This window comes from Coffea eugenioides, chromosome 3 (genome assembly GCF_003713205.1).
Source record: "Coffea eugenioides isolate CCC68of chromosome 3, Ceug_1.0, whole genome shotgun sequence".
Classification (NCBI taxonomy): Eukaryota; Viridiplantae; Streptophyta; class Magnoliopsida; order Gentianales; family Rubiaceae; genus Coffea; species Coffea eugenioides.
Window position 1 is genome coordinate 4,277,761 of NC_040037.1, and position 241,838 is coordinate 4,519,598.

At 36.1% G+C, this 241,838-nt stretch overlaps 31 protein-coding genes, 1 long non-coding RNA gene and 1 pseudogene across 42 annotated transcripts; 20 read left to right on the forward strand and 13 right to left on the reverse strand.

The window, feature by feature from the left end:
- Positions 1-654: 654 nt before the first annotated feature.
- On the reverse strand, positions 655-5,868 carry LOC113767007 (U-box domain-containing protein 43-like). Of its 2 annotated transcripts, none has more exons than XM_027311178.1 (4): positions 5,764-5,868; positions 3,784-5,060; positions 2,952-3,267; positions 655-2,538 (listed from the first exon to the last, which is right to left on the reverse strand). In XM_027311178.1, exons 2-4 carry the CDS (start codon positions 5,008-5,010, stop codon positions 1,049-1,051), a joined length of 3,033 nt encoding a protein of 1,010 aa, XP_027166979.1. In that variant the 5' UTR covers positions 5,011-5,060; positions 5,764-5,868; the 3' UTR covers positions 655-1,048. The 2 variants fall into 2 exon arrangements, with proteins under 2 accessions (XP_027166979.1, XP_027166980.1); XM_027311179.1 differs by having other exon boundaries at positions 3,784-5,052; positions 5,764-5,794.
- Positions 5,869-7,108: 1,240 nt separating this feature from the next.
- Positions 7,109-8,935, reverse strand: LOC113767099. The gene is made up of 2 exons (XM_027311274.1): positions 8,619-8,935; positions 7,109-7,370 (listed from the first exon to the last, which is right to left on the reverse strand). The coding sequence occupies exons 1-2, from the start codon at positions 8,745-8,747 to the stop codon at positions 7,269-7,271; spliced, it is 231 nt and encodes a 76-aa protein (XP_027167075.1). The 5' UTR covers positions 8,748-8,935; the 3' UTR covers positions 7,109-7,268.
- Positions 8,936-15,864: 6,929 nt separating this feature from the next.
- Positions 15,865-17,552, forward strand: LOC113765330 (CBL-interacting serine/threonine-protein kinase 7-like). Its single transcript, XM_027309466.1, has one exon. The coding sequence runs from the start codon at positions 15,937-15,939 to the stop codon at positions 17,266-17,268; it is 1,332 nt and encodes a 443-aa protein (XP_027165267.1). The 5' UTR covers positions 15,865-15,936; the 3' UTR covers positions 17,269-17,552.
- Positions 17,553-19,587: 2,035 nt separating this feature from the next.
- On the reverse strand, positions 19,588-22,770 carry LOC113764704 (pentatricopeptide repeat-containing protein At3g23020). Its single transcript, XM_027308673.1, has one exon. The coding sequence runs from the start codon at positions 22,720-22,722 to the stop codon at positions 19,906-19,908; it is 2,817 nt and encodes a 938-aa protein (XP_027164474.1). The 5' UTR covers positions 22,723-22,770; the 3' UTR covers positions 19,588-19,905.
- A 2,831-nt stretch (positions 22,771-25,601) lies between these two features.
- Positions 25,602-34,745, reverse strand: LOC113765684 (acylamino-acid-releasing enzyme). The gene is made up of 18 exons (XM_027309923.1): positions 34,533-34,745; positions 32,613-32,788; positions 32,089-32,398; positions 31,720-31,941; positions 31,415-31,627; positions 31,172-31,246; positions 30,741-30,879; positions 30,321-30,472; positions 30,151-30,233; positions 29,912-30,033; positions 29,740-29,818; positions 29,156-29,333; positions 27,963-28,023; positions 27,703-27,825; positions 26,857-27,054; positions 26,414-26,482; positions 25,990-26,066; positions 25,602-25,895 (listed from the first exon to the last, which is right to left on the reverse strand). The coding sequence occupies exons 1-18, from the start codon at positions 34,730-34,732 to the stop codon at positions 25,832-25,834; spliced, it is 2,541 nt and encodes an 846-aa protein (XP_027165724.1). The 5' UTR covers positions 34,733-34,745; the 3' UTR covers positions 25,602-25,831.
- A 4,311-nt stretch (positions 34,746-39,056) lies between these two features.
- On the forward strand, positions 39,057-41,341 carry LOC113765152 (photosynthetic NDH subunit of subcomplex B 5, chloroplastic). Of its 3 annotated transcripts, none has more exons than XR_003467703.1 (6): positions 39,057-39,427; positions 39,522-39,582; positions 40,128-40,190; positions 40,286-40,344; positions 40,474-40,758; positions 40,845-41,341. XR_003467703.1 is itself a non-coding variant. In XM_027309232.1 (5 exons), the coding sequence occupies exons 1-5, from the start codon at positions 39,179-39,181 to the stop codon at positions 40,702-40,704; spliced, it is 663 nt and encodes a 220-aa protein (XP_027165033.1). In that variant the 5' UTR covers positions 39,057-39,178; the 3' UTR covers positions 40,705-40,822. The 3 variants fall into 3 exon arrangements, 1 of the variants encoding a protein (XP_027165033.1); XR_003467704.1 differs by having other exon boundaries at positions 40,854-41,341; XM_027309232.1 differs by lacking the exon at positions 40,845-41,341 and having other exon boundaries at positions 40,474-40,822.
- Positions 41,342-43,094: 1,753 nt separating this feature from the next.
- LOC113764633 (serine/threonine receptor-like kinase NFP) lies at positions 43,095-46,178 on the forward strand. Its single transcript, XM_027308594.1, has 2 exons — positions 43,095-44,414; positions 45,244-46,178. Exons 1-2 carry the CDS (start codon positions 43,278-43,280, stop codon positions 45,979-45,981), a joined length of 1,875 nt encoding a protein of 624 aa, XP_027164395.1. The 5' UTR covers positions 43,095-43,277; the 3' UTR covers positions 45,982-46,178.
- Positions 46,179-46,891: 713 nt separating this feature from the next.
- LOC113765159 (transcription factor UNE12-like) lies at positions 46,892-50,479 on the forward strand. The gene is made up of 7 exons (XM_027309241.1): positions 46,892-47,311; positions 47,541-47,636; positions 47,949-48,068; positions 48,159-48,224; positions 48,786-48,851; positions 49,582-49,659; positions 49,792-50,479. Exons 1-7 carry the CDS (start codon positions 47,054-47,056, stop codon positions 50,020-50,022), a joined length of 915 nt encoding a protein of 304 aa, XP_027165042.1. The 5' UTR covers positions 46,892-47,053; the 3' UTR covers positions 50,023-50,479.
- Positions 50,480-53,348: 2,869 nt separating this feature from the next.
- On the forward strand, positions 53,349-66,891 carry LOC113764986 (putative ion channel POLLUX-like 2). The gene is given in 25 exon segments (XM_027309034.1): positions 53,349-53,694; positions 55,080-55,132; positions 55,673-55,854; positions 57,262-57,557; positions 58,267-58,338; positions 59,301-59,376; positions 59,474-59,572; positions 59,648-59,802; positions 59,879-59,983; positions 60,291-60,377; positions 60,895-60,979; positions 61,072-61,219; positions 61,874-61,950; positions 62,042-62,122; positions 62,822-63,013; positions 63,098-63,211; positions 64,011-64,103; positions 64,235-64,361; positions 64,433-64,509; positions 65,526-65,573; positions 65,676-65,745; positions 65,865-65,896; positions 65,898-65,939; positions 66,294-66,404; positions 66,479-66,891. Coding segments are annotated over 25 exon segments (2,610 nt in total). The 5' UTR covers positions 53,349-53,611; the 3' UTR covers positions 66,584-66,891.
- Positions 66,892-67,383: 492 nt separating this feature from the next.
- Positions 67,384-68,406, reverse strand: LOC113765041 (major allergen Pru av 1-like). The gene is made up of 3 exons (XM_027309092.1): positions 68,349-68,406; positions 68,006-68,200; positions 67,384-67,682 (listed from the first exon to the last, which is right to left on the reverse strand). Exons 1-3 carry the CDS (start codon positions 68,404-68,406, stop codon positions 67,384-67,386), a joined length of 552 nt encoding a protein of 183 aa, XP_027164893.1.
- On the forward strand, positions 67,848-70,277 carry LOC113764987 (major allergen Pru ar 1-like). The gene is made up of 2 exons (XM_027309035.1): positions 67,848-69,139; positions 69,843-70,277. Exons 1-2 carry the CDS (start codon positions 68,956-68,958, stop codon positions 70,139-70,141), a joined length of 483 nt encoding a protein of 160 aa, XP_027164836.1. The 5' UTR covers positions 67,848-68,955; the 3' UTR covers positions 70,142-70,277.
- Positions 70,278-70,899: 622 nt separating this feature from the next.
- LOC113765305 (rRNA-processing protein EFG1) lies at positions 70,900-75,685 on the forward strand. Its single transcript, XM_027309434.1, has 8 exons — positions 70,900-71,064; positions 72,278-72,407; positions 72,510-72,637; positions 73,184-73,322; positions 73,894-74,008; positions 74,725-74,788; positions 74,869-75,150; positions 75,450-75,685. Exons 1-8 carry the CDS (start codon positions 70,909-70,911, stop codon positions 75,453-75,455), a joined length of 1,020 nt encoding a protein of 339 aa, XP_027165235.1. The 5' UTR covers positions 70,900-70,908; the 3' UTR covers positions 75,456-75,685.
- A 642-nt stretch (positions 75,686-76,327) lies between these two features.
- On the forward strand, positions 76,328-87,887 carry LOC113764569 (alpha-mannosidase I MNS4). 2 transcript variants are annotated; one of them, XM_027308501.1, is made up of 17 exons: positions 76,328-76,572; positions 77,745-77,864; positions 77,954-78,046; positions 78,715-78,801; positions 79,275-79,365; positions 80,145-80,200; positions 81,016-81,088; positions 81,847-81,956; positions 82,972-83,022; positions 83,296-83,384; positions 83,510-83,591; positions 83,703-83,816; positions 84,437-84,516; positions 85,125-85,260; positions 85,517-85,587; positions 85,827-86,073; positions 87,028-87,887. In XM_027308501.1, exons 1-17 carry the CDS (start codon positions 76,432-76,434, stop codon positions 87,286-87,288), a joined length of 1,902 nt encoding a protein of 633 aa, XP_027164302.1. In that variant the 5' UTR covers positions 76,328-76,431; the 3' UTR covers positions 87,289-87,887. The 2 variants fall into 2 exon arrangements, with proteins under 2 accessions (XP_027164302.1, XP_027164303.1); XM_027308502.1 differs by having other exon boundaries at positions 85,827-86,067.
- Positions 87,888-94,445: 6,558 nt separating this feature from the next.
- Positions 94,446-95,971, reverse strand: LOC113765080 (auxin-induced protein 22D). The gene is made up of 3 exons (XM_027309131.1): positions 95,401-95,971; positions 94,996-95,295; positions 94,446-94,906 (listed from the first exon to the last, which is right to left on the reverse strand). The coding sequence occupies exons 1-3, from the start codon at positions 95,607-95,609 to the stop codon at positions 94,831-94,833; spliced, it is 585 nt and encodes a 194-aa protein (XP_027164932.1). The 5' UTR covers positions 95,610-95,971; the 3' UTR covers positions 94,446-94,830.
- A 16,064-nt stretch (positions 95,972-112,035) lies between these two features.
- On the forward strand, positions 112,036-119,296 carry LOC113764619. Of its 3 annotated transcripts, none has more exons than XR_003467651.1 (7): positions 112,036-112,249; positions 112,324-112,755; positions 116,514-116,720; positions 116,821-116,913; positions 117,692-117,794; positions 117,880-118,207; positions 119,054-119,296. It is a non-coding gene; the product is annotated as an uncharacterized LOC113764619 (long non-coding RNA). The 3 variants fall into 3 exon arrangements; XR_003467652.1 differs by having other exon boundaries at positions 112,336-112,755; XR_003467650.1 differs by having other exon boundaries at positions 112,339-112,755.
- Positions 119,297-127,166: 7,870 nt separating this feature from the next.
- LOC113764558 (auxin-responsive protein IAA14-like) lies at positions 127,167-129,545 on the forward strand. The gene is made up of 5 exons (XM_027308483.1): positions 127,167-127,586; positions 127,894-128,120; positions 128,392-128,527; positions 129,047-129,108; positions 129,280-129,545. The coding sequence occupies exons 1-5, from the start codon at positions 127,315-127,317 to the stop codon at positions 129,315-129,317; spliced, it is 735 nt and encodes a 244-aa protein (XP_027164284.1). The 5' UTR covers positions 127,167-127,314; the 3' UTR covers positions 129,318-129,545.
- A 5,752-nt stretch (positions 129,546-135,297) lies between these two features.
- Positions 135,298-138,494, reverse strand: LOC113765042 (putative disease resistance protein At1g50180). The gene is made up of 4 exons (XM_027309093.1): positions 138,367-138,494; positions 138,075-138,304; positions 137,452-138,033; positions 135,298-137,183 (listed from the first exon to the last, which is right to left on the reverse strand). Exons 1-4 carry the CDS (start codon positions 138,492-138,494, stop codon positions 135,298-135,300), a joined length of 2,826 nt encoding a protein of 941 aa, XP_027164894.1.
- Positions 138,495-145,693: 7,199 nt separating this feature from the next.
- On the forward strand, positions 145,694-147,306 carry LOC113767045 (phospholipase A1-Igamma1, chloroplastic-like). Its single transcript, XM_027311216.1, has 2 exons — positions 145,694-146,924; positions 147,027-147,306. Exons 1-2 carry the CDS (start codon positions 145,834-145,836, stop codon positions 147,283-147,285), a joined length of 1,350 nt encoding a protein of 449 aa, XP_027167017.1. The 5' UTR covers positions 145,694-145,833; the 3' UTR covers positions 147,286-147,306.
- A 2,229-nt stretch (positions 147,307-149,535) lies between these two features.
- LOC113764672 (protein transport protein SEC23) lies at positions 149,536-153,444 on the forward strand. The gene is made up of 2 exons (XM_027308640.1): positions 149,536-150,450; positions 151,568-153,444. Exons 1-2 carry the CDS (start codon positions 149,716-149,718, stop codon positions 153,221-153,223), a joined length of 2,391 nt encoding a protein of 796 aa, XP_027164441.1. The 5' UTR covers positions 149,536-149,715; the 3' UTR covers positions 153,224-153,444.
- Positions 153,445-154,357: 913 nt separating this feature from the next.
- LOC113764671 (probable disease resistance protein At1g58390) lies at positions 154,358-157,622 on the reverse strand. The gene is made up of 2 exons (XM_027308639.1): positions 156,460-157,622; positions 154,358-156,189 (listed from the first exon to the last, which is right to left on the reverse strand). Exons 1-2 carry the CDS (start codon positions 157,499-157,501, stop codon positions 154,361-154,363), a joined length of 2,871 nt encoding a protein of 956 aa, XP_027164440.1. The 5' UTR covers positions 157,502-157,622; the 3' UTR covers positions 154,358-154,360.
- Positions 157,623-163,183: 5,561 nt separating this feature from the next.
- On the forward strand, positions 163,184-167,387 carry LOC113765043 (annotated as a pseudogene).
- Positions 167,388-173,956: 6,569 nt separating this feature from the next.
- On the reverse strand, positions 173,957-177,074 carry LOC113765044 (putative disease resistance protein At1g50180). The gene is made up of 2 exons (XM_027309094.1): positions 176,033-177,074; positions 173,957-175,764 (listed from the first exon to the last, which is right to left on the reverse strand). Exons 1-2 carry the CDS (start codon positions 177,072-177,074, stop codon positions 173,957-173,959), a joined length of 2,850 nt encoding a protein of 949 aa, XP_027164895.1.
- A 1,721-nt stretch (positions 177,075-178,795) lies between these two features.
- LOC113765774 (magnesium transporter MRS2-2-like) lies at positions 178,796-182,700 on the forward strand. The gene is made up of 10 exons (XM_027310023.1): positions 178,796-179,033; positions 179,884-180,037; positions 180,119-180,240; positions 180,674-180,748; positions 181,308-181,541; positions 181,625-181,669; positions 181,874-181,918; positions 182,016-182,045; positions 182,174-182,293; positions 182,417-182,700. Exons 1-10 carry the CDS (start codon positions 178,875-178,877, stop codon positions 182,501-182,503), a joined length of 1,071 nt encoding a protein of 356 aa, XP_027165824.1. The 5' UTR covers positions 178,796-178,874; the 3' UTR covers positions 182,504-182,700.
- A 1,801-nt stretch (positions 182,701-184,501) lies between these two features.
- LOC113765045 (magnesium transporter MRS2-I-like) lies at positions 184,502-188,303 on the forward strand. The gene is made up of 11 exons (XM_027309096.1): positions 184,502-184,762; positions 185,014-185,043; positions 185,181-185,328; positions 185,763-185,884; positions 186,338-186,412; positions 186,709-186,918; positions 187,190-187,234; positions 187,391-187,435; positions 187,573-187,602; positions 188,006-188,125; positions 188,208-188,303. Exons 1-11 carry the CDS (start codon positions 184,502-184,504, stop codon positions 188,301-188,303), a joined length of 1,182 nt encoding a protein of 393 aa, XP_027164897.1.
- A 3,193-nt stretch (positions 188,304-191,496) lies between these two features.
- LOC113766888 (magnesium transporter MRS2-2-like) lies at positions 191,497-195,334 on the forward strand. Its single transcript, XM_027311052.1, has 10 exons — positions 191,497-191,604; positions 192,440-192,590; positions 192,805-192,926; positions 193,642-193,716; positions 194,116-194,337; positions 194,430-194,474; positions 194,664-194,708; positions 194,807-194,836; positions 194,918-195,037; positions 195,133-195,334. Exons 1-10 carry the CDS (start codon positions 191,497-191,499, stop codon positions 195,217-195,219), a joined length of 1,005 nt encoding a protein of 334 aa, XP_027166853.1. The 3' UTR covers positions 195,220-195,334.
- Positions 195,335-196,646: 1,312 nt separating this feature from the next.
- LOC113765192 (magnesium transporter MRS2-I-like) lies at positions 196,647-201,733 on the forward strand. The gene is made up of 11 exons (XM_027309282.1): positions 196,647-197,155; positions 197,805-197,834; positions 198,383-198,533; positions 198,713-198,834; positions 199,567-199,641; positions 200,168-200,395; positions 200,470-200,514; positions 200,843-200,887; positions 200,976-201,005; positions 201,143-201,262; positions 201,357-201,733. The coding sequence occupies exons 1-11, from the start codon at positions 196,898-196,900 to the stop codon at positions 201,438-201,440; spliced, it is 1,188 nt and encodes a 395-aa protein (XP_027165083.1). The 5' UTR covers positions 196,647-196,897; the 3' UTR covers positions 201,441-201,733.
- Positions 201,734-206,627: 4,894 nt separating this feature from the next.
- LOC113765046 (E3 ubiquitin protein ligase DRIP1-like) lies at positions 206,628-207,748 on the forward strand. The gene is made up of 4 exons (XM_027309097.1): positions 206,628-206,981; positions 207,076-207,455; positions 207,562-207,612; positions 207,706-207,748. Exons 1-4 carry the CDS (start codon positions 206,628-206,630, stop codon positions 207,746-207,748), a joined length of 828 nt encoding a protein of 275 aa, XP_027164898.1.
- A 3,338-nt stretch (positions 207,749-211,086) lies between these two features.
- On the reverse strand, positions 211,087-211,894 carry LOC113765138 (PRA1 family protein E-like). Its single transcript, XM_027309216.1, has one exon. The coding sequence runs from the start codon at positions 211,813-211,815 to the stop codon at positions 211,294-211,296; it is 522 nt and encodes a 173-aa protein (XP_027165017.1). The 5' UTR covers positions 211,816-211,894; the 3' UTR covers positions 211,087-211,293.
- Positions 211,895-212,865: 971 nt separating this feature from the next.
- Positions 212,866-219,190, reverse strand: LOC113765257 (phosphatidate cytidylyltransferase 1). 3 transcript variants are annotated; one of them, XR_003467708.1, is made up of 13 exons: positions 218,962-219,190; positions 218,555-218,702; positions 217,900-218,153; positions 217,583-217,734; positions 216,970-217,111; positions 216,303-216,459; positions 215,663-215,710; positions 215,474-215,560; positions 214,657-214,785; positions 214,491-214,547; positions 213,699-213,782; positions 213,427-213,608; positions 212,866-213,347 (listed from the first exon to the last, which is right to left on the reverse strand). XR_003467708.1 is itself a non-coding variant. In XM_027309373.1 (12 exons), the coding sequence occupies exons 2-12, from the start codon at positions 218,642-218,644 to the stop codon at positions 213,519-213,521; spliced, it is 1,290 nt and encodes a 429-aa protein (XP_027165174.1). In that variant the 5' UTR covers positions 218,645-218,702; positions 218,962-219,190; the 3' UTR covers positions 212,866-213,518. The 3 variants fall into 3 exon arrangements, 2 of the variants coding, with proteins under 2 accessions (XP_027165174.1, XP_027165175.1); XM_027309373.1 differs by having other exon boundaries at positions 212,866-213,608; XM_027309374.1 differs by having other exon boundaries at positions 212,866-213,608; positions 218,555-218,708.
- A 1,526-nt stretch (positions 219,191-220,716) lies between these two features.
- On the reverse strand, positions 220,717-223,284 carry LOC113765399 (DNA-directed RNA polymerase V subunit 7-like). Its single transcript, XM_027309560.1, has 2 exons — positions 223,131-223,284; positions 220,717-221,536 (listed from the first exon to the last, which is right to left on the reverse strand). The coding sequence occupies exon 2, from the start codon at positions 221,525-221,527 to the stop codon at positions 220,964-220,966; it is 564 nt and encodes a 187-aa protein (XP_027165361.1). The 5' UTR covers positions 221,528-221,536; positions 223,131-223,284; the 3' UTR covers positions 220,717-220,963.
- A 1,119-nt stretch (positions 223,285-224,403) lies between these two features.
- Positions 224,404-230,357, forward strand: LOC113766805 (CRM-domain containing factor CFM3A, chloroplastic/mitochondrial). 2 transcript variants are annotated; one of them, XM_027310956.1, is made up of 10 exons: positions 224,404-224,692; positions 224,810-225,503; positions 226,264-226,762; positions 226,836-226,966; positions 227,962-228,312; positions 228,497-228,653; positions 228,768-229,060; positions 229,412-229,471; positions 229,601-229,693; positions 229,923-230,357. In XM_027310956.1, the coding sequence occupies exons 1-10, from the start codon at positions 224,583-224,585 to the stop codon at positions 230,073-230,075; spliced, it is 2,541 nt and encodes an 846-aa protein (XP_027166757.1). In that variant the 5' UTR covers positions 224,404-224,582; the 3' UTR covers positions 230,076-230,357. The 2 variants fall into 2 exon arrangements, with proteins under 2 accessions (XP_027166757.1, XP_027166756.1); XM_027310955.1 differs by having other exon boundaries at positions 224,404-225,503.
- Positions 230,358-232,959: 2,602 nt separating this feature from the next.
- On the forward strand, positions 232,960-235,118 carry LOC113765766 (transcription factor bHLH92). 2 transcript variants are annotated; one of them, XM_027310014.1, is made up of 3 exons: positions 232,960-233,360; positions 233,483-233,782; positions 234,642-235,118. In XM_027310014.1, the coding sequence occupies exons 1-3, from the start codon at positions 233,001-233,003 to the stop codon at positions 234,723-234,725; spliced, it is 744 nt and encodes a 247-aa protein (XP_027165815.1). In that variant the 5' UTR covers positions 232,960-233,000; the 3' UTR covers positions 234,726-235,118. The 2 variants fall into 2 exon arrangements, with proteins under 2 accessions (XP_027165815.1, XP_027165816.1); XM_027310015.1 differs by having other exon boundaries at positions 233,483-233,723; positions 234,642-234,699.
- Positions 235,119-236,298: 1,180 nt separating this feature from the next.
- On the reverse strand, positions 236,299-238,646 carry LOC113765161 (40S ribosomal protein S15). The gene is made up of 4 exons (XM_027309244.1): positions 238,539-238,646; positions 238,292-238,437; positions 237,777-237,834; positions 236,299-236,751 (listed from the first exon to the last, which is right to left on the reverse strand). Exons 1-4 carry the CDS (start codon positions 238,539-238,541, stop codon positions 236,503-236,505), a joined length of 456 nt encoding a protein of 151 aa, XP_027165045.1. The 5' UTR covers positions 238,542-238,646; the 3' UTR covers positions 236,299-236,502.
- Between the last annotated feature and the right edge of the window lie 3,192 nt (positions 238,647-241,838).

Genomic DNA, 241,838 nt, shown 5'->3' on the forward strand with positions numbered 1-241,838 from the left:
CTTCAGTTTTGGTGGTAATCCATGAAGTAGTAAATCTACTTGGAATTTTTAGGGGGAGTTAGCTGATTTCACCTAGAACAATAAGCTTTCACCATAGGTAAAATGAATCCTGGAGGTTATTTGACATCATGGTTAGCAATATCAGCCGATACCAATAAGTATCGGCCGAGTCGTAACAGGAACAGAGGGAATCGGTACGATACCGATCTCCGAATCGCAAATATTACCATACCTGCGGTAACTCGCTCTGACTCGGCTGATATTGGCCGATTTGAATCCGTCATACTGAGTCGACTCGGAGTCGATTTGGATATTTTTTCAAATTGTTGGTATTTTATTTTTTCAGATTTTTTGAAAACTTTTATGTACCAAAATATACGTATCCCCCGATATTCAATCGATATGCCGTGGCTGATATGGAACAACCGAGACCACGATGCCACGACGCGACAGGGAACCATGTTTGACATGCAAGTAGTATGAACGGATTCAGATCCTCTGCACCGTGAATGCAGGGTGCATTGAAGGGTGGTAGATGTCGTATTGTAAAATTAGACGGAGAGAATTAAATGTAGGACACGAATTTCAATGTGTCAAAAAATTTGTTCTATTTTTACATTTTGTTGAGTAATGCCTATATATTTGTTATGATATTGTGTACATTGTTCCGTGCAATTGAAATTTCAAATTACTGCAGAAACCATTGATCCGAACAAACTTCTAACCTAATCTGTATATCAGAAAAAAGCACTGGTTCTCTAGGACCTGGAGAAGCATTTGATCTTGAGGCAAAGTCATTGGGCATACAGACATGCTCTAAACCACCTAGACTTGTGCTATCAGAAGATCTTTATGGTGATCATGAGAGAAACTATTACATAGTTGCAATGCCAAGTTTTACGCTTTGTAGAGGGACTTACCAGGGAAGAAGAAGGGGAAAACCAAGAAAGAAAATCTGGAAATTTTCCCCTCCATCGAAGCAGTACAGGCCATATTCTTAAGCATCTGTATTGCATAAAATCTGTCTAAATAAAATAGAAAGTATTTTTCAATCACTTATTCCAGCAACAAGAGAGGTTGATGATCTTGAGTGGCGATCAATGAGTAGCAGAACTCTAGCTGCCTTTCTCTGAAGATGTCCCTCCTCATGTATACTGCGTCCAGTCAGACCAAAAAGAGGTACCTTGGCTGTTGATCCGTACAAGTCTACCATATCCTTTGACATGAAAATCTTCTCCAAAAGGCCTAAAGCCTCTGCCTTTAGCGATTCTTGTCCCCAACTTAGAACCTCTACTAAGGGTCTAATTGCATTATTCTCATGGAGGACATTGGCACCTCGGTGAGGAGATTCTTCGCGAACCAGGGTGGAAAGCGTTTGAATAGCTTCATAAGCTGTGGCATGGACATTTCCTTGTAAGAGTGTAACCAATTCAGGCAATGCATTTGCCTCCAATAAACAGAATGTTGTAGTAACACTGCAGACCACCCCATGCACAGGACAAATTTTACCCCTTGTCCAGAGAATAGACCAGCAACCAGCTATTTTGGGCATAACAGAAAGCTCTGAACTGCGCATGGAAAGATCACCTAGTAAAGCAGCTGCTCTTGCTTTCGTTGTCACTGAAGCATCCCTCAGAAAGCTTACAAGCAAGGGATATGCACCCAGGTCAACCACAGAATGCTGAAACTGAATATTTGTTGGATCCGTGAACCTGAAGAGAGCACTCAGAGCATTTTCCTTCGCCTCAATGGATTCAGATCTCAAGATACTTACGATTGCTTTCAGTCCACCTATTTCAATTAATTTTTCAGTAAGCCGTATTTCTGATTTTGGTAGGTTAGCTAATAAGCCAGCTGCAGCCATCTGAACATCACTTTTATCCTCATTCTCAAGAAACCCAACTAAAGCCTCTAGCCTTCTTGGTTTAAGAAGATACTCAACAACTCCTTGGGGTTCATGCTGGGAGAAGAGGAAGAGAAGATTAATTGCTGTTTCCCGTATTTCCTGATTTGAGTCATCTAGAAGAGGAAGGATGACACTAACACCACTAGCTGAAACTGCTGTTTTAACAAGTCCTGCATCTGATTGACAAATTTGAAGAAGTGCATGCAAGGCAGGCCTACGAACAATGTCTGATATCATAAGATTTTGTTGATAAGCCAGTAGGTTGGTGATAACAGGCTCCAACTGCAGCTGCATTCCGTTTTCATTGACCAGGAATTTAGTTCCATCACCATCAGAAGAAAGATTTTTAAGGATTTCAGAGCACTTAGCAATTATAACTGTCCGTAAGTGAGAAGAGAACATTAGATCCAATATCAGACGGACACCACCAGCATCAGCAATAAGCTTTTTGATTTCATGTATGCCTGATAATTTAACAAGTGCAGATAATGACAACTCTTTTACTTCCATACTTTCAGCTAACATTTCCAGCAGAGGACTTATCACTCCTGCACCAACAAGCTTTATATGATCTTCATCCAATTCCAGACTAAGAAGTGCTCTCACAATTGACATTCTTGAAGATGCTGGTCCTGGGAAGTAGCCAAATAATCAAACAACTTTCTAAACTCTCATAGATCCCCAGAAAGAGGCAAGGAAAACCACTCTTATCAGTTTTAACTGAGGACAATGGGAACTGACATGAACAAGGGAAAAGAGAACTTCTCTCTTTATGTCAGCAGAAGTGTACTAATATTGTGTAAAATGTTCTACTTCTAAATTCTCACACCTTGGCAGCATATACTTATCAAGTTAAGAACCTAATGGTGCATCTACAGAAGCTGTTAAATTGGATCTCTATCCAAATTGCAGACAAACAGCAATCTCAGCTGTGTATTTCTCTTAGAAAAAACAAAAGTGAGGAGCCAATGCTAAGAAGTAACAGTTCACAATCATGTAAAATAAATTGGGCAGCAAAGGCTTTATAATCATTTGACTTGCTAACCTTCATTAACTCTGTCAACAAGTGGCTTATACCAATGTGCTTCGGCAGCCTTCAGTATATTCTCCTCCTCATCACAGAGCTTCATAAGAATTGCTTCCGCTTTCTCAGCTACCTCCCTTGTTGGGCTTTTAAGAAGTTCAACAAGGAACGTAATTGCATTTTTCTGCTGAGAGAGATCATTGCAATAAGCAGTGTTCCACCCTGATGAGTCATGCAAAACCTCATAGAGCAGATTGATTGCAGCCTTTGATACGCTGGAGTCCAATGCTAAGTATGGAATGACATTATAAAACCCCTGATTCTCAATGAATATTTCCTAGAAGTTTGATGGGAGATACAGTATTCAGAAAACAATGAATTCAGATGCACATAAAAATAGCAAATGAGATGTATCTGTGCTTGTCTTTGTCCAAATAATTCAATATTGGAAGGAACTCTAATGCCCACTGGAAAAAGGAAGTTAAACTGAAAATTTAGTGCTGATCCACCCACAACCTAAAAATAGTGCTAATCAACAAGATTCCTATCGTGTATACCAGTACCTGAGCAAATAAAGCTTTAGGAAAGCATTGTATTACGAACATAGACAATTGGGTCTGGACATTTTTTTTATTCTAATTATCAGGTTAGAGGGAAAAAGAAAGGTTCAGGTATACTTGAGCCTAGTGATACTGGATATTGAAAATTGATCGCTTTGATGTGCCAAATTGACATTTTGGAGGCCTAATCTGAGCCAATGTTTACTCTCAAATCAGAAATCAGCTAAGCAACAGAGCTGGTGGGTGCAGGCAGATAATCCTAACTTCCTTTTCCAGGGAAGTAATAAACTGACCTTGTTTCTTTCATTCCCTTCAACAATGTCATTCAACGCATTCATTTTCTGAATATTTACGTCATCATCATGCAATGGACTAATTATAGAGACCAAAATCTCAGTAAGTCCTCCAATGGATATCCAATCCTTGTTGATTGAACTCTCTTTAATAAGCTCTTGCATGCAGCTGAGCGCCTCTTTAATTGATGAATCTGCCTCAGAAAGCAATTTTTCGTTGCATGATCTGATTTTCACACAATAATTTAGCTCTCTCCACTCTTGGATAGACTGTCTCAATCGAAGGTTTGACCTATATGAACAATCTTCAAGAATTTCACCTGTTTCTGGATCAGTTTTTTCTCCACTGTTAAACCAAGCTTCAAGAGCTGTTCTCTCACATGCAGTGCCAGTGCAGAGGCTGACAGGATCAAGCATCACATGTCCTGTTATACAACATACAAAAGGTTTAAATGGTTGGATGGCTTGTTCTTTCGGGTCATAGCACTCAATCACTCTAAGCCTTTGAAAATACTGGTTTCTGACTTCCTCGTAATTTCTTGCAGCATCAGCTTGAGATAGCAACTTGATAACCTGCTCCAAGAAGAAAACTTCAGCCATTTCTTTCCTGTTAGCAGCCTCTTCTTTTTCTCTTTTAAAGCTTTCTAGCTCCTTACTTATTTCTGCAGGTTCGATTGGCACTCCAACAGCCCTTGCAATTTCCTTGAGCATGTCATTTGCAAAATCTTGATCTTGTATTTGATCCTTAAGAGCTTGATTCAACTTGTCGACAACCCGCTTCTGAGAATGAGAAGCCTCCAATTCTGCTCTTTGCATTTCATTTTGTAACCTATTCACCTGGTCCGACATCCCTGATAACACTTCTATATTAGCCACTGAGAGAGCTGCCAAAGACTTGCCAATATGTCTCGTGATATCCTGTACTTCCTTAACAATGTTTCTGCATTTAATCAGCAAATAAAATCGACCTTTATTTTTGTATTTTTCAACCAAGTTATTAGCCTTCTTGACATCGCTTTCAATAGATTCCAAAGCTTTCCTTGTTGCTGGAGAGTCATCAAGCTTTTTGGACTGCAATTCCTCTAAAACAACCTGAATGCTAAAAAGATGCTTTGATAGAATCTTGAAACTCTCCTTCTCAAGTACTTCCTTGGCAGCAACTGCTGTCTTAATAATCTGGTTACTAAGCACAGCTAAGATGGTGCCAACAGGTACAAGCTCCGCCATCGCTTTTTCTGAATGTTCTCCTAAATTCAAAATCCCGTCTTTCTGCACGACTTAAATGAGATAAGCAGTGTATCAGAGTCCTACCGTGTTGGGTCTGGAAATTGACAAACTGCATCAAACTCTCTAACATGTTTTATGTCCCAACACTCCAGCAGAGATATCCTTTTATGGATTAACATATGTTAATCAGCCCATTGCATCTAATCCAGCTAAGTAGTAATGATAAACAAGGAAATGCACAGTTAAGGGATTTCATAAATGATGATTGCAGATTACGAATAACAGAAAACAACTAAACCATGCCTTTTATGTGTCCTGAAATTCATGGTCAAGAGAATTCCATCTCATCACCTCAAACTTCTCAAACAGAACTCGAAGCAAAAGGGCAAAAGAGAGAGCAAGAAATTGTGTTAATCTCATAATATTGTCTTAGTAGGACTAGAAATTCTAAATCAACCCCCTTACCAACTACATTCCCTTCCTGGATAGAGATTGATAAGGAGTACTCTTGTATTCAGTATACTACCATGGCAAAAAAAAGAACATTCCAGCTAATCAAAGTAGAAATTTTGTGGGGAGAAGATAAGGGATGGAGATAATTCAAAACAAGACCATGTAAGAAGAATTGATAAGCTTATCATGGACTATGCCACCTGTTTGCTTGTACAGAAACCAGCAGAGGAAAGTCTTAAGCTTTTTCACCATTGAAATCCCAAGCAAATAAAGCTGCAGATGAGAGAAAAACAGACATACCTGATACCACTGAATTTTGTTTTGAGAACTACCTCCAGCTCCAAGTTGCTTGACCAATTATCTAGAAAGGCATTTGTGATCACAAAAACTACTATTTAAGGAGCATATAAGATGAACCATTGACTCTTGCAATGCAAGTCAATGCATGCTAAGAAAATTTCTTTGTTATGTACTAATAATGATAATGCTACGGTGCTACATGTCTGTGACTTTCCAACCATTTTCTACGAAGTAACACTTATTGACCCGATTGACTTCACTGCAGCATAAAGCATCTGAAATTTGCACATAATCCAGATAATCAGACAAAATTAAGTTACAGTAATGTTTGTATCTGAAAATTTTGCCTGCTCTTGTCGTACTTCGTCTTTTTTTCTCCTTCTTCTTCTTTTTTTTGGGTAGAAATACTTTGTCTTGTTGCCTTCCTTCTTTTTCGAGCTTTAACGTTTAGCCAGATTTTGAAAAATTTTCCCAAGAAAAAAAAAATTCTACAGAGTTGAATTGACGATTGACTTGGAATCTCCATTCCTGTACAACATTATGACATTAACGCAATTCTCTTGCATATATCATCAAGTCTTCCTTCCCTTTTATATACACAGAAAAAGATAACCAAATATCATGTCTAGAAGAAAAGGTCATCTCGGTCTTCGTAATTCATATGATGCACTTTAGCGGAACGCAAGAATCTTTCCAATATCAAAAGCTGATCGGCTTTATTTACCCTGCCATTACGGATTTGTAACTGGGGCCGGTAATTCAATTCCAGCTCAAAAAACAAAATGAAAATCCTCAAATCCTTTTGGTTAGAAAAGCAAGTTGACCAAATTTCCTCACCACAAGAAGCATGCAAAATTCTTTACTTTGATTAAACTTTTTCTGCTCTTTAGACTGGGTATTTGTTAGATCAGTCTCACAATTACGGTTTCAGTGGAATTTTTACATAGACCATGGTGAGGTATATCCAACTCCAGGAGCTTCAGGGTTGGACAATTTGGTTGCACTTGTGTTCTGTACATAAGAAAACGGCACACCTGTTAACCTCCAGACTTCTGATTCAACATTCAATTACGAACTGAGTTCACCACACAAAATAAAGGGAGGTGACCACTCCTCTAAAGTTGCTCCTCCTTCCTCCTGATCTACTTGCATTGGTTGGACAATCTCAAGTTTATAGCCACAACATTCTTTTCTCAATTTCATATGCCAGGTATATCACACAGATTGAAGCGCAAAACTTTTGGCTACTGCACATCCAGCAGCAATTTGTTGCTTCAACTTAACGAGAGTTTTGGACAACTTATAACACCTTTTCGACTCTGTTTCTTTTCTGTAGGGGAGCAGAGGAGTAAAAATGAATGTTAAACAGATCAACACAACATCAGAAATGACAAGCGCATTCATCTCCGGTGTACATCTGAGGATTCGACTAAATTTGTTTGCCACACAGGACAGAGAGAGATACAACTGGAAGCTACATTATTGTTACTTACAAAACCAGAAACTTATTGGTTGTTTCTCTTCCGCGCCGACTCCCGTGCCCTCTCTCTTAGTTCCTCTGGTGATGGAGGTCGTGGTGCTTCAGGGGGGTAGACGACATATTGACGCTTTGAGAGGAAAAAGAGGAGATAAATTTAGAATATACCATTCAAATTCAATATACAAAGATGATCTTCGAACTGCCTATAACAAGATAATCAACGCCAAGCAGGTAACAAACTCAATTGAAATGGAAGGACACATTGAAGAAAAATAAGAGAACAAAAGGAAGGCAACAAAAACAAGGGAAGAGGAGTATCACCCAATAATATCACCCACCAGCCAATACTACACTGAATGTATAAGCATAACGACATAAAAAGGTTTTGTCACTACATAGGAACTTGATTCTAGCAAAACTGAGGAAGAAGCAAGAGCTGCATTTACCACATATGGGGGACCATGTGGATAAAAAGTTAATTAGAAGGAAATTAGAAGTTTCATACAGACAGGAGAAAAGGTTAATTTTACAAAATATACTGATTCAACTATTAGGATGAGAATTAGAAAATCTTACTATCAATGCAAAAGGGGCCTGAGTAGCACAGCATGAGTTCCAGAAATTCTCATCATGCACAGCATGAGTTTTCAACTGGCTAATTCATCTTCGACTGAAGACATCGCTGTGCAGCTAAATGATCACAACACTCTATGAGGCTGTCTTAAGCTTAATTTCAGTGATGCCATTATTCTTTCATAGCTACTAATTACTCATTGAGGTCAAACATTTAGTCTCCAATCATTATCGTTTAAAATGGGAAGAACACTACGATGCCCAAACAAACCAGACTTTTCCATCTAAAATGCAAATTTATCAATCACATATATACCCTTTTACAAGATATTCATTTTAAGAGTCAAACACATTATGCCATCAGGTCTCAAATGGCGAAACACATTGAGCAATTGAAGATGTATGCACTCGCAACTCCTCACCAGCAATCCTTACTCAACGCCCTCCACCTAAAACCAGATTATGAAGACAGAACCCCATACAATCCTTTCAAGTTTACTACTTCATTTATCCTCTGAAACTGTCAAAAAATTCTTATATCTCTAAAGGGCAAAGCAAATGACGCGTTGGCTAACATTTCTTTTCTTTTTTCTGTTTAAGTCTCACATTTTCAATAAAGGGGTATTTTATATCATGATGATGACATAAAAAAATTGAATCTTGAATAACGGGTTTTGGTCGAATTCGATAAACTCTCGAGAAACCCAACCACTAAGCAGAAAATGAAGCTAAAAGAAACTGATAAATCATATTATGCAGATATCCACATTAGAAAGAAAGGAAAAGGGTAAAAAGCAAATACATTTCCCATGAATTTTTGGAGATTCTTGGTATTGTTGGCATAGAAGTACATCAGCCCAATCGGGACACTCACATATACTGCAAACTTAGCTATCTCCAACACTCCCTTTGAAGTTCCCAAAGATGACATCTTTCTTGCTTCCTTCCTTCCTTTATACAATCAATAAATATTCTTCTCACTCTTCTTTTTCCCTAACTGGAGAATATATTTTGATCAAAAGATCTAATTTTGAAGCTTTCACTCTAGAAGAAGAAGAAGAAGAAAAACAAGTGAAGGCGAGAGGGGTTTTATTCTTTAAAGATTTTGGGGCTAAAGATTCATCAGACTCTGAAGTGAGAAGCTAGCGACCGACTGTCTACGTGGAAGATTTCTGGAGAGGAGTGAATATGGGACGGACTATGGATGGGCCACATCCACTTAGGAGGTGGCGCAAAGAGTCCAACTCATAACCCCAAAAACTTAATAGGGCCTACAAGATGAAGTTTGAAGGTATCTAGCCCAATAATAAAAAACTTCACACTTCTAAGTTCTAACTTTATATAACAAGCTGAATCCTAATTGTGCTGTTTAAGTTATTAAGCTTGTCCGCAATCTTACACTAAAGGAAAAACTGCAAACAAGAAGGTCAAGGGTAATAAGAGATTAAGGCCATCCTGAAATGAAAGATAATAAAGATCGAAACTTGATTAGGAGATAAGGCAATGATTTAAGAAGAAGTGCATCATCTTTGTCCCCGTTTGGAAAGATGTTTATCTGTGGCTCTGTTGGTGGATTTGGAAAACATGACACGCCTCATGGCGTTTCCTTTGTTTTGCTTTTGGCTGAAAAGAAAAGATTTAGTAGTGGGCAGCTCTGTTTAGGCTGGCCTCTGATACAACCCGAGAGCCACACATTGTCTGCATCGTTTATTACATCTTTGATTTTGGGGGGCCAAAATAGTTGTTCTGATTAATCAAATGGAGAAACCAACAAGTTAAATTTCTTTTTTTCTTTTTTTTTGGGAGATCTCTTTTGAAACCAAGAAGTTAATTTTTGCTTGGATTTATGAAAGAATCTCAATTTGGGAGCTGAAACTATCATCATCATTCTCAAGCAGCAATCATAGGAAAAAGCAAAAGAAAAATGGCAATGGCAGGTGGGATGGGGGGTTTTGTTCCAATTATCTCTGTAGACTGTAGCATTGTCATATACATGGGGCACTAACCACCACTTTGTCAATTTAAGCATTGTTAAGGAAGATGTTTTGTCATTATAATCACAGAATTAGTGTTTAAGCATTGCAGAAGTTGATGGCTGCACTTTCTTCTTTTTCAATTATGTTGCTTTCAAGTGTGGCATTGCCAAATATAGAAAGGTGAAACAGCCTATGTACCTCACGCTTAGCAAGATAAAAAAATATATATATATAGGATAGGAAAATAACTTGAATGGCCTCTAAGTTCTACCAAGCCTACTACTTTGCACATCTTTTTCTTTTTCTTTTTTTTTGGTTTTCTTAACATGTATGTTTTGCTAATTTCAACCCCTTTTATGTATTGTGACTATAAAATGTGACCCCTGCAATTAACAGAGTGACCATACCTATAAATTTTAAGAGTTGAATGGTATCTTTGAAGCACATACCAATTTAGATACTAAAAGTTAAATTATATCATGTCACATACAACTGCAGGATTAAATTAGCAGTGCTGGGATCCTCACGCAACATTTTTGCTGGTGCAGACAACAATTTTCTTTATATAAGAAATGTAAATGACTAGATCTTGACAAGGATGTGCAGATCTTGTACACTTTTCTGAGTGGCCCTGAGTTTCTGTGGCGTCTAATTGTGTCTCTTTATTGGCCTAAGTGGAAAAGATATCAATTATCGTAGTGAGTTCAATGACAAAGGGATGCTGTCAGAACTGGATTAATTAAATGTCAAGTTGCAATTCATATTGCTCTTGTGTCTTGATGTTTTTCATTCTCTAGGATTAATGGTTGTTGAATGACAGGTAAATTTGCTGCCAGGTACTAGTTGTTTGATCTGACGATCTAATTCATAGGCCACTAGTGAAAAAATTGAATGTAAACTCGACAATTAGGTATGATATTTGAGCATCTTCTTTGGATTAACAGTCAGGGACTCCAGGATATGATTATTAGTTCTTTATGCTCTTCTCAAGGGAATGTATGGGGTCTGAAAATGTTAAAGAGAAAACATTACCCTTGTGACTTTTCATAATAAAATCCCCAAAGAAAAACTTGATTTTCATTCATTTCGACATTTCTAGCAAGAGAGGAGTGCGATTTAAGAAACGGAAAAGGGCAGGGGGATTAGAATTCAAAACCTCTACGTTCTGAGGCTTCAACTCATTGACTCGCTCTCCTAAACTTGTCGATACGACAAGTGGAATTGGTTCAATCTTTATTTCCAGGTAACGGTACTTCAAATTATGCAAGCACCAGGTCAGAATTCTGTTGGTTTTTGTCCAAGAATGGAAGTCTTGGAAATATTCCTTGATTAAGGCTGCATAAACAAGTTCTCTAGGTTGTTTAGATACCTTAAATGAAAAACAATTTTGCCAGTAGTATCATGCTGTTTTAAAGAAATGATTTAGCATTATTGTCTTCTGGGAATATGCCACTAGCACATCACAGATTAATCAACCAAACAAATGTTGCTTAATTTCAAAGACCCCACGGCGCATGGGAATAACTCAATGCCACAGTGCTTAATGGCATCATTACAAGGTTGAGTTTAATAATAACAACCAACGATAGCCAAATTAAGAGATTAATTAATGGGAAGTAGCATCCAGCTGCCAAGTGGGGGCTAAGAAGAGACCTCGTTGACTTGTGCTTTTCCAATATTCTTGAATTATTCATATATAGGTGAACAACTATGAATATTTTATGTAAACAACTCTGAGCAATTAGGAATGATTCATGCCCACAAGATTTTTCAATTAACCCCCCTTTTTTGGTCAAGAAATTAATTTCAAGAATCATTTTCAATCCACGTTTGCTAGCATTAAAATTAAAACAAAGGATTTTTCTCGAATTCCCCCTCACCAGCTACTCACCAAACTCCCCCCAAACAATTGGGTAAAAGAAATAATTGCAAGTTGAGAGAATCCAAAGAATCTGGGTGATAAACTTTGCTAAATTCAGGTCAAGATGGATTTAAGAGAAGCCCCCCTCCAAAAAAGAAAAAGACAAATGATTTAAGGGAACCCAGAATCTTAAAAGGTAGCAAACTTAACCAACTAGAATATCCCTAGCGCTACGGTTACATATATTGTTCACCATATCATTGCGTGTGCTTTTAGTTCTGCTGTTGGTTCCGAAACACAAGTTACAGCTAGGGTTGTAACCGAACTAAGTTACTCGCGAGTTGCTCGTGATTAGATCAATCAAAAACTCGATTCGAACTCGAGTTGATTGAGTTCGAGTTGCTCGATAGACTTAACAAGTCTAGTTTGAGTATCGAGTAACAAGGTTCGAAGACTCGTTTAGCCTTATCAAATTTTTTAAATTTAATTCTTTAATATATATATTATTATTATTATGAAAATTACCCTTGTGCCTACAAGAGCAGTTAAATTTATAAAATGTTTCAGGTCATATGAAATTTTTTAAAGGGTGATAATGTCTTTTTACTCAAAATTGTTAAGAAAAATGAAATCCCCAAATCCTCTTGACTCGAGATTGATAAGACTCACATTACCTCGAGTCCCATGCGAGTCGAACTCGAGTTCTGTGAGCAATGCACTGAACTCGAATTCAAATTCCAGTAATTTTACTTGCTTGAAAACTTGAATTCAGAAGGAAACTCAAAATCGAGTATCATCATGCTCGAACTCGACTCGACTCGATTCGATTGCATTCCTAATTAGAGCACAACACAGAGAGTTTTACTTTCTTGAAACCTTCGCTCAGCCAACAATGGGAGTCTGGTAGCCGTACCCCGCCATCCACTAGGCCAATTGCCTGACTTTTTCACTAAGCAAGTTCCTCCATATATAGTTTTTACCTTTTTTTTTTTGGTTACCCTTCACTTAGTCTAGTCAAGTGCTGTCATGAGAGCGCGAACAACCAAAATAACGAAATTGGAACTGAAGGGTCACCTAAGATTCTCGAATTATTGCACCCTTTAATTTCTTCTCTGAAAATGAATGAACGAAGCGATGGCATATTGTCAAGTCAAAACGCACCAAAAATTCCAAGGAAGAATAAAAAAACAAACAGCAAATAAAATACACTGGCCTAGGCCCTTCTTATGCTGGCCCTTTTTTTTACTTATTTTGTTCTTTATACAGGTATTTTCTCATGCTGGTCTTCTTCTTCTTCTTCCCATTGTTTCTTCTTGACTTCTCATGAGCTAGAACCTAGCTTCTTTCCTTTTCAATTTTTGTTTAACAGCAACGTTATACAAGTACAGAGATGTAGACCCTAATTAACTCTGCACCATTCACCAAATCTGCCAAGTGGGTTCGCTTTCAACAGCTGAAAACAATGGTACACAATGAGACAGACAAATCAGAGAGACCTAGCTCTCGGTTGTAAACTTTGTACGACAGGCAAATCAGAGACACCTAGCTCTCGGTTGTAAATTTCAATGTAATCCACTTGCAAGGAACTAGGGCAGGAACGGTTGCAGGTGCAATGTTCCTGAATGTTATGTGCATTTTGCACACGGCGTAACTCTGTTTGTACATGATGTAATTTACTTTCAATAAAGTGTAATTTTAGAACAAAATTTTGTGAGTCCCACACATATTGTTAAAAAGTGAGGTACAAGATGAAATTTGGACCGTATAATTTTTTTTGGCTAAATCTTGACCGTGATTTGTTAGGGCAGCTCCAATGGGGGTGTAATGGGGAGTCATTACACCGCTCCAAGATTACACGCATCACCTGTATGATGCGTGTAATCCATTGAATGTGGGCCCTTTGTGCCTTTTTATTTGATTTAACTTATGTAGCAACTCGAAATTGATCTGCTTCCATTTTCACTTTCCGCAAGCAAGTCTGGGCTTTTTTCAACTGTTCAATGGCCCCCGTTCCTACCCCTCTTCCATTTGTTAGAGCAACTTTGATCTGCTTCCATTTTCACTTTCCGAATCTGGGCTTTTTTCAACTGTTCAATGGCCCCTCCACGGGTTAAGAATTTGATCACATCTGCCATACCATTAACCCTTCGTAGACTTCAACTGATTCTAGTCGTTGTAGATGCATTGTCGATGTCGGTCAATACAATAATTTTTCGTCGTTTTATTTTATATTAACGTTGAAGAACAAATGAGACCTTTCCAGAACACCATTAAAGAAGAAAGGGAATGTGCAGGGAAAGTGATTTAGACGTCAAATGGGAATGCCAAATTTGAGCAGGTAATTGACTTTTCGGAAAGATGCATGGAGTGATTTGTATACACATCGGCGATGAAGCATCAAAGAAAGTAAGATTTGGAGGAGGCAAACTTGTTTGACCAAAAATGTGTTCATCGCCAGTTGCATATAAGTGCTCTTTGCTAAACATCCTGAGATCATACAAAGTTGGTGGCTGCTCCTAATTTGATTAATGCTAAGATGCTTTGCATATTCCAATCTGTCTTCAACTTTGGCTTCTCTTAGTGGGATCTCCTTAAGGAGGGTAATTATCATTGAGGATGTGACCTAGTTTAAAGCTAGCAAAAGAAAAAGTTAAAGTGATGGCCCCAAAATTCAACCGTTCTTGAATTGTTTTTGGCTCCATGAGAAGTAGGCTCCTTGCTTTTCGGAAATTTGGGTACAGAAAAGTAAATAAGAGATAATACGGGAAGACAAAAGTGACCCCCAAAAAGTGTAGTATCATGTGATTTTTACCTATAAATTTTGGTTTATGTTTTCTAAAGTGGGATTGGATTAGACGTGACATTAAGATTTAAGATATTCAAACAGTGTTATAGTGGGAGTTGTAAATTTTCAAGGGGATTGATAATTGCGAATTTTACAATTTCAAGAATCAATTACTCGATTTCTTGCATGTTGGTTGTCAAATTGCTGTAATTCAAATGAAAATTTGATTAGTGTAAAACTAGTAATTATGGGTAGATTAAGTATCACTCTGGATGCCAGTAAATATCCAGATATCATATTAATTCTTAATTTGCTGGCTCTGCAAGCACTATTTGACCCAGTCCCTTCTCCAAATTAGGTACAACTTAAATAAAACATCCGTTACAAGAAAATTTTGTTACAAGTTAGATTAATTTATAAATCAGGACTAAAAGTTTCATGTTCTTTAATGTCCACAAAGTTCTTAACACATACAATTTTCTTTTTTTTTTTTTAAATTTGGGGACAAGAAATTCCATACATGAAGGAGGAACGCTGCTAATCTTAAATTTTATTAAATTTATTAAAAGTGAGCGGATAAAATCATACCTCCAGACAAACAAGTAAGAGACCCAATAGTAAGTTCTTAACACATATTTTACTATGTATTCTCATTATAAGTATCCTCAATTGAATTTATTTTATTTACCCAAAAAGAAAAAATGAAAGTTTGAGTTTGTATCAAATTAAAAGTGAAGGATGAAAAAATTTGTTTGACAAAGTGTGATAAATATTTTGAACGATTTCCTCCGTTAAGTAATCTCATACTAAATTTGAAATAAAACGATTTCCCCCGTTAGTATCGGAAGTTGAAATAAAACCAAAACGTAAGCTCGACTTTTGCCCACTTTAAATGTGTAATTCCAATAGAATTTATTGTGATTGAAAAACTACGTAGCTAACAAATCAATCATGAGACTTAATTAATTTGTTCATCGTGAAAGGCCAAACTAGGTTGAAGTTTGAGACTTATGAATCATTCATGAAATAGAATAACAAATATTCGTCGATACACCTGATGTATATTCAATACATCATTCAAATACATACAATAACATTAAACACTTTCTCGATTTAACTGATTTTTACCAAAAATTAACACCTACGTTCTCTTGAACACCTTCAATTGTGTCATTGGACAAATTATTTTCAAAAAAAAAAAAGGAAAAATTTTTGTCAATAGGATTAGGAAGGGCAATTTTGTAATTTTATGTAAATAGCTACATCCAATCATAAACCAGGACAAAAACCAATACTGAAGAAGCAACACAGTATATTCCACGAAAAAAAAAAAAAAAAAAGAAGAAGCAACACAGTATATTCCACGAAACTTACCCACTAATATATAAAACCTACAAGTCCAACAATTTCCCTAGCCCGTGGTGTTTTGTGTTGAGAGATAGTGGTGGCTCTCACGACCGCCACCTCCAAGGCTCCAACCACCCTCACCACCGGAGCCATGGAAGCCAAGAGGGCATCACCACCCTCCACCACCATCTCCACCACAAAACTCGCCAGAACCACCAGCGGCAGTGGCAGTGGTAGTGGAACGATAATCCTCAACAAATACCAACTAGGCCGACTGTTAGGCCGTGGAAGCTTCGCAAAAGTCTACCACGGCCGCTGTCTAGACGACAATTCCACCGTAGCCGTCAAAGCCATTGACAAAACCAAAGGTTTTCAGGGCCCATTAGAGCAATTCATCATCCGTGAAGTTTCCGTCATGCGGCGGCTGAACCATCACCCGAGTATCCTTAAAATCCACGAAGTCATGGCGACAAAAACAAAGATCTACCTGGTCATGGAGCTGGCGCCAGGCGGCGAACTGTTCTCCAAGCTTCAACAACGCGGCAAGTTCTCCGAATCCACGGCTAGGAATTACTTTCATCAACTCATCTCAGCCCTTCACTTCTGTCACCAGAACGGAGTCGCCCATCGTGATATAAAGCCCCAAAACATGCTTCTTGATCAACATGGCAACCTTAAAATATCCGACTTCGGACTCTCCGCTTTGCCCGAACAGCTGAAAAACGGGATGCTTCATACGGCTTGTGGAACGCCGGCTTATACGGCTCCTGAGGTGCTGTATCGCAAAGGTTACGATGGTTTCAAGGCGGATGCATGGTCTTGTGGGGTTCTCTTGTATGCCTTTCTCGTGGGATCTCTCCCATTTGACGATAGTAACCTTCCCCAGATGCATCGCGCAATACACCGTCGCGTATTTGATTTTCCTGAATGGGTTTCGAAACCCGCGAAAAGTATCATATATCGCTTGTTGGATCCTAATCCGACAACGAGGTTGGGGATCGAGGAATTGTTGAAGCATTCTTGGTTCAAGAAAGCAGCAAGGAGTTTCAAAGAACAAGAATTTGGTTGTGTGTTTGGTCAGAGGGATAAAGATGGTGGTTATTTGAGTAGACTGAATGCTTTTGACATAATTTCTATGTCATCAGGGCTGAATTTATCTGGGCTATTCGAGATGGGGCTAAGTAGCAAGGAGATGAGATTTACATCAGGTTCCAAGGTAGGGGAGATTGAGGAGAGAGTGTTGAAGGTTGGTGGGGAGCTGGGGTATAGCGTGCAAAGAGGGAAGGGTGGCGGGATTGGATTGGTGAAGGGTTGTGGAATATTGGTTGTGGAGATTTGGGAAGTGGCTGAGGGGCTTTGGATGGTGGAGTTTAAGGTGGTGGAAGGGAGGGTGGTGGAGTTTGAGGAATCCGAGTGGGAGGAGCTGAAAGCTGGGCTTAAAGATATTGCTCTTTCTTGGCATGACGAGTATGATGGATCTTGAGCAGTTGAAGAAAGACGGAGTTGGGATGGTTAGAATTTGGATGGAAAATGCCCAGAGGTCTGGTTGAGTTCCTTTCTGGTCAGGTAGCTCAGCCGTGGGAATTGAACAGTTTCGACTAGTGAGCATTTGTTCTTGTTAGGATGAATTCTTACATGTTAGATTATTGCTAGTTACAGGAGAGGGACTTAATTTACTCTTTGAGGGAGCTGATTGATGATCTTGAGAGGATAATGCACTGATTTTTGTATATACAATCTTTGTTTAGTGGAATTTTACATTGATCTCGTCTCTGTGTTAATTTTCGTGTTCTTAAACTTCATGCTTTTCAACATGAATTATCTCACAATTAGAACGTGGTAAAGTGCTTAATCTGCAATTGGACCCTGGTAGCAGCCGTCTCAAGGAGATTCAGGCGGCCTGTGAAGTTCAAGCAGTTTTCGGATCCTTAAACTCACTCATAGAATAAAACTAATCCAGAAGCATGTAATTTAAGGAGGAAGCTGGACAGAAATTAAAGATGTAACACAAGAACAATGCTATCTAGTTAAGGAGATGATGATAAAGAAAGAGTGCTATATTTTGATTTCAGTTCTTCAGTCACTAAAGATTAGCATTTAATCAGTGCAACCTCAATTAACTTCGATTAACAGCTACAAGATTCTAGCAAAAGAGCACCCTAGTTAGCAACCCAAAAGTCACCCACTGGCAAGATTGCAGCAGCAAGCTAGTTTCTATTACCTCATCAAAAAGGAACAGAGAATTAGCTTTTATCATCACTAAATTGACAAGCTGTGAAGTGAGGTAATGTCATGTTAAACGTGTATTAATTACAATGAATGACATGACCTGATGAATGTCAAAGGTAGCACAGATAGTCAGTCTACTGTCGAAGTTGAAATAAAGCACTGAGGATCAAGCAACTTGTGCCACTGTGCATTTGAGAGGCTGCTAGTCGGCAATTAAGCAGGATATAGACGCAACACAAAAGTAAATATGCATCATCAGTCATGAGTAATCTGGTGAGAAAAGTAAAACTCCGAAGTTAGATCAAGCAGCAGAACACGACTTTATAAGCTGCAAGCAGATTAGGTTAGAAAAGAATTCTGCAGTATGAACACTTTTTTCCTTTGTAAGTCCAAAAGACTAGTAAGTCAAAGCTTTGATCCTAAATCTGATTCCTTAAAGAAGTAAAACTCTACAGATATACGCACGAGATGCATTTAAATTGCAGATTCACATGGCTTGAGTCCATGCATCTTTTGTAAATCAAATACAGGAAAAACAAAATGCAAATGATGCGCCATCAGATTAGAGGCTTTCTATCACATATGCTGAGACGCACTGCGATACAATAGAGACTGCTCGCTGGTCTTACTAATATCTCAGATTTTTGTTTGGGTAGTGTTAAGATTAAGAAAATAGCTTCTTCACAACAACTGCTATCTTTGTCATCCTCCAAGCAACTGACTACCATATATCTTGCAGTGTAATTAATTAAGATCTTTTCAAACAAAACTGGAACATGCAAAATATGTATACATATACATTTAGCACATCTGTAAGGTATGGAATGCTATTGCTAAGAAGCAATGAACTTGCATAAAGCAAATAAGCATGGCACTTTTGGATATGGATTAGGCAATCTCCCACATCTTGTCTTCAGAGAAGGATTGGAGATACATGTAGATCTCTCTACATATAATGCAGAAATATGCATATCCTGAGTGCAGGGAAAGATTTACGATTTACACATAGGTCCAGGTCCAAAATACAGATAAAGATGCAGTAAGCGGCAAACAACCTGACATGCTATTTAACATAAATTTGGATATAAAGAACCTGCCCAAAAGGAGAGTTGGGTTTAACAAACTAGCATTCTTTTGGCTTATTACAGGTATAGAAATTAGCAAGTTGAGTTCTAGCAAAACTAGCTCCTGCTCCTCAAACTGTTTTAAATTCCGGAAGGATACAGAACCCAACTCACACCTCTGCCTGATAATTGCCATGTGTTGGTTGTGCATCCGATTTATGCTCACTTATGGCAACCTGAGTTCACTGGATAACATGCTTGATGAATTCGATATAACTGGTACTGGAAAAATGAGCGGTTAATAGTACCTGAAGCTAGACCTCCACTCTTCCTTCCATCTACAGTTTCATATAAAAAGCAAGCACAATAACTATGAAGCAGGCAAAAAAGAGAGAGAAAAACAATCTATATGAGGTCCCCAGAAGCTTCAACTGCTTGATCAAGAAGGCTAAGACAGTTCTAATGGGGATTCATGGAACACATACATTCCCTAATGGGGATTCATGTGTTAGCAAATAGACTTGAAAAGTATCTATTAATGTCAAAGCATTGTACAGTTTTCAGTAATTAGTATCTACAAAACAAAAGCTCTACATTGGTTCACTCTTACGCCAATTCTATGGTACACATGCATAAACATTTTTCGGTGAACAGTACGAGGCATCCCTTTCTCATTAAAAAACTACATGGTGTTTGAGAACCGTTGTCTATGAAGTTGCACCCACGCTCTCCGTCATTCAACTTTAAGCAAAGCCAAGGTGAGGATCTCTTGGACACCACATTTAACTTTAACTCACGCCAGATAAGAATCACAATCATCAAGAACATCATGAATTAACTGACATGCCAATTACAGAAAACAGGGTTGATCTCCATCGGTGCAGGCCTCTCTTAGAATCCTTCTTCCGGATTTGCTCAAGTTTTCGAATAGCTTCCCGTGATACTCCACATTTCACCAGAATGATACCAAGTGCTTTGAATGTAGAATTATCAGGTTGGATGGCAGATATCAGCATCTCCTTAAAAATTTCTGTTGCCTCCTTGTATCTACCATCAGATGCATATAAAACAAGCACATTGTTAAAACTTAATAAATCTGTCAAAAGTCCAAGTTCTCTCATCTTTTGTGCAATCTCAATGGCTTCAGGAAACCTCCCATTTTTCCTATACATACAAAGCATCATAGCATAAGAAAATTCATTTGCATGTCCTTTTCTCTTCAAATCTTCAAAAACCTCTTCAGCTCGTCTAATCATAGATCGCTCACTGTAAAGATCAATCATACAATTTGAAGAATACACATCTGGACCCACCTCAAATGATTGAAGCATCTGGTATGTTTCTTGCGCTTCCCTCAAGTACCCAACTTTCGTATATAGCTTTATCAGACAGTTGCATATTACTGCATTTGGTGGTATACCAGCATTTCTCATTTCATTCACATAAATAGTAGTCTCTTTAACACTTCCAGTATCAGCAAAAGCATTTATCAATACACCATAAACAACAACATCAGGCTGAATGTCAAAACTAATCATCTCCTTGTACAATCCCACAGCCATCGACAATTTTCCCAACTTCACAAAGCTGGAGATCACAGCACAATAAGGGACACAATCATCCACCAATCCTGTTTCTTGCATTTTCCTGACATAATCCTTTGCCTTTTCTGGCATGTCAGTGCTAGATAACATTTGTATGAGTGAATTATAGCTACATCTATCAGGAAGCACACCATGCAGCTCCATACTATCAAAGGAGCAGCATGCCTCATCATATTTCTTACTGATGCCATAAGCCTTAATCATCACATTGAACAGGAGGACGCTCAGCTTTTTCCGCTCTTGACAACATTTGAAAACTTGCTCAGCTTCTGCAACATGCCCACGCTCTCCAAAAGCATCAATGTTGGCAGAGTAGCACTCAGAAGTCATATTCCCCGAAAGATGAAACCTCTGGAACCACAACCATGACTTTTCCAGCATCCCAGCTTCTACATACATTCTACTCAATGCTGATTGAGTAAATTCATCTATCTCAAGACCACTTTCATCCATCTCTGAAATGAGTTCTGCTACTTGACCAACCATATGCCTTATTGAGAAGGCATATACAAGGGTGCGGTAACTCACAACATCTGGCTCTATAGAAGCTTCTTTCATCTTCTTGAAGTAGTTTGCTGCTGCAATTATATTGTCATGCTTAGCATGAAGGGAGATTAGAATGTTGTAAGTTCGTGTATCAGGAGGGCACTGAAGGTCCTCCATTTTCCTCATCAGTGAAGCAACTTCTTCTAACTGGCCATTGTTACCATACATGTGAATCATTGTATTGAATGTGACAGTGGTCGGTACAATACCTTCTCTAAGCATTTGATCAAAAGTTTGACATGCTTCATTTACTTGCCCGGACTTTGCATATGTATCAATCAAGGTGTTATACGTGATTAAGCTCAAAGAAACAGGAGTCTGAGAGTCACATTTAGTGGCCCCAGAAGATCCCAGCCTACCATTTCCTTGTCCCACCGCTGCAGATTTGCCTGTTGACCACATCTTGAAAAATTCCTCAGCCTTCTTAAACTCCCCAGCCTTTTTGTACGTTTGAACAACAATTCCCAAGGTCACTTCATCCGGTTCCATTCCTTGTTTGTTCATCAACTCCAACCAATTCATGGCATCCTTCCTGCGACCCCCTTTACTATATACATCTATCAAGGTACCATAAGTGGAATTTATTGGCTCAATTTTCCTCTTACTCATTTCATCCCAGAGCCTCTCAACTTCATCCCACCTCCTTGCTTTCCCAAGAATCCTAAGCATAATGTTGTAATGAATGACATTCAATTCATAACAACCTTTCCTCTTAAACCATTCAAAAATATCCAATGCCCTTTTCCACCCCTCTTGCTCCTTCAAAATTATACTGATTTCTTTGTTGTTCAAACTCTTCTCCCACGGCTTAAACGCCTCATCCAAATTACTGACACCCTGCAAAGCTTGCATTATTGCAGGAATACATCCTCCGTATCTCAGCCATTTCATCGAACACTTTGTCTGCACTTTCTCCACCACGACTCCATCCGTTTCACTCTCAATTCTCCTCTCCTTCCTGGTTTTCCCATCTGGCTTCCCAGAAAAACCTTTAATCCTTATCTTTAGACCATGATTTTCTCCATTTTTACTTGGTGAACTTTTATTATGGGATTTCTCCAAAACAACACTATGGCCACCATTAGGGCTACATTTCCCCTCCAAGCTCTCATGTTTCCCAATATTCCCATCTAGATTCCCGACAAAACCATTCTGGATCATCCTAAAATTACCATTATTTTCATCAGAAAGTTCTGAACGTTGACTACCATGGCCACTCCTTTCCACAAACTTAACCCCAAAGTTCTCATCTTTATCAAATTTCCCATCTGGGTTTTTCACAAAACCATTTTTCCCACCATTATTCTGCCCAAATTTTGAATTATGACTAACCTTCTGCTGCTGTTGGAGCTTTCCAATACGTAGCTTATGGTCATTCTGCTTCTCTAAAGGCCTGACTGAAACTCCTTTATTGATGCTGGGTGTCGTTTTCGTAGAACCGAGCGAATAGAAGCAATTGGGGGTGGCATCAAAATGCTGAAATTTTACAAACATTGTTTGGATTGTTCCACTGCCCAGTGCTCCTTTCTATTTACTCTTTGCCGCTTGTTTTACGCAGTTTTGAAGTTATCCTTGGCCTTGCCTTGATGGAGGGAAAATACGATCATCTTGTCTTGTGGACCGACCAGATGCAACCAGCACAAAACTGTATTTAACCAGGTGGTCCGGAGTTCGAATCCCACAGATGGCCTTTAGCTATGGCACTAAGTGAGACTAGCTAACCCTCAGTTGGACTAGGCGACTCCTCGATTTCTATCCAATTCGGTCCGGTTGTTAATTTTTACTCCAAATTAGTTGTATGAGTTAATAGATTCACAGAACATAACTGGAAAAAAAAAAACACTAGAATTCAACTAGAGAGGCTTTTAAACCTCAACTCTATGCATCTAACCAGACTTCGACTTGTTATTAGAGCATCCACAACGCTGTGTAATGGGGTATAATGCCCCCCATTACACACCCCCATTACACCGTTCCATGACACTGGCTCCAATGCCCTCCATTACACCACTCCATGACACGGTCTCCCATTGGAGCCGTGTCATGGAGATTACACGCATAATATCTATTATACGTATAATCCATGATGTTGTGGGACCCATCTAATTACCTTTCGAATTATTAATTAAGTATGGATTATTATGATATCTTCGCATTTGAGGTATCAAATATTTGTTTAATTTTCTGCATAATTAATTTTGAAAAAATAACAATATATTATTTTTGAGAGATAGAAAAAGATATATTATTCAAACTTAAAAATTAATAATATCATTTTTAGAAAATAAAAAATTCAAAAGGTAAAAAATTTAATGAAAGTTAGTACTTTATTTTTTAAAAATAACAAAATTATTTTTAAGAATTACTTTATTTATTTATGGGATATGAGGTTATGCATTATTAAAATAAATATTTAATTTAATTGTAGACCCATGCTATTACACCTTGTGGAGTGTAATCCATTGTGAGTAAAAGTGTAATAAAAGAAGAGAAAGTGGAATGCTGACGTGGCATGTGAATTACACTCCACAAGCTATAAGGGCAGCTCCAATGCCCCATTACACCCCTCCATGACACTCCCCATTGGAGCCGTGTCATGGATATTACACGCATCACACAGGTGATGCGTGTAATCCATTGAATTTTCTTCCTATGGCAACGGTAAAATTTCAGCGAGGATTTCCAACGGCAACATTATTTCCTATGGCAACGGTAACATTTCCAACGGCACTATTTTTTTAGAATTCTATATAAACACACAACACTTTTTACTAAAATATATCCCAATATTCTACTCTATTATTTCTTTTATTCTCTCACACAATTCTACTCTCTCACTCATTTAATTCATTTTTTGTGATTATGGATGAAAATTGGAGTAGTTTTACAAATATGTTAAATGCTCCAAATATAGAAAATTCATCATCCTCACAAAATCAAAACCCCCAAAATTTTCCAAATTACCCATTTTCTGGTATTCCTACAAATGTGCAAAATTATGCATTTCCCCCAAATTTATCCACTTCCAATCATCCATCAAATTTTCAAAATCTGCCAAATTTTTCATATCCAATTCCCATGTATCCTCCACCTCCTTATTTTAATCCAAATATGGGAAATCATTACACATCGGGGTATTATAACTTTGGCATGGGTTATGGAGGCTCAACTTTGAGCATAGCTTTTGGAGTGCTCCAATCTCGTTGGGCTATTATACGTGGTCCTGCTCGATTTTGGCACAGAGCAAAACTCAAAGATATAATGTACACATGTATCATATTGCACAATATGATTGTGGATGATGAAGGAGATGCAATAAGAAACTGGGATGCTGACGATGACGATCCAACGATTCCTGTGACTCAAGGTTCGGCCGAAAATTTTCAATATTACCTTCAAAGGAATGCGGAATTACGTGATCGAGAAGTACATCATCAACTTCGATCAGACTTGGTCGAGCATATTTGGGAACGATTCGAAGGCAATGACAATGAAAACTAGTATTCATTTTGTTATTATTTGTATTTTATTTGATTTAACTTATGTAATATTATGTTATGGAGTTCAACTAATTACATTCCGAATTATTAATTAAGTATGGATTATTATGATATCTTCGCATTTGAAGTATCAAATATTTGTTTAATTTCCTACATAATTATTTTTAAAAAAATAACAATATATTATTTTTAAAACATAGAAAAAGATATATTATTCAAACTTAAAAATTAATAATATCATTTTTAGAAAATAAAAAAATTCAAAATGTACAAAATTTAACGAAAGTTAGTACTTTATTTTTTAAAAATAACAACATTAGTTTTAAAAATTACTTTATTTATTTATGGGATATGAGTTATGCATTATTAAAATAAATATTTGATTAATTGTGGACCCATGCTATTACACCTTGTGGAGTGTAATCCATTGTGAGTGAAAGTGTAATAAAAGAGGAAAAAGTGGAATGCTGACGTGGCATGTGGATTACACTCCACAAAGTGTAATAGCATTGTGGATGCTCTAATAGCATTGTGAATGCCCTTAATTGAGTTGCATTTCCCATCAGAAAGCTCTCATGAGAAAATTGAGTTGAAAGATGGAAATTGTTGACGTATTATCCACCTCGGTAATATGGAAAAGTTTTGATCTTTTTGTCTCCAGTCAAGAGAGGTTGAATCAGCAAGGCATGGTCGTGTTTTTTTTCACTTATGGCCATGTTTAACCATTGTCAAATTGTAATGTTTCTTCAAGCATATGTCAACTAATATTTATGAAAATGAAATCAAAACAATATATATATAACAACATATATATATATATACACAAACAATATATATATATACACACACACACACACAGGGAGAGCACAAGAGTTCAGCCACTTCAGAGAAGAAGGTCGAATCGTTTTACTGCCTGGTACAAAATGAGTATCACAAGGTACAAACAGAAGAACTCAATTTGTTGAGACAATGAAAATCTAGAGAATGTTTTGTTCTCTTTTTGTGACAAGCAGAGAGAACCCTATACCAACAAGATCAAAGTCAAAATAAACCATAGATAGATAGACCAGCAAGACAGCGAAGCAGTACTAGCATTTGATTGCTTAGCTGCAGTACTTCTTAAACCACACTCCAATGTTAAGATAGCTCTCAAAGTCAGATTGCGGCCTGCAAAAGAAAACTTTCACTCAAAAACTTATACTGCAAAGAGCAACTGTATATGACATAAAGTCAGCAACTTAGAAAATGACCAGACTTTTACCTCTCAAGTCCATGTGTATCCTCAGGAAATACGATTACCTTCACCTCTCTCCCTCTCTCTTTTAGTGCCCGTGCATACTGCAAATGCAAACAATGATGTCATTCGCATTACCTAGAAAAAATTCCTTGAAGCATTGAGAATGTCTAAATGTGACTATCATTTGCTCATGCATGATCAGAAGTTACCAAAGCAAAAAAAAGTTGAATGAGTATTCATGATTTGATTAGAAGAAAGGTAGAAAAACTTTCTATACTTGTTTATTTGCTGATACGGAAATTATAATTTGCTCGCCCTATGTATTTAACATAAAAAAAAAAATTTATCAGCATTAAATATCAGCATACGCCACTAGTTGTTCAAACGGTTCTTATTTTTAAGTGACACATCAAAGATTTCAAGGGGAAATGGTTGGTTGTATGCTTACCTGTATTCCACTGGAAACAGGTACACGCAGGTCTTTAGCACCTAAAAGGAGCAGCGTAGGAGTTTCAACCTGCAAGCATTCTTCAAAATTAGATCTAGCAGGATATATCTCAAACATTGCTCCAACACGCACATCCAAATCAACAATAATACCAATACCATCTTTGCATAACCAAGATCAACGATGTTCCTAACAAAATGTACATCACTGTGTCCCTAATTATAAAGCTCAAATTGAAATACCATCCCATGCACAACTATTTTAACACTAAAACCATTACCATCCTTCGTGTAACCAAACTATCTCCCTATCCATAAAGTTCCAATTGAAACTTGCAAGGTTATGCCGTTCTCAACTATCTCAACAAACTCTCAATTTTAAGATCATCCTTTGCACTTTATCTCTGGTTCTTTAACTGCATTCATGTAGTTGAGGAAACCTACCTTAGATATGTGTGATACAGGGGACTTATTGTAAAATGCGGTGAGGTTCTCCGGAGAAGCCACTTCCGTGAAAATAGATTTTCCCTCACTTCCAAATGATTCCACATAGATCCAATCAGGGATGTCTGTGGTGCCAACCATCAAAGAAAGGTTGCAGGCAGGATTCCTTGCACATGCAGCAGCAAACTTGTCTGGTGCCTGCACCACAAAAAGGTAAGATGTGAACATCCATCATGGAAATCTGTCCGGAGTAGTATAACTGAAAGACAGTTACTTTTAGCAATATGGTTGGCATATCAAGTTTCCAATGAAAATTTGTGGCACGAGGTGCTATGGGGGAAGGGGTGGCAGAGAAAAGCAAGAAACAAAAAGAGGGAAGATCTTCAAAGCAACTAAAACAGAGGCAAAGAAAGAAAGCTCCTACATGCTAAGATCTCCAAGCAATTCATGTTGTCCAACAACCAAATTAACATGATTATATAGTGACTAATCCTAGTCCAATTCAACAATTTTGCCAATTGCTGGTGGCCAGAAAAGTGTGTGGGTTTATTTGTGAGGTGTGTTGGCCACATCTAAAGTCGCTAATAGTCACAACCAAAAGTGGGCCATAGGCCAACGTGACAAATGACTGGGTCGGGACTGGTAACTATTGTTTGAACCTGATAGAGTCAAACTGTGGGCTTGGGTAAAGAGAGAAGTTTGGAGGTCTGGTAAATGGAAATAACATATGCAGTTAACTGACCCAATATTTACTTGAATTTCATGTACTGCACAATCATCAGAAGACAGATTATATCAAAATTGTCAAACAGTTACCACAACCAAAATTCTTCTAGAGAACTGAACCTGTCCAATCAGATGTGTTGTCAAAAATCCACCATGGGAACCACCCATCACAGCTATTTTAGAAGGATCTGCAAGTCCCATGTCAATGACATGATCAATGGCAGCAAGTACATCATTGACATCCTGTCCACAGTACAGCGTAATATTAGGCTCAAGATAATTGCCAATCAACCAGTTGGAATACTTAATAAACATTTTAATATTTTAGTGACATATATACTAAGCATTAAAGATTTCCATTCTAGCAAAGGGATGCACACCTGAGACCCAACTTTGCCTGGAAGAGACTGCAAAGCTTCCTCTCCAAAACCCAAAGAACCTCTGATATAACATCACAATGCTCAAAACCGAATAGTTGTCTCAAATCAATGAAAAAAACAAAAAGCAAGTAAAATGTCTTACTCACGGTTGAAAAAGATGCCTAAGTAATATCTTATTAGAAAAGTACAATCTATAAGTTTGACAGTCATCAAAACCACAACATCAAGCATCTTCAATATAATGGTCAAAAATTATATGACATGAGATTGGATTAGACGCCCCCCCCTTTCATCTGCTATAACCAAGGGGTCGAATACAGCATGATCCCATCCTACTGTGATCTCAATGAATCCTAGGTTTCCCTTCTATTTTTATCCAAGGCAACATTATCCACTATGGCGAAGCAACCTTGCCATATGCACTAACATAGTGGCAACTTTTCTTTCATTGCTTCTCTACCTCTACCTCTACCTCACAATTAAGCACTCCATTCAGCAAATGATTTTCTAACAAAACGCCAAAAGAATGCAGAAGATATAGGAATTTTTCCACTAATGAGCAAGACTAAGTAGATCTTTATAGAATTTCTCCCCTTCCATATATGATGACATAATCTATGTCATTCTTTGTCCGCAACAGTTGTAATCGTTGTAGCTGTGCTAAAAAAATTCAAAAAATTCTCAACATTAAATTCAAGAGTATGCACAATACTCTAATAATCTTAACCAGAGATCATAAAACATTGTCCAATTTTATGCATACAAGCTTGAGGCTTGTGCCATAGGTGGTGCTCCAAGACAAAGCAAACTGGATGAGATAAAGCTCCTTAGAAGTGGCATACAAGTAAATAAAAGTTGCAAATTTCATGCGCGCCATTATACTTGTCTTTTAGGAGATTCAAAGATTTACAGACTCTTAATAGACAAATTGGTATAATCTCTTAAGACGTTTTTTATGTTTTTGTTAGTTACTTGTTCCACTAAGTATCGCTTTTAAAAATAGAAAAAACTACATTACTGCATGCATTAATTAATAAAAAACCATCATCGTGCAAGCTGAATTAAGTATGCTCTGGATTTGAGCTAGAGCTTCACACACAGGGAGTGCAGTGTTCATGTGAACCATACAACATTTAGATGATTGTCCATTCTGTCTACGCTAGAAAGAAAAGGAAGAGAGCCCTCAGATTTACCTATAATTTACAATAAGCAAACTATAACCAAGGGAGGAAAGGAAAGCCAAGGACTTTGAGAAGCCTGATAATGAAACCGAATGAGGACCACCATGAAGGACCACAATTAGTGGATCACGCATGTCATTCTTTTGAGATTTTGAGGAAACAAATATGGCTTCATAGGGTTTGCTGGCACCTAGAACAAAAGGATTTGAACATGCATATAGAATTCAGAAAACGCAGCCAACAGATTCATAAGTCCATGCATAACTGAAATCTCTTGCCCAACTGCTAAGATCTCTAAACAAAAATTTAAGTCAATATAGCATTTTAAATGAATTCCAAAAAAGTACTATTGGTGTATCCATGTAATATTTTTGCAAACATAAAAGTTGTTAGCACCGCCTTTTTGGTAACTACCAAGTAGTCTGGAAATTCCAAAATAACACTAAGCTATAATAGACAAAGGACTTGTACGGAATCATCTATCATTCAGGTTATGCCAGAAATTAGGCACCCAAATGATACCATTTATCTCACTATCACGATCCTTTTTATGAGAGAAAAATGAGTTAGATATCAATCCCTTGTCCTTCTGATACCTTTTGTGAGATTCTCAGCGATATCCCTGACTGGAATTTTAAGTATATCAAATTGTCGAGACGACAGGAAAGACCTGACCTGTGGAACATGATAGAAGGGCAGGTTACTTTAGTAAACAAAACTGCCTATGGCCCAGGTGAAACATGGTAAAACTCCAACTAGATAAATGACCTTTTCTGAGCATCTTGATATGGGACTAGTAACATCTAACCAACTCCACTTGGCATCTTCGGATGCCTTGCCAGCGAGGACTCCATATTTAATCTGAGGAATATCAACTGGGCTGCTAGATACTTCAAGAAGAAACACACACAAAAAAAAAAAATTGTGACTTGACTTTAGAGGAAGAGGGAAGAGAACTTGAACCATGTACCAGGCCAGTTAATTGAAAATAATAGCATTTGTCCTACCAGCAATGATGCTGTCACCATCAAGTGCAAGCAGACCCCAAGCAGAATTTGAGTTGCTGGGGCTGATTTGTGATACTTGTCCACTAAAAAGAACAAAGAAAGTATTAACAATTGAAAAGAAGAAATACAGTTCATCTAACTGAGAACAACAGATACAAGTCGTAGTTTACCTTAATGCATTCACTGAAAGTATTGCTTCAGTGCTACCCCAAATGGAGGACAAAATTAGTGTAAATCCATCTGAAAGCCATGGCTTGCTAGGAATCTTTGACAAATAGAGCCCAGGGAAGCAGCCATCGTCAGGACACATCACAACAGGAACCTACAGATATCATATAGATGGCTTCCAATTGCTTGTCATTCTCTTACAAATGGAGAATAAAAGAAACAAGAAGCATGTGTCTGTGCACATATATTGACTGTTATAAAGTGGTAATATACCATAAACAAGCATGAACTACTATCTGCACTGGCAATGATATCCCCTAAACAAATCAAGAGTTGTCCACAATAAAAAAATTTCTTTAATTCCACAATGAAGTTTCGAAAAAAAAAAAAAAAACTTTTAGAGTAAGAAATGACAAACATACCACTTCAACAATTTTTCCAGATTGACCTGGTTTTCCATCAGCAGGCCAGTCAATTCTATGAAGTGAATTAGTTGCCCAGTGGGCCCCAGAGTCAACAGCAGTCCTTGCAGACAAAAATACAAGGTACTTTCCATCTGGGCTGAAAATGAAGTTTTAAGCAGTAAGTTCCTATGTTTTATACAATAGTTTGACTACCTCATTCTAAGCAATACCATTTTTTTTTTGGGGCTTGGGGACAACATGTGAAACTTTTTGTAACTTGCATAGGAGTTGACAACTTTTCAATCCTACATACATCAACCAAGATGGCCTATCCGTTTATAAACAGAAAAATCCATGGTCAGACATTTTCTTGTTGATTCCAGTTAGCAGATTGTCTGTAATGAAGGGGCAAAATAATGGAATACAGAGCAGTCTACAAGCAGACATACCTGAATCGTGGAAAAAAAGCACTACTAATGCTTTGCGTCAGAGCAATCACTGCTACATCCTTAGATGCATTATCTCTGTGATAAAAAACCACAATGTTCAGGACTTGAAGATAACCAAAGCTTGTCAAGAGAATAAGCAGAGACATTCATCAACTGGCAATAGAAATTTCAATCACTTTAGTCTCCAACCAAGATAAAGTTCATGCAGCAAATTAGATGAGCATTTCAGTCCCAGTGAATTACCCGGAGTTAGTTGCTTGTGATTTCGAGAATGGAGCTGTAACTGCATATAAGGCACACGGCCGGTTATAGCAGTGTTTAATACCCAACTTTCTAGCATCTGATGGCCACCCAACAAATACAAGATATTGATTCGAATTCTCAGCTGCTGGAGCCCATACAACTTGTCCAACACTCAAAAACCTCCCCACTCCTTCAACAGCTTGTACCTCTCCACTGCAAAAAGTTGAACTCAGGATCTTAGAATAATAATATACTTATATCTTGCACTTTTTATTACTATGCCAACTGATGTAGCTGAGTGAAACCTGATTATATTGATTACAAAAAGTGCAGGCTGCCTTTTCCCAGCATAAGTTTCTCCCCAGTCCTCCTCCCACTCTCCTTGACCTTTCCAGTTACCCATGTCCTTCTCTGTGGTATCGCCTTTTTTATAACCAAAACAAGTAAATGTGGGCTTTGATGGAACTGGTTCCTCAGCAACATAAGCAATAAGAGTTTCATCAAAGTTCCATGAGATTCCTTCAAACCTGCCATGAGGGGAGCTCAAAGTTCATAAAGACTAGAAAGTGCATTTATATTATTGGAAGCATCAGCAACATGTACACAACCATTCCGAGTAACAAAAGTAACCAAAATAAAAGCAACCTCGAATAAGGTTTCAGTTATCATTGTACCATCCATCAGCATAGACTGATCCATGGATTGAGCGGGGAACTTGAAACTCTTTTTCAACTTGAGCTGGACCCCAGATTTCAAAGCGGGTAGGAGAATCATTTTCAGCATTTCGGACAACCAGAAGCTTTGAACCAGATGGAGATGGGACAATAGTAAAGACACCCGTCATCTCAACAGGAAAGGGGGCCCACTCAAAGCTAACTGAATCACTACTTTTATTTGAAATATGAGAGGATAGTATGTATCTTCTCCTTACATTAGCCAAGAGATTTGGTTGGCTAATTGCGAACATACCCTTGGAACCATATCCTGCAGCAGTGTAATAAAAGAATGTTCTGAATCCAAAAAACCATCTCCTAGAATAGGGAAGTCAAAATGAAAAAGACAAGGGAACAAGAACACAAAGTCCTTTTTTGGAGATGCAGTTTCCTTTTCCACTTTTCGTTCTTTAGGATTTGGCAGTGCAGAGAGGGATCTCAGAGGAACAGGAATAATTAAAATGTGCAAAATCAAGCAGTCATACCACTTGAAGATGTAAACGCCCATGCCTTGTCAATTGTGGCAATTTCTGTGAATTCTTGGAGCAGTCTTGACTGAGAAGTATATTCTTCTTCACAAACCCTGTCCAGACCAACTGGATTTTCTGGAAACGAGCTAACTCCTGAGCTGTCCATAGCTAAGCTACTTGCAAACCTTTTCCTATCAATTAAATAGAGATAAAAGTCAAAATGCATGCAACAGAAAGAGAGAAGTGATTATGACTTGAAAAGAATCAAGTATCATATTGTTCACTATTCCTTAGGGCAATTAAAGGATAAAAAGTTCCTAGTCAACTAGATCCAAAATTATCTACAATGAAAACTTATGAAAAATTTTTGTACTATAATCAACATTGTACCATCTGCAGAATAATGTGCAATAGCTTTGGTTGATCACATAAATAACACTCTGTAAACCTATCAAATTCAACTAGAAACTGTTAAGAAAGACAATAATATCTTGAGTATTTTCCAGAGCAACTCGAAACTTTAAGAAAATCCGAAGTGTGTTTTGGACTAATGGTCTGCAAGTGAAACACTAGCTAATAAACACTAAATGACATTCTTTAACAGCAGAACCAAGTGAAATGCTAGCTAATAATCCAGTGCATACAGTATTTTGAAAGAAAAAATGACAATGAAAACTCAACCTTGTGGTACAACAATTTCAAGATGATGTGAAAGCTTGGCACTTTAAAGCATTAACACACTTTCTAGGTAATTTAAAACCAAAGCAACATAAATTTTCACATTTTGAGAAATCCCTGTGCTTACAAAACATTTCATTTATTTTAGCTACTCATTTATCTAACTCTGTGGGAGGCAAGTTCCTACTTGTACAGATTTGCAGGACCTAAGAATTTCTATTCCATATATCTCTGTATGGAGAAATTATAGCAAACAATCATGTACCTGACTTCTAAAAAATGTGAACATGTATAATAGCTTAGGCTTAGATGATGAATCATCATAGGAAGGGGACAAAAGAAAAGGCCATTTGACAATTGGTCAAAGAAACCATTATCTCCAATCTAATCTGGTTCCTGACTATTAGAGCAAATTTTCGCACTTGCCTTCACAACCAAACCCCCTACCCACCTCGGAAAACATAAAAAAGGAATTTCTGATTTGGATAGAAAACCAAATGCAAATGTATCTACTTTTTATGCAACCACCGTCAATCTATCATCCATTGGTGACGGGGAAATAATTAATCATCAAGTTATGAAGTTCCATATATGTCTGCGTATGCATCTATAGGCAACATTCTCCGTTAATCAATGGCTAACATATCCTCGGCTTTTGCAGTACACACCTCACATTCTCCTTCTGCTTAGCATACTTCAGCAGCTGATAATCTGATTTCCGAAAAGGGCAATACAATACTTATCCAAAACTCTATCAAAAAGAAATCCAACATTAAAACTGTGCACGACAGCATAGGAGACTATACGGACTATCTAATAACACCCAATAAAGAACTAACACGCATATGGAACTCTCATAGAAAGTTAATAAACCAAAAAAACTTTTCTCTTTCTATTTAAGGCCATTAAAAGAGACAGGATTCTCCATTACAGTTTTCAACAAAAACCCAATCTTGCATCACTTCTTCTTCTTTAGAGCCATTCATGAAAAGTTAATCAAAAGGATAACCACGAAAGTTAAACTAGTTACTCCAAAATGTTCAGCAGAAAATAATGGTAATGTATTAAACTTCAGTGCCACGGGTTCAAGGGAAAAGTCAGAAGTTATCAAAGGAAAAACTAGAAATCAAAAACTCCCCAGCACTAATCAGAAAACAAGTCAACCAATGCATAACTACTCGATACAGGAGTAAAACAAAAGATTCTATTGAAAAAATACATATATTTGTATTATGAAGAAAAAGTAAAGGGACTTACTTGGATTGAGAGAAGGCTGTGGAAGAAAAGGGCTTGAAGAGGTGAGAAGAAAGCAAACGAGGAGGGAGTTGTGAAGGGGAATGGGAAAAGGGAAGAATCGAGTTCAAAGGAGTGTAACACTGCCACTGAGGAGGAAGACGAGCGATAGTTTTGGCCCTTTTGGGGGGTAATCGTAACAGTGGTTTGGTGACTTTGGTCATCCTATTCCTAGGATAGGACATCTTTTATGTTTTCTGGGCCGACTTTTCCTCGTTTCCTATTAAAAGTGGTGTACTACTTAATACTCCCTCCGTCCCGTTTTGTGAGTCTTGTTTTCCTTTTTCGTCTGTCCCAAATTGTAGTCCACTTTCTCATTAAGAAATCTAGTAATCTTTCAAATTGTCTAAAATACCCTTATTAAATATCTTGTTATTAATACATTGTTATTAAATACTAACCCACTACATTGAATACATTGAGCTTTTCCAATACATAGATAAATGAAAAGTCTATCTTTGTTATTCTTTGAAATTTATTTATATTAGGAGGGAAATACAAAATCATGAATGAAAATTTAAAAAACCATCCATATTCTCACAATTTTTCTGATGAAACACCAATAAAAGAATATGATCTCATCTCAACGAGTCAAGAATGTGCACAAGTTGTCTTTGAAATGCAGAGGATTTTTTTGCCCAAGTTGAAATCGGTGAAGCCATCAATTGACGTAAATGTTCTATCACAAGAAGATAGTTTTGCTCCTACAACTGAAGAGCATGAATCTACTTTTTCTCTAGTGCAAGAATATTTTCAGCCCAAGTTCAAATCGGTGAGACCATTATTGGATTTAAATACTCTACCAAAAGAAGATGATTTAAATCAATGAAAGTATTTTTTTGCAAAGTTGAGGAGACGTTTTCTGGCAAAATATTCAAAACGATGGCACTAATTATGGATGAATTATCCATTTTTAATTGCCTTTGCTTAAGCTTAATTAGTTGCCATATTTATAGAGTTCAGTGTAAAAATTGAAGATAATTTTGGTGGGAAGAACTTGAATCCACTATTGGCGGATGATTGAAAATGAAATGGAGTATTAGGCGCCTGAAATGGATTATGAAATGGAGTATTAGCGGCAACTGATATTTATTGGCACTATTGGCGGTAATTGATACAATCAGGGTGCACTATTGGCGGTAACTGATATTTATTGGCACCATTAGCTGTAACTGATATTAATTGGCACACTTCGTCATTAGCATAAGGGTATTTTAGGAAATTATTAATCTAAATTTATGTTTCCAACCAAATTAATTACACTTTCTTAATCTGTGTGAAAAAAAAAACCAAGACTAATAAAACGGGACGGAGGGAGTAGTCCTTATTGTTGGCGCTAATCAACCAATAATTGAGGATAGTGACCGTGACATGATGTGCAATTTTATTGTCTTTATATTATTTTTTCTTTGTAACTATTTACAAATCCTTGTATAAATTGTGGGTCCGTAAAACTTAGGTGCCTCTTTTTTGTGTTTTTAAAAAAAAATTATTTTAGTTTTTTTAAAAACTTTTTATTTTAGTTTTTTTAAGTATAGGTCAAAGGTGTCGAATCCAAGATTTTTCTCTTACACTACTCCTGGCAATTATCAGTCAACTCATCCCCAATTTATTTTAGTATTGTATGCCACTTTACTCTAAAATTGGATTTAAAATATTTTTAAAATTTATAAATTTTTAGAATGTTTTTAAAAATTTTGAAAAATTTTACTCAAAACTTGTTTTTCGAAAACTTTTATATGGAAAACTTGTATTCCGTTTGAATTAGTTGATTTTTTTCCTATCCCTCTTCTTGCTAGTAAGGGTGGGTAAAAACAACCGCCGATCCAAAAACCCGCTGAATCTAATTCGATCCAAAAAATAGGATATTCGATCCAATTTTTCTTAGCAGAACAGATGAGGGTCGAGTACCGGTAAAAATGAATACGGATATGGATCAGACAAATAAAAAAACCCGCAGGTACGCGACCCGCAGGGTATATTATATAAATATTAAAAAATTATGGGTCATTTTATAATTTTATAATGTTAAATCCTAAGTGTAGGTGAAGTAGCTCACAGCTTCATATTAGAATCCCATATGATCCGGCTCTCCTCATATTGTCTGAAGAAAGCGAATATTCTCAGTGAAACCTAAACCAAATGAACAAAACGAAGAAAATTTTGTGAAACTCTATTATAAAAATTGTTCATCCTTTTTATTTTTATTTTACCTCCTTTGATCTTTTATGCAAATTTTCCCATCAATTCAATCCAAGATTTGTGTTTGGAACTCTAATTTTCTGTTAGTTAGGTAATTAAAAAATTTGTGTCTTTTATTTATTTATTTATTTGATTTACTTTACTACAATAATCTCTCTTAAATTTGTCTCTTTTATTTTAGTGCAAGAAATTTATTTTTCTTTTTCATCACCTTTAATGCCATAAGGTCTATTCCAAAGATGCGAAGAAGTTGGGGAAGATTTTTTAAGCTTATTTTGGTTATACTTTCTCAAAAAATAATTAGCTCTATTCAATTCTTTTTCCGGACTTGATTCCATAGTCGACTCATTTGGGATGCAGTCTTGTACCATAACATCCTTAAGAAAATTAGGAAAGTTGTCGAATACTTATTATCCTTTTGTTTGTTGTGTTGTAGAAGGATGAAATGTGTGAGAATGGTGATGTACTCAAAATTATCATGAAACTTCATTTTGTCTATTAGATATTGTAATTCTAATATGTACTAAATTTATGAGATTGGTTTGATTGTTGGATGAAATGTGTGAGAATAGTGATGTATGGACTTTAATTACAATATCTCTATCAATATTAATTGGAAAGCAGATTTTTTTAATGTTGGAAAACATGTTGATATTAAGTGAAAAGTAATTTTTTTTATTGAAAAATAGGTTTTTTTTAGGGGTGGGTATCCTATAACATGTCCCTTTTTTTTTTGGGTACCCAAATAGCGGGTATCCGGAGACATTAGGAGCGATTTAGGGTGGCAAAATGGCTGATTCAATATATTATGGTCGGATCAGCCAAATCATGTTAGGGACGGGTATCCGATTTGCGCCCACCCCTATTTGTTAGCCACCCCCTCCCTCCCTCCCTCCCCTTTCTTTTTCCTTATCCCCTGTACTTTCCCTCCTCCCTTTAACTCCTCTCTCTCCTCATAATTTGGTTGCGATCTAATTGTGCAATCAAATTTAGAAGCCTTCTGATTTCCCTTCTCTATTTTTCCCCTTGCCCTCTCTTCCTCTATAGATCGGTTGGTTAGGGAAGAAGGGGTGAGATGTAGATAGAGATGGGAAACCAGCGAGAGGAGGGTGGCACGGGGAAAAATAGAATGGTAGTGAAGGAAAGGGTGCAGAAAGAATGGGAAATAGGAGGTGGCGGAAGAGGGCGGAAAAAGTGGTGGGGAGGTTGGGGGCAAAAAGTGGAGGTGGTGGAAAGGATGAGGAGGAAGATGAAGGAAGGGGTGGTGGGGCGAAGGAAGAAAGGGATGGTGATATTTTTTATAATTAATTTTTGATTTTTTATAGGTGTATTTAGAGTGTTTTTGGGTGTATTACTCTAACATTTTATTTAAAAAACTAAATATCTCAAAAAACAGTCCATCCAAACGGCAGTTTTTGTGTTTCTAACGAAACTTGACAATTATTTGTAGATTCAAAATGACAAAATTCATGGATCAAAGTTCAACAAAAATCTAAATATGTTTCAAATAGCCTTAGAATTTAAGGTTTTTTGCCTTTATAATTAAAAAACTTGTAACTTGTAACTATATACAAATTCCAGAAGAATATGCCCTTTGTTTTTCTTATGAACTCTAGATAATGATTTGTAGATCTAAAATGACAAATTCATGGTTAAAAATTCAACAAAATTCCAAATATGCTACAAATAGCCTCAAGACTTTCGACCTGTATCATAAATGCAAAATCGAACACTTGCTCTTCTTTCACTCGGAGCAAAAAGAAAATACTAAACAAAATAGGATGATTGTATGAGGAGTTGTTCTTTTACCATTTACATGGCACTCTTTTGAGCATTACAAGATATTACCTGCCATTTATTGAATGAACACTTTGATAAGGGTAGTCAAATGCTACTATAATTAAGACCAAAGCTGCAACTAAGTAAAAGTTTAGTTTAGGAGCTTTAAAAGCTTTTAACTCAAATGAAAAAGATGTCAAGAAATTATATTGTTTATCGCCTTAATTAAGCCTTTTTGTAATTTTAAGCTTCTGATTTTGCTCAAAGTTTATGAATCCAAAAAACGAACCCAGTTAACAGCAGGACCCCAGACCTTATCCATGGCCTATTTGCTTTGGCTAAAAGGAGAAGTGGATAAGATGGCATCCATCGTCCATTTGAACATGCTACCCAGACAAATTCACTCAAGAAATTGAGAAGGGGCATCAATATTAAGCTGTGACACAGGTACCACATCAGAGGACAAAATTCTTGCAATAAAGCCAAAACCAAAGTTGCTTTCTCAACACATGTTACAAGTTAACTGGACCTTCACACCAAAAATTTTGCCTCTATAGTGACTTGATCTTTAGGAATGAAAATTAAAAAGAACCCAAAAAACACCAAGAAACAGAGGATTAACGGAAAAAATGGCAGGATCAGTGACGCCCTCAGTTTTCTCCATCAATTTAGCCAGAAAAGTTGCTTCAACCAGATGTGAATCATGTCAAACTAAGTTAATACCCTCGTTTCAGAAGATCCCGGGTTCATTTTTCTCAAGGATTAATCCTCAGCTTAGCAGGATTAGCTCAAAAAGATTGAATGCAGGTTTATCAGAAATAGAGCCTGACCTGAATGAAGATTTTGTGGACCGCTGGAGAACGAACGGAATTGAAGAGGTATGTTTTTTCTTTGTTAGCCTGGCGATTCAGTATACTCCAAGGGTCTTAAAAACTCAGGCATATTTAGTTACTTTTGTGTTTGTGATTACAGGATGACTTTAAGTTTGGATATTATGATGATCACCATACTTACTATGAAGGTGACGATAAAGGTAGGGCTCATTTTACTTCATCATCCAGCCATCTTGCTTAAGAATATTCCTTAAAGCATTCTTAGACTATTACAAATTTCCCATGAGTGGAATTTTATGGAACAAACCAGTTTTAAAGTACTGTTTAAGTGAACTTAGAGCCCTGCAAGTTGCAAGGGAAAGGAAAAAATCTTGTTTAATCATTGATTTGCTTGATGCTTCATGATACATCATACAGAAGTCCAAAAGTAATATTTCGCTTTTGCCATGATGAAACCATCCGGAATCATTTATGGAGAAGGAATTTTCCCCGTGAATTTCCATGAAAGTTCAAGTTTTGAAACCCTACGGTTAGTACTTTCAACTAAAGGCAGAAGTTGTAGGGTTCAATGTGTTAATGAAACAATAAAACGCTTTAGTCGTTTTTAGCTGGTTATGAAGCAATGCAAGTCATGTAATCTCGCAGAGTTGATTTAGTTTGAATTCCTTGACGCCTAGCTCCATCATCATTAGCAGGATTAGAGTCATTGTTCATTGCGAATATGAATTTCAAATTCTCATTCCAGGAACATTTTGGGGATCGATTGCAGAAGGTTATGCAGCAATGGGACCTCCTACAGGATTCCAAGGTATTGACCATCATCCTACAGAACTCTTAACCTATATATATGTCTTCCAAGATAATTAAAGCATACAACTTGTTCCTCTTTCTGCCTGGTTGCAGGTCTTATTTCTTGGCTATTCCTGCCAGCAATTGCTGCTGGCATGTACTTCAATGTACCGGTGAGAAGAGCCATATTAACACTAAAAACAGAATGCACGTCTGATATTACTTTGTTTCGTAAAATTGAATAAAGTAGATACATTTCAGCCTTGAACTGAGAAATGCTGATTTCACCTATTGACATGCAGGGAGAGTACTTGTATATTGGAGCAGTTGTTTTTGCTGCAGTATTTTGCATTATTGAGATGGGTAAGCCAAGTGAACCACACAACTTTGAGCCTCAAATATACAACATGGAGAGAGGTGCTCGTGATAAGCTAATAAATGATTACAATACGATGGATATATGGGATTTCAATGAAAAGTATGGGGACCTTTGGGATTTCACTGTGACGAAGGATGACATAATGAAGAGATAAATTTGATCAGAAGCAAGAAATTAATGATGCAGAGGTTGATACAGACTTTATTCTGTAAGTTATCGTTTTTGACTCCTCCCTTGCTGAATGTTTGAGAAATTATGCAAGAGATTTGATATTCGAATCCCACTCTTGGCAAGATTATGCAGGAATGGATAGGAAACCTTAGCTCTGAAGCGTTAGCAAACAGGAAATGCTCTGAAGAATTGATTACAGAAATTTCAGAAAGAAAGAAGGACAGAGAACTTTACTATAAGATAGTATATAATAGCTCTTCCATGATTCCATCATTGAGTTTTAATGTTCCCCACAATACACGTAAATGCTGCAATAATAGCAGAATGGTATCAAAAATTCTTTTTCCATTTAATGGTTCTGCAGAAATGCATCATTCCCTGCAGTGGAAATGCATGCCAAGAATATCCTTTTGGCAGGTTTCTAGATATCTAGCATTCTCACGGAGGAGGGGCTGGAACGGTTGTCTCTACAACCGTTTCGGAAGGTTCACGGCCATGATTAGATCAAAAAAATTTGTGCGGCTCAGGTCACTCCTTGTAATTCGATTTTTATGTCGTGTGGGACTCACAAAAATATTGTTCTAGTGTTACTCATTATTGTTCTATTGTTACACCTTGTACATATGATATTATACCATATGCAAATGATGTTACACCTTCCGAAACGATTTCTCTAACAACCGTTCCAGCCTCAGATCCCATTCTCACATAGGCATGTAAAAAGGTAGAATCCCATTTCAGACGGAAGTGGCAAAAATATCTTCATTTATTTTCTAACAACATCCAAGTACAGAGTCACAAGAAAGACCAAGACTGAGGAGTGAAAGAGTGATTCTTTCCAACAACTGAATGACACGTGGTGGACATGGTGACCACGGTTCGAGTCCTAAGGATAACGTATAGGGGATTGGGCCTCTCTTCTTGAATATCTTGGGAATGAATGATTTACTCTTGGAAAACTCCATAGGTTTAAACTCATTTCTCCATTGTCGTGTATGTTGGTCTGTACCAACTACAAAGTTGCCTGATAGTCGAATATTTAATTATGAAGTCAAGTCGTCTATTGAGTCTTTAGAACTTTAGAAGTGGCAAAGTTGTGTTTCCTTTGTGGTTTGATTTTTCTCCCATTTGTGAAGTGTGAACTACGGCCCAGCTTAGTTTTCAAGAAGACAACCCTTCCAATACGCTAAACTCTCATTGGCTATCACACCAAAGTTTCAAACTAATAGAAAGTCACAGCCACTGCACAATAAAGCCATCTGCCACCTAATACATTGGTCTTTAACCACTCGGCCAATGGCTCAGTGGCCACCAGGGAGGGGTTTAAGTCACTCCTTGGACTGTAGGTTGAGGGTTCAAATCTCACCTGCCGTGAAAAAAATCTAAGGATTGTGCCATAACACTCCCTTGATCTAGTTGGGTCTGTATACCCACTAGTTCTCACCACAGCCTCCTTAGGCTCTCCCTCCCCTTAGATTAGAATAGAGTAGGTTATACAAATGTGAGAAAAAAAAAAAAAAACCTAATTACATTAAAGACACTACTACTGATTTCTGTTTCCTGTTCACCCGATAGATGGTTCGCCCCTGGATTTTGAACTGGTCAACTATCATATACATCACAGGACAGATGCAATTAAAGCTTGATAGTATCCACTGCAGAATACTTTTTTTTTTTTATCTGCATCGATAGATGCCCTATAATTTAAACTAACCTAATTTAAGGAGAAATCGGCAAGGGGAGATGGTCAACTAAAACCAGTCACATATTGTGGCAAATTTGAGGGAGGTCAGGGGTTCAATTTGAGGGAGGCAGGGGTTGAATCCCTGACCTCCAGCACCACCAAAGAATACTTGAAAATTACAAATGGTTCTTTTTTTTTCATTTATTATTTTACCTTGCAATTCCATGTGAAAAATTTTGTAAGATCTCCACAAAAATTGGCTATGACTATTTTGGATAATGTAAGACATGTTGCTTATTTCAAGCTATAGTAAGAAAACTCAACCGCAGACTAGAAAACTTGGGGGATATATATTCATATTCAAGGAAAATTGGGAGAAAAAAAATACAAATAGCCCTGTTTGGATTGCCATTTTTATCAAAAAAATTGAATCATTTTTCGTAATCACATTTTTCTATTATCTTTTTTTCTCACATATATCAAATCGTTACAATAATTTTTTCATGAAAAATGATGAAAAATGCAATCCAAACAGGGTTTAATGCCCTGATGCAAGGGTCGGACATGTCAAAGCAACGGTGCGTAATTGCATTCTTTTTTCCTTAAAATAGTCAGAAAACAACAAAGACAGAAATGAAATGGTTGACCGCGAATTCTTGTGAGTGGGACCAACAAGGAGGAAGTTCCATGTTCTTCTGCCAAGCATGGTGAGAAACTGAGAATACAGAGAACTGAGAACTTGACTTCTTCGGCACCATATAAACTAGATTGGAACCTTTGCCTTCAATTTTTCTAGCAGTATATAAGGGTTCTTTTATTAGTTTCTTGGTTGCGGAACTAATGTAACAGCCCTTCTCAAGTTCAAAGCAAAGATGAGAATCAAATCAAGATATCTCTCCTTTCTGATTTTCCTCTTCCTTTATTCTCAGAATCTGAGTCTTACTGAAGCTCAAGGACCAACCACCACAGGATACGCCTGCTCAACGACTGGGGCTGTCTATCCATGCCAAACCTATGTCCTGTACAGAGCTTTGGCTCCTAATTTTCTTGACCTGGCATCCATAGGTGATCTGTTCTCCGTCAGCCGACCGACGATAGCAAAACCGAGTAACATATCCAATACAACCTCCCCACTCCTCCCTGATGAATCCCTTTTTGTTCCGATTAGTTGTGGATGTAATTTTATCAACAGTACTTTTGGCAACATCTCATATGCTGCCTTCAACTACACCATAAAAGGCGGTGACACCTTCTTGAAACTATCAACTACGAATTACCAAAATCTCACCACTTACCAATCAGTTGAAGTTGTGAACCCAACTCTGGTCGCAACCAATCTGGCTATTGGCAGTAATACGGTGTTTCCAATCTTTTGCAAGTGTCCCAACTCAACACAGTTGCGAAACCGCACCAACTATCTTATTAGCTACGTTTACCATCCTTCTGATAACTTCTCTTCTCTTGCCTCAAGGTTTGGGTCAACAGTACAGTCTATAATTGATGTTAATGGTAACAATACTCAGCCTTTTGACACAGTTTTCATCCCGGTATCACGGCTTCCTGGGCTTTCACAGCCCATAGTTCCTCCTGCCTCTCCCGTTTCTCCCGTTTCTCAGCGTAAAAATGACAGGAAAGGTGCTGTCATAGGTCTGGGAATTGGCTTAGGTATATGTGGGCTCTTGCTGATATTTGTTTGTGGTTTATGGCTTCATAGGGAGGCTTTGCTTAAGAAAAAGTTGGCAAAGGGGAAAGACGTGGAGAAACAGAAATTTGACAGGGCAGACAGGGCACTGTCGAAGGATGCAGGGGTGAATTTATTAGCTGATGTTTCAGACTACTTGGACAAGTATAAAGTGTTTGGAATTGAAGAGTTGAGAGAAGCTACGGACGATTTTGATGAAAGTTTGGTGATTCAAGGGTCTGTCTATAAAGGCAGCATCAATGGAGAACCTTATGCCATCAAGAAGATGAACTGGAATGCCTATGAAGAACTCAAGATCTTACAGAAGGTAAAAAGTTTCATCCTTTTTACTGTTTTTTCATTCTAATACTTCATTTTTTTTTACAATATTTCTAGAAATTTCTGATCATAATTTTTGACCATTTCCTTAGGAGTGGTCAGTGAATTTTCCTGGACATCTAGAAGTACAAGATTTACCATTTCTCATGCGTTAATGTCTTAACTACCTTTCATTCATTCCGAGTAACAAATGACAACTTTTCAATGAGACTAATGATGACAATTTGGACAAGAAAAATGGAATAGTATGAGATGAGAAAGAAAGATACGTATTGATATTTGAAAGCAGAAGCTTTAACTTCTACCTTAATTGATTATTTAAAAAATTAATTACCACATTATTGATCATTCACTTGCTAAGGGAATATATGAGATTAGGTGAAGTGGGCCTGTCTTTTTCTTAAGCATGATGATTTTTATAAACTCCACTTGTCCTCTGGATGACAAAAGTCCACATTTAATTAAACCCTGTAAAAATGCTGTCATCCTGTTCCATTTGCAATTGAACTTTGACACATAGGCCAGCATCCTGCAAATCAGTAGTACTAATTATACTCTCTTGTTTTATCGTTTGGTTGTGTTGAATGGGAACTCGACTGATGTCATTAGCATAATAAACTTGGGACTTTTGGACAATCCCAAAAATTGTGTGTGTGAACTTTGACAATTCTGGTCTCTTGGACTTTTTCACTTCTGGAACCTTTGTTGCTTGTCCCTGTTTTTGGTCTACATACACAGAGCATTTAACCAGATTTTACTAACATGATCAAATTCCAGATTTTAACCACTTTTTCTCCCCCCCCCCCTCTTGGTTGAAGGTGAACCATGGGAACTTAGTGAAGCTAGAAGGCTTCTGCATAGATCCAGAGGAGGCAAATTGTTATCTGGTCTATGAATATGTTGAAAATGGTTCTCTTCATTCATGGCTGCATGGTAACAAGAATGATAAGCTAAACTGGAGAACAAGGTTGAGAATTGGAATTGATGTTGCAAATGGTCTGCAATACATTCATGAGCACACAAGACCACAAGTTGTCCACAAAGATATCAAAAGCAGCAATATTCTGCTAGACTCAAAGATGAGAGCCAAAATTGCGAATTTCGGGCTGGCAAAATCAGGCTGCAATGCCATAACAATGCACATTGTTGGAACTCAGGGCTACATTGCCCCTGAATATCTCACTGATGGTGTTGTTTCTACTAAAATGGATGTTTTCTCTTTCGGGGTGGTGTTGCTTGAGCTCATTTCAGGCAAGGAGGCGATCGACGAAGAGGGGAAGGTTTTATGGGCTAAAGTTGATGGAGTTTTGGAGGGAACAGAAGACAGAAAGGTGAAGAAGATGAGAGAATGGATGGATGAGTATTTGCTCAAGGAGACGATCTCAATGGAAAGTGTTGTGAATGTAATGACCGTCGCAATTGCTTGTTTGAGCAGAGATCCTTCAAAAAGGCCTAGTATGGTGGACATTGTGTACGCATTGTGCAAGAGTGATGATCTTTACTTTGATCTTTCTGAGGAAGGATCATCTCCACGATCAGTAGTGACAGCAAGATAGATGAGCTATGCAAAACACACAGATCACACAGTGGGAGAGATATTACACGCTGTATCTTTTTAATCTTTTTTTTTTTTTTTTTTTTTGCCTCCTTGGTTTGTAAATTTTTTAATAACCACTTATCTGTTGAAATAGTGGAGTATTTGGTATTTGGACTTTCTACCTAAGCAAGTTTAGTTATGTTTGTAGCGTTTATATGATATGGAGTTAATCTGTTTTTGTTTGTAGAATTTGACAAACAAAAAAAAAAAAATTACTAGAATCCTAAAAATTCATTTTAGAATGTTGATTGCCAACAATACCCTAAAAGGCTTTTAGTAAGATATATATGTGTGTGTGTGTGTATATATATATATAGGATGCATGTATATAGTATGTGTGTGTATATATATAGGAAATTGGAAATACTAATACATGGAAAAAGAGAGTTCAATGAAATAGAAAATTCAAACAAATGCTATAACCTTCAAAGTTAGAGACAATTTTTACCTACTACTTTTCTATATTTATCGTTATTCTATTTTTTGGTCGAAAACTGTTATTCGTACTCTTTTTTTTTGTTAATCGTACTCTCATCGTTTATTTTATCGTATAATCTAATAAATAAAAATTATATGATGAAAATGACAGTGCAAGTGTGACTAACAAAAATGAGAATGCAAATAACATTTGCCTTCTTTGCCTTTATAATCTAGCTATGTCTGCAATTGACTTGTAGATAGTTTGGCTAATATTTCAAAGTTACACTCTGCTACAAATAAATAGTAAAAAAAAAAATTAAAGAAAAACAATAACCTTTTCCCAAATCCTAATTCTAATTTTATATTTCCACCCACAATCTCTCCAAAACTACAATTTTCAACCCTGACAGACCAAAACTGCCAAAAGTCGTCACACTTTTCATTTCCCCAAACGCACTAACACTAAATAGGCACGCTACCAGAAAACTCCACAGTCCACACCAAACGACAAACAAGCAAACATCCTCTTCCACCTTTTCTCTCTCTCTATCCTTCTCTGCGATAGTCCCCTCGCCGGGAAATTCTCCGTCTCCGACGAGTTTTCCCCAGACATGGCAACAAACCCACCTCAGGAAGGATACCCCACGGACGACTTCCTTGAGCAAATTCTCCAACTCCCTTCCTACTCCGGCTTGCCAGTAAACGACGTCGGAAGCACGTCGGACACGGCCTCGCTTAACTCTGCTGTCTCTCAGCTCAGCTCCGTCGCTGGCGGTCTACACCATCATCAACAGCTGTTCCCTTTAGGTCTTAGCTTGGATAATGGCCGCGATGACGTCACTGACACTGGAGCTTTTGGTGTTAAAGCAGTAAGCTTTGTGATTTTTTTTTTTGTTTTCTTTTTTCTACTGTTTCCTTTCGTTTACTATAAAAAAATGAGTTTTTTTGGGTGAATTGACTGAAATTTGGAGGGAAATTTGAACCTCTTTATCTTGATTTTTGGTGGTGATTTTGTTCTCGAGTGAAAATGGAAATAAGAAATGGACTTTTTTGTTAGTCTGGTTGATAATTTGATATTCTTTATGTTATTGCTTGCAGGATAGAGGGGAAGCTGTAAATATGGGAAGCTTGTACCCGGGCTTTGAACAAATGCAGCCTCACGGGATGCGGCATGCTGCACCTCATGTCCAGCAGGTGATATTATTTTCTATACTTCATCTATAATGATCATACATCTATGGAAGACGTAGTTCGATTTTTGGCTGTATGTTTTGGCTATAAAGATACTTCAGATTGTCTAGTGGTTGGAGTTACATGTATAGCCAAGGTAGTACTATAATAGTCCAATTTCAGGTTATGCATCCAAAGGAAGTCATTGTGTTCCGGAATTTATGTTGATGAGAGGTTATGATACTCTCAATAAATTGTCAAGCACTTATGATAGTCTTAATAAATTGTCAGTTTTATGAGTAGGTAAAATCTTGAACCCCTGAATGGCTTTTGCAGGCTTTTCAGGGCCAACCAACACCAAGCACTGCAGTGACTGTCCCACATCCACCTGCCATTAGGCCAAGGGTTCGTGCCCGAAGAGGACAAGCGACAGATCCCCATAGTATTGCTGAGAGGGTAATAAAACTAAGATAATTGAGCTATTCGAGGTAGTTTAAGAAGAGACATCTTTTTAACTTGTGCAAATGTATTGATCTCATGTCACAGCTACGTAGAGAGAGGATATCAGAAAGAATAAAGGCCTTGCAGGAACTTGTTCCTAGCTGCAACAAGGTTTTGCTCTATTTATCTGTTGACAATGTAGATTATTGGAAATGTTTCAGTAATCTTTTCTCTTTGCTAACTCATCACTTCGTTAATTCATACTATTTTACTTCTGCAGCAAAAGCTTATTGATAAGTTTCTGCAATGGAATATGAATAAGATGATTATATTATCTTTTAAGGATTATGTGATACATTAATGACTGTGTACTGATGGCATAGTTAGGTTGTTGCTACTTTAGCAAACGTGGTCACCCAGATTGATATATCATTATTTATATGTCACACAATTCAGTGGGACAATGACCTTTGAGCTGTTTGCCAATGTATGTTGTGGGATTGAAGTGTAGCTTAGGAATGAAAAAATTCTTCACTTTTTTGTCATGGTGATTGCTCTGTTTTATAATGACGATTCATTATCAACTTAACCGACTATGGGTTGTATAACAAGATGTTAAACAGAATTTACACAGTAGAATGTGTTCCTTTTCTCTTTAAGCAGGATGTATATTGTTTTGGGACTGAAATTTGGTGTTTTCTCTCTTTTCCTTTTTCTCCCTTAACTTGGCAGACAGATCGAGCTGCAATGCTTGATGAGATTCTAGATTATGTGAAGTTCTTAAGGCTTCAGGTCAAGGTATGGCCATGCCAGTTGCAGAGATTTTAAGTTATTATTGGTGATCACTTTGTTGTCATACTTGGCTTTCCAATTGTAATTTGCCTGGAAGCTGCATTTGTTTCAGAAGCATCTTGGCTGATTGCAATCAAAGACAAATTAATAGTGCTTGAATGTCAGTTGAGGGAAATGGGCACTTATATAGTTACCTCAGCAGGTAGATTTCATTTAATGAATGAAGCCATCCTGGCTGAAGTATTCTTGATGATATAGGATTTAAGAGTGGCTTGAAGTTCATCTCCTAAAAGACATTTCTAGGATTTGTGGCTTGATCTTGCTCTTTTTACAACCTTTTGACGAGGTTGACAAATTTCGTCCAATAGATGGTGCTGACCTAGCAGGTTCCATTACTTAAATGTTTTGGACTCTAATGCTACAAAGTATGAACAAGATTGTTTGGTCTGAACTACAACATATGCAAGTCCAGACCAAGTTTTAACAGAAGAAATCTAAAATAGGTACTGTGGTGCCAGGAAGGGGGGTTGGTCAAGTAAGATACCTGCCCATGAGGAACTGCTTTCCTTCTAAATTATTCTTCATCTATTGATATGAATATGATAGGTTGCCTGGACATCTCATTACTAATTTCATTCGGATAAATATTCAATTAATGTCACATCTGTAGGTTTTGCAGATATTACCCTTTTTTTTACCTGCTGCCCTAATCTCATGCCAATCAACTACTTATCAGGTATTGAGCATGAGTAGGCTAGGGGGAGCTGGTGCAGTGGCACAACTTGTTGCTGACATTCCATTGCAGACTGTTGAGGTAATGTGAAGCATAATTTATTTGTATTAAGCCTTGAGCTGCACAAAAGCTCATGTTCTTCAGAACAATCTCCTTGTTTGCTTCCACAAAAGCTGCTTTAACCTTGACAAATTTTGCTTGTCAAAAATAAAGGGCGATACTGGTGAAAACATATCCAACCAGCAAGTTTGGGAGAAATGGTCCAACGAAGAAACAGAACGGGAAGTAGCTAAGCTAATGGAAGAAGATGTTGGGGCTGCAATGCAATATCTTCAATCTAAAGCACTTTGCATCATGCCCATATCACTTGCAGCACTTATCTATCCTACTCTTCAATCAGAGGAGCCCGCACTTGTGAAGCCTGAACCACCAGCCCCTTCATAAGCACCAAATTTCTTGCACGTGCCTATTAGAACTCCCAACCTCACCTCTTTACATTTTTCTCCATCAGCAATTATGTTTGTGCTTACAATCCATGGCAGTGCAATCTAAGTCAGATACCATTACCATGCTTCTAGCTTTAGCCCTCCTTTTTGGACCATCTGTTTTGACCATGAAGTTTTAGTTGGACGACTTAATGATGTCATTCCCCCATGAAAGCTTGACAGATGTAGGCACTTTATCTAAATTAATTGCTCGGATGGAGGGATTGCAAACTAAATATTATCCTTCAAGTGCTACTCCCCCTTTTGGCTTGTGGGATTGTGGGGATCATTTTGTAGTTTGTGGATAGTGGGACATTGTAAAAGCGAACAGCTACTTGTGATTATACCATATTCTAAGATTTTGATTCAGGCATGGCTAGTAAAAGTGGTTACAAGTACATGATTGCTGCTTCTTATTCTGAAGGTTTTAACATCAAGTTGATTAACATGGTTGAGTTGATTGTTCTTGAAGACTTGAACAAGCTAATTACCTGTTGGGTACAGTATAAAAAGTTGAAGTTAAAATGAGATTCTTGATTTGGCTGATCCTCTTGCTGCCAAATTTGGCAACCTGATGATCTTGATTTGGCTAATAATTTGGTGAGATTCCTTGCCACATTTTATCCTGCAGAATGTTAGGCCAAGCATTTTAGAGCTAACATTGTACATCCTAATACTTGATGCTACCAACTTTTTACTCTCTTAAATCAATACGGTGGCGGCTGAAACACATCGTTGACTTACATTTTTGATCATCAAAATAATTCATGTCAAGTTGAGGGGGACGCCAATTTGGCAAAATCCCAGTTGGTCACTCCTAGTAATAAGGAGTGTTAAACAGAGAGCTGGTCAGGTGATCGAAAGTTACAACACGATCCATCCCAACAGCCCTAAAGTTGTTTGATTAGAAGTGAAAATGACTCGGCCAAAAATTTCCAATTTGTCCTCCTTTGCCAGCACCCCATTTGACATCGACAGCTCAATAGAATACAGACGCTGCCCGATGGCAAGTTTTCGTTTCTTCCTTTCCTCCCGGATTTGGCTGAAATCTTAAGATTCTTTTTGCGGCCTGGACTGGAAGAACGAAAACGGAAAAGGACCGCCAGCACTCGCGTGTTCCTCCATTACAAGAAATTTCTCCGGCTGATGTGGTGGTTGAGCGATAAAAGCAGTCCAGCACAACCATCCGCCTGGGTACTACTACCTATTTGATCCTTCCAAACCAACCGTGTAGTAATGCGTTCTTTTAATCTTCACAATTCCTCCTCCTCCTCCTTTAATAACACGTTTGATTTCGTCTTTCCATCAAATTCCCCCCCAAAAAAAAAATAAAATGGAGAGAGAGCCAAAAGATAACAAAAAAAAAAGGGAAAATGAACTCCTTCCAGATGCTCTCTCTCTTGTTTTACACAAAAAATTGGTTTTGGTTATTAAGATTTGCAACAAAAAAAAAAATTCAAATTTTGTTCTGTTTATATCATAAATATAATTCTAAATTACATTTTTATTTCATATGCATTCAAACAGACAACACCTGTGCGAAATAAGGCCATACATTAAATACCTTATCCGCTGAGTTTGCTGTCCATTATCTTTTTTTTTTTCTTCTAACACGTGGTGTTAAATTGACAATGCAATATTGATTTTAACTTGTGAGGCTGTTTTGGACCACCATTGACAATTGCATATGCGCTATGAAAGGAGCACTCCAGTAAATACAAGGAGTCAGTTTTCAAAAGGGGTCCCTTTTCATTTTCTTTTTAAGATTTAAGATTAAACACTTTGGAAAACATGTTAAGTTTTCACTCTGGAAAAAAGGAAAAAAAAAAATCTTGCATCACAAAACTAGGATCTAATCTAGGAGTCTTCAATTACTGTTATTATTAATTAATAACATGACAATTAAGTTTTTCTTGCTTGACCTTAATGACTTTTGGCACAACTGACATTCAAATCTTGGATGCTCTAATATTTGCATTTTTTCCTGTTCTACCTACCATTTTTGGTGCTGAATGGATCAGAAAAAAAGTATTGAGTGCGAACAAGCAGTCTAGGAATCTGCATTTAAGATTTCGCAACTTAGTTCCAAGTGAAAACAATCCACATAAGACAGCGACGTGGTTCACTTGCTCACTTTGCACGACTCCCCTCTGTCTTTCTATCAACTCCAGATTTTTAACCTTCTACTACGGGTGGACGTGGATCGGATATTCGTCCTGTCCATTATTTGATTAGCCCGATTCATGCTTTGCAGGTTAGTTATTTTTTTTATCCTTATTCATACCCGATTATAGGGTATTCGCTGAGATAAGGTCGGATTAACGGGTACTTTGCTCCACTCCACTTATCATTTAATTTTTTTTAAAAAAAATTTATACTGATATAATTTTATATTTTACACATTCATCTAAAATTTTAATAAAAAACTTTGTTCTTAAAAAAGTTTCTCACCAAGGAACAAGCATGCAAAGAAAATACAAGATAAAGGAAAATTTTTTAAAAAATTCAAAATCAATAAAAGTTTGAAATAAAAAACACATTTTTTTGAATATATATTCTACATTAATTAAATTTTTGTTTATAAAACATAAGATCATAATCTCTACAAAATGAATCTTGTAAATAAACTATAGTCTCTTATATTTGCAATGCAATTTATTCAATGAAAGTGCTTATTTAGTTTTAAAAATATTACTCTATAGTATGCATATAAAAATAAAAAATAAAAAAATGTATGTATATATATATATATATATATGGAGTGGATCGTGTACCTGTGGGTTTTTAATTATTTAATCCTAACCCGTCCCACATCCTATTGAGTATTCGACTTCTCTTTTGATCGGATCACAAATTGAATATCTTAAATTTTGGATCAGATCGAACATGACGGGTTTCGAGTTAGCGGATAATTTGCTTGTCCTTACCTTCTACGCTATAGGTTCAAATTGTATATTTATCGTTGTATCTCAAATAACAAAAAAGGTATTATCTACAATAATCCAATACGTGTATATGACGTGGATCCTTAGTGTCCCTTTAATTTTTCTCAAAAAAACTAATTTTAAGCCCGCAAAATTCAAATAGATCAATTTCAACCCATCAATCTCTATGTCATTATACAAGCTCCTTATTTGTCCATAAAATCCATGCTCAAAAAAAAAATACAAGCAAAAAATTAAAAATTTTATCAAAACTCTCTCATGATTCACATCTAATCACTACTTTTTTTAATCCTTGTCGGTGGTGCATCAATGCTAACATCAAATAAAATGAGGTAAACCCTTTTCTTTTCACCGTAAGACAAAAAAGACTCTTTTTTCTTTTCATGTTTGGAGATCAGTCAATTGTAATCTTCTAGGACTTGTAATCTTTTTTCATGTAATAAAAGGCAGAACACTTTCTGGGTTCTTTCACTTTACATCACAAAAATGAAACAGTAAACTGTCTCTGAGTCAGCGACTACAAATTCCAGAAAACTGCCTCAGTCCTCCTCTTAGTTCATTTTATTCAGAAACAAATTCTGTCGAGAGAAATAAGCAAAAGGGATGCTGCACCTTCCCTTGTATAGCCCAGGGCCATGTTTTTTAACACCAAAGCGAAGATTGACCAAGATTTCTCGATTAAGGAGGTGAGCCATTTGGATTGAATTCTGATTCTTCAGATTGTTCTATATTTTATTAGTAAGAAATTTTTTCTGGTTATGATTGAATGCATGCATTTGTTTGATCAAGTACATTTGTGCTGTATCTAATGGAAACATATAAAGTTGAAGTCTTGTTTATGTTGAATACCAGATAAAGATTCTTTTAAATTTTTTTTATGCAAGATAGTACATGTAATGTTTTTCTTCTGTTCTTGTTTTTTGTACTCTTCCGTCCCATGTAATTGTCGTGTTTTGAGTTCATATGAATGTTTAATGCTATCAACTTGTTTGAACTTTTCATCTGGCATTTGGATCATGAGTTTGGTTTGCTTGATGAAATGGTATGATAGTAATTTTCCGCAACGTTTTTGAACTTTCTAGACGAATGGCAGCTTATTTGCTGGGGTTTTGGGCAATGGCTAAAAATACTGTGAAGTCATCACTAATGATCAATTGCCTGAGTAGGCAGCTGAAAAAGCCAAGAATGACTAATGATAAGAATTCCTGAGGAAGGCACAATGTGGAGCAAAGTTATTGCTTTTAGAATTCTAGTAACTCTCTGAATAAAAGATATAGATTAATTTTTTTTCCTTTTTTCTTCATTCATCTCATAAGGTGGTTTTTTCACCTCCATTACTGTTTTATTTGACATTTCAATGGAACTCAATCTACTTGACAGAAGTCTTGTATTGTCCTCCAAAATATCCTGGAAAAAAGATGACAATTCAACTGTATAGTATAGAGAATGCAATCTTTATTTGACAGCAATGACATTGCCAGACATTTTCATTGAGTTTTGTTTTTCTTTCAGATACTTGAGAAATTCATTGTGTTATTGAGGTGCTATTGGGGCTCTACTCTAAGCCTCTTGCACTGCACAAAGCATAGCACCACTATAGCTAGACTAGAGAGAAGACAAAAAGAAGATGAAAAGAAGTGAGATTTAGTTGCAGACATCCTTTTGTATGCGGAATTAATGAAAAGCAACAAAAGATACTCTGTTGTAATTGCAATTTTGTGGGATTCTTAGCTGTTCGTAAATTTGTCTTAATTATGTTGCAGCTGGTGAATTTGCATCCATCAGTTAAATTTCTTGCGTTTTTATATAACATCTGTTCTTTACTCTAGTGTGCTGATATCTGGAGCATTAATTTTTGGTTGAGGCTAATGGACAAAATGTGCTTAAACTAATAAGATGAAGGAACTTCTTAATCTGTGGTCTTAAAAGAGTGTAGTGTTTCTGTGTCACTGATTCCAGACAGAGGAAAAGTTTCTTTGTTAAGTGCATGTATTATATTTTGATTTTGGAAATCATTAGCTTTCTTTTGGGGGTAATAATATTTATGAAACTCAATGCCATACTCCTGCAGGTGCAACCTTCCTTCAGCTTTTTGCCCAGGTTACTTGCTATTAAGTGAAGACGGTGAGTTTTGCATGTTAGTTGTGGATTTTCAACGATGGATGTGTGCATTACTTTTTGGATTAATCTTTCCTACACTGACAGTGTATACACTGTCAATATTGGATAAATAACAACTATGCAAAATTTGAATTTGAAATTCAACTTTTGTACACATGTAATGAATCCAACAATGATAGTGTATACACCGTCAGTGTAGGAAAGATTTACTCTTACTTTTTACTTACTATCTAGACAATAGTTATACCAGAACATACGTAGCACCTGGTTTTCCAGATTTGTTCATGCTTGTGTGCTGGAAAATTCCTCTAATTTGTAATCTTGATTGGGTTTTTTGTGACCACGTGGCCATTGTCTGTGACATTCTTTTTTTGTATGACAGACACTGTCTATGTAATTGTGTAGAAGATTACGCAGGGGTTTACAGTTTACAACTTCCATGCCTTCATTGAATGAATGCTTTGCAATTGCTATTGTTCTTGATCTGAGTAATTTTGATCAGTCGTTTTCTCTTTACTGACGATTGTTGTTATTTGTTGCTAGGGAAATGGAAGATCAGTTGCCATATGAAACATAGGGAGTTGGATCCTTCAGTAAATATAACTGATTTGAATAAAGTTAGTGATAGATTCTCAAAGACGGAAATCCAAAGTATTTTTCAGGTGCATGTTCCGCGGTTTCCTAGAGCTTTAAAACTGTCAAAACACAATCTTTTTGTCTTTCAGGTACTTCCATTCAAATCGCTTAGTCAGTACTTGCTCATCAGAGGGTTTCTGGCTACCCAGATTTCATTGCAGGCATAACATTTGTTCTTTAGACTGGGGGAAGCTTAGGAAAAGAAAGGATGTGGACATAAAGAGACAATAGAAACATGCTTAGTGGAAGAGCAAGGGATATCATTATATCCATAATCCAAAATGAAAGACCGAGGTTAAAAGATAAATGCCTCTATGAGGAGATAAGAATGAAGACTTAGCTACAGAGGAATCATCTGTACTTTCATAGCATATTGATAAAGTATATTAAGCCTTAGCAGAAAAGGATCATTTGCAGAAATGTAATGCAGCGTGCTGAGATTTTTAATTGCTGATATTTCCTTCATCCTTGCCATCCCTACCTTCTTCCCTTGCTTCTCACAATTTGTTAAGAGGAGACAAATCTTATATGCTACGAGATCTCATGGAAGCTAAAGCTAAAAAGCAGAAATCTTTGCATTTTTGTGTTATAAACTCTGGCAAAATGCAGCTATTTTATGCTGGATAAATAACTGGAAGCTTAATATGACAGATTCTGAACCTAGCAGAATCATAAAATGATGAAAGAATGCATTGAATGGAAGAAATAAGTACAGGATAGTAATCTAATTCATACAATCTGTATAAACAGTGGAATATCTGAAGCTCTTGCATCTTAAACTGTGTAATTGCCTTTAGGCATAGTTCTTTGGTGGTGAAAGTCATGCATCGCTTGATGTGCTATCTTGTTCAGATGTAAAAGTTTGCAGTCTGGGGATACCTGGTTATAGCTGGCCTTAGGGCTGCAATTGAATTGAGTCAAGTAGAATCTGATGATCAGGAGATTCTGACTGTCTTGAATTTAAACATGAATTCAGTTAAGCCTTAATCTTTATGCTTGAGTTGAATGTGTTACTATATTTGCTGGCCTTAAAGTCTCCAACTTTCTCCTAGCCTTGTGTCCATTTGTTAAAATCTATTTCTAGGACTTGTTTCATTAAGTTCTTTCTGAACCCCTGTTTCCTTGTTTATAAAATTGAAAAAGGAAGCTAATACTTCTGAAATTTGTACAGAATGAAAATCCTGGTCTAATTGCTGGTTTTTCAGTTTAGAGTTTCAATTCTCAGACTTTTGCATGAAGATATAAAGAAATTAAACTTGCCTTGTGCCCTCAGGGATCAATAGATATAACTTAATTGATACTGGATTGTTCACTTTTAGATTGAAGTCAAACCTAATAATGAGTCTATTATGTGAATAGTTTGAAAAAGAATGCATCTGGTCGCAGCTCTACTTGTATTACACTCCTTCTTAAGCTGCTTCACCATAAGGAAGATAAGTAGTGCTAACTGGTTGATCTACATTCTATCATGTAACTGATGATGGTTCTTGCTACAGCTTGTGCAGGGTAAACATGCTAAGCTTATTTTAGCATTCATGACATCTTTTTCCCTAGCTAGACTGGTAGAGTTCTTGTCCAACAGTGTAAAGCTGAATGCGATACAACAGTTATTCTTCTATATGATTTGTACATATCCGGTTAAGAGTTCACCTTTTGCTTGTATGTCAAATTCCATGAGTAAACCAACTCCTCTTCAATTGGACGTTTCTTTGCCTCCATTTCGAGATATCAAATGGAATTTGTCAAGGTTGATATATTTATTCAACATGCAACTTGAGAGAAATGTTGCGACGTAAGTTCTACACTCACCTCCTTTGAACTTCACTCAAATATCTCGTATATGTTGGCTTAGAGGATCATGGGAGTTCTGCTAATTAATTTTAGGAAAATGGATGAGCTACATATCTTATTTTCCTCCAGAAAGTAGATCGTTGGCCTTTGGCTTAATTTGAAGCCAAATATGTTTTCCTGCTTATGGCTATTTACCTGGTTACAGTCAATTTATTTTGTAGCATACCATGTATGGCCTAATGAAAGATTTCCAGTTCCCTTCTGGGTGTTTAAGTATTGTTAATATGTTTGAGCACATGCATGTTAGCTCAATGCAAAAGTCTGTTTAAGTTTACTCCTAAAGAAGTTAATAAGCTGGGAATGGTTTCTAAACTGTGCATAATCATGAAAGGGGTTGAATTACCTGCAAAAAAACTATGAAATTCCAATTTATGCCTTTTATCTGATGAAGTCATTTTGCCAGTTCAAGCTTTTTTTATCTGATGAATTCTGAAGGTTGCTGTTTATCCATTTTAGTTTCACTGTGAAATTAATGCCAATTCCAATTCCTGTGAAACTATGAAATTCCAATTCATGCCTTTTATCTGATGAAGTCATTTTGCCAGTTCAAGCGTTTTTTATCTGATGAATTCTGAAGGTTGCTGTTTATCCATTTTAGTTTCACTGATCTTTTCATTTTACATGATACTGGGAATTTTGCTGTTATGCAGATTTTTCGTCGTGCTCCTTATATCTTGCATCTCATTTGTCATCATTGGTGGTTTGCTCTTCTATAACTCAAGGTAGAGTACCATATTCATTCTGTATCTTTTCTGGATAAGCCACCCAGTCAGATGTGCTTGATTTCTATGTCCTATCTGTCATTTTGTTACAATTGCTCAATTATTGTTTCATATTATAATTTTGAAGGTTCAAATCAATTCCATCAACTGTGCTAAGCATCCTTGTACTTACTTCTTTTTGATGAGGATGTAGTAACATTGAAAATTGATTGTTTATCTAAATTGAGTTTAAAGAGCTCTGATTTTTTTTTTCTTTTGAAGTGTTCTAGTAGAAAACAACTGTATTATTCATCTATCACTAATTATGAATTATTTATAGTTCCCCACAACTTTTTGTAGGAAAACCATGTCCAATAAAATTCCTTCCATCTTGACGTGTCCAATCTTATGCTAGATCTTCTTAAAAATTACCCAGGCTTGAATATAAGTTGTAGAAAATTCTGCAGATTTAGTCAATCAGTTAATTAGAGTTCAAGAACTGCAGAAAAGGTCAATATGATTAAGATAATATGAGACTAGACTCAGTTCCAGAAGAATTAAACTCAAGCTGTATTTGGAGCTTGCTTGAATTACTCTAGCTAGAGGACCCTACTTTGTTAAAGTGGCCCTGATATTTGCCATCCTATAAGTTTCAGGTTCTTGTTTGTGATTGAGTCGATTTTTCATCCGATTTGTTTGTTGTTCCAGTTATGTTAATGGTATCTTTTTACCTGGACTGGTTTCAAGTACTTTAAACTTCTTGTATTAAGGATGCTGTGTTGGAAAACCTAAATATATGGTTCTGAGTTGGTCTATTATTTGCCATTGTATTCTCTACCATCTGAAATTTGTTTTGAATATTCTTGACAATATATTTTTTGCTGAATGAGTACCTCATGTAGGGTAGTAGAATCATTCCCTCTCCCAATTTTGATTTCCCATGTTCTTTTGCTAATACAGACATGTCTTGTGGAGATATACAGGGGCAGCAAACAATCTCTTGAGGAATGCTTTTGGGAGGCCTGGGCATGCCTTTGTTCATCATCAACACATCTTAAAGTGTGAATTCTTTTGGTTCATTTGATTTGAGAGGCTGTAACTATGCCATGAGGTATCAGTGGTTATTGTCATAATATGATTTTTGCTTTAACTGCAGCAAAGAACACGAATAGAACGTATCATCGGCTTTGTTCTCGCTATTTGGGGCATACTGTTCTATTCTCGCTTATTAAGCACAATGACAGAGCAATTTAGGGTAAGCTGTTGTAACAATTTCAAGTTTCCTAAAGTTAATTTCCAAATGGCATCTTTCTGACTACCCTTTGGACAGGGTAAGATGCAAACATTAAGAGAGGGGGCACAAATGCAAGTTTTAGAGACTGATCATATAATTATATGCGGCATTAATAGTCATCTCACCTTTATACTAAAGCAACTAAACAAATACCATGAGTTTGCTGTTCGCTTAGGTACTGCAAATGCCAGGTAATGCTCCTTTATATGGTCTTCTCTATATTTGATGTAGTGCTGCATTATAATTCATTTTGGTGTATGTGTATAGGAGGCAGAGAATTCTTCTTTTATCTGATCTCCCAAGGAAGCAAATAGATAAAATAGCTGATAACATTGCCAAAGATCTCAATCACATAGATGTCCTATCAAAGAGGTATCTATCAAATTATTTTTTAGACTAACTTGCATGCATATGACAATCTTGGCATCCCAGAGAAAGGTTGTTCATGGCCGTCAGAGCTGTCATTATTCAAGTGTTGTACTTCTATGGAAAAGGAAGGGAGTTTGCTTATAGGTAGCTAAAATTTGCTTATCTGAAGTGTAAAAGAGGAGGAATAGATAGATGGAAGTATTTTATCATTTAGCACGTTATTCTCTTTAAATACACAAGTGTTTTGGAATAGCCTATAGACCCATTGCCTACTTACAATTCTAACAACTGGTAACTTCTGATGGTGCAGTTGCAGTCTAAGTTTGACAAAATCATTTGAAAGAGCTGCAGCCAACAAAGCACGGGCCATCATCATATTGCCAACAAAGGGCGATAGGTAAAAAGTGATGTCCATCAGATGAGTATAATTACTGAAACAACTCCTTTTCCCTCTAACCTTTTTTTTTGGTAATTTTGTTTGTCATTTGATTGGATATTTAGCAGCTAGTCATTCTGATTTGTAATGATTAATCTGTAAATGAATTAAAATTTATCTATTACTTTGTCTGAAGTAATATACAGCTACTTGCTTTACTTGACTGTAAGGCCAACGATAACTGAGTTTGAATTCAGATTCATCAAAGCTTGGTCATTTTAACATATTAACCAAAGAGGCAATTAGTATTTGGCTTTTGAAATGGGTGGAACTCTTTAATAACCAAATAGTGGACATTAGTCCGCAGACAAACTGTTACTAGTCACTATCTATTTGTTGGTACTTATTTTTCATACTAATCTATCTCTGTACCACCATGGATTATGTGACTTAAACAAGAATTAAGATTTTGTCACCACATTTAGTTTTTCCTGGGTAAAAAAATATCTTTATTGATGTCTCCATTTCATTTTACTAGATATGAAGTTGATACAGATGCATTTCTTTCTGTACTTGCACTTCAACCCCTTCAAGAAATGGCCTCTGTTCCCACAATAGTTGAGGTATGATGCTAGGGGGTCAGTTCTGATGTGTTCCTTCAAAGATTTATCATTTGAAGTGTTAGAGCTAATTCTTTTGCTTCAATGAAATGCAGGTTTCAAGTTCCAACACGTGTGAACTTTTGAAATCAATCTCAGGATTGAAAGTGGAGCCTGTAGAAAATGTTGCATCCAAATTATTTGTTCAGTGCTCTCGGCAGAAAGGACTCATTAAGATATACAGACACCTTCTTAATTACCGAAGTACCGTACAACTTCTCATTAAATGTTAATTCCCTTGAGTGTTTTGTCAAGGCATGATATTTCCAGCACATCTGGTGTGGTTGACATGTAATTTATGCGTGATCGAAATTTTGTCATTTGGCTTATAGACTGGTAGTCATAGATGGAGCCTAAAAGTCTGCATGCTGCTACTGTGCCATATCTTTTTGTTGTATCCCAAAATCAGTTTGAGTCCCCATATAATTTTGTACTGCTACTTATCAATTGATTCGAGTGCAAAATAATAAATCTCTTGCCCTTGCCACTCTACACCTGTGAGGTATGACTATTTTTTAGATGCAAGGGAATCTGTTTCAACTGTATATTTTGTATAATGGATGAATATCTCTTGATACATGTTGCAAAAGTTTGAACACCCTTTATGTTTCATGGATGGCTTCCGTTTGATTGTCTTTTTGTAATTCTTTTCATCAAAGCTTGTCATCGACTGACCATTGCACGATAGAATTTTCACTTTCTTGGCAACTTAAAGTTGTTTCTTAAACTGCTGCAATCACATTTTGTCCAATGTATTCTGTGTTTCATCGATTTTTGTCAACCATATTCATGATTTTCATCCCCCAACATTATGAACAGAGTCTTGCTGAATTTTAATTGCTTGTGTACCTTTTGCAGAAAATGTGTTTAACCTTCACTGTTTACCAGATCTAGTGGGACTAAAGTATAGGCAATTAAGATGTGGATTCCAGGAGGTCAACCCTTCTACTGATTTTGTGCAGTTTTTTTTCTTTGTTTTCTTATGGCTTCTTGGATTTACTTGATTTGTTTATCATTGTCCCTCAGGCTGTTGTCTGTGGTATTTATCGAAATGGGAAGATACATTTCCACCCAAACGATGATGAAGTTCTACTACAAAATGATAAAGTATGTGAAGATTGTACACAATATAAATTCTTTTTGCAATACATTCTCTGCAATCATAAAATTATCCTTGTTCAAAGAAGCATTAGAAGGCATATCTTCCATAAGGTCATTTCATATTTGAAGTCAAAAGTTGATCTTGTGCCTTGTGAAATAGAACCAACTTTGGCTTATCAAAGGATAATAATGAAACAATGTTGACATCAATTATTTACATGTAACGTATTTTTAGCAGTCAAGAATAAATATTTGTACTTCTTAAATACAATCAGGCTCTGGCATATTACAGGACCAAAAGTTGTGGTATTGGCCCTTGTCATGTTGACTGCAATAATTTACACTTACAACTTTTCCTTCTTTCACAAAACTTATAGAGACTTGATCACCACAAACTGCTGACTGTATTGTGATCCTTGAGGTGACACAAATATTCCGTAGTATCTATCAAGCAGAGCAGTAAGAAAGCAGCTGCCTAGCCTCTGTAGTACCCATGTGCTGAAAATCAATTTTTTCATCACGCAGTAATCAGTTATTTCTCTACACATTATTAAACCCTGACTTCATAGCTGCAGAGGGAACAGAGTTTGTTTGCAAGTTTTGAGGTGTTTGACTTATTAGCTTGATTTTTATGTTAGTTTTTGATGGGATGTTCGAATTTATAAGCATCTTTGCCCTCCAAAATTCTATGTTATACATTTGCAGGTTTTGTTTATTTCACCTATTCATGGGAAGAAAAAACCTCGACTTGCAATATCAAGTGGTCTTGATGAAGATGATAACACCCTCCCAGATCCTGAAACTCATAAGAAGGATGGTAGGTCCCTTAGTCAGGCCTTTGAGATTACAAAAGCAAGGCTTGAGAAGATAGCAAAACGATCAAAATCAGGGTCAAAGGTATTCCATCCCGAGAAAAATATTGGTGATGTTACACATGTTGAGTCTTTTTGTCTGAATTATTCTTTAAACTTATTACTGCAGGCATCTGACTGGTCGCTAGGACCCAAAGAATGCATATTAATGCTTGGATGGCGCCCTGATGTAGTGGAAATGATTAAAGAATATGACAACTATCTAGGCCCTGGAAGCGTATTGGTATGTGTTGCTGTTCTTTAGCAGGAAGGTGTCATATATGCTATTTGCAGTTAGCTGTTGATTCTCAATCACAACATTTAGGAAAGTGCCTTCTTTGTTGTAACAGACTGGGTTAACCTTAGCAGTAGTGTCTGCGAAATATTTTTCCTCTTCATTTTTAGGTTTTATAGTGACACTGTGTAAATGTGGAATATATGATGTTTAAGTTAGCAAAATTTACCTATTATTTTAAAATAAAGAGTACGTAGCTCTCTAAAGAAGTTTCTAATGTTCTAAATACAAACTGTTACATAAATAATAAAAAACTTCAGCATCGAGAAATAGTTCAGGTGGAATTATGAGATTCTTTTGTTGAGAAATTTTTCAATCCCCAAAATCATTTGCAACAGCATGATGACTGCCTTTTCTGTTTGATGAGATGTCCTGCTTCTTTTCAGTTATCTTGTCCAAGTATTTCATGTGTTATAATACCATGTTATAGCAATACAGGATGGTATGATAAAGAAATTTGTTCCAAAATTTTCTGCTAACTTGTCCCCTTACTCTTTTATTGCTTATCATCAGCTAAATGACCTTTTCTCAGTTGTTATAAGCAACTCGTCAATTTTTAGCCGAATGGCAACTATTGTTTTCCCATTACCTTTGGCATTTATCTCCTTGGAAACTTGTCTTGGTCACAAGGCATGGTAGGTCACTAAATATCACTTCAGAAAGCACTAACGCAATGCCTCTGAATTTAGACTTGGTAAGTTTTTCAATTCTATGCTTTTATTTATCATCTTTGTTTACCTATCTGTAGGAAGTCTTGTCAGATGTGCCACTGGATGACAGAAATAAGGCTAGCAAACTTGCCGGCCAAGGGAAACTAAAACATGTCCGAGTCTCTCACAGGGTATCTCTCAGTCTTATGTTTAGACCTTTTTGTCTTGAGTACCAGTTAGAGGAAACTGAATTCTTGCCTTCAGTTGGATCTTGTCTGTTCCTTTTTTTTAAGGCATTAAATGTAGATTCTTAATGTGGCAGATTGGAAACCCAATGGACTATGACACTCTAAAGGATACCATCACAAACATTTGGAAATCTTTTAAGAAAGATGAAGATATTCCCTTTTCCATTGTTGTAATATCAGATAGAGAGTGGCTACTTGGAGGTAATGGCTTGTGATATTCATTTGGTTGAAGATTGAGATGGTATTACAAAAACTTTTTCCTCTCGGTTCAGAGCCAGCCAAGGCAGACAAGCATTCTGCATATTCTCTCCTTCTTGCTGAAACTATCTGCAACAAGTTTGGAGTAAATGTAAGTTCTGTCACGTAGCTCTTCTCGTAAACATCGTTGCCCTCTATGAGACTAAATCTTTCTTGCATAGAAATCCTATAAAACATGGTTATACAACCATTTATTCATCTCCAGGAACTTATGGAAAATTTGCTGTCAGTTGAGATTGAATTTGTCAGAATTACTATGGTATAGATATCTACTTTATGAGTACTCAATGATTCAGAAAAAACAAAGATGCAACTCGAAATGATTCGTGAACAACCAACACATAACATAGTTCCATACATGTGATGCTACTAGCCTTTGTATTCTTTTGTTCATTCAATGTGCATTAGGAACTTAAATCAATATCTTTGTCTTGATGGTGATTGCAAATATGGCTACTAGATTGCTTTATTTGTATCTGCACCTCTAGCAGTTGTTTTACTCTTGGGAATTGGGACAATAAAAAGTGCTTATAAAACAAGAATGCTCACCTTTCTTTTCTTTTTTTTTTGTTTTGGGGGGGGGGGGGGGGGGGGGGATAGATGGGGGAGGGAATCTTTGGTCTGTCACTTAATGGCTTGGATGAAAAGTTATATTAAGATTATATAAGCCACATGGAACTTTAATGTCCCTGTTCTTCTCTCTGTGTGTCTTTGCAATGTTGGGAAACCCACGCACCTATTTTCTGAATGAGGAAAAAGGAAGATATTCTTAGAGTCAACAGAGAACAGCTAACTTTGCCTGCGGATGTGTATCATCCATCAAGAACGGGGCTGAAATACATTTAGTAATCATCTTATACTAATTTAAGTAGCAGCCCCTTTTCAGAAAATAGAATGAGAAGGGTCAGGTAAATTTTATTGGGAGCTGCCTAAGGGATAAAATGAGATTGCATATCCTCCACATAGTTTTACTATTTGTGAAGGATTAAAAGAAGAGCATCCTCTTATCATTTCTCATCATGTTTAATTTTTTGTGTTCTATTATAGCACTGAGCTATGTCGTCTGCTTCAGATACTGCAATTGTCTAATTGCTGCATAACTATTAGGTACATAACCTAGTTGCAGAAATTGTTGACTCAAAATTGGGGAAACAGGTATTTTCCTTGTGTTGCTGGTTAGAGCAAAAATATATGCAAATTGTCAACATAAAGAATTGTCTTTATAGTTTGGCGAAACTAAATCTCCTGAGCTCACAGATTACAAGAATCAAGCCATCCCTCACTTATATTGCAGCGGAAGAAGTAATGAGCCTTGTAACAGCTCAAGGTTATCAGTTCTGTCTGTTGCTCAAAGAATGTTCTTAACTTAGTTGGACTTTGAAGAAAAAAGAGAATGTTTCTCAACAATATATCTACTCATGGTCATAAGATTCTTTGGAAATGGCATGGCAGAAAACAATGAATTGAATGAGGTTTGGGAAGGATATTCTGAATGCTGAGGGAGATGAAATATACGTCAAGGTAACTCTTGCAATAGAAACATTTACATTTATGAAATGCTCTAAGTTGTTGTTTTAGGGATGAGCCATGATAAAGTCGTAAGAAAGCATATAATTCTGCACAAAACACTAAATTATTCATTCGTCTTGTAGTCGATATAGCCAATTCTAGATTGAGCTTGGTGGTGTTGTTCTTGCACTAACTAGAATCAAATCTAATACCTCGTTGAGAGAGCAGCTGGTGGTGGTTGTCACCATACCCCTTAAATCTAGGACTTTGACTCTATTGAGAGCTTCTGAGTGATGAAACTAGTTTTTCTTATTCTATATCCCGGAATCGAACACTAAGTTTCTTGACATGCTTTTTATTTTTTAGGATATTAGTCTCTACATGCAAAGGGGGGAGAACCCCTCATTTGCGGAGCTTGCTGAAAGAGCCAACTTGCGGGGAGAAGTTGCCATTGGCTACATGAAAAACAACAAGAAGGTATACTGTCTGATTTGTTTGTCCAAATGGAAAAAAACACTTTCAGGCTCATGCTAATACATTCTTTACTGCAGGTTATCAACCCAGTTCCCAAGTCAGAACCGTTATCTCTTCAATTGATTGATCATCTAATTGTGATATCTGAAATGGAAGGAGAACAACCTATTGCTTTGTCATAAAAGGGAAAATCACTGAAAAAGTTCCGCTTGCTCCTTTTTCTGATTCTATGAGCTGGGGCATCATTGCTAACATTACTTGCAAATTTTGAATGTTACACAGTTTTTGTCAGGATCCATGCAAAAAAGGCTACACGTAAGACAATATTTTTTCTAAGGATAGTTGTAATGCTGGCCATGGTACATTCTCATCCTTAACCATTGGCTGCCTCTGGCTCAATTTGCATGTAATTGTTACTGTTATTTATTGGCTGCCTCATGGAAGGCTTGTTAAATTGATATTTGTCTTTAATTCATTATTATTGGTGTTACATATACATTGTTCTAGTGCAAGTTCATTCTGGCTACTTTCCAGTCTCAGAGGAACAAACTAGTCTCAAAGGTGAGCACTCCCTCACCTTTTGTACGATCTTGGATTCTCATCAGTTTCACCTTCTGCCTGTCTTAAATCTCCTTCGCCCCCTTCCCCACAACCCGTCCCATGGTAAATGCATGATTATATGGTGCTGATGGGAAGCAAGTGGAAGAAAAAGTGCTTATTTTAGTTATCAAGAAAACGTAGTAGAAACAAAGTAAATATTATTGATGTAGTAGGAGGGACAAATACATAAATCCGGAAACATGACATAGTGGTACAAGAGATGCATACAATTAAGTTTGACAGAATGTTCAAGAGAGCAAGGGACATTATTAGTTGATGGAGTTCTTAATCCTAAGCTGATCAACATAACTCAGATAAGCAGGACAATCTGAACAATTTGAAACCTAGTGCCATTTTTCTGAAGTTTTCTGGACTTGTACTGCTAAGCATAGACATCAGGATTTTGGACCAGGTAGGCCTCCACTGCCTTGTACATTCCTAAGGCCTTCTCTTTGCCAGCCTTAACTTCCTCCTCTTTAATTGCAAAATCTCCCACCGTGCAGTACGTGTTTGTCATCTTGGCAACTGTACCGCCACTGGGTGATGTTTCAAATTTCACTTCGTAACTGATTTTCTCAAGATTTGCAGACAAGGCATCACCTTCAATCAATGTGTAATTGTAGGTGTATGTCTCCTCATTAAGCTCATCAATCTTATACTTTAAATAACTGACATTCTTTCCTGCAATGCATGTCCATGGAAAGGAAACTTAAAGATGTGAAAAAACATACACGAACTAGAGGGATGATTGAATGGGAATTCAACATATTTATGTCACAACAATGATGACTTGCATAAAATTGCTGCAGATCATTAGAATGTATGAATGCTCACATTTTAATATGTAAAATTTGAAAAGCAACGTGTTCCTGAGGACTATCAACTTGTGTTTTCTACGAGTAATACCGTCATTTCTATGATAAGATCTCTCACATGCAACTAAATATAATGTGAAATCTTGAACAAGTTAAATTAGAACAGAATAAGCTAGAATTGGCTCTTGCCTTCTGCAAGGTTGATTTGCTTGATGCTTCCAGTTCCTCCATTGCCTTGGAGAATTTCAATGCTTTTGAAAGCTTGTGGCAAGAGCTTGGGAAACAGGTAGTGAGAGTCAAGAACCGAGGCCTTGAACAGCCTTGCTGGAGGGATAGAGTAAGTGTATTCCTCGGAGAAAGTAATGACACCCATTCTGTTTTTTTCTAAAGAATGTAAAAACCCTGATTCAGTATAAGGCGATCACCTGTTTGTTTGCTTTGGTGGAACTCAAGGACACAGTAATATAGTATTTATAGGGCAAAGCTAAAGGATTTTGTTCTTTCAAATTGCATGCAGTTTCTTTGTACGTACCATACTCTGCACGGTGTCTTTTGTATATAGGCCTATTAAGAAGTGGCACATTGCCCATTACTCCAAACATTTTAGTTTAAGCAGATTTACAGGCTAAATCATACCAAATGCGCACAGAAATGTTGATATTTTACTTGTTATTTTCACAATTTTGCATAAACCAGCTAGTTTAATCAAAGATTAGTTGCAGCCTATACAATTGTTCTCTACACAATTTTGCCCATTGAAGAATGAAGATGCTGCCATTTGGCAAGATTAGCACAGTCGCCAACTGACCGTCTAGCATAGATTCTAAATCCTGTCTGTTGTGGTTACAATATGAAGCAATAAGCCCAAACACAATAAGAAACCAACAAGAAGACACTCATATGGTTCATATCGGGGGATTTTGAGAGAGTATGAAAATCTGATAACTTGATATCATACTTGGACTGACTTATGTTCATTCAGAAGAGGACAATTATAGGAATACACATTGGCCATGAAGAACTCCTTTTGTGACTATCTATAAATAGATGCATTTGATCCACAACATCATCAGCTCGAAACCACCTCGTTACATTTGCCCAAGTGGCAGAACTAGTAAAGCTAAGTAATCTGAAAGATCATGGCTGCAACCACTTTCAGCCATGAATACACTTACACCATTCCACCAGCAAGGCTATTCAAGGCCTCAGTTCTTGACTCTCACAACTTGTTCCCCAAGCTCTTGCCCCAAGCTTTCAAGAGCATTGAAATCCTCCGAGGCAATGGAGGTTCTGGAAGCATCAAGCAAATCAACCTTGGCGATGGTAAGTGAGGAGGTGATTTTCGACCAGCTGAGATGAGTCCTCCGGATTGAGGGAAGTTCCTATCTCGGATGAGTCACTGCGGCGTAGTCACCTGCAAAGGTTACAAGAGGGGCTGAATCCCCCGGTGTAACTCCGAAGCTTGAGTCAGTTCGGGAGTACTAGAATAGTTTTATGAGGTGAGAGTAGGTAGTGTTACCAGAAATTGGTCATCCCCCTCTTTAGTAGAGGCGTTGGGTATTTATAGAGAACGGATTGGAGAGAGGGAATGCCTGCACAGGTCCCCAGAGATATGAGATCGTCAGCGCATCCAATGGATTTGACTGATCACTAGGAAGGGACATGATGGGACGTTTTCGTCAGACTCAGGCGGCGTATCAGAGCAGTTGTCCATTCAGATGTCAGGGATCAGACGTGTCAGGTAACATTGATTATATCTTGAGCTCGTCTGGCAGTTATACACCACCTCGGCTACCATCAAGGGATAGCGGGCCGAGCTGCCACTTGAAGAGGCACTACTGGGTGAGGCCTCGGGTCATCCGAGCCGAAATGGCCATCCTCAGTAAGATTTACTACATTAATGCAAGATATCTTTTCTGTTCTCAATTTTTATTAAGCACTTGAGTACATTACTGATCCTCTTCATAAAAAGACGGGAAAAAAAAAGCTTCTCTATTGTCAATTTTTTTTCTCTTTTGGGATGCAGGTAAGACTCTGAGTTTCTTGAAATATCACATTGATGAGCTCAATGAAGAGACGTATACATATAGCTACACTCTGATTGAAGGAGATGCTTTATCTGACAAGCTCGAGAAAATAACTTACGAGGTTAAGTTTGAGCCAACAGCGAATGGTGGTACCATCTCCAAGATGACTAGCAAGTACTATCCCAAAGGAGATTACGTGGTCAACGAAGAAGAGGTCATGGCTGGAAAAGAGAAGGCTTCTGGCATGTACAAGGCTGTGGAAGCCTTCCTCCTCCAAAATCCAGAAGCCTATGCTTAATATTCTCGTTTAAAACTTCAAATTTCTAGCTTTTTTGCTTCTTGTTTTGCCGTGAACAATAATTTTATGTATTTGATTGTCATGCGTGTGTTTATGTTTTCCATGTACTAATAAAATCATTTGATTACGTTGTTCAGTAAGGTTCCGATTATTATTTTCATTCAACCAACTAGCAAGGTTAAAATTCGTTAAATATAATTTTATGCTAGAAGAAAAGAATAAAAGGGAAACACTTTAGCAAGATATATACATATATATTGTAGTGCGATTCCTTTTGTTATTATTTCGAGACCCTAACTCGATCGGTTTCATAAGTTGAGTTCCGTCTAATTTGATTCACTTCGCGTAATTCTTATTACATTTAGTACAGTTTTGATGGATATACAAGTTAATGCAAACCATTGATTTATTTCGCTTAATTCTTATTACATTTGATTCAATTTTAATGGAAATATAAGTTAATTGAAAATATAAATCCGACGAGCCATAGATGAACTAAATCAAGTGAGGTCACTCGTGGACTAATAAGACCTTGTCTGTCTAATATTTTTAAAAATTTTATTACTACATGATTTTTTAGGAATGTTCCTTTATAAATTTAAAATTTTTTTGGCCACCCATCAATATTTTTTTAAAAAAATTGGAAATGGAAATATAATTTGCGAGCCAAAAAAAAAAAATCAATTTCCCGTAATTAGTATTACTACTTATTACTAGTTCATCTCCCACCACTATAGTAAATTTTTTAGCTTCGGCGAAGAAGAGGAATGGCGCACGGAGGCTACGGCAAGCGCCGAGTAGCCCAGCGGCAGCAACAAGCCGGCCGCCGCCGACCAAAGTCCCTCGCCGTCGATAAGAAAACGAAACCTAAATCCGTCTCCCTCAAAAACCAAGTTCGTTCCATTGAACGCATGCTCCGCAAAGTACTCACTTTCTCTCTTCTCTCACATACACTAAGAAACGCGGACTCATGTATGGCAATTGTTATGAATTATTGGTTAATTGCTTGCTGATGGAATATAAAACCGTCTTTTTTTTCCCTTCTGATTTTCTAGCTGTCGTTTTTGTGGGTTTTATTTGAAAATGTGAAAAGAAAAAAGTTTATTTAGGGAGGAAGAGAAGGGGTATTGGATTCTTGATAGTGTGGCAGCTTGGCTTATTGTTCTATTTATGAAATTCTTGAAGAAATGTGTAGTTGTGGTCTTTAGAAGTGCCTTTCTGATTGAAGTTCACTATTCTGCTGCTTGTGTTCATTATAGAGATCAGCAGAAATGTAATGAAGTTTGAACTTTGGCTTTTTAGCTTACTCGTGGTTTTGAAAAAGGTAAAAAAGCAGAGAAAATAATGATGGGGTTTATATACTCCTACCATTGCCATAGTGAGGAAAAGTACCCTTAGGTTATTGCGAGGAAAAGTACACTTAGGTTATTGCTCTATATGGAGCTACTGCCAAAGACTTAGCTGTTGTATGAGTTTTCAAATTTGTAGTAGCATAAAACTTCTGCCGGTTTACCTTTTTCCATCAAAAGGATAGGATAAGTAAATGTGGCTAATTTGTGGAAATTGTAAAGTTTGTTCGACATTTGAGATGCTAGCACTGCTGAAAATCTAACATTCTTAATAGCACTGATAAAATCCCCTAGCATCATTTTGTATACTCGGGCCCTTGGTTGTTTTTTTCGAGAATTTGTTTTCTTTTCTTGCATTTTGCAAAGACACATATTGGTCTTGTGTTGTGCACATGGGGGCATATAAGGCTTCAATGTATATTAGCCTAGGCAATGCTGTAGCATTTTTTCCTCGAGTCTGCCTTCCACAATTTCAAAAATTTCTGTTCATTACTGACATGGTGATCATAGAGTGCACTTGTAGAATGCTGCATTAGCTACATCTTGGATATGTAGCTTAATTAGGTGGGGTTTCTCTATTATTCCTTACAGATCATTTTGTAGCATAACAGAACTACTACGCATGAAGATGTTATTCTGGCATCATTTGGTGCCTTTTCCATCATTTTCTTCATTGGCCATGCTTCTGCCTCCTCCTCTTTTCAATTTAGGGGTTTGATTTGTAGATTAATGCTACATAGTTCTTGCTGCTTGATGAGAAGGATATCATTTCCACTGATATGTTCAGGATCTCCCACCAGAAGTTAAAGAAGCCCAAGAAAAGAAGTTGGATGGACTCAAGAAACAACAAGAGAATCTCAATCGTCTGGCTGTGGAACGTAAAATATTCCTCCGCAACAGGAAGATCAAGTTTTTTGGTAAAAAGTGCCTTCCATTATTCAGCTTGATACTTCTTTCAAGTCTTATGAACTTTTGTAACTTCGATGATTGACTTTGGAACCTCGAATATGCGCACGTAGAGAGAAGAAAGATCGAGAGGAGGGTAAGGCGATTGGAAAAGCAGCAGCGCGGTTTGTCTGGTCAACCCCAGGAAGCGGAGCTTGCTAAGCAACTTTCTAAATTGAAAGAAGATCTTGAATATGTCCGTGTAAGTGTTGGTATTGCTTGCAATTTCTATGGATTCCAAGATTATTAGCAATGTGATTTTTAAGGTCAAAGCATAATGACCAACCTTTATTATGCATTTGTAATCTCTTTGCATTAAGCTTATTGTCAAACTTCTTTTTTAAACTTGTGATTCCATATCCATGTCTCAAAAGGGTATATAAGAAGAACTATTAAAAGGCTTAATATTTTTTTCGTCTTTTGTTGGATGGATTCTCTATATCAATGTATGTAGTTGACAGAGCTTTGAATGAGCAGTAAGATATTTTCTATCATGTGCCTGAATTAGGTTTACTATGTGTAAATTTTTCAATCGGATCTTTGGCTTTTATGGTGGCTTATGACTAATTTGTTAAATCTAACAACCACTTGGGTGGGTGAGAATCATGGATTACCCAATCTTTGTTGATGAAAAATCTGACTGGCTGGGCATTAGTTGGAATTAGAATTTTGAGTGTCAAGATTTAGCTCTTTTCTTTTCCTAATCAAGGAATTTGATCTCTATTTTTTGTGTTGATTTAAACTGCAGTTCTTTCCCAAGACTGAGAATTATGTACCTCTGTTTATGGGAGGGGAAGATGAGGAAATTGTTGAAAAAAGAAATAGACTACGTAAAGTGATAAAGGACAATCTAATTGCGGCGGCAGCAAGTGGCAAGGATTTGGAAGGTAGTCTTTTCTACTCCTATTTGTAGTTCATTCCACTGGCTCATGATGTTCCTTTGTGAAGTTTTGGCTTTTCTCCTCCCTTGTTTGGGGAAAAGTAGAAAGAAACTTGAAAACTTCAATCTTTGAAATTTTGAATTTGGAAATCATTGAAAACTAGAGAAAAGTAGTCTGATCCATATCATGTTCTGTCTTATATGGACCTAACAGTACCCATGGGAAGTTTGTTGTATTACCAAGGATTGAGGATTTAAATTTTATGTGGTGTGTAATCTCCTGGAATAGTTCATAAATAGATAGAATGGTAGTTGAATTTATCCTATTAACCACTAATTCAATGATGTTATATAATTCTATGATTTGTGGAATACAATTTGAGATATTGATCCTGATAGATGCATATTCTTGTAAAACCCTCTATTTTTCAGGTATTACACCTTTTTTTCTCTCTGTATGCGTGTGTGGCATTGGGGTTTTTTTTTTGGGTTTTGATTTTTTTTGTTGGGGGGGGGGGGGGGGGGGGAAGAGGTGGGAAACTGCAATTGATCTTCTTAACTTGAACATGGTCAAACAGAGACAGGTAGTGAGGACGATGGGCTTCTAGATCCAAGTGAGGATGATTTCTTTTTGTCTGGAAGCTCAAGTGATGATGCTGATGCAGATGATGAATGGACAGATAAAAGTAACAGGTACTCTTTACATATCTATGGTGGATGTGGTTTCAAAATTTTTCATTTTGATCATAAGCATAATGTGGACCCTGCACAGAAAATTACAACTGTAACCTCCTTTTAGATGCTGCATAAGTTTTGGGATTGTTACTATAGAAACAGTTTAAAGCATCATTAATTAACATGAAACCTTGGAAAGCTAAATTGCTTGATTCGGCCATGAATAATGCTCCATGTGCATCTGATATCCAGTGGCTACAGTATGCCAATTTTTTTAAAAGTTTGCAAAATTTTTGGATGAACTATTATCACATGGATGAAATATTTTTGCCTGCGTAATGTGTGTGAAGTTGAGAAGTACAATATGATTCCAGGAGTTTTGTCAAGCTAGGTGCTGATAATTTAGGAGTAACTGTATATACCATTATATTCCGCACAAATGGTTACTGCACTACTGCTTACTACTTGGAACTTGTTTTAGGCTTCAATGTAAGATTCCCTTTGTTTCAGTCTGAAAATTTTTTCCCCTCAGCATACGAGTGTAAATAGACAGAAGATATATGAAAATATAGAAATGCTCTGCATACCCTCTATATGAGCCCTCAAATATTTTTTTGTTGCACGCTCGCTCTCCCAACGCTCATATGCTGTCCACACATTGGTCACTTTGGAATGGTGAATTATTAGCAGACTTATCCTAGGTACCCTCTTAATGTCAAAATATTGCTCTTCAGGGAACAAGCTTCTAGTGCCTCTGGGATAGCAGCATCTGGCATGTCTAGTGATGAAAGGAATCAGGTTTTAATAGAGCTTTGCTTTTACTTTTAGATGCTAGGAATGTCAAGGTGGTAACTATCTTTGTTATCGTACTGATTCAGAGACAGATTTCTGCTCGTGCTTTGATGCCTCCACCTAGGCCATCAAAGAAATCATTTTCTGGGTCATCAAATGACAGAAGATTTGGAGGGTCTTCGAGTAGGAAATCAAAACCAACTTTAAGAAAGCCCGAAATGTCCACATCTAGCAATACGTCAAATAGCATAGGGTACAGAAAGCGAGGATTGTCAGATCCACAAACTGGCAACAGTGATAACATAAGTTGCAACTCTGATGCTCGAAAGCCTCGAAGGAAGAGGAGACCTAAGAAGAAAAAACAGCAGGTAAGACATGCTAGCTCTGCAACTCATCAGTTTACTCAGTATGGTATTGTGTTTTGCCATTGTAGTACATGCATTCTCAAGTGGCACTGGGCTGACCGAGTCGCTATTTGTTGCCTGATGCATACGTGGTGTACTAATGATTAGCAATGTGTATGTGTGTGTAATTTTTGGACATTCTGGTTTTGATCATCTGCTAATACAAGACGTCAGAATTCTTTTCAATTATCTTTAAGAATACTCTTTGATATGCTCCACGTGCTGGTTCTGGCTAATTTGATCTGCTATTTGCTTGCTCACAGGTATGAGAAGCTGGTTGATGATTATGCAGTACTTAAAGATTTTGAAAGCTTTGTCTTAACCATTGATAGTCTTCTCCTTCTTCTTCCCAATCATAGAAGGCAGATGGGATCATTCGCAGTTGGTGTTCTGTTGTGCAAAAAGTTTCATTTCCGTAAATGACTTGTCTGTTCAAGATCTGTTTTTAACTAATCAATTTTTATCTTGAAATCGTGGTATACTTTGTTTGCCCTTGTAATATGGAGCATTAACCAAATACAAGTCCCGTCAATAGGACTGAAAATTTGCTCTGCCTTTCTCTGACGCTTGAAGTCCAATTGAAATTTCTCTTAAAAACTCTAAACAAGAAACGCTCGTTAAATGAATCCCTCTTAAAACATTTTGTTCGAGTTGTTATTTTTATTCAAAAATTTTTACGTTTCTCATAAACACAATACTATACGTATAAAAACTTTAAAAAATAACAATTAAAACGGCTGTTCTTACAATACTATACGTATAAAAATTTTAAAAAATAACAATTAAAACGAAAGTTAGCTCATGTCATATACTAAAAATGCAAATTATTCAAACTTTTCATCTTCAGTGTATTTCTGTTGTCCTAAATGCAGCAAGAAAACTCGTGTACTTAACTCTCGAAAGTGTTGAATCTACATACGACACGATACATTCTCCGATAGTTCGAGGCACTGTGTAGATTTCAGTATCACCAGTCACCACCAGCCAGGACCATGCCGTCTCCGGCGGTTTCCCGGTTATTCTTTATGCTGATGACCAGAAAAATCTCCTAATGTAACACCCTTTTGGCTTCTTCCAGGTGCGACTTGGAGATTTAAATTACATAATTACCCTCAACAAGAAACAAAAATTCCACCCCACCTAAAACCCCAACTACAGCGTACAAGATGATAAGTACTGCTGCACGAGCAGCAGCACTTTAACAGAAAAGGAAACAGGTCGCCGGTGGGTGGGGGGGAGAGAAGAATGGAAGCACCGAAAAGAATGGTGCAAATTTGGATGCTAATTTTAGGAGCTGTAATAATTTATTCGGACGACCACATTTTTGTTCGCAGAACATTCTCCGAAAGTGTTACTGCTGAGGAAGCCAAGCAGCTCAGAGATGAGGTACGCCCTCCAATTCCACCCACACAGATCACACACACACAAACACACTGATATCTGTTTACTGACAATCAATTTTTAGATTCTTTTTCTGATGAATGATCACTGATTCCTTTCACCTCAGGTTAGAAATAGGTAGAAAGGCTGATCTTTTATTCCCGAAAACATCAGTTTATGTTATTTTATTTATGGGGCGCTACCATTCAGAATTTTATGAGGGATAAACCTTTCAGGTTAGGATTTTGATTCGGATGCTGTGGGCGAATTGGGGAATCAGATGGAAAAAGGCCACGTTTAAAGTAAAGGAAGGGAGCGTGGGGGAAAAGAAAGAAAGAGGGTGTGAAAAAGAATTGATTTTTATGTACTTTGTGGAAAATGGATGTGTAATTCACTTGGATGGAATGCAAGGGGAATGTCCATCTTCTTTCTAATGATTTTGGGCAGTTAGCAACAACCTTTTGTTGCTAGTTCGAGTTTTCCCGTTGCCTAAAAGAATAAATGAAACTTTCGATCAAATAAATGAGGTTTGATTAAAAAAAAAAAACTGGGGGCCGGGGTTTGCATGAAATACAAGGTGATGCAATTCCTGAATCGACTTTTCATGTTTCATATAGGTCCATCAAGAGTTTGAATTTGATTGTTGAATTATGTATGCTTTATATCTTTCACGCTAAAGGAAATTGGAGAATGTTTTCTTATTTATGCTGTGTTAAATTGTGAAATTTGAAAAATTCTTCCAAGTTAGGATTTTTATTAGGATTGTTTGTGCAACTTGAAAGTGTATGAAAGAAAGTCATTTTCGTTTTTAAAATTCTTTTCATGGAAGAACAGATGAGAAATGAAAGCATAGCTCTGTCCAAGGAATCTGTCAATAACTCTCTTCCCTGTGATAATTGTTTTGGTGTGCTTCCCTTGTTGCATGTTCAGTATTTTGTTGCTCATTTATTTTTTTTCTGGCAGCTACAGAAATATATACAAAAACCACACATTCCCTCCACTTCCGCCTATATTAAAAAAAAAAAAAAAAAAAATCACTTCAGTAGAATAACCAAAATTGGTACTTTAGTTTACTGAAACTTGTTCTCTCTCTCTCTCTCTCTCTCTCTCTCTCTCTATAAATACCCTAGGCTATGGGCTTGATGTTCTCATGAATGAACTTTTCATGTTTGGTGTAGGTTCGAGAAATGTTCTATTATGCATTTGATGGATATATGGAGCATGCTTTTCCTCGTGATGAGTTAAAGCCATTATCTTGTGAAGGTGAAGATACACTCGGTGGCTATGCCTTGACACTGGTAAGAAGTCATGTTTTCTTGATTCATGTAATTCCTTTTTGCACTGACAATCCTGCTCCTTATTCTGGATTGTCTTGCTGTTATCACAGATTGATTCCTTGGACACCTTGGCTTTACTTGGTGACCGTGAACGCTTCACTGATTCTGTTGAATGGATTGGTAAAAATCTTCGGTTTGATATTGTGAGTATGGATAGTGTTATTTTGTGGGAAAATGGATGCATCTTTTTTTTTTCCCTTCTTGTTTGTTGTTTCTCCACTGCTATTTTTAAAACATGCAAGAAAGATTACTGGGTTGTAAATGCTATTCCAGTGGCACTGAATGTTTTAGAAAGTATATGCTTGACATGCTTTTCTAAATGCCATGATTTGGTTTAGTTGGCTGTTATGCATCTATTTTGAGGATGGATGAATTCTTCAAATTTTTGTTTTAGTGAGAGTAAATAATTCTGAGATGCATCATTTTTCCAATAGTGTCCCAGGTTCTTCTAAGACATTACTCTATCTCTTGTAAACACTATCAGATGGGATTGTTGAAGCAAGAGATATTTCTGCTGATTTTTATAACTGAAGTTGTTATTTTAAATGAGATGGGATTGAAGTTGTCTCACTTTGATGAGAAATAATGACTTTTTTTTATCAATCAGTTGATATGTCAGCATTTTGTGCTATAGTATGATGGTGATGCCAATGAAGATTGTTGTTGATGTCATGCCATTAACAATATGGAGTTTACCTTTAATTCTTTGTTAACTTGACATTTTTTCCCTTCCTGGAGCAGCTTGATATATTGCTTTTCTTCCTATTTGAAGTTGTTCTAAAATTTGAATTTTTTTGGGTTGTATGTGCAGAACAAGACAGTATCTGTGTTTGAAACAACAATCCGCATCCTTGGAGGTTTACTTTCTGCTCACCTTATTGCAAGTGATTATAACACGGTATTGCAGATTAATGGTCTTTATGGATTTGCCTCTCTACAAGTTTCAAGTTGGTTGTTGTTTTCTGCTCTTGAACAATACATTATCCTGATAATATCTTAATTAGCTGGTTCCCAACTTATGCACATGAAAAAGCACAGATATATGGTTGTCAAATGGTGCATCCCTATAAACTGCATTAAAAGGGGAAATTGTGATCATGATGCTATACTTGGGTAATTTATATGCTTTCACCCTCTGATGCTTTACAGCTTCCCCTAACACATAAGAACTGGTAACAAGCTGGACCATAAAAGCATAAAAAATGGAATAGGAGGATGGTTCATATAGAAAACAGAACAATCTTGTTGGAATGATCGGTTGGTATGTCTAGAGATCCATTCTTTCATGATGGAATTTACTTTCAGAGTCCTGTGGTGAGATAGTTCTATTTCTTTCTGAAGTTTTCAGCTTATGACCTTTGGCACTTTCAGGGCATGAGAGTCCCTTCCTATGATGGTGAATTGCTCGACCTGGCAGAAGATTTGGCACGAAGGGTGCTACCTGCATTTGATACTCCTACAGGTATCACAGCCAGAATAGTATGGTGTTCATAGAATAATCTATGAAAACTGCTACAAGATGCTGCTTCTGGGTATTTTGGCTTTATGATCTATAGACGTACTTGTACCTTCTTAGTTTGTAGACATTTTCCCCCGTACCTGATGCTTATTGCTTGTAAGCAAATGCTAGTGTTTCCAATATAATGGCCTGTGATGGACTTGTAAGGAATAGGGGAAGTATACAATTCACCTAATAAATGTTTAGTTTTTTAGGTACTATATCTTTTTACTTTTTGTGTATTTGAATCTGTATGGTATGTGCTCTAGGTTGGTAATTTTCATGGATTGCATTTTTTAGCTGTGTCATGCAATATATAAGAAAAGACATAGATGACAACCCGTGCATGTGTGTTGTTAATTTATTTTGTGAACAATACATGGGATATGTACTATGTTGGTAAATTTCATGGATTCCATTATTTAGCTATATTTTGCAGAATATAAGAAAAGACATAGATGACAGACAAAATTTTTTGCCCTCTGCCTGTGTGTTATTAGTTTGTTTTGTGAAAAGGTGTTGAATTTGTACTTAGAAGTTGGCCATTATCAAAGTGGTTTCTTTCTTGAGACCTTGACATGTCTCCAAGGTTTGCCATTCTAATGTGAAATTTGATGTTCTTTGACTCTGGCTTTCTTGACTTGTATTCAGATTTTACTTTTTTTTAATTGGCTGTTGAATTTCTTCTTTTTAGAGAAACAAAGCTTCTCTTATCTGACCTTTTCAAGGTACTCATGCTACAGGAATTCCATTTGGATCTGTCAATCTAGTTCATGGAGTGGATGAAAATGAAAGCAAGGCAAAGCCTCTTTGTACTTTCTTTGCCCTTTTGAAGCATGAGCTTTGTATTTGTTTGTTGTTTAGCAACATAGATCCATGTCGAATATGTAACTAGTGTTAAAGACAATTGATGATGTGGAACCATTTCCCACGAGTGAATTTGGATGTTTATCCTTGCTTGACATACTCTCACAACCATAAACCATTTGATATGCCCCTGTCGACAGTGGTGCATGTACATTCTTAAAGTCCTTTGGGCTAGATAGTTCAGGAAAACTTGTCCACTGCCAGGAAATAAAATGGAAAATGTAACAAACAGAAAAGGTTATACCATGGGCAAGTCATATGATTTATTTGTTTATTTATTTATCTTTGCACTTCCAAAATTGTAGCACCTCTCAACTCCTACCACTGGGGCCTGTAGTTCTGAGTAGTCAGTCAGATTCCTGCTCTTTAAATGTGATGACTGTGTTGAAGCTTAGTTTGACATTCCTCTGGAGTTTTTTGAGACTTCACTTTGAATTATTTTATGATCCATATTATAGATAATGGACATTATCAACCATCGAATACATCGAAATTATAATGGGAAATTATAATGGGGAGTAGTAAACTGATATTCTCCGAAATTGAGTGTGCCTGTGTCTGATTTGAAAACTATGTAATGTGACCTTAGACATAGAACTTTGTTGGAATATTGGATTTGGTGAATATGATGGAATGATGTGATTGACTTCTCTTGGTTTTGCAAAACCATGAATTCTTTTCAGGCTTTCGTGTTTAATATCTGATGGTAAATTATCTGACGTTTGAGTTTCTTGCCTTCTTAATTAGATAACATCAACAGCTGGTGGTGGGACTTTGACACTAGAATTTGGGGTGCTTAGTCGCTTAACAAATGATCCCAGTAAGTATGAAAGTTGCTATTATTCCTGTGTCTAAGTTCCATATCAGCTTGTAATCTCTTTGAGCATTTGAGTTGGCCTCTTGACATAGGCTGTTGGTTGAATGCTCTATACATGTTAGAATGTATTACTTTGGGACTCGTGTCTAGTTTTTGTCACCTGAACTGGTTGGAAACTTGGGAACACTCCAGTGGCTTGATTATTAGATATCTGATGAAGAAAGGAAAGATGCCACAGGTTGCATTATAGGTACATGGAAGCAGATCAGAAGGAACTTGAAAGGGCATAGATTATATATGCAGAATTATACCTTGGTTTCTTCTGCTTGTGAATATAAAGAGAAGCATGTATATGTAATTGCATGTGTGCACCTTACTAGTATACAATTGTACAGAATTTGATTATAGTGATGTCAGGAGTCAAGATTTAAATTATGACAGAATAAGTAGGGTTTGGAAATCATGTCACAATTTCCTTTCAACACTTTTCCTTCTCTATGAACATGAAATGCTTCATGCTAATATCTCTTGGTTATGGCTGTCTGATTGGATATATTACCATTTCGCTAAGATGTTGATCAAATAAGTAGATGCTGTTACCTGAACCATGGTCCAAGCATCAGGATTGATCTTATAGTCTTGAACTCTAGTGAAAGTAGCTTCTCCCATCAACAAGTGGATTTCGGATGGCTTTTTTTTTTTTGGTTTCATTCTCCTACTCTTTGATAAGTTTTGACTGTTCTTATCTCAATGATATGCAGTATTTGAGCAAGTTACAAAGAATGCTGTTATGGGCATATGGGCTCGCCGCTCAAAAATTAACCTAGTTGGTGCTCATATAGATGTTTTTTCTGGTGAATGGACTCAAAAGGTTATTTTCCTTTTCACTGATTAAACTCTCAAGGAAGAGTTTTTCTTCTTTTCTTTTTTTTCTTTTCCCTTTGTACGATTTCAGATATTCCAACATTGAGTACCTATTATAATCAACAGAAACTGATAAATTTTGTAGTGATATGAAATTGGATAGTGTCATTTTTCATTTAATATGCTTGTGGAGTGAATGCAGTTGATATTTGAAGCAGGCCTGAGAGAGAGCTTCTATATACCTATTACCTTCATCCTACAATTGTTCTGCCCCACATATTTACTAGCTTTGAATATTTTGTCTCATAGGATGTCATCTGTTAACTATGCAATTATCATTGGTCCGATTGACAACCATACTTTAGCACTTTGTACTTGTAATATAGCAGAGTTTCTTGAAGTCTATTTTTCTTGATGTATGATACTTTAGTTTTCACATAATTCAATTTTCAGGTTTTAGAAGATCCTTGTGGGTTATGAACCATGTAGTTGTTTATGCTACAAGTGTGTTGTTTTTTTTTCCATCTTTCTGTTGATGCAAACTTCTTGGGCTCTCTCACTACTTGCATCTGTGGTTCTTTGTTCACGTATCCTTTTTTTTTTCCCCCAAAGAAAAGATGTACAGTTTCAAAACTACCATTTCTGGTAGATTATGCAAATGTCTGGATGAATTTGCCCAATACTTGAGGCATGCCATGCTGTTTCTTTTGTCTTATCCTGATTGTAGGGAGATAGTGTAAATCTTTGCATTTATTTATTTATTTATTTTTGGATTTCTGGTTATCTAGTGAATCATTGAAACCATAAGGTGTCAAATCTGTGATGCAACCATAAGACCTGAACATGATCAGGTCAAATGATACAAGTGGAGCACAATCTGAATGCATTGGGCTTGACTTTATAGTTCAGTTTTGCTGGCACAGTTGATAACCTGTTGCTTCTAGTTGTAAATGGTTTTCTTGTAAATTTGTACTTCATATTTACCTTGTGATATAATTAAAACTTTTTTTTAAAATTTTCAGGATGCTGGAATAGGAACAAGTATAGACTCTTTCTATGAGTATCTCCTAAAGGTGCTTTTCACTTAGGTTTAAATGTCAGTAACTGCTTTATTAGTATGAAATAAATGTTATATCCACAAGGGCCTTGTCCTGAATTGTATCCACAAGTATTTTTCATCCTTTTTCACATATACAATGAAGAAAATAGTTTATTTATCCTTTTACTGGATTTCAGTTTACTCTTGCTGATAAATGATTTTGTTGACGATGAATTTGAGATTTTGATATGTATGGATAAATATTATATCTTTGTCTAGTGATATATCTCCCTGTGACTGACTTCAGGCATACTTGCTCTTTGGGGATGAGGAGTACATTTTCATCTTTCAAGAAGCTTACAGGGCTGCTATGCACTATCTTTACAATGACCCTTGGTAAATAATGTGGATAAGATGCATAATTTTCTAGAACTTATCTTCAGTCTTTGTTCATTTTTATTTTCTAATCTTCAGTTTCATGTCTGAAGCCCCTCAAAAAGTCGGTTTTGAAACTTTTATAGGTATGTGGAAGTAAATATGAATTCTGCTGCACTTGTATGGCCATTATTTAACAGTCTGCAGGCGTTCTGGCCAGGCCTCCAGGTAAAGTGATTTGTGTTGCATCTGCATCTAAATGGCTGGAAGTAGGAAGAAATCCTTCTTCAGTTCCTTCTTCAGTAGGAGTAAGAAAATTAATTTTGTTCTCTCTGGAAGGTTCTAGCTGGGGATATTGAACCAGCTATTCGTACACATGCTGCATTCTTTAGTGTTTGGAAAAGATATGGCTTCACTCCTGAGGGTTTTAATCTAGCCACACTTAGTGTTCAGGTATGTGAATATCTGAACCTTTCAGTGATATTATATGTTGCTTAATAACCTGTTATAGCTGTATCTATTCAGCTGGCGCAAACACCAAATTGCCAATTAAGTCTTGAGTGACGACACTTAAATTTTTTATTGCATTTGATTGTATTGCACGTTCTTGTTGTAAAGAGAAATAGTTTTGGTTTAGTGGAAGCATGCCTTGTTATTTAATGAAGACCCGAGATTGGTCTTACATCTTCAGTTTTAAAGCGACCTAAAGATGAGGCAAGATCCTTCAGGAATAGCCTAAAGGTGTTGAGACTCAACTGATGTTTCACAAAATGATGTTGCTACAATGCTCAAGTGCTAAGAAAGAATAAAATTTTTAGAAATAAGAGACAAATCTTTCTCTTTACCAAATGGGCTGTGGTGAAATTTAAAGCAACCAGTTCATACAACACGAGAAGATGAAACAGCACTGATTTCTTTAGTAGATTCTAACTTCAAGCTGCAAATATTATTGTTGCTCAATTAATGTCTTAGTGTTCATCTTTCCTTTTTCATTATTTGTTTTTGCACTAGTTTTGTCTATAACATCCCTCCTCCTAACATAGTGGACTTGAATTTTTTATGCATGGTTATAGCGAGGTCAGAAAAGCTATCCACTGAGGCCAGAATTGATTGAGAGCACATATTGGCTGTACAAAGCTACGCGGGATCCCAGGTTTTCTCTTCATCTTTGATTAAATTGTTATTTTTTCATCCCTTGTGCATTAGTACCATGTACTTCGGACAAAAAAATTAAAAAAAACCTTGCTGAAGCTGTAAAGAGTATTCATACTTGTCCTGACTGCAACATGTGAATAAGAATGCTTAATTTGGAAAAGGTTAGTCTTTTGTGAGGTTTTTCCCCTGCGTCACTTGCAGATTGAATACTGTCACAGACACACACCAACACGCGCACACATGCCCTCACTCACTCTCTCCCTCCCTCCCTCCCTCCCTCCCCCCTCCGCCCTTATATCCATTCTTTTTGTCCCCTGCAGTATCTGGGGTTAGCGATGGTCTGTATGTCCATACAGTAAGGATAAATATGACCTCGGCTGACTGTAGTTTCAACATGGAAATTCAGTTTATTACCCATGTAATGGAGTGGATGAATATCTGTGTCCTTGAGACCTGACACCTGCTATGTTTTTTTACCTTCCAGTTAAACTCAAGCTTTCAACAAGACAAGGAACCCATTTTTCCAGTTTCAGTGCTCTACAAGTTCCATCAATGTTGTTCATATATATATATTGAAATGACTAAGATGTTGAAAATCCATTTCAGGTATCTCGATGCTGGAAGGGATATGCTAGCTAGCCTGCAGTATGGTGCTCGATGCACTTGTGGATATTGCCATATTTCAGATGTTGAGTTCCACACACAAGAAGATCATATGGAAAGCTTCTTCTTGGCAGAGACGGTAAGTACCTTTTCATTAAAGAATCTTCAGATGGTAGTAATCATAAGACATTTGTCATATCTGTCCTCTTTCATGGTGATCACTACTGTTAAACGTGGATGAGAAATTCTTGATAATTTTATGAAACATATATTGGCATTACTGTATGCTTATAAAATACATGTATACCATGTATCTAAGCACTTTATGTGTATTTTTTCATTTCTTTATGTTTGCTTCTCTCACTTTCTTATTTAATGTTGCACCATACATTCAGGTTAAATATTTGTGGCTCCTTTTTGATTTGGCTGCTGGTCCGGATAACCTCATTGAGAATGGTCCATACAAGTATGTTTCCTGAACAGGTTGCCTTTGAGAAGATTATCCACTTTAATCTGTTTGACCTACAGCTAATACATCAGATGTGGCCAAAGGCATATTGTCATTAAATACTAAATTCTATTGCCAAATTAATAAACATGAAAATCATATTGGAATTTCTCACTCCTTGTTGACATTGGAAGCAGGACTGTTTGTTATTATTTCTTTGAGTCCATGCTACAAACATAATGAAAATTCAACTACAGGTACATTTTCAGTACAGAGGGCCACTTATTGCCCATGACTCCACAAATATCTCTAGTACGGGAACATTGCTTATACTTTGGAGCATACTGTAGAAGCAGCAACCTGAGACTGGAGACCAATATTTCAGGTATTGCAAAAAAACCTGGGGAAACTAATCACAGCAAGACCTACTCATGTCCTGGTCCGACTTGTTCCTTGTCACGCTTCACACCTCAGAGCTCACCCACAATTTCAGGATTGGTAAAGGTCTGGAGTTTATATCTTTTTCAGGATTGGGCTTATGCTCTCTGGTTTCAAAACTATCTATGGGCCCATTTGTTTCCTTGTTTGCGTGGTTTCCTTCTTATCTATGCAACTGTCCTTACTCTGAACAGAGTGGCAATCAAACCTGTAACAAAATTTTCATTAGATTTACTTTATTTAGTATACTTGGTTAAACATTTAACAGGAAAAGGGACTATCATAAATGTGATTGCTTAGCAACTACTTTTTTCCCTGATTCGTAAAGCATTTGATGTGTGTTATGTCTTCCTTTCCTTTAATTAGAAGCACTTGACTCGTTGGTTTCTCCTGATCTAATGCGTATAGCAAGACTACAAAATCCTGATAGTTGATACTAATGTCTAAAAGTCCCAGTGGTCAGAGGAGGACTCTTAGAGTCTCCCCACTGCAAGGTTCAGGGTTCGAATCTTGAGCCTCATAGGTTTTTCGGGTGTTTTTTGGTTTTTGTGGGGGGGTTTGGGAGGACGCGGGGAGTTGTGGGTGGTTAAAAAAAATGATACTAATTTCTAAAAGTCAATCGAGAGATTATGGCTTGACATTTAAAGGGGTGCAAAAGATTTAGGGAGCTTTTGCTCTAGCCAGTTACCAAACAGGTTTAACTTCTGTAAGACGGTATATCCTCCAAAAATGTCTGACTCTTGCACCAAAGACTAGCTAATGTATCTGATGCCTGGTAAATATATGACAGGTTTTGGATCTTTTCCCGTTCATTATGTTCAGTTCATGTTTATTTGGTGTCACGTCTATTTAAATGGAGTTAATCCACTGCTTGTATGTTATTGTCGTAAAAGCCACAAATCTCATGATTAAGAAGCTGTAGGTTGTAAATCCGATAAGACATGCTTCTTGTATGTGTCTTGTATTATTATATGTTACTTACCTTCTGATATGCTGAGGCGGTATTGGATTGTGTAACAGGGATACTGTCCGGGTCTAACACATGGGCAAAGGTTTGGCATAAAATATGCAGCTTCAGCAGATGCAAATCTTCAAGATGAGTCTCCAACACAGAGACCGGCTGATGTGGTTCAGAGCCATTCACTTGTATTGGTGTCTAACCACAATGCTGACCAAGTTGATCATGAAAAAGATCAGGAATCTAGTGTTGACGGATCTGTAGTTGCCCAAGGAGAGGAGAGACAACAGGGGAAGTTGATCGAATTATTTGAAGGAAGATGAGTATACTGTCAGGGTCGTCCTGATCACACATATTTTCCTGCCAGCTCTTTTTTACTTTAAATCAGACATCACAATTGAGGGTTCAAGCTTCATCCAGAAGGTTGGCATGGGTCAGAGCTCCTTTGCGTGGGCCTGTTTTGAGCCTCGAACTGGAGTTCCGAGCAACACGGCAATTTTGCTCTTCCAGCTCGATGGAAAAACGAGCAGAAACAATTGTACATGATTTCGAGGGGAGGGATGAATTCTAACGATTAAATTCTTTCAGAACACTAACTTGACATGTTTAAGTGAAAATGTACTTGAAGGATTCTCAAGAAGCATGAGGGCTTTTGAGGAAACATAGTAGATGGACAGACAATAGTAGCTCAGGGTTTTACGAAGAAAGAAAAAAGATGATATGATAGCTCAGGTGACACAATCTTGCCCTTAATAGTTTCTGTACTGTTGTATGACTATTGCTCAGGGCCCAAAAACAACAGAATGTGGCCCTTTAGATTTATTTTCAGAGATTCGCAAATGTAGATTTGATAGGAAATGTGATGTAGGAGAGGCGCATTGCCTTGATCATAATGGTGCAATGTCTCGCGAGATTCCTCTAATTTTATGCTTACTACAATGGTGTTCATATATTGTCATTTACCTATTCCACTCTTCGTGTGTTCATAAATTTTGGTAATTGCAGAACTTCATAATCCTGTGTCTTCAATTCATAGATTGTGGAAGCTCATTGACATGGTACTGCATAAAGTTCTAAGAATAGAGGAAGGCTTCCCCTATTGCTCATTGACATTGTGATTCCAGATTTTGACCCCCTAGTATTTGAATGATAGTTCAATTCACCTTGTTCTATCCCCTTGCTACTTCTTCTTCCTCCTTCCCATCCCTGCTCCAAAGTTTTCATATTTGCTTTTACCCATTAAGCTTCTCCCTCCTAAAAATTCGAAAAAAAAAAATAAAAAAATCAAGGGGTATACAAATTAAAAAGGGAAAATCATTTAAAACATCCCTCACATTTTACAAGATGACTTTTTCCGTCCCTCACTTTTAAAAGTGTAATTTTACGTCCCTTACAAATTCACATTGACTAAATTTGGTCCTTACTTAGGTTTTCGACTAGTTTTTTGTCGGAATCCACCACGTGACTTGCATGTGATCATTTTTTAAGGGCAAAATTGTCACATCAAATTTTTACATAATCTGATTCATAGTCCCTCACATTTTACAAAATGAATTTTATCATCCCTAACATTTTATAAAATGAATTGTTTCGTTCCTCACATTTCAAAAAATAAAATTTTCCATCCATCACATTTTTCAAAAAAAAAATTTTCATCCCTCATTGATCATGTGTTGAATATTTTTTTTCTATAAACCTACGTATATATTTATTTGATTTTACCTGAACAATACGAATATCATGTAATTTATCTCTATTGGATTTCATCTAAACATGCTAATCGTTGTTATATACATGCTATTCAATAGATATAAATAGGGGTTTAAAACTAATAATTTTGTTTGAAACCCATGTATATATTTATATGATTTCACCATTTAAACCTATTCAATATTTGTGACCTTTCTCTTTTGGTAATAATTTATTTATTGAGTTGCATAATAAGGTCATCTAATTAATGGGTCCTAACTCGAATTCTATAATTGTGTTAACAAATTTCAGTTTAATTTTGAAATTTCTACTCGATACTTTTAAGACCAACAGTTGAATTACTTACCTTGTAATTGTCTTAAAATTTGAAAGTGCCAATTATTTATTTCTTTTGTCATACTTTTCTTTTGTTTATTTTTTCTATCCAAATTTAATTTGATATAAACACTCGATAATATTTAGGATTAAATGCCTTCTTTATTTTCAAATTTCGAGTAAAAAAAAATGAATATAAGTGAAAAACTAACAATTTTTTTAAACCCATGTATATATCTATTTGATTTCACTTGAACAGTACGAATAGTATGTAATATATCTCTATTTGATTTCACATGCTATTCGTACTGTTCAGGTGAAATCAAATAGACATATACATGAATTTAAAAAAAATTATTCACACACATGATCAATAAAAGATGAAAAAATTCATTTTGAAAAATGTGAAGGATGAAAAAATTCATTTTGTGAAATGTAAGGGACGAAAAAATTTATTTTATGAAATGTGAGGGATTATGAATTGAATTATATAAAATTTGATTTAACAATTTTGCCCTTAGAAAATGATTACATGCAAGTCACGTGATGGATTCTGGCAAAAAACTAGTCGGAAATCTTAGTAGGGATCAAATTTGGTCAATGTGAATTTGTAAGGGACGTACAATTATACTTTTAAAAGTGAGGGACGAAAAAAGTCATATTGTAAAATGTGATGGACGTTTTGAACGATTTTCCCAATTAAAAACGCTGGATCTTTGAGTCAATTAACTAAAGACTACTGTTGTTAGGCTGGGCTCCTCTTTTTTTTTTTCAGTGAAGCTACGCTGGCCTCATTCAATTGGGTTTAAGCTTGGGTTAATGTAAAACTTATATAGTGCCAGTAGCCTCCAATCACAGGTTTAGTATGGACTTCATCCGTCAGGTATGCCTATTCTAATTCTCACGTCGAGCGACCTCTAGTTTTGTGGCCCAAGTTTCAGTTTTACAATGGAACCCTTGGACCATTTCTTAAGGCCCAAAATGAGCCCATAGCTGTTGTTTACATGACCGTTGAGGGAGTTTGTAAAATATCTTTGGCGCCATATTCGTAAAATCCAAAAAAACAGAGAGTTACACATGAAATATTTCTCAGCAAATTCAAAACCCAGAAAGCTTGAAGAAGGCCTTTATTCATCCATCAATTACTCAAACCCTGTTTCAGAACTTATTTATGGTGGAATTTCCACACCTTATGCCTTTGAATGGGGAATCTCTACCCCGTCAACTTGTTCGATGAAGTTCCTGAGCCAATGGCGAATGATCATGTAGCACTACTTTTTGCACATGTTTTTCTGAACGTATGAACTTTTCTGGAACAGTGGGGGGTTATTCAATTGTTAGTCAGTTGGAAAAAGGTTCAGAGAGGGTGAGAGGACTTGGAATTGCATTAGAATAACGGTTTTTGGTTGTGGTTAAATGTGGAAGTATTGTTCTTTTTGGGATGTGGGTTGCCATGGACGTAGAAATTGAATGATTGTTTCATTTTCGTTGCAGATGGAGGCAGATAGAGAAGATGGGGTTGAATGAGATGGGGAAAGAGGATGTTTTCCTGAATTTGATGATTTTATCGCCAAGAAGCAATGATGGTCATGCAAGAGATGAATAAAGCTTCTTTGAACAATTTGATCCATGTGTATCTGATAAAAGGGTACCTGATTGAGATGCATTACTATTGAAAGATGTCAATCAAGAACTTAGATTTTTTGCAATATTGGTCAAAGGGAATACGTATATTCATGATAAGGATGTAGCTTGTTGCGTTTCAAGTTACTCTTATTTGATGAGTTTTGTGCTCTTGGAAAATTGATTATATTGGTTTCTCGGAAAGAATGGGGACAAAAACCGGGAGGAAATGTTTGAAAGGATGTGGTGTCATGGACCATGATGATAAATGGATTAATTGATTTGCTAGCCCGGACTTTTATATGCCTATCAGATCAGATTCCTCCGAATAATCCTAGTCCTTCTTGTACTATGATTCCTGGATATGTGAAAAACCAGCTGCTTTAAGGTGGAGGTATTCAAAGTGATAAAAGTTTCATAATGGGCAATGAAAGTACTTTTCCAAGTACTGGTAATTGTTGCATTTTCTAACTCTAGATTTCTGTAACGCATAATTGATCACCAAAAACATGCATGTTCTGTGAAAAGTCAAACATATTTATAGGCAACATGCAGGCACCTGCAGACCTGTGCTGTGCCTTGATTCTGGATTGCATGTTTGGCTATGGTCTCTATGCTGGTCTAAATTCAACAGCTGATGAATTTAAGGTTCAACTAAAGAACTCTGGTGATTACCACCCTTTGTGAAAATATTTATGCTGCTGCTGGAAGGTTCTCTGATGTTTCTAGCTCAAGAAAATGGTGTAGAGGACTTCAGCAGAAAATTTCAGTTCTATTACAAATTTTGATTAGGTTAGGCACTTTAATGCGTATGCATAATTGGATATGTCTTACTTATGCGTGCTGACTGTATATTCTTATCTTAAATCTGCTACCATGGATATGCATTTTCTGCTCTTATCATTGTCACTTTCAGAAGACTTTGTAAATGAATCGGTGAATAAATCTTTGTCAGACAGAAATCCTGGCACTATACATCCATGTCACTAAATACTGTGGCCTGATAATCAGTACTCTTGTAGATTGCATATGATACAGTGGTTAGCTGACAAGTTTAGTGATTGCTAGATCGCTTTTATCATGAATGCCCATTCGAGTAACTTTTAGGACGTGAAGGTCATTGTCATGTTCCAAGCCATTGACGGAAAGGAGGGGCATCTGAAAACCTTCTCCTAAGGTTTGCCTTTAACTTTGATACTTCATATTGGTCAATATTGCAACAAACATTTGCATGTTTTATGTTTTTTCAGTACATTGAATCTTTAACTTTCTGGTCAAGTACATTATACTGGTGTGTCCAGGTGTTCATCTGTGTTTTGTTTAATCCGGGACTTACCTGTTTGGTGGTATGAATGATGTCTTTGATGTACAGGGTTTTGGCTGTTTGTGAGCTTGGACTTGCATATTATCCTGATTTTCCTCAGAACGATGTGTGGCTATATTTTCCTTCATATTTGGTGTCTATACCAGTCTTCCAGATCTAATTTGCAATTGATGCTACATTTGAACCGCAGTACGTGTAAGTGTAACATCACAGACTTAAAGATAGGAAATCATTCCAATTAGTGAAAGATAGTTTATGTGCTAGTATATGGCCAGCTTCAAAATGTATTATAGCTCAGCGAGCTTGCCTTAAACAACCTTGTCCAAGATAGTTTGTTCAAAATATCTTAATGCTGTGTTTTACCATTCCTTTGTAAAGCAAGCTCATATCTTTTCCAAAGCAGGGAAGGGAATAGAAATGCTTATTAGGGTTTAATGTAACATCAGCTGAAGGTCTTTTGACTGTTATCTTTAATGAGTATCTTGGTGCTGTCCCAGAGAAATTTTCTGTTTTCTTTAATATTTGCTCCATCTCATTATTCTCAAATCTGTCTTATTACTCTCTCTCTCGTGTATACCGATTAATTAAATGGCTGAAGCATATTCTGAAAAATCATTGCGGAAATTGCGGCAAACTGTAACATATTCAAGTTACATGATCTGTATCCTTCATTTGAATCAATTGTTAATGTGGTCTAAAATTGTTCATTTAACTTGTCCAACAGTACGTTAATGAAGTGATGTACCTTCATTGCACTGTGATTAAATCAATCCAGGAAATCTGGGTGGACCTTGCAGCCGTGGGTTCAAGAGATAGGGGGAAACTGAATGATGATTCTGTGGATTAGGACAGAGGAGAGAATTTCTGCATCTTAATTGGAGTAGTCTGTATTCATACTACATTGTTTCCCATTATGTAGACCAAGAATACACCATCCTCTACCCTTGTTGGTTATTGACTGACTGAAATTCAATGAACCTGCAGAACATTACATCAATCTGAATATCTATATACATTCAAAGATAATGTATTCAACATGTTTTACCTTTCTCAATGAAACTATTCATGTATCTTGCTTTATAGCACTGGGCTCTAAAATGGCCATCTTTATGATTTAAATATATGCCAAAGTACAATGATCACAGAGCACAAAAAATTTCTCCAGCGCCCGATAGGATTCTGAAAGAAAATATAAATTTGATATTCTTGCATGCGATCCAACTACCTAACACAATGGTCAGAAATGACTTGGGTAACCCTTTCCAAATTGCCAAATACAACAGAAGAGGTTTCAAGTAACAACCAATACTCCTGCATAAACACATTCAATTGCATGAATGTAGAAACGGAATCTTCCTGTCCCTGGGTGGAGGAAGAAAATCTTACAAGGACATCTTCAAAGCTGTAGAGTTTGTATCTAATGACACGATACCTCTCCCCTTCCCCTGTGGAAAAGTAAAAGAAGATGGAAGGGTTGATTAACTTGGAATCTTGTGGAACGCGAGTTGGTTGAAGTGATGATAATGCCCTCTACCATCTTTCTGGCTTCAGTTTCCCAATTCTGACTATTGACCATTGGTTTGCTGAATTCGGCATGTGAATTTTCTGCAATTCGTCAGTCACGGACAATGTTTGTGATTCTCTTTTGAACAGTAACAACCAAGACAATGACTGAATTGATACTTAGGACCCCTGTGGTCAAGTGCTGAAGGGGGAACGTTGTAATATATTTTAAGTTGTTTTGTTGAATCTCTTTTTCATATACTGACTTAAGGTCCAAAAATCAAGTTTGAGGGACTTTTTAGAAAAGACAGATCTGGAATGAATGGAACTATAGAACCCAATAAGCGGTTTATGCATTTTATTGGAGTTTTTTCTCTTGCTATACAGTTCTTCAAATATTACTTTTAGAAATTTTCTGCTATTTAGTTCTCTTCAAACTGGTAAAAATTACATTGCTTTTCTTATGATTGTCAGAATAGAGGTTTCTAGTCAAAGTTAAAGTAGGGAAGAGGAGAGTGGCAAGATTTGAGGCTCCAGTGAATGGTTAGGTATCTGCTGTTTATTGTATTAGTTTGTTGGCCACCAAAACAAGGACATATTATATCATCCGAATCCAATTGTATTAATTAGTCATTTTCTTGTAGAAGAAAGAATTTTGAGGCTTTGCAGCTTTTGGACAGATTCCATAGGAAGACCTCATGTCGAGGGAGTTCTATAATTGCAAAAGTTAGATCATAAGAATGAAAACTTGATTTTGAAAAATTACTTCAGATTATGAGCAAGCAAGAAAAAGAAAAGGAAAAAGTGGATTTCTTAGTGCTTTTTAAAGGTCAAGAGGGTCTCTAGTTGCGTGTCTTGAATGATAGTAAACAATGGGAGCAGAAGCTACACTATATAAAAATGGAATCATGAAATTGATAAAAGCCTGAGGAAAAAATCCTTGTTGATTTAAGTTCCTAATGTAACAGTTATAATCTGACAACTGGTGAATGATGTACAAAAGTATGCTTTGAACCCTGTTAATTGATATTCATATTCCAGAAAAAATGAGCAAAATTTGGGTGGCAAGGGGTATATGTTCCTTTACACATTTGCTGTGAAAGCAAATATCATATATATGTTTTTGTCTGATGGATTATTACAAGCAAAACACAAATGTTACAGGATCTGAAACCACCGCGGTTCTTCTGTAACTTGAAAAAGAAAAAACCTGTAGTTGCTATGGCCTTTCTTCTGTTAACTTCCTATTCATAGTCCACAAAAAACTGTTTTGCTACAAGAGGCTTTTAATTTCGAAGTTCTTCTTCGAGAACCCAAGCTGAGAATTCCTCTCTCCCTGAGAGGTATCTTCTCTTCTAATTCTTGTAGGCTGATGCAGCTTTTGGGATATTCATACCCCACATCCCAGGCCTCTGGCTTCTGATCCTTTCATGATTCTCAGTTTCTTGCAGGATGACATAAACATTCTGCAAAAGTGATAGGCAACTCGATTATTACACAGGTTTTACAAGGCACAGCTCAGAGAGAGAGAGAGAGAGAGAGAGAGAGAGCTTACTCCCAGGGAACATCACCAACTAGCATCAAGTCACCATCTTTATCTTCATATGCAGGTGCATATTCTGATCCTCTGTAACCTTCCCTCTCAGAATACTCACCTATTGTGAGTTTGAACATATATTCCAAAGCTTTGAGGAGCTCCGGGTACCCCTTGTATACTTTCAGATCAATCTTTCTAAGATAAGGGGCTCCATCCATGCTCACTTTGACATAGAATCCAGTCTCAGCTTCTGCCTTCTTTTGTTGGAGACTATTTTTCCTGTAGGACCTGACTGGTGGCCACCCCACGATCTGTGCCCTGCCATAACACAATAAATCCAACAGTCAGCTGATTGCACTACCACTTATATGTTACCAGTAATGAAAACTCTCTCTTATCTAGAATACTGATGCAGAAACTTACTTGGCAGCAGGTGCAGCTTCGCAGTCGCCATGTTGAGCATCAAGATCATCGTTTTTTGCACTTTCTTCAGCGCACTCAGGCAAGCTTCTCTTGTTATTCTTAGTACATGATGCTGATTCTTTCTCAGACTCGTCAGTGCCTGGCAACCCCAACCTAAGCTCAGTTGCCTTGAGATTCAGATCATTTTCATGAGCCACAATGGCCTCCATTCTTCCAAGATTCTCAAGCTCTTCTACACCTTCACTTGTATAACCAAATCCGAGCCACCCCAGATGCTAAAATCAAGTTCTTGAACCTTGAACTGATTGATCGAAGCCAAAAAACTGTCTTCCCACTCCTTCAAGATTTCTATGCAGAGATGCTGCTTTCTTGCAAGGAAAGAGAAATGTTGTTAACCAACTTGTAATGTGCAACTGTTGGAGAAATTGTAAAAGTTTGTAACGCAAACTTGCAAAGAAAGGTGTTTTATAGGGTATGATTTTATAAAGCAGTAGTAGTAGTTAAGTTGTATGATAGTGCTAGCAATAGAAGAAGTGAATAAGTATTAAGGTGGTGGCTTAATATTTTTGTGTGAAATGTGCATGATTTTCGGACAAAGGCAAGCTCAGCTGTCGGCAGCATTAGCAGCAGCTTTGAGGCAGCTGCTCCTACATTTAGGGGACAAGAGTTGGACAAGCTCAGCCGCCCAGATGGACGACTTTCGAGAACGCGATGGGGACGGTCAAGATGCGTTTTAGGGGGTCGCGGGAGTGAAATCAGGAACGTTGGATTGAGGAGGTGGGAGGAATGGAGGAACCTCCCATGTGAATTAAACGGGTCCACATGGGTGTTGGGTACCCACAGAGCATAGGCATGTGAGAATTAATCCACTTTGCTTAGTTCAAATTTTGGGATAATTTGATGGTTAGTGGCTTTATAATCACAATTAGTTTGACCGCGTTTACTAGGTCATAGCCCCTAATCCATTTTCAATTACTTATTGATTTATTTTTGTGTTTCTCTTTTTTTTTCCATTCATTTTTCTCCAACTATCGACGCGGACGAAGGAATACTACATGTATTTTCCAAACCAGCTATTATGTCAGTCCATTAACTTCACATAAAACGGTACCGTTTTTCTTTTTCCTCCCTAGGCAACCAGAGTGGAAGTCTTGAAGTTAATAACGTAATTTGACTCAGTTTTTTGGTCTCAGTTCAATCCGGACATTCTCTCTCTTATTTATGGAACTTGTTATTTCTGTTCAGTTCTGAAATCTTAGCCGAAGTCAATTGCAGAAAAATATGAGGCATAAAAAGGTTTAACAGCAAGGCACGTGTCCTTAATCGTTTGTCATCTGTGATGAGATGTTTCTGTGACCATGAATCAAATAGAATTCCTTTCCTCCAATGTCAAGTAATTGCACAAGCTAAAGTAAAACTAGTACTAGATCAAGCCGCGTACAAATGTGAATGGGCATACAACCTCTATCATATGTTAGTATTTGTGAGTCTCTGTATATAGTTGTTTATCTTGAAAAATATCTTGATTTGGTGGTTGGGGGGGGGGGGGAGAGGAGGTTGGTAAATGTCATAATTTCTTGATTTAGAAACATAACATATATATAGTTGTTTATCTTGAAAAATTAACAAGAGGACTTTGATCTTGATTGGGGGAGGTTTTTTTGGGGTGGGGGTGGAGTTGGGTGGTAAACATGGTTCAAAGACTCTGTCGAGTCGTCAATGGAACGGGATTTTTTGTTTCGATGTCAGGACGAGATAATTCCAAAATAATGAATCGTCGAGAATTTGACCGAATCACAGAAAATTCAATCGAAATATCTCCAAGACGAATAGAAACGATCGAATTGTTCCAAGTCAATTCGAATTTTTATTATTTTTGTTTATCACATTTTTTTATTTTTTAAAATATTAAATATTTCAAAAATTTACGTCTCATCGAAATCGTGACCAATGTGAAACCGTTTGTGCCATGACCGCAACCGCAACCATGGCTTTGAACTATGGTGGTAACTGCCATAATTTCTTGATTTAGAAGCATAACATTACTCACGACTCCCTTTGTCTTGCGCCAAAAAAGTCTCCAGAATTTTGGCAACCAAAGAGTTAGGCATATCAATTTCTTTGCAAACACTTCTAGTCATTCCCAAGACATTGAATCTTCCTACTTCTTACCAAAGCAACGCATCCACCTCCCACGCCCTGTAATCAATCCTACATAGTAGATGTACGAATAAGGTAGAACATCATGTTCGGGAAGGTCAACAAAAACCACTTATAACCAAAAAAGTTCCCATATTTGCAGTTTTGGTCCACCAAAATGGACAATACACCTCCTTTCAAGATTCAAATAATCATTTTTTTTAAACTTTGCGCTTCAATTAAGATTGTATTGGTTGGGGCCTCTTGATAATTTTGTTTTTTCAATTTGTTCTCAGCTTGAACTTCCATGTATCTGCGAGACCCTATTTGATAACCCAGTTCAACACTTAAATTTAATAGATTCAGATCTTAACATATTCAGACCGTTTGATAATCAAAAATTAAATATCTGAATTAATTAAGTGGCACTGAATTTTCTAAACAAAACTTGCTCATAAAATTAAGTGATAAGACATTCACTTATCACTCAAATGTATTAGATTTAATATTTAATATTTTAATAATTTATTGGATTCATATTTCAGATTTCAGACTTTAGTTTTCAAACTTCAATTTTATCAAACGCACCCTAAATGTAGATTTGGCTCTTGATAGGAGAGCACTAAAAAGAGTTTTGGATTGAAGTGTGCCACATGTAGATAATAAGTTCCTAACTAATGAAATTAGTTGATACTTGAGGCTATTGAGACAGCAATATTTTTAGGTCCTTTATGGTACAATCTCGTGCCACAGATCAATTACTGCAATATTTAAAGTTACTATTGGAGTTTGGATCTAAATTTGGGGTGCAAACAAGAAAAAAAAATTATTTTTTTTTTTTTTTTTTGCAACTACGAGGCAATACTGGATCCATAATTACTCCATTAAGCCAGATGCGTGAAAAAGCTACCTATTTTCTGATGGCCTGTGATAAAGTTACAAACAAGTTATAGTAGGTATAACTTTAACCCAAAGAAGAAAATCTTCTTGTCGATTGCAAAACTCTTTATTAGCTCTTAAGGAAGCAATTACAGCAAACTTGATTAGTGAAACCACATTATAAGCAATTAATCAAAAGACACAAGTACTTTCAAGGAAAGCCCCACCTTGTTTGTTTGTCTGAATCATTTCAAACCCACGAGATTCTCATTCCATGGACTTGTGTGCTGTGCTAATTTTCATCAACATTAGGGTCCAGTCTATTTAGCCGCGTACGTGTGGCATCATGTCTCAGGGAAAGTGCCCAGTAATTGCAAATGGTTTTTTTCACTTTTGTGCCTTTAGTCAAAATGAAGCAGCAAATTAATAACTTGTTCAAATTTTCAAGAATTGCCCGTATACGGTTTTAATACTACTAGTTTGGTCTGGAGTCTGAACATATACTAAGAAGTTTGAGCAATATAATTTGAAAAGTTCCATTTGCATGTGAAATGATCGAGATGCTAATTCAAGACGATCAACAGGGGAAATTAGAAAGCCAGAAAAAAAAAAAGAATTGTATACAGATCAAAAAGGATCTCTGTGTTGGTTGTTATAGAACTCATGATGATCTATGTATCATTTTTTTTTTCATTATTTGAGTTTTTAATGGCTCTTGTCAAAGAAGAAAAATAAAACATACTAATTACTAACGACCAATGGTTCTTGTCAAAGGAAAAAAAAAAAAAAAGACCAATGGGGATATATATATATATACACACACACACACAAATCAGTAATGTTGAACATTATAATAAAACAAAGGATTTGTCCCTTCATTTCATGTTAGTTTAAGCTTGTGATTCCTGTTTCAGCTGGGATTCTTACATGAAGTGCATGTTCATTAAGTTATTGAGAAGGAATATGTTGAGTCAGTCAGAAGGAAGCATGCAGCATATTTGGGTTTCAGTACATACAATTCAAAGAAGATGCCATTCTCTGTCCCCTACATTGAAGAACAGTTCACTTTATTTTAAGTCCCAGTCTCCCTACTTTTTCTTGGTTTTTCTTCTTAACTATTGGAGTCCCTGCATTATCATTCGATTGGAAATGATTAGTGACTGCAGCGATTTGATTAAAACGAATTGTCGGTGGGAAAAATATTATAGATATGTTGATCGAGTTTCGTAGATACTTCATTGAATCATCTGTAAATTATCCAATCTGGAATTATGAAACTTCATTGTAAAAATGTTCCTTAAGACGCATATGCAGGCTAATGGTACAAAAAGACAATCATTTAATCATTTAGTGGGTCGGTGGAAATATGAATCTGTTTTGCTGCTTCATGATTTTTATTTTTCAAATCTCATTTAGCTCATTGTTTATGCTAACTTCATTATTAGGCAATGGCTCACGTAATGGTATAGATCATTACTGCCCTAAGAACAATACTGTACCATGGTCAATGTTATTAGTGTGCGATTAACAGATTAATCGATCTGGTCTTGTTGAACTATAGAAAGCGATTTAGCAATGGTCAAACACATGCAGAACTAGAGATGGCAAGGGAGGTGAATGCCCGTCCTGCATGGAAGGAATGGGGCAGGGGATGGGGGAATATATCCCAGCACATCCCTAGGGGTGGCATACTAATTTCCCCCACCCCCGCCCTGTTTTCCCCGTGGGGTTAAAAAAATTTATTATATAATTTCATTATAATTAAATTTGAGCAAATAATCAAGTACTAAAATATCAACATATCATCAAATTATTATTCATTGTAACTTCACAATTGAAACTCATAAAAATAATTAAACAAAAGTTATTTGAATACAATCTAATATGATAAAACAAATATAACTAAAATAATCAAGTTTTTACTTTTGATACAAATACAATCACTAAATTATTATTGTATTTTTTGAGAAAAAGTGTTATTGTATTAAGTGTAGTTAGGAATTTAATATAAATGTATTAATAAATTTAGTATAAATAATTAATAATTTTTATTAATAGACATGTATAATTAATAGTATAATTGATAATATCATTATATATATAATTATGCACACACATATATATATCTTTTTTTTCCCAAACGGGTGGCGGGCCGGGGGTGGGGCAGGGGAGTATACCCCCGCCGCATTTCTAAATGGGGGGAAAAAATTCCCCCCAGCCCCAATAGACCCCCGCGGGGCACCCACCCGCACCCGTTGCCATCCCTACACATCCCTTGCCCCATTCCGCCTAAATTTTAACATAGTATACTAGTTAGAGGTGGCAATATGGATAAATGGTTCATAATTGGTTTTGACTTAATGGATGGTGGATGAAATTTATCCAATCCATTTAGATCCATTTAATAAATGGATCTAAATGGATGGATCTAAATGGATTAAATAAAAACCAATTATCCATTTATAATCCATTTAAATATTTTGTTACTTTTCTTTGTATTACCATTTCTTGTAAATTCAAGCCACAAAATACCATGGATGTAAATTCAAGCAAAATGAACCTTCATTTCACTAAAAAACTATCTGAAATTATTATTATTATTATATATATATGTATATATATTACATATTACAGAGTAGCCATATATTGCAAACTAGCCCAAACAATAGAAGTCCTCCATAGACCGTAGGTAGGGTATCTACAAAAATACCAACACTAGCTTTTATTCGTACTCACACATCACTTGCAATATCTACTACTAAAGCCACGGATGACTTTTGAGCTCAACATCTAGTAATCAGGTGCATGGGTGTACCAAGCAGGGCATGTTCCCTTTGTCCTGAGCAATCTGGTAAACGGTGAATCAGGCATTCTGGCTCTCTCTTCTTCTTCTTCAACGTTCTCAGGGGAATTTCATCAAGCGCTTCATAAACATAATAAGCAGAGTGCTAGTCACAACACCTTCATGAATTGCTAAACAAATTAGTCTTGTTTAATGAATCCCGACGATATTGCGAGCTTGTAATATAAAAATGTAGAGAAAAAAGAAGGGAAGGAAACGGAAGGAAATGAAGAAAGGAAGTGGGGAGGCTGAACCGCAAATTCTGTGGTGCTAGGTTACTATTTACGGGGACGGCTTTTTCACACCCCAACTGCAATTTTAGGATGGCTCCTTTTTTAGTCATTTCCTTTCCCTCTCTTATATTTGGTTTTTAAGTAAATGGATATATATGGTTTTTGTGGATAATCCATATAAATCCATTTAATTTAATGGTTTTACTTTGGTCAACCATTTAAAACCAATACTATAAATGGATAATCCATTATCCATTTAATTATGGATTATATGGATGGATAAATGGATCTCAATCCAAATTGCCGCTTCTAATACTAGCTATGCATGTTTCTATATGTGTAATATGAAATAAATACTATATTATTATTATTATATAAATATATTTGTATGAATTAAGTAACATATTATGTTATTACGATAAAATGATGTACTATTTTGTTAAAATTTCAAAAGAATAATTAAGCAAACGTGAAGGCGGAGGGGACATGGCACGGGTAGGGGAGCGGGGGGAACAGGCCGGAGGCGCGGAAACTTTTATAAAACGAGGAGGAGCAGCTTTTGCGTTTCAAAATCACCCCTATGCAGAACTTTGTATTGTAATAACTTATATCTATAGTCAGTCAAAACATGGAATAAACTTTTACTTGATGGCTATACAAAAGATTATTCCTATACCTACAATTCTAGTGACAAGGAAAGAAAAGAATAAGCAAACGTGAGGGTGGCTTTTTTTTCCTTCAGAATATGAACCATAGATCTTTAAAGTTTAATGAAGATTAACGGAAAATAATTGCGATTCATAAAAAAGTTTGAATGTAGTAGTAGTATTAGTACAGATCGCTCTGTAATAGAACTATCAAAGGAGCACGAATCCGCCACTCCAATTTTTTCCCCCTTTATAGACGTTGGAGATTTTTTTTTTTTTTTAAATTCTATTCGTTTTCCATAAATATATGTGTCATAAAAAAAATTTAGAAAAGAAAGATGATATACCTTTTTGAAGAAAAATAGTAAGTGTACAGCAGAACATTCTCTTTATTTTCTGAAATTTAGATATTAATCTGTCGGCATTGCTAGCTTTCAATATCAAACAACTTTTAGTAGGATGGATCGACTTGTTTTGTTGTCCAAGCTAAGGTTTGATTGCCTTGCTTTTCGTCATAATTGCTGAAAGAACATACAAATGGACAGCTACACTCATCAAGACTGCTGCAAAGTTAGCTGGAAAACTTTGGACGATGAGAATGAGATGTAACCAAGCAATACAGTACCCTAGCATGCAATGAAAGCTGTAAGCTAATTATTCTTCACACACCTGTTGTACTTGAAATCAAAATAAGGATTTTTCCTGGATCTGAAGAACATCAATTTTGTGACTCAAAACGAACCAATTAGGAATGTGTCCATCTGTTCAATATTTTCGTGTCCACAAAAAAAAAAAAAATTTTTTTTGGAAGTTAGGATATGACAAATGACTCATCAGAGGAGTCCTATATTGACCAGCTGGTTAAGCTGGCTTCATGACTGGGCAAGATTTGACCACGTACGAGGAGGAACAGACTATTTGAGACTTTTGATTCGAGGGATTACGCTAATTAATGTCTAACTGAAAGGAAAATTGATAATAATGTTAATAATGTTAGTGTTCAGATCATTTAAATGGCATAAAAAAGTGTGTATTAATTATTAAACAAGGTGATATAGACATTGCATTTTAGTTGTCAGTGCTTTGAATCTTGCTTCTTTGAGTTATCCTTTTCTTTTATCCATTTCAGTCGGCTCCTAGTCCCCGTATTAAGCTTGGTCCATTTCAAAATCCTCTTTTAAATTTGCTGACAATACATGAAAATGTGACTTTTTTTTCCTCAGAATGTAGAAACAGCTAACCTGTTGGTTCATGTTACAAGAAATTTTGTATCTCATTCTTGAAGCTAAAGGCACATGATATGTAATGTACAGACACTGCCAAACTTTTATCAGCTAAAGCTACCTCAAACTCAAAGCAATGAACATGAAGAATATCAACTTTGAGGGGAAAAGGGTTGGCCATTTACTGCACGGGATCGAAGACAAAATTTCCTCTTCAACTTTTGGCCTTCAAGGCATTGTCTGCAAAGTTGGTGTCACTCATTATTAGGGTTTTGGGAACCTTTTAAAAGAGGACGTGATTATGGCTCAAACTCTTTTGCATAAAAGATGAGCGTGAATACAGCTTTTAAGCGCCTTACCGGAATAACACAATAAACAAAAGCTTTTACTGGTGCGCAGGCTTAAGAGTTAGATTAATAACCTTCAACTAGACCACCTAAACAAGAATGTGAAAGTAAAATTCATGAAATGATATACCACCTGTATATATTCTCATTTTTCATCGTTTTGCAAATTAAATGAGAGTAATTAATTAAGAAAGCAGTTTTTTTTTTCTGTGTTAACTAATTGGCTGATTAGATCACAGAACAACTTGGTTAGAAGGCAGTAATTGTATATGAATACATCATGCATGATGAGGTTGGATCAGGATTCTTGGCTGCAGGAGCTTCCAAAGGCTAGACAAGAAGACAAACACAAGGTAATCAGTATATATGTTACGCATGTATGTATAAAAGTGGTCCCGAAGAACATCAATACACAAGGGAAACCAACTCATGAAACTTCAACTCCCAACATATATGAGCATAATAACAAAATAGAGGCTGTCAGAGTGGGAGGAAGGTCACCTTTTCCAGCAATAAATCCGTGGGGATTTCCCTTCTGAAAACCCTTATCATCTCTGGCCAGCGGACAGGACCACTCCGAGCTATTATATCAAACAAAGGTTCCACCACACTTTGTTGTGTTATGCAGTCTTCACAATCTTCAGATATATATTGGTCCAGTTCGTGTGTTATCAATACAAATCCACCCCACCAGTCCATCCATGATCCAACCCACCCACCCACCTCCCCTTCCTTCAACCCCTTCACCTCCATCTCCACCTCCAGCCCTCTTGATGTCTCTTTCTACCATGTGCATATGAAACTCTGCAGAGATCGCTTAGCTTGTGCTGTTCAAGCAAGTCAATCCCTGCTCTAAAGTCTGAACTACCCAACTACCATGCATACCCCCCCCCCCCTCTCTCTCCAGGATCAAGGGCCTCTCTAGTTAATTCTGTCCCGTTCCTGTAATTCTTATGATTTTTGATGTAAATTCGTAATTTTTTTTTGTGTAATCGTGAATTAGTTGTACGAGTTAAAAAAATTCACGTTTACACCAAAATTGTATCATTTTACACTAAATGTTATAAATATTGCACAACTAGATGGAAGTTTTTAAGGGTAGACACTACTGCAGATTTTTAGCTCTAGAATAAGTCAAATTAGTTGCTAGAAGTAGTTCTAGGTTTTTAGTTTTTTTTTTTTTGGACTAATGCAAGTCTTTCTTTAATTCCAGGTATTGTTGTTGAAATTCCTTTGGAGATAATTGAGTTTGTAAACGAAAGCTGATTAATGAGATACTTAAGCCTTTTTTTTTCAGTTTCTAAATACAAATCATGATATCTATTTTATACTTTAATCAACAGTAGATAATAGACAATACTCTCCTGAACCTATAAAGAAGAAAAAAAAAGACAATGACAAAAAAAGAAAAGATAAACAAATGATAGGAACAGAAAAAAAACGATGATGATGTGATTGTTTTATGCTTATTGTCCCCAGGAATCAAGATCCAACTCGCTGTACATCTTCTTTAGACGTGAACAACAGAGATTCTCATAACACGCCAAGGTTGAAAACTAAAAATTGCAGATAATGCTGATTGCCTGTTTCTTAACAATCAACTTGAAGTAGAAAATCCTTTTCTAGCAAATGCATCAAGAAAAGTACAAAACTATGTCTTTTTGGTTTTATCTCATGAATAATTTTTTTTATGCAGCCAAAACTTTGGACAAACACAATTAAATTAGCTTATTCAATATACAGAAAGCTTCATTACCTTTTCAGTCGATCTTATGTTTATGCAATTTTCTTTGACATTTTTTCTGGTTAAATTTTCTGATTCCCAAGATAAATGTCTTCATCTTTTCATCAATTAATATCTGACTGGCCGGGCATGCTATGGCTATCAACGGTCGACCCACCGAAAGGAGAAACCTGTGGCACATTTTTTTTTATTTTGGTTTTACATTTTATTATATTTTATTTTTCTGAATAGATATATAAATAAAGCAATTAAAAAGTAAGGTTAACGTGTACGGAAATTAATATCTACCTTATTCTTGATTTTTAGATTTTATTTGAGGCTATCTGCAAGTGATTTGCGTTAAGTACCTTAAATTGATACGTCCAGAGCACTTAGTATACAGTTCAGTTATTTTAGACTTATTTGGGAGTGTGTGATTTAGTTATTTTATTAGGTTGTAGTAGGAATTAAATTCTTACACACGGAGTGAGCAAAAAGTGAGATAACTTTTTCAAAACTTTTTCCATGAAACTTTTATCAAACTTAAAACATATTTAAAACAATTAATCTTTAATGTGGAAAAACAAACATAAGGGCCGTGGAACCGGAGAAAAAAGAAAAGAAAAGAAGCAGTCAATTTCATAAGCTGAGCAAAAATTTGGTATCCTGCTCGAAGTACCATCCTGCACATTTAAAGCAGCTATCTGACATTTTAAGTAGTTTTGAGCTGTGGGGTGTAAGTGACAGATTTCGCGTTCTAGATATTCCATTTATACAGAAAAAAATGATAATTCTGCATTGAATTAGTTGACTACGGAAACTAATCGATTAATCTAGACTACATTAACGCCTATACTGTATAAGCGAACTACATAAACTAAATGATTAATTGAGGCTACACTAACAGCTTATATAAGCGAGTAATTAAAGATGCATCTCATGTACAAGCCTTAAAACTAAAGTTCATATTAAGCAACATAGATATATAGGCTGGTATATATACTGTTAGAAAAGAAAACATATATTTTAAGCTAAAATGTTCAATTGAGCGAAGGACCGGTTAACTACGTACAGTGGTTAATTCAATTCTCATGGTAACAAAACGTATTTTCAGACTAGAAGACTCAATTAGGAGCCTAACTGCTTTTGTTAGGTGAGTAGACTTTGAGAAGAAACCGATATTCCCTGTTCAAGTGGAGGTGGCTTTAATTAGGGAATGAGACTGGAATTGAGAAGAACCACAAGTCCATATACACATTCGTGTGGTGGCTGGTTCTGAACTCTGATATTGTTCTGATCAGTGGGGTACAAATTTCACACGGGAGGGTACGATTCTTTGGTTTGGTTGGTTGGTTCATCTCTTTGATTTGGGCCCTGAATGTGTATGTACAGAAATCTCCCATGACAGTGCTAAATACATGTATATCTTCTCAAGTGGGAAACACGGCAGTTGCTGTTGCCTGGTTGTCACCCGTCTCCTTTGAGGATTACATAATATTCTCTTTCTTTAGTCTTCCCTTTACACGTTGCTGGTATTGCCACGTCCATCAACCCTACACCATATGCAGTTCTAGAGGATGTGTCCTTGTCCCATTTAACTATAGCTATCTTCACTGTCTGGTAACTTTGGAATTGATAACGTTTCATGAATGGAAGAATTACTATATGTCATGAGTTGGTTGAAATCCTGTTTGTTTTTCTGTATTGGGAATTTGTTTACAGTTTTTCTTTTTTCAGTGAATTTGATCCAATTAGGATTAAATGTATTGACATGGATTTTCTATTAATAGAACTGTTTTTTCTACTTCAAACTTTTTTCTTGGGAGGAACAATGTGATCATACCAGTCAAATATGGTATTGTTCTCGGTTGCTTTACATTTTAGAAAATTTGATCACATAAATTGATTATAAAGAATAATCAGAATCAATAAAAGCTATTGTTTAGATGATTATAAATTTTAACTTTTTAGTGATTAAAAAAATCTATGATCAGAATACAAAAACAGCAATCGATAACATCACAAAAACTGATTATCCAAAATCAGAATCCATAATTAGTTCAAATAATCAACTGAGAGCAAGCCCTATGTGATATTGTGGCTTCTTAGGAAAGTAGTTAAGTTAGTAGGATACATGATGTCTAATATGTCGAGGTTCCTAACGATTATCAAAACAAATAGCATATGAAGTGAGCTATTCAACATTTTCGCCTATCTAGGATTTTTGGTCCGTCTAATTTTGTTATAAGAAAGAATATATATATATATATATATAAGAACATTTAAAAGAAGCTGTTATGTGATGTAATGCAAACCAATTAGCATTAATTCTCCGTTTTACGTACGTAGTTTTTGAGTCATGTTCTCGACTATCATAATCTGCAAGTTCAAAAGGGGAAAAAAGGGAAGAAAAGAAATGATCATGTGCCTTTCCATTGCCGTTCCTCTCTCCTTTTCTTGTGCCTTCTTAAAATTAACAATTGTTAGATAAAAGAAATGGAAAATGGCAATTCTCTTTAGAAAAAAAAAAAAAAAAAGAAAGAAAACGTACTTTAATTTCATTAATTGACAAATCCACATTCCTTCATCTAGCAGATTAGTTGCATGGAAGAATATCATAACCACATTCACGAGAATTAGAAACTACTCATGCATAGGTGCTTAAAAGATTTGCTACAGGATTGGCATCTTTCCAATCCACTGAAGCTTATGGTCATGTATTTGTTGGAGAAATTAGCTAGTGAAGGCAAAGGAAAAGGGATCTGGAAAATGGCATAGTAGTAAAGACATACATTAGTATTCATATTGTGTTACAATTCATATACTAGCGGAAGCAAATACCAACTACAAACTAATAAGACTATAATTTACAAGAACCCGATTACCCTTGATATTCATAGATGTTTCTAAACAATCCTGATTATCCCTGATATTCGTAGCAATTTACAGTTAATTTCCTAATAGGTTGCTACCAAAGAGTTCAAAATAGTTGGCACCAACATGATACTAAGTGCTAAAAAGTGGAAGGTTGAAAGCTAGCAAGATTCTAATGTGAGGAACTTGTAACAATTCTCACCTAATCATGCATATATTTTTGCAACTACTGGCTAGGTATCATCTTGTACATTGTTAGCCTAATGCTAGCATTAAGGTAGCCTCAATAAGACATGGTAATAGAATAGATGACAAGTGACAATTTGAGACTTGATATGAGACTCTCTTACTGTCTTAGAAACTCAAAGGATATATATTAGAACTACTAGAATCATTCATTGGCAAACCTTTGCAGTTCGGAAGCTTGTCGAATGAGACTCGGAATTTGTTAATTTCAGAATGATCCAAGGAGTACTTGCTATTGGCCTACCAACCATGTAAATCCAATAGAATAATGATACCAAAAAAAAAAAAACCTTGAACTTCATCTAAAGCAAGCTGAAAGCATGGAAAGGTCTCAACTCTCAAGCATACGTAAGTGATAGGGGAAGGATCATTCCCCAAAAAAAAAAATTTTTTTCTAATAAGACAACAACTTAATCATAATAGGAGCTAAAACATTTCATGTTTGTTACTTTTCTTCATCTGCATCACCTACAGAGTTGAACCGAAGCATACCATACAAATGTCGAATGCACGATTCCTATCAAGAATCCGTCTAGTTTTGAAATTTTCATCAGATAGATCATTGCTATCCGATATTGGTCCATTCAAAGAGATTAATGGACCTAGCTAGAATATTGCAGAATGTTGCTGTATTGGCCCCATAAAAGTAATTTCCTTTCCCTATCTTGGGTCAATAGGGTCAAAGAATGCGGTTCAGATATTAAGAAGAGTGATGGCATATTAGTTTTGAGGTCCAGTTGCATTGTGTATTCAATAGTACTCGTACCATAAGCTGCAGGCAAGCTTCTTGTAAAGAGTTTTCTTCCTCTCTTTTTTTGTGTTAAACGAGATAGTAATTTCATCTTTTTCTCAGATGCTATATGAAAAGAGGCTCTGCTTTAATGATGACAAGCTATGGTGGGATACTGGCTTTAAATATTGTAGCATTCTCATCAGGTGCGAATGTTTTTTGAGCAGTGAGGGTCACTACAAGAAATATGTTTTTCAGTGACAAAAATTTATGTGACAACAAAAATCTTGTCACAGATAACCTAATTCAGTGACGACATTAGGTGTCATCACAGATGAGTACAGCACAAGCATAATCAGTGACAACATTGGAAGTTGTCATTCTCAACTCGTCACGAAATAGTTGGCGCGCATCTCATTTGATGCCGCGGGAAATGATTTTATGACAACTCAAGTAAAGTCGTCACAAACGCTCTCTCTACAGTGACAACATAACTTGTTGTCATTGAAAGTCTACCTGGTTCCAATTTTGTGACAACGTTTTGCATCACTGTATACTACAGTATTTTCATCAACTTTCACTAATTCTACTATGACACCCTAATTTTATTTTTTAGCCCCCAATTCTTTTATATTAGCAAAATCACCGAAGATATGACACCCTAATTTTATAATTTAGCCCCTATTCATTATGTATTAACAAAATGCAAATGATATAATAACAAACTATTTTTAGATATTTGTAATTTTTGCTAAGTTGACATAATAGACATGTCTGAGCATAAAATTTTTTTCATGAATTGTTTATTATTACTTATAACAACCCCCAAAAATCAATAACTGAAATAATTTGAAAAAGTGTAATTGAATATAATTTGTAGTCTAATGTTAGCACTGTGAAAGATTAGTATAACGTGTAATACATCATAAGTAATAATTATTTTCATATGGAATGGGTATATACGAAATTAAAATTATTCAGTAAAATATCTGTTGTGCAATAAGATTGAGAATTGTAACACATTTAACAAAATATTTGATTACATGTTTCTTTTAATTTATTATAAAAACTAAGTAATAGACAAAGAGTAGGATAAGCATGAGTAAGAAGTGCTATACTGTATATAAGCAATTCTATAGTATTTTCATCAAATTTCACTAATTCTACTATGGCACCCTAATTTTATTATTTAGCCCCCAATTCTTTTATATGAGCAAAAGCACAGAAGATATGACACCCTAATTTTATAATTTAGCCCCTATTCAGTACGTATTAGCAAAATGCAAATGATATAATAACAAACTAGTTTTAGATATTTGTAATTTTTGCTAAGTTGACATAATAGACATGTCTGAGCATAAAATTTTTTTCATGAATTGTTTATTATTACTTATAACAACCCCCAAAAATCAATAACTGAAATAATTTGAAAAAGTGTAATTGAATATAATTTGTAGTCTAATGTTAGCACTGTGAAAGATTAGTATAACGTGTAATACATCATAAGTAATAATTATTTTCATATGGAATGGGTATATACGAAATTAAAATTATTCAGTAAAATATCTGTCGTGCAATAAGATTGAGAGTTGTAACACATTTAACAGAATATTTGATTACATGTTTCTTTTAATTTATTATAAAAACTAAGTAAGAGACAAAGAGTAGGATAGCATGAGTAAGAAGTGCTATATGTATATAAGCAATTCTATAGTATTTTCATCAAATTTCACTAATTCTACTATGACACCCTAATTTTATTATTTAGCCCCCAATTCTTTTATATGAGCAAAAGCACAGAAGATATGACACCCTAATTTTATAATTTAGCCCCTATTCATTACGTATTAGCAAAATGCAAATGATATAATAACAAACTAGTTTTAGATATTTGTAATTTTTGCTAAGTTGACATAATAGACATGTCTGAGCATAAAATTTTTTTCATGAATTGTTTATTATTACTTATAACAACCCCCAAAAATCAATAACTGAAATAATTTGAAAAAGTGTAATTGAATATAATTTGTAGTCTAATGTTAGCATTGTGAAAGATTAGTATAACGTGTAATACATCATAAGTAATAATTATTTTCATATGGAATGGGTATATACGAAATTAAAATTATTCAGTAAAATATCTGTCGTGCAATAAGATTGAGAGTTGTAACACATTTAACAGAATATTTGATTACATGTTTCTTTTAATTTATTATAAAAACTAAGTAATAGACAAAGAGTATGATAAGCATGAGTAAGAAGTGCTATACTGTATATAAGCAATTCTATGCATGTTAAATTTTTGAAACATATTTTATTGTGTAAGTTTTATTGTAAGGTAATTTCATAAATAATTTGTATATTGAGTTGTCCAAACCCAAAAAGATGTATATAGACACAAACAAGCACACATATATATACATGCACAAAAAAGAAACCAATATCAAATAATTTATTTGATATTTATAGATGAGATTAAGAAAAAAAAAAGAGATTAAGTATGAAAAAAGAAACCTGAAAAAAAATTTTACCAGGGAAAAAAAAAAAGAAAAAAGATGTATGAAGCTAAAGGCGTGAATCCTGGAATCTCAAAGACGTGTTTAGATGCCAAAAAAAAAGAGCGCCAGTCTGAAATCTGAAAGAGGCGCGAAGCTTGTGGCTGAAATCTCTACAAAAAGACGTCGTTTTTGGTTGTTCACAGACAAACAAAAGTCTCGCCGCTTCTCTCTTCCAACACTTAGACAAATTTCATTCTCAATCTTTCCTTCCTATGGTGAACACCGAAAAACTCTGGACCTCTAACACCTTCTGCTTCCGCAAAATGCTCCTCTAAAGCACCATTGACGAGTGCCAATCTTCAGGTCAAGCTCGCCGAAGAAGCGAAGTCAGAACACTTCCAAGCCCCCTCCTCGTTCCGCGACTTTAGTTTAGACTTTTCTCCGACCCCCTTTTCAGCTAATTGTGCGGTATGTGTTTTTTTTTTTTTTTTGCTTTCAAAAGCTGCTCAGCCTTCTATTGTAAAGACTAATTTATGAATTAGATTGTTAATTAGCAGTGGGGAAGATAATACTCTTGGCCAAATCGCATCCGAAACACTTGCGATCTGGAGTATTAACAGTGTTAGGGATGGTCAGAACCGGCTTTCTTTGAGGAGCTATGAAATGCGAACATATTTTGACTGCATTAATTTGGTTGGATGAAAGAAAAAAAGGAGAGGAGGTCTTCGGCTGAACGGAAAAAGGGAGGAGGTTTGGAGAAAGGAAAAAGAAAACAGAGCAAAAAGAGAGAGAGAGAGCCAGAGAGTAGACGGAAGAAAAATTGAAAAAAGAGGGGTGGAAAAAGGGAAGAGCTTCGACAAGAAAACAGAGCAAAGGAAAACCAAGAATCGAAGGAATCAGCAAGGAGTTGCTGTTGCCGCTGCTGCCACCAGAATCCACCACCACCACCTGCAAGTCCTCACCGCAAAAGCTTGGTAAGGTTCCCTTTCTCCATTCCTCTCTTTAATTTTGTTAGCGGATGGGTGAAAATGAGAGGTATTGACCTGATTTTCTCTTCCTTTCTTCTTTTTAGTAAAACTTTTATCCTTTTCTGACGTCTATGTATTCATGTGGGGCTATAATTTCTGTTGTGTGAGAAATTTGATTGGGATGCTGTAAATTTTGGGGCTGATTAACTTCAAATTGAGCAAAGGATTGGCGAAATTCTTTATACCCCTGACCTGTTCGATGAAATGCCCAGTTGAGAGTTCTACTTGAAGATGATTTTGCTTGCGTTTTGCGTGTGAGAAAAAGGAACATTCGGCTAGTTCAGTGTTTGTCCGAACATGATAGCTAATTTTTCATGGTAGAAAACAGAGTCTTGAGAGGCTCTGACGTGCTGGTTTTTGCACTTTTTCTGTTTTTATGCTGCCCTATGTTTGAGTCCGAATTGATGTTATGAGAGGGGGAAAAAAATACAAGTCCTATTTACTAATAGTAGTATGGTATCATGTGAAGTTGTTCGTTGAAATGCTCAACAATTGACTATGTTTGGATAGGTCCTGTTTTTTTTTTTTTTTTTAAATTTAAATTTTACGTTTCATCACATGTATTCTTCTTAATTAATTTTTTATTTTTTTAATTATCTTTTTATCTATCATATATCACATAAAAAAAATGTTACAGCATAATCTCAACTCTAAAGTTTCTAGTACTTTCTTATTTTTCTCATTTATGTTTTATCTTTTGGTCTTTATGTTTCTATCACCTTAATCTTTGTCCCACCTGTAGAATGCGAATCAATACTAGTGACAAAAAATGCTTGTGTTTAGTTACTTCATTTATTTTGGGTAGTTAGAATACAATGAATGGAGGTGCACAAGCATAAATGCATATGATGAAGTCACGAAAGTTTTTATGTTTTTCTTTCACCTCTTCCAAGTCTTTTTGTTAAAAGCCAGTGCAATGTGGATGCAAGGAATGGTTTGGACTTTGGAGAAGTGGACTGGTAAGAGTTTGTGGCTTCTGTGTGTTTACTGTTTAGCATTTGCCTAAAGAAATGTGCAAGTCAACAATGTCGATTCCCGGACTCCCTGGCATTAACATATTGGGATCTAAGTTCTCCTTTTCGTTTTCGGTTCCTACCCCATTAATTGGCCCTGCTGTTTCAGCAGAAAGGGGCAGGCAATAAAATGTGTATGTCTGCCTTTATTTCTGGTCTTTGAATAAGTAAAACCCCAAGAAACAAAAGTGACACTTCTCATTTAATGCAAAAAAGTGAGGTCTGCGGAAAACATGCATCGATCCCTATTCCCCCCCCCCCCGGAATCCGAGTTGAAGTGTGGGTTTCATTGTCGGAAAAAGGAAAAAAAAAGAGAGGAAAGGTAAAGCAATTGGTTAGTTAATATAGCAAGATAAATTTCATGCCTTGTGTTTATGAGCAAGTGCACGCATGTGGCTTCTGAGTGTCTTTGTTGTCGCAGATACATTCTGTTAGGCTATTAGATCATCAAGCTAAATTTGTTCTGAATGAAGCTGACCTTGCTCTCTTGGGGTTTTTCTTTCAGCTTTCTACATGACTCTAGCATTAGCTCGTATACTAAAGCTATATACGTTGATTTGTAGCTCCCTCAATTTCATATGCCACGTCTGCTATCTGAGAAATTTGTAATCTGACAAATGCCACAGGCTTCAATTCAATCCGAGCTTTTCATGGTTAATTTCATGTTCATTTCGTGGCTGCTATACATATTACTTTTCTTGATATATGATACTGATTTCATGGCTTTTCATATGAATTTTCATATTACTTTTATGGCTGCTTTTCATATGACTTGTAGCCTTAATTTTTGAAAAGGCTAGTTAACAAATTATTCTCTTTAGTTTGATATTAGAAAAGTATTTTGTACTAAAGGCTGATGTGTGTATATCTAGGACATGGATAAAACTTGGATGAAGATTAGCAATAGGAAGGACAAGGCTTATGAACTCGGAGTCAAAAATTTCCTCAAGTTTGCATATTCTCAAAAAGTTGAAAATCAGAAAATCCCATGCCCATGTACACAATGCAATAATTTTTGTAACCAAACTAAAACAGTTGTGGAGGATCACTTATTGACTCAAGGCATTCGTAAAAGCTACACAAGATGGATACACCATGGGGAACAATTTCGACACCAAAATTGTGGGGATAGTACTAAACATGGGGATGGAGAGGAGGATAGTGATACTGAAGATTTAAATGACATGTTGCACGACATTGGGACAGCACAATGGGGGGACAATTGGGCAAAGAAAGACTCAAAACAGTGGTATTGTAGTTAGAGGTGAGCATGGTAACAATATGATCGATTTTTATGGTGTGATACAACAAATTATTGAAGTAAGATACTGGCTCGGGAAAAAAAAGGTTATAGTATTCAAGTGTGACTGGTGGAAGACCGATGATAGTGCTGGGATGCAAGTGGACAAAGAATGGGGTATCACAAGTGTCAATTCGTCCAGAAAATGGTATGAAGACCAACCATATATCCTCCCTCAACATGTCCAACAAGTCTTTTATCTTGAAGACGTGAAACTAGGCAAAAACTGGTTTGTCGTCAAGAGGTTCAGTCCAAGGCACTTGTATGATGTTCCTGAAGATTTAGAAAAAGAACCAATGGTTGAGGAAATATATCAAGAAGAAGCAACTGGGGATTTCACTATTATAATAGACCTCGACAATCCACCATTACTTTCAAGAGAAGACAATGAGATACCGAAGGCTGTACCTTCATCCATTGTACATGCTGAGAAGTCAAAAAATAGCTCAAATGGCACCTTTGAAGACTTCATTAATGATGATGATGAAGTGAATGAACATGAGTCTAACAATGAGGAAGACGAAGAGGAGATTCTTAGTGATAATGACATCGATTCGGAATAGGTGAAATTGATGAGGACTACATGACACTAAATTTAATCTCTTTAACTCCGGCTAACTAGTTTTTATTCCTAAATTATACTATGCTGTAACACTAACTTCTTGTTACTTTTAGATGGCTGGACCAGGAAAGCGAGGCCAAATGCTGCAGAGAAAAGCTCAAGGTGCACAACAGCCTGCAATACCTAATTCAATTGGAAGCAATCAACCAAGAAGTGCATCCAAGAGTGTATCCTCAGAGGATGTAATATATGTCACTCCAGCTTCTTCACCTAGAGAAATTGCTAGTGAGAGTAGGATGATACACCCTCAGACATCTGAGTCTCGTGCATCCGGAGAAAATGAGTCAAATCCAGTTTCGGATGAGGAAGAAATGGTAAGCTAGACTTCATTTTCATGGCTGAAATTAAAAATCAAGTTTCTATTTCATGACTGACTTTGTTAATGTGGTCAAAGTAATGTATGGACTGATATTTGTTAATAGCTATGCTGCTGTCAGCAAGAAGAAGAGGACGTACACGAAATCTATCATTATCAAAAAAAAGGAGGCTAATGAGACGCTCACCATTGAAATTGATGATTGTATTCGGCGGATTGTTGGGAAGGATTCTCAATACTTCATCACAGAAGGGGGTTGTGTTGTTAGGAAGGCTGCTAGGCTTAATGTTCCAAAGTGGTCCCATCTCAATCCCGGTGACCGAGAAGGCATATACAGCACGGTTACGGTATTTGTTGTCCTGCAATAGACATGTCTAATTTCATCCAGAAAGTAAGAGAGATTTTACTGCTTTAGATTTGCTTGGTTTTAAGTAGATTGCACTGTTATTGTAGGATGACTTTCGATTTTCAGAGCACATCACCTCAAAAACTGCTATTAATAGGCAGTTAAACACACAATATCGAAATCATCGATATAGGCTTCACAAGTATTTCCAGAGTTTTGAATCAAGGCAAGAAGCATTGAGGCAAGTTCCTGAAGGTGTGAGTGAAGAAGATTGGAAGTGGCTGGTCAGCTACTTTGAAAATGATGAATTTAAGGTTAGCTTGTCAAAATAACCTATCCTTTTATTAAATTTCAGATTTCACTTCACAAATTTGCTAATCTTTGTCAGTTAAAATTTTCACTAATTTGTGGCAGAAAATTAGTGAACGTAACAAGCAAAATCGTGCCAAAAATGACTGCTACACTACTGTTGGCACAAAATCGCTTGCAAGAGTTGTTGAGGAAAAGGTAATCTGAAACCCAGCCATATGACTGAAAAAGGCAAATATTTCAACTACCGGAATAGCTCAGCCAGTTTTGATGTTTTAAAGTGAAGTTTGATGGAAGAAAATAGTATTATACATAATTTCCTTTAAATTTTTATTGACTCAACAGTGAGGTACTGCAAATATTCGGAAAAAGGAAAAAAAAAGAGAGGAAAGGTAAAGCAATTGGTTAGTTAATATAGCAAGATAAATTTCATGCCTTGTGTTTATGCGCAAGTGCACACATGTGGCTTCTGAGTGTCTTTGTTGTCGCAGATACATTCTGTTAGGCTGTTAGATCATCAAGCTAAATTTGTTCTGAATGAAGCTGACCTTGCTCTCTTGGGGTTTTTCTTTCAGCTTTCTACATGGTCTTCCTTGGCCTTCCTTTTCTCTACATACTTTTAATGCTCTTTTCTCAAATCCATGACTGGATTAGATTTAGATGCTACCAAGTATTTAGATTCTGTGTATGAAGCCTTGTAAAGTTTTGACTAATCTTTCCATCATATTCTGCTTTGTCTTGGAAATTGGATGACTCTAGCATTAGCTCTGGTTGTATACTAAAGCTATATACGTTGATTTGTAGCTCCCTCAATTTCATATGCCACGTCTGCTATCTGAGAAATTTGTAATCTGACAAATGCCACAGGCTTCAATTCAATCTGAGCTTTCCTATTGAATTGCACACATTTGCAGATTTAACTTCTTGTTACTTTTTGTCATATGACTGAAAATGAAAAAATTGAAAATTTGGACAGAAAAGGAAAGAAGATGTCGAGCTTTCAGAGATAGACATGTTAGTTAAGTCGAAAGTCAAAGAAGTCAGGGGGGCTGGTAAATGACAAAGCAAAAGAGACCTTGGTGAGCTGTTTCACTTGGATAATGGATTTTTAAATTATTGACATCCATTCCAGCTACATAATGATCATATTTTTTACTTGCCTAGGACAAAATGAGGGAATTGCAGGCTACAACTTCAATGACTAGCAAGGAAATATGCGAGCAAGAACTTGGTTACGTACCTGGACACATCCGCGGTCGTAGTGCAACCAAGAAGCAAGCTGCTGAGGTAGAACGCTGGAGGCATGAGATTGAGGACAGCCGAAAAAGAGCAGATGAAGCAGAAAAACGAGCTGCAGAAGTAACTCAACAATTCACTGCTCAGCAAGAGTTGATTAAGACCTTGCAACAGCAACAAACAGAAACAAGAAGCCTATATGATGAGTTAGCTAACCAGCTGAAAGACTTGCGCAAATAAGCAACTTTTGTGTCAGGTATAAATAAATTGTTTGCTCTTCATAGTTATTACAATTGAGGGAAATGAATTCTGGTTCTACAAAATAGAGATTCATTTTTAATACAATTGTTTGCTCTTCATAGTTATAAACTTTGCACCCCTAAATCAATTTCAGTGTGTCTTGTAAGAATTGGTTCATGTAACACTTTAATTTTCAATTTGGTTGGTTAATAACTCTTAAAGATACGTGTGATCTGTTCAACGTGATTTGCTTCTTTTTTTTTTCATATTTGATTTATTGACTTTTTTAGTTTAAGTTTTAGGTTTTAGCTGCATGTTGGCCGTTGGGCTATGTACTTGTAGCCCCATCCTCTATGCCTGATACGAGAAGAAACATTTGATTGTGTCATGATTCTTAAATAAATAATTTTCTTGATACTTTTCAGGCCTTTATTGGACGGAAGCCTCCTGGTTTTCCATTTTGTGTTCCACAGCCTTAAATTCTTTTTTCTTTCACTCTTTTACTACACGATCCTGCTGACTTAAGATGATTCTGCTAAGTCCAAACTTCTTGTTGTTTGTATTAGTTTAATTTCATCGGTCAGCCCTCTGATGTTGTCATCTCGTAGTCTCTTTCCTGAACTGTTATATTTTGTCTTCCTTCTTACTCGTCAAGCCTATTCAAGGATGTCAAACCAGAATTGATGGTATAACACTAATCTAGCCATAACGTACTGTCAAGGCATTTTAGATGGCGATGACCTTTTCTTTGGTTAGTGTCATTTGAACAGTGTACATTAGTTTTTATAATATGGTGCCTATCTAGAAGTATAGTTCCAGTTTTAACACCAGTGCTCATTGCTTCAATTTTGGTAACGTGTAGGTTCTAACACGATTCCCAAGAAGAAGAAGCCAGTCATTGCTGTGAAGATGGTTTTTGAATTGAAGACTACAAGGCCTATCGTGCTCATGTTTTGTTCTAGATGGGAATCGTGCTCATATTTTTGTATAGAACTTTACTACTCTCTATTGTGGATGGGAAATCACTAGTATTGTAACTGAATGGCTTATTTTGGATGGTGCATGGTTTATGACTCATTTGAGGCAACATTTATATATATATGTATTTCGGTTGATCTTCTATTGGAAATGAATGTTGGTTTTCTTTTCGTAGGTTGGCTTTTTTTTCTCCTTGCTACTCAATGAACGTTTTGTGATTGTTGGTAGCTATGTTGCGTAATTAACATTAGCTTATTGCTTTTTACAAAAAAATAAATGACAATAAAAAAGTTGTCACTGCCAACAAGTTTTACTAGTGACACTAGAAAGTCGTCACTTTTTATGGATGGAAAACAATGACAATAAAAGTCGTCACTGAACGGAAGCATAATGTGACAACTCCAAGGGTTGACTATGACAAGAATTTAGCCAGTTTAGTGACAATAAAAGTCGTCACACAATGTACAACAATGAGTGACGACAAGAGTCATCACAAAAGCGAAATCGTTTGTGACGACTTACAATAGTCGTCACATGGACCCCCTTTTGTGACATAGAACTAGTGACAGCTCTGTGACAGTAGTAAAAGTCGTCACAAGCTTTTTTTGTGACAACTTCTGAATTTTTAGTGACGACTTTCGCCTGTCACAGAAACGCAATTTTCTTGTAGTGGGTTAAGCATAATTTATCATCATTAAATTTTGAGAAATGACAGAATGTGACTAGAGAATGAATGTCATGCCAATAGTTTCTCGTAGTGATTTCCACCAATAATTGGATCTCAATTGTGGAGGTACATTTAGATTCAATTGATGATTTGACATAGACTTGAATCTAGAGGGCCACAGCAACTAATGTGTACAAATCTGTGAAATCCCGTGGTTAAGTTTAATTGTTGGAGCAGAAAAAGTTACTAGTATCTATTTTTATTTTCCTATTACAATTACTGTCGTAGTATATTCAACAGAAGAAATTGAGAGTTTGTTGAATGCAATAATGTGTTTTGTTGGTTTTAGGCTCTTTTTCAGACAGTCAATAAGGGAGCCAAAAATCACCCTGAAAATTTTCTCAACTTTTGGGGACAGCTTGTTTTGAATTCTAAAATGTACATTCATCTACATAGAATTAGATTTTCATTTATCTTGATGTTTCAGTTTCAACAGAATTCGAATGTATGCCAACAATTGTGTAAATAGGCAGAATGGTCATGCATATACCTTAAAAGAAAGAAAGAAAGAAAGTATGCTCATGCATACATATATTTCTCAGTTAAAAGTACAATGAATAAAGGAAAAGGCCCGTGATTGTAGGTTATCTACATCACATTTTCAGTATCATCTTGGTTGAAATTGATAGCTACTTTTTCCTTAAAGTGCAAATGAATTGCCAAAACTTAATTAAGCTTCGTTCTTCCAATAACTTGTGAAATGAAATGAAATTTTTTTATTGAAAAAGTTTTGGTCTAATGGTTAACATTAAAATTTCATAACTTAGAGGTCATGTATCCCAATCTCCCTTCCCCCTCTCTACTTCTTAAAACTCATCTTTCTTCAGTAGCGAAATGAAACCTTTTATTTTTCTTTCTTGTCACTGCTTTTTTTAATTCAATTTGCTGAACATATCTCATCTTTTCTCAAATTTATCATAGCACAACTCGTTTGAAGTCCTCAATTACATAAATTGCACCCTTTTATGAGGTCGTCTGTTAGTGCTTTTTTCTCTTCTTATTACAAAACTCTCCCCTCTCTATCCTAAGAAACTTTTACAAGTATTTTGTTGATTTTAAACTGCACCAACCGATGACTTCATCCATGAAGTATTCACACTTGAAGCTTGTCCCATCATTTTGGCACAACTACCAACAGGTACAGCTTAACTGTCTAAAACTTGCATAATTTTTATTTCATCTTTCCATGAGAGCTTGGTGAATATTCTTGGACTGGTTTAACAACAAAGATCAATTGCAATATTTCTTGTTCTTGAATGCCTCTTCTCCATAGGCTGTCATTGGTGCTACTAAATCCATTCCGGGCCTCTTGGCAGAGGAGATCAAGTCCCATATTAAAAGGAGATCCTACTCCAAAAAAAGTGATTCACCCTATCTCTTTTAATATAGCAAATTGATCCTTTTATTAATCAAACCATCAACCAATATATGGTGTCTTGTCCATTTTCACACCATTAGTAAATCTTTGAACATATGGATATATCCCGTATCACCACCAAGATCACGCACTTTTTAACTATTCAACCCTCAAACTAATTAATGGAGAAACTTAAACAATTAATTAGTTGACTTAATTATTTTCTAATTAGATTTAATTAGTGAACATAGATCTAATTGATGAACATATTAACTCAAAACCGCGTAGATGGGAAGAAACATGATGAGCCCGACGAAAGCCCGGTCAGACCCATTTGCAATTGTTAGACATTCCAAGCAATGAGTGCTATAATCATCCCCCACCATGGGGATCCATTGTCCCTGCTTCAACCAACATCTGGAATAATTATTATTGTGGTGAAGATTCCCAAATATTGCATTTGTGGGCCTCACGTAATTAAATACGATTAGCGAGGACCTCTGCTACTTAATTAGGACTAATATTCTACTGATAGCTTGCATAACATGTCTCCTGAACTTAGGGTGGTAACTCCTGAAGAAAGGAAAATAAGCAAGGTAAAATGACCTGACTGATTGGTTGACCAAGGACCAGTTTGGAACGTGAATAAGTTTTGAAATTAATTAAAAGCTTTATTGATGACGTCATGGCATAGCTTCCCAGAATATGAATTCTGGTTTGGGTTTTTCTTAAAATTATCTAAAAATAAAATTTTCAAATTAATTTCTAAATGAATTTGAAAGAAATGAAATACTTAAGATCACGCTTTTTTTTTCCTTTTTTTTTCATCAAATTTGAAGCATGTGTAACGAGTCCCGCAGCTTCTTTTTTCTTTTTTGTGTTGTGACTTGTGAGTTTTAGAATTACATGTTAAAAAGACAAAAGAAGAATGCAGTAGCAAGTTCTATCAAAAAATAGAGGGAAAAAACCGAGATTCAATTAATTTTAGAACTTAAAACTCTTGCAGAATCCTACAATCTAGTTTAGCATTGGTCAACTTTAATCTTTTGAAAGCAAAGCGGCCTTTCTGCTCATTTAACGGGCAGCCTCGGTTGGCAAAGCACGGACAGACATGCAAGAATGGAAGTGGTGAAAGTGAAACTAGTTTAACCACTAGTTAAAGTGCAGAATCCCTTTTGGCAATTTCTAAGAAAGATTCACCACGAGGACATGTCGAGAATTTGGTACGATTTGCTCAAATTTTATAATGGATGGATAAACAGAGAATCACTTTTCCTTCCTACAACAAAAAATCAAGGCTTTAGGTTGAAAGTCCTATCATGTTCATGCCAGATTAATCCAAATCCTTCAGAAGCATCAGCAACAAGGACGTTAATCTGGGCATGATCATGATATATAGGACTCTAACCCTGCAGCCTGATTCGTTGTTGTAGGATGTATAAGTGACTGTTTGTTTGTGGATCCACTATCAAATTTCAGCAAATCCTACTAAATTCTTGAAGAAGTAGATTATGATACTATTACATGCTTATAAAAGTTTGATCTAATAGTTAAAGTTGAGATTCTAAAATTTAAGGATCTAGTAATTAAAGTTGAGACAGTAAAAATTACACATCCTCTTACCATACGTCAGTTCACTCTAATTTCGACAAAATCTTGCATGTTTTCTTGGTCATGTTGCTCAAGAGTGGTATTATTATTCTTTTTATTTCAATTTGGCATGCAATTTAAAGCAAACAGTCATTCCATCATATCGTCATCTTCTTTGATATCTCGATAAAAAAATATATTAAACTTTTTTAAAAAAATTTTTAGAGTAGAAAATCTTTAGGTCACTAAGTCAAAAAGAGGTTCTCAAAGTTCGATAGTCGATGCCCGGCCACAACAGGATTTTCAGTTAATATATGTCTGCTTTTCTAGATATATAAATGAAGATTAACTAAAAGTTACAAAATGTAGATCAGCATTTCCCTTCATTTGCTTAATTCTCTTTCACTTTCCTCGATTTCCTCAGTTCACGTCCAGGATAGAGTCTTTCCCGGAACAAGGGCAACAAGGCTTTAGTGCATTTGATGAAGATGATCAATGTTTATATATCATCCCTTGGCAAAGTGATATTTGACTCGTATTTATACATATCTTAGTGGGTATTAGGACCACCAAATATCCCCTCAAGAACTTAGGTTATTGTAAAAGTAATAAAACTCCAAAAGTTTATTTATAGCTGGGAGTCACTTTCTTCAATGAGATAAGAAGGAGATGTTTCGATTCATAAAGCAAAAAACAGTCTCTTGTATTCTTGTGTGATTTAGACTCAACCAAGTCAAAAGATGAAGAGGGATGTGTTTATCTTTTGGGAAGCCCTTTTTGGACAGTATTTCGGAAAATGTGGTTGGGAAAGTTTGAGGTCGGCACTAACATGGATTTGGGAGAGGGGGCTCTTAAAACTCATATATAGGTAGGTTAGAAAGAAACAGGCCAGAATGGGGTTGGGGGGATGTTGACTGGGCAAGGGCACAGCTAGGGTTTTGGGATGTTTCCCTCTCTTACAGATGTGACCTGTCTCAACTTCACAACCATACCCTCAAAGCTTAGAATGCAATGATGTTTATTATTGCAATTGATTGATGGTCATCTCCTGTGCAGGAAAACCAAAAAAAAAATTTTTTTTTACACAACATGCCATTTATGTCGATCAAACCATGTTTGTAAAACTTTTTTACTTCTGCTCATTACTTATTAGGGAAATGCATGCAATTATAGATGCAAGTAATTAAACAGGGAGTGATACCTTTTTTGTTACCTAAGTTGAATAGGGTTATCCAAATCCTACTGGCAATGTAGTGGAAACAGTGGAAAGTTGCTGCTTTTCAATTCATGAAATATTTCCGGTGGATATTAGTAAAGATAAAATACACTATAATTTAAAGGGTTTTTATAACGGGTGCCTTCGTGAACACATCTACATTTCACTCAACCAATCATGTATATAAACATACTAATAATTATTATTTTCTCTTACATTTATACACTTTTAGATAGAACGTAAACACAAGCATAACACTCCCCAATTGTGAATCACATGAGATTTAAAAGATTTGTAAAAGTAACTAAAACATAAACCCCTCCTGGGTAGTTCGATTGGTCACATTCCCTCCTTAGGGTACGTTGTCCATTACTCCCACAAGAGTTCGAGTCCTAAGGTTAATGTGTTCGGGGGGATGGGACCTCTTCTCTAGGGTCACAAGGGGATTAGTCGGGTCGAAGGGCCAGATATCCCCTGTGTTAAAAAAAAAAACTAAAACATAAGGGATGAAATACCTAAAATTTAAGCATAGAGAGATTTAACACATCTTATCGCATGCCCTATTAGATAGACCGTAAATACAAGCATAACACTCCCCAATCGTGAATCACGTGAGATTTAAAAGATTTGCAAAAGTAACCAAAACATAAGGGATGAAATACCTAAAATTTAAGCATAGAGAGATAAAATAATTATAAGATTGTGAAAATTAGCGATTAGAGTGATCTATAACTTTGAAACACATTGGATTTGTTACTTTCCCATTTTCTGTTGTAATTACCACTAGTTTTAGAATTTGTTGATCTCTCAGTGTAGGTAGGGGTCCAAGCTTAAGTTTTGATTCCCCATTACTCTTCTAATGGTATAAAATTCAAAGAAATGGTAAGTTAATGTATCCCAAATGCTTGTTTGGATTGTTATTTTTCAAAAATTTTGCAGAAAAAAAAAATGCTTTAACAATTTGATATAAGTGAGATAAAAAGGTGATCCAGAAATATAATCATGAAAAAAATTAAGAATTTTTCTTTGAAAAACACTCCAATCAAACTCCAATCCTTTGGGGTCTAATAGTTGCCATTTACACTTCAAATCATTAAAGCTCGTTCAATAGTATACATCAGTCGGTTTTGTGTAGAGGAAGGGCATGTTAGTCTCATCTCTCATGGCACGAAAATGAGAGAGAGAGAGAGGGATTTTGTACAAGGCAGCTGGATGTTATTTAATGAAATCAATTCAATGCATAAATCATTCGTTCATGTGTGTGCATATGCATGATGGGGCATTTGGGAGCTTCGCAGAAGAAACATGTAAACATACCATCTTAAATGGACCATTAGAAGGAATAAAAAGGACAGATATAGAACCAATATCCAGTCACAAAACCATCCATCCATCTTAGGACTATCTATGCATAACTCCGATTGATAGAACAGTTACACTCAGCGAATTGAACTACCGGCATAATTAGTTGCAGTGATAATAATGTTTCTTCCAACATCTATCCCATTCAATTAATTTATAATTTCAATGAGTAAAACTTATCATTGTGTACACATTGTTTATGGTTGACTTGGTATCCTGCCTCGAATTATTTGCTTGCACATCATTGTGAACATCAAACTGAATTTAACGAGAGTAACGATGATGTAAATCATGGGAAGTAATACTTTATTAAACCAAAATAAAATCGAAGAATAAAAAAGTGGATGTGCATTTAGTAAATGGATCTGTCTAACAGATGTCTATTAAACACTCATTAAGATGTATTTCGTGTGTTAAATTTTTGAAACGGTAAGAATAATCAAACAAAGTGTATAAATGCAAGAGAAGATAATAATTGTTAGTATATGTATACGCGTGATAGATTAAATGAAATTTAGTTGTGTTACCGAGTATCTGATAGGTGGTTGTTAAAAAAACCTTTAGTAAATTAAGGAAATTTGAGGAGACAATTTCAGACCATGTCAGTACTCTAATGGTCTAACATGGTTCGCTTAACAAGTGCTTAGTGACATTCATTAAATGGGCAATGATGCTAACTTCTAGAAAAGTGTTGAATTGATTAAATGACGAATGCCAATAAAGGTAAGTCTATGTGTTTAGATTGCAAATTGTGTGGATTAATGAGTAGCCCCATAGACATGCATTAGATAATTCCTTAATACTTTTTTGACTTTGATTTGTTTGATTGGACAAGTTATACGTACAAGTCGAGCCATTCTGAAAAGGAGAAAAAAAAAAAGAAAAGAAAAGAAAAAGAGGAGAATATGTTCACAGGGATGTCCAACTTTAGGCCGCCACATAATTAAATTATTTTTTGCTCATATTATTGCAGCTCAAATTGCAAGCATCTGGCACAATATCTCACGTCTAAGCAACTCTTTCCCTACTTTTGAAACCAAAATTTTTCTACCATGACATTATTATAGTGTTAAAAAAAAAAAAAACAACAACAACAACTATACGAAATTCCTCTACGTACCCTTTTTTTCCCCAACAAACCATTCATCATTGGGAAAGTCATTGCTAATAAGTAGTACTAATAAAGGGAGAACCTTGCCGAAATTCATGGTCTATGATTGTTGATGGAACAACACATGGAAAGAGTTTAAGCAACAATAAAAGCAAAAGTTTTTTCCCCACAAATTCATGCTTAATTTTGTTATTCATTTACTTGGTTTGCATAAATTAATTCGTCTAATACGATTAGAAAAAACGAAAGCTCAGTAATTGGGCGAGGAGACGATCATGCTAGCTAGTTACTTTAATACAGGACCACAAATCACTCTTCTTGCTTCCCTTAATCATGCCATTCCCAGTTCTTCACATATATTAAAATCACAACCCCCATAAAATAAACCCTAACAAAGAGAAAATAAATCATTAGAACATCATAATGAAAATAAAAATTTCACCCACAAAAGCAAAAGCAAGGGCTTTTTGGTAATCTGGGCACATAAACAAATGTAGTAGTAACATGCCCTTGATCCCAAAAGATCAACACACCATGTATCTCCACGTGTCAATTTACGATCCGTGGGAACCTGATAGAGCAATTTATGCAACCATTGGTATATATGCACATGAACCTCTATACATTGTTTCCTTATTTGCTACATTATTGCATTGAGTTTTCTCTCTTTTCTCTTGCTATCATCATTGAAAGTTCAGCAGACAAGAATAGGAAGAGGAAGTGGAAGAAGAAGAAGAAGAAAGAATAAAGGGATAGTGAGCTGAAGAGGGATTGATTTTTGAATGGAAGTTGCCCGGAAAATGACCACCATGCTAGGGGAAGAGCATGGTGGCTTGAACCTCAAAGCAACTGAGCTATGCCTTGGCCTGCCTGGAGGCGGAGGTTGCGTTGGAGCTGACACTGAGTCCCTGAAGATCACTGGGAAGAGAGGCTTCTCGGAGACAGTCGATCTCAAGCTCAACCTTCAACCTAACGAGCCTGTTGTGGATCTGAAGGAAAAGATGAAGGCTCCAGCTAAGGAAGCTACCAAAGATCCAGTAAAGCCTCCAGCCAAGTAAGTCCTAAAAATCTCATACTTCCCTTGTTCCATCATCATCTGCATGTTACTATTATTGACACTAGGCATGGAATCATACACACACTATCACACTCATGGTCACACACACTACCGTACGTAAACTTTTGTATTTTACTTTAGCAACAATTATTAGCCATGTATTAATCAACGAGCTATCGTTTAGGCATGCGTATATATAGAAAGTCTTGCTATATATCTTGGATGATTTTAGAATTATTTTCATGAATAAGATGGATGCTTAATCATGAAAATATAAAATGTTTATGGATTGAAATTGTTCCAGGGCACAAGTGGTGGGATGGCCACCAGTGCGATCATTTCGCAAGAATATCATGGCTCAGAAGAGCAACAGTGAGGAGGCTGCTGCTGAGAAGGCTGGAAGCAGTGCTGCATTTGTCAAAGTTTCCATGGATGGTGCACCTTATCTTCGTAAGGTGGACTTGAAGATGTACAAGAGCTACCAAGAACTCTCTGATGCCTTGGCCAAAATGTTCAGCTCCTTCACCATGGGTGAGTGAGTAATTTTGTACTTTTAACCCGTAGCCCACATTAAAAAAAATTTTGGTAGTAAAATAGGGAATTATCCTGGTTTCTCTTGATTATATATGTTCGTAGCCATCATGAATTCCAAATATGGGAAATGGTGATACTCAAGATCACCAAAAGTGGATCTTTGAATCATCGTCTAGATGCTATAGCCAACCATTTCTGATTGCCTTAATGTTAGTGTAACAATTAAAAAAAATCAACTCCACTACTCCTTATAAAATTCTGGTTGCAGGTAATTATGGGCCCCAGGGAATGATCGATTTTATGAATGAAAGCAAGCTAATGGATCTCTTGAACAGCTCTGAATATGTGCCCACATATGAAGATAAGGATGGGGACTGGATGCTTGTGGGAGATGTACCATGGGAGTAAGTTTGCCTTCTCTACTAAGAACTCTAACACATGCAACCTTAACCAAATTAATGTACACGAGCTGTCAGGATAGAGAAGTTTTGTTAACATATGTCCAAGGATTTACCAGATTTAAGATTAAGCAGGTTAATCATGCATTGCCAAACTTGGGACTCATTAGCTAAATATTATCTGTATTTTGTCCATATCAGATTTTGCACATGAAATAATACACATCTTCTTCCATACCAAGAATCACTTTCCCTTAACCGGATATTTTGAATTAGCATTTAGCATTTCTTAGTTTAGTACTTCTAAAAATTTTGAGGAAATTGAACAAAGACTTGAGGATAAAAGTATCATGTGAATGCAAAATTGGCAGCTTCTCAAATCACATGAAGAGATATACTAAAATAGATATCAAAACTGATGATTTGATTAACAAAAGTTGAAAAAGACATACAATTCTAAGAAATTAGCAAAATGATCGAGCAAGAAGCACGGTTTGCTAATTATTTTCACTTACTATCGTGCAGGATGTTTGTAGATTCGTGCAAGCGATTGCGCATCATGAAAGGATCAGAGGCAATTGGACTCGGTACGTTTGCAGAATTCGTGGTTACAAATTAATCTTTCCTTTGCACTTAAAAGATTTTGAGCTCTCAAAAATTACAACTAACAATTTCAATATTCCAAAAAAGTTGAATTTTATTGAGACGAGAGAGCTAGCAAAAGTGAGCAATTTTTGTATGTTGTTTTGAAATTTCAGCTCCAAGAGCCATGGAGAAATGCAAGAGCAGGTGCTGAAGCGTGCCTGCAGCAGCAGCTTGTTGTTTGAAGTTAAGAATCCATATAGCTAAATGAAGATGAAGCAGGATGTTGTTTGATCAAGTGTCTGTAATTTTCTTTTAATAGTATATAGATATTAAAGATCTGTGGAAATTTGTAATGGACAAGAAGCAATAAACTATATCACTATTGTCTGGCTTGTTTATTACTAATAATCATCTGTTTGCTGTTGCTTCTTGTCGTCTTGTCCTTGCTGTCATAGTTGTTGAGTGTTTTATTCCTTCAAAAAAAAAAAAAAAAGACTCGAATGCCATCAATTTTATTAAATTTTTCCTTCATTATGAGATTCTTCAAATCATGTATTGGATTATATTTTTTTTTTTTGTTCTTTTTATTTATCGAGGTCATGTGTATTCTCATAATTTATTGATCTTTCAAGTCCATCGAAAACTCAAGGGAACAAGGCCATGTGCATGTTGATGGGGTAGTCCTTCATAATAACCAGTGATTATGCTAGCATTCGTTTTGGTATTTTAGATGATCGATCGATCGATCTACTGTGTATTTATCTGTCTGGCTGGTAAAATAATGTGAGAGAGATTGAATGGCCGGCCATTAATGGGTTGGAATTGTATACTACAAGTGATGGTGGTTAGGAGCACATGCATGCCCCATTCTGCAAATTTGTGTCTGTGTTTTTAGTTGTGATATACTACTACGTATTCTACAACTTCTTTTATTTATTTTTATCCCTTCATTAAATTCAACCAAACCTAGCTAAGCCAATATATATATATGGGAATTGAATTTTTTTTTTATACTATCAATTATATGTTAATAATTGGAAGGTGGAATTCTATTCGGGGGAACATTTTACTGTTTCTTGCATTAATTGGTATTAGGTAGTCAACACCATTTCCTTATCAAGAAATTAGTTTATACCCATAAGTTGAACTCTTTAATGACTTTGATGGCCATTTCTCACCGGATCTCTCTCTCTCTCTCCCCTCACTAATGACCGTTCCAAAAGAATGATACTACTATTTCTTTGGATCAGAGATTGTGAACTCTAAGATGTTCAACCCAATAAAGTATGACTTCTTGTTCGCAAATAGTTGATGGCATGAATGATGCTAGGGACACAAAAATGGGAATGATCCCGGAAGCAACAAAAGCATCTAATAACAAAAGTTACTTACTTTTATTTAGTTTTTTTTTGTGTAACAAAAGTTCCTCAACTTGGAAGGTGATGAGTGACTGAGTGATATGACTATGTTGAAGCCTCACTTACAATTCCCTGCAGGAATAGTAAATTATGCAAGCAAACTGATGATGTTCCTGGGATAGGGCATAATGAGAAGACACATTCCACAAAGTTCATATCTGACAAGGGATTCTTAAAACTTTTTTTAATCAGACACGCCGCGATCCTATTCTTACTCCTACTTTAGCCTACACTAAAGGTAAATGCAATGGAGTCTAGAAAAATCGATGGAGACCAAACTACTATTGAACCAGACTAATATCAATATGAAGCTTAGCAAGTAAGAATGTACCTTACATTATACAATTTTTTTTAAGGCCTGGTATTTCATTTGTACATGTAATTAAACCTGTGTGGCAGATTAGTGACTCTCTTCAGTCTTGGATTCAAGCAATACTTTAGACTTTTCTTCATACAATTAAAATAGACAACCTTATGCATCCTAAAATATTGAAATCTTCACTACTCAAGCTGGATCTTGCATACTACACTTCCATATATAATTTTTTTTTCTTTTATGCTTTCTTTTCATTTTGTAACCCTAGCTACGATGCCTTTTTGGTGGATCCAAGACTTCGAGTCCATGCCATGATTTTCTCACTGTGTCTCCTTTATGTCTTTTTTAAGGTTAAGCTCGACAACAATACTACAAAGATCAAGAAAATTCATGCACATTCTACAATAAACGCAAGTATGGTCCATCCATCGTATTCAGATACACTGAGTTGACTATAATATTAAACGAAAATCCTCCGATTTTTTTTTTGTCCCTTTTAGTAAGCTTCTCCAAACCCTTGAACATGCATAATACAATTAAAGTTGTTGCACAGACCTCGTAGCTGAATAGTATTGGTTATTTGAAGCCTCTAAATCAACTTTTGTTGGTTAAATTTTTCTAAAGTATATGGGTAATAAAACTAAGGAAAAGATGAAAAATCATCGCTATGTAGTATAATATTGCTAATGTTACGACCTTGTTTGGATTGTAAATTTTTTTTAAAATTTTTTTTACTTTTTTCATGAACATATTTCTAAATCAACTTTTTATCTTGTATACATCAAATCGTAATAGTATATTTTTTCTTACAAAACTTGAAAAAGTAGCAATGCAAACCAATCACTACACGCAATTTACAGATTACAAGATACCAGTTACTACACACAATTTATTAAATTGATAACTTTTTTTTAATATACTACCAGTGTAAAGATTTTTTTATACAAGTAGATTTAGATCATACTACATAATATGAATTCAAATTTTAAATTTAAATCATGCGCATGTGACATATATTCTAAGCTATTAGTATAAAAAAATCACTACACACCATCAGTGCATAAAAAATTAATCCTAGTAAATTAGCAACTGAATGCAAGCTACCCTTGACAATTTAGACTAAGGGCTAACTCTTCGTTTGTGCCCATTATGGACGTCAGCACACACCATCCGAATACCTAAAAAGCCATACCAGGGCATGTTCACAAGTCCAACCCATATCAAGCTATGAGGCCGCCAGTGTCATGGGTGTGACCTATTTGGCCCATTTCTCTTTGGATGATGGATTCCTCAATGCATGAATGTATAACAACCGAAAACCAGATGACCTGTCACTTCTCAGTCCAAAATTCGGAATGCATCAGGCCATTAGCTGTTGGTGGTCGTTGGATCTAGAATGGGTCATGGTGCCGAAAAAAGGTCCTCTGAACTGGGCTTCTGCTTGCTAGGCTATGTAGACTCTAGTGCCTATTTTGGGAGTTTAGGATGGATAAGAGAAGAAGAGAAAGTTAGATAATTAGAAAAACAAAAGAAGAGAAGAGAAAAGATTGTTATATCCTTTCACATTATTTGGAAGATTTGGGAGCAGAAAAGAAAGAAGTGATTTTATTTTCTTTGGGAATGGAGATGTGTAAAAAGAAAAGATTTTATTTTACAATAGTATAATATAATTTGGAACTCGTTTATTAATATAATATAATTTCACATGGCAAACATCAAGGGTAAAACTGGTGTACTAAAAAAGTTACTAAAGTCCCTTTCTTGCATGGATGGAAGATTTTTTTGGCTTGTGGAGGGATTTCGGGTCCCTCCTTCTTCTCCTTCTTTCTTTTGTTATTAAAATTTCCAAACAAAAGGATACCTCCACTTTCTTTCTAACTCCTTCCTTTTCTCTCCAAACAAGCTATAAGCTTTACAAGCGAAATGGGAAAAAGGAAAGCTTGAGACTTCAGGATAGATTTCACGAATACCTAATCAATGTCCTTACTAACAAGAGTTAGGTATTAAAAAGGAAATGTCCAATTTCACCTCTAACTCCAGTGAGGAAACTCATGCATTGAAATGAGCTTGAATTCGCAATTGACTGTGATTTATTACTTTGTCCAAAATTTGGATAGACCTAATTTTTAAAGATTCAATGAACTAAATTGTGCCATATAATTTAGTGAAATGGTATGATACAATTTAATCATTGAATCTTTGAATATCGGATCTGACCAAATATTAATTTAACCATTCATGTGACCAAAATGGCTATGGTGATAGATGGTAAAGAGCCAATTACCATAAAATAGTGGTTCTGTGATCGCCCTTAACTTCATTTCAATAGAAAAAGGAGGACATGCTATGTTTTTTTTTTCAAGAGTTTAATATGCAGAACTATATGTATGTGTGATAAGTCCATTATTGTTGCTATGAAAAGGAAGCAAATATTAAAGTCAATTTGGGTCATCAAGTATAGTTTATGAACATCAATCATCATGTATGACCTCCTTAGAATTTTCTGAACATGTAAAACGCAGTATGAACAAAAGAAGTTTATCGAAAATCAAGTACACTTCAGCTAACTTTGTGATTAACCGGTCAAACAGTTTGACAATGCCTTTCCAACTACTTGATATTTTTTTGTCTCAAAACCAGAATAATACTTGTTCTGCAACCCGTAATAATAATCCAGATCAGACCGGCAGAAATGGGTATCATGCATAGAGGAAATCAAGAAATAGACAACTGAAAAAGAAGTTACTTTGATTACATAACCAATCTGCAATCTTATCGTCTGACAATGGCATCCGAACCATTTTAGATTTGTCATGCGCTAGAACCCTTTCTTGAAGTAGCCAACCTCATTACTTTCACACATTTTTTTGGCAAGTTTTTCAAGTTCGTGATACTGCTCTATCTTCCCTGATGTGATACTGCTCTTTGATTCCTATTTTAATGTCGTGATTCACTGTGGAGTGTTAGTATTAGTTACGAGCTGTTACTGGAAAACCGTCATATTGTTGTATAGCACTGTAGAGAGGAAAGGTGTTTATTTTGTTAATGAAAAGAAGGGCACGGGATTAAAAGAAGGCCCCACGAATACATCAGGTGTTACCCCTTCTGGACTGTGTTGTTACGGTTGGCATATGTAGCTGTAAATGCTTTTCTGGTAAGAGTTATACGTAGTTGATGCATTACAGGGTATTCGGACTGATGCAGAGCAAGTCCAAATCGGGCATATCTGACATACAAAGAGGGGCTTCCAGTTACTTATTAGTATCAGGACAAAAGACAGAGCTTCTAAATTTCTGTGAGAGGGTACTAATTCAGGGCTTTGGCTTGATTGATCGTGTAAATTGATAAGAAATAATTAGTACCAAAATTAAAAAGGTTATACTAGCCAATTTTATAACAAAATAAATATAACTCGGGCTAAGACTGTCAAGGATTAGACAAACTTCTAACAATCATCTTTCATAATTAGAAAAGGTTTAGGATCAATATGAAACCATAAAGAGTTAAAGTAGATATTATTTTATGTTTTTAGCATATTTCATATTCTCATATCTCATGATGCAACTGCGTCAATACTGTGAAAGCAATATTACAGTGGATTAAGTGAACTTTATTGAGACAATGGAAGCACAAATTAATTGGTAAGACGCTGCACCTGTAATAACAGGTCACGTGTCCGAGTCATCAAGAAGAGTAGGTAGAAAACTACTACTGATTCTCTTTAAAAAAAAAAAAGAAAAGAAAAGAAAATTTGAGCATTATTGAACACAGTGAGGGGATTGTTTGACAAAACCAAAACCACTCGGTATAAATAGTAATTAACCCATGAAATTACACATTAAGCAATGACAAGACAGCAAACCAGTTTTTTTTTTTTTTTTTTGGGTTAAAATGCATACGTGAGAATTCGACAGAACTCTTTCAACCATTTCGTTTTTGCTAACAAAATTGCTGAAGTCACTCCTCACGTTCTATTATTATCATCAAGTATTCAAATGTCGCATTGACTTCACGTGCTGAAGGTTGATATTGCAGGCCTACTGGATCCAATGTTTCCTAGTACAACTTATACGAGGAAGACTTTATTTTAGACAGTTTATGTTTGCACCAATTTACAACAGCTTTTATTTATTTATCTTTTTGCCATTTTTATGGAAGAATTACTTATTAAGGATGGTAACTGCCTTCCCTTGTACTATTATTTAAAGCCAACTTTTTAAAAAGGATGGACAGCGTCGAATGCAGGCTCACTTGCTTATGTCATGAAAAAGGAAAAAAAAAAAAAAAAAAAGAAAAGAATCAGAAGAATAGCTCAATTGTGTACCGACATTATTAATGAACTTTAGAGTTTAGAAGGCTTCACAAATTTATTTTTCTTCTGATAGAAATGCCTTAGAGGAGTAAGTAGTACATGATAATAATAGGTTTTAACTTTTATAGAACATAGAAAAGATTCTTCAGTGATGGCTAGACTTGCAATCCACAGAACTGGAAGATTCTTCGCTGGAGATGTCATCAGTTGGCTGGATAAGATGCTTATTCTTTATGCTTCCATAAGATTCAATTTTAATCACGGGGACGCGACTGATTTTGTCGCGATCCGGTCCTCCACGCCCATCGATCCCATGAATTCTTTGGACGATGAATTCTTCAGGCATTCTAATTTCCAACTTTCTCAGTGTTGTAATAAACCTCAACCCATCAGGAATCATCTCCAGCTCTTCACAACCCGAGATTGCAAGATCAGATAGGTTAGGCATGGATCCTTGAGCCACCACCCACTTTTCTAAGTTTTTTATACGAAAGATCTCCAGAGATGCGAGTTTTGGAAAAGCATTTTCATCAATAATCATCACACTTCTCTCCACCAAGTCCACAGACATCAAACTCAGTCTCCTCAAGTTTGGAAGATTTCCCAAGACACTCATTGGATCTCCTTCAATTGAACACCCCAGCAAAAGCAACTCACTGAGGTTCGAGGGGGAAAGGGGTGGTTTAACTTTTTGAAACTCACACCTTCCGCTGATTATGGTCAATTGGTGGAGACAATGGCAGGACAAAAGATCTCGAAAAGGAAGCACTACTTCTTCTTCACCATATGCACGAATCTCCAATTGAGCCTCCCGTAGCTTGTGTCGGTTGGAATTCAAGTAATTGAGCATCTGAGGAAGATCGTTCTTCTCTTTACTGATATTCATAATTGCACGGAGGAACCTTAGATTATTCAACCCTGACAAATGTTTCAAGTCTCCGACATCATTTCCAAAGTCAACTAAAGTCTCCAGCTTACTTAAGCCAAGAAAACTTAGTCGTCGGACGACTACAGAAAAATACAGATGCTTCAATCCTTTCAATTTGCACAAGACATCAGGCACCTTAATCGGATCATAGACTCGTATATCAAGTGTCTCCAGGTACTGTAATTGACCTATGGATGATGGAAGTGTCTCCAAGTCACTGTTCTTCAGACTGAGGAACCTCAAATTGACCAGCTTCTTTATTCCTTTAGGCAAACCTTTGCCCATGAAACGATAACCCTCGAATTTGAGAACCTTTACATATTTGAACTTGTTTGAATCACATATTACTTGAGGAAATGAGATCCTTACCTCCGGATATCCAGAGCCACCACTTAATGTTAAAGAGCGCAGGTGTCCACTGGCTTCCAGTGCCCTACTTATCATAGAGTCAACATCACCCAGACCATGCTTTTTACCATCTTCCATGTGAATGGAACATCTAGGAGTACTGTCGTCGCGCTCTGTAGAATAATCCGACAAGGGATCATTTCCTCCCCGAAAATCAAGCAACTTGAGAAATTCAACTTCTTTTCCACGGGCCAGGCAGAAGTCCCTCATCAGATCATGAAGGTAGCATGACTCAACGTTTCTGGATGTCGAGAACTCATCGAACTTCACTTGAAGCATTGACCTACTAGCCATCTCGTACAAGTACCTTTCAGCTACATCTGTCAGAGTTTCTCCTTTTCCGCGATGATCTGATGAGACCATCCCTTCTGCTGTCCACATTCGATACAACATCTCTGTATCTATGTCCTCATCCTCACGAAATTGCCCCAGGTAAAGAAAACATGGCTTCAAGTGGTAGGGTAGCTCGTCATAACTCAGAGCCAACACCTGCAACACGGCTCCATACCCTTGTTCTTTACCACCTTCACTCATCCTTATATACGAATCCACATCATTCTTCACTGTCTCCCACTCCTCGAGTGAAGTCTTTGGAGTCAGAACTCCTCCAATTGCAGAGATTGCTAAGGGTAGGTTTCCACACTCGCGAACAATTGCCCTCCCTACTGCTTCCAACAGTGGATCACTTTCACAATCTGCAAGAGAGAAAAGTGTGAATTACGTGTCTCTATAATTTGTCAAAAAGATGTACCTTTGTTTTTTTGGATGTGAAAATGTAACTATTCTCCCAACATTTCCACTTGGTTTGGAGACTAATGCATCTAAATTTGCCAAGTAAAAAAAGCTAACAGAAATGCATACAGGTATGAACGGCATAGAATCTGTAGGAATAAGTATCAAACTTTTTATTCTGTTTTAACTAATGCAAGTCAGATATATGTACTTCACTAGAGAAAAGCTAACCTGCGCCATTTCTTTTGGCAAAAGCTCTCTTTTGAAGTAACTCCCAGCCTTCATCCTCGTTCAGAAGGTTGAGTGGATAGAGGAATTCATCTTCTACGAGTTTCTGGTTCCGAGTTGTAATCAAAATTTTGCTATCCGCCTCTGCAAATGGAAATGCTACTTTGAGACACTCCCAGTCCTCAATTTTCCACAGGTCATCAAGAACAACAAAGCTTTTTGTCTCTTTCTGCACTTTATAAAGCTCTCCTACCAATTTCCTCTCATCCATCTTCCCAACACTGTCCTTCCTCTGGTCCGGGACAAGCTGCTTCAGAATGTCTCGGAAGACGGTCATCGTATTGCACTGTTGGGTAACCGAAACCCAAGCAAACTGTTTGAAAGCACGTTCTACTTCAATGTGCTTGTAGATCTTCCTGGCAAGAGTGGTCTTACCGAGACCGCCCATCCCATGTACTGAAATAACTCGATGTGATCTAATTCCCTCATCAGTGATGAGGGACACAAGCTGTCTTATATCATCTTTCATCCCAACAAAATATTCCTCAACTTGATGGGATAGGTTTGTCTCAGCCGCTGTTGATTCTGATCCAATCTCGCATTGGAACTTTGACCGTCTTCAGTACTGCTCAATGCAATGACGCCATAAGTTTCCAGATTCGTGGTGAGGCTGTTGATTCCTGTTTTGATGCTAGCTATCTCTGAACCAACTCTGTGAAGAGATATTCCTTCAGAAATTAGGCACGCAAATCTTCTGAAAGCCTTGCGGAAGCCGTGGCCCCTTCTCCTGGATTCGATTTCAACGGCAAACTTCTCCAAGACATCTTCAGTTCTGTAAGCAAGACGCCTGATCTCCCTGACATAATTACGGATTGTCGAATCATTCAATTGTTTTTTTGTCGGCGTCTTTCAAGAAACATTGCATCCGTTTTCAATTCTGCTTCAACTTCCTTGACTTGATCCGCCACTCCGCTCAAGAATCTGCCTTCTTCAACTAACAAATCCTTCACCATTCCCAAAGCAAGGGAGACAGCTTCGCTACCCATTTTGGTGCAACAAACAATAACCCACTTTTTTTTTCTAATTCAATTTGCTCTCTTACAAGCTGTATCTTGGATGATGGATGCCCCAAAGCCAATGCAATACAAGTATGAGATTGGTTTGTACGGACTAGAACTTGTCTATGAATAGTAGTTAAATGAGATGAAATGATTGAGCAAGGCAGTCAAAATAACAAGGGATAATTTCAGAAACTTCCCTAAGGTTTTTGACAATTTCACTAAGCTTCCCTAAGGTTTAAAAAATTACATTTACTTCCCTTGATTTGATAGTTTTAATAACAAAATCTTAAAATAATATTAACTTGATCAAATTTTTAAATGAATATATCTAAAAATGCCCTTGTGTAATGAGTTTTAATTTATTTTCTTATATAATTTAAAGATTATCTAGTATAATTACAAAAAAATGTGCGAAAATGTTCATGTCCATACCTACTATTTGATAAATAACTATAATAATAACTTTATCCCTATAATAGGATACTTTTGATGGTATTTTATTATGGATTTAGATCTATAAGATAGAAAAGAAAATATTGAAATAATTCATTTAGAGGTATGAATTTTTTGATTAGTAGGATTATCATAATTTAATACTAATTTTGGGCCATTTATTTTTAATTTATTATTAATTTAAATACCAAAAAAATAGAAAACAAAAATCAACAAAAACATTAGATTACATATAAGTTAACTTATCCAAAAAAATCACTAATTCGATATTCGGTTATAATAGAAACTATAGGTACTAGTGCTTGTTCTACAGCTTTATTGGCAAAAAATGAAAAAAAAAAAGAAAAAGAAGAAAAAATAGTGAAAAAATAATTTTAAAAGTCATTCTAAATATAAGCCTACCAAACAAAGGAATTCATTAAAATATTTAAAGAGAATATTGTCATTTTCAATGATAAGAGAGGTATACATAATTTTTAAAATTTTGAGGGAGATAAATGAAATTATCATAAATCTTAAGAGAGGTTTCTAAAATTATCCCAAATAACAATAGAAAAGTATAGTACTACTTTACATACTAAGGTACACTGAGAGAATATGCTTCAAAAAACCAAAAAGGAAGAATGAGATAATGCATAGGTGTAAACCGTAAGGCCGAGAAGGGAAAAGCAAAAATAGAGTATCATTGGAAATATTATTTAGAATAATTATTATAACACTTTTTATGATGTAATATATATATATATAATAAAAAATGATTAAAATAAAAAAAATAAATTAAGAAATATATTTATGATGCAAGTAAAATATTATTTAAAAAAATTTGACATCCAAACATTGCTATAACGGATATGGGGCAGGGACGGTCATCAGGCGGACCGTTCCTAAACAGTCCTCTCATAAAAGGGAATGAGAGGACTGTAATGGACCACGTGTAATGGAAGCAGCAGTAAAAGAAAATGACGCTGCTTCACTAAGTGAGTAGGGAAACAAATTAAAAAAAAAAGACATATGAGTGGCTAACGGGTTCCATTAAAAAACCTCAGCTTCCGTTCCAAAATTCCCACTCAAATTAATGAGGCACAACTATTCTTCTGAAATCTTCAAATGAAATAGACTTTTGGTCTTCCTCCAAAAACTTATCTTGTGAGCATTCCTTCACAATTTCAAAATATCGACAGAATAATATCCTTGTCCCAAATTGGAAGTTTTAGATGAGAGGTTTTTGGAGGAAGTGTTGCAGAAACATGGTGTCACCAGTCAATGTACTCACTTCTCAAAAGACTTTTTTAATTGCATTTTCTCTAACATGGGCTAAAATTGCTATCAAAATCTTAAATTCAAGGGAAGTTAGTGCTATTTTTCAAATCTTACGAGAGGTGAGTACAACTGTCAGATATTTCAAAAGAGGTTTTTGCAATTATCCCATTAAAATTACCTAATTCGGAGGAGGAGGCTGACAGATATTTAGCTAAGAGTAGCGGCTTCATTTGGATTTCTGAAAAACAAATTTTTCATATACAATACTATAATAATACACAAACAAAAGTTTTTTATTTTCGTTCTATATTCTATAAAACCCCATCCCCCCCCCCCCCTCACCCACGCCTCCAAACAAAAAAAAAAAGTCTAGGGTCATTTCCTATAAGTTGTTTGTCCCTCGAGGTATTTAAACGAAAATGGGGCAAGGTGGATTTTTAACCTAGACAGTTAAAGTATTTGATAACTGTAACACATTTGCATACACGAAATTTTGGTGGTGCAAAATCGCAGTGCTTTAGATGTACTTTTGATTCCACTTCTACAGAAAACTATCGATGGCTTCCCGCCTTGCTTTCCATCAATTGTTGGGTTCCCCTCTTAGCTTTCCTCTATTGACTTTATTATTTTTTTGTCAATACTTGAAACGCGCGTTTCCTCTATTGACTTTTTTGTCTATTGCTTTCCTCTATTGACTTGAAACGCTCGTTTTAAGCACAAACACGTGCTCAACAAGCTAATGTATTGACTACGTAAAATGTTGAAGCAATAAACTATATCACTATTGCCTGGCTTGTTTATTACTAATAATCATCCGTTTGCTGTTGCTTCTTGTTGTCTTGTCCTTGCTGTCATAGTTGTTGAGTGTTTTATTCCTTCAAAAACAAAAAAAAAAGACTCGAAAGCCATTAATTTCATTAAATTTTTCCTTCATTATGAGATTCTTCAAATCATGTATTAGATTATATATATATATATATATATCTTGTTCTTTTTATTTATTTATTTATCGAGGTCATGTGTATTCTCATAATTTATTGATCTTTCAAGTCCATCGAAAACTCGAGGGAACAAGGCCATGTGCATTAATTGGGAATTGAATTTTTTTATACTATCAATTATATGTTAATAATTGGGAGGTGGTATTCTATTCTTTTTTTTTTTTTTGTCGACACGATAGAATTCGTATAACCTAAGCTAGCTACTCGATGTGAGTAGAAACTCCATCGAAACTAGTCAATGAATACCGTCACATATTGTGACAAATTTTGCGAGAGAAAAGATTTAAACCATTGACCTCCTGCACCACCAAGGCTAAGAAGACTTGGGATGACCACTAGACCAAAGGCCAAATGGCGGAAAGTGAAATTCTATTCGGGGAACATTTTACTGTTTCTTGCATTAATTGGTGCATTAATTGGTATTAGGTAGTCAATACCATTTCTTTATCAAGAAATTAGTTTATACCCATAAGTTGAACTCTTTAATGACTTTGATGGCCATTTCTCACTAGATCTATCTCTCTCCCCCGACTAATGAGTGTTCCAAAAGAATAATAATACTATTTCTTTGGATCAGAGATTGTGAACTCTAAGATATTCAACCCAATAAAGTATGATTTCTAGTTGGCAAATACTCAGTTGATGGCATGAATAGGGACACAAAAATGGGAATGATCCCGGAAGCAACAAAAGCATCTAACAAAGGTTAACAAAAGTTTTTTAGTTACAAAAGCATCTAATAATACCCCCATTTTTATTTAGTTTTTTTTTTTTTTTGTAACAAAAGTTCCTCAACTTGGAAGGTGGTGACTGACTGAGTGATATGACTATTTTGAAGCCTCACTTACAATTCCCTGCAGGAATAGTAAATTATGCAACGAAACTGATGATTTTCCAGGGATAGGGCATAATGATCGAGAAGACGCATTCCACAAAGTTCATCTCTGACAAGGGATTTTTTTTTAAAAAAAATTAGACTGGTCTATTCTATTCCTACATCTACTTTAATCTACACTAATGGGAGACCCAATGAATTCTAGAGAAATCGATGAAAATTGAACTATTGTCGAACCAAACTAATATTAAAGGTATACAAAATTAATACTAATATGAAGCGTGGCAAGTAAGAATGCACCTTACGTTATACAATTTTTTTTTAAGGCCTGGTATTTCATTTGTACATGTAATTAAACCTGTGTAGCTAGATCAATGACTCTCTTCAGTCTTAGATTCAAGCAATACTTGAGAGTTTTCTTCATACAATTAAAATGGACAACCTTATGCATCCTAAAATATTGAAAATCTTCACTACTCAAGCTGGATCTTGCATACTACACTTCCTTAATATTTTGGTTTTTTTCTTATTATGGTTTCATTGTTATTTTGTAGCCCTAGCTACGATGCCTTTTTGGTGGATCCAAGACTTCAAGTCCATGCCATGATTTTCTCACTGTGTCTCCTTTATGTCATTTGTATGGGTAAGCTCGACAACAATACTACAAAGATCAAGAAAATTCATGCATATTCTACAATAAACGCAAGTATGGTCCATCCATCGTATTCCGATACACTGAGTTGACTATGATATTAAACGAAAATCCTCCGATTTTTTTTTTGTCCCTTTTAGTAAGCTTCTCCAAACCCTTGAACATGCATAATACAATTAAAGTTGTGGCACAGACCTCGTAGCTGAATAGTATTGGTTATTTGAGGCCTCTAAATCAACTTTTGTTGGTTAATTTTTTCTAAAATATTTGGGTAATAAAACTAAGGAAAAGATTAAAAAAAATCATAGCTATGTAGTATAATATTGCTAATGTTATGACCTTGTTTGGATTGCCAATTTCTTTCAAATTTTTTTTTATATTTTTCATGAACACATTTTCTAATCAACTTTTTATCTTGCATACATCAAATCATTATAGCATATTTTTTCTTACAAAACTTGACAAACTAGCAATCCAATAATACCAATCATATACACAATTTATAAATTACAAGATACTAGCTACTACACACAATTTATTAAATTGATACCTTTTTTTTAGATACTGCTAGTGTAAAGATTTTTTTTACACAAGCAGATTTTGATCATACTACATAACATGAATTCAAATTTAAAATTTAATTCATGCGCATGTGACATATATTCTACGCTATTAGTATAAAAAACTGTAGGGGTCCCTAGTGCAAGCTACCCTTGACAATGTAGACTAAGGGCTAGCTCTTCGTTTGTGCCCATAATGGACTTAAGCCCACACCATCTGAATACCAGGGCATGTTCACAACTCCAACCCCGTATCAAATTATAAGGCCGCCAGTGTCATGAGTGTGACCCTTTGTGGCCCATTTCTTTTATGCATGAGTAAATAACAACTGAAAATCAGATGAACTGTCAGTTGTCAGTCCAAAATTCGGAATGCATCAGGCCATTAGATGTTGCCGCTCGTTGGATCTATAATGGGTCATGGTGCAGAAATAAGGTCCTCTGAACTGGGCTTCTACATGCTAGGTAGACTCTAGTGCCTAGTTTGGGAGTTTAGGATGGATAAGAGAAGGAGAGAAAGTTGCGTAATTAGAAAAGAAAAGAAGAGAACTTTTGACAAAAAAAAAAAAAAAGAAAAGAAGAGAAGAGAAAAGATTGTTATATCCTTTCATATTATTTGGAAGATTTGGGAGCGGAGAAGAAAGAAGTGATTTTACTTTGTTTAGGAGTGAAGATGAGTAGAAGGAAAAAAATTTTATTTTACAATAGTAAAATATAATTTGGAACTCGTTTATTAATATAATTTCATTTCACATCGCAAATATCAAGGGTAAAACTGGTACACTAAAAAAGTTACTAAAGTCCCTTTCTTGCATGGATGGAAGATTTTTTGGCTTGTGGAGGGATTTCAGGTCCCACCCTTTTCTTCTTCTTTCTTTTGTTATTAAAACTTCCAAACAAAAGGATGCCTCCACTTTCTTTCTAACTCCTTTCTTTTCTCTCCAAATTAGCTCTCCCAAACTAGCTATAAGCTTTACAAGCGAAATGGTAAAAAGGAAAGCTTGAGACTTAAGGATAGATTTCACGAGTACCTAATCAATGTCCTTACTAACAAGAGTTAGGTATTAAAAAGGAAATGTCCAATTTCACCTCTAACTCCAGTGAGGAAACTCATGCATTGAAACGAGCTTGAATTCGCAATTGGCCGTGACTTATTACTTTGTCCAAACTTGAATAGACCTAATTTTTAAAGATCCAATAAACTAATTTGTGCCATATATGAAATGGTATGATACAATTTGATCAGTGAATCTTTGAACATCGGATCTCACCAAGTATGAGCCTATTAATTTAACTATTCATGTGACCAAAATGGCTATGGTGATAGATGGTAAAGAGCCAATTGCCATAAAATAGTGGTTCTGTGATTGCCCTTAACTTTTCATTTCAATAGAAAAAGGAGGGCATGTTACGTTTTTTTTTTGGCAAGAGTTTAATATGCAGAACTATATGTGTGATAAGTTCATTATTGTTGCTATTAAAAGGAAGCAAATATTAAAGTCAATTTGGCTCGTCAAGTATAGTTTATGAACATCAATCATCATGTGTGACCTCCTCAGAATTTTCTGAACATGTAAAACGTAGTATGAACAAAAGAAGTTTTATCGAAAACCAAGTATACTTCAGCTAACTTTGTGATAAACCGGTCAAACAATTTGACAATACCTTTCCAACCACTTGATGTTTTTTAATCCCATAACCAGAATAATACTTGTTCTGCAGCCCTTAATAATAATCCAGATCAGACCGGCTGAAATGGGTATCAGGTATACAAGAAATCAAGAAATAGACAACTGAAAAAGAAGTTACTTTGATTACATATCCAATCTGCAATCTCATCGTCCGACAATGGCATCCGAACCATTTTAGATTTGTCATGCGCTAGAACCCTTTCTTGAAGTAGCCAACTTCATTACTTCCTCCCATTTTTTTGGCAAGTCTTCAAGTCGTCCTTCTGAAGAGGGACCAGCAGTTTCTTCTGAGAAATCTCTGATAGCCAACAATCTACCAAACACCCTTAGACAGAAGATTTGTCAAGACAAGGCAGATTCAATCAGTGTGGAAAAATATAAGATTGAGCTTTGATCCGTCAATACTCAATAACTTATTGAAAAAATCAAAGTCTAACATAATAAGTCATGTCAGTGTAAACTGAGTAAAAACTTCCCCCAGTGCCAGGAAGGAGGCACATTGTTACTCTACTATCAACTTGGCTAAAAGAACTCGTCAATTTTTAATCAAGATGGTAGAAAAGTCCGCAGACAGGTCATTGCTGTCTGCATATAAATCTCCTTCCCCTGGTGGATCAAATATTCCCAATTTAACTCGTTGTTTTATAGGCAGAGTTTCCAACTGTCTATCAATGGCTATCCCTCTTCAAAAGATAAGATTATCTTTGAAGGAGCATAAGCAGGAGACAATCATCTCCACTACACCATGCAATTGGTCAAGAAATTCATTTTTTCCTGGGGTAGTAGGAAGAGGCAGTGCACGAAAAAGTCTTGTTGCAACCAAAGTGGTACCAAAGAATGACTCACCAATCAGAGTTTCCGACTCTGAAAGGATGAAAGCTAAAGAAGGGGATGAAGAAAGAGTTACTCTAACTAAAGAGCCTAAAAGAAAGTTGGCAGATGCTTGGAGAGAAATTCATGGCCAAAATGATTGGGCAGGCATGCTTGATCCCCTTGATCCGCTCTTGCGAGCTGAGCTGATGCGGTATGGGGACATGGCACAAGCATGTTATGATGCCTATGAATTTGATCCATATTCCAAGTACTGCGGAAGCTGTAAAGTCAAACCAAGCATGTTCTTCGAAAACCTTGGCTGGAAGAAGTGCGGTTACGAGGTAACAAGCTATATTTATTCAACCTACAATGTCAACTTCCCAAAGTTCTTCAACGTCTCTCTGAATCCAGATGGATGGAGCCATTCAGCTAATTGGATTGGCTATGTTGCTGTGTCAAATGAAGAGTACTCGAAATATCTAGGGCGCCGCGACATAATGATTGCTTGGAGGGGCACGGTGACAAATGCTGAGAAGATTGCAGATCTGATGGACTTCCAGAACCCAACCACATACCACACGATTCCTAGCCGCGATCCAACCATAAAAGTAGAGGCAGGATTCTTGGACCTCTACGCAGGCAGAAACGTAGATTGTCAGTATTGCAAGTACTCAGCCCGGGAACAAGTTTTAGCTGAAGTGAAGAGATTAAAAGAACTGTACCCTGGCGAGGAATTAAGCATAACGATTACAGGGCACAGTCTTGGTAGTGCCTTGGCAACATTGAATGCTTATGATATAGCAGAAATTGGTCTAGATGTAATGGAAGACGGAAGAGTAATTCCTGTGACCGTGTTCTCATTCTCTGGTCCAAGAGTTGGAAATGCAAGATTCAAGGAGCGATTGGAGGGTTTAGGGGTGAAAATACTAAGAATTTTTAACGTCCATGACCAGGTGCCTAAGGTACCAGGAATTTTCTTGAACGAACTTGTACCAAAAGTGCTGCAACAGCTTGGAGGATGGTTTCCATGGTGCTATTTTCATGTTGGTGAGGAGCTGCCCTTGAATCACGAAAACTCGCCCTTTCTGAAAGATGAAAGCAACCTGGTGTTCTTCCACAATTTGGAGGTCCTGCTGCATTTGCTTGATGGGTCAGTACATTCATTATCCTAATTCTTTTTTATTTTCAAAATTAAGGGAAGGAAAGAACTCTTTTAAAACACTTCAGCTACTCTCTGTGTGTGATGTAACAGATACCATGGCAAGGGTCGAAGATTTTGGCTTGCAGGTGGGAGAGACATTGCACTGGTGAACAAAACAACAGACTTCTTGAAGAAGGATTTCCTAATTCCACCAAATTGGTGGGAAACAAACAACACAATGCTCTTCAGAAATCATTTGGGACAATGGGTTATGCCGGAACAGCATGATCTTGAGATCCACACCCCATCGGAAGATGTACAACATCACCTCCAACAGTTGAATCTAGCATGTCATGCCCAATGGCATTAGCTTTGTACCAGTGCCCCACTGATATAATTATTCAAGGTTCCTTTCCCACTTGAAATTTAATACTAACGGAGACAAAGGAATAATTAGTCCACCGGGTAGCCATAACCACGGAAATAATAAGAAAAGCACATAATTTTTCATCCATTTTATATAGTAAGTACTGATTTATTCAGCTGCTTCCATCGATTGCAGCTAAGCAATTTATTTTTATTCTCTTTTGGCACTTTCTGGTTGAGGCAGCCAATATAAAGAATGTTGTTGTGTTTCATACATCATACCCCATAGGGTATTTATTTTATTTATTAATCGAGCAAAACCAGAATCAATGCTTACAACAATAAGACCAAATCAACCAAATAACAAATCAAGAAAAGGTCAAAAAACAAGAAACAAAAAGTTAACAATTACTATCACTATTGATACATTAGAAAAAGTTTTTTTTTTTTAATTTTTTTTCCAACAGAAGAGGAATATAATTTAAGAAATGGGACAAGACAAGAGAACTTAAATTCGAAATATCTAATTTCTGAGTCTCAACTTTAGCTACTATAGCAATGCCTCGGAAAGAAATTGTCGTAGATTCGTTTATAGGTCATTGCTATTTGACTAGCACAAAATTATACATAAACGAACTAGAACGACGTCGTCGAAACCATTATTCATCCCTTTCCATTTGATAATCACGTGATTTATCACGTGATCAAAAAGCTTGCCTTCAAGGTTGTTCTCTCAACGTTTATTTATGGAAAAATTGTCCAAAACGTCCCTCACATTTTGTAAAATGACTTTTGTCGTCCCTCACTTTTAAAAATGTAATTTTACGTCCCTTACATATTCACATCGATCAAATTTAGTCCCTAACTAGATTTCCAATCATTTTTTTGCCGGATTCCATCACATGCAAGGCACGTGATCATTTTTTATGGGTAAATTTGTCAAATTATATTTTGCATAATCTAATCTATAGTCCCCCACATTTCATAAAATAAATTTTTTCGTTCCTCACATTTTATAAAATGACTTTTTTCATCCCTCGTATTTCACAATATGAATTTCTCCATTCCTCATATTTCAAAAAATAAATTTTTCATTCCTCACTAATTATGTGTGTGAATACATTTTTTTTAAACACATGCATATGTTTATTTGATTTCGCTTAATAATACGAATAGCATAAACACATGTATGTGTCTATTTGATTTCACTTAACAATACGAATAGCATGTATTATATGCAATCATTTGATTTCATTTGGTATTAGCTAGTAAAAAATTTTGCATTCATTGTCCAGTTGGCCAATAAAGCTATTTTCTGTCAAAATACAATAAGAATATGCAAATTAAGGTTCTATTGGTAAATATTAGTCAGAATCATACAAAAAAAGAAAATAGCCAACAAGCCGGGCCCAATTACATAAATAATTGTTAATGTCCTACCTATAACAAGCTATAGCCATATTAACAATTATTCATTTTTTGAAATGTGAGGGATGGAGAAATTCATATTATGAAATATGAGGGATGAAAAAAATTATTTTATAAAATGTAAGGGACGAAAAAATTTATTTTATGAAATGTGAGGGACAATAAATTAGATTATGTAAAATATAATTTGACAAATTTACCCTTAAAAAATGATCTCGTGCCTTGCACGTGATGGAATCCGGCAAAAAAATGATCGGAAACCTAGTTAGGGACTAAATTTGACCGATGTGAATATGTAAGGGACATAAAATTACACTTTTAAAAGTAAGGGACGAAAAAAGTCATTTTACAAAATGTGAGGGATGTTTTGGACGATTTTCCCTTTATTTATTCCTTTCTTGGTTTCCTTCTTGCTTCCTAAGGCTTCGTTTGGAGGTTGAGTATTTGGACAAACAAGAAAGGGAAAGAAGAGAAAATTTAGTTTTCTTTCGTTTACTAGATTTTAGTAAAAAAGAAAAGAAAGGAAATGAGAAGGAGAACGAACAGTAACCAAAACTTTCCCTTCTAAATTAGATGAAAATAAAAAAAAAAACTTTGAAAAAACTTGTCATATTTTTTTAAAATACATATTTTGTCCTTAAAAAAAATTTTAAATAAATATTTAATAATTTTTATATCCAAAATCATTGACCATTAATTCTTAAAACTCCCAAATAGCATAGGAATCCTTTTCTCGTGTCCTCTGACTCCTCTCTTCTCTCGTAATTTTAAGTTTTTGCTTCTTTTCTTTTCTATCCTAAACTCCCAAACTAAGCCTAAGTTTCCGGTCACCTAATGGATTGGTCTGCCTACTGATTATGCCCAAAACCCCCACAAGAAGTACCAAAACCCAGACCCATTTAAGATTTTTCTCCTAAAACCATCATGTTTAAAATTAAAAACCCAAAAAGGTTTCCCCTCAAAAACCCCTTCTCATCTCATCCCTTGAGCTGAAATTTTCTTTTCCATGGATTTCATCGAATTGGAAGCAATTGAAGGCCTCAGATGGTCATGGAACTCGTGGCCCACAACCAAATCCGAGGCTGCAGCTCTGGTAGTCCCTTTATCAATTTTGTGTACTCCTTTAACTCAATTCGGTGACCTCCCTATACTTCCCTATGACCCTTTGATTTGCTCCAAGTGTGGCGCCGTTTTGAACCCGTATGCCCGGGTCGATTACCAGAGTAGAATCTGGTATTGCTCGTTTTGTAATGGAAGAAACCCATTTCCAAAGTCTTATCTTGGAATTAATGAAAACAGTATCCCAGCGGAGCTTTTTCCCACTTATAGTACTGTGGAATATCATTTGGGGAAAAAATCGATGAATTTGGGGCATAACCCGCAAAACCCGGGCTTTGGTTCCGGGCCCGGTTATGGCAATGGGTTGGTTTTGTCTGGTTCAAGTTCGATTTCGAGAATGGGATCGTTTTCTAGCTCAAATTCTTCATTGGCGGGGTTGGACTGGGCCGGGTCGGGCTTTGTCCCGGGACCTGCTTTTGTGTTCGTTGTGGATGTGTGTACTGCTGAGGCGGAGCTTAGGGTGTTGAAGAGTGAGTTGTTGCATGTGATCACGCGGTTGCCAGAGAATGCTCTTGTGGGGTTGGTGGTTTTTGATTCTTTGGTCAGGGTTTATGATCTTGGGTTTTCAGAGTGTTTCAGGGTGGTGCTGTTTCATGGTGAGCGCGAGATATCGTCCGAGCAGGTACATTGATTGCCAGTGCTAATATCAGTGATTGCATTTGGTTATTACATTCAGTGCTTATTTATTTGAAACTGTTTAGAACCATAGTTTATTGGGCTTTTATCTCATGTATTGTGTGGCCTAATGAGGATTTCAAAATTTATGAGCAGTAATTCAGTTTAAAGAATAAAATGATTGGTAATGTGCAACTTGAAATGAGAGGCAAGAAATATGGATGGTTGTTGGTGATTCTCTGCTGGTACAAGTTTAGAATCTGAATGTGTGATAGTAGATGTGAGTTTTTCTGTGGTATAGCTTTGTACAAAATCTGATTTGTGGGCTCTCTGACGCACTTGCTTCAAACAATTGTTTAACTAATAGACAATAATTTACTCAAGAGCAACGCCATTTTAATGAAGTCTATACTGTTGTGGGTGCTTTTATGCTGTTTCTTTCCTCAGACTCCATATTTATAGATGCATCTGGGTATGAACTGACTAGACAAATTAGCTTCCCCCTCTCTTCCCCTTATACTGTGGTTGAGCTGATACATTTCTTTTTGCATGCAATTATCTTCTTTCTGCCGAAACTTTTAATGCTAATTAACTAATTAACCTGGATCACACCATCTTAATCTGCAAGCTAGAGTATTTTTTGACTGCCTTTATTCATGTGTTCAAAGTTCACATGCTCTTGTTTGAGCATTTGTCTCTTTCTAAGTTCCTATAGGCCTTCCCTAGTCTAGGAAGGTATGATTATTTTCCCTGAAAGTGTTTGCAGCATGTTGGAAACATTTATTTCCAGTCATGTCTTTTTATGTTATGCTGCGTGTCTGTAAATGTTGTATTTCTGATACTGTATGTGTGGAAAGTTATGGCTACAAGTGCAGATAGTGGTGCATGCACTGGTCATCTCTCGAATTCTTATAATCGGTTCAGATATACCTCATATCATTCTCTAAGTCTCTCATGTGAAGTCTAATTAGTGTGATTGATTGCTTAAGCAGTAATATAAATGAATCTTTCTTTGTGATTTTTATGATGTATTTACTTAACCAGATACTTGTCAGAATGCTTATCACATGAGTGTGATAGAACATTTTGTTCGAGTGTAACATGTAGTGGTCGTTTGTCTCTAGACGAAACAGCTGTTGGGGATTCATCACATAAAGCAGCAACTTGGAAAGACATCAACAGTTCATAAACAGGGATTCCTATTGCCAGTATCTGAGTGCGAGTTCAGTTTCACGAATGCCATTGAAGATCTTCATTCTTCACCGCAGGCTCTCGCTGGTCATCGTCCATTACGGTCCACAGGGGTAGCAATATCAGTTGCAGTTGGACTATTAGAAGGATGCTTCGTTAGTTCAGCTTCACGAATCATGGTTTTCACTTCTGGCCCGGCAACTATTGGCCCAGGCATCATTGTAGCTTCAGATTACAGTCATGCCATCAGGACCCACCGAGATATCGATAGTGGTTATGCTCCTCATTACATAAAGTCCTGTGAATTCTACAAGCGATTATCGAAGAGGTTATGTGATTCTTCAGTTGTGCTCGATCTTTTTGCTTGTTCATTAGATCAAGTTGGAGCAGTGGAGCTAAAGGTCCCTGTTGAGAGCTCTGGTGGATTCATGATGTTAGGGGAGTCATTTGACTCTGAAAAATTCAGAAAGTGCTTGAATCACATATTCATCCATGATGAGGAAGGGAATTTGAACATGTGCTTTGATGCTACTATAGAGTTAGTAACCACGAAGGACGTCAAAATCTGTGGAGCTTTGGGTCCCTGTGTTTCTTTGCAGAAAAAGAACAGTTCTGTGAGTGACAAAGGGATTGGGGAGAGTGGTACATATGTTTGGAAGCTAGGTACACTCAATAAAAAAACATGCATTGCTTTCTTCTTTGAAGTGGGCCATGAACAACACATCCAACCTAACTCTGCATTTTTCATACAATTCATAACTCAGTACAGATATGGGAATATGGGGATTCGCAAGAGAGTGACCACTGCTGCTCGAAGGTGGGTTGGGAATCACTCACCAGAAATTCATGCTGGGTTTGATCAGGAAGCAGCTGCTTCAGTGATGGCTAGACTTGCAATCCACAGAACGGAAAGATTTTTCGCTCGAGATGTTATCAGTTGGCTGGATAAGAAGCTTATTCTTTTTGCTTCAAAGTTCGGGCAGTATGTGCAGGAGGATCCATCTTCCTTCCATCTGGCATCCAACTTCTCCCTTTATCCGCAATTTATGTATCATTTAAGGAGGTCTCAGTTCATTGATGTGTTTAATAGCACTCCAGATGAGACTGCGTTTTTCAGGCTTATGCTAAATCGTGAGGGTGTGGTTGGCTCTCTACTAATGGTCCAGCCTACCCTTTTTCAGTATTCATTTGAAGGACCACCAATCCCTGTTCTTCTAGATGTTTGCTCTATCTTCCCTGATGTGATACTGCTCTTTGATTCCTATTTTAATGTCGTGATTCACTATGGATCTAAGATTGCGCAATGGAGGAAGCTTGGTTATGATAGGGACCCCAGCCACGAGAACTTTCGAAAGCTGCTGGAAGCTGTTGACCTTGACGCAAAGCACCTAGTGGCTGAACGGATTCCAGTGCCAAAGCTCATAAAGTGTGACCAACACAGCAGTCAGGCAAGATTTCTTCTTGCCAAGTTGAATCCATCAGTGACACAGGACTCAACATGTACAGATGGTTCAGAGGTTATTTTTACTGATGACGTGAGCCTGCAAGTGTTCATTGATCACTTGCAAGCTTTGGCTGTGCAGGGCTAATAAGAGTGTTATTAGTTACGAGCTGTTACTGGAAAACCATCATATTGTTGTATAGCATTGTAGAGAGGAAAGGTGTTTATTTTGTTAATGAAAAGAAGGGCATGGGATTAAAAGGTGTTTTTTAAGTTTACCCCTTCTGGACCGTGTTGTTATGGTGGGCATATGTAGCTGTAAATGCTTTTCTGATAAGAGCTATACGTAGATAACAGGTTTGGACTATTTTGAAGTGGAAGAAATTTCCCTTGGCATTACAGGGTATTCTGGACTGATGCAGAGCAAGTCCAAATCTGACATATCTGACGTACAAAGTGGGGTTTCCAGTTACTTATTAGTATTGGGACGAAAGAAAGAGCTTCTAAATTTTTGCAAGGGAAAAATAGCGAGGTTTGGGTACTAATTCAAGGCGTTGGCTTGATTGATCGTGTAAATTGATAAGAAATAATTAGTACCAAAATTAAAAAAAGTTAGACTAGCAAATGCTATAACAAAATAAATATAACTGGGGCTAAGACTGTCAAGGATTAGATGAACATCTTAACAATCATCTTTCATAATTAGGAAAGGTTTAGGATCAATACGGAACCATAAAGAGTTAAAGTAGATATTATTTTTATGTTTTTGGCATATCCCATGATGCAACTATATCGATATTGCTTTCGCAATATTACAGTGGATTAAGTGAACATCATTGAGACAATTGAAGCGCAATTTGATTGGTAATACGCTGCACCTGAAATTGACAAGCCACGTGTCCGAGTCATCAAGAAGAGTAAATAGGAAATTATTATTGATTCTCTTAAAAAATAAATGTGAACATTATGGAAAACTACGAGGGGATTGTTCAATGAAACCAAAACCACTCGGTATAAATAGTAATTAACCCATGAAATTACACATTAAACAATGACATGAAAGCAAACCAGTTAATTTGGCACTTTCAGACTATAAAAAGCAAACCTGTTTGGATAGCACACTTATTTCAAATACTATTTTACTTTTATCATAAACACATTTTTCAATCTACATTTTTAACCATTTTTTTATTTTACATATATCAGATCACAAAAATATTATAGTAATTATTTTAATTAATATTTGAAATCACATCAATCCCATCAATCCGGTCCTCCATGCCCATCAATCCCAATTCTTTGGAGGGAGGACAGATTGAATTGCAATCACGGGGACGTGACAGATTTTGTCACGATCCGGTCCTCCACGCCCATCGATCCCATGAATTCTTCGGACGATGAATTCTTCAGGCATTTTAATTTCCAACTTTCTGAGTGTTGTAATAAACCTCAGCCCATCAGGAATCATCTCCAGTGCTTCACATCTATCGATTGTAAGATGAGACAGGTTAGGCATGGATCCTTCAGCCACCACCCACTTTTCTAAGTTTTTTATGGCAGTGATCTCCAGAGATACGAGTTTTGGAAAAGCATTTGCATCAATAATCATCACTTTTCTATCCACCAAGTCCACAGTACTCAAAGTCAGCCTCCTCAAGTTGGAAAGATATCCCAAGAAATTCATTGGATCTCCTTCAATTGAACACCCAAACAGACGTAACTCACTGAGGTTCGAGGGGGAAAGGGGTGCTCTAACTTTTTGAAACTCACACCTGCCCCACGTCAAGCTCAATTGGTGGAGACAGTGGCAGGACAAAAGATCTCGAAAAGGAAGCACTACTTTATTTTGAAAATCTGCAATAATCACCAATTGAGCCTCCCGTAGCTTGTGTCGGTTGGAATTCAAGTAATTGAGCATCTGAGGGACATCGTTCTTCTCTTTACTGATGATACGCACAAATGCATTGAGGAACCTTAGATTATTCAACCCTGACAAATGTTTCAAGTCTCCGAAATTACCGTTAAAGCCAACTAAAGTCTCCAGCTTACTTAAGCCAAGAAAACTTAGTTGTCCACCTTCTACTTCTGTATGGACAGAAAAATACAAATGCCTCAATCCTTTCAATTCGCGCAAGACATCGGGCACCTTAATCTGATAAGAGACCCGTATATCGAGTGTCTCCAGGAACTGTAATTGACCTATGGATGACGGAAGTGTCTCCAAGTCACTGTCCTTTACACTGAGGAACCTCAAACTGACCAGCTTCTTTATTCCTTTAGGCAAACCTTTGCCCATGAAACGATAACCCTCGAATTTGAGAACCTTTACATATTTGAACTTGGTTGAATCACATATTACTTCAGGAAATGAGATATTTGCCGTGCGACGTTCAGTTCCACCACTTAATGTTAAAGAACGCAGCTGTCCACTGGCTTCCAGTGCCATACTTATCATAGAGTCAACATCACCTAGACAATGCTTTTTACCATCTTCCATGTGAATGGAGCATCTAGGAGTACAGTCGTCGCGCTCTGTAGAATAATCCGACAAGGGATCATTTCCTCCTCGAAAATCAAGCAGCTTGAGAAATTCAACTTCTTTTCCACGGGCCAGGCAGAAGTCCCTCATCAGATCATGAAGGTAGCATGACTCAACCTTTCTGGATGTCGAGAACTCATAAAACTTCACTTGAAGCATTGACCTGCTAGCCATCTCATACAGGTACCTTTCAGCTACATCTGTCAGAGTTTCTCCTTTTCTGCGATGATCTGATGAGACCATCCCTTCTGCTGTCCACATTCGATACAACATCTCTGCATCTATGTCCTCATCTTCACGATATTGCCCCAGGTAAAGAAAACAAGGCTTCAAGTGGTAGGGTAGCTCGTCATAACTCAGAGCCAACACCTGCAACACGGCTCCATACCCTTCTTCTTTGCCACCTTCACTCATCCTTATATACGAATCCACATCATTCTTCACTGTCTCCCACTCCTCGAGTGAAGTCTTTTGACTCAGAACTCCTCCAATTGCAGAGATTGCTAAGGGTAGGTTTCCACACTTGCGAACAATTGCCCTCCCTACTGCTTCCAACCGTGGATCACTTTCACAATCTGCAGGAGAGAAAAATGTAAATTGTGTGTCTCTATAATTTGTCCAGATGTACCTTAGTTATTTTTGGATGTGAAAATGTAACTATTCTCCCAACATTTCCACTTGGTTTGGAGACTAATGCTTCTAAATTTGCCAAGTAAAAAAGGCTAACAGAAACTAATGCATACAGGTATGAACGGCATAGAATCTATAGGAATAAGCATCAAACTTTTTATTCTGTTTTAACTAATGCAAGTCAGATATATGTACTTCACTAGAGAAAAGCTAACCTGCGCCATTTCTTTTGGCAAAAGCTCTCTTTTGAAGCAACTCCCAGCCTTCATCCTCGTTCAAAAGGTTGAGTGGATAGGGGAATTCAACTTCTGCGAGTTTCTGGTTCCGAGTTGTAATCAAAATTTTGCTATCCGCCTCTGCAAATGGAAATGCTACACTGAGACGCTTCCAGTCCTCAATTTCCCACAGGTCATCAAGAACAACTAAGCTTTTTGTCTCTTTCTGCACTTTATAAAGCTCTCCTACCAATTCCCTCTCATCCATCTTCTCAACACTTTCCTTCCTCTCGTCCGGGACAAGCTGCTTCAGAAGGTCTCGAAAGACAGTCATCGTATTGCACTGTTGGGTAACCGAAACCCAAGCAAACTGTTTGAAAGCACGTTCTACTTCAATGTGCTTGTAGATCTTCCTGGCAAGAGTGGTCTTACCGAGACCGCCCATCCCATATACTGAAATAACTCGATGTGATCTAATTCCCTCATCAGTGATGAGGGACACAAGCTGTCTTATATCATCTTCCATCCCAACAAAATATTCCTCAACTTGATGGGGATAGGTTTGTCTCAGCCGCTGTTGATTCTGATCCAATCTCGCATTGGAACTTTGACCGTCCTCAGTACTGCTCAATGCAATGACACCATAAGTTTGCAGATTTTTGGTGAGGCTGTTGATTCCTGCTTTGATGCTAGCTATCTCTGAAGCAACTCTGTGAAGAACCGTTCCTTCAGAAACTAGGCCCGCAAATCTTCTGAAAGCCTTGCGGAAGCCGTGGCCCCTTCTCCTGGATTCGATTTCAACGGCAAACTCCTCCAAGACATCTTCAGTTCTGTAAGCAAGACGCCTGATCTTCCTGACATAATTACGGACTGTCGAGTCATTCAGTTGCTTTTTGTCGGCGTCTTTCAACAATCGTTGCATCCCTATCAATTCTACTTCAAGTTCCTTGACTTGATCCGCCACTCCGAACAAGAATCTGGCTTCTTCAGCTAACAAATCCGTCACCGTTCCCAAAGCAAGGGAGACAACTTCGCTAGCCATTTTGGTGCAACAAACAATAACCCACTTTTTTTCTAATTCAATTTGCTCTCCTACAAGCTGTATCTTGGACGATGGATACCCAAAGCCAAAATAATACAAGTATAAGATTGGTTTGTGCGGGCTCTAAAAATGGTTAGTTGAGATGAAATAATTGAGCAAGGCAATTATTTTCCCCTGTACAGCACGACGGCTGTGGTCGAACATGGTTTCTAAAAGATAAGTCCGTAATTATTTAATTATTTTTTAAAAAAATTTATTTAATATATAAATATAAGAGATTTTAAATCCAAGACCTTTTACTTTCACTTCCTTTTCCTACCACCTAATCCATCCCGCTCCTTGTGTATTTCGTCATGTTTCTTATCAAGGCCGAAATGTTGTTGAAGTTGAATTATTTTTTGTTGGGTGGACATAGGGAATTAATTATCGACAGGATTTCTTAAAACTTCAGCATAGCTTTAGCTTTAGATGGTTGTTAAGTTAATCTTCTATCCACAGCCAATGAATACTAAATTAAGGCATACGGCCGGTATTTAAATAGCAGAGGGACAAGGCAGAAATTTTGCATTTACCCAGTACATAATAAAAAGCTTAGAGTTGAGAGGAGAAATTTAGGATCCTGATTATCCGCAAGTGAAAAAAAAAAACAAACAAAATTTTGGGGGAAAAAATAAAGATGAGAAGAGGACTCCCCGTAGGACCCCAATTCGGAGAAGAAAAGATTGGTGGTTGGGGACAGGAAACGAGTCTCTCCAATTGAGTTCTGTCTTGTTCAATTCAATTTGTATGAACTGACAAATTTTACGATTACGCCAAATTTGTGCAAACTTATACCAAAATTATATTGGTTTAAATCAGCCGGACAGAAATAAACAAAAACAAAGTTAAGTGGCCCTGGATCCCTGCGGACGACGGTGTAGAGGATTGGACAGTATCATTACAATTACTGTAGTGAAGTAAATCATTGGGGACTTTAGTCTTCACATAATTATGAACCGTTTCTTGGTTGCATTAATTGTAGTATTGTGAACTTGTAAAACCCACGATTTTTTGGGCTCATTTTTGTTATCTCGCCCAATTAAATTAAATGGTAATTTATTATGGGTAAAAGCAAAAATAATTGCAGGTTAGGTTAAATGGTTAATTAAGGGGTAAGATGAGATAAAATAGGGTGAAAGTTCACAATAGTTAAAACTCCTATCTAAACTACTTATTAGGTTGTTATTAGGGTTTAGCATACTTATCAAAACAAAACAAAAAAAAACCTATTCCCTGCCGTTCATTAATTGTCTGTCTCTCCTTAGAGCAAGAGCCGTCAGAGAGCAGAGAAGGAGAAGCAGGCGTCGCCATCAATCAATCAGATGACTAGGTCCCTAAACTCGTAAATCCTAAATTCATGTTAAACTTCTTTTTTAAGTTCTATTAATCAGATTAATTATCCTAAAGATTTTACGGATATGTATTATGTTATATATAGAGATATATGCTTGTATATGAGATTTACGAGGATTCATATTTGATTTAGTAGAAATAGGATGTTAGATTAATGGGTTGCCCCAAATCTGCCGAAGAAAAGAAAAAAAAAGAAAGGAGAGAACAGCAGCGGCCGCCGCTGCTTTGTTTTGGGTTAGGCGTTGCAGAGGCAACGCAACAGGAAAAAAAAAAAGAAGAGAGAGAGAGAGTGGAGGCCGCCATCATTGACGGCAGAGAAAAAGGACTACACAGGTTGGCCACCAGAAAACAAAAAAAAAAAAGAAAAAAGTGCCAGCACATAGCCAGCAACAACAGCCGGCAGAAAGTCTGCATAAAGTCCTGGCCTCCTGGGGTCAAAACTGACCCCAACGAGAGAATCGACCATCGGTCAACCAATGACAGAAATGGTCAAAGAGGGTTGGCTGATGGGTCCAACCCAAAAGGAGGAAAAAAAAAGAATTGTTGTTTTTTCAGAATTGGAAAATATAGATATATATATAGGTATATATATAGTATAGGTTTAATTGTTGCCCAATAGTTGAATGTTAGATATAGGGAAAATCGTCCAAAACGTCTCTCACATTTTGTAAAATAACTTTTTTCGTCTCTCACTTTTAAAAGTGTAATTTTATATCCCTTACATATTCAAATCGGACAAATTCAGTCCCTAACTAGGTTTCCGATCATTTTTTGGCTAGAATCCATCATGTGCAAGGCACATGATCATTTTTTAAGGGTAAATTTGTCAAATTATATTTTACATAATCTCATCTATAATCCTCCACATTTTATAAAATAAATTTTTTCGTCCCTCACATTTCACAAAATGAATTTCTCCATCCCTCACATTTCACAAAATGAAATTTTCATTTCTCATTAATTATGTGTGTGAATACATTTTTTTAAACACATATATATGTCTATTTGATTTTGTTTAATAATAATAGTATAAACACATGTATGTAATTGGGCCCAACTTGTGGGCTATCTTCTTTTTTTGTATGATTATGACTAATATTTACCAATAGAACCTTAATTTGCATATTCTTATTGTATTTTGACCGAAAATAGCTTTATTAGCCAACTTGGCAATGAATGCAAGATTATTTACTAGCTAATACCAGATGAAATCAAATGATCACGTATAATATAAGGTATTCGTATTGTTAAGTGAAATCAAATAGACACATACATATATTTATGCTTTTCGGATTATTAAGCAAAATCAAATAGACATATATTTGTGTGTTAAACAAAATGTATTCACACACATTTTTTTTTAGGGTTTCCCTCACATACATAATTAGTGAGGGATGGAAATATTCATTTTTTGAAATGTGAGGGATGGAGAAATTCATTTTGTGAAATGTGAGGGATGAAAAAATCATTTTGTGAAATGTGAGGGACGAAAAAATTTGTTTTATAAAATGTGGAGGACTATAGATCAGATTATGTAAAATATAATTTGACAAATTTACTCTTAAAAAATGATCACGTGCAAGGCACGTGATGGATTCCGGCCAAAAAATGATCGGAAACCTAGTTAAGGACTAAATTTGACCGATGTGAATATGTAAGGGACATAAAATTACACTTTTAAAAGTGAGGGACGAAAAAAGTCATTTTATAAAATGTGAGGAACGTTTTGGACGATTTTCCCTTAAATAAAACTAGCCTATCTTTTTGGATTAACATGAACTAAATTTCAAAACCCAACTTAAAGATAGCTTTAGAAGTAAAGTTCAGTTATTAAACTTCTACTTAATTAATTACGTCCAAGATACTTAAATGAAAATCTAAAACATCTTAATCTAGCCGTATTAAGTCAAGTTAGACAAGGTAAGATAAGTTCTAAATTGCTAAACAAAATGCTTAAAATCATAATAATAGTAATGCTAATAATAATACTAATAATAATAATAATAATAATAATAATTAACAAGCAATATTAGTAAGGATAATATGATATGGACATGGAAGAAATAAATTAAGGATATAAACGAAGATAAAAATATAAATACAAGTGAAAGAAACTAAGACAATACTAATTGTAAATAGTCCAATATATATATATATATATATATATATACATATGTACATGTAAACATAAATGATAATAACACCAACGCACGCACAAAAAGTAGAAATAAAAGGAAAGGTCATAGTAGCTAATTAATTTATATAAGTAGTAATAAAATAAATTAGCGACGACGAGGACGATAATAATAATAATGAATAATTATAAATTATAAATAGATATAGTAAGACAGTAGTCAAGATAATAAACATGATTATGAATAATTGTTTTTCTTTTTAAGTTGGGAAACTTTACGAAAAGCGGAACTTTCCAAATTAAGAAACTTTCTAAAATAGAAACTTTCCAAATATAGAAATCATCCAATTTAAGGAAAATGCTATTAGGGTTCATATAATGGTCTAGACATGAATTTTCGACTTACTCAGAGTTTGTATATTTATGCATTTATAGGAAGTAACAACTAATTAGGGAACCTATGCATTTGATAGGTACGGTACAAGAACCTAAGGTAATTCCACTCGAGCAGTCAAACAAAGATAGGTGGTACTTACCCTTCTGAAATGCTATTAGGGTTCATATAATGGTCTAGACATGAATTTTCGACTTACTCAGAGTTTGTATATTTATGCATTTATAGGAAGTAACAACTAATTAGGGAACCTATGCATTTGATAGGTACGGTACAAGAACCTAAGGTAATTCCACTCGAGCAGTCAAACAAAGATAGGTGGTACTTACCCTTCTGAGATTTCAAATATGCAAATGAAATTCTTGTTTTCAATCCTATTTGGTTGTGTTGACTCGAAAAGTGTTTGATTAAATGCTTTACTTGAATATTTATGAAAGTTATATTTTACTATACAAAAATGGACCATGTGACTTATTTGAAATGTTTTGATATGTTAGTATTTACAAACAAGTTGAATCCTTTATGAACTCAAAGATTTATGTATGTGACACATGAAATGAAATTTTTGACAAGTAAAGCTTAGAGCAATCATGGAATAGACGGTAGGAGCTATAGTCCTGTCTAATCACCATGGTAACTTGGTATAAAGTCCGGCCGATTGGCAAGGTCATGGTAGCCCGGTATAAAGCCCGACCGATTGATCCATGTATCAAATGAGACCAATCGGTAGTCATGAAACCTATTGGTCGCCCACCTGGAAGGGGTTTAATCTCTAGGTTGAGTACTCAGTAATCGGTCATTACATGTACTTGTTATAAGCTAATATGAAACGATTTATGAGTTGATATGGAATGATTTATGAACTGATCTGAAATGAGTCATGTGAACTGATTTATGAATTTATTTATGAACGGATATGAAGAGACTTGTGAATTGAGACGAAGTGATTTATGGCTTTATGATTTTTCATGTACATTTATTAATAAGATACTTTTAAATTGTTTGCCACTCGTTACTACTGATTGTTTTATAAATGACGTTACTTTGAAGATTATGGATGTAAATGATATGCAAACGATTTGAGTTGTACTAATATATATATATGTATTTATAAAGTTACGAGTACATGGTCCAACAGAAGGGTAGATATTACTTACGGGGCGGCTTGTCGCTCAACCCACTTTTTACCATTTTTGCAGATTCTGAAGAGTATGAATTGGTTTACGTAGAAGACCTTGAGGATGACTTTTATTAGTTTTAGATGAATGGAAGTTGGTAGGCTAGCTGCTTCTAGTTGTTAACTTCAATTACTTTTGTTTCCGGTGTTTCAATTAGAGAATAAATGTACGAACGTCTTGAATATTCGTAGACAACCTGTTTATATGAGACGTGTACCGCACTTCATTTAATTATATTGTTTTAGTACTTTTAAAAGTAGTCTAGTTAATGTAACCTTGTATTCTTGAGTGGGACTTGAGAATACGGAGGATGTCACGTGAGGGCTCAGGGCGTGACAGAACTCTTATGCTCATTTAGCTTAATCATTTGCATAGTAGTATTTTTTTTTTTTTTGTTATCGGTACTTAAAAAAAGATAATGTTATGATCTCAAACGTCACCAACCACAGTTAAACACAATGCAGATGTAATCAGCCCACAGAAAATATTAATGCTGGTATGTAAATGCGTTGAAGTCAAGATTATATTATTTATATCCTATAGGCATATGACATAGTTAAAACAATTCACATATAAGCAGAAACATGGGTATAATCACGTTTCAGTTTGGGACTTTGAGGATGTTCAGAGCTGATGAAGGGCCATCAAGGCCATTACTATTTAGTACTGGAGGAGGTGGTACTGGTGACTTGCTGAAGAAGGCTGCTGGCTCAAGGAGCTTCAAAGTCGCGGTCGCGGTCGCGGTCACGGTCGCGGCCCGGAACGTTCCACATCGGTCTTGGCATATCGGTCGCGGTCTCGGTGAGACACAAATTTTTAAAATATTTAATATTCTAAAATTTGTAAAAAATATGATAAATAAAAATAATTAATAATTAATAAAAATAATAAAAATTCAAATTGACTCGGGATGACTCAGAGTGACTCGGTGTGACTCGGCCGTTTCAACCCTTCACGGTGACGTCTCGGCCTGTCACGTATCTCGGAACGTTTCGGTAACGGTATCGTCTCGGACTAGGCCGAGACGGAGACGACTCGGCCGAGTCTTCGAACGCCTGGATGTTAATGAATTCTTCAGGTCAAGAAATGATTTTGGATGTTGACAAGTAGGAGATTTTGGACCGCTTACAAATTCATCCACGCGATCTTCGCATGCTTGATCCTCTCTTGTCCTATCCTTCCACCATTCTCAGTCGAGAAAGAGCCATAATTCTCAATTTGGAGGTGAAGTGTTGCTTTATCCATCTGGGATTCTGTAATTTGCATTGACTGGCCGTGTTAATTTCAACCTGAATCGATGAAAAGGACAACTTTGCTTCACTTACTAGCTGTTTTCCAGAACCATGCTCATGTTTCAGTTTAATTTATGAGTTGCTAGTGCTTTGTGTTTGCCTTTCATTTTGTAAATGATCGCGCATTTTATGTCATAACCGTTTAAAAATGAAAAAGTTTCTCTTTTGTGCTTTGCTCTTCCTTCTACCTTTGTGCTAATTCTGATGTTTATGGTGTTTCTTGTGGGAAATGACAGCATATCAAGGCTATTATTACAGCAGAGGAGGTGAGCTTAAGAACTTCTGTGTTTTTATATGAGCTTTTTTGCGTAGGTTTTCATTCCGACCCAATTTATATAGCATGGCTGACCTCCTCCTCTTTGATTCACCAGTTTTGCAATTTAGAGTGTTGAATATAGACAGTATGGACTGAAATGGATGCAAATGAAAACCTGATGCTGAAAAACTGAAGTTGTAGGGTATTTGGGACATTATGTTGTATCTACTCACTATTCACTATTTGCTCAATTGACATCTACAACTGTATCTATTGACTAATTGCTTCTATATGTTTGTTTTAGAAGCACTCGTTGGATCGGTTTGAAGTCAATTTACTTGGCCACTGATAATTAGTTTATACAATCTAGACACCTTTTGAGTTTTGACCAATCAAAATTCAATTAGGGAGAGTCCATCCACCTTATCCTGAATTCTCTAATTGGGACTTAATATAGACAGAATTTCTATAAACTTCATAATAGCTTTAGATAAGTCTTGCGTTTATGTTTCAAATGTTATATTAGTGATATTGACAAAATGTTGGAACATTTTTAATTTAAAGGAATAACTAACACGCGCAGGTTTTGATTCAAGATCCACTGGATGACAATGTTCTTCCCGTGGTTGAGAAACTTCGAAGGAGATTGAATCCAGTGGATGCCAATCATAGACATCAAGGGGATGACCAGTGTTCAGCTGCACAACATGATGTTGAAGTTGATGGGGAAGACAGTAGTGAGACTTAGAATTCGGAGTAGATTTCCAAGTATGCGAGGCACTATATCTCCTTGCTAATAGCTGTCATAATGTTTGCAGATTGTCCATTTGAATTCAAAGTCCTGGAGGTGGCTTTAGAAGCTATATGTAGCTACCTTGCTGCCAGCGCCACAGAATTCGAGGCTGCACTCTACCCGTCTTTGGATTTGGTTACCTCCAAGGTGAACAGTTTGTAGTTCTCTTGGTATCTCCTCCACCATAATTCATGGTTACCATCACTGTATTATGAATCATAGCTGGAATAACATACATCATCGATGATCTCCAAGTTAATTTTATCATTCACCAGGGCTACTGTACAATTGCAATTGCACAAAACTTTTAAAAAAACAGTACTCCTGTTTAACTCTTAAAACAAATTCTGATTTGCAGTCCATCTTTTGTATAGACAATGTGTATCACCTTTCTGTGTCAGGAAACTTCTTGTATTTCCTTTTAATTTTCCCCACAATTGTTTTGAAGTTCAAGCAATCTCTGACTTTGTTTCATTTGTAGCTCGTAAGCTCTGGGGTACTCTGTGGTGTGTAGACAGCTCAAGTTGATCACTTTTAAACTTCCCTATCTCATAGTGCATTCTGTAAATTCTGATAGCAGATCAATAGCCGTCATTTGGATCATATTCGCAAGTTAAAGAGAAATAACAAGGTTGGCTTCCCGCTCGCAAAAGGTAGTGTTTTTATCCATTTGAGTCTTTTCTTCAGCATTCCTTTCAACTTAAATCTTGCATGGCAGAACCTGGAAACATGCCTAACATCTAACAGAACCTAAATTGTGACATCCCTACAAGTTTTGTGGTAGATTTGTAGAATTGAGCAGATATTTTCATGCTATAAGGCTGTTCGCAGGAAGGTGATGATAGAAGAAGGTACATATTTATGAGAGGAGATCACAGTATGCTAACAGAAGAATATTTTGCTTAGTCATATCCCTTCGCGATTGATTCCTAGGTGCTAGTCGGGCTATTAAGTCACTACCAAGTTTTGGTAGTTGTTTCTGCAAAATCAATCTCCAATTTAGATAACAGAAGGACTATTAGTAGTACGCGGACATTACCCCTTGCAAGGCAATAGAAAATTTCATAACATTTCTTCCCAAACCCTGTAGTTATAGCCTTGGGGCTACACACGGACATGCATGTTTTTTTGCAGATTTTTGCATATACACTAATTTTTTTTGGTTCTGAGAGATATACGGAGATAATTCTTGGACAAACTGATTTTTGTAGGTAAGGGATGGGCTTCAACAACTTCTGGATGATGGTGATAGCATGGCTGATCTATACTTAGTCTTGAAAAGTAGCCAGTTCACCTTTACCAACAAGCAGATCAATACCAAATGTCGCCAAATTGTTTCTTGCTGCGCCTTCAGTAAGCTCAAGGCAGTCCGAAGCAAGTAGGGAAAGCATCGTCATCGTTCATGGAGAAGAAAATGATGTTGCAGCGCTTGAGATGCTACTTGAGGTAATAAAAATAAGCTTCAATACTGCCCATTAGTCCCTATTGCAACACAGCTGCTGAAGAGCTGTTCTTTCACAATATCACAGGATAACTTCAAGCAAATCGATGGCACGTTGAATAGGCTAACTACGGTATGTAAAACGAAATCTGTCTTTTGTACTTCTGCAAAATTTCTGTCCACGAACAGAGCCTCATAAAAAAGTTGGATGCTGTAGTCATCCTCAGAGTCAGGATGATGCTTAACAACACGCTGCATTTTCTCTTTTTCCAGTTATTCAACTTTTTGTTAGCATTTCTTGTGATTTACGACTAATAGTCATGTCCAAATTGCAGCTTCGTAAATATATTAGTAACACAGAAGACTGCTTAAACATTCAGGTAATTAAAGTGGGAGAAGTGAACTTTTTCTCTGATTTCCATTACTCTCATTGTGGACTCACACTGAAACTGTACCTAATTCTTGTGGATTCTTCAGCTTGACAACCTACGAAATCAGTTCATTCAGGTGATGTAAATGAATGCTATTACCATTATGCATATTCAAATTTCTGATTACATTTAGTTTATAGATTCTGATTTCATTCAAATAGAAGTAATGTCTTCACTTCCCACTCAAATGCTTGCTGCAGATAGAGCTGGTCCTGAGTGCAGCAGCCGCATGCATAGCAATTCCTTTTTTGGTGGCTGGAATATTTAGTGTGAGCGTCCCATATACCTGGAATAATGGTTATCCATATACTTTTAAATGGGTAAGAGGAAGTGATCCCAGAAAAACAGTACTCCCAACTTCTTTAATTCCTAGCAGGAACATTATTTGTTACAAGTTTGATATAGCAAGCATTAATTCTGGTAATTCTAATCTGCGGAGTCAGGTGGCCAGCGTCCCTGGAATTTTCAGCGCTATCCTTTTTGTTATTATCATTTGCTATGCTCGCAAAAAAGGCCTTCTTGGATCCTGAAATTCAGAATTCATCCAGTAATGCCATGTTGAAGAGGATGCATTCGACCAGTTGCGAAACAAAATTATTGCCTCTTTTTTTTTTTTTTTTTGGTTTCTTGGACTCGTGTGTGGTGCCTGCCATACTTGCTAGTTAGTCCTTTCGTAAGATTTCAGATGGTAAATATTGGGCAAGTAATTAGAATTTGGATAATATTTGGAGTAATCGAGTGATTGTTAAATGGAACCGGACCTCCTTTCAATGAAAAAACAGAACTTAAAAGAAAAAAAGAAATCCTCATTGGCTCTCATTTCTTAGTGGTTTACAACTTCTTTATTCATTTTCTGTATAGATGCCGAATTGAGGAATTATAACACAAATTAGTTGAGAAGAAAAAGGGTCAACTGTAAATTTTGGAAGAGTGCTGTAATGTTTTCTCACGACACCACAAGTGAATGATAACTTTTTCAAGCAATAAGTCATAAGCTTAGTTATACAAGCAGTGAGTTTTGTTATCAGATCATGTAAAAGAAAATGTTTTATTATCATAAAATATGCTTACTTATTACCAAAAACCCAATCTTACAACTTATAAAATTTATTACTCAATTTTTTAAAAAAAAAACTCATAATTCACTTAACAAAATTTACAATTCACTTTGTGGTGCACAAAAAAGATTTATGACACTAATCTACATGCGAGACCTATATTGTGTCTCTTATGACAAAAGATAAAAGTCGAGTGGGAGTGGGATGTCAAATCTTGAAGAAAAAAAAAAAGAAGGAGATGCAGGCGATTGCTGGTGTAGGTGATAATTCTAAGACTTTTATAATGGGCTCCTTTTTCTATTATATTCTATGATCCGCTAGTTCAAAACATGAAAACATCTTAAATAAAATTAGTTGAAAAAATTCTATTAATTTTTTTATGGTAGAACAAAGTTTGGATGCGTTTAACTTTGATTACCACTAGAAACAATAAGTTGCTCTCAAATTGTCCACCAAAATGGTCTTCGGATCGGCAACGGAATCCATACACACGACCTTTTGTGCAAAGGTAACACTGAATCCTTGACTTTTTTTTTCTTTTTTGATTAAAATGCATACAGGAAAATTTGACAGAACTCTTTCAACCGTTTCTTTTTTGCTAACAAAATTGCTGAAGTCATTCCTCACGTTCTATTATATATCATCAAATATTCAAATGTAGCATTGACTTCAGGTGCTGTATTTTAGGCAGTTTATATTTGCACCAATTTACAACAGCTTTTATTTATTTATCTATTTATTTCCTTTTTTATGGAAGAATTACTTAAGGATGGTAACTGCCTTCCCACGAAAACTAGTAATAAATCCAACTTTTAAGTGTACTATAGTATGGACAGCGTCGAATGCAGAAAATCTTTCGTCCACAATAGCTCACTTGCTTATGTCATGAGAACGGGAAAAAAAAAAAAGAGAAAAAGAAAAGAATCATAAGAATAGCTCAATTGTGTACCAACATTATTAATGAGCTTTAGAATTTAGAAGACTTCACAAATTTATTTTTCTTCTCATAGAAATGCCTTAGAGGAGTAAGTACTACATAATAATAGGTTTTATAGAACAGATGTCCCAATCTCGACAAAACCTCCACAAGCTTTTTTCTACACCAAATTAATTAACCCTTGTTTTGAGAAACTTATTATTAGAGTTGCTTCTCATTCAATCTCGGCCCAAAAAAAAAAAGTATACTCCACAGATGTATAGATAACCAATAAAAAAAGATTTAATATTTGTCGAAGTTACCAGAATTCAAGAAGTAAAACAAACCCGCAAATGTGCATGACATTTTCAAGAAACTCAAAAAAAGTGAGAAGTGAATTACACCTTGTATAAACCATATATATGTAAAGCCATAATCATACACACAAAACACAGTACTAATAGTATTTTTTATTGATTTGGGAAGTGTTTGAGATGGTTGGAGCTGGTGTGAGATTAAGGAGGAGGGTAAGTGGCGTGGGCGGGATGATGAGGTGGGGAAGAAGAAGGACGCCGGATCGAGAAGCTGGAAACTAATGAAGTCTACAGGCAAAGAAATAGATTTGGACGTCGACAAGTATGCCCTGAAAGAGTCTGCAGCATGTTGGAAACATTTATTTCCAGTCAGGTCTTTTATGTTATGCTGCGTGTCTGTAAATGTTGTATTTCTGATACTGTAAGTGTGGAAAGTTATGGCTACAAGTGAAGATAGTGGTACATATCCAAGGCACCCATGCACTGGTCATCTCTCGAATTCTTATAACCAGTTCAGGTATACCTCATATCATTCTCTAAGTCTCTCATGTGAAGTCTAATTAGTGTGATTGATTGCTTAAGCAGTAATACAAATCAATCTTTCTTTGTGATTTTTATGATGTATTTCCTTAACCAGATACTTGTTAGAATGCTTATCACATTAGCGTGATAGAACATTTTGTTCGAGTGCACGTTCTTTCATAGAACTAAATTCATGTATAATTAATGAATCAATGCTAAATTTTCAAACAACTTCCCTTGTTTATGTACATTGTTAGGCAATCATTCAAGAAATTATCTTTTATTTTGTTTTGAAGCTTTTTTTTTTTTTATTATCTTCATAATTGAAAATGTCTATTCTATAGACTATAGAATGGAGCTAGGATTTTTTCCTTGGGAGGGGGGCCAAAATTTTTCTGAACAAAATTATCTTAATATGTTATGCTCAAAATAATTTTCATTTATTTAAATATATGACATCTTAAAATATCAAATATTAACTTTAATTATAAAGGTATATCCATTTCATAAATATGTAGCATAGTCATAACAAAAATTAGGACAAGAAATAACCTTTGATTAAATATCTTATAACATCACAAACTACCCAAATTGTACATTATGAGAAGATGCTCAAATATGTCACTTGTTCAAAAATAAAAATATAACTATATTCAATTAATAAAAGATAAAAGTTATGTTAGCATATCTTGAAATTTCAACGTCTTTTCCTAAAAGTAAATTGAGTTTTACGATCTTTCATAGAACTAAATTCATCTATAAATGAATCAGTATTAAATTTTTGAACAACTTCCTTTTTTTTATGTACATTGTTAGACAATCATTCAAAAAATTATATTTTTATCTTGTTTTGGAGCTTTATTTTGATTATATTCATAATTGAAAATTTCCGTTCTATAGTTGCAGTTGATACAGGAAGAGTGAGAACAAATATAATCAATCTGTCAACAATAGGATAGATCACTCAATTTCTTGTCTTCACCACGCCTTCAAGTAATTATTTGTATATTTGTATATGGGTCAACAAGAGGATAGATCACTAATTTTAAATTTTTTATCAATTCGGCTAAGTTGTATATTTGTATATTGACCAACAAAGCAATTATTTTGTTTTAGTCCATTGATAATTATGAATTGAGTCTTTTATTATAATATATCAAATTGGGTCATTACTATGGATCATCAATTATATGTTTAATTTTTTGAATGTTAAATAATTAGCACAATAAAAAATAAATAACTTTTTTTTGAAGAAAAAATTAAATCAAAGGTGGCTAATTCATACACACACACATATATATATATATATATATATATATATATAAACTCTCATAATATAAACTAAAATTGCAAAAAATTAGGGGGCCAACTTTATCTTATACATATATTTACATATTATGAATTAAAATTTTCAAAACTTACCCCTGAGCCCCCCTTGGCTCCGTCATTGATTCTTCAGTTGTGCTCCATCTTTTTGCTTGTTCATTAGATCAAGTTGGAGTGGCGGAGCTAAAGGTCCCTGTTGAGAGCTCTGGTGGATTCATGATGTTAGGGGAGTCATTTGACTCTGAAAAATTCAGAAAGTGCTTGAATCACATATTCATCCATGATGAGGAAGGGAATTTGAACATGTGCTTTGCTGCTACTATAGAGTTAGTAACCACGAAGGACGTCAAAATCTGTGGAGCTTTGGGTCCCTGTGTTTCTTTGCAGAAAAAGAACAGTTCTGTGAGTGACAAAGGGATTGGGGAGAGTGGTACATTTGTTTGGAAGCTAGGTACACTCAATAAAAAAACATGCATTGCTTTCTTCTTTGAAGTGGGCCATGAACAACACATCCAACCTAACTCTGCATTTTTCATACAATTCATAACTCAGTACAGATATGGGAATATGGGGATTCGCAAGAGAGTGACCACTGCTGCTCGAAGGTGGGTTGGGAATCACTCACCAGAAATTCATCCTGGGTTTGATCGGGAAGCAGCTGCTTCAGTGAGTGCTTTGCTGCTACTATAGAGTTAGTAACCACGAAGGACGTCAAAATCTGTGGAGCTTTGGGTCCCTGTGTTTCTTTGCAGAAAAAGAACAGTTCTGTGAGTGACAAAGGGATTGGGGAGAGTGGTACATTTGTTTGGAAGCTAGGTACACTCAATAAAAAAACATGCATTGCTTTCTTCTTTGAAGTGGGCCATGAACAACACATCCAACCTAACTCTGCATTTTTCATACAATTCATAACTCAGTACAGATATGGGAATATGGGGATTCGCAAGAGAGTGACCACTGCTGCTCGAAGGTGGGTTGGGAATCACTCACCAGAAATTCATCCTGGGTTTGATCGGGAAGCAGCTGCTTCAGTGAGTGCTTTGCTGCTACTATAGAGTTAGTAACCACGAAGGACGTCAAAATCTGTGGAGCTTTGGGTCCCTGTGTTTCTTTGCAGAAAAAGAACAGTTCTGTGAGTGACAAAGGGATTGGGGAGAGTGGTACATTTGTATGGAAGCTAGGTACACTCAATAAAAAAACATGCATTGCTTTCTTCTTTGAAGTGGGCCATGAACAACACATCCAACCTAACTCTGCATTTTTCATACAATTCATAACTCAGTACAGATATGGGAATATGGGGATTCGCAAGAGAGTGACCACTGCTGCTCGAAGGTGGGTTGGGAATCACTCACCAGAAATTCATCCTGGGTTTGATCGGGAAGCAGCTGCTTCAGTGAGTGCTTTGCTGCTACTATAGAGTTAGTAACCACGAAGGACGTCAAAATCTGTGGAGCTTTGGGTCCCTGTGTTTCTTTGCAGAAAAAGAACAGTTCTGTGAGTGACAAAGGGATTGGGGAGAGTGGTACATTTGTATGGAAGCTAGGTACACTCAATAAAAAAACATGCATTGCTTTCTTCTTTGAAGTGGGCCATGAACAACACATCCAACCTAACTCTGCATTTTTCATACAATTCATAACTCAGTACAGATATGGGAATATGGGGATTCGCAAGAGAGTGACCACTGCTGCTCGAAGGTGGGTTGGGAATCACTCACCAGAAATTCATCCTGGGTTTGATCGGGAAGCAGCTGCTTCAGTGATGGCTAGACTTGCAATCCACAGAACGGAAAGATTTTTCGCTCGAGATGTTATCAGTTGTCTGGATGAGAAGCTTATTCTTTTTGCTTCAAAGTTCGGGCAGTATGTGCAGGAGGATCCGTCTTCCTTCCATCTGGCGTCCAACTTCTCCCTTTATCCGCAATTTATGTATCATTTAAGGAGGTCTCGGTTCATTGATGTGTTTAATAGCACTCCAGATGAGACTGCGTTTTTCAGGCTTATGCTAAATCGTGAGGGTGTGGTTGGCTCTCTACTAATGGTCCAGCCTACCCTTTTTCAGTATTCATTTGAAGGACCACCAATCCCTGTTCTTCTAGATGTTTGCTCTATCTTCCCTGATGTGATACTGCTCTTCGAATACATCAGGTGTTTTTTAGTTTACCCCTTCTGGACTGTGTTGTTACGGTTGGCATGTGTAGCTGTAAATGCTTTTCTGGTAAGAGTTATACGTAGTTGAGGGCATAAGCACTATTCGGGACTCTGATGCAGAGCAAGTCCAAGTCTGACATACAAAGAGGGGTTTCCAGTTATTACTATTAGGACAAAAGAAAGAGCTTCCAAATTTTTGCAAGGGAGAAAAAGTAAGGTTTGGGTACTAATTCAAGGCTTTGGCTTGATTGATCGTGTAAATTGATAAGAAATAATTACTACCAAAATTTAAAAAGTTATACTAGCAAATGCTATAACAAAATAAATATAATTGGGGCTAAGACTGTCAATGATTTGACAAACTTCTTAACCATAAAGAGTTAAAGTAGATATTATTTTTATGTTTTTAGCATATTTCATATTCTCATATCCCATGATGCAACTGCGTTTGCAATATCACAGCAACATTATTTAGACAATTAAAGCGTAACTTGATTGGTGATAGGTCACGTGCTCGAATCATCAAGAAGAATAAGTAGTAAACTATTATTGATCCTCTTTTTTTTTTTTTAAAAAAAGGTAAACATTATTGAAAACAATGAGGGGATAAAATCAAAACCACTCGGTATAAATAGTAATTAACCCATGAAATTATACATTAAGCAATGACATGAAAGCAAGCCAGTTAATTTGGCACTTACAAACTATATAAAGCAAACCTGTTTGGATAGTACATTTATTTCAAATACTATTTCACTTGCATCATAAACATATTTTTCAATCTATATTTTTATATTTTCAACTATTTTTTTATCTCACATGCATCACATCATAAAAACTATTACGGTAATTATTTCAAATAATACTGTAGGATTGAATTGCAATCATGGGAACGTGACGGATTTTGTCATGATCCGGTCCTCCACGCCCATCGATCCCATGAATTCTTTGGACGATGAATTCTTTAGGCATTTTAATTTCCAACTTTCTGAGTGTTGTAATAAACCTCAGCCCATCAGGAATCATCTCCAGTGCTTCACATCTATCGATTGTAAGATGAGATAGGTTAGGCATGCATCCTTGAGCCACCACCCACTTTTCTAAGTTTTTTATACGACGGATCTCCAGAGATGCGAGTTTTGGAAAAGCATTTTCATCAATAATCATCACATTTCTCTCCACCAAGTCCACAGCATGAAAAACCAGTCTCATCAAGTTTGGAAGATCTCCCAAGACACTCATTGGATCTCCTTCAATTGAACACTGCCACAAAGTTAACTCACTGAGGTTCGAGGGGGAAAGGGGTGGTTCAACTTTTTGAAACTCGCACCTTCCCCTGAATATGGCCAATCGGTGGAGACAATGGCAGGACAAAAGATCTAGAAAAGGAAGCACTACTTCATCAGATGCGTCAATCACCAAGTGAGCCTCCCGTAGCTTGTGTCGGTTGGAATTCAAGAAATTGAGCATCTGAGGGAGATCGTTCTTCTCTTTACGGACATTCACAATTGCATGGAGGAACCTTAGATTATTCAACCCTGACAAATGTTTCAAGTCTCCGAAACTATCGTCAAAGCCAACTAAAGTCTCCAGCTTACTTAAGCCAAGAAAACTTATTAGTCCATCTTCTGTACGGCGGCGGACTCCAATAAAATACACATGCTTCAATCCTTTCAATCTGCACAAGACGTCAGGCACCTTAATCTGACGAAAGACTTGTAGATCAAGTGTCTCCAGGTACTGTAATTGACCTATGGATGATGGAAGTGTCTCCAAGGCACTGCCCTTTAGACTGAGGAATCTCAAATTGACCAGCTTCTTTATTCCTTTAGGCAAACCTTTGCCCTTGAAATCATAACCCTCGAATTTGAGAACCTTCAGATATTTGAACTTATTTGAATCACATATTACTCGAGGAGATGAGATGCTTACCTTCGGATATCCAGAGCCACCACTTAATGTTAAAGAACGCAGTTGTCCACTGGCTTCCAGTGCCATACTTATCATAGAGTCAACATCACCCAGACCATGCTTTTCATCATCTTCCGTGTGAATGGAACATCTAGGCGTACTGTTGTCGTGCTCTGTAGAATAATCCGACAAGGGATCATTTCCTCCTCCAAAATCAAGCAACTTGAGAAAATCAACTTCTTTTCCACGGGCCAGGCAGAAGTCCCTCATCAGATCATGAAGGTAGCATGACCTAACCTTTCTCGCTGGCGAGAACTCATATAACTTCACCTGAAGCATTGACCTACTAGCCATCTCATACAAGTACCTTTCAGCTACATCTGTCAGAGTTTCTCCTTTTCCGCGATGATCTGATGAGACCATCCCTTCTGCTGTCCACATTCGATACAACATCTCTGCATCTATGTCCTCATCCTCACGAAATTGCCCCAGGTAAAGAAAACATGGCTTCAAGTGGTAGGGTAGCTCGTCATAACTCAGAGCCAACACCTGCAACACGGCTCCATACCCTTCTTTGCCACCTTCACTCATCCTTATATACGAATCCACATCATTCTTCACTGTCTCCCACTCCTCGAGTGAAGTCTTTTGACTCAGAACTCCTCCAATTGCAGAGATTGCTAAGGGTAGGTTTCCACACTTGCGAACAATTGCCCTCCCTACTGCTTCCAACCGTGGATCACTTTCACAATCTGCAAGAGAGAAAAATGTAAATTGTGTCTCTATATTTTGTCCAGATGTACCTTTGTTATTTTTGGATGTGAAAATGTAACTATTCTCCCAAAATTTCCACTTGGTTTGGAGACTAAGGCTTCTAAATTTGCCAAGTAAAAAAGGCTAACAGAAACTAATGCATACAGATATGAACGGCATAGAATCTATAGGAATAAGCATCAAACTTTTTATTCTGTTTTAACTAATGCAAGTCAGATATATGTACTTCACTAGAGAAAAGCTAACCTGCGCCATTTCTTTTGGCAAAAGCTCTCTTTTGAAGCAACTCCCAGCCTTCATCCTCGTTCAAAAGGTTGAGTGGATAGGGGAATTCAACTTCTGCCAGTTTCTGGTTCCGAGTTGTAATCAAAATTTTGCTATCCGCCTCTGCAAATGGAAATGCTACACTGAGACGCTTCCAGTCCTCAATTTCCCACAGGTCATCAAGAACAACTAAGCTTTTTGTCTCTTTCTGCACTTTATAAAGCTCTCCTACCAATTCCCTCTCATCCATCTTCTCAACACTTTCCTTCCTCTCGTCCGGGACAAGCTGCTTCAGAATGTCTCGAAAGACAGTCGTCGTATTGTACTGTTGGGTAACCGAAACCCAAGCAAACTGTTTGAAAACACGTTCTACTTCAACGTGCTTGTAGATCTTCCTGGCAAGAGTGGTCTTACCGAGACCGCCCATGCCATGTACTGAAATAACTCGATGTGATCTAATTCCCTCATCAGTGATGAGGGACACAAGCTGTCTTATATCATCTTTCATCCCAACAAAATATTCCTCAACTTGATGGGGATAGGTTTGTCTCAGCCGCTGTTGATTCTGATCCAATCTCGCATTGGAACTTTGACCGTCCTCAGTACTGCTCAATGCAATGACGCCATAAGTTTCCAGATTCGTGGTGAGGCTGTTGATTCCTGCTTTGATGCTACCTATCTCTAAACCAACTCTGTGAAGAGATATTCCTTCATAAATTAGGCAGGCAAATCTTCTGAAAGCCTTACGGAAGCCGTGGCCCCTTCTCCTGGATTCGATTTCAACGGCAAACTTCTCCAAGACATCTTCAGTTCTGTAAGCAAGACGCCTGATCTCCCTGACATAATTACGGACTGTCGAATCATTCAATTGCTTTTTGTCGGCGTCTTTCAAGAAACATTGCATCCGTATCAATTCTACTTCAACTTCCTTGACTTGATCCGCCACTCCGCTCAAGAATCTGGCTTCTTCAGCTAACAAATCCTTCACCGTTCCCAAAGCAAGGGAGACAGCTTCGCTACCCATTTTGGTGCAACAAACAATAACCAACTTTTTTTTCTAATTCAATTTGCTCTCTTACAAGCTGTATCTTGGATGATGGATACCAAAGCCAATGCAATATAAGTATGAGATTGGTTTGTATGGACTAGAACTTGTCTAAAAATAGTTAATTGAGACGAAATAATTGAGCAAGGCAATCAAAATAACAACAGAAAAGTATAGTTTTTGTTCACATTTAGCAGATGAATTGCAAGCAGAATCAGCATGTGGTACACTAACATTTATTTTCCAGTCTTTTACGGTACGAAGAGTGTCTAAACCATATGTTCAGAATATTGAATTTCTATCTTCAAGGGGGCATATGCCCGTGGAAGAAAACGACGGCTGTGGTCGTGGTGGATATGGTTTCTAAAAGATAAGTCCGTACAATCTATAGATAATTTTTGGAGCTACATCAATGATGATATATGCAATTTCCTAACTACAACATCTGGACTTTAATTACAGTCGAAATTTTTGTATATTTCATCAATTTTTTCAAATTTTTTTAATATAAATGGGAGATTTTTACTTACACTTCCTTCCCCATATCACCTAACCCATTCCTTCCCTTGCGTATTTCATCATGTTTCTTATCAAGGCCGAAATGTTGTTGAAGTTGAATTATTTTTGTTGGGTGGACATAGGGAATTAATTATTGACAGAATTTCTTTAAACTTCAGCATAGCTTTAACTTTAGATAGTTGTAAAGTTAATCGTCTATCCACAGCCAATGAATACTAAATTAAGGCATACGGCCGGTATATAAATAACAGAGGACAAGGCAGAAATTTTGCATTTACCCAGTACATAATAAAAAGCTTTAGAGTTGAGAAGAGAAATTTAGGATCCTGATTATCCGCAAGTGAAAAAAAAATGTTGTGGGAAAAAAATAAAGATGAGAAGAGGACTCCCTGAGGAAGACCCCAATTTGGAGAAGAGAAGGTTGGTGGTTGTTAGGCCTGTCAACGGGTCGGGTTCGAGTTGAAATTCATTATTTCGGACCTGACATACTATATCGGATACGGATCCGACCCATTTACCCAACGGGTCTCGGATCCGGCGGGTCTACCCGAAAAAATCTATCAAAACTTACAATTTCTAATAAAAAAGAGAAAAAATATACCTGGAATATAGTCTATAAACGCTTACAATTTTAATGTAATCGTGAATTTTGCATCGGTAGTTTTATGAACTGACAAATTTTACGATTACACCAAAATTGTGCAAACTTATACCAAATTTAGATTGGTTTACATCAGACGGACAGAAATAAACAAAAACAAAGTGAAGCGGCCCTTGATCATTAAAATTACTGTAGTGAAGTAAATCATTGGGGACTTTAGCCTTCACATAATTATGAACCGTTTCTTGGTTGCATTAATTGTTGTATTGTGAACTCTTATGCTCATTTAGCTTAATCATTTGCATAGTATTATTTTTTTTTTTTTGGTCGGTACTTAAAAAAAGATATTATGTTTTGATCTCAAACGTCACCAACCACAGTTAAACACAATGCAGATGTAATCAGCCCACAGAAAATATTAATGCTGGTATGTAAATGCGTTGAAGTCAAGATTACATTATTTATATCCTATAGGCATATGACATAGTTAAAACAATACACATATAAGCAGAAACATAGGTATAATCACGTCTCAGTTTGGGACTTTGAGGATGTTCAGAGCTGATGAAGGGCCATCAAGGCCATTACTATTTAGTACTGGAGGAGGTGGTACTGGTGACTTTTTGAAGAAGGCTGCTGGCTCAAGGAGCTGGATACTAATGAATGCGTCAGGTCAAGAAATGATTTTGGATGTTAACAAGTACGAGATTTTGGACCGCTTACAAATTCATCCACGCGATCTTCGCATGCTTGATCCTCTCTTGTCCTATCCTTCCACCATTCTCAGTCGAGAAAGAGCCATAATTCTCAATTTGGAGGTAGAGTGTTGCTTTATCCATCTGGGATTCTGTAATTTGCATTGACTGGCCCTGTTAATTTCAACCTGAATCGGTGAAAAGGACAACTTTGTTTCACTTACTAGCTGTTTTTCAGAACTATGCTCATGTTTCAGTTTAATTTATGAGTTGCTAGTGCTTTGTGTTTGCCTTTCATTTTGTAAATGATCGTGCATTTTATGGTCATAACCGTTTAAAAATGAAAAAGTTTCTCTTTTGTGCTTTGCTCTTCCTTCTACCTTTGTGCTAATTCTGATGTTTATGGTGTTTCTTGTGGGAAATGACAGCATATCAAGGCTATTATTACAGCAGAGGAGGTGAGCTTAAGAACTTCTGTGTTTTTATATGAGCTTTTTGGCGTAGGTTTTCATTCCGACCCAATTTATATAGCATGGCTGACCTCCTCCTCTTTGATTCACCAGTTTTTGCAATTTAGAGTGTTGAATATAGACAGTATGGACTGAAATGGATGCAAATGAAAAACTGAAGTCGTAGGGTATTTGGGACATTAGGTTGTATCTACTCACTATTCACTATTTGCTCAATTGACATCTACAACTGTATCTATTGACTAATTGCTTCCATATGTTTGCTTTAGAAGCACTCATTGGATCGGTCTGAAGTCAATTTACTTGGCCACTGATAATCTAGACACCTTTTGACCAATCAACCTTATCCTGAATTCTCTAATTGGGACTTAATATAGACAGAATTTCTACAAACTTCATAATAGCTTTAGATAATTCTTGCGTTTATCGCTCAAATGTTATGTTAGTGATATTGACAAAATGTTGGAACATTTTTAATTTATAGGAATAACTAACACGCGCAGGTTTTGATTCAAGATCCACTGGATGACAATGTTCTTCCTGTGGTTGAGAAACTTCGAACGAGATTGAATCCAGTGGATGCCAGTCGTAGACATCAAGGGGATGACCAGTGTTCAGCTGCACAACATGATGTTGAAGTTGATGGGGAAGACAGTAGTGAGACTTAGAATTCGGAGTAGATTTCCAAGTATGCGAGGCACTATATCTCCTTGCTAATAGCTGTCATAATGTTTGCAGATTGTCCATTTGAATTCAAAGCCCTGGAGGTGGCTTTAGAAGCTATATGTAGCTACCTTGCTGCCAGCGCCACAGAATTCGAGGCTGCACTCTACCCGTCTTTGGATTTGGTTACCTCCAAGGTGAACAGTTTGTAGTTCTCTTGGTATCTCCTCCACCGTAATTCATGGTTACCGTCACTGTATTATGAATCATAGCTGGAATAATATACATCATCGATGATCTCCAAGTTAATTTTATCATTCACCAGGGCTACTGTACAAGTGCAATTGCACAAAACTTTTAGAAAAACAGCACTCCTGTTTAACTCTTAAAACAAATTCTGATTTGCAGTCCATCTTTTGTATAGACAATGTGTATCACCTTTCTGTGTCAGGAAACTTCTGGTATTTCCTTTTAAGTTTCCCCAGAATTGTTTTGAAGTTCAAGCAATCTCTGACTTTGTTTCATTTTTAGCTTGTAAGCTCTGTGGTACTCTCTGGTGTGTGGACAGCTCAAATTGATCTCTTTTAAACTTCTCTATCTCATAGTGCATTCTGTAAATTCTGATAGCAGATCAATAGCCGTCATTTGGATCATATTCGCAAGTTAAAGAGTCAAATAACAAGGTTGGCTGCCCGCTCGCAAAAGGTAGTGTTTTTATCCATTTGATTCTTTTCTTCAGCATTCCTTTCAACTTAAATCTTGCATGGCAGAACCTGGAAACATGCCTAACATCTAACAGAAACCTAAATTGTGACATCCCTACAAGTTTTGTGGTAGATTTGTAGAATTGAGCAGATATTTTCATGCCATATAAGGCTGTTCACAGGAAGGTGATGATACAAGAAGGTACATATTTGTGAGGGGAGATCACAGTATGCTAACAGAAGAATATTTTGCATAGTCATATCGCTTAGTGATTGATTCCTAGACGCTAGTCGGGCTGTCAAGTCATTACCAAGTTTTGGTAGTTGTTTCTGCAAAATCAATCTCCAATTTAGATAACAGAAGGACTTTTAGTAGTACACGGACATTACTCCTTGCAAGGCAATAGAAAATTTCATAACATTTCTTCCCAAACCCTGTAGTTATAGCCTTGGGGCTACACATGCACGTTTTTCCAGATTTTTGCATATACACTAATTTTTTTTATCAATATGTGATTCTGAGAGATAGATATAATTCTTGGACAAACTGATTTTTGTAGGTAAGGGATGGGCTTCAACAACTTCTGGATGATGGTGATAGCATGGCTGATCTATACTTGTCTAGAAAAGTAGCCAGTTTACCTTTACCAACAAGCAGATCAATACCAAATATCGCCAAATTGTTTCTTGCTGCGCCTTCAGTAAGCTCAAGGCAGTCCGAAGCAAGTAGGGAAAGCATCGTCATCGTTCATGGAGATGAAAATGATGTTGCAGCGCTTGAGATGCTACTTGAGGTAATAAAAATGAGCTTCAATACTGCCCATTAGTCCCTATTGAAACACAGCTGCTGAAGAGCTGTTCTTTCACAATATCGCAGGATAACTTCAAGCAAATCGATGGCACGTTGAATAGGCTAACTACGGTATGTAAAACGAAATTTTTCTTCTGTACTTCTGCAAAATTTCTGTCCACGAACAGAGCCTCATAAAAAAGTTGAGGATGCTGTAGTCATCCTCAGAGTCAGGATGATGCTTAACGACACGCTGCATTTTCTCTTTTTCCAGTTATTCAACTTTTTGTTAGCATTTCTTGTGATTTACGACTAATAGTCATGTCCAAATTGCAGCTTCGTGAATATATTAGTAACACAGAAGACTGCTTAAACATTCAGGTAATTAAAGTGGGAGAAGTGAACTTTTTCTCTGATTTCCATTACTCTCATTGTGGAATCACACTGAAACTGTGCCTAATTCTTGTCGATTCTTCAGCTTGACAACCTACGAAATCAGTTCATTCAGGTGATGAAAACGAATGTTAATTACTACCATAATGCATATTCAAATTTCTGATTGCATTTAGTCCGTAGATTCTGATTTCATTCAATTAGAAGTAATGTCTTCACTTCCCACTCAAACGTTTGCTGCAGATAGAGCTGGTCCTGAGTGCAGCAGCCGCAAGCATAGCAATTCATTCTTTGGTGGCTGGAATATTTAGTGTGAGCGTCCCATATACCTGGAATAATGGTTATGCATATACTTTTAAATGGGTAAGAGGAAGTGATCCCAGAAAAACAGTACTCCCAACTTCTTTAATTCCTTGCAGGAACATTATTTGTTACAAGTTTCATAGAGCAAGCATTAATTCTGGTAATTCTAATCTGCGGAGTCAGGTGGCCGGCGTCCCTGGAGTTTTCAGCGCTGTCCTTTTTGTTATTATCCTTTACTATGCTCGCAAAAAAGGCCTTCTTGGATCCTGAAATTCAGAATTCATCCAGTAATGCCATGTTGAAGAGGATGCATTCTACCAGTTGTGGAACAAAATTATTGCCTCATTTTTCCACAGACTACGAATTTTTACCACTATATATGTGTATGAACTTACAAATTCTGACCCATTAGCTCTGTGGAGCACCCAACAGCATGTCGAAGTATTCAATTATATATTATATCATATCGAAGGATCATTTGAGACTCTCTCAAAGCTATTGTTCCTGCTATCTTCCTGTACATTCAATAACCACTTTCTCTCCCAATCTCTCGATTTTTTTATTTTTTTTTGGTTTCTTGGTAAATACTTGCTAGTTAGTCCTTTTGTAAGATTTCAGATGGTAAATATTGGACAAGTAATTAGAATCTGGATAATATTTGTAGTAATTGAGTGATTGTTAAATGGAACCGGACCTCCTTTCAATGAAAAAAAAGAGAGAATTTTTTTTTTCAAAAAAAAAAAAGGAAATCCTCATTGGCTCTCATTTCTTAGTGGTTTACAACTTCTTTATTCATCTCGTTATAGTTATCCAATTTATTATGGCAGGACAAATACACAAGAAAAGAGAAATTTTCTGTATAGATGCCCACTTGAGGAATCATAAAACAAATTAGTTGAGAAGAAAAAGGGCCAATTGTAAATTTTGGAAGAGTGCTGTAACGCTTTCTCACGACACCACAAGTGAGTGAAAATTTTTTCAAACAAAAAAAGATGCAACTTTTTTGTTGAAGGAAGGGCATGCGGCTCAAAAAAAAAAGAAAAAGGGTACAGGCGATTGATGGAGTAGGTGATAATTCTACGACTTTTATAATGGGTTCTTTTTTCTATTATATTATATGATGCGCTGGTTCAAAACATGAAAACATTTTAAATAAAATTTGTTGAAAAAAATAATATTAGTTTTTTTATGGTAAAAAAAGTGTTTAGATGCATTCAACTCTGATTATCACTACAGGCTAGAAACTATAAGTTATTCGCAAATTATCCATCAAAACAGTTCTTAAATCAACAGTGGAATCCAAACACACAATCTTTTGTACAAAAGTAACACCGAATCCTTGACTTTTCTTCTTTTTTTTTTTTTTCATTTGACAGAACTCTTTCAACCGTTTCGTTTTGACTAACAAAATTGCTGAAGTCACTCCTCACGTTCTATTATCATCAAATATTCAAATGTAGCATTGACTTCACATGCTGAAGGTTGATGCTAGCGATGATATTGCAGGCCTACTGGATCCAATGTTTCCTAGTACGGCTCATACGAGGAAGAGTTTATTTTAGACAGTTTATATTTGCACCAATTTACAATAGCTTTTATTTATTTATTGTCTTTTTTTATGGAAGAATTACTTAAGGATGGTAACTGCCTTCCCTCGAAAACTAGTATTAAATCCAACTTTTTAAGTGTACTATAGTATGGACAGCGTCGAATGCAGAAAATCTTTCGTCCGGAATAGCTAACTTGCTTATGTCATGAAAAAGGGGAAAAAAAAAAAGAGAAAAAGAAAAGAATCAGAAGAATAGCTCAATTGTGTACCAACATTATTAATGAACTTTAGAATTTAGAAGACTTCACAAATTTATTTTTCTTCTGATAGAAATGCCTTAGAGGAGTAAGTACTACATAATAATAGGTTTTATAGAACAGATATCCCAGTCTCGACAAAAACCTCCACAAGCTTTTTTCTACACCAAATTAATTAACCCTTGTTTTGAGAAACTTATTAGAGAGTTGCTTCTCATTCAATCTCGACAGATGCATAGATAACCAATGAAAAAGATTTAATATTTGTCGAAGTTACCGGAATTCAAGAAGTAAAACAAACCCGCAAATGTGCATGACATTTTCCAAGAAACTCAAAAAAAGTGAGAAGTGAATTACACCTTGTATAAACCATATATATATGAAGCCATAATTAGACACGAAAAACATAGAAGTAGTATTTTTTATTGAAGCACAGGAGTTTGAATTTGGGAAGTGTTTGAGATGGTTGGAGCTGGTGTGAGATTAAGGCGGAGGGTAAGTGGTGTGGGGCGGGATGATGAGGTGGGGAGGAAGAAGGACGCCGGATCAAGAAGCTGGAAACTAATGAAGTCTTCCGGGGAAGAAATGGATTTGGACGTCGACAAGTATTCCATTATGAGGCGCGTAAATGTCCACGCTCGTGATCTTCGAATTCTCGATCCCCTCTTGTCCTACCCCTCCGCCATTCTCAGCCGTGACAGGGCCATTGTTCTCAATTTGGAAGTAAGTTAATTACTTAATTACTGGCTACTTGTATTTTTCTTTTTTCTTTTTTTGGAGAGATTTTGAATTTCAGGTTAATTGAGAATTTGGGTTCTCATTTGTTTCATTCTTTTTATAATTATATTGGAATTTTCAGCAAGAATTTTCATGTCAAAATTTGGGATACACGTGTAGTTTACGAACATTTTGATCAGAGCTCTTTCAATGATTAATATTCTGAGTTTTTTTTTTTTTTTTTTGTGATAATGCAGCATATCAAGGCAATTATTACAGCCGAGGAGGTATGATCTTTTTTCAACAAGTCCCTATTTTTTTATATTAATTCACTTCCCTTGTTTTGAATGATAATACGATGGGGTATAAGTAAATTAATTATAAGCCCTTGGACAAAATAGATAAATCCAGAATCGTTTTACAGGTTTTGCTCCGAGATCAATTAGATGATAATGTTATACCGGTCGTGGAGGAACTTCGGCGGCGATTGAAACCGATAAACACAGCTCATGAGGGTCAAGGAGACGAAGATTTACCTTTACAGGAAGGTGAAGAAATGGGTGATGAAGATGGTAAGTATTGTACCAGTAATGAAGGATTTATTGCTTTTTTAAAACTACCTAATTATATCTAATTATCATGTCGCAGAAAAATGAGTAGTACCCGGCGTTGGTGTAATATTTATCACTTATAAATTGGCACTTTTATTTTTTTTTTCATTTTTGTTTCTTTTGAGGGTTGATGCAATTTGATTTATGGAATATTCATAATTTGGCCACCATTTGTGAAAATAAATTCGTCTTGGGAAGTTATAAATATATAAAAGAATTTAATCAAGATTGTTTAAATCTGCCTTCAAATATTTGATGAAAATATAGCAGATAAATAAATTGGAACTTCCAAAACAGCTTGTAGATGCTCAACATGCTCTTAATTAAGCTTAAACTTTGCTTTTGGTAAACTTTACTTAGAAAAAACTTACGTAATTATTTGCAACTAAATGCAGAATCTCCATTTGAATTCACGGCCTTGGAGGTGGCTTTAGAAGCCATCTGCAGTTACCTTGCTGCTCGGGGAATAGAATTGGAGACTGCTGTTTACCCTGCTATGGAGAAGCTTACGTCCAAGGTACGTGCACAGAAATACTACTTATTATAGTACCTTTGTCCACTGCCCCTCTCAACTGAATGTGGTCTATTCAGTAATCCTGGATAGATTTTATGTATTCTGGATATATTTCCTGGACAAACCCGCTGGGAAAGCAGCGAGTTGCCCAGAACCCCTTTCTTCTCTTGCTTGGCTTCAGATAAGAAAAGACTAGTCGCTTTAACCTGACTTCCTTCAAAGAAAGGCTCCGAGAAGGAATTAGAAACCTTTACTTACAGAAAAGATAAAGGCTCATCCCTCCTCACTTCACCTCAATGCTATGGAGGAAAAAAACCAGTATCTTCGTAAAAGCACCTTCTTCCTAATTAAGCACCAGTCAGATAGAATTAGTTGAAACTCAACTCAACCGGACCTGCCCGCCTAAGCCTTAATTAAGTACCTATTTCTAAAATCGTACCCAATTGGTAATTGCAGGTCACTAGTCGTAAGTTGGATGAAGTTCGTAAATTAAAAAGCCAAGTCGCAAGGTTGAGTGCTCGCGTGCAGAAGGTACATATTAATTCCTAATTTATATATGGTCGATCATTATATTTAGCTCCAAGCATCAGTTTTCTGTTTGATAATATTAATCAAAGAGTAACGTGTCAGAACACCCCTTTGATTTAAATGAGTCTATCCTTCTTTAACCTCTCATATAATTCAGTTGGATTCCTTCTCCCCTATAGGATAGGATAGAATAGTATAGATGTTGCCGATTGAACCAAAAAAAAAAGGGCGTTAGTTAGTTTTCTGTTGTTATATTTTGTCTAATCAATTTCCACTTCCATTTGCTGTAACTCTAATAGGTGAGGGAGGAGCTCAAACAACTGCTGAATGATGATCATGATATGGCTAACCTTTACTTGTCCAAGAAATTACCCGGGGCATCTTCCCCTTCACCGGGTAATAAATCGGATACTGGCAGTGTTTCTCAAGGTGGGGATATTCATATTGTACCAACAGCAGATGGATCAGATGATGACTTTGGTGTTGAGGAACTTGAGGTAATACTTGAGGTAAGCTACAAATTTTTTTTTTTCACGTGGAAAGTCTCGAATCTGAACCTTCCCTACTACAATATTATTTACAAAATTAAAAAACAAAAACAAAAGATTTTGTTATTTATTAACAATAGTTACCACCACTCAAATTGACATTTCATGATAGAGTTTTGGTACATATATTTTGCACCATCAACTTTAGCACATGCAACTATCTTCGACCCTTCATGTATTATCTTTGAAATTAGTTAGACATCTAATTGCATGTTTTTACTTTTTATTGCAGGCTTACTTCACACATATTGATGGCACGTTGAACAAGTTAACAATGGTATATATGTGCACATTCATTTTTGATAATTTTTTTTTTTTTTGGAAATAATAGGGAAGTAAAATTACAAAAGCACACATAGAGAATTTTTGTTCATTTTTCGTGGTTATTTAACATCGTGGAATTCTACCCATAAATGGAAATCAAATTTTGCAGCTACGTGATCACATTGATAACACGGAAGACTACATTAAATTGCAGGTAAATTTATTAGTGACGTCCAAATGAAAATTCTATTTCAACACTACATACATGCTCATGTCAATGAGATTTTCTAATTTAATCTGAAAGCAGCTTTCCTTTTTCTTTTTTCTTTTTTGGTTTCTCTCTCTTTTCAGCTCGACAAGCATAGAAATCGGCTCATGGAGGTGAATTGTGAGCTAATATGAGTATCTTGTCACAATATTGAGACAATTAGTTGCTTCAATTTGCTAATCTATTTATTTTGCCTTTGGAGTACTAAGTTCCATGATTCAAATCATAGGTAATAATGATCATGAAATGGAAACGAAAAAAAAAACTATCAGAAAAATTATTTTTGACATTTTCCTCTCATGTTAAATTACTGATGAACAAAACAAGTAAATTGTAGGAAAAATTAGTAAAAATTGATATAAGATATCCATATAGTTTACCAATTTTTGCTATGCTTCTCATTGAAAGATTTCTAAATTTTTCAAGTTTCAAACAATTTTCCCTAGGAATATTTCCATGGAATTCTTATGTCTTATCAACTGTTAATTTCAACGTGCACTGAATCTATTTTGGTAGGTTGAGCTCTTTCTTAGCGTAACATTCATATGCTTATCAATCTACTCTACGGTGGCTCAATTATTTGGCATGAGTATCCCCTACAGTTGGAATTTTGGTTATGGATACCTGTTTAAATGGGTAAGTATAAAATGAAGATTAATTAACTTTTGGCAATTTTTATTTCAGATGAGTGGAATTAATCAATCTTTACTGCTTCCAGGTTGTCATCATCCCGGGGCTTTTCAGTTCCTTCCTTTTCATATTTGTTATTTCTCATGCTTGTCGCAGAGGGATTATTGGATCATATAATTCATAATCTCACTTGGATAATTGTACCTATGTGCCAGATTGAGAATGTTTTTCGATAATGGAACCATTTTATGTCTTCCATTTGTATACAATATTCAGATTGTTATGTGAAATGGTGACTATCAATAAGCTATTTAAATTCGTATGAGTATTTAAAGTAAGCTATTTCGCCGAACGATTTTTTGGTTGAATACCTAATGGACACTCGTTAACGCATCTAAATTATACCCGATAACCATGTGAATACACGCAACTATAAATTTGGCATTTAGAAACTTTATGAAATTGACTACACTTTTCCAAAACAACTAACAAGTGAAACCTGAATTAATGTCCATTGAGCGCCCTTTCGCCGAAAGGCTTTAGAGCGTTTTAAACATAAAAAGAAGCTACACGTAGTGCATTGAGAATTGGGTTGGATGATAAAGTATGAGAGATTGTAAATAAAAAACCATGAATTCAAAATCTCTCGCTTATAAAAAAAAAAAAAAAAGGATCACTAGTGCAGGTGGAGAGGGTTATATTGAATGATAAAATAGGAGGGACCAAAAAAAAAATTCGCTAGTGCAAATACAATTTTTACAATGATATTACAAGAAAAATTAATCGGAGAATCAAAACCTAGGATTTCGAGGAACTATTTGGCCACTAGAAGGAGTTTTTTACACTGACCAGTTGCAAATGGCATTGCAATAAGAGTAAAAGACGGTAGTGTTGAGTCAAATGTTGTCGCTTGCCTATAGATAATAGCTCATGCTCAACATTAATTAGATTAATCTCTTGCATTATTAGCATTTGACTCTAGGATGTAACAAACCTAGTTATCAATGTACCAGAAAAACTCGAACGAGTACATCACTATCATTCGTTACCTAACTTGTTTATGCAACCCTACCATTATTTTCAACCTTACCATTATTTAACTTTTATTATCCACTAATACTAGTGGTCAAATTTTGATTATTATAATTTTTGTACTTTTGTCTTTTTGGTGCATTACAGGGGCGGATTTAAGGTGGGGGCACGGGCCCCACTGCTCCCTTTAAATTCCTATAATACCTATACAATTTTGACATAATTTTAAGCGTGCCCCTAAAGTTTTTTTAGAAAAGATGTGGAAGAATGGGTCACAAAATTTAGTTTAGTTACTTATATTGAGAAAAATATACTTCTTGAAGTTCAAAATGAGAAAATTGTAAACCGTTATCAAAATATAAAAATTCGTCGTGAGTAATTGTAAATAGTTTAGTTTGTTTTTGAAATAAAATTATTATTATTACATTAATAATTTTGATTTTGTCTTTTTCATATTTTTCATGGAATGTACGTATCATTTATACTTGTTGGTGAATTTATTTTTATTTTTTGCTTAAAAAACTAGAAAAAAAAAAAGAGTAGATAAAAAATTTTAGTGTTATTTTTGCCCCCACTAAGATTTTTATTTGGCTCCGCCACTGGTGCATTAATAACTTTTGAAATGGGAAGGAATGCAGAACTTTATTTTCAGAAATGTGTTATCACAATAACAATTAACCGTCAAGATCACTTAAGTAAATTTTTTATTAGTCCACTTTTTTTTTTTTTTTTTTTTGTGGACCAAGGAACAACTTAGAACGATCAATGGTCATATATAAATAATTAAGAATTACCCAGAAAAGCAAGTTTTGACAAATGTTGGATACATCTCTTAAATCTGAACAAACATGGCCCTTCAATCAAACGAGGCATTTGAATTGGATATTCAAGCGTTTTGCAGCGAATATCAAAGTGTGTAGTAGCATTGAGTAAATCTGTACAAATTTAGGGAATAACTGTTTAGAAACTTTTTATGACGCTCTCATCACTGACAGATCTCTCAACATTTTTAATCACGTAAAAAGAAAAAGACATTTTATATAGATCTCTCCAGGATCATAATTGGATTGAAAAATTGAATTATCTGAGTATTTTCGTATGATTTAAAATTTTTTTCTAAATAAAATGTCTCATCAACAAATTTTTAAATGCCAATATCAACACTCAATGGGCTTGTTAGGATAGCGTTTAGGGTAAATTACATATAATCCCCTTGTAGTTCTGCATAATGTCAGATGATCCCCTTATGATTTCAAAATAACTACATAACCCCTTTTTGGTTTTATGTAAAGTAGAAAATGGACGGAATACAAAATCAATTATGGCAACTAGATCGCATGCACTCTAAAAATACGTGTGATGAAATCATAGTATCCACCTAACCCCAATAGTTTGCATAAATATTCACTTTACTCTCCTATAATTTTTACATTTATCCACGTAATTCCTCTATGATTTTTTGTACAAGGTGGTTCAGTTATCATTTGATTTAGTATTTCAACAAGGACACTACTGGTGTTTCAACTAACGACATTACACAAGTTATTTTTCATTAAATTTTCAGTTTATGTGAAATCATAAGGGGTGAAGTAGATATTTTGAAATATTAGGAGGATCATATAGCAATAGATGAAACCACAAGAAGGCTATTAATAATTTACTCTAGTATTTATTTGTAAAAAAAAATTATTTACTTGCATTACAAACACATTTTCTAACACATCTTTTTATTTTTGTAATTATATTTTTATCTCACATATGTTACATCGCAAAAAATGTTATAATAATTAATTTAAATAATATTTTGAATAATTTATTTACTATCTAAATGTTTTGTCACCGCTTCGAGCCTTAAGTTCAACCTACAAATACACGAATGATGAAACCACCCCAGAAACCTATAAAAACTCACCAAAGGAACCTTCCTAACTCAATTAAATATTTAGTCCTACACACAAATGTCAGAAACCGAAATACAGATGAACATTAGCTTTTCCCAGTTCTTTCCTCTGCTTCTGCACCTTCCCCAGCTTCATCATCCCCTGCTATATATTCATACAAATTATGTTCCCAGTTCCCACAATCGTTTTTCAGCCATGTAGTAATTACATTCTCATATTCTCAACACACACGCACACACACTAGGTATAGTTTTGTAGAGGGGTTAATGGTTAGAAGTTGTGCTGATAATTATGGGTGGCAAAGATGGGAAAGTAGTGCCGGAGGGCCAACCAAGCAGCGGCGGTGATGGTGGGTTGATAAAGAAGGCAGCTGGGAGCTGGAGCTGGATGCTAATAAATGCTTCCGGTCAAGAAATGGTGTTGGATGTTGATAAGTACTCGATCATGCATCGCGTGCAAATTCACGCGCGTGATCTCCGTATTCTTGACCCTCTTCTATCCTATCCCTCCACCATTCTTGGTCGTGAAAAAGCCATTGTTCTCAATTTGGAGGTAAAACTCTTTCCTCATATATATGGGCATTTTGTTGAAAACTCTTTACTTTTTTCTCGTATATATGTTCCAAATGGCCTTGACAATCATTGTCCAAGTGGAACTGCTGTTTTCTATAAGAGCCTTGGGTTTATGTTAAGAAAGATTATCTTATACTTGAATTTTTGTTGGGCAACTGGTTTTTGCTAATATAAACTCCTAATAGTGTCTGCTTTGTGTGCATGTCTTGTTAATTTGCAACGGGCAGCACATCAAGGCTATTATTACAGCTGAAGAGGTAAGCTGTTTCTGTTTCCATTTCTTTTATGATTCTAATTTTCCTATCCATTATTTTACTTTCCTTTGTATCTTGCTGTGGTGAACATTTACAGGTGGCTCTTGTATGTATACTTCACATTTAAGTGACTTTCAATGAGCTATAGAGAAGAACTTCAGCTAAGAAAATTTTTACTTTAAAAATCAAATGTACAATCAAAATTAGTGAATAAGAAATGATTGCATTTGTGTTTAACCTTGTTAACAGAATGTATGATGCTTCTTCAAAGTTCTAATATGTTGACTGCAGTACCTGTGCACCTAATTTTGTTATGTCTTGCAATGACATTAATGTTCCATTAAACATGCTATTACCTGCTTATATCATTAAAACAAAGTAGTGTTCTTATGTTGAAATTAACATCTAGGATTAAGTAGTTTAGGATGATCATATGGGAAAATTGTGGTGCATGAATTTTTATAAGTTGAAACCTTGTTTGATGCTTTCAGTGAGAAAGTACTGAACTGTACTATCAGGGACCTTTTGCCTGACTGGTTTTTGGATGTAATTCCTGTACAGATTTTGCTTCGCGATCCATTGGATGACAAAGTTGCCCCCATTGTGGAGGAACTTCGAAGGCGATTGAAACCGGTAAATGCTGATGATGGAGATAATATAAGTGGCAGAGAGTCAGTTCCCCAGCATGATCTTGATACAGGGGAAGAAGACGGTATGCCTTACAGCTCCAGTCACCTATTCTATAAAGCCTGATTTCAAAAAAGGGTTGAGGACAATAGATACATTTCTCATCCTACTTCTCTGATGATAATTCTTTTCTCTTTAATGTCCTTTTTTTTCTCATTTTTGACAATCAATATTTCCTTTTCATTGTATGTGCTGGCCTACATTTTCCGAGCCTTGATTATCAACATTATGGGATGCAGAGTCTCCATTTGAATTTAGGGCCCTGGAGGTTGCTTTAGAAGCCATTTGCAGTTACCTTGCTGCCCGCACAATAGAATTGGAGATGGCTGTCTTCCCTGCTTTAGATATGCTAACAGAAAAGGTGCAAATTAGCATGCTTTTCCTTGTGTTTTCATTTTAGATTTGAGCGCTCTAATGTATGTGTGCGCACACACTTGTTTGACTCCGTGTCTAGTCTTCTGTTGTTTATGAAGGCAGCTACGAGTGAAAAAATTAAAGATAAGCTTTGACATTGTAACCACAATTGAGTTTGCTCGAGGCTGATTATCAAAATCTTTTTTGATGTTTCATCAGCCTACCTTTTTTTGGTGATATATCTCAAGGACAACCCTCATACCCTCTCCCATAAATGCTTCCCCTGTTTGGGTAAACTGTCCTGTTTCTGATTTAATATAATGCGTTCTGTAATAAGGAGAGACTTCTAGTATACATCATCAAGTAGTTCAATGTGCCCTATTCTTTTCTCACAGAAACCTAAAGAATAACATGAGCTATTCACTGATGTTCCATTTTTGGCTGTGTACAAATATTGGTGGTTTCATTCACCCTGTTCATTCCTGAATTGTTGTTTCTCTTTTTATCAGACCCTTCACCAAATAATGTTCTAAAGATGTATCACAAATGTGCACCTAGCTTATGCATTGATACATAACTTTCTTCTCAATTCCTGCACTACTCCTTTTGCCATTTGTCTTCTTTTTTTCTTTTCTTTCTTTTAATTGTCCGAAAAGGTAGTTATATCTTCTCTTTCTTGCTGATACTCGTGCTATTGCTCTTGTTTATACCTGTTATTGCAGATTAGTAGCCGTAACTTAGACCGACTACGCAAGTTAAAAAGTCAGATGACTCGGTTGACTGCTCGAGTGCAGAAGGTAGTGCTCTTCGGCTATTTCCTTCTTGTGCATAGATATTCTAATAGCTACCTTGGCGGCTCTTATAATATGTTTTCATGTAAAAAATGATGTATGTTACCTTAGAGGGTGATACAATTATAGTTATTCAGGCAATTCAGGCATGCATCTAGCTAGATTGCTTTGCAAGAGAAGATACAACTTTTTCTGTTGGAGGTGGAATTATTGTCAAGTTACCTGTCCTCTAGTCCTTGATTACTTTTCCAAAATGGTTAGACAGGAACTTTTTGTTGGACGATTGTTTAGGTGCACTTTCTAGATCTTTCATCTACAGGGCTGGGCGTCTGTGAATTGATACTTCTCATTCCTGAGTGATAATGGACCGCTTGTCGGCGGTTTGGTTTAAATGCTTGATTGCAGGTAAGGGATGAGCTAGAAAAACTTTTGGATGATGATGATGATATGGATGAACTTTACTTGTCACGAAAGTTGGTTGGTGCATCTTCATCTTTAAGTGGATCAGCTGCTTTTCTTCACTACTCTCCAAGTATGGGCTCAAAACCATCGAGAGCTAGCAGGGCTAGTGTTGCTACAGCTCTTGGTGATGAGAATGATGTTGGGGAGGTCGAGATGTTAGTTGAGGTAAATAGAGGTTTTACTAACTCGTTGGTTTGGTTCTGTTTAGCACCAAAACATCAAGAAGTTGGCCAATTCTCTTTCTTTTTATCCTGCAGTCTTACTTCATGCAGATTGATGGCACGTTAAACAAGTTAACTACGGTACATGAAATTCAATTGTTTTTAATCTATTATCTTTTTTGCATTGTGTTAATGCTTGTAGTGTCAAAGTCGAGGTTCACACATTACTAATGCACACCCCCAAAGGGTACTACTGTTATGGGATGTTTTTTTAACGCTCAACTTTAATTGGAAGCTTTTCATCCCAATGCTTAACAAGTATTTCTGCAGATACGTGAATATATTGATAGTACAGAAGACTACATAAACATTCAGGTAATTGAAGTCGTAGGAAATTAAGTCAGTTTCTATATTTGTACATTTTCATCAAACTGGATTGTGATCAGAAAACAACTCATCTTTGCATTTTGCAGCTCGACAACAAGCGAAATCAGCTGATTCAGGTGCAGACTACATGCATAAATGAGATTCTTTTAACATGCTTTGCTCTGCACTAGATGAGTTCATTTTCTCTGTGTCTGCAGCTAGAACTCATTCTCAGTTCAGGAACTTTAAGCTTATCAATATATTCCTTGGTAGCTGGAATTTTTGGTGTAAACATCCCATATACTTGGAATACTGGTTATGGATATTTGTTTAAATGGGTAAGTTACAGAACTCTAGCATGATCGTTTGGGAATTGTGATTCTTATACAGCTGCATTATGGTTGGGACTGATTGATTTTCTAATGCTGGCCAGGTGGTAATCATCACGGGGATTTTCTGTGCCGTAGTTTTTATATTGATCATGTCTTATGCGCGATATAAAGGACTTGTTGGATCATAAACTGCATAATTCATGGTAAGAGGAACATCCAGTTCTGATAGACCATGCCAAAACATCTGGATTTTCTTGGCAAACGAAATTGAAAGTGATAATCGGCACTATTATTATTAACTTGATGCAGAAAATCGAGTTGTTGAAGTTTCTGTGTAAAGAATCTATTGTGCTCACAATTGCTTGTATTATTAAGCTTGGAAAGTTGCCACTGCTGTTAGTATTGTACTGATAACATCATTCAAGCAAAACAGCTTAAAATCTCCTCCCTTCTTTTATATTCTTTTCTTTTCCTTCATAATTTAACATTTCTCTTCTTTCCTTTTCTATCCTAAAAGAATTTTGGAGTTTTGCAACTCTTATATGGTACTCGAGTGGTACCAGGATCCCACCTTAAGACCCCTTATCAAAGGGATCAGGGTTCGAATCCTAGAGAGGACCTCTGGTGGAAGGGTTCACCCTCTACACATGCATCCAAGACATTTTTTTTTCTTCTGTTCACAGTTAAAGTTTGAATCTTTGTAAGCAAAAGTGGGATCAATAGAATCTTAGAAAGATTAAGAGAGCTAGATCCAAAAGCTGATTATTTCATTTGCTTGCTTAGATAAAATATGAGAAGGTACAATTCTTGTAATCATCCACATGAAGACTCCAAAAAAAAAAACAAGAAGAAGAAATTATCCACATAAAGAAAAGGAGTAGGTGTACCAAAGTCTCAATTGGGGAATATGATTGGTGTTGGTTCTATATAAAATCACTTTCTGCAAGAGGAAAAGACAAAATCAAGGAAGTTTGCATGCAGGTTCAGCTTGAACTTGAAGTTGAACTAGCCTCAAATTACTTAATCATGTCCATAAACAATTAATCTGTACTTTTCAGCCGTCGATCTCAAATAGGAGTTCATGGTCAAAAAAGTGTACTTGTCTCTTTCATTGGGAACGGTTTTTGAAACTTTATTCTTTCCCTTCCCATCCACAAAATTGGTACTCCAATTGATGGTAAGCCTAAGCACATTCGGAAGCAGAATTGGATTGGGTTTGCTTGAAGGATTAAGGAATAAAGGTACTTGTCATTATTCCTCCGGAAAATTATTATTCATTTTCTTTTTTCTACTTGAATTTTAATTTCTATTCAATTTCATGTTTATTTATTCAATTTTTTTCTTTCTACTTGTCATTAATTTTTTTTAACTTAAAAAATTTGTTCAAGTCAAATCCGAATAAAATTTTATTTCGTTCAAGTCAAGTTCGGACAAAATTTCAAAAGATTGAAAGGCATTGTTCTATTATCAAATTAACTTTTTAAATTTAAAATTTTGTTCAAGTCAAATTCGGACAAAATTTCAATTCGTTCAAAAATTCGTTGAAGCTAAATTCGAACAAAATTTCAATTCGTAATACCAAAAATAGAAATGCTATACCACAGAATCTCACACACGAAAAACACAGCAAAAACCTTCTCCGTCATTTCGTCCTCTGCTTCTCCCACCTTTCCTCACCATGTAATATTCGATGAGCTTTTTCTCTATAACCCACCAAAAACCCCTGATTCCCCATTCGCAAGTTAGGGTTTTCTTTCTTTTCCCCTTTTGTCCCTCTTTCTCTCTCTTTTTGTCTCACTTTCTCTCTCACGCACTAATACACAATAGGCTTTTGGGGGATGGTTAGGTAGTGGTGACAGTGGAAAAATGGGTCGGGAAGGCGGGTACGTGGTGCCAGTGGATCCGGGTATGGGTACGGGTGGTGGGTTGAAGAAAAAGGGTGCCGGGTCACGCAGCTGGATTTTGATGGATTCTTCCGGCCAAGAAACCGTCTTGGACGTCGACAAATATGCGATCATGCATCGCGTGCAAATCCACGCGCGTGATCTTCGCATTCTCGACCCTCTTTTGTCGTATCCCTCCGCGATTCTTGGTCGCGATAGAGCCATTGTTCTCAATCTAGAGGTAATTTTTGGATAAATTTCATTTTTCCTATTGAGGTTCCCCTCAAGGCTTTTTTTTTTTTGGCTGTTTGGGATTCTTGATGTAAATACTTTTGCTTTCTTAGTTTTGAGGTTGATAAACTGGGTTTTGTTTATTAATTGAAAATTTTTGTCATAATATTTTATTGCAAATTGAAATTCTTAGTTTAAAATTTTGCTTGAAAATTATTGTTCATGATTTCATGTTGAAAGTAAAAGGAATCAAAATATTATTGATTCTCTCATTGATGCTTTGACATAATGTTTCTGGAGGTTATGGTTTAGGCTATTTTTGGATGTGAAACTCAAAGAAAAGTTTTAATTATGCTAGAAATTGAAAGTCAATCTTTTCATTGCTGTTGGATCCTTTTGACAAAGAAAGGTAAAGTTAATATGGTTTTAGTTTAGTTTGTTCGTGTGCGGTCGTTCAGACGTGGATGGTCTTTTTCTGTGATTTTACATCGACGTTCAAGGTCTTTCTTGCTTGTTGCTTGAACTTTAAGTTGGTCAATTTTCAAAATGAAACTTAATGCCTTTCTGTGTGCTGTATTTCTGAACTTTTACAATTCCACACTGTTAGGGAAACGAGTTTAAGCTGAAAACTAATGACAATTTTTGGTGGATATTGGCAGCATATCAAGGCTATCATTACGGCTGAAGAGGTACATTTCTTCGGTTTCTGTTATTTTTTATTTATATATTTGTTATCCTACTTTTCCCTACCTTGGTTATAATAAATCTTATGATCCTTCATTTGTTCCTCTGGTTTGATTAAATATACTTAAATCAACAAAGAAAACCTGTATAGCATTCTAGCTGTACTCGTGATGTTGTGGATGAGAATTTTTTATTGAACCTATAGGGTTGTCCTTCGCCAAGTCAGGGCATTTTATTGTACTGTTAAGACTTTTTTCTGTTTTCAGAATCCAGAGATCCATTATACAGCTCATGTTGTTTTTATCTTGAGCTTTGTATCAGGATTCTATTAAATAGATGTCTAGTCATCTGATCTGGATAACAACATTCACTTACTGGCTATACTGTTCTTTGTTGTTTTATTGCACAAGGTTGTAATTCCCAATAGATGTTGGATCTGAGTCTGATATCAAATTTTAAGGTCAGGGTAGCTTAGAATGATGAAACTGCCAATGTGCTTGAAAAGAATACAGGCCTTCTATTGATAGGATTTTGAACCTTTCTGTTTATACAGGTTCTACTTCGAGATCCATTAGATGACAATGTAACTCCTGTTGTTGAGGAACTGCGAAGGCGTTTGAAATCTGTCAATTCTAATCATGAAAATCATGAAGATGGGAAGGAGTTGCTTGCCCATAATGATGTCGAAAATGGTGAAGAAGATGGTACAACTTGTGTCTCCACTCTCCTCGTGTTCTTTAGTTTATTGGAGGAAGTAATAACGACAAGTGATTCTTATTCTAGTATTAGTCATTCTTTTGTAATGTTGTTTTGATTTGTACTTTTCTTTATGTTTGTAAATCTTTCATATTAATGTGTCCTTTGCCAACTTTATGAAATGCAGAATCTCCATTTGAATTTAGGGCCCTGGAGGTAGCGTTGGAAGCTATATGTAGTTACCTTGCTGCCCGCACAATAGAATTGGAGACTGCTGTCTACCCAGCTTTAGATATGCTAACATCCAAGGTGCAAATTTTATGACATGTATTTTGCTGTTAGATACATGACAATAATATTTAAGTATTGACTTTCTCTCTCTGTGCTTCCTTTTTGTCCTTCTTTTATTACTTATGAAGGCAACTTAAAGCAGGGAAAAAAGAGAAAAGAAAAGAAATACTGGTCTAGAATGAGCTTTTGCATCAAGTATTTATTTTTTCCTTTTTCCCCATCCCATGCTCAACTGTTACTTTCCCTTTATTTTGGGCCAAATGAAAGAGTTTTTGCATTTCCTGCGGACTCAGCAGTAGGACCAGTCAGCAGGACTGTCCTTTTGCACTGTGCGTTTTTTGTATAATTCCTGTTTGAGTACATCATGCTGCAAGTTTATGGAAGTCATTATCTGCGCACAGTGAGAAGTCTACTGCATTAAGTAGCTCATATTTGCCCATCGTTTTCTCATCCAAAGTTTAAGTTGTTTTACTCAAAAGGGATTTGCTTTTTGTTTCATATTGTATTATGCATTTTTCTTTTTGATAGTCATGGAGTTTTTAATGTGCAAGCCTTGGCCCAATTACGTGCCATGAGCAGTTTATTAAATTTTAGGTGATGATATTGGTAATTTCCCTGTTCCTATCCCTTAGTCCTTTTTGCTCTCCTGTTTGTCCTCTTTGTTTAACTTAATTTAGTTGAAGAGGGTGAGGCTTTAAGTTCCATTTTATTCTGCTTTACAATGTTACCCTTGTAAACACTACAATGCAGATTAGTAGCCGTAACTTAGACCGAGTTCGTAAATTGAAGAGTCAAATGACTAGGTTGACTGCTCGAGTGCAAAAGGTACTCTGCTTATCTCATTTTTCTTTCATATGTCGAAATGAACTTGCCATTTTGTGGTGAATGTCCAGTGAATAATTTTAAGAGTTTGAGTTGATTTTAGGATGCAAACACTGCTCTATTTCAGTTGCTTTGCGGAAGGGACATACATCCATGTCTCTGCAAAATGGAAGTGCTAATAATCACCTTACAGCACTTGCCTGAAACAAAAAAAATTGCTAAAGTTGTCTGTACATTCATATGGGACACAACATATGGCAAAAGATTTAGGCCATGACTTTCTTGTCCAAAATATTTATAGTTGATTTGACTCATCAAAACAATTATAGCAGTTGCGTTAAAGTGTTGCATCATGATCTTATGTATGGCAGTATACTAAGTGCTTGAGTATGAACTTCATTGGGAGCCTGCGAGGAGGATAGACTCTTTCTTCAGGACATTTTAGGGAGCTTAAGGAGTGAGAGGGAGAAGAGAGCAAAAGAGAGATTTCAAAGTAATTTTGGCTGATTTAGTTTTTACGCTGTTGCAGGTGAGAGATGAGCTTGAACAGCTTTTGGATGACGATGATGATATGGCTGATCTTTACTTGTCAAGAAAGTTGGCTGGTGCATCTTCGCCTGTTAGTGGTTCAGGTGCTGCTGGTTGTTTTCTTGCGTCTCCTACCATAGGCTCAAAGATTTCCAGAGCTAGTAGGGCAAGTGTAGCTACGGTCCGTGGGGATGAAGATGATGTCGAGGAGCTTGAGATGTTACTCGAGGTAATAAGCTGACCTTACTTTCTCATCTCATTCGATAGAACCTAGAACTTAAGTCATGACAATGTACTTTGCAGGCTTATTTTATGCAAATTGATAGCACACTGAACAAGTTGGCTACGGTACGTGAAATATTATTTATTTTTTTGAGCTTTTTTTTTTGGGTGGTGGGGGAAGGAGGGTTTGGGGGTTGTATCCAGTGCAAGTGCCAATATATATTCATGGATATTCATAAACGCAAGATGACCCATTTTGTATGATTTCATTTGCCTAGATTCATACACGCAAGATGATGCACAGTGTTTGAGTTTCATTTGCTTAAATTCTGTTGTGTCTTGGTTCATCAAATTAGAAAAGATGCAGCTCTTATTGGAATTATACTGGCAATAGAACAGACTCACAAGTCAATATTTGTTTTCTGATTGTGATTATTATCACACTGTTTTGCAGTTACGCGAGTATATTGATAACACAGAAGACTACATAAACATTCAGGTAATTGAAGTGCAAGATATTTTCAACACTCGAGAACTTTAATTTGATTGTGAGAGATCTAATAATAGCTTGTTTTTTTCTACTTCAGCTGGACAATCATCGAAATCAGCTGATTCAGGTATCTTGCGCGTGTCTGAGTTTGTGGTGTGTTATTTCTGCGTTCATTTAGTTCCTCTATTCCATCAAACTAGGAAGACCATGACTGATAGCTCTTTGTCGTCGATTTCTCATCTTCACTCTGCTCTGACATTGCAGCTAGAGCTCTTTCTCAGTTCGGGTACCGTATGTATGTCTATCTATTCGTTAATAGCTGGAATCTTTGGCATGAACATACCCTATACTTGGAATGATGACCATGGTTACATGTTTAAATGGGTAAGTATAGAAAACTACAATGGTAACCCGGTACTGTTATGTGAACCATTTTTATTTTAGCTGACAACTATTTTTACTCCTGATAACTGGCCAGGTTGTCGTCTTCTCGGGGTTTCTTGCTGCTCTAACTTTTGTGCTCATTATTTCGTATGCTCGTTGTAAGGGACTTGTTGGATAATGGCATACTTCAAATCGTCTTTGTCAGATTGAAGAGCATCCAGCAGTAACCTGCTTTAATTCCAACCGGACTCTGCAAATTCTAACCATCTGATCGACCTGTTTTTTAGTGCATATACAAAATTGTTAACTGTAATTATGGTGTTGCATCTTACTAGTTGTAATTTTACCCACACGGTAACCTACCTATATATGCGGCTATGGATTAAGCTTTTCTCGTTCCGTTTGTAACGTTTACTCGTTGGATTTTTACCAGTAGTTAATATACTAGGAAAGTATATATTATTATGTATATGACAACGTTTGCATTACAAGTCCAAAAATTGGAAAATGCAAGAGACTTTTTTAGGTGCAATATCCATAATTCTAATTCACTTACATGTTGTAACAATTTATTTAGTGGTCTTGAAATAATTGAAAGTTTGAATCTAAGGGTTGATCACGCTTATTTTATATTTAATGGTAAATTTAATCCCATGGATTCAGTACTCAAAAGAGACTGTAGAATTACCTTCAATTTTTTTTTTTTTTCTTGTGAGATGTGGTAATCCTCGCAAGTAACCAATATTGTTGTCGCAATTCACATGCGATATAAAAATTAATTAATTACTTTCTTATAAATCTAGAAGTTAGAGATTACAGCATTGTAAATAGAAACTAATATTGTAGCAATTCACGTGCGATTTAAAAATTAATTATGATATTGTTTAGTTACACGCATTTGTATAAGTGCTTTTTTGTATCAATTTTAATGAGGTGAAATTGGATAGCAAATTTTGCCGTGCACCACACATGCATTATTACAAGGCACGCTACCTGCTCGTGAAGTCTTATTATATGTACATTTTTCTTCCTTTTTTTTTTTTTTGCTTAATCATTTTTTATCCCTTTTATGTGATTTTTGCTTTCTTTGGTTTTGATTCAATAATTGTGCTCAACTATACGCATAAAAAGGTGTTTCAATTGTATTTGATTGTCCATAGGGCTCTCGTTCAGTTACCAATTGGTTGGACGTGTGTTTCTTGTGAATCCCCCTTAGATTACTCTTAACTGGGTCCTTCAGCCGTTAACTTCCGAGTGTTTCTAATCTAATTGAACGTGTGTGTTTTTGACTCTTGACAGAAAAAAAAAAATTGTATTTGAATGTCCAATCAAATCACCATAGGCATTATCCGTGCAATGCACGTGTTTGTAATTAGTTGTAACACACTATTCGTGCAACGCATAGGTGTTAAAATCTCAATTTTTATGCCCAAAAAAAAGATTTGTGTTCTGAAGTCCCTTGTACATTAAAAGTTTTTTATTATAAAAAATTCAAATTAAACTTTGTTTTTCCTTTTCAATAGTGTCAACATGGTTGAATCTAAACGAAATTGCACTAGCCATAAACGAAATTGCTCAGTGCAGTCCCATCACTTGCTCCACCATGAAATCGACAAACTCTACAAAACTTGAATCCATGCCACCCTTCAGCCAAGAAAAATGTGTCAGGCAAATATTTTGCTCAAATCTACCTTTTCAGGTTAGATCTAAAACTTGATTTCAAAATCAAGTGATCTTAAATAAACAAAAATCATCATGATTGAGAAGGAATCAGAAGATTTTTCAAGACAGCCCCTGTCGAGAACTCAATTAGAGATCTTGTGGCCATTGATTTTTCGAAAATTTTGATTTAAGAGAAAATGAGAAGTTAACACTGACACATTTGGGAGGTTTTGATATCCAACCATCTTAATTGTCTCAAAGTCTTCCACCAATTATCCAAATAAAAAAAAAAAAGACCTTCCACCTGTTAAGTATTAATCTGATAAGTTAAGGATATATGAAGAGATTTTCTTTATTGTTTTGTAAAAAAAATCATTTGGGCACCCAATCAATAATCCAACCCGCCCATAAAGTACTTGGGTTCTAAGAAACCCAACCTATTAGAACCATTACCCATAAATGTTGACTTTATCAAATTTAGGGTTAGATAGGATGTTCATACTGAGTTCAAATTTCATTAAGACACTCTAATACTTTTCCATGTTTTTATTTAGAGAAACGGATTTCAACTACTTTGTAGTGTCATGAAAGTTGTTAGAGCAAATGCTGCCTCTTAATTAATTGATAATTATATCATTTGATTTTCTACCCATTAGGATGAAAGGCAATTAGGGTACTCATAACTTGCACGTGCATATATTATACTAAACTTCTTAACTTGTCACAGCTTATTTGGATATCAAGTTTTTTCTCTCTCTCTTTTTTTTTTAACGGATACTAATGCATTGTTCACATAGAGATTCTCACTCAAAATTTCTTCGTTTTTCAAACTAACAAACATGACTATCGTTGGGGCAAAGTGTGTGAAACAAATATGTTGCCACAAGAAAATTACTCATTTAAAAGAAATTAATGAACGGTTAAAGAATGGTTATATATAATCGGATACATCATCAAAATATTTGACAAATCTATATATATACCTGGAAGGAAGGAAAGTGCTAAACATGCCGAGCTTTGACTTGGAAGCTTTATTTTTGTTCTTTATTCAGGAGATTTGCCAAAAACTTTGTAGCTAGGGATTGCACGACCATTGACGAGTGTTGTCATACTTGTAAGCATCTTTTTTGCTTTTTTCCTGTTTTTTCCCCTCATTTTCTATATTCCTTTTACATGATTTTTTCTTATTCAAATCTTAAATCAAATAATTTTAACATTCACAGACATAGGTTGTTTTGAAATTTTTTTGTGAATTCAAGTTTGAAGTCAAGCTTTCATCTGTGACTTGCATGGTCCTATTGATTTTTTTCCTTAGGCTTTTACATTCTCCGTATGTAAATTTACCTAATTTCATCCCAGCTTGATTGAATTTTTCTCAATTTATGCTCATCCGATCAAGATCCTATGTCGCCATGTTACTATAAAATGTCTAATTTTTATCAATGGTGTAATTTCACTAGCCCCAGATTTGATTTTCAGAAATTTCATTTGATTTTTATCAGTGGTGTAATTTCACTAGCCCTGGATTTGATTTTTGAAACTTCATTTTAATTTATCCTAGCTTTACTCAGTTTGCATTCACTTTTTTTTTTTTTTTTTTTGATTGGGGTTTGCACGGTGTCGGTTTTGGAAACAAATAGTAAAGCACAGATTTTTCGTTTTTGATCAAATTTTTTATTTTTTGGGGAAAGTTGGGGCAGGCTTCATTTTATTTCTTGTTCTGTTGGTACCATGCTGCTAAAAGCAAAAAAAAATTTGAAATAGAAAATTGTATTTTCTCTTTGTTGCATTGTAATCTTTGTATCTAACAAAACCTCATCAAAATCAACTAGAGAAATTTCTTTGAATTTCAAGGCTATATCCTGGGAGAATATTTGTCAATTGTCAGGCACTAATAGGGGTGGCAATTCCTGACACGACCCGAAAACACGACACGAACCTAACACGAAATTAATGGGTTTGGGTTGAGGTTTTGGGAGTTCGGGTCAGAATCGGGTCGAACCCGATGAACCCGAAAAAAAAAACAGGTCAATTTCGGGTCAACCCGTGGTGACCTGATATGACCCGATGTGACCCGTTTATGAATTAAAACTAATTTAATAAACATAAAAATTATTTTATCTAACTAAACTAAATCATTCTTTTTTTCCAAAGGCATTAATTACTTGATCCTAAATGAATTTATTTAACTTGTGTGAAGTTAAAATTATTATATTTGGACAAATAATATATTATGTTATTTTTTACTTTTATGTTGTTTTAATTTATTTTATATTTGGTTTGGGATAAAACACTTTTATGGTGTTTAATTTATTTTAGATTTGGTTTGAAATTATTTATTTAAATTTTTATTACTTGATGATGTAATTAATTTTGTGAAAAATTGATTTTATTAGAAATTACAGTGATAAATTAATAAATTAAAATTAAGTTTCGGGTCATTTCGGGTCGACCCGCCAACCCGAAATTTTCGGGTTCGTGTCAGGTACCCTGACCCGTTTCGGGTTGGCGGGTCGGGTTCGGGTCAGCAGGTTCTTTGTTATACTTAGGCCTCAACCCGACCCGCCAACCCGAACCCGACCCGTTTGCCACCCCTAGGCACTAACATAAATTTTTCTGATCTTGGCTTTCCTCAAATTTGTGATGTAGTGAATATTATTGTGCATTTCATCTTTGTAGCTGCTATTTTGCCTTTTTAGATTGTTCCATGGTATAAAACAGACTAAATTTAATGTAATTTTGGTTTTGCTCATTTGTCTGAACAATTTGCAAGAAGTGCATAACCAGAAAGATTACTGAAGAAAACTTGTACAACTGTCCAAAGTGCACAGGCTCAAGTATGAACTAATCTTCTTTTACACTTCTTCTTGTGAAAAATCAGGTATTCTTGGTTCTTAGGATATAACATGTTAATTAGTCTAATTAATGGCCCTTTGCTTGAGGTAAGTAGTTAGGTATTAACATGTATTCGCATTAAATTGCATGATTAGACGATGTGTCATGCAAAGAAAAACATGCAATTGCCTCCGTTTGAATTAACTGTTTTTTGGAGTATTTTTGAAAAATTTTACTGTAGCGGTGTATATGAAAAAATTTTACTATAAAATTTTTTTAAAATATTTGATATATTGTATGGATTAGATATTTTTTGAATTATTGTATATTACTGTAGTATTGTATTTAAAAAATTTATTTTTAAAAAAATGACCAATCCAAACGGAGCTGGTGCAAAAGTTGTGCCAAGCCTAAACTATAATTGGTTTTATTCTAGTAAAAAAGTTTAGAATTAAATGGGATGTTCATGTTGAATTTAAATTTCATTTTGACTTAGAGGCACTATAACACTTTTCCATGACATGTTTAGAAGTATGAACTTCAACTATACAGTGCCATAAAGGCTGTTAGACGAGGATACTGCCTCTTAGTAGTTACTGCATCTTTTAATGTTTTACCAGATCAAATCCATCAGGACGAAAGAAATTAAGACATCTTTAATCATCATGTGCATAAATTATAATTAACTTCTTAGCTTACCATAGTTTACTCATCATACTTTAAACAATGCATTGTTCGTGTAGAGATTCTCATTCAAAATTTCTTTCTTTTCCAAACCAACAGGCACGACTATTGTTGGCAATCTGTGAGAAACAAGTATGTCGTTATAAATGAATTACTCATCGAACATAGATTGATGAAACCAAGAATGCAGGATCTTGCTCGTGAAGCCAAGAACCACGTTGGTAATCCTCCAATGAACCAAGCAACTTCGGAAGCTCCTAGTGTAGACAAAAAAGGAAAAGGCAAAGTTTATCAACCATCCAATGAAGCAGTGGAAACTGAAATTGAGCCCATTGTTGAGCCATTGCCCATTAGGAGAAAGGAGAAATCCATTTCTTCTTTAGTTGGTCGGAATGAAACCTCAAATCCAACTGGTCCGATTGCTCATCAGAAAAGGGAGTACACCAGAAGAAAGTTTATTTCTCCCCAGAGAGCTTCTCTATCTAGGATGGACTCTCCCAAAGTAGACAGCAATAGTTCTCAAATATCAAGTAATTCGGTAAGTGTAAAAAAAAAAAATTTTTTTTTTTTGTTTTCTAAAGATATGTTGTTCTTTGCCTGAATAAGACATTATTTTTTTGATGCTTCTGTAGAATCTTTGTGCCGCCTTTGAGCCCTCAATGAAACAAGTGGTGCAAAGCAGCCAAGAGCATGGAGGGGAACCACCGAAAGAAATAAACGACTCTCTGAAATCTCTAGATGAGTCAGCGAAAGGTGTAACAAAATCTAGATGTAGGAGGTCTGCTACCAAAAAGGCTGTTGCATCCGAAATCAAAACAAGTGAATCAAGTGGTATAGGATCAGCATCCATAGATATTAGACCAAAAAAGTCTGAAAGAGGACGTCCAAGAAAAGAAGACAAAAATGGTCTTGCTGAGGATCTGAATATTCCCACACAAACTGTGGCTGATTCTTCGAGTGTTTGTGGAAGAAAGCGCCAAGTTTGGTTCCAACTTGTTGGCTGTAAGAAGCAGTAAGGCTTTATTTGCCTGCACTAAATTGATTAAGCTTTGGAATAAATACATATACTGCTCTAATTTCTTACAGCATGTATTGGATATTTTAATTCACTCTTTCAGGGAAAGTTGTGGCCTTTTACCTCTAATGTCTCCTCAATATCGAAGGGTTCGGTAAGTCCCTCAACAATGTTTGCTGCTTGCATTTCTTTCAATTCAATTGCCTTCTTTTGTTCTGAGACTTAGGATCTCTTGTAACTTACGCAGGAATAGGCAGTCGGAGATTGTTAGTAGCAACCATCCTGAATGATGTTTGATATGGACTGAAATGTTGACATATCTTGTAAAAAAGTTCTTTTTTTCCTTCTTTTCAATGTTTCAAATGTTAATTGAAATTGATCTTAAATTTTATTCCGTTCAAGAAAAAACTTAATGTCAATCTAGTATTTTATTCCGTTCAAGAAAAAACTTAATGTACATGCAGATATAGTATTATTAAAGCCTTTAAACCATCTATCCAAACATTTACTTGTAGCTTAGTTGCTTTTAACATGACATGAGAAGCAGCAATATAGCTTCAAATGGTTTGATGTTTGGTTCATGACATCCATCCGAAAAAAGTACAGAATTGTCTTGTTGATCTTGGATATGGTCAAGCAAAACATTCCATTCTAGCTTCATCTGTTTGTGTAACAATCACTTATCGTTCAACATCTAACCAAGGCTATAAATTGAAAAACCATATGAAAGGTCATGGATGTTTCAACTCTAGAAGCAAGAAGTTACAGTGTACTTTTCATTTTCATCTGTCTTAGTGAAAGATTTGAAAGATTAATGCATATAGGACAGCATAGGGATATGAACAGCTAAGATTTTTGTATTATTATTTTTTGCTTGATTATTATATTAAGCTAGAGATGATAACAAAAAAAAAGGGGATAATAAGCTTCTGAACAGTGGAAAAATGAGACAGCATTTGTTCTAACTTTATAAGAGTTGGGGTGCATAAGCAAAGTCCTTAAGAAATGATATAGATCATTTTTTTTTTAAGTGGAGAGCGATGGAATTTAAAAAGCAGGGAGGAAAATGCGGATTTGAAATCAAAATCTCTAATTTTCGATGCCTCAAGCGTAACTATTAGTTACAAGATCAAGGTCTATCGATAATATGGATCATATTATATATATACAAAGAAGAATGAGTGATTGAGTGATAACTTAGTAGCACTTTTTTGTATGCACATCGCTGTGTAATTGACCATAAGAAAGGGACAAATTACTGCCTAGTAAAGTTCTCAGCTAATATGCATGTGCATGGCTTCCAGGGACGTCTCCTGTGAAGCCCTGAATTTGTAACCTGCAGGCAGGCTCCAACATGATCATCTGTTTGATGCGAGTTGCTCCAACATCAGCTTCTTAATCAACTCATGCACTGTCCTGTTAAAGACAGTAGAAACTTGAATTTTCCAGCTCTTCTGTCAGTTAGGAGAACTGCATTTGTAAGGTGTTGAATAGTGTCAATCTATACGAGGTCTAAAGTAAATCTAAATTAATCCAACCCTTGGCTTGTGGACATGATAAGAGACGAAAGATGAAAATCAAACATTCTTTCTTCTTAGGAAATCATCGTGTTAAATGAGTACTTACCACCAAAAGATTTTCTTTCTGAAGGAGTCGTCACTTTTATAAAAGACGGTCCTTGGAGAAAAAGCTTTTCTTCTCCTGTTTCTTTCCTCTTGCCAATCAAGAATTCTTTTGTTTCATCAGTGCTGAGCATGTATTCGTTTCATTTGTCATTTTGGGTTATGAAGTAAAAGAAGGATAATAGTTTGCTTTTGGAATTATTCTGCGTAGCTTGCACCAAATTAAGCTACTGCGATAGGGGACAATCAGCCGGTTTTACTCTCTGTTTCGTACGTTTATGTGTGGATTGCCTGTTCAGTTGACACTTAATTCGACTTAATTGATAGATTAGTGAAGTTCTTTTGTCATTTATGTAAACTAGTTTTAGTACTCCAAAGCTGCTGAATCAGGGTTTATTCCATCAGGGTTTATTCGGCCAAATCGTGCCGCGTAATCTTTTAAAAAGCGTTCTTAATGAGTTATTTCAATTCCGCGCTTTCGTTCCTTTGAATCAAAATGAAACAGAGCCCTTAGTTCAACAACTGTTTATTATTTGTAATAAACAAGTAGTAAGATTATCAGAATCAAAGGAAATGAGAATGGAATTTTTTTGGTGACATAAGTTCGAATGGTATAACAATCAAAAGTTGTGGCATTTGAAGGGAAACAACTACATTTTCTGCTTTTTTACCACTAATTTAAAGAATCTCATCTAAATAAAGCTCAGTATTCATGCACACACCCTGCTACCTTTTAAAGTTTCGCATCAATTTTCTCCATTAGGGCTGTTCGCCATTATTTCTGAGGCACAACTCGTAATATTCCCGACCACCCAAAAAAAATATCTTATACAAATACGTCAAGAAAAAAAAAATACACGATAGAACTTTCCTTCATTACCTGGTAATCTTACAGCAATCAACAACTTTCTGTCACGCTATAAGAATAAGCAATCCACTTTTTTCCATCACATAAAATCAGGAAACAAACATCAGGTAAAACATACCAGATTCTAGCATAATAAAAGCCCACAATCAGAACATCAGAATGTTGAATGACTCCAAACATGAAAATCGAACATGCATTGTACGCACATATGAATCAGAACTAAAAGCTTGTTCTCAACTATCTAGTCGAGGCACCGTGAAAATTGAACTGCACTCCAAACTTCACATACAAAGTCTGTTTGCATTATGTAAAACCAGAGTAGTGCTTAGAAAATACGAATAACATTTCACGCAAACTTAGCTTAGGCAATCCAGACTTTATGAGAAAAGCAGCGCACTCCCAGTTTTGTCATGAAATATGATGAACGTGCAATTTAAAAACAGAGAAAAAGGGCATAATCTGTTTGCTATTATCCAGAAGTTGAGTTCTGAGCAAACCTTAGCTCCCATTGAAATCAGTCCACCCTGATAAATCTTAAGCATAGATAATTACATCATTTTAATCTAGCAAACAGCCCCGTTTCATGTGTAGAAGCTTGAGATACCAAAAGCCATCCACACTGCGTGTAACACAATCATCCCAATAAAAGAAAAAGAAACTCACAATCACCAAACAATCACCAAAGCGTGTGAAATCATTAAACACAATTATCCAACAGAAACACTGCAGCCAACATAAGATTAAAACCATGAATTATACACCAACGTTATCCTGCAAAGTCAGACTTTAGAATCGGGAAAAAGTAACTTGAACAGTGCATAGACTGTGCAAACTACCATCCATTCACAGTTTTGCATGACAGGATTCACCAGAAGGCAGATGAAAGTATATCTCAAATGAGTAAATAATACAAAACCAACACGAGAAAGAAGATCAATTACTGACTTCTATTCATCGAAATCAAAAAGCTAAGACACTTTTAATCCAGAATCACAAGATTAGCAGCTGTAGCAATCAAAACCATGCTTGAATTTCCAATAGCAATCATTCTATGCTTAAAATTTGCAACAGAGAGAAAAAAAAAATGAACAGCAAAACACTTTTAATCCAGACTCATCATGAAAATCGAAACAATATATGAAGAAAGACAGTCAAATATTATTCTTCAATCCAAATCATTTTTCATCGGAAGAAATACAACTACAAAAGCTTAAAACAGGAAATACAAAATCCAGAATTTAACATTCTAAAAATTACTATCCTTTCCATAAATCCCTGCTGATATATTCCAAAATAATCCAAACCCAGAAAATTTGATCAAGTAGAACTTTCATCAATTGAAATCCTAAACCATAGTATAGTCTCCTGATGGGCTAGTTACATCAGAAAGCAAAGACCCATAAGGAGACTCCAAATCCTCCTCGGGAGCTCTCAATGCACCATGTAAGCAGACAATCACCACTCCAATCACCACTGATACGACGACGTTCAGCCAGACCTTAGCAAAAATTAGGGCAACCAAAGTAACCAAGCCCAGAAGCCCCAAAACAATCTTATCACTTATTTCAAAGTTCAAGATGATCAATGGGTCATCAGGGTTTCTGGAGAAGTAGAGAAAGAGCCATCCGGCGAAGATGACGAGGAAGATGATGAGGGAAAGAGGGTGGTAGATTAGGCTGAGGAAGAGGACTAATAGGACGAGGAGAGTGTAGTTTGGGAAGAAGAAGCGGAGGTTTTGGTTGATCCGGTAGGTGGTGTCGGAGAGGGAGATTGGGAGACTGAAGGTGGATAGGCTAAAAAATTGGGCCCATGGACGGAGGCGTTGGCGGAGTTGCGTGGCGGCGGTTGGTTGTGCTGGGGAGGACATCGGTGGTCGGATTTTTTTTTTGCTGGTTGAGACGAGACTCCAAACTCCAAAGTTCTGTTCCTCTTTGGATTTTTAAGATTTTTTATTGATATGCTTTTTGAGTAATTACTGAGAATTGGGGGAGGAATTTTGGACTTGGGCTACGAAATCCTACTAGGTCAAAGGCGTGGTTTCACTCTATTGTAATCCTATCACCTCACATATTACTCCCTTTCACAAAGCCAAAAAAAAAAAAAATGAAATGAGAATCATTGGATTTTTAAAGTCAAAAAATGAAAATATATAACTCCAATAGTTTACTCTTTAAAAGAAAAAAATTCCTAACAAGGAAGAAGTAGAGATGAAATTTAAGGAGCGAGCAAAAAGAAATTTGAATTCAAAACCTCTAAATCGTTTATTTGATATTATTTTAAAGTAACTAATACAGTATTAATTTCAGACTACTATAAATTTTTCAAATGATTTCTCAATAAGTGCATATACGCACTATCACATAGGCTTTATATTGATTGCCCCTCCTACATTCACTCACTCAAAAAAATTAAAACTTGAGAGCTAAAAGGACCCATGAACACCACCACCTCCTCGTTTCATCCTTGTCAAGATGCTCAATACCATTTCTTTAACACAATACATTAATGCGTTTGCGGAACTAATTTCAGCTTTTTTTTTTTTGCTGCTTCTTTATGATAAACATAAACCCCAGACATCAAACCACAATTATGTAACACTAATAATTCCATGCAAGTCAACATCTCTGATATTTGTTATGCACACGAGCAAATCCCAGAATGAAGGTTAAACAAGCTTGAGTTAAGATCCCTGAACTTTTTTCTTTTTTTTTTTTTGAATGGTGGGGAATGGCAGACAAATTCAAGCATACGAGTTTCCATAATACAGCTTTGAACTTTCTGACCACTCTTTCCTTTTCTATCTCCCATTTAATCAAAAACAAGGTACTAAGATAAGATGGATTGCCTACGAAAGTTTTGGAGTTGTCCTTGCATTTGTGCCTGTACCCTGTGCGTGGGAGAGAGTCGGAGAAGGAGAGAGCCAAAAGGAAGAAGCATAATAGATACATCTGACACAAGATTTCGAGCTTACAAACAGGTCTTGCATTGCAGAACCAACATACATTGTCCCCTACCTGATCATAGAATACAAGAAACCTTAACCAACCCCGAAATATCAGCAAGCTACTTGTTAGCACGACCAGCATACATGCATTCTAATTGTATGCTTTTACCACACTAATGGCATGCCTGGGCATAATAATCGAAATCATCCCTCCAAGTGTAAGTGACACTCAGTTACATGCAGATGCCACCAAAAATCTAAATACTGATCCCAGTAACTGCAACACGCATATCGTGTCTTATGGTACAAAATCACCCATTTCCAGACCAGTCAAAAAAAAAAAAAAGTCTAGGTATCCTTGAGCAGCCTTCCAGTAGGCAAAGACGTGCATCCTACTCAATGTCCCATGATGAGATGCTTCTTCACTCAGACTGTTAGTCGAAGTAGATAAAAGACTGCAAATATGATAAGCTGGACTAAATTTAGGAGTTAAGCACTATACAGCATGCAAAAGTTGCGTGCAATGAGAAACACCTGCTGCTCATGAAAAGGTTACAGCAAGGATAACATGCGCATCACGTGCTCAAGTGAGGGCTGCATAAATTACAAGGGGCCGATGTGCACATTTAAGATTCCCCTATCAGCCTCTCCTGGATGATCTGTTCAAGTTTCATGTACAAAGCTCGCTGCTCTTCAAATGTGAGGTTCATTAGTATCTACAACGCAAGCATAAACAAAAGCATTATTACAATTCTGAGTAAATAGATTCATTGAACAAAGAGTAGCATATCATGTTATCTTTTTACCTGATCCAAGATCGTCTCAATTGATATGCTCTGAGGCACCACAAATGACTGATGATAGATGTAAGCAAAAACGGCCATCACCATCTGCATACAGATATCTCTTCACATATATCATACCAGCGGATATGCACGAACTAATTAAGATTTTACGGATGATTCAAATAACTACACGTATTACGTGCATGAGAGTGTGTTAATTACAGCTAGAGACTAATAAAATTGAAGTTTATTCCATTTCTCCAATTTTTAAACTTACAAATCAAGGAGAAAGCAAAATAAATTACTAAATGCACACAAATTCTAGCAGAGTGTAAACTAGCCTGATTATTTTCTAGTTCGTACGTACAACTGATTATCTACCTTTTAAAGGAATACAGACTTTTTCCTTTACATTTTTGTCCTATTAGCCTGTCCCTGGCCAAAACACATAGAATGCTCGATGTCCTGCACCTATTAGTACCAGCTCAAAAGTAGATCAACTCAAGAAAAGTATCGATAGTCTCAAAAGTTGGGACAGCAATCCTCCATTTACAATTTACTACCATGAACCCTTATACCAGTTCTACAGTTTCAAAATATATAATGCTCTGATGTAAGAGTTTTAACCATTCATTTAACTGCAGAATGTATCGCACAGAAAGATACTACCAAGTTATCAACAACTGCAGACATTGCAGGAGCAACTTAACCAAATTAACCAACTAAATCCCCACAGCTAAAGGTTTTTCCACAATAATGCATAAAAAAGTAGACTAATATTTATTCTGAAATTATCTTATAGGCTTGATGTACCTGACAATCCATTCTGTCAGTGATTCCACCATGTCCCGGAATACTATCACCAAAATCCTGCAGCGGAAGAGAGTAAGAGAATACAAGTCTGAATAAGATAAACCGACTTATCACACAAATTCACAAGTATAGTTTCAGAACTTGAGAGATAATATGGTTACAGAACCTTAATCTTGAAAGCTCTTTTGAAGCCACTTGCAAAGAACCCTCCAAAAGGTGCAATAATTGAAGCAAATAATCCAAGGCACAAAGCATGCAACTGTACTGGCAATACTTGGAACTCTCTCCAAGGGAACTGCAAAAGGACAGATATTCATTGTTTGTTTCAAGAATATTTTAGGACCAAAACATGAGATGCAAGAAAATATTTGTACAACCGACATTGTATGGTAGCCTGTAGAACCACAGAATCTGGGAGTTGTTGGTTATTAAACATGCACTGATACTATTAGCTGTAACACATTTTTCCAAGAGCAATGCTATACTTACAAAGTATTGGATCCTCACCAAGGATAAAAGGGTTTTGCAGGTGAGCTGATATGTCTAAAGCAACATTAGGCCTCATGCGTATGCTTATCTTTTCTTCAATTTCTCCCCTGCTCTCTACAGTATATACCTTCTAACTAAAACAATTTGTTTATCATTCACATCTCCTCTCTTAGAATGTAATCATACTTTTCATGTTTATAGTATCAAAGTGCAATTTTGAGGATTCACTTCAACTCAAAACAACATAGCAACTGCCTTTTCAGATAGACAATGAAGAATGGCACCATGTTTCAAGGCTTAGCATCACAATTTCAAAAGTGTAACACAAAGTAGTCAATAAACTGAAGCAATTAGGAGGGGAAAAAAGGATTGAAACCAACTAATTTTAGGTATAGTACGCCCCATTGCTGGGACCTGGAAGAAAAACATGAAAGTACACCAAAATCTTGTATGTTCAGGTAATTAAAGTGGAAAGAAAAGAACGTCCAACATACCCATTGAGGAACCCATTCTGGTAGAGCATAATTTTCTGGTCTAAATAGAGGACCAGGATCACAGTTAAGCCAGCCCATGGACAAATCCTGCATGTGAGTCATCTCAAGTACTTGTAATCGAGTTTCTTAAAAGCTGGCAGGCACATCAACCTAAATGAAAACTTCAACACAATAGGCATATATGGTCACCTTCCTAGGACACGTAAGCCACTGAAAACGACCAAAGAAGTTTGCAAGCTGCAAAAACAAAGTCAAGATTACCTCATTAGCACACAATTAAGCAAACAATAGATATCAATACTCAGAATCATATTAATCACAAACTTCATCCTACTGATTGAAATATTCTCAAAGTCAATCTTCACATCCAAAATAAATAATGGAGATACTGATACACAACCACAATTCCTACTACTAACATCACAACTGAACTTGATTCAGCATTTCAAATTTTCTCTTATTTACTTGAGGCAAAAGTTCAACAAGAAAACAAAGCACAAACAATGTTATTGCCACAGTATTTTGAGAAGTACCATATAAATCCACAAAAGAACAGTTCCTAAGTAGAAGTATTTGAAATGAAATCAACCACACTCTTTCAACCCAAACTTTTTCAAACTACACCATCAAGCATCTAAATATGTAAAAAAACAGACCCTTCAGGAAACTCGGATATTGCGATTCCGAAAAATTAAAAGAATTTAAAACCTAACTCCAGGATTCCTGCAACAATCACAGACATACAGTACTGCACAAAAATGTAATGTCAAAACAGCTCAAGGAGACATGAAAACTGCGAACAATTGTGAATAATGGGTAGGCTGCTCACCACAAAGGCAGAGATAATAGTCGTAACAGATGCTCCTATGAAGCCTTCCCAAGTCTTCTTCGGAGACAACTTGATCAAAGGAGTTCTTCCAAAGAAAAACCCAACCAAATAAGCAGCGATGTCATTGATGACAATAAGTGATGCTGGAAGAAGGAACCTGCAAAATGGTTAATTGTCTTCAAGTTCTTTATCAACATCCAAACTTTATCATTTAAAAATCAGGTATAATGTTCACATGAGGCTACTGTTTTACAAGCCTTCCAAGTTTAAAGTTAAATGAAAACAGTGGTCTAGAAAATAATGGAGTAAAGAAACTGCATACTAAGGAAATTATCTGACTGCTAGTTAAATTACATCAAAGCAAAAACAAGACATCTTTGGTTTGCAACTTTACAACATGTCAAAACATATTGAATTGTGATACAGATGAAAAGAGACCTATCGGAGAGGAGACCTTGTTGTGTGTGTGTGTGTGCACGCGTGTATTTGCATGGGGTATGAGAGAGAGAGAGAGTAGAGAGAGAGAGGGAGAGAGGACAGAGAAGAAGAAGAAGAGAGAGAGAGAGAGAGAGCAAGAATACGACATCAAAAAGCACATGCAACATACACTTCACAAACTAGCAACCAACATGGGAAACAGTTAAAGAAAGTACTTAAGCTGTGTTACCAGAAAATTCCCTCAAAAATATTGGCCACAGTGAAGGAAGACTGTGTAAAGACCACAATCAGAATCATGTGGGTCCATGCATACTGGCCAAACTGATACTTGTACATCTTCTTCTTAAGAGTAAGAATAAACCACATGAAACCTGATGCAAATAAGAAAAGGAAAAAGAATCGCAGTCAATCTAACTATCAAGCACCTTCTTTTTCAAAACTTAAACAAGTTTCTTGTTATTGCATCATTAGCAACTCACAAAGAATCCTTGCTACATAAAATGGACAAAGCAAGCATAAAGAATGCAAAAGTCCCTTTCCAGGAGCAAAATTGCTTTTACAACATAAAAATTGGTAAAATAACAACTATCATGAATTCCTGGTAGATAAAGCAAGGATAGCCAGATGCTAAAATTTTCAAAAAAGAAACTCTTGAATGAAAACTACATTTCTAGTCACAAGAAATAAAGTTAGACAATTTGATCGAGAAATAATCAAACTATATGATCATCAAACAGAGAGGTATGCATTCTTAACAGAAGTACTTAAAGGAGAGGCTGCTTAAAATAAGAGTTCCTAAAAACCAAGAAATGAATGTAAACTAGAGATCAGACACCACAAACCTGCAATATACAAGAAATAACAAGTCACCATATGATACTTGATAAATTCGCTCACAAGCTTGTACAAGAACTTGTCTTGAAAAACAGTATTCACGAGTCTTTGATTTAGGATACGGCCATACCCAAAAAGCATTGCTGTGAAAAAGAAATGCCTGCCAACAATAAAGACAACGTGACTTAGATAGCATCAAGTCATATTGCTACTTTAACCGAATTCTAAGAGTTCTTCAGCAACAGCTACACTCCCCAAAGTAATAACCTTCCCGGAAGCAAAGGAAGCTTGACTCCACAGACTCTGAGAAGCAGCTTTCACTTACCAATTTAATAGTCGGAAGCCTGGAAGTTGCTTATCTTCATGTGCTCGCCTGAGAAGATTAAACAGCTCTTTCGCCATGAAAATTTGGATCACTACTACCATGGCCCAAATATAAAGATGACCCATATATAGTACGAAGACAAAGCCCCCAATCATCCATACTGTTGAGTACATCCGGATCAACATCGACTTGTATTTGTTTCGATCATGAACAAGTAAATGATTTCCATTCACTTTAGCAACCTCAGGAGGAACCTACAATTAAAAAAGACTTGGAAATCTAAGGAATCATTTCTAAACCTTAATTTCAGCAGTAACCCACTCAAAATAACCAATTTTTCCCTTAAGTTTGCACATAGCTAATCATCACAAACTTCCTAACTAGCTCACTTATTATCAATGATTATATTAATCAACAGTCATTAAGAGGAGTAACTTCAAAAGATTAAGTCATTTAGAGCCTTAAAAATAGCATTATCGACACATTAATGCTGAAAAGATTTCCAGGGTATCAGGAAAATGAAAACAACTGTCCCCACAAATAATCAAATCACATAAATTACAGTTCAAATTGGATGCAAAGTACCAAAAAACCACCTTAAATCAAAATGCATAAATAAAGTTCAAATTGGACCCAAAAGCAACAAGGAGTTCACCTCATTTGAACCTCTACGACGACGTAGCCGGCCACCACCAGGCGTTCCAGGGGCGCCTGAACCACTATCCTTCTGCATATCTTTCTCCATCTTTTCCTAACTTTTTACCTCACTAGTACCACCAAACATACAAACATCCAAAACCCAACTGAAACTAACCAAAAAAAAGACAAATTATTTAAAGCTGGAAAATTTTCCAATAAACAAAAGCAAGACTGAATGTTTCTGATAATTGACAGTCAAAAGTTAGGCCCTGAAGCATATAAGTTAAGCAAAGCAATATAAAAGATCATCAAGAAACACTAAAGATGCGTTAAAAAAATAAAAGTAACCAATTCATAAAACACATAAAATTTTCCTACTTTTTTTCTACCATAAGAACGTGGGATTCTGTAAGGAGATCTGACCTGTGAATGAGAGCAAGAGGGGTGGGGGTGGTTGCGCTTAGGAAGTATGATGGTTCAGGAGGCCGCAAGGGGAGCCCGGCGGAGAGGAGGTGGAAGGTGGAGGCGCTCCGGAGAGGAGAGGAGTGCCAGTGAGGATTTTGAGGAAGGATGGAGTGGTTCGGTGGATAATAATTGGGAGAAGTTGGTTTTATAAAATGGAAGGGGGGTGTTGGGGGATATAATTGAGAAGACGTCTAGAAAAGTGGGGAGAATTACCAAAATTAAGAAGAATATGGAGGGATTGTCTTTTGATTGCCACAATTATCCATGTAACAATCTCTTGAACCTCATTCAACTACAACCTCTTCTTTCTTTCCCTTTATTTATTTAATTTTTTTTTTTTGTTTCTTGTTTCTTGTGTCTTGTTTGGAGCATTTTCTTCTTCTCTCAAGGCTTTTCCCTTTATTTTTTTTTATGGACATTAGGGTTTATTTTAAAGCTTGATTTAATTCGAAAACTTCAAACTCAAGTATGTAGTTGAATTAAGATCTTATTAAAGCCACTGCCCTATATTTTATATATGAGAAATGTAGTCTACCACTTTTGTCTCTTTTACAAAATTTATTTTTCTTGAAGATGAAATTGAAAATTTTTACCAATAATTAATAATAGGTTAGTTAATGGTCACATTTGAAATTAGTATATTTTGGATACTAATATATCAGCTTAAACTAGAAATTGAGGTATTTCCATGAAAGAAAATTTAGAAGATTAGGTCCTGAGCTCTAATTCTCTTCCTCTCTACCCTTTTTTCGTGCTTCTTAAATCTCATATCTCTCTTGCTAAAAAAAAAAATTTTAAAATTAGAAGACTCATAAAGATCAATGGATAACTCAAATACTTCTCATTTTCCTAATTTTTTAAGAAAAATTAAATTTATGAGCCATGCCAAATTCCCAATCTATACATTGCATGGAAAGTGGAGTTGGGATCTGTGCATTGTTACATATGTCACGGGAGATTATACCTTTGTAGTGTTGCTTAATCAGACATCTCTATGTTGGATTTCTATCTTATTTTACTAGGTTTACTTCATAAAGGTTATCAAATACCCTCAAAAGAGGGAATATATCTTACTTGGCCATTGTCTTTTCATAAGGAATTATGCCCTTGTCATATGTTTTATTAGAATCTAATATGGTGAGATCAAAGAAACTGTGGACTGCAGTTTCTCAAACAAAACTATCCAGCTGTGTATGAATTATGAACTACCTTACATCAAGAACACTGCTGATGCTGCCCAGAGCAAGTTCTCAAAAATAAATAAGAAAAAACCTGCAACTCAAATACAGTTCTACCCTGTTATTTGCTTTTCTTTGACACCAAAATAACTTATTATTGGACATTTTTCTTGATTATTTTTGATGCGTACTCTGCCATCTCTGTACTAGTAACCCTTCACAGTGACAACCATTTGGAGCTACCGAGTACTATTAAGAAATCTTCATGCTTGCACAGGACACTGATGAAACATTCACCATTGATGGAATAATTTCACATCTTGATTGCCCATTGCTGTCAAACCATGGATCATTTCTAAGCTTTGGCAGCAAAACTGGGGCCCTAAACCCCAACTTGGCAGGCCCATGCATTAGTGACACAAATGCACCATTTTGAGTCCCTAGGACTAAACAAGTCTACATAGTTTGAGTGCAGTTTTCACTTTGATAATTGTCAAAAAGTTGGAATACATGGAAATTCCATTTTCCACACAGGTTAAAGGGAAAACATTATTAATGTTCAAAACTTTTGAATTTCAAATTCATCTTCATTACACATATACAACAAGTATAAAGCTTTTCCACTTGTCATGAACTAAGCTCTTCCTAAGTACAAGTTGAGCAAAGCATCAACAATCACAGCATTTCTAAAGCCTTCACTAAACTACAAGAAAATACATTCATCAACAGTAACCTGCAATGACAATAAAGACATACGTGAGAAAGTTATGTTTTCAGGGATTTTACAAATCCAATCCTTCAGATCCTGCCAATTGAACTGGTCCAAGAGAAGCATCATCAATTGTAGCAAGAATATGGAAATGCCTAGCCCTGTCCCGATTATTCCATCGAACAGCAAAAACCATAAAACGGATGACGCAATCCTTCTCAATTCGGGAAAGGTCATTGCTCAAGAAGAATGGATTAACCCCATCAATGAAATTATAGTTTGGCATCTTTAGACGCGAGAGGTAAATAAAATTCATAGGTCCACATTTGAGAAAGACTCCACGTTCATGTATATAATAAACAGTGCCAATCATTACTTCACCTCTCTTGGGTAAGAAGGTGCGGCAACAAAAGGTCACTGGAAAGAGAACATATGTTGAAGATTCATCTGGAACTCCTCTGCCTATGCTCCTCAGTTCAGTCACTGCAAGAAAGTAACCACATTCTTCTGTGACCCTGATATTTGACAGTTGATACAAAAGGCGTGCTGCAATCTGGCTTTTTGCAACAAGCCCACTTTTATTTAGGCTGTTGACAGGAAAGAGCACCTTAAAAACACATTCCACTTCGCACAGCATAGTCAAGCCCTAGTGAAGTTGTAGAAACAATCACTTAGTAATCTGGTTTACTTTTTCTCATTAATCAGTTAAAACTTAAAACTAGATCTCATGATATTAATCAAGAAAAGTTCAGATATAAAGGAGTATACCCATTTCGGCTAGCACAATTTAAGAATTATCTTTTAAAAAAAAAAGTACCCTGCACAGACTTTATGAAAAGTACTAGAAGGTGGATTCCTGAAGTTGATGAACCAAGTTTTAACCTTGCATCAAGGAAGACCATAACTACTCCCTGATTTCCTCTGTTATTATCCTAGCCATTAAACCGAGCTTAAGCAATGTTAACGTGAATAGGCTACATATTCAACTTGAAGTAAACTGCCTATCCTGTCAATTGAGGTAAAAAGTGATCAAAGATCATGTACAATCATAGCATGACTTCATGGGAGGTAGGGAACCAAAGTAAATGAGAGCCAGAAAGTAGTCTATATACCAACACTGAACAACAGACGATTGGTAAGCTATGTGGCGCACAACTCAATCATCTCATTATGCCTAAATCATGGTTAGGCTTTACATATATAGTCGACACCAATGAAAAAGTTTATAGAAAAGACACCACCATTAAACTATTCTAGAAACTGTAGAAAAGTATCTCACAAAAGCGTATCAATCAAATAGGATAGCATACTGGCCCAAAATATACAAATACAACAGAAGTTTTTCATTTTCCAACAAAATGCACATATGTGTAAAATGTGAAAAACAAAAAATGAGACTGTCAAACCACTTCTTTTGCCAAATCTTACAAGTTTTGCAAATTCAAAAATAACCGCTAAATGCCATGGCCACCGCACGAGTTCCCTTTTCCTCCTTGTTCCATTCCCTAATTCTCATCAGAAAGCAACATTAGCCATATCCAATCTATTAGCTACCAAATTTTCAAAGCTGAATTTGTCTTTCTTCCTTGCTTCCTTTAGATCCGCAGGCAATCCAATCTGAACTCAAGTAGCTGATACTATACCTTTGAAATAATGAACATTGAGTAGGAGTCAAAGAGCAAGTAATACAATCTAAGCAGGTGTTGGCTCACTTCCTACGCCATTTGCTCTGATACGCCAACCTAACAGTTTCTTTTCAACTGAATACTTTTTTAAATTTTAACAATTTCTTATATGAGAAACACACACAACTTAACTTCTTTGTAACCTTCTGCTCTATTAAAAGAGGAAGAATCGAATAAGAGGAACAAGAGATAAAGCAGAATCAGGAAAGAAAGAAGAAATCAATTACTGAAAAAGGGACTTTACAATCAACTTCAGAAATCGCTTTCCCAAAAAAAACTACCAATTTTTTTCTAATTTCCACATAAATATCAAAATTCTAGTAAATAACCCCAGATAATTACTGTCTTGCATTGTCAGACCAGTATAATCCAAGAAAATCAAACATTATATTGCAGCAAACCCAGAAAGCCAAAACTACCAAAGAATTATGAAAATGAATGAGAGCCCTGAATATAAAAAATGCAAACTTTATCATCTCAAAGTGATAAATACAGAGAAATATGTTATATAAAATACAAAATCAAATAAAAAACAAAAGGGTTTTTAAGCTTCACCTGAGCAGAAAATTATTCTTGGACCAGCTTGAAGGTTTCTTCGGAAAATGATTCTTGAAATTTTTGAGCTCAAGGAGAAAGTAAAAGCGGAAGGGATGAAGTTTAAAGTTCAAACTCCACCGTTTTGAGCTGCGCATGGGCAAAGTATCCCACATGAAATGCTAGGTGGCGTTTTCAGTGACGGGAACTTAAAGGCGTGAGCCTTATATTGCTTTTGAGAGAAATCGGGGGCATACAATAGAGGAAGACACTCAAAAGCGTAAACTGCCTAATTCTGATGTGGATGTCCCACGAAATCATGACCAAGTTGAATCATTTGATTTTAGCCCTCGAAGTAACCAAAGATTTCAAATTGACCCGTTGAAAAATTTTCAATTTCACCCTTCGAATGAACAAATTTGTTCCTTCTTAGTAATTTTTCTTTTAATCATTTAACTTTTGGTTCAGTAGGTCCACATATTTTGGCCAAGTCATCTTGATAAGTGAAAATAATACGTTATAAACATTCATGCGTTTCATGAGTCTAAATGCCAATACCTCATGTCAAAGTAAATTCTAAACTAAGTAATTTCTAGATCAATTAAACAACTGTTTGGACAATTGGATAGGAGTCTATTTGAAATAATTATTATAGTCATTTTTATTATATGATGTGTATGAGATAAAAATATAATTGAGAAAATAAAAAAAATTGTTAAAAATTGTGTTTGTAACGCATGCAAATAATTTTTGTGCAAGTATTATCTATCCAAAATTTCAATAGTAATTTAAAATAACTATCTCAAAGAAAAAGAAAAGTCCAAAAATTTTCCATTTCTCAGTCAATCAAACAAGAAAAAAAAACATGCAAACTAAAATTTTGTTCCTTACTTTTTGTTGTTAGTAAACAAATCCTCTTTAACTCATGTAAGGGTTGCATACTTGCATACTTGCATAACAATCAAAGTTGGAAGTCAGAGCAAAGGTGAAATCTAATCCATTTTTTTTTTGATTGATCAAATTGAAACAATTTAACAGGTTGTTTCGATTGTAATTTCCAGAGAGTTTTTAGGAAAATTTTAGTGTAACACTTTTTAGAATATGATTCATGCGAGGTAAAAAGTAATTAAAATTTTGTAAAGAAGTATTCATGGAAAAAGGGGTTTTTTTTTTTTTTGCAAAAAAACCATCCAACAAGGCCTTACAATTGGAAAATTTTCTACTTTTCGAGGCCATAATATAATAACCCTCCTCATTACAAGGCCTCTTTCTCAGAAGTCTGAACTCAAAATAATCAGTGAACAAAAGTTGTGCCAAAGTAGCGAAATACTGCCCAACCCAGCTAAAATCTCCCCGTTTCAGAATATCTTTCAGCACTCACCCCTTCTACCTCCATTTCCCTCTTTCTCATATTTTCTGTACATTCATAGGTGTTAATTTGTTCATGTTGATTGCTTGTAAACCTCAACAACCATGGCCTTAGTGCCCATCCAACACTTCTATCCAAGAGCTACTACCTTCATGGACTCATTTCAGAGCTCAGTATCCAAACTTCATGTTAAAACCCGCCTGCAATTCCTCAGGTATGGTTATTCAATTCCATTAAAGAAACAAGCTTTCTTTATAGCCAATAAGAGTACCATGAATTCAGACTCAATCCAACGACAAAATCCTCATAAAAGTTTTGATTTTGATGGTAGAACAAAGAATAAAGAATGGTATTTTGCCAGTAAAGGTTCAAACGCTAGTGAGGTGAGCTTGTCTAGGAATTCTTGGTTGGATAAATGGAATGAAACCCACAAGCAGGATAAGAAACTTAAAAGGCCTCAGGTAGTGTTGAATTATAGAAATAACGGGGAGGTTTCAAGTTCTGATTGTGAAGAAAGTGGTGGTGGTACTGGTACTACAATGGAGAGAATTGTTGAAAAATTGAAGAAATTTGGGTATGTCGATAATGTCACTGACAAGGTAGGGGAGGATAGAGTGATTGAGAGAGGGTCTATTGAGGACATATTTTATATTGAAGAAGGGATTTTGCCTAATACTAGAGGTGGGTTTTCAGAGAAATCGCCATTTGGGGATGAGAGTGTGGTGGGAAGTGATGGAGAAGTGAGGTTTCCGTGGGAGAAGGACGAGGTAAAAGACAAGGAGAGGTATTCAGTGAGGCAGAAGAGTAAAACTTCTTTTGCTGAACTGACTCTTCCCGAATCTGAGCTTAGGAGGCTGAGGAACATGGCTCTTCGGATAAAGAATAAGACGAGGATTGGTGGTGCTGGTGTTACTCAAGAGGTTGTCGAAAAGATACATCAGAAGTGGAAGGGATCTGAGGTTGTGAGGCTGAAAGTTGAGGGGGCTCCTGCACTTAATATGAGGCGAATGCATGAAATTTTAGAGGTCAGTTCTTCATGATACCTTCTTGAAATTTACTTCTGTCTTTTGTTGTCTATTTAGGGGATATTATAAGTCCCTTCGAATACATTGTCAATAAGTTACATGGAGATGAAGCAGTCATTTACACTTGCTCTTATATACATGAATATATCTCTAGGCCGTGCATAGAGTAAATCCTATATTTCGAAAAATGTGATATATAGCTTTCTGTATAAACTTGTTGGTGACGTTGCTCGTCCTCGCGATATTTAAGTCCTTGCTTTTTCTAGGAGCTGCAGATTAGGAAAATCAGGCTTAAATCCATGAGTTTGCTAAGAAAAATACAAACAATGTAGCTCACTTATTGCATGTAAGGTTTCTTCCTTTATCAGACTGTTGATTGAATGATTACTGCATAATTGTAACCCATCCTTCCTTCTAATGCTGACCATGCAGATGACGTATCTAGATATACAGTGCTATTTTCTATTTTTCTTGCAAAATGTTTTGTCACTTAACCAACTTGCTTTAAATGTCGAAAGTGATCACCTACTTGAGCTTAACCCATTTGAGACTTTCATAGCCTTGTCTGTTGTATCGTCAGTCAACTCTTTTGGCAATGGTGAAGTTATTTAAATTGCACAGCTTCATTAGAGTTATATTCTGCAAGATATCCGATTATAAAATCCAAAAATTTTCCCTACATAGGTAATAACAACGGATACCTAGGTACTTTTATCAATCTCAGATACAAACTGTTCTCACCCCTCTTGTGATTGTTCAGAGAAAAACTGGTGGGTTGGTAATCTGGAGATCAGGCACTTCCGTTGCTCTTTACAGAGGTGTAGGATATGAAGCTCCTTCTGAACGATTGAAGAAAAGGATTTATAAGGAAAATGAAATCCCTCATGATCAATCTCCAGTTACTACCATCAGTAATAGCAATGACCATTTAGAATGCAATCCTTGCAGCAATGTGCATACACCTGAATCTGTAACAAGTTTTAGCAAGGATGCTGGGGAGAACAGAAGCATTGGATCATTGCCAGAAGTCAAGTATGAAGATGAGGTAGGCAATCTGTTAGATGGCCTTGGCCCAAGGTACACTGATTGGCCAGGAGCTGGTCCATTACCTGTGGATGCAGATTTGCTTCCCAGTGTCATTCCCAGTTATCAACGTCCTTTCAGATTACTTCCCTACGGTGTCCGATCTACCCTTGGAATGAAGGAGGGAACGGCGTTACGCAGACTTGCCAGATCGCTACCTCCGCATTTTGCACTGGGTACTTACTCTTCTTGTTTAAGAACATTTTATCATGAACATGACTTCTTGAGCTAAAATGTTTGCATCTTCAGGCAGAAGCAGGCAACACCAAGGTCTGGCTGTCGCCATGATTAAGCTCTGGGAAAGAAGTTCCATTGCAAAAATTGCTCTGAAACGTGGTGTCCAGCTAACTACAAGCGAAAGAATGGCTGAAGATATCAAGGTAAGAACTTGGTATTGACCATAAAATGATCAACCTGATTTTTTTTTTTTAAACCAATAAGGATGAAACCAAAGCAAACTGAAAGGTCTTCAACTTTGGTGGGGCCAGGACAGTTTTTCTAACTTGCATATGCCTTCTACTTTGCTGGGTCCTTTTGTGATACCCAAATTATGCTATTGATTAATATGTGTCCAACTGAAGAAAGAAAGAAAAAAGATCTCATAGTTTGCATCATTTTGATCCATTTAGAAGCTGATATTGGGAGCAGTTTGCATTTATTTAGAATGTCACGCTTTCCTATGTCTTTGACTTTATAGGCTTATAACTTGCTTAATTTTCTTTCTTGGAACTAAATGTGGACATGTAAATTGAAGATACAAGGTAACTACATCTGGGGTTTATACATCTTTGTGCGAGAGCATTTTTTGTCTTGATTACTGATCTATTGAGTAGGATTTTAATTTATTCTTTTATCTTGTTGAATTATGAATTCAACTCTGCAGTATGTCTATACTGTTACATTTAGATCTTCATAGAGATATCTGTTATGCAGTATAGGGACTGTGAAATTTTTAAGTTACAGGGAATGATTGTAGTAGAAGGAATGAAAAATCATGATAAGTGGAGGAGAAAAAATGTCACTGCTTTAACACTTTAAAGAAGAATACTTTGGCTTGTTAAGTCCTATATCACCACAAAAGATGCAAGTAAATGTAATTGGTATCCATCAAGAACGTCAAGTTGTTGCTAATAAGCACCAAATAATTCTAAGAAATTTAAAGTTTGACATAATCACTTCTTAGAAATAATTTTGAGGTTTCTTACATAATGGAATTGATATGAGGACTAACTTTTGTTTACTGTGTCATTTAACCAATTTGAGGTAAGTAGAACCCAGATGTGTTTCAGTGTTCTTCTTCATTGCAATATCTACCAGAATACTAGCATCAGAGTAACATGATGAAATTTACTTTGGGAAATGTGTTTGGAAGCAGAATTTGACAGGGGGAGTACTACTCTCTAGAAACAAGGACTTCTTGGTGTTTTATAGAGGGAAAAACTTTTTGTCACCAAATGTTGCTGAAGCTTTGCTGGAAAAGGAGAGACTGGCTAAGACATTGCAAGATGAAGAAGAACATGCACGCTTGAGGGCATCAGCCTTGGTTACACCAAGTAGGGTAATAAGTGATGAATCTGGAACTGCTGGTACTCTTGGAGAAACATTAGATGCTCATGCTAGATGGGGCAAAAAACTAGATGATGATCTCAAGGCAAAAGTTATGAGAGAAGCAGAAATGCTGAGGCATGCCAACCTTGTCAGAAAGCTCGAAACTAAGCTTGCTTTTGTAAGTCCTTAGCTCTAGTGTTAATGAATTAGTATCCTAAGAATTACATCAGAATTGCTGATCTTATATGCTTTGTTATTTTTTTTACGGTACCAAGAATTGCATCAGATACTTTTCTCAGTTAACATGTTTTAAGCTTCTAAGTTCCCCTCAGATCATTTTCTAATATTTACTTCATTTACAGGCTGAAACAAAGATAAGTAAAGCTGAACGAGCTCTCTCAAAGGTGGAAGAGACCTTATATCCGGCAGATCGGGCTGCAGATCTTCAGAGCATTACTGATGAAGAGAGGTTTATGTTTAGAAAGCTTGGTTTAAGGATGAAAGCATTCCTACTTCTAGGCAAGAAAATTTTTCAGAATATCTGTTATTCTTGATTGTCAAAAAGCATTTGTTGCTGTCTATGGATGTAAGTGCTTCTCATCCAGATTGAAATGTGAAATCCTCCTCCTTCAGGTAGACGTGGAGTTTTTGACGGTACTGTGGAGAATATGCATTTACATTGGAAATACCGCGAACTGGTCAAGATCATTGTAAAGGCTAAAAACTTTGAAGAAGTCAAAGCTATTGCATTATCCCTTGAAGCTGAGAGTGGTGGTCTGTTGGTTTCTGTTGACAAAGTATCGAAGGGCTATGCTATAATTGTTTTTCGGGGTAAGGACTATAAGAGGCCTTCCACTCTGAGGCCTAAGAATCTCTTGACAAAAAGAAAAGCGTTGGCTCGCTCTATTGAGCTTCAAAGGCGCCAGGTACCTTTTATTTTGTGTTCACTGATCATGACAGTATCTCTCTGCTTGTATGTGTCATGCAAACAAGTTGACTCTGCTGAATTGTTTGAATATTGTGCACAAAGCACCTTTTGGGTCTCCTTTATGTCTGATGCAATCATATGATACTTATACAGCTATATTTGCTTGACCCTTTAAACTGTATGCCATTATCCACCTCCACCACTAATATTTGGAGTGGATGAAATTTGATTCATCTGATGCTTCTCCCAATATGCTATTCCCTTGGCACGTTTTAAACTTGTTATGCATGTTTGCCTCATGTTTTGCCATAAAAGCCCTTGACTTGGTGAGCATTCTTGTAACTAACAGGCTCTCCTGAAGCATATTGCAAGGCTGCAAACAAACGTGGAGCAGATAAGAGGAGAAATGGTACGGGTTCCAATCTGTTTTATCCAACTCAAAGAGTAGCTTGGATTCATTTTGCTATTTTTCATCGATATTTATCATTTCCAGTTCCTAATTTAACTCGAGGTGTGGTTTTTCGATGCACAAATATAGGAACAAATGGCAAATGTGAAGGACCAAGGGGATGGGGAGCTGTATGACAGATTAGATTCTGCTTATCCCACCGAGGATGATGAGGACAGTGAGGTTAATTACTAACCTGTCTTAGATTTGATTCGAAGAATAACGTGATCATTCACATAGGAAATGCATTTTTCAAAATAGTGCTTTTGATGAAGCTGAGGTTGCATTATATTAGTTATATCGTCCTCTTCACAGTGTCAACTATGGCATTGGAACAGTTTCTTCCCGCTTTAGCATCGATGGTTATGTTTTTTCTTGTTTTTGAATTTTCTCCAAATCTATCCATGATCAGGAAGAAGAGGATGGCGCATACCCTGAGACATATGGCAGTGAAACTGATCTCGTAGACAAAAGTGATGACCCTTTTAGTAGTCACCATTCGGGGAATTTTGTATATCGTACTGGAGAAGTATCAGAATCAGAAACAGAATATGTGGAGCCATAGAGCTCGGCATTCAACAGTGCAATGTTAGCATCATTGGAATTGGAGGAACAAAGGTGCAGATGGGCAAACTAACAGGAAGCAGCAGCAGCAGCAGCCATACAGGTTGCCTTACTATCCAACGAACAAACTATGTTCATCAATCCATGATGCGTGGCGTCTTGTAGTCTTCCTTGAATCGTTCCATTCATTTTATTTGTAGCTAACTGTACATGTCCAAAGAAAGTCTTGGCAACAGGCCAGTAATTGAGTCTCATAGTCATGATATGGTTTTTGAGCTGTGCATAACCCTGTATTGGATCTAAATTTCATCGACTTTCATAAACTTAATAGATCACAAGAATCCACTGAGCAACATCAAAATATATGAAAATTCTTTGTATTGTGCGACCAAAATGCCGCTGCCTGTGTGTTTAAATTTGCAACACTTGCGAAGAAATTGTTTAAATTATTTTGATGCAAATGAAGGCCTAAACCCTGAACGCATATTTATCAGGGAAAGCAACAAGAAAACCAAATTCCCCTGCCATGAAGCTCCTGACTTCTCAATATGATGCCAAAAAAAAAAATCGTGCAAGTTTGACCATCTGCGTTGACATTATGTGAATGAACACAGTTGACCGAGAGATGTGGTCCTCCGGACATTTGACTTCCTGTACGTCGGGAATGTGTCAAGAGATGCAATTATGGCACTAGTATTACCCAAAATTTGAGGAACTGCAAGTTGATCCTACATTTCAAGAATAATGAAACCAAATTATGAAGTAAAAAAGAAATCTACAAGTGGGTTCTAAATCTTGAAGAGCCAACCACATCTCAAATGATGTATTGAAGGAAAACATACTACCAAAACTAATGATGGAATTCATGTACTCGCTACTTATATCCCTAAAAAAAAAAAGCACTTACAAAATTCATTGAATAGTAAAACAACTGCGTAAGTACTACCCCATTTAAAAGGGCAAATCTGCTTGATTACTCAATTAAATCCAGTGAGCTCCAGCTTTCATATTTGCATTGAAACAGTTTGCTCATGCTTTGCAGTAAAGTAGCAACAATTTGTAAGTTTACTTCACAGTAATCCTATGCCTGAAATTTCAAATTTGGGTGCTTCAGTAAATAGATGTGTTAGTATAATTGTGGGCGAGCACAGGGGCACGTACTTTGACCATTTGCATTTTGTGAATAAACTAATATGAAATGATTGATGCAGACAGTATCTGTGTTTGACCCTACTAGACCACTTGATCGTAGGTTGAATCGCGTCTTGACTGCACGCCATATATTTTTCCTCCATACTGTTCATTTGTGGATAAATATTGCTGCGCCGTGTTTCGACTTTCAACTCGCTGTCAATCCAAAAAATTTGTTTGATGTGATTAGATAGATCAGCTTGGCCTTCAAGCAAAAATTGAAGAAAATTAGAGCCGAGTAATGTGTTATTTAACACGATTGCTGCATAAACGAATCGATAGTTTTTGAAGTAGATTGATGATACTTTGGAACTGTTTGGATTGATGGGGTAGGAAAGAAAGGAAATGACAAGAATTGGATGTGTTTAGATTGATTTTTTGAGGAGAGAAAGTGAGGAAAAAAAGATTTAATTATTATGTTAAGATATGGTTTCCATTTAAATTAGAATGGGAACGTAAAGAACTAAATTCAAATTATGTTAAAAACCCATTTTTTCCCTCCATTGTAGTTTATTAGCACTTACCATCTTTTCTCTCTTTCTTTTTTTTCCCATTATCAGTTCAAACAAATTATCAATATTTCCTTCTTTTCTCTCCGTCTATTTTGAGGGAATGGTAGGGGGAAAAAAAGAAAAAAAAATGAAAGAATAAGGCTTTTGATGTTTGGATTAATATTTGAAGAGGGAAAGGAAGGATAGGGAGGGATAAAATCTAGTTATCTTTTATCAATTTACTTTCTGTCTAAAAGTAGGTAGAAACGGAAGGAAATGATGTTAAAATTAATGAAAATTTTAAATTTTTCTAAAAAATCTATTATGTGTTTATAAATTAGACTTTAAAATTATGGATAAAAATATAACTAACACGTGATAGCTTATTTTTCTTCTCTTCCATAATCCAAACAAGACGATCCATGGATTTTAGTTTGCTCTACTCTCCTTTCTTTTTTCTTAATCCTCTAGAATTCTCTCCTTATCTTTCCTCCTCCTTCCTCCAATTAAAATGGCGTGGTAATCTAAACAAGATAAATGAAAATCGCTTTCCTTTATTATCCCTTCTATTCCTTTTCACTCGTGTTTTTCCTTTCCTTTCCTTCTTCGATCCAAAGGGGTGCCTAAAATTGTCTTCTTAAGCAGCATGCCATACCATTGTCCCAAACCTAAAACACAAGTGGCACCTTGTCGACAACAATTTTTACCAACATTATTATGTACTAACTCAACCTATGATTCCTTCATTTTGTCCGCATACTTGTAAAGGCACAATTTAACATACAAGAATGGTGTGAACACATTCATATTTGCTATTAAGTTATTGTGATTCTTTGAAACGGGAATGCCTTGAGTACTTAATTGGATAAAAATAAACTAGTATAAGACACGTTTTAGCAGTTCCAACTCGGCCAAGCAAGCAGAGTGCTCACTGGGAAATGGACAAAATCGCATTGACTGACTTTTGTATCGCGTTGTATAACGAGTAGAAGATTACCCACGAAACGAGTGATTTAAGTACTTCTTGTAGATAACTTATTTTTATTCCTAGTAACTAAATGACTTCACAGCTCCTTGACCACGACCAAAAACATTTGATCACATGTTAATTGTGCAATACATGGCTTTTTTTATCAGATCCTGCGGCTCGAGACATATATAATAACCTTTACAACATGATTTGAAAATCCACGGGGACAACTCACCAGAATCAGAAAGAGAGGGAAAGAAGGCCAAGAGGGCTCATGGAAGAGTATTTCTTTCAACATTACAGCCAAGGGGATGAGGTGTTATGGTTTGATGGAGAAGTCCTTCCACTTCCAGCTGTTGATGATCAGTACCATGGAAGTTCTTTTGTCAAGTATTCGAACCATCCCCTTCAGGGCTTTGGATCGAATGGGACGGTAAATCATGGAAAGAATGATCGAAACGCAAACAAGAGAATGATAGAGCTGCTGAAGAAGAGGTGGAAACCACCGACGATCGGAGCAGTGGAAGCCGAAAGAGAGAGGAATCGCAAGCATGTAATCAACGAGAGAATGAGAAGAGGGAAGCAGAAGAAGAGTTTCGTCGAGTTGCATAAAATGTTGCCTTATGGAACCAAGGTCAGTACTAATTATCAGTCGCTGTTTTTTGGATTTCATTTTAGTGTGTGTACTGTGTGAAACTTTTTGCTCTGGGTAATGATTTTTGAAGCTGAGGATTTTGTGGGCATTTTTCCTTTCAGGGTGACAAGAATTCTATAGTGCAAATGGCAGCTGAGAGAATTCACGAACTGCAAAGATGCAACGAGGAACTGAAGAGGAGAAAAATTGAGCTTGAGTTGGCTTTAGCTGCAGCAATCCATGATGATGAGGAAAATTTGGAAGTGGCTAAGATTAAGTTAAGGGTGGTTCATCCTTCATCTGGGATTGATTCTATGTTGGAGGTTCTTAAATGCTTGAAGAATACTGGGACTAAAACCAAAGGTATACAATCAACATTTTCATCCCAGGAATTTTCTGCAGTATTGGAGATTGAAGCCAAGGTTTGTCTTCAACTCTCTGCATTTCCCGTGTATGGAAAACTTTCGCTCCCTCTATTTTTTGGCTTGCACGGCACCACTGAGCAACAGTACTTGTTGAAACCAACATATCATTTTTCCAAGATTCTATAAGTACTGTTTACATTATTGAAGCACCTATAAGGCAAAAGAGCAACAAACCTTAAATCACAAACGATGATGCTCACCAACATGTTAGTCAAAAAATAGAAAGAGAGAGAGATTGAATAAACTTGCTAGTAATAGAAAAGAAACGTGTATTGCGCTTGACCAAGAAACCAACATGTTAATATCGGAGGAATACTTCTCGTATTTTAGGAGGCTATAGCCTGTTTTAAACTAGTCAATGAAAGCAATATATATATATATATGACTTCATAGATGTTTAAGAATAAGAAAATCTACTAGCGATAAGCTTCTAGTACATATAGATGTTCTCTGATGATTAAAGGATTATGTTAAGGATAGTTGATCTCACTAAACTAATAAATGTTCACATTAGAGCTTACTTGAAAAGCTTTTCTTCAAATAATTAAAAACGACTTTGAGCTGCCTGCATCACTTACTTGACAAAACTTGAAATTGTTTCTTGCGGAATTGTAATATCTTGGTGCTTAGTTTCTTGCCTAATATGATGATTTCTTTCAATCTAAAAGAATCAGGTTTAAGTAAGTAATGCTCATTTTCGTATCAAACCATTCGATCGAGGCATTTATTTATTTTTTTAATAATCTCTGTCCTAAGAAATCTGGAAGGTCGTTGTGTGGAGGTATATACTTATCAATGTGACTCTTAACTGATGTATCCCTTTTTCCTGATGTTTTGTCAAATGATTTGGTGGAAGGGAGCTGCAGAAGTGGAAAAGGCAGTTCACGAAACCTTATTTGAAGCTGAGAAGAAATTTCGATGTCCTGTCCTGTTTGATTGAGAGACATCTGAAGAAGATCAGCATTGCTGACGCTGATGGCAGCCCGTGGAATATTCAGGAGAAACCAAATACAAGGGGCCAAGCTTAACGCCAGTCTTGACCATTTTTTTTTTTTTTTTGTCAATCGTCGCTGAATTCTTGACCAATTGGACATTGTACACATAAATTAGAGACGTGGAAGGTGGACTAGTCAATAAAATTCAGTGTACACATAAAATTGACATTTGTCTCTAAATATAACCATAACTTCTTTTGCTGTCAAAAGAGATATTATCAGTTTAGAAAAAATTGAGATAAAAAAAAAAGGTTCCCTCTCCCTCCTGCGAGCTGCACCGTCCTGTTTTTACCACTAGTATGTATGAATAAATTAGGAGACCAGTGAAATCTTACACTGCTTAATTTCCTCTTTTTTTTCTTCTTCTTCTTTTTGTCCATACTTACTTTGCTAGTAGATGCTACTACACCATTGGAGGGGGGAAATTTTATTCTAATCAGGAGCCAGCAACTTGACAAAGTTTTTTTTTTTTTTTTTTCTACAAAGACAAAGTTAAGTTGTGTTCAGTAGTTGATTTATGACCAATGAAGTATTATTGCAAACCAGATAAAAACAAGAACAGCTGCTTCGTGCCCACATCGAGGGTAGCGTCTCTCCACGACCCTCTGGAAACATTATTGAGAAGACGTTCAACAGACCCCATTGTCTTCTTCCTCTTTTCTTTCGGTTAAGGTTAATGTTCCCTTGCCACCCTCTTAGCAAATCCGTGCCGGACTCAATTGGCTACAGAGTTTCGTCTCTGAGAAATTCATCCACAAGAAAAAAAAAAAAAAAAACTGATTTGGCCAGCAATTTCAGCGCTTCAGGCAAACAACTGAGACTGGTAAGTTCTTTATTCCCCATTTAACTAGTAAAAAAAGGATGGCGAGGTAGCAAGGCAGCATAACATCAACCTTGTCCCTAAAAATAGGCCGCGCTTTGCATCTAATGTGGGATTGAAAAAAATGATTTGAGATTAATAGATTTCCCAATTTTAATTACAACAACTTCATTGGTCAAAGATCAAGAACTGAGTCTATGTTGGGAGGAACGAGTTGCTTGACTAGGGGGCTGCTTTAAAACTGAGGACTATTTTCCTCATTGTACAAACGCCCAACAACTTAACACTAAATTATTCCGGATTACGAGATTTAACACCTTGAATAGCAAAGAGGAAAAGAAGGAAAGACGCAGCAGCCTTCAGGAATACGTGCTGTAAGACCTTGAATGGAGAAGCAAGCAAGAAAGGACAGAACGGTCGCCAGAAAACTCTGTTCATTTATTTATTTTTTTATCAACCCACCCGAAATCCTAGTTCAAGGACACACACAGTCTTAACTCGAATTAGATCCATACGACGACCAGTCTTACCACATCTCATGCTTCGTGATAACCTCAATGATGGTGATACAGTGTAGCACCTCTATATTCCATCAAAGAGGGGCCTACATGGCCGTAGACATAAAACTGTACCATGTAAATTAATTGCGACCAAGGCTGCAAGCAAATGAAAAAACAAAAATATTGAGAAAGACGAGAGAGCTGAAGCAAATCTGACCTTTAACAAACAGTATCAGTCAAAAAACTTGTACTCAGTCTTTCAGATGCAGTATTAAGCTAAAGAACAACGTTTAAACATCCATAGTAGAATCTAAAATCCCAGGGCAAAACAGAGTAGGTAAAGCATAGCTTAGGAATCTTGAAACAAAACTTCACATATCTTCCAGCTGATAGCAGAACGCCTCACTTCAGAGGAATGAACCTTGAAGAATGGGTGGCACCAATACCTGGCCTACCGTGCTTGACAGGCTTGTATGATATTGAAAACTCAGCTAGATAGTGGCCAATCATTTCTGGCTTGACCTCAATGGTATTGAAAGATTTTCCATTGTAAACACCAATTACGCTGCCAATCATCTCAGGTACTATAATCATGTTACGAAGATGTGTCTTCACCAGATTTGGTTTCTCACCAGGTGGGGCCTCACGTTTCTGACCCAAAATTCAAGAGCATTTTCGTGTTAGAACTCTCAAATAGAGGCCAAATGCTGATCCTATTGTTAGTCTACTCATATACAAAAGAGAGATTCCAGCAATGGTATCGTTATCTATTCACAAACAGCTTAGATTCCACAAACACTCAAAAAAGTAATAAAATGAAAACAGTAATGGAAGACATTGGAATGTCGACACTAGAGGAAGACATTCATAGCCTAACTAGCTTGTTTCAATGTGCTTCATTTGTTTAACAAATACTGTTAATATGGATTTATGTATTAGTATTAGTGGATATGCAGTAGGCATATTATTGGATGAGGAGAGAATCTATGTTTCTTCTTAAGTGTCAAGGTACACTTTCGTAAAGATGCTTGAGCCGTCGCTCAGATATTGTACAGTTTTGACTCATCAATAAAATTTCTACCGTTTCTGGAAAAAAAAAGTAATAAAATGAAAACAGTGATCTAAAGCTGGGAAAAGAAAACAAACAACATCGAGTCAGGCACCAAACAGATAACTAAAATAATTTTAAAAGGTTTTACACAAAGGCCTCTATCACCATCCAAACAAATCAAATGCCATGCAAGTCAGTAAACCACAAAACTTTTCATAGGGCTCAAAGCAAGCTCTTTTTGAGAACATCAGCATAATAATTACAGTTGACAGCATACCAGTAATATAATGCAAAATACTAAAATAGGCTATTCTACAAATATACAAAGTTCCTGATTGTTATTTATTCAAATATCGCTATTCAGGTTCAAAACCAATTATGCCACATTACTAATAAGATCTTAAACTAATAATTGCAGCACCAAGAGAACATAAAACAGGAACTGCCTGACATACAACGTTGCTGCTCCAAAATAATTATGCACATTAAAATTCTTATGAACTACTTCCAAAAAAATTGCCTTGCTACCCACAATTGATATCGATGCACACATATCAGCAACAAATAAAAAACAAGGGCATAAGCTTCTGCAAACCTACAAAACCGGAAAGAAATATACACATACCGCCTTTCGCAGCTTCTTGATCAAAGCCATGGGTTTCCTCTTCAAGCCCCTATTGAACCTACAATCAAACCGAAGCGTATATAATCAGAGCCACTACCCATTTACAACTTCCCCAAGCACTAACTATAAAACTAAATATGCTTCACCTCACCAAATAATTACCAATTTTTAACACCACATAATTCATCCATACACACTTCCTTCCCTCTACATAACAGTAGCAAAAACTCCCATTTCAGAAAAGTAAAACATTTTTCAGCATACTAACAATATCCACATTAACAAGGGAATGAAAAATACCACAAAAAAATTAATCAAATGCCCGCATAATAAAACCGCACTATCTACACACACAACTGAACCTCGGAGCTAAATATTCATCATAATGGGGAGAAAAACAAGAAATCTCATTCATTGATTAACTAAACAACACTTTTCCGCATCCCCGTATACACACATGTACAAACTCGTTCACAAAAATCCAAACTTTAAGCAAAAGAAAAATTGAAAACTACCTTCTGCGAGCACGAGCATGGAAGAGCTTAACAAGCTCATCAGTGGACATGTCGAGGAGAGCATCGAGATCCACGCCTCTGAAACTAAACTTCTTGAACGTCCTCTTCTTTGGCTGTGCGGCCGTAACATCGGTCTCCACATCCGCCTATTTTCCACCAAAAAAAGATCAGAAAAATTCAATGATTTATTGATGAAACGCAAAATAAATGCATTTTGTTCCAATTGACCGTGCCGTTAGAGAATTACCATGGTGATTCGAGGGGGAAGTCGCAGATAGAACTCTACGTTTTGGGGAGAGATGGAGCGAAGCGGCTGCTAGGGTTTTCAGAGAAGGTGAGAAATGCAGTGAAGGTTTATGTTGGTATTTATATGTACGAGTCACCTAGGGACCAGGGTAAAAGAGGGTGTCGATGGGAAAAGATGTTTACTAGCAAGGGAGCTCTATTTCCTTTAAATTATTTTCAGGCCCTTCACTTTTTTATAAGGATTTTGTATATAAACAAAAAAATTCTTTGCCTTGGATTGTCCAATTTTTGTCAAACAATAATGTCTCGTTTGAAACGCGCTAATTTCATTGGTATGGGATTTTTCAAGAAAGTAAAGGCACCTTTGTTACTAATATATAGCCAATTTTGATGAAATGAAATTTAACAATCTAGTGTAAAGTTACAATTAAAAAATAAAAAAATTCAAGACTTTGTCTTTTTGCTTTATCAAATAATACTCCTTGATAAATTTAAAACTATTTAAATGGACAATAATAAGGACTATTTAAACTCTTAAAACACAAAATTTCTAGCTATTCTTATATAACAATCTCTTTCCTTTTTAATTACTTCAATCTAAATTTTGTCTATCACTAGCTAAATTTTAATTATGGGATAATTTCAGAAATCTCAGGGGAGATTTCTGACAATTTCACTTACCTCTTTTTCGGATTGAAAAATTTCACCAACCTCCTTTCATATAGTAAAATAACTATAATATTCTTCGCTTATAAATAATTCCTACCAAAACAAAATCCTACAACTACTTAGTTGTTTATTCTAAAGCAATGAGTGTCATATAAAATAAATTCTTATTTTCTCTCTCCGATTATCTCTCCTATCTCCTCTTGCATTTCATAATCCACTATTTTTTCACAACTATCATCTGATACATCTCAAATTCTCATTATCATGGAATAGATCCTCTCTCTCTCTCTCTCCTTCTTTTTTTGTGTAAGTATTATTGAATTGAAATTGCCAGATTACAAGTTACTGGATTAGATTTGTTGTCACATTAAATGAAGGTAAAAAAGATGTCACAATTGATTTTGCATGGGAAGTTTTGGGCGACAATGGAAGGCTATCAAAATTGTAAGAATATGGGAATTAAATTGAAATGGTTTATTGAGTTCGTTAGGATTGTGTTTATGTCGTTTACAATATTGTAACGTGAAAGAAATTTATTAGTGAGTTTTTGCCCTTCTGAATAACAAGGGGGCATTTTAGGATTTTTAGGACAAATTTAGCATACTGGATCTATAGTATTACTAAAATGCTAATCATAGGGAAGGTAGGTATAATTTTTTAAACTATAGGGAAGCTTTTTATAGTAGTTAAAAACTTCAGGGGAGGTTTTTAAAATTAGCCCTTTAATTATTTGACAAAAAGAAAAAAATATGTAAAAAGTAAAAAAACAAAGAAGGAAATTTTCAGAAACCTAAGAGGGCCTCCTGCGTCTGCTTAGGAGCCCAAAACATGCTTTCCTCTCGGCTATGATTTTGTCTTGATGTATCTTGACGAACCGTGACTGATGTTCGATTGAGCCCATATTGCCTCATGGGCAATGCAGATACCTCTTACGCGATAAAGCCCATTTATAGTCTTCAGTTATTGACCCCACTAAATTTCTGGTTCCATTTGAATGGTGTATCTTATAGAATGTTTATCCAAAATTTACTATAGATTACTGTAACTGCTTTAACTAAAGGAAAAATCGTTCCAAACATCCTTTACATTTTGTAAAATAATTTTTTTTGTTAGTCACTTTTAAAAGTATACTATTGCGTCCTTTACAAATTCATATTGGTCAAATTTGATTCCTATTTAGGCTTCCGACTAATTTTTTGTTGGAATTCATCACACGCCTTGCAGTGATCATTTTTTTAGGGGCAAAATTGTTAAATTAAAATTTACATAATCCAATTTATAGTTCCTTACATTTCACAAAATGAATTGTTTCGTCCATCACATTTCATAAAATAAATTTTTTAATCTCTCACAATTCACAAAATGAATTTTTTCATCTCTCATTGACCATGTGTAAAAATAAAATTTTTTAATCTATGTATATATCTATTTGATTTCATCTGAACAGTACGAATAGTATGTAATATATCTTTATTTGATTTCACCTAAACAGACTAATTGTAATTGTATACATGCTATTCAATAGCTATATACATGAGTTTAAATCTAACAAATTTGTTTAAACCGATATGTATATATTTATTTATTTGATTTCACCATGTGAATCTATGCAATATTTGTAGTCTTTCTCTTTTGCTAATAATTCATTTATTGAGTTGTATAATAAGGCTATCTAATTAATCGATTCTAATTCGAATTTTATAGTTATGCTAACAAATTGTAGTTTAAATATGAAATTTTTACTCGCCACCTTTAAGATCAATAGTTGAATTCATTGTCTTGTGATTGTCTTAGGGGGCGTTTGGTAAAAGGGTATCGGAATGAAGGAATGGGATAAACTCCATAATTGGTGTTTGATTCACTGGTATGGGAATTGAAATTTTGGAATGATTTCTAAAAATTTGGCATTCCTCCATACCTTAGTAAATGGGTGGGTTTTGTCCAAAACCCAAGTGTGATTCCAAAATCTTATAATTACATAATATTTAGTATAATTAATATTTATATATATTATATATTATATATTTATATTTATATTTATATTATAATATATTCATATATATAATATATTAAAATTATAAAATTTTATTAAAATTATATATTTTATTATAATATTAGTATATTATATAAATATATATTATAATTATTTAGTTAAATATAATTATTTATATAATATATATTATACATTTATTAATATTATATAATAATATATTTATAATATACATGCATATTTATAAATGTATATTATATGTGCATATAATTATAATAAATACATGTATATAATATTAATAAATTATATTTATTATTTTAAATATAATAATATATAATAATAACTATATCTAATTAATATGCATTATATTTATATAAAATATTAGTAAAATTAATATTTATATATTATATAATTATAATTATATATTTGTATTATAACATTCATATAATTATAATTAATTATATATATAATATTTAATTTAATTAGTAACAAACTTATAATAATGATATTATTATATTATATAATTATATATTACAATTATTTAGTTAAATATAATTATACTTATATAATATATATTATAAATTTATTAATATTATATACTAATATATTTATAATATATATGTATATTTATAAATGTATATT

Coding starts and splice junctions, on each gene's coding strand:
- LOC113767007 (XM_027311178.1), bottom strand. CDS start 5,010: ATGGCGGAGCTTGTACCTGTTGGCACCATCTTAGCTGTGCTTAGTAAC. Junction 3,268..3,783: donor AAGGGAATGAAAGAAACAAG/GTCAGTTTATTA, acceptor TCAAACTTCTAG/GAAATATTCATTGAGAATCA. Junction 2,539..2,951: donor TGTTGACAGAGTTAATGAAG/GTTAGCAAGTCA, acceptor GCTACTTCCCAG/GACCAGCATCTTCAAGAATG.
- LOC113767099 (XM_027311274.1), bottom strand. CDS start 8,747: ATGTCATCTTTGGGAACTTCAAAGGGAGTGTTGGAGATAGCTAAGTTT. Junction 7,371..8,618: donor TCCAAAAATTCATGGGAAAT/GTATTTGCTTTT, acceptor TTCCTCTCAAAG/CGTCAATATGTCGTCTACCC.
- LOC113765330 (XM_027309466.1), top strand. CDS start 15,937: ATGGAAGCCAAGAGGGCATCACCACCCTCCACCACCATCTCCACCACA.
- LOC113764704 (XM_027308673.1), bottom strand. CDS start 22,722: ATGTTTGTAAAATTTCAGCATTTTGATGCCACCCCCAATTGCTTCTAT.
- LOC113765684 (XM_027309923.1), bottom strand. CDS start 34,732: ATGACCAAAGTCACCAAACCACTGTTACGATTACCCCCCAAAAGGGCC. Junction 26,483..26,856: donor CTGTATCACACATATCTAAG/GTAGGTTTCCTC, acceptor GAATGCTTGCAG/GTTGAAACTCCTACGCTGCT. Junction 26,067..26,413: donor CTGTTTCCAGTGGAATACAG/GTAAGCATACAA, acceptor TTGCATTTGCAG/TATGCACGGGCACTAAAAGA.
- LOC113765152 (XM_027309232.1), top strand. CDS start 39,179: ATGGCAGGATCAGTGACGCCCTCAGTTTTCTCCATCAATTTAGCCAGA. Junction 39,583..40,127: donor CTATGAAGGTGACGATAAAG/GTAGGGCTCATT, acceptor TTCTCATTCCAG/GAACATTTTGGGGATCGATT. Junction 40,191..40,285: donor ACCTCCTACAGGATTCCAAG/GTATTGACCATC, acceptor GCCTGGTTGCAG/GTCTTATTTCTTGGCTATTC.
- LOC113764633 (XM_027308594.1), top strand. CDS start 43,278: ATGAGAATCAAATCAAGATATCTCTCCTTTCTGATTTTCCTCTTCCTT. Junction 44,415..45,243: donor AACTCAAGATCTTACAGAAG/GTAAAAAGTTTC, acceptor TCTTGGTTGAAG/GTGAACCATGGGAACTTAGT.
- LOC113765159 (XM_027309241.1), top strand. CDS start 47,054: ATGGCAACAAACCCACCTCAGGAAGGATACCCCACGGACGACTTCCTT. Junction 48,225..48,785: donor TTGTTCCTAGCTGCAACAAG/GTTTTGCTCTAT, acceptor TTAACTTGGCAG/ACAGATCGAGCTGCAATGCT. Junction 49,660..49,791: donor TTCCATTGCAGACTGTTGAG/GTAATGTGAAGC, acceptor TCAAAAATAAAG/GGCGATACTGGTGAAAACAT.
- LOC113765041 (XM_027309092.1), bottom strand. CDS start 68,406: ATGGGCAATGTGCCACTTCTTAATAGGCCTATATACAAAAGACACCGT. Junction 68,201..68,348: donor AAGACACCGTGCAGAGTATG/GTACGTACAAAG, acceptor TACATTCTTTAG/AAAAAAACAGAATGGGTGTC. Junction 67,683..68,005: donor GCAAATCAACCTTGCAGAAG/GCAAGAGCCAAT, acceptor CATGCATTGCAG/GAAAGAATGTCAGTTATTTA.
- LOC113764987 (XM_027309035.1), top strand. CDS start 68,956: ATGGCTGCAACCACTTTCAGCCATGAATACACTTACACCATTCCACCA. Junction 69,140..69,842: donor GCAAATCAACCTTGGCGATG/GTAAGTGAGGAG, acceptor TTTGGGATGCAG/GTAAGACTCTGAGTTTCTTG.
- LOC113765305 (XM_027309434.1), top strand. CDS start 70,909: ATGGCGCACGGAGGCTACGGCAAGCGCCGAGTAGCCCAGCGGCAGCAA. Junction 72,408..72,509: donor CAGGAAGATCAAGTTTTTTG/GTAAAAAGTGCC, acceptor ATGCGCACGTAG/AGAGAAGAAAGATCGAGAGG. Junction 74,009..74,724: donor TGGACAGATAAAAGTAACAG/GTACTCTTTACA, acceptor ATTGCTCTTCAG/GGAACAAGCTTCTAGTGCCT.
- LOC113764569 (XM_027308501.1), top strand. CDS start 76,432: ATGGAAGCACCGAAAAGAATGGTGCAAATTTGGATGCTAATTTTAGGA. Junction 76,573..77,744: donor CCAAGCAGCTCAGAGATGAG/GTACGCCCTCCA, acceptor TGTTTGGTGTAG/GTTCGAGAAATGTTCTATTA. Junction 83,592..83,702: donor CGTTCTGGCCAGGCCTCCAG/GTAAAGTGATTT, acceptor TCTCTCTGGAAG/GTTCTAGCTGGGGATATTGA.
- LOC113765080 (XM_027309131.1), bottom strand. CDS start 95,609: ATGGAGGCCATTGTGGCTCATGAAAATGATCTGAATCTCAAGGCAACT. Junction 95,296..95,400: donor GAAGCTGCACCTGCTGCCAA/GTAAGTTTCTGC, acceptor GTGTTATGGCAG/GGCACAGATCGTGGGGTGGC. Junction 94,907..94,995: donor GTTGGTGATGTTCCCTGGGA/GTAAGCTCTCTC, acceptor TCACTTTTGCAG/AATGTTTATGTCATCCTGCA.
- LOC113764558 (XM_027308483.1), top strand. CDS start 127,315: ATGGAAGTTGCCCGGAAAATGACCACCATGCTAGGGGAAGAGCATGGT. Junction 127,587..127,893: donor CCAGTAAAGCCTCCAGCCAA/GTAAGTCCTAAA, acceptor AAATTGTTCCAG/GGCACAAGTGGTGGGATGGC. Junction 129,109..129,279: donor ATCAGAGGCAATTGGACTCG/GTACGTTTGCAG, acceptor TTGAAATTTCAG/CTCCAAGAGCCATGGAGAAA.
- LOC113765042 (XM_027309093.1), bottom strand. CDS start 138,494: ATGGGTAGCGAAGCTGTCTCCCTTGCTTTGGGAATGGTGAAGGATTTG. Junction 138,305..138,366: donor GAATTGAAAACGGATGCAAT/GTTTCTTGAAAG, acceptor TAATTATGTCAG/GGAGATCAGGCGTCTTGCTT. Junction 137,184..137,451: donor TGCCAAAAGAAATGGCGCAG/GTTAGCTTTTCT, acceptor TCTCTCTTGCAG/ATTGTGAAAGTGATCCACTG.
- LOC113767045 (XM_027311216.1), top strand. CDS start 145,834: ATGAAAGCTAAAGAAGGGGATGAAGAAAGAGTTACTCTAACTAAAGAG. Junction 146,925..147,026: donor CTGCTGCATTTGCTTGATGG/GTCAGTACATTC, acceptor GTGATGTAACAG/ATACCATGGCAAGGGTCGAA.
- LOC113764672 (XM_027308640.1), top strand. CDS start 149,716: ATGGATTTCATCGAATTGGAAGCAATTGAAGGCCTCAGATGGTCATGG. Junction 150,451..151,567: donor GCGAGATATCGTCCGAGCAG/GTACATTGATTG, acceptor GTTTGTCTCTAG/ACGAAACAGCTGTTGGGGAT.
- LOC113764671 (XM_027308639.1), bottom strand. CDS start 157,501: ATGGCTAGCGAAGTTGTCTCCCTTGCTTTGGGAACGGTGACGGATTTG. Junction 156,190..156,459: donor TGCCAAAAGAAATGGCGCAG/GTTAGCTTTTCT, acceptor TCTCTCCTGCAG/ATTGTGAAAGTGATCCACGG.
- LOC113765044 (XM_027309094.1), bottom strand. CDS start 177,074: ATGGGTAGCGAAGCTGTCTCCCTTGCTTTGGGAACGGTGAAGGATTTG. Junction 175,765..176,032: donor TGCCAAAAGAAATGGCGCAG/GTTAGCTTTTCT, acceptor TCTCTCTTGCAG/ATTGTGAAAGTGATCCACGG.
- LOC113765774 (XM_027310023.1), top strand. CDS start 178,875: ATGAATGCGTCAGGTCAAGAAATGATTTTGGATGTTAACAAGTACGAG. Junction 180,038..180,118: donor AGTTGATGGGGAAGACAGTA/GTGAGACTTAGA, acceptor TAATGTTTGCAG/ATTGTCCATTTGAATTCAAA. Junction 182,294..182,416: donor ATGCATATACTTTTAAATGG/GTAAGAGGAAGT, acceptor CTGCGGAGTCAG/GTGGCCGGCGTCCCTGGAGT.
- LOC113765045 (XM_027309096.1), top strand. CDS start 184,502: ATGGTTGGAGCTGGTGTGAGATTAAGGCGGAGGGTAAGTGGTGTGGGG. Junction 185,885..186,337: donor TGGAGAAGCTTACGTCCAAG/GTACGTGCACAG, acceptor TGGTAATTGCAG/GTCACTAGTCGTAAGTTGGA. Junction 186,919..187,189: donor AACTTGAGGTAATACTTGAG/GTAAGCTACAAA, acceptor TTTTTATTGCAG/GCTTACTTCACACATATTGA.
- LOC113766888 (XM_027311052.1), top strand. CDS start 191,497: ATGCATCGCGTGCAAATTCACGCGCGTGATCTCCGTATTCTTGACCCT. Junction 194,837..194,917: donor AGCGAAATCAGCTGATTCAG/GTGCAGACTACA, acceptor CTGTGTCTGCAG/CTAGAACTCATTCTCAGTTC. Junction 195,038..195,132: donor ATGGATATTTGTTTAAATGG/GTAAGTTACAGA, acceptor AATGCTGGCCAG/GTGGTAATCATCACGGGGAT.
- LOC113765192 (XM_027309282.1), top strand. CDS start 196,898: ATGGGTCGGGAAGGCGGGTACGTGGTGCCAGTGGATCCGGGTATGGGT. Junction 200,515..200,842: donor CACTGAACAAGTTGGCTACG/GTACGTGAAATA, acceptor ACTGTTTTGCAG/TTACGCGAGTATATTGATAA. Junction 201,263..201,356: donor ATGGTTACATGTTTAAATGG/GTAAGTATAGAA, acceptor ATAACTGGCCAG/GTTGTCGTCTTCTCGGGGTT.
- LOC113765046 (XM_027309097.1), top strand. CDS start 206,628: ATGCAGGATCTTGCTCGTGAAGCCAAGAACCACGTTGGTAATCCTCCA. Junction 207,456..207,561: donor CTTGTTGGCTGTAAGAAGCA/GTAAGGCTTTAT, acceptor TCACTCTTTCAG/GGAAAGTTGTGGCCTTTTAC. Junction 207,613..207,705: donor CCTCAATATCGAAGGGTTCG/GTAAGTCCCTCA, acceptor TAACTTACGCAG/GAATAGGCAGTCGGAGATTG.
- LOC113765138 (XM_027309216.1), bottom strand. CDS start 211,815: ATGTCCTCCCCAGCACAACCAACCGCCGCCACGCAACTCCGCCAACGC.
- LOC113765257 (XM_027309373.1), bottom strand. CDS start 218,644: ATGGAGAAAGATATGCAGAAGGATAGTGGTTCAGGCGCCCCTGGAACG. Junction 213,783..214,490: donor CTGACAGAATGGATTGTCAG/GTACATCAAGCC, acceptor ATCTGTATGCAG/ATGGTGATGGCCGTTTTTGC. Junction 213,609..213,698: donor TTGAGACGATCTTGGATCAG/GTAAAAAGATAA, acceptor CTTGCGTTGTAG/ATACTAATGAACCTCACATT.
- LOC113765399 (XM_027309560.1), bottom strand. CDS start 221,527: ATGCTGTGCGAAGTGGAATGTGTTTTTAAGGTGCTCTTTCCTGTCAAC.
- LOC113766805 (XM_027310955.1), top strand. CDS start 224,583: ATGGCCTTAGTGCCCATCCAACACTTCTATCCAAGAGCTACTACCTTC. Junction 225,504..226,263: donor GAATGCATGAAATTTTAGAG/GTCAGTTCTTCA, acceptor GTGATTGTTCAG/AGAAAAACTGGTGGGTTGGT. Junction 228,313..228,496: donor TCGAAACTAAGCTTGCTTTT/GTAAGTCCTTAG, acceptor CTTCATTTACAG/GCTGAAACAAAGATAAGTAA.
- LOC113765766 (XM_027310014.1), top strand. CDS start 233,001: ATGGAAGAGTATTTCTTTCAACATTACAGCCAAGGGGATGAGGTGTTA. Junction 233,361..233,482: donor TGTTGCCTTATGGAACCAAG/GTCAGTACTAAT, acceptor TTTTCCTTTCAG/GGTGACAAGAATTCTATAGT. Junction 233,783..234,641: donor TATTGGAGATTGAAGCCAAG/GTTTGTCTTCAA, acceptor ATTTGGTGGAAG/GGAGCTGCAGAAGTGGAAAA.
- LOC113765161 (XM_027309244.1), bottom strand. Junction 237,835..238,291: donor CATGCTCGTGCTCGCAGAAG/GTAGTTTTCAAT, acceptor GTTTGATTGTAG/GTTCAATAGGGGCTTGAAGA. Junction 236,752..237,776: donor TCAAGAAGCTGCGAAAGGCG/GTATGTGTATAT, acceptor ATTTTGGGTCAG/AAACGTGAGGCCCCACCTGG.